Raw genomic sequence first — 288358 nt, 5'->3', positions numbered from 1 at the left:
CAGTATTTCTGGAATCAGGGAGAGGAGCTGAGGCTTGGCACCACGTGGCAGGGTCAGGGTCCTGAAGACAGTTCTGGTGAGAAACGGGTTAAGGTGCAGCAGTTGCAGTGTAGATCCCAGCATCTTGGCGATGGCAGAACCACGGATGACTGCTAGGAACAGAGGTAGGTGTAGGATGGTGGTGGCCTAAGCCTGTAGGAGAAGCTGCTTGTCTCTGACAGGCAGACCTCGAGAGGTAGAGCTGCCCAAGCTCTTTCCAGCCCCGAACGTCATCAGTAAACATCAGGTGCAAAACAGTGAGCTACAGGATTTGATTTACACGGGTGGAGCTGGATTTTGCTTTGTTTTGATTTGATTGTGACAGGTCCTTAATTCTTCCCATTTGAAATAAGAAGGTATTAAACTTCTTTTTGATTGACAGGTGCCCACAGTTAATAGAGCAGATATATTTTTAAAAATTTGAACCTTTAAAATATCTGAATTTTTAAATACTGTGGGGCTTTTACAAGTTGGAATGCTTTATATTATCATGCTGATATTGATAAAGTAAAGCTTACTATTAATTAGTGTGTATTGATGTGCCAAACAGACAAAGGGTTCAATTATGCTAGTTTTTTTTAAACTTGATATAAGTTAGAATTATCAGGGAAGAGGAGCCTCAGTTGAGATAACCATCAGATCGCCTATAGGCAAGTCTGAGGGTATTTCTTGATTAATGATTGACAGGGGAGGGACCAGCTCACTGGGTACAGGGCCATCTCTGGACAGGTGGCCTGGGTTCTATAAGAAAGCAGGTTGAGCAAGCTTCGGGGAGCAACTTATTTGATCTTTATCTTGTGAAGTAACTATAGCAGGATTGTCACTGGCTTTTTTTCTTTGATGCTCTGGGACTGGAAAACTACTCCCAAACTGAGGGAAGCCACCACATTGTCACACTGGAATGCAGTTGGAAACTGACAAGTCACCCATGTTGGGAATCTGACTACAGGGTTGATTCTGGTTTGCTTTGAATAGCTGGCTGAATAAAACTTGTAGCAACCTGAATCCAACCTTTTGAATCATCTTTTGGGTTACTGTGAAGATTAAAGAAGATAATACATGTAAAACCCTTGTCAAATATTAATCTTTTTATTATAATTACTGTCATCATATGTTCAATATTTTTGTAGCAAACAGCGCTACGTTCAGTATATGGTTACTGAAAATGCTGTATGTAAAAGCATATATGTATATAATGTTTGCTTATATTTTTTGAGAGAAAGGATCTTGTCATGTAGCCCAGGGTGACCAGGAGCTCATATTTAATTCAAGCTGGCTTTTCCTGTCCAGTTCTGCCTCAGCCTCCACAGTCCTGGACTTACAGGTGTCAACCACCATGCATAGCTATTGTTTTTAATGTACAGTTGTACACATACCCAGGAAGGAAACCAACATAGCACTGAATTGTGTGGAGTGTTAATTATTATCTGTTTGCAAATCATTCTTTCATGTGTGTGGGTTTTTTTTTTGTTTTGTTAAAAAAAAGACCTTCAAAAAATTCTTTATTTTCAGAGGCCCACATTATTACAGCTACTCCTAATAGGTAAAACATCTTATTCTCAGAGAAGAAAAGGGGGGAAATTGTGCTTTAAGGACTTTTTCCGTATCACACATTGCCAGAAGAAACCTCTGTAAGGTACATACTGAACATGAACAGTTTTGGCCCAAATACTATAAACTAGACTAATTGCTTTTAAACTGGGTTTATGGCTGACACCTGATGTCTGCTCAATTGAAAACACATAACAGTTGCTGATTTAGAATAGAAAATACGGTACTCAGCAAGTACTCAGTCAACAACGAACTATTACTTAAGCTTCAGGCTTTGATTAAAAAGTGTCTCATATAAGCCATTTTCTCCCAATAAAAAAATGTAAAACAAGGCTCATTATCTTTAAGATAGTTTCAACCAGGGGCCTAGCACTAGCACATCTTGCTCTGCCCCATGGGATTTATTCCTTCCTTTAGACTGGAGCAAATGACTCTCTGCCGGCCAAACTCCTGAGTCAAAGGCCCCTGGGCGTTTCTGCCCTCGGCCAGCCACAGCCCGTGCATCCGGACGCTGGCCACGTGAACCCACCAAACCAGGGTTCCCTGGTCCCCACCTCGTTCCCTCACCAAGGAGCCTGCCTAAAAGGTAAAAGAGAAGGCGGAACCCCTCCTGCGCCCACCCCTCCTCGCGGCAGCAGTCAATCGCTTTGCCCCGTGCTGCACCCGAGGCTTTGGATTGGGCTCGCCGAGGCCCGGCGCGGGAGCCGAGCGCATGGGTGGAGCCGCGAACCCCTGTCCGTCACGTGCGGCCGCGGGGTCTCCCCCGCCTCACTGCACGCCCCGCGGCGCCGAGGGGGGCGGGGCTCGCCAGCCGCCGCGCCTGCGCGGTGCGCTTTCTCGGGGAGCAGCTGCTGCCGTCGCCGCCGCTGCCGCCGCCGCCGCCGCCGCCGCCGCCGCCGCTACCACCGCCACCGAAGCCGCAGCTGAAGCGACCTCCGCGTTCGGGAGTAGAATTCGGAATCCCTGCGCCTGGCTAACAATGAAGCAGAGTTCCAACGTGCCGGCTTTTCTCAGCAAGCTGTGGACGCTGGTGGAGGAAACCCACACCAATGAGTTCATCACCTGGAGCCAGGTACAGTCGGGGATTCGGTGGCCCCGGGTGTCCCTGACGAACCGGCTGGGCTGGGCTCGGTGGCTCCCGCGGCCTGCGGCGGCGGCCTGCGGCCTCCCCCTCCTCACGCGGACCCCCGGCTTTGTGTGAGCCGCGAGCCGGGCCCGGCCGGCCGGCTGCGCTCGCACGGGCCGCGGTGGGGGAGGGGCGCCCTGGTAACGGTCCCGCCGGCCGGCCCGGGCGCTCGGAACCGGCCCCGCAACCGCGCGTTCTGCACACTCATCCCTCGTCGTCTGCTCGCTGCGGGCGCGGAGGTCGCTCGCGGAGCCGCGGGCGGGCGGGTGGGTGAGCGCGCGCGGGTCTTATCTAAGGAAATCACCTCCGCGGCGGGGATTGCTCGCCCTCTCGTCGGGGGATCTTTTATGATGGTCAGGGTAAAGGGAAAATGGACAGACTCAGACTAAAACTGCGTAGAGGTTGACCAATTATTGTTTGGAGACTGGACCATTTGTTTAGTCGGCTATTTTTTTTTTAATGGTTATTTTAGTGAAAAGTGGCAGTAGGACCATGCTTGGTAACTTCGTGGGGCGTTAAAAACGAGTCGTTACATTTCACTGAGTGGTTGTTGGCGGCGTGTTATGTGGCTGCCTTGATCAGTTTCATCCAGATTCTACTTATAAATAAAGATGACCTTAATCAAGCCCGGTATCTCGCCTGGTCTAAGTTATGCGTAAGATGGATGCGTTGCCTAGGTGACCCAAGGAACCCTCCCCCCCATCCCCCCACCCCCGTTCCACACAAAGGTTCTTTGCCCAGTGATTGCTTGCATCACTAGTGCCTTTGCTTTAGTGGGCGCAGTTCTTAGATGATCAGAATGGCTTTTTGAAGGGGATTGGCGGCTCTTACTGGAGATGATCACCTAGTCGTGGGTATTCTCATGTTTACAGTTTTGGAGGTAAGTTAGTGAAAACTAACCGCTTAATACCCAGCACTTGCTAAGTGTAAGATGAATGATATCTCTTTGTTTCTGTGTTCCTTTTTGCTATTAAGCTACTTTTCAGTTTTACATGCCTTTAATAGCGAACAATAGAATACCTGATAGCTTGACAACTATGTCACTGAATTCTGCCTAGTATTAGTGTCATTTTGGTCTTCTAAACTAACTTCTAGAATTTCCTTTTCTTGTGTAAGTATTGTCACCTAGGTGTCCTACCCCTGAAGGTTGTGTATATTAAGTATTTGGTGAATTTGGTACATCGGTGCAAAGATGTGAAAATAAGGAAAGCAACTACCAGCAGGTACTTAAAATAAACAGATGTCTCATGCTATTCGTCAGTCGGGAGGATTAAAGGTTGACAAGACTGGATCAGTACGGACTGTTACTCAGCTGTACTTTATTGTTAGAAATTGGGCTGCAACACTTTCCCCAACCAAGCTAAGTTTATTGAACTTCCTTAGGCTTGTGAAAGGCTGTCTAATAAATTCAAATTAGACAAAACATTTTAATAACTTTCTTTCGAATGGTTTGAAATGTGGAGAATTTAAACCAGTGCTTAACTTGAAGTCTTACTACTTCTAAATGAAGTATTTTTATTCATCTCATTAAGTCTCCGTTTGTATTTTAACTGCTCATTTCTAATACACCCATAGGACAGTCAAAATGTAAACTCAGTAGGGTATTTGTTCTAGAGGTACAATTAGTTCATAATCTTTGAATCAATGAAACTGCTACAAAATGTAATGGGTTTGATTGGAATGATGTCACTGGTGTCCTGGGATAACGATGAGTGTGGCCTATCTGGTCATATTGTAATGTTAAAGGTTGGACAGCCCTGATGGAATACTATTTGAAAAGTGTCTTAGGGATCATCTAGATGAACCTAGTCCCTTTATAGGTGATTTCCAGGCTTACTGGGGACTATAATGCTTGTGTGTATGCAGGGTAGAGAAGACTCCTAACAAGGTTCTGAGTTCCAAATTCTCCCACTATCTGCGGTGTACTTTTTATACAGCCTGGCACTTTCTTTACTTTTATATCAAAGTGTTGCCCTGTACAACTAGTAGGAAGTTCTAGGTAATGTTATCTGGAGCAAATCCTAGTTTCTTAGGACAGATTTCTCTCAGTTTTGCTGTCACAGATTTTTTTCCAGAAAGCAGTGCCAATAGTGAAAGGTAACATTTTAAGTTAATGTTAGATGGACAGCTGAAATACGTTATTCTCTCTTTTTTTAATGTTTTATTTTTAAGTGCACACACACAAAATGAAAATAAATATTTTTATTTTAAGCGTGCGCGTGCCACACACGCACACACGCACACGCACACAGAGTGCAGGTACCTGTAGAGGGCAGGGGAGAGAGTCAGATTTGCTGGGTTTATGGGCTATCATGAGCCTACCCACATGAGTGGTAGGAACCAAACTGGGTTCTCTGAGAGCAGTTTGAGCTCTTGACTGTTGAGGCTTCTCTCCAGCCCCACTGTGACGTAACCAGCATTCCCTCTCGATAGCTGTGCATGAGGTGTTTGGTTACTTCATCTCTTTGTCAAAGAGAATATTACCATTCTTGGAGATTTCCAGGGTGGTAGGTAGGAAATATTTCCTTAAAAAAACTTTGCATTAATTTATATTTCTGTTAGTAATTAGTGAGTTCTAAAGTTTTCTTCTATTTATTAGACTCTTGGGTTCCTTTTCTGTGAAAATTTTGTATTGTCGATTTTTATTAATATTTTATTGTTTATAGGAGTTCCTTATAACAAGTATATAATTACCTTTTTCTTGTAATTGCATATTTTCATCTTTAAAAATCTTTTGAAAATTAAGATAGTTTAAAGTTGAGACACTTAATGTATTGGGTTAAAGGAGTATTAACTTTACAATGCTATATTTGTTTTCCTTAGATTCTTTCATTTTAATATTTAAAGGTCCCATGTGTTTAGATTATTTATTATTGGGATATTTTACTCTATTGTGGTTCCAAATTGCCTTCTTTTACATATTTTATGAAGAGAAATGTGCTTTTTCTTTCCCATGGCTTCAGTTTATGTGGAATAAACTTTTGGGGGTAATTTGAAGGATAAATCTCACTTTTTTTCATTCATTAGTTATCCAGCATCTTTATTAAATAATCATTTTCTGGCTGGTTTATACCATCACCTTTGTGTGTATGTGTGGTTGTTTTTTTTTTTTGTAAAATAACATGAAAACAAATTAAACATTTTAGCTCTGTATTAGTAAATGCATTTTTTGTTAAAATAAGGTGAAATCAAACATTTTAGCCGTGTATCAAATAAATGTGTACTTCAATTATATTACATTATCATTGCCCAGCTGTATAACAACTTTGATCTTTCCAAACTGAAATTATGGCTTACTTTCTATTGCTGTGATAAGACACCATGATCAAAACAACTTACAGAAGAGTCTATTTGAGGCTTACAGTTCATAAGGTGAGTCCATGACCATAAGGGTGGGGAGCATAGCAGTCACACCAGCATGGAATTGGAACAGTAGCTAGGAGTTTACATCTGATTCATCTGAGAGCTAGCTGGAAATGGTATGGACTTCTGAAGCCTCAGAAAGCCCACCTCCCAGTCACACACCTCCTCCAGCAAGGCCACACCTCCTGGTCCTTCCCAAACAGTTCTACCAACTGGGGGCCAACCATTTAAATACTTGAACCTGTGTAACACATGTCAAATTCTACTTGAAAATCTGAATAACATTTCTCAGTATTTCTGTACCACATTTTGTTCACCCATTGATTAGATGATGGACACTTAAGTTGCTTTCACTTTTTGAGTTTTGTGACATATTACAGGGATCATGAGGTGCCAGTATCTCTTCAGGTCCTTTGTTAGTTTTGGAGTGTTTATATAAAATAGGAATTTCTGGCTCCTTGGGTAAGTCTGTTCTTTCTGTTTTTTGTTTGTTTTGAGCAACTGCTGTCCTGTATTCAACAACAGCTGCAGTGTCGTCTGTCCCACCATCAAGTCACGCCTCAAATTCCTTCACACCTTCAACACATTATAGTTCTTTGATAAAGTCATTCTAAATTGCTGGGAAGTAGTGTTGTGTTAACTTTTGTTTTCCTAATGATTTGTGAATGTCAGGCATCGTTTATGCACTTATTGGCAATTTTGAATCTTTGGAAAATGATAATCAGAGTCCTTGCTCATTTTTAATTGGATTTTTGTTGTTTTTTTGATATATGTCTCATACCTCATTTACAAATCCTTTGCCCATCCTATGGGAGGGCTTTTCCTGCTTATCGATGTTCAATATGCAGAAGTTTTTAAACTTGATATGGTCCCATTTTTTTACATTGCCTGTATTTCAGTGTTGTATTCAAGACTTAATTTCTAAATCAAACATCGTGAAATTTTTCTCGTGTGTGTGTGTGTGTGTGTGTGTGTGTGTGTGCCCGCGCGCGTGCGTGCATACAAGTTTCTCTGTGCATCCCTGGCTGTTCTGGACTTGGCAAGAACTGCCTGCCTCTGCCTGCTGAGTGCTGGGACTGATGATGCACACTATAGCGGCCTGGCAAGATTCAGATCTTTGATGCTAATGTGTATAGTTTTTAGTGGCTATTTTGAGTTAAGTTTTGTACATGATGTCAGGTAAGAGGTCAACTGTATTGTTTTACATATGAGTATCTTGTTTTCTCAATATTAGTCTAGAAGCCAGCCTGGCCTGTGGCAGTGGTGATGTAGCCTGTTGTAGCCCCTCATAGGCTGAGTCAGGAATCACAAAGTTGAGACCTGCCTGGGCTGCAATTCTAAGACCCTTGCCTCAGAAACTAAGGGCTGGAGAGGTAGGGCTTGGAAGTTAAGAGCACTTGTTTTTGCAGAGGACAGAGGTTTGTTTCCCAGCTCACATGCTGATGCACATGTAACTCAGTTCCATGGGCTCTGAAGTATTTTCACCTCCACAAACACCAGTCATATTTGCGGTGTATGTACAGATATTTATTGTATGTGCCTAAGTGTTTTGCCTTTAATTGTATGTGCCTAAGTGTTTTGCCTGTATTTTTTTTTTAGAAAGTAAAAGGGGGTGGGTGCTAGAGATAGTGATCTAAATCCGGACACCAGCACCACACCCTATTCAATGAATTAATCTCGTAACCAGAAATCTTTCGAAGCTCTTTCATAGTTTTTCAGTGTAATACTTACATATGTTATGGATACTGGTAAAATAGTGATTTCTCAATTTGTTTTTGTCAGTTTACTTTAGCTTTAAAATAACTTAGTAGTACTGTCTACATATTAGGCCTTTTGTTTAGTAGACACACTTTTAATGTTTCTTCACAGAGTTTGATGCAGCCTTTGGTTTGATGCTGATACCTAAAATGTTTTTGTAATTACAGGATTCTTTTTGTTACATTATCAAAAATAGATTGTTGGTCTGAACGTATCTAGAAAGGTTTATTTAGATTCACATATATAACTTTGTCAGAGGACCTTAGCTGATTGACGTTTGTGGGCTTTTTGTTTGGTTTTTAGAATGGGCAAAGTTTTCTGGTCTTGGATGAGCAGAGATTTGCAAAAGAAATTCTTCCCAAGTACTTCAAACATAATAACATGGCCAGCTTTGTGAGACAACTAAATATGTGTGAGTATGACCAGCGGTTTGCCTTTAATGCTACTAACCTCTGTTTAAGCCAGTTTTTCTCACTAAAATAATGAAGTATATTTCTGTATAAGCTTTATTTTTCAGTTGTCTAATTTTAGTATGTAAATTTGAATCTTTGTCAGACGGCTTCCGTAAAGTATTACATATCGATTCTGGAATTATAAAACAGGAAAGAGATGGCCCTGTTGAATTTCAGCATCCTTACTTCAAACAAGGCCAAGACGACTTGCTGGAGAACATTAAAAGGAAGGTAGGTGAGCTGCTGCTGGCATGCATCAATGAGGTTATAGACCTGAGGAACAGACTGGGTATGGCGGTGCACACCTGTAATCCTAGCACTTGGGAGGCAGAGGCAGGAGGATTGCTGTCGATTTGAGTCCAGCTTGGTCTAAATAGTGAGTTCCAGGCCAGCCTGGACTATGGAGTGAGATTCTGTCTCAGTAACCATCACTACTAACAAATATATAGATAATGAAAATGAATGTTGAAGAAATACAGAGATAATCCTTATAGAGATGAACTAAACTAATAAATCTCTGATTAATTGTTCATCTGTCCCGACCACTTACTTCAGACTCACCTGTGCTGAGAGTAGTACAGTCTTCACTTTAGGGAGAGAAGGAAAATACTCACAATATTGTGACAGGGTAGAGTTACCCATTGTCAAGGGAGGGTTTACTCTTGAGTTTGCAGAGAAAAGAAACAGCTATCTTCTGCTAAAATGAGATGTCTTAGTAAATCCATAGGAGGTGTATAAGAAAGAAAGAGTGGGGATATAGATAGTCCAGTGATGGAGCATTTCTAGCACCTTAAAATTCTTCCTTCAGTTCCTGTCACCAAAAAGTGGGAGGTGGTGGTGAAAAGATGGCAGGAGACTACCTATAGCCCAGTGGCTAGAAATGTAAGTCTACTTAATCTAACACACACAAGGCCTTGAGTTCAGTCCTGAATACCGCAGAATAAAAACAAAAGGTGAAGAGCCCATGAAAGAAAATTATCTAACATGCAGCTGTATTACTACATAATTTTAATTAATATGGAATATGATGTGATAAAGAGGCTTGGAAATGATAGGAAATTCAATTAACAGAGGGAATAAAAAAGATATTTGTACTGATATTTCATTTGTATTTTAATAAATAAAGCTTGCCTGAAGATCATAGAGTAAAACAGCCCCACTTATCAGTCGTATAGACCAGGTAGTGGTATCACACACTTTTAATACCAGTTGCCACACTAGTTTGACATAGAAACCGGGTGATGCATTCCTTTAATCCCAGCACTAGAGAGGAATATAAGATGGGAGGAGACAGCTCACAGACACAGTCTCATTCTGAGATTGTTGGAGGCAGGCTTGCCATTTTGGACTGAGGTAGAGCTAAGAGCCAGTGTCTGATTGTTTTGCTTTTCTGGCTTCAGGTTGAACCCCAATTACTGTCTCTGGGTTTTTATCAATTGTGCTACAGATTCCTATATTCCTGCTCATCCCAGTATGGTGACTTACTCCTAAGTAGACTAGGGAAAGGGGAAAAATTAAGTGATTATTCCTTGCTTTCTCTTGTATTAAGCTATGCAATTTGTTCTTGCTCTAGAATTTATCTAGAAATTATAACCACATCTCACTTCTTTAATAGGATACAGAGACTTCTCATAATAGGAAATTTTGAATTACAGTCATGGGGGCATAGTATATATTTAATTTTTTAAATTTGTATTTTGGAAGGTTTCATCTTCAAAACCAGAGGAAAATAAAATTCGTCAGGAAGATTTAACAAAAATTATAAGTAGTGCTCAGAAGGTTCAGATAAAGCAAGAAACTATTGAGTCCAGGCTTTCAGAATTAAAAAGGTAAAAATAAATCCAAATATAATCCTACTATTAAGGAAGTTGGGGAGTGTGTGTTGGGGTTTGGAGAGTGTCTGGTGTTTTACCTTAACTCTCGGTGTTTTGTTTTCTGTATCACTTCCCTTTACTTTTAGTTTGTAGATGTAGACTTTAATTATGGTTGTCAGAATGTGTAATGTTGCCATGAAGCTTGTCTTGTTTATGAAATGGCAGCTCTTTAAGATAATGTAGTAAATAAATTCTACATAGATTAGTCTTCATATGGTTTCACATGGAAGTGAGGGCACCTTAGAAATCACATATAACTGGTTGATAGTGTAGTCAATAGTTTAGCAAAGATTAGTTCTCCTGTGGTCTTCATACATAAATGACTTCTTTAAAATGTATATGTCATTGTGGTCTGTCTATTAGGAAAAAGTAGGGCATTGAAATAACACACACACACACACACATACACACACACACAGAGTTGTCCTACTTGATCCTGACACAGACCCAGGAGAGGGTTACACACACCTCTTATCTTCAAAAACATAACTTATCTTGTTTTACGACATTATTTAGTAGTATTTTCTCAGCTGACACACTGTTAACTTATAGAGTAGGTATGTTTTGTTCTTACATATACAAGGCATTGTTTTAATAGCAAGAGAGTAGTTATTTCACACAGTCTATCTTACAGTTGGGCTGTTAAGTTATTCCTGATTCAAATGTTTTCATTATGAGTGACTTTGGACTTGGATTCCTTGTTTGAATAAGCCTTAAACTTTCCAATTTTACTCATTTTATCTAACTAGTTTGCTGTTTGCTCTGCTTGTTTCTGCTAGTAGCATCCTGTAAGCTAATTCAAGATTTGATCATTCAGTCATTCTTTAGCTCTTAGAGATAACCATCTTCTGCCTCAGTAGACAGGTAGCAGCATCTTTAAATTTGATTTTGAAAATATATAGTGATTATTTAGTAAGTATTAAAAACTATTTCCTTTTCTGGTACTTCTATGTGTGAATCTGCCTTTTTTTGTTATAATAGTACAAATAACTTGAAGGAAGATAACTTTTGGGAGATTAATAGAAGTTAAAATTAGCTAATAAGTCGAATTATCCTTATTAGTTTGGCAATTTTAATAATGGCAATTTTGATTTTACAAAGTCAAAGGGAAAAGAATTATAGCTATTGGGTAAGTTATTGGACATCCTTCTTTAAAAAGACTTAGAGATGTTCTTTGCCTCCTTAGAGGGTTTGATCCAGATCTTCAGATAGCTTTAGGGCCTAACAAACTAAATTTACTTTAATAGTTGCAGTTATCTATATGATGCTGGGCAAAGGTCCTTCACTCCATCTATATAGCAAGATTGTGATTCTTTTACCTAGCAGTGTTTATGGAAGTTTAGGAGGTGGTTCGTACACATGAGATACTAAGCATCTCCAGAACCTGTCATGTGCTGGTCAGGGTTCTTCCCTTTGTTTCCGGAAACAGTTACCAAATCTGTATATTCTTGCCATCCTGCTTAAACTTAACTTTATTTTTAAGCAAAAAGCACTAAGTCCAGTTATCAAAAGGTGTAAATTACTTACTACTGTATGCATGCAAGTATGGATCTTAAGGCTCTTTACAAGTATTGCTGTGACGAGTAGATAATACAGTTGAGAAGAAGGAAATAGAGCTTAGGAGAAGCTTAGTTATTTCGTATTTGTTCTTTAGACAAGGTCTCACTGTATAGCTTAAGCTGCTCTTAAACCTGTATTTCTCCTACCTCTGCCTGGCTACTCCACCTCTGAGTTGTTAAGGTCTCTGGATTTCTTGATTAAAACATGTGGCTTGATCTTCTGACCAAATCTTTGTTGTTTTGGTTTATAACTGAACTTTAATACAGTGAGAATGAGTCCCTTTGGAAGGAGGTGTCAGAATTAAGAGCAAAGCATGCACAGCAGCAGCAAGTCATTAGGAAGGTAAGAAGCTTCCCGGCCCACACTGTACTCTGTTTTTGCTTGATAGGTAGACAGTTTTACTGTCTGGACTATTTTGTTGGTGTTGCTGTTTTCTCTGATCGGCATAGTTTTAAAGTCATTTGGCCAAATTGGGAATTCAGCGATGTTTTTTCCTGTGTGTGCTGTAATTGGACACCTAGTATAAAAATAGTTTAAAACATAACAAAATAAATTTAAGATACTGAGCTGAAAATTAATGGAAGAATTAGAATCTGTCCATGGCATTATGTCCTTGTCATTTAATCTCTACATTCCAGCTTCCATTTGCTATTAAGAAGCGAAACCTGAGAGAAATTATGGTATCTATTTTTTGCTTATGAGTAAACTGGACTCATAGCAACAGGTTCCTTTGAGGGAAGGGTAAGGGAGAGATAAATCTTGTTCCTGCTTGAAAAGGCACTTGAGCTAAAAATAAGCTTATGAATGACAGTTGGATCTAGTGAACCAGGCTTATTGCAGAGAGTAATAGCAGTTGTCACGCTGGGCCTATGATCAAAATAGTGTGCTGGTTTTGTAAAATAAAATAGCATTAAGGTTAGACGTAATTGAACTCAATTCTGTGTTTCATTCAAGTATGTGTGTTTTTAAAACTTCTGTAGGCAGTTCTAATGCATGGCCCTGTTAAGGATAATTGAGTTAAAATAACAGGTGTTTTTAAGTGCTTAATGAAAAGCTCTGTTCATATTTTTCACAAAACAGCATTTTGCTTCAGTATTAACTAGTTAATCTGCATTGTTTTATTCAAAAGCAAAGATAGTGAAATAATTAACTAACAGAACTTTGGTTTTTACCAATTTTTCTGCTCAACTTTGAATATGCTATATAATAAATAAACTTAGTTGATGATTCTATTTTAATCATGTTAAATTTTATAAGATATAAAACTCTACAGAGTCTAAAACAGTTCTCCAATCACTTGGCTTTTATTCAGACATTGTAGCACTTCTTGTTGCTACCGACTGTCTTCACTTGACATCTTTAGTAGGAAGCTGACGATAAAATTTTAGGTCATCCCCTAAGCCAGAGGGGTTCTCATAAATGATACCTAGAAGGCTAAACTGTTAGTTAATACAGTCATTGCTGGACCCCACCAGAATTTAGATTGGATATTTCTGTAGTGAGGTTGATGACTTAAATATCTAAGAACATACTAGAACAGTGCCGCTGGGCCATATATCTTACTTAAAGAAACAAGCTTATAAAATAAGGTTTATAACTTAATCAGATGCTTAAAATTTACTGTCTGTTAATTGGGCAAGCGTATTTGTATTGCAAAAGTCGTATTTATAAGATTGGCCAGTACACTCTTTCGAACCTGAAAGTTTATGATCTGTTCTGAGTTAGTAATTTTGCCACTAATTAGCTATCGAACACCAGTTTCTGTGTCATTGCATCACACTTTAGTCTTCCTGATAAAAACAGCAAATCTCTAGTGTTAATTTGTGAGAAATTACAATGATTTGGCATTAGTTGGTGTGTGTTTAGAATCACTTATTGTGAACAATGCATGTAGGCAGAAAGTGGGGAATAATGATCTAAAGTATATGTAAAGATTTGATACAGCCGGGTGGTGGTGGCGCACACCTTTAATCCCAGCACTCTGGAGGCAGAGGCAGGCGGATCTCTGTGAGTTCGAGGCCAGCCTGGTCTACAAGAGCTAGTTCTGGGAGAGGAACCAAAGCTATATACAGAAACCATATCGAAAAAAAAACAAAAAAAGATTTGATATAATGTGAATAGAATCTTTGATAAAAGAATTTTATTTACATTTTCCTTTCAGATTGTCCAGTTTATTGTTACATTGGTTCAGAATAATCAACTTGTGAGTTTAAAACGTAAAAGGTAAGTTTTTTTTTTTTTTTTTTTTTTTTTTTGCCTTCCAAACATTTTAGTGTTTAATCATGACTACCTGTGTTTGCTGAGTATACATCTGGTACCAAAGCACAGGTGCCGCTTGTTAAATTATATTAGCGCAAAGTATACATCTGGTACCAAAGCACAGGTGCCGCTTGTTAAATTATATTAGCGCTTCAAGAGTGATATCACAATGCTTAGGAAAGTAGACACTTTTGAGATTGTAATTTTCTTCAGATTTTGGGATATTTACATACTAAAAGTTTCTGTCTGAACTCAAAATCTATTTATGTGTTAGGCATACTTCATGTGGTCTGAAAGTAATTACATCTTCAGTAATTTTGTACATGAGATAGTTTTATGTACTAAAAAAGGGTTGAGGTTTTACGTTGATACCATGGCCTGTCACGTAAATAGAAGTGACTTTTGCATTCATGCCATATTAATGCTCACAGGTTTACTGATTTTGGAGATAAATGCAGCCGATTTATTCTCTATGCCCAGCTTCATGCTGATGCTTTTTTGAGAAGTAAGGTAGACTAGATGGTCAGTTTGCAGACTCAAGGGTCTTACTGATAATTGAATTTCATTCGTATTGACAGTTTAAAGTAGCATTATGTCTCAATGAGGAGAACTCTTTAGATTATGTCATTTGTTGTGAGGAAGGGAAAGAACCAAATATTTGGTTTATTTTAAATATAAGTCGACCCAATCTTTTAAAATCTTAATGATAGGCTGTATTACTTATAAATATGTTAGCTCATAATGCCATTGTTACACCTAAACCAGAAGACTAATTGACAAAAGGCATAGATAGAAGGGAAAAAAGATGACCTGGAAGGCCAAGATCTTGTGGTAGTGTATAATTGTCTGTGGCTTTAATTGTAAGATACCACTTTAAAAACCTAAGTGTATGTTGTAAGGAATTGAGTAGTTCTAAAGAATTTCTATTGTATTTTTATTGGAGGTTTTTGTTCATTTAAGTAAGTTTGCTTGAGGTGTTGTGAGCAAATTACTAGAAACATTAAATTTCTTTTATTTTTTTCTCTTTTGGAATTATATAAATATTCTTATTTACAGGCCTCTTCTTCTAAACACTAATGGAGCTCAGAAGAAGAATCTATTTCAGCACATAGTCAAAGAACCAACTGATAGTCACCATCATAAAGTAAATTTTAATGTATTTTATATTTATTGTCTCAAACTAAATTTTATTATGGCAGTGTTTCATGCAGTCAAAGACGTTTAGTGAATAATAATGTAAGTGCTCATCCCCAGCTCTATTAAAGCATGACGTTTTCATTATTCGCTTTAGAGTAATTTTAAGAAATACATCATTACAAATAGTTGTTATTTCCAAGCTTTAGTATTTGTTATTGCCATGGGTGTTTAATGTGTGTGGACTCAGGAATACTGTTGTCATTTGGCATATATCTAAATTTTATATAAATGATATTATTTATATACTCTGCAGTATGACTTCCTCCTTGGTACAAGGGATTGGTTGAATGCAGGCCTTTTACCTTCTAGGCCTGCAGTGTAGCAGTGAGCTGTAGCTCAGCAGTACAGCCTTTTTGTTACTTTTGAAATTGATAAAACAAATGGCGTTTGTTGTGATCTTGTATAAATTAAAAAGTGTGATGATGTCATCACGGTGTGATACAACTGTGTGAAGTCCTGCTGCCTAGTTCCTTTTCATCTTCTATGATAAATTTGTATTAATTAGGGTGCTTTTCTCTGGCAACTTCTAATATTTTTATATATTTCTGTTTTTCTATAGACTTCTAATTGCCTATTAGTCTACCATCAAACTAGTCTAAGCCTCTTTTTGTGATACTGCTCTCTGATTGATAATCCTGGTTTTTTGGTTTTTGTTGTTTTTTTTTTTTTTTTGATAGTGCTAGAGATCAAATCTAAGTTCTTACACAGCAAGGAAAATGCTGTGTCACTCTTGTTAGTTTGAATGTTAAGGATTTTTAAATACTGTGTCATATTTATTACTGAACAGTTGAGGTTTTATTTATCTTTAGCTCTCTGGTACAAAACAGAATTAACTTTTATTACAATGTTCACCCACTTCTTTTTCTAAACCAAGTAGATGTAACTTGATTTTTGGATTGAAGGCTTATAGAAGTAAATGAGTGTTTTGGTTTGGTTTTTGTTCATTTTAGTTTAACTGAAATTTATGTATTTTTCAAGTGTTTTATATATTTTAAATGATTTTTTTAAACTAGAATTTGTATATTTTAAAGCACTTTACATCTCTTACCTTTGTCATCTAATATCAAACTTCAAAAATTTTTGCATTATAATTTACTTTTAGGGAATTGAACTTTTTAATGTAACTGACCTGAAAGTACCTATACATTTTTCCTTTTGCTTTTTTGGATCCTTGGGGTTGAACCTAGAGTGCCATGCTTGTTAGGCAAGTATTGTGCCACTGAGGTATATCCCCAGCTACCTTTTTTCATTTTGTGATAGGATCCCACCACCTCACTCTGTAATCCAGGCAGGCCTTGAATTTTCCTGTCTCAGCTTCCTCAGTTGCATAATAGCCTGGGCCATCACACTGCCTTTGTAATTGCATCTTCACATTAGAAAGAAGTTGTTAGTAAAATAGCCGAAGTGGTCTTTAGCTGTGGAATTGTTGAAGCTTTCTATATCTTAGTGAAGCTATTTAATAACTAAGAATAAAACCTCTTTAGACCCAGCAGGTTCAGATAGAACAGTTGCTGTCAGTACAGTGGCCACGTGATTATACTTGAAATTTCTGAAGACAGAACCTGTTCACTATCTATAAAAGTTCTTTAGAATTTGAAGATCTTCATAGAAGCACGGTTTGGGCATGTCATCTTCAGGGTCTCCTATAATAAAGTAACTTGTTGCTAAGTAGAATATGGATATATACTTCATAACTGTAAAAATGATATTATAATAACTCATTAGTATGTGAGTCCCAGAAGGGCAGAGGACAAAGCTGTTTTGTTTACTATGCTCAACATTTAGTAAGTAGGATGGATCCAGTTTGTTTATTTGATGATATCTTTTGTAGTAGTCTATATGATCTTGTTTTCTCCTGATTCTTTAGGTTCCACATAGTAGGACTGAAGGTTTAAAGTCAAAAGAGCGGATTTCAGATGATATAATTATTTATGACGTTACTGATGATAATGCGGATGAAGAAAATATTCCAGTTATTCCAGAAACGAATGAGGATGTTGTATCTGATCCCAAGTAAGTGATCATTAGATAATATTTGGAAAAATATCCATCATTATTCTTACCAAATGACTAAATTAAAAATTTTTGAAAAATAATTCTTTTCCTATATTTGGTTTGAAGTACTAATCTTTTTCTTATATTTGGAGTATTGAACCAGAGAAACCCTAAAAGAAAGAAAGAAGGAAGGAAAGAAGGAGGGAGGGAGAGAGGGAGGGAGGAAGAAAGAGAAGAAGGGAGGGAGGGAATAGAAAAATAGATCATTTTTATTTGGAGTTAAACCTTTTTTCTTGATTCTTAGCGGTTTTCTGTCTTACGAATTATCATAATTGGTCTAAACTACTCATTCCAGAAAAGAAAACGTTTTAATCTGTGTTTTGTGAATTTTATCAGAGAATGAAAATAAATTTGCCTTTTCTAAAATTGTAATTTTTTTCTTATATTGCTGATTAGCTGTAGCCAGTATCCTGACATTGTAATTGTTGAAGATGACAATGAGGACGAGTACGCTCCTGTCATTCAGAGTACAGATCAGAATGAGCTAGCCAGAGAGTCATTAAGTTTGGGAAGTGCTGGCAGCAGCTCCCTCATGTCTAGTGCAGTCCAGATAAATGGCTCATCCGGTCTAACCTCAGAGGATCCTGTGACCATGATGGATTCCATTTTGAATGATAACATTAACCTCTTGGGAAAGTGAGTATTCATCTAGATGTTTTTAATTACTTTTTAATAATTTAGTTCAATAATAAACCTGAAGTTGATATTAAATTTCTGTAAATTCAAAAGCAATAATGATAGTGGTACAGTGATCTTCCTTTTACATGCTTGACCCCATCTTTTCTCTTTTTCTATTGATCAAAGTTGAACTCCATAGGCAAAGGGATCTAACTGTCCCGTGAGTAGTCTTAGAACTTTGTTGAGCAGTTCTTTAGATTTTTAAAAATTCTTGAAAGTATTTGTGCTACTCTACCAATTCTGTATACTAGTGTAATTTCTTTTAAGGGACAGATTGTATTAATAGTGTAGTCATTTATAGTACAGGAGTAAGTGTGAATATTAGGAGTTTTAGAGTAGAGAGATAAAGAAAAAAGGGGAAAGCACACCTTTATGTTAGCACATCTTTTCTGAAAATACTAAATTTGTGTAAAAGACTTGAGTTTCTCAATTTTCAGAAATTACAAATCTTAAATGGGATGTTTTCAGAGCTTGTAAGAACTTAAGAGTCACTAGGATGATTCTGTAGGGCTAGATCACCAGCAGTGGTTTGGAATGGAAGAACAAGAATACTTAATAAATATGAAATTGTTGTTTTTTTTCTTTAGGGTTGAGCTGTTGGATTACCTTGACAGCATTGATTGTAGTTTAGAGGACTTCCAAGCCATGCTCTCAGGAAGACAATTTAGCATAGACCCAGATCTCCTGGTTGATGTAGGTACTTTGCATAATCTTTACTATACTGGTGGTTTGTGTACTTATATATATTGTTTAAAGTTGATACTTTTTTTGTATTCTAAACTTTTTGCGTTTTTCTTATTTAATGATTTTTATTAGGAAGTGTAACAGGCGGACATAGGGCACTGGGGTGTGACCACTGTCTACCTCTGAGAAGCACTTGCCCATTCTTTTCAGTATTACCACTACTAAGTGCAAGTTTTATCTAAACTTGTTACTCTATGTATATTTTATTCTAGAATAAACTGTCATTGAATAAAGTATCTTTGAAAATAGTAATAGATACATCTAGTCACAGAGTATCATAGAGACACTTGTTAATACTTGGAATTAACATTTTCTAGTAAATACTTTTCATTATATTTGTTATATTTTGTATGTCTTGAGTCTGATTCTCTTCTCCAGTCTTTGTCACCATCTCTGTGAACTTAACTCCAATATTGTCTGGACTTACAATCTTTTCTCTGGTTTCAGGCCCTAACACCTTCTTACCCATTTTGATTTTGTTCTCTTCATTCTTGATACCCTATCCAGAGCTTTCTAGATTCATCTAACTTTGTCCTACTCACGCAAAGCTTGTTCTTTCCTCTCTTTCTAAGATCTGTTTTTCTAAGAAATATTTTTTTTTAAATATTTATTTATTTATTTATTATGTATACAATATTCTGTCTGTATGCCTGAAGGCCAGAAGAGGGCACCAGACCTCTTTACAGATGGTTGTGAGCCACCATGTGGTTGCTGGGAATTGAACTCAGGACCTTAGGAAGAGCAGGCAATGCTCTTAACCACTGAGCCATCTCTCCAGCCCCTCTAAGAAATATTTTGCCTTACAATGAACTTTCTTTCAGATCAAAGGAATCCTTAGTATTACCACTTTAAGAACTTCTTAATGGTGCTAAAAGGAATTAGTCCTCTTTTACTTTTCAGTCTGATTTCTGGTTAATTAATCATTTGCATCTCTTATCATAAAATTGGTCTGCCACATAGCTTAAACACCCTTCCCAATTGTCAGTACCACACAGGACTGTATTTCACTCTTTAAAGATTTCCTTGCCATGCTGATCTTGGTAAGTGAATTAAGCTGCCATGTGCTACCCATTTCAGCCTGACAGCAATAATCTAACAGTCCTTTTTGAGTCCATCAGACCCATTCCCAAGTCTGAATGTGGGTGTTAAAATATAGTCGTTTATGTTATCTACAATTCTGTGGTCTTTGGATCCATTTAATTTTATGTTGAACATTTATAGAATTCGTATTCAAACTTAAATATTCACTGTGCTCCAGGCTTCAAGCTGTGGCTCTTTGCAGTTTTGTATCCTTTGTTAGAGAAAATAACTTAATGCCTCCTTAACCCAATTCAGTTTTCTGTCCTTGGGTGTGTGTGTCTGTTTGTCTGTCTGTCTGTCTTTGTCTCTCTTTTTCTGTCCCTCTGGGTTTGTTTTTGCTTTAGTTTTCTTTTGCTGGACTGGTGAAAGATGACTTGTTTTGAATTAGAAAAGTCTGAGTTATTTCTCTCTCTCTCTCTCTCTCTCTCTCTCTTTCTCTCTCTTTCTCTCTCTTTCTCTCTCTCTCTCTCTCTCTCTCTCTCTCTCTCTCTCTCTCTCTGTGTGTGTGTGTGTGTGTGTGTGTGTGTGAGAGAGAGAGAGAGAGAGAGAGAGAGAGACAGGGTTTCTCTGTAACTTTGAAGCCTGTCCTGGAACTAGGTTTTGTAGAGTAGGCTGGCCTCGAATTTAGAGATCCATCTGCCTCTGCCTCATGAGTACCGAAATTAAAGGCATGTGCCGCCACCACATGGTTTGAATAGTGCTTCTTAATATTTAACTGGCCTTAGAAAACTTAGCTTTCTTTTTTTAAGACAGGGTTTCATGCATTTTTGTACTTGGTGTGTAGCTGAGGATGATCTTGAACTTCTAATCTGCTTCCCTCCTAAGTGGTAGGGTTACAGGCATGTACCCTTAGATCATTACTTTTGCTTTACACTTTGGGGTGATTAAACACAGACTTTGATGCATGCTACTCAGACAATATCAACTGAACTTCATCCCCAGCATGGAAAGGTGGTCTTTCCAGTTTCTTCATCTATTAAATAGGGCTAATGCTTAACAGGAAGAGCTATTGGAGGAATTACAAATAACTAACCCTACTATGAATGCTGTATTTTAGTACTATAGAGTAGTCTACAAGAGGATTTGTTTTTGCTTTTGAAACAAGATCTTTTATAACACAGAATGCCTTGTATTTAAGCTTCTGCCTCCCATGTGCTAGGCTTATAGGTGTCTTCTGTATGAGGGTCTCACATCTTTCTTTTGTCTTCCTAATCAATTCTATTTCCAGAAGAACTTTTCTTTTTTCTGATGTCTTCTACTTTGGGGCACTCCGTTTTGTATCCTTTTTTTTTTTTCTCTTTCCTATTTCTTGTCTTTCTGTTCTTCCTCTTTGAAGACATTTTGACATTATCCTGTTCTGAAATGTATGTATCTCTGGTTCTCTGGTTCTTAATACTTTTAAATGCAAACTTGGCTTAAATCCTACTCCGTGACTTTGGGATGCCTTATCTGCCTGTCTTTAGATTATTTAAGTTCAATGCCAAAATTTTCTGTATTCCTGAAAACAATGCCCATTTACAGCATTCTTAATTTTTACAGTAATATTAACTTTCCTGGGATATATATTACCAGAATCACTTTGATTTTCTTTATCTCATCACTAGATACTTTTTTCAAAACAGCATTGACAAACTACCTTAATTTGTATTTTAACTTTACTCAACCAAGACTTATCTCTCTCATGAATTAGATTATAGTGTCATAAATTTTAAAATCTACCCCTGGCTGCCTCGTTCTCTGAAATGGATGGTGAAGATAATCAAGATATAAACCAAATGCATTGTAGAGTTCTAGCTTCTCTTTATCAAGTTCAGTTCTTTCTTATATCAGGGTGGAGCCAATAGGAAATCATTGAGCCTTAGAATTCACGAAATTGTGTCAGTTCCTTATATGTGAATTGGTTGTGTATATTTTGTACCATCTATCTTGGAGTATGTATGAGATACTCCTAAGTCAATGAATAGGGTTTTGAGGCAGAAAGGGATAAAACATTGCTGACCTTATTCAGGTACCACCCTGTCTGTAGGTACAAAATTACATCAGACTTCTCTAGAATAGTCATAGTCACCTGCTGTGAAAGATTTGAGCTCCTTACCTCTTCAGTAGTCAGTGGGTGATATGAAAAGAGAGGGAAATAACAGAAGCGATCCAAGGATTTTTTTTTTTTTTTTGACAACTGTGGTCTTTAAAGAAAGGAGTCTTTCCCTGAAAGTAACCCTTCACCCACATTCCTGTATTCTTATAAATAACTCCAATACATTCATTGGTTTATAAAAAGAGAGAGAGAATGAAAGAAGGATAACTGTGATAACTATGATTTCTGCATTTCATTATTTGAACCACTGGCTTTGGTATTCTTCTAAAATATGGACCTAATGTCTGTTTCAGTGCTCAGTCTATTCTTAGGGATCTTATTCATGGTAGAACCTGAACTCATGCACTGAATGGCTTTGCACTGCTTTTTCTAAACTTTTGTCTAGAACTGTTCAAGTCAGAACTTCTGTTATTTGCGTTGCTCTTAACCATTTCTAGAATATGCTGTAACCTCTTGGTGTTACAGTAGTAACTCAGTACTGTCTTCCAGACCGTCCTCTTGGGACATAGCGCCATCTTGTGTATGCCCGCGTCTGTGCTTCCCTTTGCTCTTGTTCTCCATGCTCTCTAGTGTGTATTTAAGCTCTACTAATTGTGAAACTGGATTGTCTATGAGTAGACTATTTAATGTTAGCATTGTCTTTCAGATTGTAAGCTCCTAGAGAGCAGAAATAATGGTTTTTTTTTGGGGGGGGGTGTCAATGATTCTTATTTTGAAGCTTATGACTTAAAGTTGTATTTATGAGTTGTCTGGGCTATGAGTACAACTCATTGGCATTATTTTGACACTTAACATCTTCCCTTGATACGTGGAAAATAAAATGAAGTAGGTGTTTTGTCAGAGGCTCCACCTGATGTGTTTGTTAGGTTTCACTGTCCCAGTAGGTTCTGATTTTGTCATGTAATTAGCAGGTATTATAGGAATGCCTAGTTTCAAGACATGAGACAGCGTTTGGTGCTACATATGCCCCAGGACGTTTAGGAAGAGAAAAGATATGAAATTAAATAGAGATTAAGGGATAGGAATTGTGGGAAACTATCTCAAATGCTTTGCACCCTGTACAGACACCCTTACAGCATAAAATTCCATCTAGTGCATGGCCAGCTTGCTCTGCCTTTGCTTTCTTTCTGCTTTCTCGCTTTTCCAAACTTGTTTCAATCTGTGGAAACCTCATAGTGTAGGAGTGACATCCCTTCACTCAACATGGTTGTATAAAAATTTTTAACACACAAATCTTTTAAAATATTTTTTAAACTTACCATCTTTCTCGTTTGGTCTTTCAGCTTTTCACTAGTTCTGTGCAGATGAATCCCACAGATTACATCAATAATACAAAAGTAAGTTTTAATTCATGTTGCTCAGGACCCATAGCTATAAACATCTGAAAAAGTCCTAGTACACATGGATAGAAAGCAGTAGCACTCTCAATTACAGAAAACATTTTATATTCTTACCTAATGCGTGATTGAGATAGTAAAGTACTAGATGGAAAATTAACACTTGGTTCTGGGGTCATCTTCATTGCCCGACTCTGCTGGTACATGTGGGATTCACTCTCTGTGAAAATTGGCCTCAGTGCTGGGAAATTACCTGGCCTTGGCTTGTTCAGATACTTCTTTGAAACAAAAATAATTAAAATTTAATTTCTGCATTTTATATTCTTTCTTTCCATAAACAATTTCTCAGCTTTTTCAGTTGAAAATAACTGGTTCATTTTTCTTCTTTAGGTCTATTAATTAAAAACTAGCTAAAGCAAAGGCAAATTTTGTTGGCTAGGAGCTTTACCTGTATAAAGTTTTTTTTTTTTTAATTAACCAAAAGAACTTTTTCAACAAATAGGAGCTCCAGTTGGACTTAGCAAATTCATAGGAGATTCTTAAGGACAATCTGTTATGGCAGATGCTTATAAATTTTTATATAGCTTAATTACCTTGACTAATTTACTCCCCATATCTAATATGTATACCTAATTATCTTTATTTTTTTTTACTGATTACAAAACAAATCAAGTTCAAATTCTGAATTAGTGAAGTCAGTTACATTCTTGTCCTATTAATCTAAAAATGACACATCTCAAATAAATATGAATGATTATAGAGTTGATAAGTTGAAATTTTCTATTGTCATATGTAAGGAGATCACCTGGCCAGTTTTCCTCTATTTTGAAGGTTTGTCTTGTCTGATGCAGAGCCTCTCAGAACTCTGAAATTGTAGAGTAGGACATTCATTGTGCATTGTTTGGGTTATTGATATATGGTGCACTATTTCTGTAAACAGCCAAACCTACTAGGTTTTATGGGTGTTCTATGTCACAACTGTGAATGCTGTAATTATAGGTTAAACAGGTATGGGTAATGCATATAAGAATGTGTTGCAGTGTTTTGATGGACATTATAAATCAAAGCAGGCAGTAAGCCGAATTTCACTACCATTTACCTAGGCTTAAAGTATGAATATTTTATCAGTATATTGAGTGTTAAGTCACATCGTATTTTAATTTAGTGATATGCTTTGCTGTTTATTGCTAAAACTGAGTCATTGTTCTTCGATAATCCTCTTTATTCTAGAAACAAAAAACTTAGAATTTTCAGAAATAATCAGAAACAGAAAATTGCATATTGCTTTCTGATCTTATGAAAAATATATTTTAAGGCTGATGTTTTATTACAGTCTGATTCCAGAGTTATTGCAAATTTGGTATTTTTATCACTTATCCTTTTGCCCATGACAAGGGTATATGGACCTGTAACATAATATTTTCTTAGTCTGGATACCTTTTACTCCTTAGTGCTGAGTGGCCACTACTAAATGAATAAGAACATGGATGGTAAAAAAAATAAATTCATAATCTTGGTTCTCAGATTAGAGTACCAACAGCAGCATCCTTGGTAAATACCTTTTTCAAGGAGAATAAAATGTATTAACATTTGCGTATTATGACTTCTAAATGATGAACTACTTTTACTTAAATATTTGTAATGGTTTAGTTTTCATCTTATGGTCATTATGCTTTACTTCTACCAGAAGAATGTAGGAATTTTCCATGTTTGTTAACCCATACATAAACAGCATGTAGAAATGTACTTAGGATTATCAGAAGTAATTGAGCTTCGTCTGCAACTCAGAGTTTGAGCACTGCTGAAAAGATGGCTGACATCTTAGCAACATTGTAGATGTAAGTCCTCTTAGAATCAGAACGGAAGAAGACAGTGCCTGAAGAATCAACAGAAATGAAATTAAAGAACCTAAGGACAAGAAGAAGCCATCACAGTTGAGGCTTCCAAGAGCAGGGATGTTTACATAGAAGTCACTGTGTCACCCTTTGCAACTGTTGAGTGCATTTTTCTCTGCTAGCTCTTCTGGTCACATGAAGAATATTATGCGATGCATTTCTAATCAAAACTGTTTAAAATGTATATTTAATTTTATCCTCATTAGCATGTGATACCACCTGTATTTGATTTATTCCTGTCTTTAGTCTTTGACAATTCTTTCTATCCTGTACTGAAATGCTTTTTTTTCTCTTTTATTTTTGTGTACTTTATTCTAACCCTAAGGACAAGTTTCTTAGCCAGTCTGGTTAATTCCAGTGAGATTTTCCTCTTTAGTTCATCCTTTCTGGTGCTCCCCCTTCCAGTATATTTTAAATGTGTTGATATTATTTTATCAGTTTTTAAATTTTGGTACCCTTAAAGATGTAAAACAAGTTTTTATATTATAATTTATTATTATTATTTTTTAGTCTGAGAATAAGGTATTAGAAACTACCAAGAGCACTGTCATTCAACAAGTTTCAGAAGACGGGAGGAAATCCAAGTCCAAACCAGGTAGGTATGCAAGTAGTCTGAATTCCTGTAGGACGTTTTTTGTTATTTTGCTTGGTTTGTTTGAGTTTCAATACAGAATTAAATGCAAACCATAGAAATATTGTCATACCTAACAACTGAATGGGCTAGGCTCTTATGTAGCATGTGCAAAGCGCTGGGTTCAGTCCTACAATTCTGTAGTTCAGCACTACAGAAAACAAACTCCATACAAAAAGACGGACTGCTGCCTTGACTTCGTGGTGGTGTTTCAAGTTTCTAGTATCAAAGCAAAATGTAAATGCTGAGGTAATGGTTTCTGTACTTTGAATTTTTTGCCTTTTTTAACATTAAAAGACAAATGTTATAGCTAAATTGAAATTAGGTTAACTTTCCTGGCTTAAATGTTTTAAAACTTAGTGTTATAAAGTATACAATTTCTTATTTGGGTATATAAAATATTTTTCTGATCTTTATAGATAAACAACTTATCCAGTATACTGCCTTTCCACTTCTCGCATTCCTCGATGGGAACTCTGCTTCGGCTATTGAACAGGGGACTACAACAGTGACATCAGAAGTTATACCCTCTGTAGATAAACCCATAGAAGTTGATGGGCTTCTGGACAGCAACCCGGACCAAGAGCCAACCCAGAGTAAGCTTGTTCGCCTGGAACCGTTGACTGAAGCCGAAGCTAGTGAAGCCACTCTGTTTTATTTATGTGAACTTGCTCCTGCACCTCTGGATAGTGATATGCCACTTTTAGATAGTTAAACCCCAGTGGACACTCTATGTATATATTCATCAAAATGATGAAGTATTTATTTTAAAGTATCATTTGGTACTTTGTTTTGTAAGTTACTTTTTGTTTAATCAGATACTGTGGAATAAAAGCACCTTTTGCTTTTCTCGCTAACCACACTCTTGCAAAGCTTTCAGATGTTACTTGGCTGCTTAGGTGTATAAGTTTTAATGCACATTATTGGAATATATTAAGTTGAATTCAAATGGCCATTTTTCTCCAATTGTAGTAATTTGGATTTTTATATGCAAATATGACCATTTAATCCCAGTTAAACTTGTTTATTTTCAATTCAGTTAAAGTGTTTAGAAATAAAGGTAGGAAACTCTGGTCTAGTTACTTTTGTTAAGTATTTTTAACTAGGCTTATTTTTAAAACTGGGAACATAAAGTGCCTGTATCTTGTAATGTTTCATGTCTTTTGGTTCAGAGAAATGCCTCAACAAAAAAGGCCAAGTATACACGAGTAATCACTTAGAAGTGATTCCAGCTCCACAAACAGAACGTGGAGACAGGTTGCATTAACCCTGTCCACTTAGACTAGTTTAAGTATGTTTTCTGGTTGGTTCTTTTAAACCATGGTATTTAGTAAAATAAATATGACTAATGTTGAGTACTAGTATTTGTTGTGTCGTCTTTGGAGGTGGTGTCTACATAAAATGATTTTTCCTTCTCATGGGAAGGAGGTGGCTTTAAACTATGTGTTGTTCATCTTTATCTCAGTGTGACTCAAGTCAAGATCTTTGTGCTTTATCTGAAAACATAGATTGTCTGTTGCAGTAATGAGGGAATATGATGCTTTTATTCTCATGTATTTTAGTGTTCTTTGTTTTAAAAGTATACTGGCTTGCTTTTTATGTTTCTAATAAAGAACAGAGAGAAAAAAAAATCCTCTCGTTGCAAATCAGATGGGAACATTATCAGTGGATGCCACCAAATGCCTATATTATTTGCCCTGATACAAGAGAGTCAAATCAACTTGTCCTTTTCAAGAATTGAAAGGCTAGGGTACTTTAAAAGTTCAAGAAGTCTACACTCAGGCAGAGGGCAAGAAGTAGTGCAGTTAATACCTACATTTTACATATTTATGAAGTAAAGCACTTCAAGAAGACTTCTCTATTGGCCATATTGTACCTCAATATTAGAAATTTTCTTCCATGTGCTAAATTAGAGATCTAATAAATTAACAGGAGAAATCCAGTCTAGCATTTTCCTGCTCTTTTCTGACATCCCTCATTCAGTCCTCTATTCCTTCTCTGGCTTCATGCAGAGAAGTACAGCTTCTAAAAATACTCATTCATAAAAGGAACAGACTTGGCTTTCCAGATCAGATAATAGAGCTACCCAGCCCTCCTGCATACCCACTTTACACTAATCAGTCATCTTTATTTTCTGAGCTTTGGAAGTTGGTTTGTTAAAAGTTTTTAGTGTTCAGTGATAGTCTAATTTTGTGAGCTGCTAAACATAAAAAGGTAACACAAATATCTTTTATTAGGATAAACAGGATTCAAGGTTTATAAAGGCTGCTGGGCATCAGTTTTGATTTTTTTATTGATATAACAAATGTGTATTAATATAAAGGAGAATTTGTTAAAATAAATGTTAATTCTTTTAACCTTCATAATTATATATCTGAATTTGGCTAGTCATCAGGTGTTGACAGAGGTTTCTGTGCTGCAGGGCCCTTTCATCAGTGAAGCATTCTCATCTTGTGTCCTCAGTGTCTGGGTGATGACTGCAGGCTGAGCCTTTCCCCTTCCGAGAATTCTCCTATATGGTTGCCCTGCCTATACCTCCTGCCTGGCTACTGGTCAATCAGCATTTTATTAAACCAATACAAGAGCGTTGTCCCACAGCAATCAGGCCATGTTTAATTTTTCTGAAAGAAAAATATCAGATTAGACAAATGCTAAAAGTAACAGGCAAACTAGAAATGAAACTGATCCTAGGTGCCACCTTACAAAAGATTAGGCCTGATCTGTTTAGAGGAATTCGGGTCTTTTCTCCTGTATAAATGTTGTACATTACTGAACAGCACAGCAAATATGTAAAAGGAAGGAGGTACAGGTTGGACAGTGCCCTTTCCAAGTGACTCAGTTGGTCTGAACCCCTTTCTCAGACCAGCTGGTTTTTGCTTCTTCCAGGCAGCTAGGGCTGTCTGGATCTTGGCAGCTTAGCTCTTTTCTGCTTTTCAAATTGCTTATTATGGCAGGAAGGGGCCTTGTGATTTTGGTTTTAAGAACTTCTGAAGCAATTCTAAGTTTTTCTTCCTGCTTAAGAGCTTCTTACTATAGGATGCATTGTTTTAATCTGAAAAGAAACTTAGATAATAGGGGAACTGTTTCTTTTGACCCTGGCTGTCTCCAGCAAATAGTCTTTGGTCTAGCCATGACATCTTACATACATACTCAGGGGGAAAATTGGGCCACAAAGAAAAATAGGGAGTATGGTAGGTACACCAATCAATGGGTTCCAAAGTATAAGATGGATTATATTGTTTTTATTGAAAGTTACCTTAAACAGAATTGGGTATACAGCTACAAATGCTCTCAACATCTATTATTAACTTTGCTATAGGTTAGAGTTTGGTTTGCAAAGGCAAACTACACGTAGTATTTTAAAAAGCAATTTCCAAAGTTTTTGTTTTATACTCACCCAGATTTTGAGTTATTACTTGCTTCCTTACTACTTGTACCACTTGTACCCCATGTTTTGTCAGTCACACACTAGTTTGGGCTATTACAAACTGCTTTAGTGACCAGAGAGACCAGAATTCAGTTCCCAGCACCAGTCAAGTAGTTCACAACCACTTGTAACTGGATCCAGAGAATCCAATGCCCTCCTCTAGCCTCAAGTCTGTCTGTCTCTGTTGTCCGAGGTTTCTGTCCTGCCCAGTCCTCGTTCTGCCTGGTTCCCACAGTTGTTAAGTCCCAAAGAAGTTGCAGAGGTCTACATTAACTATAAACTGATTGCCCATTAGCTCAGGCTTCTTATTAACTCTTATACTGTATATTAGCCCATTATTCTTGTCTATGTTAGCCACATGGCTCAGTACCTTATACAGTGAGGCAGTCACATCTTGCTTCTGTGGCTGGGCAAAGACTGCAGAGGAATGGGCTTCCTCCTTCCCAGAATTCTCCTGTTCTCATTGACCCGCCTATACTTCCTGCTTGGCTACTGGCCAATCAGCGTTTATTTAGAATATGATTGACAGAATATTGACCATTCTCCCACACCATGTCTGTCTCTCCCCCACACACAATTACCTGCCAAATACTGTAGAAACTCAGTGAAGAATTTTGAAACAAAATATACCAAAGTTTGGCAACTCCTATAATTGTCAAATATTCCCATGTTGATGGCATAGTTCCCAGAATACTAAGGAGTAGTGGGCCTTGTGGGCATGATAACTTGACAAAGTCTTAAGTTCTTACCTATATTCCTTTATAGTGATAGAAAATTCATGTAATTCACGGACAGAGGTATTTTATCAGTACAGTTATGTACTAGATAGAGTTTATTTCCGTCATTGATGTAGGAGGGCCCAGCCCATCCTGGAATGGTATAAAAGCAGGTCGACCAAATCATAGGGAGCAAGCCAGTAAATAAGCAGCACTCTTACTTACTTCCTCATAGCCTCTGCATAGGTTCTTCCCCAAGCTGTTTATGGTCAAGGTTTTATCACAGTGACAGAAACCCTGAGACCAGTTATATTCACCACACTGACCACAACTTTTAAAACACATGGCTGGTGGAGGACATAAGAGGTGTGCATTTTCAGTTTTGAGAACTAAAATCCATTCTCCAGACTGACCTGGCTCCCCTACTGAAGGTTCTTTAAGGGTAAGAACACCACTTTTACTTTTGAAACCCAACTTCAGGATTCATTTACAGACAAAAGAGGTAAAATTACTTTCAAAATAATTCATTTATCAGAGCAGAAAGTGGGCATTTTCTCTAGAACCAAGTACTTTTCAAAAAGGAAAACAGAAATCTTGAGTTCAAGCCACCTAATGTTTTAAGGAACCAATGCTAAGGAACTACCACCACATATTTTCTTTGAATTCATTTATTTAAGAGGCAGAACACAGCAGTTCAAAATTGTGAAACACAGTATTAACACAGAGTAAGTTTGGGAAATTAACAGGAATTATATTCCATGTGCAGAATAAATATTTTTAAAGAAGCAAATATAAGCTTTACTTGGTGCTAATTTACACATAAATAAGCATTTTTATCTAAATTAAGTGGCATACTGATTTTCAAGTTGACTATTTCCTCAATTACATGGCAGTAAATACAAACATTTTAAACATGTTTAAATGTGTAGTGTAATATAATGTAAGTAGTCTATTCTACAAGTTCATTATACTCCTGGCCTTCCTGTTTGGATAAAAAGCATGCTGAAGAGCAGCAATACACATCACACAAGTTATCTACCATTGATGATTTATGAAGTGAATTATGTATTTTAGATACAAAAGTTTTTAGTATGTTGGCTAGTATTGGCAAACTTAGAATTTCTCAACTTTGCCACTAACCAGCTATTTGGCTGACTCAGCCTGTGCTTCAGCTTCTCTCTAGAGGTGGACTTCAGTACCTAACGCAGAGCCTACGGCCTCACGTCCTGTTAGAGCTTTCTCAGCTTTGATTTGCAAATGTTTAGTTTAAAAATTTTCAAACATGATTTTCCTTTTCAAAACCTTGTGTAAATGTTTCAGAACTGCTAACAACTCTATGAAATCCATAATTGTATGTTTGTAAAGGCCACCCTTTCTTAAAGAGAAAGTCATGATCTTAGATCTCATGATCTAAGAGTATATCCACTTTAAAGCCTACTACCAGAGACTTTCTGTGAAGGCTCCTATCTGTTCCGTAGCCTCCCTCGGTATCCTAAACTCTTTCCACTGAATGTGAACATTCTGTACCTAGTAAGAGAACATCCTGACAAACCTGAAGTAATTTGCATTTTTTAGACAACTAGCTTTGACTTATTTACGTAATTTCAGAACAGGTGTTTGCTGTATTCTGTAAGGCAACACACCAAGTATTTCAAAAGGCAGCCATTGTTATGTTTCTAAAACAGCATAAGCTCTAACAATTTTGAAAACAACTGTCAAGAATTCTTGTTTTTCACTTTTAATTTCATATGTACAGAGCAGATAATGCCTATCAGTGTCTATCTTTCCTTAGTTTACCACCTTATTCAAAATTCTCCCTTTGCAATCCGTATCATCCATATACTAAGCAAGAACGTGGATAAAATGGCAGAGTAAATCTAATTCATGCAAGAGAAAAAGTTATACAACAACACATACAACTTTACAAAAACTGGGAATACTGTTAATGTCAAATAAACAATGACCAAAGATGGGCTTTCATGCCAGAAGTCCCATTCAGTCAAAATCACGATTTGTAAGAACAAGTGGTGCCACCAGCGTCCAAACATACAACACGATGCCAATCCAGCTGGACGAAATTTTCACCCAGACTGCTGTCCACTGACTCTTCATCTCACGAGAAGGCTCATACCTAAAATTTGAGGAAATACAGAAGTGACTACTTTGGTGAATGGATTGTGTTACTAAGTCATCAAGCTACTAAGTCCCTTCACACAGGCTTCCTTTGTATGGAGCTGCTCATCTTGCTGCCATGCCTTCCGTACTGATGCATCAGGAAGACTTTCTTTGAGCACAGCACAGAACTCTGACGTAGATTTTTCACACAGTTCTGAGGCATCATATATAATTTTACATGATATTAAATAGGAGCAGATGAGACCTGAGTAAATAACATGTGACCATTATATATAAAACTGGAAGGTTTATGGGCCTCCCTCTCAGCTAATGCCACTTCAGATGGGGAAGGAAATATATCCTGAAGTTAGCTGATTTTTGCATACAAACAAATATACATCTCTTTTAACTAATTTTTTTTTAGTATTTACTATTATTTGACAGTTAAAGCTACTGATTACTGAGAGATACATCTTAACTAAGTAAGATGTAGTTTAAGAATTTGATAAAATCCACTTTCATAATAAAAATGAGTAAGCACTAGCCTCAAAAACATCAGGTTAGAATATTTTTTTCGACCCTTTGCTGGTATGATAAATAGTCTTTCATACTATTTAAAGACATGCGTTAAAAATTACTGAAAACAAACTTGTCCAACCATATAGGCCAATATCAGGCTTGTGAGGAATCTTTTGGTAATCATTTTAGACAAAGTTTAAAAACAAACTATAATTCGTTACTTTTATTATTTATGAAAGTATGAATTAATTTTGAAGGGATAATAAACATAGTTAAGAGAATACTAAAAATAAATCACAATGATTTGCATTCACAATTTTTTAGCTGCTATCTTGTCCCTAATACTTTATTATATGTGTATGATTGTTTTGCCTCTGACTCTGCATATGGTGCTCATGTCTACACAAGATTATCAGATCTGGAACTGGTGTTACAAAAATTTTGAGTACCATATGAGTGCTGAAAATTGAATCTGGGACCTCTGGAAAAGGAGCTCTTAATTAAAGTCATCTATCTCACCAGCCCAGTTTAATGATTTAGTTTTAAAAGAATTATTGCTTTTAAAACTGTATACTATTACTATAGTATGTTAGCAATAAATTTACAGAATTAAAAATTTAAACAGTATGTCAAATCAACTATTAACATGCATTTCTGTTAAAACATGGTTATATATAGTTTCCTATTTAACTGTCTTCAAAATTTGAACAACCCCATTTGTTTGTTAAGGAAGTAAAACCGGCATTTCTCATTCTCTCAGAATTAATTTTAACTAAATATTGAAATACATCAGAGGATTAAAAAGTACTTTGGCGCTTGAGAAATAAATGGCTTGCCTTGCAAAAACATAAAGACTGTATTCTGACTCCCAGAGACCACATTTTTAATAAGGCAGATACAGAGGCACTCACTTATCATTCTAGCAGGGTAATGGTGGAAATAGATAATCACTAGAGTTTTCTGGCTAGCTAGCCTAGTCTATTTGGTGTTCCATATCACTGTTCTACAGTACCTGAGGAATACACGTGAGTTCCATCTCTGGCTTCACACACCAGGTACATATGCACCTACTTACACATAAACATCCACACATACATGCATACTCAAGTACTTACTGTCACATATTTTACAACAGAGTCATGAAAAAACCACCAAAATTACCTGAAGTTAACATGAAATCTAAGTACCTGTACCAGTTGGTAAGGGTCATCATGATATAAAGTGAAGCCAGGAAAAGCATGAAGTGAAAGAAGGAGTAACTGTAAGTGACGCCATCCCTTTCATTATCTACAGCTCGGTGCACATCATCTCCATCTTCTAAAGATCCATCACTTCTGGCATTCCCGTCTTCTATTAGTGTTGACTCATCACTTGTTAGAGTCAGTTTATTAACCTGACTATTGTTGGAGGTACGGATACTGCATGAAAAAGTCAGGGATAGAAACAACTTTTAAAAATAGATAATTCCTTAATCTACACAAATACACCACCTGAAAGTATAGTTTACAGACTTTCTTACCTTGAATAAAACACACACAGTAGGAAGAGAACCAGTCCTATAATCCCTTGGGGATGCCACCACTGAACGGACTGCCCGTCCTTTGGGATAGGGTTTGTGGTATTGAAGCCAATGATGCTTAGTAGACTTGGATTGCAATTTGTTTCTATAAAGTACATTAAGGTCAAATTAAATGTTAGAGCAAGATAAAAAAAAATCAGGACATATTTAACCCATGGAAACAAAGAGTTGATTAAAAAAGGCTCAAGCATATTACATACTTAAGCATAATTTGTATGTATTAATAGTAAGAACCTATTTTTTTTAAAAAGAAGAACATGAAAGATTCTACCTTCTCTCTACTTCATGAAACTTTGTCCAGAACTGATCACATACTTGGACACAAAGTAAATCTCAACAGATAGAAGAAAACTAGTAACTCCCTGCATCCTATTCACAACAGAAAACTTAAACTTAGAAACTCAAGGAAACTGAACAGTTTACTACTGACCTATAAAAATGGGTCAAAACAAAAATAAGTTAAAGACTATGATTAAATGAAAATAATACTCAGCATTCCCAACCTTATGGGACACAGTAAAAGGCTGCTAAGAGAAAAGTTGACAATATTGGGTGCCTATATAAAAAACTGGAGTGATCTCATACTAGCATAGCAATTTAATACCACACCCAAGAGTAGACAGCAAGAAATAATCAAACTGAGGGCTGAAATGAAAAATAGCAAAGAGAATACAAAGAATCAATGAAACAAAAAGTTGATTCTTTTAGAAAATCAAAATAGACAAACCCTTATTCCAAACTAGCTAATAGACAAGAGAATATCCAAATTAACAAAAACAGAAATGAAAAGGGGGACATAACAAGAGACACTGATGAAATCCAGAGAATTATAATAATACATATATATTTTATATGAAATAAAATTAAATAAAAGCTTATACCACCAAATTGGATATTCTAAAAGAAATGGCTAATTTTCTCCATTTACCAAAATTAAACCCAAGATCAAATAAACAAAACAAAGAAACCTTAAACCCCTAGGGAAATAAAAGCAGTCATTAAAATTCTAACAACCAAAAAATCCCAGGGCCATATATTTTTAGCACAGAACTGTACTAAACTTCCAAAGTAGAGTTAACGTCAATACTCCTCAATATTCCAGAAAACAGAAACAAAAGGAACCTTCATTTTATGAGGCCACAGTTAACCTGATATCTAAACCACATAAAGACTCAACATAGAACTTTTAGAATTACAGACTATTTTCCCTTATGAACAATGATACAAAAATATTCAATAAAAAATTTAGAAACTGAATCCATGAACACATCAAAAAGATCATCCAAAGTAGACTCATTCCAGAGATGCAGGGATGATTCAATACATGAAAATCTGTAAGTATAATCCACCATATAAACAAACTGAAAAGAACCACATGATCATCTCATTAAATGCAGGAAAGGCATTTGACAAAAAAAATCTAACACCATAAATAAAGAGATTAGGGATACAAGGGACATAACTAAACATAATAATGGCAATTTACACCAAGCTAATAGCCAACACAAATTAAATGGGGAGAAACTCAAAACAGTTCCACTAAAATCAGGAAGAAGACAAGGCTGCCCACTCATTCCATATCTAGTCAATTTAGTACTTGAAGTTCTAGCTAAAGCAAATAGACAACTGAAGGAAACCAAAGAGATACAATTTGGAAAGGAAGAAACCTAAAGTATTTGCAGGTGATATGAGAGTGTACATAAATGACCCTAGAAATTCTACCAGGAACTCCTACGGCTGATAAACAGTTTCAACAAAGCAGCTGGATACAAGATTAATTAAAAATGAATAAATAAATAAATAAAAATCAGAACCCCTCCTATAGGCAACTGACAGACAGGGAAGGAAATCAGGAAAACAGCACCAAGCAAGGAAAGGCTTATGTGACAAGAAATTCAAGTATTTGAAGAAAGAATTGAAGATGATATCAGAAGAAAGATCTCTCATAGTAACAATGCCCATCTTACCGAAAGCCGTCTACAGATTTAGTGTAATCCCCATCAAAATTCCAACACAATTCTTTACAGACATTGACAGGACAATTTTCAGCCTAATAAGGAAAAACAAAACAAAACAAAAAAACCAGGATGGCTAAAATAACCCTGAACAATAATAAACTGCTGGGTTTTGATTTAAAAAACAACAAAAAAAGCTACACTAGGAAAAAAAAAAACAACATTTTCAACAAATGGTGCTGAACAAGCTAGATGCCCGCATGTCAAAGAATGCAAATGAACCCATACTTATCATCCTTCACAAAACTCAAGTCCAACTGGATCAAAGACCTCAATATAAAACTAGTCAAGTGGACAAAGTGGCGGGCTACAAAATGAGGAAAGATTTTTACCAAATCCACATCCAATTGTGGACTAATAACCAGAGAACTTAAACGAGATAGCACAAAACCAAATGATAAAATGAAAAATGGACTACAGAACAAAACAATTCCCACTTAAAGAACTGTTCAACATCCTTGGCCAACAGAGAAATACAAATCCATCTTACACCTATCAGATGGCTAAAATCAGTAACACAATTGACAGCTCATGCTGGTGAGGATGTGGAGCAAGGAGAACACTCCTCCATTGCTGGTGGGAGTGCACACTTGTACAGCCACTATGGAAATCAGTATGGTGGTTTCTCAGAAAGTTGGGAACTGATCTACCTTAAGATTCAACTATACTATTCCTGGGCATATACCCAAAGGACTCTCCTCCTAACAAGGACATCTGCTGAACCATGTTCATCACAGCTTTATTCATAATATCCAGGAACTAGAAACAACTTAGATGTCACTCAGCAGAAGAATGGAGAAAGAAAATGGAGTATTACTCAGCTATTTAAAAAAATGGCAACATGAAATTTGCATGTAAATAGAACTAGAAAAAATTAAACCTGAGTACAGTAACTCAGATAAATACGGTATTTACTCACATGTAAGTGGACATAAGTCATTAAGTAAATGATAACCAGGCTATAATCCATAAACCCAGAGAGGTTAGGTAAAGAGGAGGGGTGCGAGGGTGGTGGTGGTGCATGGTCTCTTTGGGAGGGGGAAACAGAATAGATTTTTAGGGCAAACTGGGTGCAGGTCGGGATGGGAAAGAAGTAGATCTGGTAGAGGGGAAGGTGGGGTGGGTGGAGGTAGAGATGGCTAGAATTGGGAGGGTGCTTTAAGGGATGATGTGGAAACCTAATACAGTGTAAACATCCTGGCATATATGAAGGTGATCCTAATGAGGACTCCTAGTAAAGGGGGGCTATGAAGTCTCAATTGTCCATCTCTTGTTGCCAGGGGAGGCTTCCAGTGGTGGGACTGGGCTACATTCAATTGAATTGGCCAAGTGTTTCCCAGGGAAATCCCCAAACAACCCAGGCTGTTGCTAAGACAAAAGAGTTGCTCTCTGTAGACTGTTACCAGGGCCCCCATTGCTGAGGAAAACATCCACACAACTCATGGAAAAAAGATCCTTATGTTCTAGTCTCTTTGGTGAAGGAAGGTACTCTGCAGGGTACCCAGCTTCCAAACCATTGACCTGCAAAATATGCTAGGGCAATTGTGGCACGCAACCTGTGAGAGTTAGCCAACCAATCTGATTTGACCTAAGGCCTACCCCATGAGATGGAACTCATATCTGACACCACGACACTGCTTGAGTAACCTAGAACCACAGGTTAGGTAGTCCAAAGACTTAGGGTAAAACCACACATACTGGTCTTTAAAAAAAAAAAAAATCTCTCCCTCCAAGCATGTGGAGAGTCTCAATGGAAGATCTCCATTAAATCCTTCCCCTCAGAGCTCAGGGAATCTGTAGAATCAGATGTGGAAAGAGAAGGTGGAGGACACCAGGAGAACAAGGACCTCTGAATTAATAAAGGCACACTGAGCAAGCGCGAGGTCTACAGGGGGTCTGTACCAGGTTCTCTGCATATGTATTATAGCTACTGGCTTAGTATTTTTATGGGACTTCTGACCATGATCAGGAGTAGGTCTCTGACTCTTGTGCCTGCTCTTGGGATTCTTCTCCTCCTCTTGGGTTGCTGTGTCCAACTTTATATGATAGTTTTTGCTTCATCTTTTATTTCATTTTATTATGTTTGATTATCTCTTAGAACCCTGTTCTTTTCTAATGTGAGACACAGAGTAGACCCAGAAGGGAGGAGAGATGGGAAGAGTAGAGGTAGAGGAAACTATAATCAGGATACATCGTATGAGAAAAGAAATGAAAAAAATAGAATCCCACAGTGACCTTAACATGATACACTGGACGCCTTGGTGGGTTGCAGGAGTTAATCTTGGTAATCTGGTACCATAGGTCTGCAGGTCATGCTTGTTATTTATACAGTAGAACAAAGGCTAAATCAGAAATTACTGTTGGTACCACTCAAAGTGCAACTCTTACTCTTCCCACAGACAGTGAACAAAGAGATTTTTTTCAATGAACTTTACATTTACTCTTGTAAGCTAGAAAGGAAGGATGCTGTAATGAAATACAACCCCTTAGGAAAACTGTGCCCTAAGCATTATTGCTTTCAACCAATCACCTTTGGCTACAGCCTTAAAGCATTGGGCTAATACTTGTGTCCACATTTATAATCTATTACCCTCATAAAATGCAAGGAAATAAAATCCATCTTGTAAAAAAAAAAGAAAAACAATGCAGATCTTTTAACTTATAACATGCTGCCTTTCCTATGAATTTCTTTGCCATCTTAAAAGGATAAGCATACATTTAAGTGCCCAAAACATATTCAGTTTTAATTCCAAAAATCTAAATCTTCAATCTCCACTTTATTAAAGAAAAGTACATAAGGCTAACATCTCAAAGAAATCATTAATGATATTTTAAAACTACTTATTTTGGGGTGGGGGAAGAGGATTCTCTATACACTAAGATCCCTGTCTCTGTAACAACTGAAAAGATATTTAATCAATTTGTAAACAGTGATGAGAGTCAGAAAATATCTTATATAAATATGATTTTATAGGAAAAAAATTCTAAAAAATGTAATTTCTCTGTTCTTTCAAGACATACAGAAGTTTATTTCCTATGGGACTTAGTGTGACTTGAGTACAGAAATTCATTACAAAGCCAGTTATCTATTTGCAAAATAGTTACCAAAAAAAAACATGAAAAAACTATAATTAAATTTACAACTGAAAAAGAACTTAAAGCCAGGAGTGGTTCATTCCCAGCATTTTGGAGGTTGAGGCATGAGGGCTGATGAGAGGGCATGGTCAGCATAAGCTACAAAGTGAAACTTTGTCTAAGACAAAACATAAAAAAAAAATTGAAAATACTTTATTTCTTCTTACATATAACATATCTTAGATACTATAAAAATTAAGTATATATGTTTCCATGATTCCTTAGAACTATATCATTTTGTTAGTGAAGGAGAAAACTAAGTAAAAATAAAAACAGCAATACCTTAAAGATGAAGTAGTACTGTTTACATGCTCCGCTCCTCTACCAGCCTAATTTAAGGAACTTTTCCCCTTAAAATGAAGAGTTTGGAATAAAAAGTCAGTTCTGCAAGACTCATTATAAGTAAATATACCTGGTTCATTGGTCATAGCAGACCATGTCAAATACATTGTGTAGACTGTAATTACTGAAGATTGTAACAAGCCAGATCTTGGTTGTGATTCCTACAAACAAAATATGAAGTAATGTAAATAAATATCTGACTTTCTGTTTTATGAAAATTTTGAAAGTTAAAGGCTTCATAAAAATGAGTGCATACCTGGATCTTGGGCAGTATAGACATTACAGAAGCACCAATGCAGAGGAGCATGTTGACGCTAATGAATGCCTTATTTTCTGAACAACTGGCTGGGTGAGTGTAGTAGACAAAGAATAAGATGATGGCAACTAAAGACAGCAAATAATTCAGAGCTGTAGCTGATAACAGAGCTGCGAAAGAAAAAATTGAATTATTAGATTTTTTAATAAAAATATTATATATTCAGCATGGTACTTGTTTTAAAATAAATCTTTTATTTTATGTAACTAACCAATTAACTCAAGCTTGTTAATGCAGCTATACTATACAGAAATCCCCTTAGGTATTAGGCATCTTTTATACCTTTATAAAGTGTTCCAAAGGTTTTGTTTGTTTCTGTTTATTGCTGCTGATGAATTAACACAATTCTATGTTATTTCTAGTAGAATTCCCTTTCAAATTTTACTTTTAAAGTACTGGGAAATCTGTGTGCAAAAATCTTTAATCAATAGACTCTGAATATCATGCTGTCTATTCAAGGGTCTTCCAGTTCCATTACTATTCAAGGGTAAAGTGATAGTGCTAGTTAGTAATTTTCTACAAGTTGCTGATACAGTCACTCATAAACTTAAACTGAAAACCTCTTCATAGGAATAAAACACAAAATGCTAAGGGATTTCCCTGCAAACCATCTGTTCTCATCAATGTTCACTGTACTGAGGATACTCCATGAAATAAAAGCTTACCTGCATACCAACACCTTGAGTTCCCTTCTTCCATTTTTTCAACCCATGATTCATTCCAAGAATGGGCAAAATCAATAAGCAAAACTAGTTGTATGAGGATAAAACAAAAGGCACCTGCCATGCCTACATAAAACCACACTGAAAGGAAAAATAGCATATTTTGAGCAAAGGAATGACTGCTTTAGTTTTTATTACTTTTCTTAATAATCTTGATATAAAATTTATGGAAATTGATTTTGCAACTTGGGAAAAAAAGAAAAACCAAACAGTAAAAGAATAAACAAGGTAGCAGTTACTATAGTTTCCTTTACAACAAACAAACAAAAATATCACAGAATTTTTTTAAAATCCTCACCGGTTGTAAAAGTGCCTTCTGGAATGAAGAAAGCTCCAACAATAATTGCGACTGCTGTAGCAAATTTAAAGAACCAAAATCTAAGACAGAAAGAAATGTAATTATAATAATAAGCAACCAATAAATAAACAGTAAATCTTTTCAGAACCACTTAAAGAACAGTTACATTTTACATAATAGTAAATAGTCTAAAGCATATACTGAAAAACAACAACAACAACAAACCCCGACCACTACATAGGCTACTGTAAAGATAGTCTTAAGAAAGATGTGCCAACAACTCATTTGAGAATACTGGTTTCATTCCAGAGGACTGAACTGGATAATATATCAGTATATAAAGTAAAATTTAATTTCACAAATTAATAGCTTTAATAAATTATGACAAATGCCTACATCCAAAACAGTAATTTAAGACAGTCAGTAACTAAAATGGTAAAAGCCTGTTATAGAAATTTTTATTATGTAATATTACATTTTTAGTCCGTGTTTGGCATAGCATGTTGAAAAAGAAGCAATAAAGCATTCAAATAAACTACCTGATGAAATATTCAATATTAAAAGAGACTGATTAAATTAGCACTCCCCCAACCAGGTTGTGCAAAACAGTCATCTAGAAAATCAATGCTTGTTCAGGAATAAAGTTTCTTTCTATTTGGCTGCCTTCTAGATGTAGAAGTTGAGTGTTCTATGTAATAGGGCCGGTTCACTAAAAGCTTCCTTTAGTCACATATATACATCCTCCTTTGAAATTAAAATACATCATCAGAGTTGATGCTGATAAATAACTCACCACCATTATTTAATATCCAAAGCAAGACTTTCTCTAGTAAAATCAACTGACGTTCTTAAAAGGTTTTTCTGGTCAGATGATTCTGCTTTGAAATTTCTTTGGATAAATTCAAAATTACCAGGAGACAGGTTCTACAGACTTTTCTCTCATGTAATTCAAGGCTTACCCATTGTGGACCGCGGCTCTAGGATCACTGCTGCTTTTCACTTTGATCATTAGTAAAGAGAGGAGAAGGTAGAACATGGCTAAGCCAAAGCACAAGCGATACACAGCTTTGTAGCCAACCAGAATATTACAAGGAACAACACCCTTCTCATTCTCACAGAACCCAGGAATCTAGGAAAACAAAATGGGTTTATGGTCAATACTTTTCATGAACTAAAACTTCCATGTAAACTGTAATCTACTTTACAAGCCATAAAAATATATATAATCAAAATAACCCTGCTGCATTTTAACATAAGGAGGGGGAGTTAGGGCCAGGCATGGTGGCACAAGCATTTAATTCCAGCACTGAGGGAGGCAGAAGTAGATAGAGCTCTATGATTTCGAGGTCAGCCTAGTCTACACATAGGTCCAAGTCAGCTGTGGTTACATAGTTGATGTGGGACTCCCCTCTGTATGCTGTGAATACCATTGATTAATAAAGAATTTGTGTTGGGCCTGGAAGGGAAGAACAGAGGTTCGGGGGGGGGGGGCACGACACAGATACTAAACTGAATGCTGTGAGAAAGAAGGTGGAGTCAGGAGACCATGTAGCTGCCAGCTGGAACCTTGCAGTCAGGCCACAAACCTCATGGTAAAATATAAAATAATGAAAATGGGTTAATTCTACATATAGGAACTAGCTGGGAATACGCTTAACTGATTGGCCAAGCAGTGATTTAAATAATATAGTTTCTGTGTTATTATTTCAGTTCTGGGCACCTGGAAACAAACAAATGGCCTCCTACAACACATAGTGAGACTTTTTTCTCACCAAAAAGAAAAAAAAAGTTAAAACTTCCAAATGAGCAAATAATAAACAATAAACTAACAATGGCTGCATTTGGGCTAAATGATTATTTTGAGCTGAAGATTTACTTTACTTCTTTAAATAAGTATCTGAATGTTACATGAAAACAAAAATGTACTTACTGATAGCATACTATAATTGTAAATTTTTAAGACTTGCATTCTACTGTGATGTACTGAATTACATAAGTTAAGACAGGTGGGAAGAAATGAACAAAAGCTTAAAGAATTGCATAAAACAGTCACTTCTGAGACCATAGAGAATAAAAAATAGCTTTTTAAAGCTAATGCTACTTAAATTCATTTTTAGAATAAGGCCTTTAAGTTCTATTTCTCATTATGAGTACATTATTAATTTAACTTGAGCTGACAATATATTCATATTTTAATTTAGAATCTTGAGAAATAGCAGTGACCATATCAGAAAGGAACTGAGCAGGGGTGGAGAGGCGCAGTACCAGAGTCCTTCCCATGCAACATGGGTCTCCACCAAAACACACTCACAAATACAAAGTCACAGTGAAATCTATACGCAAAAAAGCTTTCGTGACTTAAGTGTCAGTATTATTTGAAATGACACATATCATATGTATAAGAGTAAACTATTCTTCTCATACCTAGTCCCAGTATTATAAGAATATTAAATTTTAGGTATTAGCTTTTTACCACTCATATCCAATAGCTGTTGGAAGTCCTTAATTTTCAGTATACTAAAAGTCCTTCCAACAATTCTGTCTAAATCCTGTATGCTGGTGGTTTTCTCACTGCTTCTTCCAGTGCTAGGCTTCCTCTCTGTCAACTCCCTTAAGAACTACTGAGGAAGTTCTAGCATCACTAATCCTGTGTGGGTTTCTACAGCATATGCTGCCTGGATTTCAATTTCCAGCTCACAAAACGGGTACTCACTCTGATCTGAATTAATGTTTTCTATTTCTTCATAGATGTACAGTGTTTAGCCTCCATACCATCTGCCCCAAATTCACATATTTAAAATTAATTTATTTATGTATGTGCACACACCATAGTACATTTATAGAGACCAGAGGGAACTCAAGGGAGTTAGCTGGTTTTCTCTTTCCATCATATGGATGGAAAGAGCTCACTGAGTTTGGTAGCAAATGCATTTAGCCATGTGACTAAGCCATCTAATATTGGCCTCAATATTCCATCTTGTAACTCTAATCCTTAATAGAACAAGATTAAGAAGGAGAAAATAATTAGATTAACATTGTGCCTTTACATAAAAAGCATGACACAGTCTGCTACTTCTCTCCTTATAACATGAAATGCAAGATGGTGGTCAACTGCAAACAAAACCTTTACTGGAACTAAACCTTTTTGGCACCCTTATTTCAAATATCCCTCATCCAAGCAATTAAGAAAGAAATTTCTGTTAAACCACATTTTCATAATATTACTATTTTAGCAGCCTGAACTACATATACACAGGTATGTGATACAGTAACTTTAAGTCATCATGTTATAAACTATATATTCCCTCTGCTTCTATAAGCCAACTCACTGAAAAAGAAAAAAATTGAAAATGACTTTATTTTCATTTCTTTAAGATTTATTTTTGACTATGTGACTATGTGTGCATATGTGAACATGACTAAAGGCACCTACAGAGGTCAGAAGAGAGCTATCAGGTTTCTGGGAGCTCGAGTTTGGGCAGTCATGAGCCACCCAACAGTGGATGTCAGGAAGCAACCTCTAGTCCTCTGGAGGAGCAGCAAGCACTGAGCTGCCTCTCCAGCCCTTGTTTCTAGGTTAGAAAATTACTTCCCCTAGTTTTTAAGAACCAGAATCTGGTTAATATATTCTAGTACTACCAATATCTGAATGCCAGACAGACTCAATCACTACAACTTCAACAATATCTGAGGCCTGTTCGCTCACTGATTCTATCAAGCCTCTAGATCTAAGCACTTGGCTTCTATCTTTACAAAGTTAATCCTAGACATAATTATCTCAAAACCTTTCCTAGTCATTGTTGCTTCCTCATTTTCAGGCATTGCACTTAAGTTTTACTTATTTTTAAAATGTTCCCTTTTCAGGAACAAAAAGAAAACACACATACACAATCCCCTTTCCAATTACAGTGACATCACCAAAGTCGTTTCCTGATTTCATTGATATATTAGTTATACACATGGCTTTCAACATGACATTTCATACACACATATAATGTACTTTGATCATATTCACCCCAATCCCCACCACACTCCCTCCCACTCCTGCTGATCCCTGCTATCTTCCTATTTGTCCTCCTCCTACTTCCATATCGTTTGTTTTTTCTTTGACCCAACGAGTTTTACTAGAGTTGTTTCCAGAAGCGTTGAAGGGTTCTCTATGGGACCACGAGCATCTTAACACTGGCTACACCACTAAATAAAATGTCTTTCACTCTCTCAACAACTACTAACTGCACACAGATTTCACAAAGAGGCAGAATCTTGTGAGCTCCTCCCCTCTCCATTACTGAATGTTAGTGGGTTCAACACAACCAGATCCTGTGAGTTTGTAAGTAAACAGTTATGTTATGCCTGAAAGGTTGGGATTTGATACCACTGTTCATTTTCCTCTGGCTCTTACATTCTTTCAGTCCCCACTTGAGCAACGTTCACTGAGCCTTGGAAGCAGTGACATAGATAACCCGTTTATGGCTGAGCATTCAACCTTCAGTTATTTTCAACAGCAACTAGTCTATGGGCCTCTGCAAGTACTGCAGACAGTCTGCAGGTGTAAAAACAAGCTTCTCTGATCAAAGCTGACAATACCACTCATCTATAGGCTTGAAGAACAGCTACCTAGAAGGAAATCTTGTGGGTAGTCCATTTAGTAAAGCAGTAACAGTGGTACCCCCACTAGGCCTAATAGTCTCTAGTCACAGGCTTTCAATGAGGTTTACAGTAAAAGAATTTACAATACCAGATATAAATTCCTTCCAAGGGAGTGGACCTCAAATCTAATTACAAAGTAACTGGTCATCTCTAACAGGCTTGCCACTGGACCAAGTAAGACTGCTGATGGCAATTCTTCCCCAAGGGCCTGAATAATACGTTCTGGTATGATGAGAGTTATTCAGAAGGAAGGAGGCATCCAGACCACTTCCAACCTGATTTCTTTATGTCCTAAGACTATAGCATGTGATGTCTTCAGTATTGGAATCTACTGTTTAGTTTTGGTGGGAAACCAACAACCATAGAAATTACCAAAGAATATTTTTTGTGCTGCCATCATAGAACTGAACAAGCTACCTCATACTGTTTGTCTTTCCTAACAATATAATTTACTAAAACTAGGATTATATATTACTGTATTTTTATATTATTTTATTATCCAAAAGTTATTCTTGTATATTCTACAGTTTTAGTTCATCAACAATAAAACAAAAGACTGACCTTGTTCAGTTGTTCTTCCATTCCTGGTATTAACATTACACAAGCTACACAAACTCCCACAAGCAAGAAAAGTGCATAGATCAATCTAGTCACAGTGGAGTTGTTTCCACTAGGGCAGCATCGGCACAGCAGGCATGGGGCACTGCCACACAAACATGGTATCTGGGAAAAAATATTAATGATCAGCAGAGTTTAAAATGGTTCAATAAAAATGTACACTCTATTTGTTGAAAGGGGAGATAAACAGTGACATAAATTTAAAAAAGACTAAATGTATGTGATTCACAAACATTATATATATGCTCTAAAACCTAAAGCCAAAAACGGAGCAAGGTCAAACAATAAACAATGTCCTCTATACCTAGTAAATTTATTCAAAAATCAAGAAAAATAATCAACAATAACCAAGAAATGGAATATTCATCAACAGCACAGCTACTAAGCTCACCTCCAGCCCCTGCCTCCAAGAGTACAGTCATAAAATTCTGGGAATTCTCAACACAAGAAGACGGGGAAACAGTGCAGGGTGGAGGAATACCACCCACCACAACACTATGGTAAATCAGTGATTGAGTGTGTGTGCGCACGTGTGAGCGACCGAGCGAGGGAACACGAGCTCAGATATGAAATGATCAAACATAAAAAGAGATGGAGATGCTTAAAAAGGATCAGTGCACATGACACCATTTTAAGCAGTTAATGTGAGTGAAATTAGAGTCCCTAAAGGACAGAAGAAAAAGGAGGAATCCTGCAGAAATAATTACCAAATTTCTATCAATTCAATAAAAACTACACATTCACATATCCAAATTGAATAAAATCTCAGTAAAATAAATATGATAAAAATTATACTAAGTAACACTATAACATTGCTTAAAAGCAGTAATAACCAGAAAAATCTTAAAAGCATACAAAAATAATATAAGTAAATAAGGGCATATTATATAGAGGAACAAAGACGAAAAAAATATTAATGGTAAGAAATACTTCCAGACAAAAGTCAGTACTACGAGAGAGAGAGAGAGAGAGAGAGAGAGAGAGAGAGAGAAAGAAAACAACTTTAATTTTGTAGTGAATGAAAATAGTGTTCAAAAGTTAAGGCAAAAGAGGGACATTTTTAGGAGCAAAACCAGCAAAGAAATAAAATCTAAAAGATGCAAACTATCAGATATTGAATATATATTCGTACTTAAAACATGAACAAGAACTGCTAGTACTAAATTCAAAGATACTATAAGAAAACAACAGATTAATATCAACCTGAACATGAAAATTCTTAACTAAATTTTAGCACATGAAGCAGAAATATAAAGGAATAGAATATTGTGACCAAGACAAGTTTTAGTCTGGGGCAAAAAATTGCCTCAACTTTTAAAAACAACCAATTTAATACACAGTATTCACAAACTAAGGAAAAAGCTCAACTTGGTCATCTCAATAAGTGAAGAGAAGCTACTGGATGAAATATAGTACCCTCAGCCGTAGAGTTGAAATAAAGTATCCTTGGCTTGAAAAAAGGAATTAATAAAATACCTATCCTTCTCATCTACATTTAAATCTAATGCATTTTTCCCCTACCATCTAAAACAAGGCAAGCGAGGGGCTTTACATTTATTTACAATGAGGATCTTAGCCAACACAGGAGAGAAGCACAAAAGATGTAAAACGCAGAGTGAAAGACAAAACTGAAGAGAATAAAGCAAGGCTCTTGGTACATAAATGAACATTGAGTAGAGCTGACAATATATTAACTACATAAAATCACACTTTAAATGTAGAATATGGCACTTCACCACACTTGGCTCCCCAAATCTAGGTATTCTATGCAGACAGGAAGCTACAAGTTTTCTCTAGGGGCATCAACAGCCTTAGATGAGCTTTCTGCTGGAAACAGCCAAATTAGATCATTTCCTCATGAAGTCAAAGCTGACAAGTCCCACCAAACTGTTCTGTGTCCCATAGCAACTATGAATAACCCCCCCCCCCCCCAAAAAAAGGTCATTGCATACAAAATAAAAATGGAGCAGAGGTTGCCACAAAGTCAGTATCTGGTAATTCCTACTTCTTTCTTAATTATTTAACCACATTAACTATTTTGGGTAGAGAACTGATTGTAATTGTTTACAAGGTCTAGTAATTAAAAACAACTCTATTCAAAACACCAATGCTGACCTCAGGTTAGAGAAAGGTATATTAATTAGTGGCTGCTGGTACATGTAGATTTAGGAATGGATAAAAGGGCCAGAGATCCTTACATGTAACTTTCTTTCATACTTCTTTTTGTTCAGTAACAATGTTCTATAATTCTTTTATGAACAAGGTGGGAGAAATCATTAAATTTGACTAAGTCTGCAAAAACCTGTTCAAGAAGCACGTCTTTCAATTATGGGTTACTTGACATAATGATTCAATATAGGAATTATCTGAATAAGCATTTACTTTATCAAAGCTTTCAAATAAATGAGCGTATTAACTTGAGGATGTGAAAAAGATGGATTCGTATGTCATAGGGCAAATTCTATTTACAGATGTGCACTGAAATACCATAATTAAAATAGAGAAAAGAACATGGAACAAAAGGGACGATCCAGTCATCAGGAAGTAGGATCGCATGGCACCCTAGCTTCTGACAGCTTTAACCCTGCATGTTATTGCTACCTTTTCAGGGTGCTAATCTAATGGTGATGACAAGGCAGTGTCAGTCCCACCAAAGGCATTCTTTTAGTGAACAAAACAGGCAGTCACAGTGGTAAAAGTAGTAATGGAACTTATCCCATGTTAATCTCCAGAGCCATTTTGACTTAAAATACAGACATACATACATACAAAAAAAAATTCCTTAAAATGTAAAAAAAAAGTCAATAAAACACTGACCTTGATACCAAAAACAGGTACTCAAAATTGAATTGGAAAATAATAAAATGGGGACTTCATATCCCTCTATCTCTATGACCTCAATAGAACTATTTTATGCCATTATCACAACCAAACCAATTCTACTAAATAACAAATCAAAAAAGAAAAAGTTTTATAATAACTATTCCTAATTGTTATGTGCATGCATGCGTGTCTGCGTGGTAGTATGTTCCCAAGGGAGACAAGGTCAGAGCAGAAGAGGGAACCAGATTCCCTGGAGCTGGAGTTACAGGCCGTGGTGAACTGCCAAGTGTGGGTGCTGAGAACCAAACAAACTCCATTATCTAGCAGAAGCATCACGCACTAGCCAGCTGACTTGTCTTTCCAGGCTCTTATTTATTAATCTTTATTGGACCAAATTTTGCCTTCTGCATAAAAGGTTCAACAAATTTCATTAGACTCTCTTAACTTCTGCAGTCAAATTTCCAAAGCCAACTGCAAACAGAAATACAAGAGAATAGCTTGTTGGAATAAGAAGTTACACATGGTACTTGATAAAAATTAAGCATTTATAATTCAAGCTATATCAAAGCATGTTTTAAGAGACAAAACATATAATTTAGCCAGTATGTTAGTTAATGTACATGTAATGGAACCATTTGGTTAGCCAGAAAATTGTTATGGATTAAACTAAGAAATCACAGATTGAAGAGTAAAATTTTAATCCAAATGCCCCACCCAAAGCAATGAAGCTCTTTATTTTAACCTGCATAGCTAATGTATTGGCTATTGAGGAATGGGGTTGTCTGTGCTACCTGGGTTACGAAATCTTGCCACTACACTAAAGACGCTTTTATTGTCTAACGAAAACGCAACATACCCATCCTTTTAAAGCATCGAGTTTCAGACTGCATGCCCATGGTTGACGACAAAGAATATTTAGTACCAAAGAACAGGTCAGCTTTTCTAGAAATACCAATTTGGATGTATGAACAGTCAAGCCACTAAAGCTGAAGAAGGCATTGAGAGAGTTTAGACTATTTTATTTCAAAAACGACGTTGCTACATCGGCACTGCTGTCAAGCTGTGCCAAATAACGGGCCCGATTCCCTGGAGGCTGCGTGTCAGAACAAAGAGGCCTCCGGGAATGACAGTGCCGCAGTGCGAGGTCGCCGGGCACGAAGGGACTGAAAGGGACGCGGCGCCCAACAGAAGGAAGGAGCTGGACGAGCGACGACAGCAGAGGCTGACTCCAGAGGGAAATCCCATAGGGCGCTCTCTGCTCGGGCGGCTCCCCTGCCCGCCCGGCCTCGCCCTCACTAGGCTCGGGCCCCGCTCAGACCGGAGGAAGGCGGAAAAGCCGGTCTGCACCGATCCGCACCTGCCCGCACCAAGCCGCCTTACCCAGCTCGCCACGGAGCACAGCCCCAGCACGCTCCCCATCGCCTCCGCGTCGCTGGCCCAGCGTCTGCCGACAAGATGGAGACAGCGTCTTCTGCTTTTCTGTGCTTATTTACTGTCTGGCAGGCACTTCCGGCGCAGAACGCACCCGCCCCTCGGCCTTGCGTCACTTCCTCGCAGACGAGGGCGGAGTGAGGGCGGCGACGCGTCTACGGTGCGCCTGCGCGGGGCTAGCAGGTCGGGCTGGTTCTCCAGCCCCGCGACCTGGCTGCTTTCCTGGAAATCGGTTTCTGGCTTTGCCGAGCCGGCCTGCTTAGCCGAGTAGAAGACACTTGCTTACCTTCTATTTGTACTGGACGTTAGCAGAGATCAGAACTGTTCTCTTTCTGCTTTTTCAGAGCTCGGTTCCCCTTGGGATTTAGCCGTTTCATTTTCACTAAAGTCCCTTTCAGCTAGTTTTGTGTTCCCCCTTAAATATCTATTTACATACGCAGTTCATGTATGTACATATCCGTTCCCTGCCCCACCAAGTATGACGCTTTCTCTTAGATCTTCTGTTTACTGTCGATGCACGTTCTGACTTCTTAGTAGATTTTACATGGTTTGTACTTGGAAAACATTTTAATTAAGATTTTTTTATTATAGTGCATTGATTTTACTGACAGCTATCCAAACTTAAGATGAACATACTCATTTTGAACTATGCATGATTGAAATGTGTCCTTGGAGAGTGTTGATTCTTAGTTTTTGTAATTGAAAATATTATATGAAAAGAGTTTGAGACACAGAAAGAACTTCACTTTGAAATAACCATTAATATAATTTTTTTTAAAAAAAGAAAATGTCTATAAGATTGACAAAAAAAATTCATAGGAAGAGATGGAATAATCCTTAGCAATCTGGTAGGACTAAAACTGTTAACTAACACAGACCACCACCACCATCACTCCCTACCCACCCCCCAGGGATGGAACTGTAAATAAAAGAAAACCGGTGTGTTTTGGGCACCTCAAACTTTTAAGAATCTGAAATGAGCCTGCTTGTACTTGGAAATTCAAGCTTGGAAATAAAAAAATTATCTATAAAATGTAGAGTGATTCCATTTATAGTTGCAGATACTATATAGTTCCATACCAATGGAAAACATTGACATTAGAAGATTTCTGAACATAGAGCCCCCAAATTCAAGACAAATAACTATCAGGGAAAAATTATTACTTTTACCTGTGTGATTGATAATGTCATCTCTATACTCTCCTTTACCCTAGTTTTAAATTCTGGTTTTAGTATAAATTTTAAAGAAACCGATTATTGTGGTAAGTATTAATTGTCAAGCTCACAGAATCTCTGGTCAAGCCTATGGGGATCATCCTGATTATTCTAATTGATAAGTACCTTAATTGTGAACAGAACCGTGACAGGCAGCTGTGAGCTAAAAATAAGCCCTTTCTCCCTAAGCTTTTTAGTCAGAGTATTTTATCACTGCTACAGCAGCAGCAACAACAGCAAGGGAAGGGAGGAAAGAAGGGAGTGAGGGACAGGAAGGAGGGAGGAAGAGTGTAAGAAAGGAAGGGAGGGAGAAAGGGAACAAGGAAGGAAAGAGAGAAGGACAGGAAGGAGGGACAGAAACTAAGACAACATTAGTAAGATCCTTGATTTCTTAAAATTTTAGCATCTTCATTAGTGCTATATAGCTATGAAAATTAACTATATAGAATTGTGAGGGTTAAAAAGGATATGTGCTTTTACAATTGCAAATTCTAGCATCACATACAGGAATCCATAGACAATCAATACAGAATATGTTTCTTACTTTCTTCCCCACCAGCCAAGGGTGTGTCAATTTCTCACGTGATTCTCTCCAGGTTCCTTTATATTCTCTTGTCTATATCTGTAGGAGAGATATAATCAGCATACTTATTAAAATGGAAATTTTCTTCCTAGACATTTGATACTTTTCTGAGGGAGACCTAGATAGCGTTTAATCTTTGTTGTTCTTGTAGGGATCGCCTACTCAGTTGCAATTTCTGGCCTCCATCATGTCTTAATTTACATGAGAACATTTTTCACATGTATCAAATAATAAAGTGATAAGTTAATTACAAAGATCATGACTTCTGTGCACAAATTTATTCTGTACAATTGCTGGAAAGACATTTTAGAGAATCTGCAATTATGTGGGATCAGAAGAGGGAAGAGATGGTATGTAAGAAAAGGTTGGCATAAGAATTTTTTCAGGAAAGAAACACACACACACACACACACAAACACTTATTTTTTATTTGATTATTTATTCTTTTGATGCCCAATTTCTTGTATATTTTGGAGATCAGGCCTCTGTCTGTGGGGTTAGTGAAGGTCTTTTCCCATTTTGTAGGCTGTCGTTTTGTCTTGTTGACCATATCCTTTGCTTTACAGAAGCTTTTCAGTATCAGGAGGTCCCATTTATTAATTGTTTTTCTCAGTGTCTGTGCTTCTGGGGTTATATTTAAGAAGTGGTCTCTTGTGTGTTCAAGTGTATTTCCCACTTTCTCTTCTATGAGGTTCAGTGTGGCTGGCTTTATGCTGAGATCTTTGATTCACTTCGACTTGAGTTTTGTGCATGGCGATAGATATGGATCTATTTTCATTCTTCTACATGTTGATATCCAGTTATACTAGCACCATTTGTTAAATATGCTTTCTTTTTTCCCATTTTCTTGTTCTTTGTCAAAAATCAGGTGTTTGTAGGTGTGTGGGTTAATATCTGGGTCTTCGATTCAGTTCCATTGGTCCTCCTGTCTGTTTTTATGCCAATACCAGGCTGTTTTCAGTACTGTAGCTTTGTACTAGAGTTTGAAGTCAGGATATGATGCTTCCAGAAGTTCCTTTATTGTACAGGATTGTTTTGGCTATCCTGGGTTTTTTTCTTTTCCATATGAAGTTGAGTAATGAGCAAATTTTTAAAAAACAATTCTTAAGGTAGTTTGGGTTGTATCATGAAAGGAGAGAAAGGACATATGAGTATTCTATGGCATTCTTCCTCAAGCAATTCATTTCCAAATTTAAACATTTGAGAATTTAACCAAATATTTGAATAGTTAATCAAATTTTCTGTAAGAATATTACAAAGTTTAGAATAAAGTAACCCATAGGGGTCAGTATTAACTTAGAATTGGAAGATACCATATTGTGATTAAAGATGTATACCTTTTTTTTCAGCTAGTTTACACAGTTTTGAAAATCAAACTCAAAAATTATTTTTATTCTAGTGAAGTAACAAGAATTTATTTATTTCAGGAAAAACATACATAAACTCAGGACCAAAGTACATCTTCATAATACAAATAATATAGGCAGAGATCCAAATTTGGTTCTAACATGGAATATGCTATTTTCTTTCTCTCTTCTTTTTTGGATTTTCGAGACAGGGTTTCTCTGTAGCTTTTGGTTCCTATCCTGGAACTAGCTCTTGTAGTCCAGGCTGGCCTTGAACTCACAGAGATCCACCTGCCTCTGCCTCCCTAGTGCTGGGATTAAAGGCGTGCGCCACCACCGCCCGGCAGAATATGCTATTTTCTAAGCATTAAGAAGAAACAAAGTAACTTTTTAAAGCATACTAAGAAAGTTTTCAAAGTAGTTTATGTCTTAATGGCAGCTAGGTAATATGTTTATGATTTCATTCCAGTAAGATGGCTCAGTAGGTAAAAGCTCTTGTAACCATGACAACCTAAACTACATGATGAGAGGAGAGAATCAACTGCTTCAAGTCGCCTTCAGACTTCCTGTATGTGTTAATGGGGCATGTTCCCAGACCATATGCAGACACGTGATCAAGAAAATGAATAAATGTAATAAATTTTTCAAAAAGTCTTATTGACTTTATACTATAAAGTATAAGAGAATCATGCTAAACCATATTGAAATAAAGCATGAATTGACCAAAAAAGTTTTTATACAGAAAGGAACTGCTTTTGCTATTCTTCAAATTTCTGAATTTCTAATAAATGTGGTATTAAGAATGTCTTAGTCACAATATTCCCCATATTTCCAAATTCCCATTATTTGCCAAAGTTATTACTTTGGTAACTTGAAATGTTCAATATCTAAATTAAAAAGAATAAAAAAGAGCAGTTGAAATTATTTTGATAACATATTCAGTAAGCATATTGCTGATTCTCATGTACTTCTCCATACCGTGTTCTGTTACTTCTGAATTATATTAGCTCAGATAGCACTTTTACAAATCCATGCAAGAAGCTCTTTGATGTGAGCACTCAAGGACTGTGGGCACTCTTTTCTCGGTTTTCTCCTACTGGCTTGCCATCCAGAGACAGACTGATTCAGCACATTAGACGGTAAAATTTTAAGCACATAGATAAATCTGCAATAAGACAGCCTTTGCTTAAGTGCTAGTCCACTCAAGATACAACAGATTCTGTTCTATGAGCTCCATTTCTTTCAAGCTTGAAATCAATTCATAGTACCTAATTGGTAGATTTCTGTGAAAAAATAATTGGAATCATGTACATTGATTTATGACTCACCCAAGCTAAATGCTTTCTAAATGATAGTTACTTCTTCTATTTATCAGGGATTTTGCTATCTTTAGTTCCCTGTTCTTCAATCCCATCTCATTTTTTTTTAATCTTTCAAACTATTGAACATTCAGTCAAATATTTTCATATAGTTTTTTTTAATTTTTGTACAGTCAATTGGTGTGAAATAGGCTAGGGATTTCATGTGATTCTAAGTTACATAGCTACAAGATAATCCAATTTCTACTTAAACTTAATTTAGAAATGTACAACTCCAAAGTGTTATTTGTTAAACAACTCCTTCCCTTTCTCTTCTTTGCCTTCTTTCCTTCCCTCCTTCTACCTTGCTTGCTAGCTTCCTTTCTTTCTTCTTTCTTTCCTCATCTTGTTTATCTCACGTCATCACATCTTACCACCTTTTCTTATCAAAGACCCCATTCTCAAGAAAAAGGGGAGATAGAAGTATCTACAGTTAAGCTAATCTGTCCTCGTGAGACATAGTTGCAGAATGGCTAACTGAAACATAAATTTGAGAGATAGAAAAGGGACTATTTCTTCCTAAACAATTTGTTTCCATGGTGAAAAAAACCTTTTCCAGGTGTAGCCTCACCCTCCTGTTCCTTAGCTGCCACATTCTTCTGTAGACTCAGTGTCAAAGTCATGTTACATGTTAGCGTTTACATCAATGGCTCAGCATGGGAGAGCCTGATAGCTTTCTTGTAAGTGTTCTCACATAGGTCCCTGAAAGGCACAGCCTGGGATCACATCAGGACAACACTACAAGTCTCTTATAGACCTACCTCTCTAATCTAGAAGCTATACAAATGTATTGTCTTCTCAACAATAAAAATTATAGCAAAATACTATTCAATTTAAACTGTACCGATAAAACATGCTAAAAATCAAGCCAGGTACTGGTGGCACTCACTTTTAATAACTAAGGAGGCTGAGGCAGGTGAATATCTGTCAGTTCAAGGCCAGCCTGGGCTACAAAGTGAATTCCATGGAAGATAGGGCTACACAGAGAAATCTTGTCTTGAAAAAAAGGGAAAAAAAGGGGGGGGGGGGAGAGAGAGAGAGAGAGAGAGAGAGAGAAAGAAAAGGAAAGAAGAGAGCTTTAAAAGATTGCTTAAGCTTGAAGGAGAATTGTTGGCCAATGTGACAATGTACATCTTAATTAGTTAATAATAATTTTTAGTTTTGAAAAGTTATTTTCTACAGTGGCAAAGGTCCCCTTTGGCAGCATTTAGAGAAAAATCTTCAAATATACTAAGATAGAAGAAACATGTCTCTTGTACGTATTGAAATGCTATGGTATCTACTAACCTTGTTTTTTTTTTTTAAAAAAAAAAACCTTCACCTCCAAAATCACTTTGATTCAGTATGTGGGAAAATAAACTGTCCACTACTAGAGTTGATGACATATATAACGTTAATTTTAAAATCTGAATTAATAAAATTTCAGTAATGTTTTTCTCGTTTGTTTTTTTTATGATGTGCCACACTGTATTGTACCTTTATTGGGCAATTATAGCTGTCAGCACTACTTTGCCATCAGGAATGATGGAAAGATGATGAGCTTTGGCGGTGAGTAACCATCAGTGCCTAACATTTACCATTGCCAACTGGTAGTTCCCAGATTGGATAGGAAAAAACTGCATTGAACCTCTTTAGGTTAAGCATTGCATTTTTCCTGTTTTTAATACCTAAATTATATATATATATATATATATATATATATATATATATATATATATATATCCCCCATTGGGTAATGATTACTTCAAAGTGTGTCCCACCCCCTATAAATGGAGCTTGACCTGACTTGGGGGTGGTGAAAGAATGAAGGAAGAACAGATACATAGGCACATGTAGAGAAAAACTGCATCAGGGGGTTATGTGCAGTCTGATGGAGTGGTACTGACTACCACAACCAGAACCACCACTGTGCTTATTACATACAGCACAGAGGAGGGGATTTAGCTAGTCTCAGTAGGAGATGTTTGTAGGAAAGCATTACTAGGATGCAAACATTCAGGATGAGGAAGTTTTTGCATACAGCCATCAACAAACATCATAAACACTCATAATTATACACGCTGTCAGCATAGGCACCCTGACACCAGAAGAAGGCTTTGACATCCATCTGTGCCAGGGAAATGTCTTTTCAATTTCCCATGGGTCTGAGATATAGATTCTTAACATTGCTGTGCCCACGTGTGCTGGCTGCTTTTATGCCATCTTGACCTGAGGTAGAGTATCTAAGAGCAGAGAAGCTCAACGGAGAAAACACCTCCAGAAGCTCTAGCTGTGGGCAAACCTATAGGGCGTTTTCTTAATCAGTGAGAGAGAGAAAGAAAGAAAGCCGGCTGAGTAAGCCATGGAGAACAATCCAATAAGCAGCACCCACCCGTGGTCTCTGCATCAGTTTCTGTCTCCAAATTCCTGCCCTGATTGCTTTCAATGATGAGGAAATAAATCCTTTCTCCCCCAAATTGCTTTTGATCATGATGTTCCACCAGAGCAATAGAAACTCTATCTAAGATACTATGGCAAACAACACTCAGATATTCGTTTGCTCTTTATACATTCACTCAGGGCTTCTACAGCTCCCCACAATGACACACGGAATTCTTTTCCGTTTTCTGTATCTGTTTTTTTTTTTAATTTGTCCTCAAGAACCATGAACAAATGTCCATTCACCTCTGAGAAGGCCCCAGCAGCCTGAGAAAACAATTCAACCCACCTACGTCCACCTCGTGAACCAGTGAGTGTTAGTTAACTAAGCTACTTAGTGGTGCACGGGTGACTCGAGGGTGGCTACATCTCTAATGATCCCACTTCTGAAGGGGCTGTCCCTCCCAAAAGCTGCATCCGTGAAGCCCTCCACACATCTGGCTGGCTTCTGTGCTAATGTGTTGTCCAACAGTTGTAGACTGCTTGTGTAAATAACCGTGTGTGTGTGTGTGTGTGTGTGGTGTGTGTGTGTGTGTGTGTGTGTAAATGCATGTGTGCCACAGCAGATGTGTGGAGGCCAAAGGACAACCTGAAGAGCTGAGTTGATTCTCTCCCTCTACCAGGTCAGTCCCAGGGATTGAGCTCAGGCCATTAGACTTGGTAATGAGGGTATTTATAAAGTAAGTTCTTTCACCAGTCTGTTAACATATTTTTTATTGAACTACATCTCCAAAGCATTGTTTTATTAACTTCCAGTTCAGCAACTTTACTAGGATGTATCTCAATGATGGAGGAATGTCATTGGTTAAATAAACTGCCTTGGCCCTGATAGGTAAGAACATAGGTGGGTGGAGTAAACAGAACAAAATGCTGGGAGGAAGAGGAAGTGAGGTCAGAAATCATGCAGCTCCTCTCAGAGCCAGATGCCATGAAGCAAGCCGCCAGGTCAGACATGCTGAATCTTTCCTGGTAAGACTGGTGCTACACAGATTACTAGATTACTAGGGTTGATCGGGATATGAGAATTAGCCAGTAAGGGCTAGAGCTAATGGGCCAAGCAGTGTTTAAAAGAATACAATTTGTGTGTTGTTATTTTGGGTAAAGCTAGCCGGTGGCGGGAGCTGGGTGGTGGAATGCAACCCGCAGCTCCCTACAACATCTCAATGTTGAATATCCTGAGGAAACTCACCCAAGAACCTGGGAGCCCTTACATGGGTAAATTCAAGTTTATTTCCTTTAAGAAAATGTGTCTGGAATTTTGTCTTTGTCTATCTTCCATATCAATTATCTTCTTTATAATCATTTTAAGAATTTTGCCTTGCCCAGTTTTCTTCTATACAGTGCCAGACACTTGTGAATTTACATTTTATTATTATTATTATTATTATTTTATTATTTCCTCATCTCATCACCAAGTTCTAAGAGTCTTCATTTTGTGCTTTATTTTACAAAGTCTAATTTGTTTCAGATCATAGCTAACTACTTTTACCTGCACTGCGACATTATTCTTCCGTCCACTGTCATGGACTCCCATTTATCTTTCTTATCTATTTAGAATTATCTAGAGTCTGTGCTCAAGAATGGAAGGCCGTCCATGTAGAGAAATGCTCATGATCTTATTATGTTTTCTTATTTTGAAAAACAAACCTCAGTCCAGCCAGGGAAGCAAGGCAGGCTAACTGTGGGGCTTCACCTTTCCTTTCTCTCCTTCAAATCCATAAGAAGTATGAAGGTGGTCTGAATGACATTGCCAAATAATGGGGAGACAGACCTTCAAGTGGCCATCTATTGCCACCCAGTGATGCTTCAAGTGCTTGGATTGGGTTACCGTTAATTGAGTTGTTGGCCAAAGGAGTTCCATGGGAATCCCCAGACAACCCAGGAAGTTGTCAACACTGTAGGTTGCTCTCAACAAACTGTCAGCAAGGTCATATTGCTGAAAGAACACCTGAATAAGGAGAACTTGAGCTGGTACCTACATAGACCATTCACTCCTACATTCTATCATTCTTTGATGTGGACAGGAAGGTACTCTGCTTGTTATAGAAACATCAAACGAGCTGCAAATCATTTGATCTGCAAGGATGTCCTTCCTGCAAGATATACTGGTGCAAACATGACACAAAATTGATAACCATTTGCAATATTTTTCTTTTTTTTTTCAAGATAGTCTCCCTGGGGATACAAATTACTCTTAAGGGTAGGCTATATGCCAAGCAGTAGATGGCCAACAGAAAACGAACTCAGTGGCATCTTTGGAGGTTCTTTGTCTTCTAATAATGTCATCTCAGAACCTTTGCTTTTTTAGTTTTTTAAAAATTTGATCTTACTATTATTTATATTTTTATCTTCTCATTTAACTTAGAGGTTCTTTGTAAATATATTTTGGCTGGTTTTTTTGGTGTTTTTATGAGATTCCTGTGTGTGTGTGAATGAGTGAATCTCAGTTTCTTGTACCTTCTTTTGGACTGCTTTCTTTCTGTTTCATTGTTTTGTTCAATGTCAATGTGTGGGATTTTGTTACATTTTATCACATTATGTGATAATATTATAACCCCTTATGAGCCTTTTACTTTTCTGAGAGACAGGATAGATGGAGATGAGGAGAGAGGTGGGGGGAACTGGGAGGAGTAGAGGGGGAGGAAATGATTATCAGGTTGTATTATGTGAGAAAACAATCTCTTTTCAATAAAAGGGGAAAAAGAGAAACTATTGTTTACCTGGCATGTGGGAGGAGTCTGGCTGTCATTTATACTTTGTTTCTGCTCAGCTAATGGGCAGTGTTATCAACCCTGTCCTCTACTATCGCACCAAAGTTCTCTTTGCTTTCTTATCTCATTTGTCATTCCCTGTGCCCTCCACATGTTACTTATTTTCATGACCTTCAGTTCACCCCACTTCTGTTTTTCAGGAGAAATCTCAGATGCCAGCCGGGTGACCCTTGCCTGCATTAGTTTTACTATGACAAAAAAGGTACTTGGCTTTCTAGTTTAAGGTGTGCTGTTCCTCTCGAGAGGCAGATCTTGCTGGGATCTATGATGTCCCTTCTTCATACACCTTTATACATTAGTGCCTCCTTTTTTTTTTTTTTTTTTTTTTTTTTTTTTTGCAATCCTTCTCTTCAGTTCTGTATTATTTTAGTTGTCTTCTGGTCTTCCGGAAAAGAGGTTCTGAGGTCAAAGGAGGCTTACTCATTTTAAGGGAAACTTCCAAGGACAGAATTGGAGAAGTGACAATTCCCACTTCTGTCTTGGAAGTGGAAGTCGGTTAGGTGACTTGGATTTATTTTTATTTTCATTTCCTGGCTCAGACATCCCACACTGCTTGCTGCCTGAATCTTTCATGAACTTTGCAAAAACACTTTTGTCTTTACTTAGGCACTCATTTCGGTCATAAAGGCTTTTGTCCCACTGACACCTGTTGACTAAGCTTACTTTCTACGTCAAGACCTAACAACTTGCCTTGGGGTTTGTCTCTTCTCCAATATTAACACTAAATATCAATAATTATGCTTTAGGATATGTGTGTAGTTTTATGTGATGCAAGCTTCTTTGCTCTAATGTTATTTTGTAATTTTTTTTTTATCACGAACTAGACTAGACTTGGAGACAGCGAAATACTGTCACTGTCGCTTTTATATCTAGTTAGGCAAATTAGGACTGTGCTAAGCAATTGACACAAACATGGAGTCATCTGAAAGAGGAAAATTTAATTGAGAGATTGCCTCTATCAGGCTGCCTGTAGGCAAGTCTGTGGAGGCACTTTCTTAATTAATGGTTGACGGGGGAGAGCCCAACTCACTATGGGCAGTGCCATTCTTGTGCAAGTAGTCCTAGGTGTTATAAGAAAACAAGCTGAGCAAGTCATAGAAAGCAAGCTAGTAGGCAGTGCTTCTGTGTGGTTTTGCTTCAATTTCTGCCTCCAGGTTCCTGCCTTGAGTTCCTGCTCTGACCTCCCTTTATATAGGACAATAAATTGTAAGTTGAAAGAATCCCTATACCCCTCCTAAAATCCTTTTGGTTATGGTGTTTATCATAGCAACGGGAAACAAACTATGACAGAAATCATATTTATTGTTCAGTTGGTAAAGTACCTGCTTTGTGTGTATAAGCACCTATGTTTGATCCCCAGCATCCTTGTGAGAGCTGGGTACATGGATGCATGTCTGTAACCTCTACAGTGCTGGAGTGAAGAAATGGGATGATTTCTAGAGCTCAGTGTCAAGCAACCTAAACAAATCAATGAGCCACAAGTTTGATGAAAGTCTTTGTTTCAAAAAATAAGATGGAGAATGATCTCAGAATACATCCTAAGGCAATCTATGGCCTCCATGTATATGTGCACAGGCATCTGCACACAAATGTGCATACACTTACATTAAAACATACACACAAACACATGTCACACGCATGCAAAAATGGTAGTTAAATGAATACAAAAATGCTTTACCTTGAAATAACTCTCAAAAATCTTGTTCTGATGATTTTAAACCTACCAACATTTCATCCTAAACATAAAAGAATATATTTGTTGTAAAGAAAATTTGATAAATAATTATAGATATGACTATGAAATACCAGTTCAGCTCAGAAAATATAGATTGGTGTGATTAAGATCATAAAGATTAAGATCTTTATATTTCTCAAAGGTTTTCATAGCAAATTTGTTTTCCTTCAAGTAGAAATGTGATTTTTGCTGCTTCCGGAAGCCCACACACCACCTGCAGGCTGTCAACAAATGAGCTATTTCTGTCTTGCATTCTTATCAGTAACAATTATTCCAATTGCATCGTAGCTGGCAATTCTCACTCTGCAGCATGAGAGGAAATAAACTGTTATTCTTCCTGCAGTAAACAGCTAGAAAAGCTAGCTTGAAAAAAAAGCAAAAAAGCAAGGATTATTTTTATATTAACTAGAATTAGATACTAAGGGTAAATGTAAGGGTGTAGTAATTAACTTTCAGCCCTCCAGAGACATCGCTCAATATAAACTAAAATATACCTTGTTTGCTTGTGCATAAATGAAAATACGCTGAACATCATAATTTAGTTCATCTATAAGCCTCTTAATATGGAAATAAAGACATGTTTAAAAAAAACCTCATGCATACATCTTGTTCTACTTTAGGAAGAATGAAGTACTAAGTCAATTTTATGTCATGAATAGTAAACATAAATGGCAATCTCATTTTTCAGCCACATAAAACATAAATTAAACGTTGTTAAATACATAGTCATTGAAAGAACTAATAAAAGACCATGTTGGAGGCACTATCTGAGAAAGTTTAGGAGATGCAGCCTTGCTGGAGAAAGCACACCACTGGGGACAAGCTTTGAGACTTCGTAACCTCAGTCCATTCCCAGCTTGCTCTCTGGTTTGGGTTTGTAGTTAAAGATGTGGTCTTTCAGCTTTCTGTAATACCCACCTCACCATAAGGGACTCCTCTCTGGAACCATAATCTGAAATGAACTTCTTTTTTAAAGCTGTTTTTGTCCTTGATGTTTTATCACAACAGCAAAATAAAATAAAATAAAAACTAATTCGTTAAATTTTTCTCCTAGACAAATATTAAATATGAGTGCATAATACAGATATATATATATATATATATATATATATATATATATATATTTGTATATGTTTGCTGAAGCCAGACATCAACCTTGGCTGTCATTTTTCTGAGGTCCTTCCTCCTTGGTTTTATTGAGAAAGGGTCTCTCACAGCCTGTCTCTTGATGAGTAGGTTAGGTTGACTGGGCACTGAACCACAGAGCTCTGTTTGTCTCCAGCTCTCCAGTACTGGTATGACAAGTGTGTACTATCACAAGTGGGTTTTTTAAACTTGAGTTCAGGGGATTAAATTTACATCCTCATGCTTGTGTGCCATGTCTTTTCTATTAACTGGGCCAAAAAGATTAAGTTTTAAACAAGGAATACAATTAAGGCTTACTGTAACATAAGTGGTTATGTACAATCCACTGAAAATTCTGTTATTTTTAAAGACTACCAGCACTGCCAAACTCTAAGTAGCTTTGGCTAAACAAAGTAGTTAATTTGAAGTCGTTTAAATACTATTTGCCCGTAGCAGTTGACAGAGCTCCCAGATTGCCTAGAATGTCTACTCAGTAAACCCAGGGATGCTCTTGTTTCTGTCTCTGCAGTGCTGGGATTGCAGATGCCAGGTCCTGCACTGGCTTTTCATGTAAATTCTGCAATCAAACTCAGGTCCTTATACTTGCAGACTGAAGAGTCTACTGACTTAGCCATCTCTCCAGTTCTCTGTCAACCTTTAGCAATCAACAGTGAACCTAATTCTTACAATTTCCCCCTAAAACTCCAACTTTGTCTATGGCAAACAATGATATAATTTTTAATGACTTTCAATCATATATTTGATGCCATGGAGCAACAATGATTTGCTTTCAATGATATATTCTTTTTTTAAAAACTGGCTTAAAATAGTTAAGTAATTAAAGTGTGTAAAAATGATGGTACAAAAGAAATGAGAGTGTGAAGCTGTTATATTTTCTGTAAATTTTATTTTATGGGCATGAGTGTTTTTGCCTTGATCATGTATAAGTACTTGTGTGTATGTGTATGTACTATATGCACGTCTGGTGCCTGTAGGGGTCAGAAGAGGGTTTGAATACCCTGGAACTGGAGTTACACATGGTTGTGAGCCATCGTGTGTGCGCTGGGAACCAAACCTGAGTCCTATGCAAGAACAAGTGCTCTTCACCACTGAGCCACCTCTCCAGCTCCTCTTGTTTTGTAAAGGGAGGAAGGCCTTACATGTAGCTCACATCTGAGAATACAGTCTATCATGGCAGGAAGGCATGGCAATGAGGGTGTGAGGCAGTTGTTAGTATTGTCTGCGCTGAGGAAAAAGAGAGAGAGAAAGCTACTACTTCACTCTATTTTTCCTTTCTATTCTGCCCAGGATGCAGTCACGGAATACTGTCACCCGTGTTCAAGGTCCTTGTCTCCACCAACAAGCATGCTGTTGGATATTCATAAACATCATTTAAGTGTTTGGTGGTACGGGGCCTCTTAAAAGAGCTGCATTTTTTTTTTTTTTTGCAACTAAAGCTGAATCAGGAAGCCCTTTTTAAATGAGACATGCTTGCCACTAATAAACAGAACCCACCTGAGAAAATGCTACTACCAAGAAGCCATGCTTAACTCTGTTCTTTTGTGTCCAGAATTATTTTCCAAGCTTGCTCGGTTTTATGTGGATATAGTTGTCTACGTTGGCACCATTTGTTGACAGAGGTTTCTGTCCTGCCCAGTCCTGTAGCCGTTCATTCCCAAAGAAACACACAGAGGTCTACATTAATTATAAACTGGTTGGCCTATTAGTTCAGACTTTCTTATTGACTAACTCTTACACCGCACATTAACACATTATTCTTGCCTGTGTTAGCCACATGGCTTGGTACCTTTATCAGTGAGGCGTTCTCATCTTGCTTCCTCTATATCTGGGTGATGCCTGCAGATTCAGCCTTTCTTCTTCCCAGAATTCTTCTGTTCTGGTTGCCACACCTATACTTCCTATCTGGTCACCCCCATATATACTTTCTGCCTGACTACTGGCCAATCAGCATTTTATTAAATAAGTACAAGAGACAAATCCTTACAAGGTACAAGACCATTATCCCACAACATTTTTCTTCCTCAGCAAGGATAATAAATGTATCACATTGTTATAAAATAAACTAAAATAAATACCCCTTGCTTGTCTGTTGGATGGCACTTGAAAACATTTGTTGTCCTTAAATATGCAGAGTAAGGGATGCTCTAGGAACACAAGTTGAACCTATGCTATTTTTTAGAATTTGATTTTAAAAGGTAGAAATATGGGTTGTCACAAATTGCTGTTAATCAAATGTTTTCTTTATATTTTAAAAATATCTGTGAAGCTTTTTAAGGTTCATAGCAGTAAATATTAAAATTAAAACTATAAACAATAAATAATGAAAGTATTAAATGTTAACACTTTTTTAAAAGTTAAAAATATAAAAAATAAATATTCAAAATGTATGCCCTTTTTACTTGTTTGATTTGAGAAGGGAGTTTTAACTGAAGCGCTGGATGACTGACCTGGATCTCACTAGGGAGACTAGGCTAGTCTTGAACTGACATCAACACTACTTACTGCTTTAGTGTTCTCAGTGTTGGGATAAAAACTGTGAGCTACAATCTTATTAACAAGTTAACAAGTTGGGACTAAAAAGACGGAGAATGTAGGTTTTAAAAAAATGACTATTTTTAACATGAGATACTTTCATTCAACTGGGAGAAAGTGATAAGTTAATTGAAACACCTCATTCATTGTCTTAGTTAGGGTTTCTGTTGCTGTGAAGAGACACCATGACCATAGCAACTTTCTTATAAAGGAAACATTTAATTGGGGCTGGCTTACAGTTTCAGAGATTTAGACTGTTTTGATGATGATGATGAACACGGTGATGAAATTGCTGAGAGTTCTACATTATGATCCACAAGCAGCAGGAGGAGAGTGTGAGCCACACAGGGTGTAGCTTGATCATAAAAGACCTCAAAGCCTGCTTCAACAGTGACACACTTTCTCCAACAAGACCACACCTCTTATTAGAGGCACCACCTATGGACCAAGCAATCTAACACAGGCGTCTATAGGGGCCATTCCTATCCAAATCGCAATACACATCATGTGACTGCAAATAATCCCATCACTGAATGTATACTTTGTCATTTGTGTCTCAAATTCTGAGGAGAGCTTTAACTTATAATTTAGTTTGAAATAAAAAAGAAGTAAAATTGATGCATTTGTTACTCTTCCAAAAATATCCACAGTTGGCTCTACCACCCACCAGCTTTAGCTGCACACAGATTGACTTTATCCTTTAAGAGCGCTAGGGTGCTTCTTCAATAATGCAGTCATTTCAAGGTCCTTGTCATGTGACAATATAATTGTGTTTATTTTCACAGCTTGGTCTTTCTTTTACAGTTAAAGGCAGAATGTAGACTTCATAAAATGCAAGCACTCTAAGGTTTGAGAAATTTGTGTAGGTATTATTCCTGCCAACCAATGACTAAGAGCAATTTTGTACAAATAAAGCCAGTGTTTTGCTTGAGAAAGTAGTGCAGCTGAACAGAGCAGTGGAACAGCTCTTTTAAAAATAGGCTGTTGAGTATATGTGTATTTATCTCTTCATTAGGACTTCTGGCCCACATAAGGACTTTATTCTATACAGATGTTCAAATTTCACCTGGAAACTGCATATTTTAACAGATAGAACTTGAAGTAGACTATTAAAGTTTAAGAAACTGGATTTGTTTGATGAAACTAATTTTTGATGCGAGGCATTCAATGTATCTTTTGATTTAAAAGAGATGGTATGGTATGCTCTGAGAACTTGATATGGACAATCTTTGAATTTAAGAAGTTCAAAGAAAGCCAGGCGTTGGTGGTGCACGCCTTTAATCCCAGCACTCGGGAGGCAGAGGCAGGCGGATCTCTGTGAGTTCGAGGCCAGCCTAGTCTACAAGAGCTAGTTCCAGGACAGGAACTAAAAGCTATGGAGAAACCCTGTCTCGAAAAATCCAAAAAGAAAAAAAAAAGATGTTCAAAGAGGTATTTACTTGTTTATTTTATTTAGTCTTTGGCATTTTGAGACAAGGTTGCATTCAGTAGCTCAGGATGTCCTCAAATTTGCTGTGATCACATATTTAGGTTTTTGGAGGGCTGAGGCAAGGTGTTTTTGTTGTTGTTGATCCATGGCTGATCTCTTTGTAAGCAATATTTTTTAAAAAAATTATTACTTAATTTGCATATCAAATTAAGAGAGCAGACACTACTAGGTGCTGTTCCATTTCAGCTGTAAAAGACAGCATGCTTTTGTTGGTGGTAATTTGTAGTGTCTCATGAACCTTAGATAAGCATTTTTACCACTGAGCTATGTCCCCAACTCCAACAAGAATATTTAAATTATTTTCCCAATCAGTCCCTCTGTCTTACACTTAATTTATGGATGTAGATATTTTTTTTCCCACACCAAGGAAAGGAACCATTTAGCTTCTCTTCTCCATTGCATTCAGTATACTTATATTACCTGTTATCTTCTCTTATACATATTTATATTGTTGATCAATGACATATCTTTCACCTTCAAGGAATAAAGCAGTTTACTTTTGAGCCAAATATGAGTGGCTACAACTGGGGAACATGGATTTATGTGTCCTCAAACTATATTCCAAGGTGGAAAGTCATAAATTGGACAGTTTCAAATTTGTGTTGAGAACATCAGCTACACAGGTTTGAGCAAGATGGGGGGATTTCTGCTATGGGTCTTAGTTGCTGCCTGATGATAGCTTAGCTTTCAGGTTGATGGAAGCAAAGTGATCTGTTACGTTCATATAATTGAAATGTTTTATTTGATAGTCATAAGGATGTTAGACCAGAAATGCGTAACTACAGATAGCCCAAAATAGCTTGACTTTATGTCTATAACATACCAACTCTCCAAAACCACAAAATTATAATTAATCAATTAGGCTTTGTGGAATATTTAACCTAACTACTCCCAAACACCATAAACAGTAGCTCACAACATGTATCAATGATTTAAATTTTAAAAAATGACTTTTTAAACTTAAATATGTGTGTGTGCATATTGTATGCATATATGGACCATGGGACCATTGAATTATACTTACATTAATAAATATTTTAACTTTTAAAAAACCTGGAAATTCAAGATAGATATGGTGGTATATACCAGTAATTCTATTACCCACGATGCTCAGGCATGAGGATCGCAGGTCCAAGGCCAGCATAGGTTACATAGGGAATTCTAGGCCAGTTTGGGCTATATTATGAAGCCCTTATTTAACAACACAGCAAAATAAATTGGAATTGGAAATTCAAATTCAACTGTTTCTGCTATTGTCTTGTTTGTTTTCAGTTTGCTAAATCTAGCAGCCCACTTGCTTAATCTTTGACTTAGTCTTAGCTTCTCACTTAAATACTTTAAACATTTTCTAAGGGAAACATCACAATAGTTCAACATGATGATTTGTCTTTCTCTTTTTTAAAACTTATTTTACAATGAATAACCTAAACCTACTTTACTGGAGTTGGAGCCTGGATACAAAGAAAATACACAAAAATATTAAGGTTTTCTTTCTCAGTTAATAAAAATAATAATGGCACGGAGAAACATAAATGGAAGTTGGCTGAACTGTTGTGCAATGCAGCTATACAAACTAAGTATGAATCCTGTGGGAATATCAGAACTGACCAGGACACTTCCTCCATTCTCTGATGACAGCTAAATGTGGAGTCCCTGAGCTCATCTTTGCTGTCTCTACAGGGATAAAGCCACCTGCTCCTGAAGGCAGCAGATGGAAGGCCTTGCTTCCCCTTCATCCCTCACTAGGACAGGGCAGATGTCGCTTTGGCTGGCTCAGGTGTGTTGAGTGTCCTAGGAACACATTCTAGACATTTTAGGTTAGAGATGGCATCACATTCAAAAGAATTTTTTTCCCTAGGAGCTGCAGTGTAGTCTGGAGAACTCAGCAGAACCCTGAATGCCATTATCAGGAACAGAGTTAGAGGAAGTGGAGGAAAGGGGACACCTCTCAGTGTGTGCTAAAAAGACTAGAAGCTGATACCAATACTTGTTTGCTCATGTGTCGGATTTTCCTTTTGTGTTTCTTGTACTGTTTAGTGGATGGCATTAATGTTGAACTTAACCTGATTTTCCTTTAGAATTATTCTAGGATAAAAGGATTAGGCCGGACCTAGGATGTAGCTAAGCTTGTAGAGTCCTTTGCGTAGCACATAGAAAGCCCTGATTCTCATGTTCAGCACTACATAAACTGGGCATGGAAAATCCACCAATTACAGTCTTTGGTATGGGGAGGCAGGAGGAGAAGTTCAAGGTCATCCTCAGTGACAAGGTTGGGGCCAGCCTGGACTACAATGAAACCCTGTGTCAAAAAATAAATATGAAAATTTAATTTAAATGAGTGTGCAGCTTATTTATTCTTTTTTTTTTTTTTTTGATTTTTGAGACAGGGTTTCTCCGTAGCCTTTGGTTCCTGTCCTGGAACTAGCTCTTGTAGACCAGGCTAGCCTCAAACTCACAGAGATACACCTGCCTCTGCCTCCTGAGTGCTGGGATTAAAGGCGTGCGCCACCACCGCCCGACTCAGCTTATTTATTCTTAAATTCTATTCAGGAAAATCAGCTTCACCAATGTACATAGAGACTGATGTCTTAGGGACAACACTGCTCATTTGGAACTTTTGACAAATTAGGAAACTACAAAAGCAAGAATGTTTTTCACTCCATACTTGTTGTGAGAGGCCACTAGTTAGTTCCCAACTGCTCAGCCCCAAAATAACCACACAGAAACTGTATTAATTAAATCACTGCTTGACCCATTAGCTCTAGCTTCTTATTGGCTAACTCTTACATCTTAATTTAACCCATCTCCTTTAATCTGTGTATCACCATGTGGCTGTGGCTTACTGGAAAAGATTTGGCATGTCTGTTTCTGGTGGTTGCTCCATGGCTTCTCTCTGAACCCACCTTCTTTTCCCCAGCATTCAGTTTAGTTTCCCCCACCTAGCTCTTTTCTGCCCTTCTCTGCTATAGACTAAAAACAGTTTCTTTATTAACCAACGGTATTCACAGCATACAGAGGGGAATCCCACATCACATACTTGAATTGATTGGGAAGAAAACAGGTAGGTTATAACTGTGTGACTTAGCTCATATCAGTTGGGACAAAGAATCAGCTCTAGACATTTAGGACAATCATCACAAACAGGTGAGAATAACACATTTCATTAGGACACTTATGTATTACAAATATCTCATTTCCTTTTCCTCACATCGGGGATTTTATATAATGCTAAAATCGATTTCACATGTTGATTCAATTGATTTATCGCTGTCCTTGATTTATTTAAAAACTTCCTTCCCTGTCTGTGGAGAAGACTGGATTGGTACAGATCAGAATTAGAATCCTCATGAAGGCCAAGCAGGCTAGCATGTGTTTGCGTGTTGGGAGACTGGTGGAGGACAGCAGAGGACTGGTCCAGAACTCTGTGCCCAGGGAATCAGACAGCCAGGGGAGTCCTGGATGCAGTGAGAAAAGCTATCTGGAGGACAAGTGGGAGTTAGAGGAAGGTATCCTATATAAATCTCTGACCTCTACACATAAATGTTCATTCACACACACACAAACACATACATATGAATCACACACACACACACACACACACCACAAGTTCCTTCTCCTGAGAAGTTATAGGACAGGTACTTCCCATAATAAATATGGTAGGCACTCAAAATTGTCTTGAATATTCAAACAATTTCAAATTTTAGATTGTCTTTGGACATTGTTGTACGTATCAAAAATCTTTGCCCTTGGGAGGTACAGGCAGTAAGGTGAGTTTAACACCGTCCTTTGCTACATGAAACTCTTAAAACAAAAAACAAAAACAAACAGAACAAAAACCACATGCAATAGAAATCTGAAGTTTTCTATATGCAGGCTCACTCCACATAGTCTTTTAGAGGCTGTGTATGCTAACAGAAACTGTTCTTTGCTTTTAAATTAAGGTGCTCAGTCCCATTGCTTAACTGCGAAAATCTAACCTACAGTGTGAAAAGAAAACTATTAAGGAACTATATTCAAAACTACAGCTGGGCAGTGGTGGTGCATGCCTTTAATCCCAGCACTTGGGAGACAGAGGCAGGGGTTTTCTGTGAGTTTAAGGCTAGCACGGTCTACAGGGTGAGTGAGTTCCAGTATTGTTTCACAGAGAAACCCTGTCTTGAAAGACAATAAATAAACAAAGAACCACAAAAAAACTATAAATGAACTTTGTCCTATGTTGGTGTGTATCAGTAATTATATGACTGATCAAAATGATTCTGAATAAAATTTTAACCTACAGTTATTACAGTCAACAATGAATGCAAGATTCTGATCTTCAGGTCTGAGTTAATGAAGATTAGAGAAATAAGTGCAGGTAAATAAAATACTTGAATGTCAATTATGACAAAAACAAGATTAAATTATTTTAATGTTATTTTCAACTCTTCATTCCTTTTCAGATTATAATTTACCTATTTCAATGAGAATAAACTTCCTAAATATGTAGTGATAGTGATCTTGGGAAAGTTATTTTTCTATCCATAAGCCTGGAATGTGGATTCTGTTTCTGTTTTATTCTTTTGATTTTTAAATGGCTATATTTCTAAGTTTTTTTTCCAAATACTTGTTAGCGGGTTGTGTTATCCACCTCACTTTCTCTTCTGGAAATGTACTTTTGTGTTAAATTTAGAAATTGCACTGTGTAAAGGGTGTTAGATACACTTAACATTTTCATACATACTAAAATCTGTCGGTACCAATTATAGACAAATATGAAATTATTTAATAATTATAAATTATTATAAACTTCATCTATATATGAAGTTTTATAATGTGTATTTATTTATACACATTATAAAACTTCATATATAGATGTAACCTTTTGGCATACTTTTAAAAACCTTAATATGCATAGATTATAAAAATCAAATTTAACAAGTCTCAAAATATCAGTTGGTTTATTTCTGGAATTAATTAAGCCTGCAGTTATTTTAGTGCACAGAAATGCTTCGCAGTTGAAAAGTTTAGCAAATCTCCCTTACACAGCAGGGCAAAGGTTTGCTATCACCATTGCTGGCACCAGAAGGCATCTCATGCCTCCTTATGTGATTGTATTGAAGACACTGTCTGTTTTTTTGTTGCTGTTGTTACTGTTTTGTTTTCTTACAAAAATAATTCAATATGAATTGAATCATCAAATATCAGAAAAACTCAATATAAGAAATAATACAGCATAAATGCCCATGTGCTTTTTGAAAGATGTTGTTCACGGAAGATCAAGAAGCTGCCTATAGGAAAATAACAGAGATAACAGTAGGTGAATATGATCCGAGTGTGTTATACACATATATGAAACTCAATATTCTGTATAATTAATGTGCATGAATTTGTGAAAATAAGAAAATTAAGGTCTTACTCAAATAACAAAAATATTAAAAACTAGGCAAGAAAAGAAAAAGAAAGTGTCCAGATTAAAAGAGACATTATAATTATGTGTGTCACATGATTGTGGAGTAAAAATAAAGACTAACAATACTGCTGTTACCTTACAGGTCATGACTGAGATGTCACAAAACTTGAATAGGTTCATGAACTAGGAAAGCATTTATTTCCTGATTTGGGTTATTGTAAGGGAAAATGTCTTTATGCTTTTGAATATACAGTGACCCATTTGAGAGTAAGAGGCATAATGTTTGGAATTTGTTCTTTAAAAGTTTTTAAAAATACGCATATATGCATGCAAATATATATAATGTATAATGCAAGTAAGATGAAATACTGATGTTTCAAAAATGAAAGCCATACAGAAACATTTATTTGATACTTGAAATTTTCCTGAATTCTGTAATTAATTCAAAGGAAAAAGTTGGAAATTACATTGCATTTATTTTAGCTGTAATTAGGTAGTATCAAAACTATGTGATTAAATGAATTGAGAATCTCAGTAAACCAAAGCTTGGACATTAAAAGTCAGTGTTCATTAATTACACTTGCAGTAAGTTTCTGCTTTTTAATTCATAGGTACCTCATGCTTGAAAAGAAACAAGGCATGAAGTATACGAATATAAAGCATTTGTGATTATCTAATTCATCTAATGATTATGTTCTATTCCAAAACCACAAACAATTTTAAACATTCTTAATGATTTATTTATTTTCATTTCATGTGAATGTATGTCTATATGAGAGTGTCAGAGCCTGGACTTGCAGACAGTTGTGAACTGCCATGTGAGTGCTGGGAACTGAACCTGGGCCCTCTGGAAGAGCAGCCAGTGTTCTTAGCCACTGAGAAATTTCCCAAAAAAGACTTTAAAAAATCTGTGATGAATGTTAATTGAAATTAACTAGGCAGCTATTCTTTATATCAAAAATTTTAATTAGATCTATGAGAAAAAATAGTCCTTAGTTATAAAATTGAACTTCTCTTGGCCATGTCCAAATTAATGTGGGTGAAAAAAGAAAAATAATTTGTGTAACTATCTGCCAGATACCCAAATGCTTACGAACAGTCTGAGATGTTCAGTAAAGGGTAGGAAAATTCCTTTTGCATGCTGTGAATTTTCTAACTGATGCCCTCATAAAATGAACTGGCAAGAGACAGGCCTGCAAAAGAAAAACAATGAAGCTTATAAGCACACACACTGTACACGAGGATACCCAGAAGTGGGCAATTCAAAGGTTTGATAAGATTCATAATACTTAGTAAGTAAAAGCAAAATTCGGAAAAAAATGACCATATAGGGGAGGGGTGTTTAGTCTCTAAGGACAGCAAGTGGTGAGAAGCTTCAACTCTGATAAATTAATGCTAACCATGGGATCATAAAAAAGCTTGTTATGCCAAGACCCCAGTGTCTGTAGGCTGCTAGAGACTAGAATGCCTTTGACAATTGCATTTTGCCCTTTCTAGTGGGGACAATATAGGATCCTTTCTGGTGGGGACAATATAGGATCCTTTCTGGTGGGGACAATATAGGATATCTTTGTAGATCTTTGCTCTGTTAGACAATCCACATAGGGTACAAAGCTTTTCTTGTATCCCCTTCTTGTCAGCTCTCTTCAAGTCAAAAGAATCCATGTGCTTTGTGCCATTTTGAGGGTTGTGTATTCTGCTACCTTACTTTATTCAGAACAAAGTAAGTATTCAGAATACTTACCTTATTCAGAAAGAATAGATTTGTGTGTTTTCCTGCCTGGAAGGCAGGGCCTTAGATACACATACACACACACACCACAGACACCACACCTCCCCCCAGACATGCACACATACATATACACACACCCAGACACCATGCATGGGCCCACGCACTTGCATGTGCGCACACATGCACACACATAGATACATACACACAGAGCTTTCCATCATCTGGCTAATGATCTTGTCACTTCAGTTAGCTAGCAATTGTTGATGAAATTGATGCATTTAATTGGATCATTCATATTTCACATGGGATGCTTCTGAAGGAAATATTAGATATAAGTTTTCAAAAATATAAACATTAAATATAAAAGCCAAAATATTTTATCAATATCTAAAGTCTAATGAGAAGAAAATCCCTATAAACACAAAGTAAATCAAATAAAATGAATGCACATATTTATCAAAGGATGTGAATTGGAGACTGGGGTATTGCTGCATGGAAGAGTGCCCCCTAACTTTGCAAGTATCTGCGAGTATTTTGGAGTTGGATCTCCATCACTAATTTTTAAAAGTGATATCTTCACAAACCAGAGCCCACTTTACGTCTTAACTGACAACTGGTCTCATCAATTCTTGAAATTTGGACAGTTCTAAGAATAATTTATTTAATTTGGGAGTGACATATTCTCTAAGGAACTATTTCAGGATGTGAAATAGTGTTTATTGCTTAACTTTGTTCAAAGGAGAATCCTGACATGAAAGAACAGTCTTTGGGGAACAAATGATTAAGCTCTGCCATCTATCACACATGCATGGAAATGAGTGATATTATTCAAGTGAAATAATCGAGAAAGAGGATGACAAATGCCTCTGATTCTCTCTGATATATGGAATATAAGAAAACTGACCTCACAGAAGTTGTGAGTGGAATAGTGGCCTCCAGGGCTGGGAGAATAGAAATGCAGGAGACCTGGGAAAATGTGGTCACTGACTTACATTACAGTTAAGGTAGGAAAAATGATTTCTGATATACTGTTGTATAGTAGAGTATACATTGACCAAAAGGGACTATATTTGTGAGTGTGGTACACATAAGTGTCGTCATATGCATGTATGTGTGCATGTGGAGACTACAGTGGCCTTAATTTCTCTTCACCTTATTCTATGGGACATGGACTCTCCTCAACTTGGAGCTCATTCATTTGACGAGGATGACATTCAAGTGAGTCTCATGGATCCTCCTATCTCTGCCACACTCTGCCTTTTTCATGGGTGCAGGGATCTGAACTTAAATTCTCATGCAGTTTTCTGAGTAGACCATCTTCCCAGATAGTATTGAATACTTTTTTAAAAGACAAAAGAAGTACTTTTAGTGTTTTGCCATAAAATAATAAATATTTCAAAAAATAGATACATTTACTTTGATTACACAATTTATACTTGTATTGAAACATCATATGGGACTCATTAAATATGTATCTTTGCATGCTGATTAAAAAAGATACTTAATTTCAAAGATAAAATTTGAATGAAAAACTCATAGAAAAAAGTAAGGATAGTCTCAAGTTGATCTTTCTCAAGTAGGATTGGTAATTATCTTTTAGTAAATCATTATACGGAATAAAGACTTTGAGAAATTCTACTAGGATTAAGCCTATTTAACATTTTAATCTAATGTTTCCCAAATTTATATGAAGTCAACACTTTCTGTCCCCTGAAATAAAACAAACACATGTTCCACTCTATGAGTCATGATTTGGGAAAACACTCTTAAAATATATGATTTCCCTAAATATGGTATCTAGGTCACCTGCATTTCTACTGAGAATAAATAAGACATTAGGGAAAGTGAATTAACCCATTCAATAGATTTAAGAGGTCTAAGTGAGAGTTTGCATACTAAAAATATTTCTTAAACTAAAATTAAAAGGATTAGGTTGCAACTTAGTGGTGGAGCTCTTGACTGCTTGCATGAGGACTTAAATTTAATCCCAGCATTATAAAAATGTTTGTGATGATGACGATGATGATGATGATAAATGGGAAAGACATGAGAGTTAGTGATGTCGGATTTTTCTCTGTATGCTTGAATACCATTAATGAATAAAGAAACTGCCTTGGCCTGTTGAAAGGGCAGAATTTAGGTAGGTAGGAAAGACAGAACTGAATGATGGGAGAAAAAAGGGTGGAGTCAAGAGATGCTATGGGTCCGCAGCCAGAGATTGATATGCTGTTCATCTTTTCATTAGAGCAATCAGGTACCCTAGGCAGGCAAGGTGAAACAGGAACACATCTTTTGCTGGTAGGCCATGACCTTGTGGTGATACACAGATTAATAGAAATGGGTTAAATTAAGATGTAAGAGTTAGCCAATAAGAAGTTGGAGCTAATGGGCCAAGCAGTGATTTAATGAATATAGTTTTTATGTAGTTATTTTGGTTCTGGGCAGTCAGGACAAACAGGCAACAAGTTAGTATATTATTTAAAACAGAACTGAAAATTTTATATTTTTTTTGTGGTTTGGGGATTAAAATATTAGAAAAGACTTCACCCTGGATCTCTAGATGATCTCAAATTAGCAGTGATCCTCCAGGCTCATCGCCCTGGGTGCTTGGATTACAGGTAGATGCTACCACATGTGACATAATACAATAGTTAGGTTAATGAAGAATGGATCAGCAACAAAAATAACACATCCCATGGACTAATTAGGCATCTGGAAAAAATCCATACTTTGGAATTGGAATATAAAAATTAGTATGTATGGGAAGTATAAATAGCCCACCGAAAAAGAACAGCAACTTAGGAGAGTGTTTAGTATGTTTCCCTGTCACAACTAGAAGACAGCGGGGTCTGGTAAGGACAGACAGTTTGACAGTAGACACATCAGCAGTGCTAGAGATGTTCAGGTTTGTGACCTCAAGTATGGTGACATGTACCAGGCTTTTTCTTTTGGACCACAAACCAGCTCCCAAATCATGAAATAGAGATTTCTCATTAGTTATGAATGCTCGACCTTATCTTACACTCTTTTAACTTAACCTGTTTCCCTTCACCTATGTTTTGCCTTGGAACTTTTTTCCTTTTCTTTCTGTATGCCCTACTCTGACTAGCAGGCTGGGGCTGCTAGCCTCTGGAGTCTCCCCCTCTTTCTCCCTCTCTTTCTCCTCATTCTGTCGTCCTTCTTTTCTTCTCTCCCTGCCTGCTAGTCCCCCCTATGCCTCTCCTGCCTAGCTACTGGCTGTTCATCTTTTCATTAGAGTAATCAGGTACCCTAGGCAGGCAAGGTAAAACAGGAACACATCTTTTCATAATTAAGCAAAGGCGGCAGGAGCGAATTAACACACTTTTACACAGTTAAAGTAATATCCCACAGCATAAACAAGCGTAACATGTTTTTACACAGTTAACTATTCCACAACAGTGCTAGGAATCAGTAGCAGCTGCAGGGTCTGAGGGCTGAACACTGCAACTGCTCCTTTGTCCTTTATCAGGAAGCATTAGAGTAGCCTGGGTTTGGAGCTGCCGTTCTCAACCTATGAGTCGAGACCCCTTCAGGGGGTCAAATGACCCTTTCACAAGGGTCACCTAAGATTGTTTTAAAACACAGATCCTTTGATTCATAACTGCAGCAAAATTACAGCTATGAAATAGCAACAAAAACAATTTTATGATTGGGGGGTCACCATAACAAGAGAAGCCGTATTAAAATGTGGCAGCATTGGAAGGTTGAGAACCACTGGTTTAGAGTCGATGAGATTTGGGTCTCTTGTGGACATCCTGCCTTTTGAAATCTTTTTTGCATGATTGCCACCATTGTGGGTGATTGTTGGTATTATTTGGTCACCAAACATTCAACTTTTGTCTCTCAAATTCTTTTCCCCAGGAGCAGCTTTTGGTGTGGGTCTCCTGTCGCCAGGATAAGATAGACATTAATAAGCCCACATAGCATGTAGGTGATAAATGGAACAGCTAAATAAAATGATGGAAGTTTTTTTATTTATATGTTTGTGTTCTGTGTAAATGTATACCAGATATATGTGAGTGCCTGAGGCCAGAAGAAGGGGTTGGAACCCCCGGAGCTGGAGTTACAGGGAATTATGAGCCTCCTTCTGTGGGTGCTTGAAATTCAAACTCAAGTCCTCTGGCAGGGCAGGAAGACTTCTTAATCTCTTAGCCATCTCTTCAGCCCAAGTAAAGTATTTCAGGTACTATTTTCTACCTCTCTCCTCGAGATCTTGTGGGCAGTTTTAAGGCAGGTACATTCACAACTACCACATGTTGGGCTCCAAAAAAGACTGCGAGATAAAAATTAGCATGAGGATGTTGGCAAAAGAAAACCTTTGGATGGTACCCGAGGCAGGGAGAGGAAGGAAGCAATATGGCACAGGGAGAAACAAGGGTCGCAGTCTCACCCGACTGCCTGACACACTAAAGGGCTACAGGGATCCTTTAGAGCAGCCTCTGTGGACCAGAATGGCCAGGACTTAGACGTAGGCACTGATTCCTCACAGAGGTAGGCTTCCAGAAGTTTCGACCTTGTTGCAAAGGCGGCTGTCTGACGTCTATCTAAAGACAGCACTCGCCTCATTGGGCACATTCAGTCCTTTCTTGAAAATGAAGCCAAGAAGCACAGCCCAGTGTCCCGGTCCATGCCCGCTGAATGTGCACACTTTAATTTTATTGTACTTCAGAATTGTTTATGAATCAAACACGCCACAAATCACTGAACTGTTAGAGTTCAGTAAGTCAAACATTTTTTTTTTATTTAGAAAACCAAAGTTCATCTCGAAAATACTCAACTGAATGAGGTTGATTTCTGAAACAACACAATAAAAAGATATACCCTGTTTTTACAATGGGACATTTTCATTTATCTATGTGTGAGGATTAGGAACATTTAAATACTCGGCAATTTTATTACCTTACTGAAAGCTAAGACACAGTCTAGGAAGAAAAAAAAAAGACAAAATCTCCTGAGTAAATTGGGAGCGTGGGGGTCATGGGAGAGGGTAGAAGGGAAGAGGAGGGGAAGGAAGGAGAGGGGAGAAAATGTATAGTGCAATAAAAACAAAAAACAAAGAAAAAAAAAAAAAGCTCGTCCCAGTGTCTGAAGGGATTCTGACTGCCCAAGAGAGGGCAGCAGAGAACCACAGCGTAGAAACTTTGTGAGATCCCGGCAGGATTTGGATTCTAGCTGGGTCTTGGATAACCAGATCAATAAATAGATTTGCTTGTTTGTGCTAACAAAGAAGCAGACTCTTGGATTTCAAATTCAATAAGCACTAGATGAATCATCAATTGCTTATGGGCAGTGTTGATGAGACAAAAAAAAAAAAAACCAAACTAAACAGGATGAAGACAAGCAGATTCCAAGTCACAGGTTCATCAGGAGCTTGCTAGGGATTAAAGATTCACAGTTACTTCAGGACCCCTCAGCATATGTGACAAAGGCTAGCTTTAGCAAAATCTGTGTAAGTCTGCATTTCTTCCCACTAATTCCTAAACCATCTTAAGGGAGTAAGAGTTGATATCCTTTGAAATAAAAATTTTAAAACTTTGTTAGTGAAACTGTATTTCTTCTCAGCTTACAGCTTTATTTTTATTATTTTTGTTATCTTAGAATTTTGTTTTACTTTTTAAGTGTTTGTTGCTTTTATTTTCCCTATTAAGAAAATTGAATGAGTTTGCCTAGTACATTTTTTTTGTTCCATCTTATACACATTTTAATAGAAACAGTTATTACTTTGAATTATTTTCTAAAAGTTCTTAATTTGAAGACTGATCTTCATTTCGTTCAATTATTGTTTGAAACATGTTTTTAATTTTCTACAAAGGTAGCCTCTCTTTTAAACCATTATCATAATGTTTTTCTACTTTTGTCAGAGAGAATGACATTTATTATTGCTGCCCTGGCATAGTTGAAAGTTTATGTCTGACTATGTGATTAATTTTGCTTCATGAATTCTTGGAAAGTATATGTCCTATTACAAATGCTCCATTACCTATCTACCTAAGACTGTCACTAATTGGACTTATTTTGAGCTTTCTAAAATTTTAAATTTTCTTTAAGAAATTATTTTGAGTTGGACTGGTGTGATAGTACAATGTGCGAATTAATACCTCAAAGTTCATATGTTTAAGTGTAGTGTTTAGTATATGGTACTTGGAGCTAAAGATACCGGGAAGTGATTTGGAACAAGAGGAAGGAGTCCTTGGTTGGAATCAGGACTTCACAGTCCCAAGAGAGCCTCTTTGTGTTCTGCCCTGTGAGAACACAGTAAGGAGACAGGATCTCAAGGACAGAAAATGAATGCTGTTCAGTCTGAATCTGCTGGTCCTTTAATCTTGGGCTTCCCAGTTTTCAGAAATATGAGAAATCCCTTTCTGTATAAAGAGCTGTCAGGTTGATGCTCATCTGTTGCAGTGGTCTAGTAGACCAAGACATGGCAGAAGTGTGACGATCCTCCATAGAACAGGCAGGTTCTCCTCAGTTTCATTTCTTCCTGATAGACTTACTTAGTTTGATGCTGTGCTCTTGTCCGTGAGAGTGAGATTAGCAAATTTTCTAAAATGTTTTGCTCCCTCAGTGGGACACAGAATCCATATGTATACCCCCCCCCCCTTTTTTTCTGAGTCTTTAGGCTTTTGTTTCCTTTCTCTTGTCTTTCTAGATCTTTCCTGGGCTCTGCATTTTCTTAATCCTTGTTCCATAATGGATGGGAATGATCATTCTAACCCTTCCCACCTTGAGCTCTTCTTGTCTCCTCACTGGAGGCAAATAGAGTTCTCCTTTAGAGTTGAGAGCAGTAGAGCAGGTTGTTGCTGCTAATCTTGTTCTTGCAGGCTTTTCTCTAGTATCCCTTCTGGCAATGGGATCTCTGGTCTCCACTGATTGTTCAACACCATTTCAGTACATCGTCCTTAAAGCAATGAGACATATGTGCATATTCATAGAGAATGAAATTTATTCAACTCTTCCCTGTTGGCGAATATTATTTTTAAGGTGTGTTGCTTTTGTTTATGCTGTGCTTGTTTAACTCTGTGAAGATCTAGTTTTTTGCCTGTCTAAAACACCTGATGGTCTAATAAAGAGCTGAATGGCCAGTAAATAGCAGGGCAAAACCAAGATTAGGCAGAACTGGAAGAGAGAGAGAGTATAGAGGAACAATGAGAGAACAAGGGGAGGAGGACATCGGGGGTCAGTCACCTAGCTATACAGCAAGCCACGGAAAAAGAAGCAAGGAAAGGTAAATGGAAATAAAGAAAGATAAAAGCTCAGAGACAAAAGATAGTCAGGATAATTTAAGAAAAGCTGACAAGAAACAAGCCAAGCTAAGACTGGGCATTCATAACTTAGAATAAGTCTCTTTGTATGATTTACTTGGGAGCTGGGTGGAGGGCCCCTCAAAATAGCCCAAAAGACCAAAAAGAGTAAAAGAGCAAGAACAACAGCTACACTTTCCATTTCTATACTGGCTCTGTACTTCTTTGTTTGGGAAGTATTTTCTTGATTCATATTTAGTCTAAATAGAAAATTTTCCAAAAATTGAGTTCTACAGAATTAAAAGGCAATCATGCATCTTTAGAATATTGAAAAAGGAAAGTCTTCCCTCTGGTAACAGGACCCCAGACCTTAGTAGGGCTTCAGACTTTAACACAGCTGACTCAATGGAAGTACCATTGAGACTGAAAACTCAGCACATAGACAGCATCACTTGCTGAAACTAAAATAGAGGCCTAATCCATCAAAGTCCATATAGTCCAGGGAAACTCTCTAAATGTATTAACCTTGGGTTTTAGTTTCTATAGTTCCATTTCTGGCCAACCGTTCTTGTTAACTGAGTCAACTCAGAACAAGGAATTTGTTCTTAAAAGCTCACCCTGAGAAAGGCTCAGCGCTACACTGGGATGTGAACACCCAGTGTAGTTGCCAGGCATCTAATAAAAGCTTTCTATTGGCTTACACCCATGCCAAAGTAGTCTTCTCTGGTGAATGCCTCCCAACGTGCTGGCTTGAATTCTATTAGCTTTGTGATTTCGCTCAAGCCACATAAACTCTCTGGACTTTTGTTCCCTTTGAGGAAAATGGGATTGGGCCAGACAGTGGCACCAGATGGTGTCTCATTCCAATAGACGTTTGAAAACACATGGGTCTATTTTTGCTTTCATCATAAAAAAAAATATGGGGCTAGAATGTTAATTATTCTCAAATACTTGCTACAGTGTGGTGAAACAAGAGGACTCTCTAAGCCACATGCTTTGCAATCCTGTTGCAAGCATGGCAGATAATGGATAAGCTTTTTAGAAATATTTTGATTCTTATGGTTTAAAGACATGTTGAAAGGGGATAGAGAAGAACTGTCTCAAAGAAAATCTCCTTTCTATTTTGGTCTAAGAAAAATACCTACCACAGAAGATATTAGCATTTAATGTTGCTTCTAAGTGTCCTAAAATATTTAGATTATTGTTTAATAATTCTGTCAAAACATTTTGCAAATATATTCAATGGAAGCTCATTATCTAACATTCAGTCTTCTTTTAAACAGATTGCAGGATTTTTCGAATAGTTTTGTTTGATATTACATCATTTTCAAAGATAGTACAAGGAATTCATATATACCCTGCTATAATTTCTAACTGTTTTTGAATGCTTTCATCAAAATGATGGGGATAGACGTGTGTGAGGATGAAATACTCCAACTTAAAGAATGGAACTCAGCCTCAGTATCAAGACACAGGGCTACATACAACCATTCCTTCCAATCATGTGCCCACAAGCGAATCTGAGTTATCATGAATTTCTTGAGAATATACTTGGATTGGCGCCTGTGAAAATGCTTTCCTCAATAATCTATTCAGTACTAAGTAGTTGACTATCCCATGAGGTCGTGAGAATAATGAATTCCTTGTCAGGAGACGCTAAATTATACTATGTTTTATTGTCAATATACACACTAGAGTAAGGGCTTAAAAAGTATTAATAAAAGTGAACTGTGCTCTTAATAGATTGTCAATTAAACATGACCCTACAGGTAAAATTTTGAATTCAGTCCAGTCACACAGTTAGTACAAGAAATAGGTAATTTTTTCTTCTACGTGTGAAATGTTTAGGCTTTGCAATTAGAATTTAAGCAAAAAGAAGTATACTCTCTGTGACTACTTTTAGGATATTCTTGACTTTTTTAGACAGTTGGGGGATATGAGTATAGATATCTGGATATGGTTGTTTTCCACAGAATAATTAGGTATTGCATTTTTTACATATGGGAAAGCTTATATTTGATATGCAGTACATATCAAACATAGTTTTCTGTGCTTTTGTCTTTTGTGTTACACTTTGCAATAAGAAACAGAATTTCTTTTCTGAAACTTCATTATAAAATATCAAGTCTTTAGATCCTGGAAGCAAAGCTAGAAAAAAGATACTAACCTGAATTATCCTTTAAGTGGAATGTTTGTTCCTTCCTCTCTCCTCTTTCTGCTCCTTTTTTATTAATCTTAGACATTGATTGATTGCAACATATGTTTGAATAGACAATTCGCTTAACTATAAAACTCATTCTGTCTTAGGGCCAGGGCTACTTGGAAGAGCTATGGACTCAACTTTACTTACAACGGCTTAAAATGTGCCTATGCCAACTAAGGGTGGTTGCTGAAAACATGCTATCTGTTTTTACAGATTCCTTGAAAGTTGATGTCAATCTCACTGAATACATTTTGTGTCTAATTTTAGCATTCTTTCAAGAAGCACCTGGATGCTCAGAGATAGTTATTTCTGATAGCTTGAATAACGATGCAACACAAATTGCCCTTTACTTTCTGGCTTTAAACTATTATTTTAAAAAATAGCAGTTTAACATGTATGATGGCTAATCTTCATGGCCACCTTGAATGCCTTTGGGATCATCTAGGAAACACAACAAAAGGAAGATCTTTGAGGGCATTTTAAGGTAGGATTAACTGAGAGGAAGAAAAACCACATAGAACGTGGATGGTCCCAACCAATCGGCTGTACTCCTGTATTGAACCAAAAGGGAAGATTAGGAGAAAGCTAGTGGAGCAACCACAGCGTATTGCCTATTTTCTCTGTTTTTTGATGTAATACAGAGCCTTTATTTTCTAGTTTACACACACACACACACACACAAGTTACAAGGTCAGAGAAAACATGGGGTATTTATTTGTGAGGATTAGTGTGGACTATCAACTATCAATGGATGTACAATTATCAATGAGATAAACTTCCAGACCCAGGCACATCTTCCAGGAAATTTTGGATTTGGCTAACCTCTGGTCATGCCGGTGAGGAAATAACTTGAGGAGTTGCAGTGAGAAGACCTACCCTAAAGGGTCTACGTAGTCCCTGAACTTTCAAAGGCTTGTGTAAAATGGAAAAAAGAGTAGGTGGAAGAGGAAGTTCCTCACTGGAAATTATTCAACAAACTGCTGTCGGGTTTGGTGTAGAATTTACACGCTTAGTATGCTTGGGGGGAAAAAAATCTCCCATGCTGTTGTTGCAGTGGGTCTGAATTTGAGAATCTTTATTTAGCCAGCTAGCTACTGCCTGGAGAGAAATAGTACTCACGGGTGCAGCCCACACTGCTTTCCACAAGGAGCTTTAAAAGGCAAAAACCCTATCCTGGTTGGCATTTGCAGGAGGAAGTAAACAAGCAAACAATTTAACAGAAGTGGAAGTGGCAGTTAGCTGGGCATCTTGACCTCAATTTTCTAGAAGAGAGTCGGGTACTTCCCCATGGGAATTTTCAGAGTAAGGGTAGTCAAAGGGGTAGGGTGGAGGGGTAGGGAGGAGACTAGTTTCAGGTTAAATCAAAGATGGCTCCAGCTGAGACAAGAACAAGTAAACTTGGACCTGTCATGCCACAATTTATACAAAGCTGATCCTGAACACAGGGTACATTAACATCTTGGAAGGTATATTCTTAAAACCTAGACCTCAGTTGGATGTGGTGGCACCTTTAGTTACCTTTAGTCACTCAAAGAGCAGAGGCCGGCAGATCTCTGAGTTTCGTGCAAGCCACATCTACATAGTGAGAAGCTGTCTCAAACAACCACCGTCTCCACCACCTTAGACCTCAAGGAAATCTCACTGTTCAATTTCGAAGGAACATGGCTTCCAAGGAACAAAGACCTCTTAGCTGGGTGTGAGCAAGGGGTACAACAGGTGTGATTATAGGTATGCAGAAAACTGAAGAAACAAGATCAATTGAACCCCAGAGTTAAGGCCAACCTGAGCACTGGAGGGAGATGGCACCAAAATAACAAAAAGTATTGTTTTAAATGCTTTGAAAAAAAACCTTTAGTGAAACTTATCAGAACAAAAACATTCAGATTTGTAAGTATAAATATTATGTATTTGAGTGCTTAATCTATTGAATGGAGTAGGTGGGGAAAGCTTAAGACTGACTTATTTCCTTTCTGTGGCTATTAAGGCAGGGACTATTACTTTTGAAGTAGTTTTCTTCAGACTTTGCATCAATTTCATTCATTCATTCATTCATTCATTCATTCATTCATTCATTCATAGACTGTGTCTTTGCAGAAGTGAATGCTCCAGCTTGGGCACACTTCTGTCTATCGCAATATGATTGTTCCCATAACCAAACTGTAACAAGGCTTCAGACTCACAACTCCTTGTGGTATATTTTGTAAAAATTTGCATTCTTCTGAATCGAAAAGTAACTTAACAACAGTTAAGTGGAAGATAACTAATTCATCAAAAATCCAATCAAAAAAATCCAACTCAGTACCAAATAGTTTTCCATGCCTATAACTCCATGATAGAGCTCTGCATTTAAATGATTTGGTTCAGGTGTAGAAACATATTATGGAAGCCACACAATAATATATAAAGTCTTTCAGCTTTCAATTCCTGACTTCTTCGAGTTTAATAAACATTGACAGTGTTCATTTGAAAAGAATACCTTATTCAGAAGAAAAAAGTTTATTTTCTTTAGAGACATTCTCTTCATTCAGATTAATAGAAAGTCAAGGTCGTGTAAGAGAGAGCTGAGAGTAAGTGCTTGAGAATAAAGCAAGGTCTTTTCACACTTTCAAGTACAAACAGCAAACTGAAGCACAGAGCATTGTTTAACAGATGCTCTTGGGAACCTGATTTAAGGATAAATAAAAATGGAGAAGCAGATGTAACATTTGAATGAGTGTTTGTGTAGTTCATTCAAAGAAGTGAAAAATTCCACTTGAATTACTGTGTATGAACTAAGATTATTTTTCAAATTGTTTATTCAAGAATTTCTATGATTCCTGGCTAATAACAGAAATCAACTTTAGGTAAAAGACTAGATAACTTGTGTGTTCCCTATAGGATATAAAACATTTCATGGTACAGAACTGGGGTACAAACTTGTGTCTGCTTTGCTGGGAGGTCATAGTTTGCAATTTTTCTCCTCATTGTCCTTCATCATTCAGAAGGTTCCAATTATGCTCCCCTTCTCCCCTTCTCCCTTCAGACCAGCCTCTCAAGGGAAGAAACTTCACATTTAATATAAGACGGACTGTTCCAAGTGGAATCAAGATCCAGGATCAGTTTTTGAGTACACATCTGTAATGTCTCTGCTAACTAACCCCAGTCACTGGTTGGAGTTCTTAATTTTTCAAGGCTTTGTGCAGCCTGTTACAACAGACACTTGGACTGGGAGTTGCTTCTTCTTGTCTTTTTAAAGACTTACTAAGTGAACGATCTGCTAAATTACACATTCCTCTTCTGATGCCTGTGCTGAGTGCTCACGACTGGCCTGCTTTCTGTGTGCATTGTATCTCTCTCTCTCTCTCTCTCTCTCTCTCTCTCTCTCTCTTTTTTTTTTTCCATCCTGCACCGCTCTGCTGGCCAGGACATCAGAGGCTTGTCCAGCTGCCTAGTAATCCAGCTTGTAGTCCAGTCATTGCTCTTCAGATCCAGTTGATAGCTATTGGGAGCTGGGTTGGCTAACACTTAGAAAATATGAAAAAATTAGAATCATGAAGTTGCATATATACGGCAATGATTAAAACAAGTCTCTGTTGAGAATGGGAGCAGTCAAAGAAGGGAGCAAGGGGGAGGAGCAGAAACAGTGGAGAAGTGGAGAAGGAGGTTCTTGCTTGCTCTCTTCTTACACTCTTCCCAGGAGAGCTAAAAGGGGTGCAGTTACCAAGCTGGTGTGGGCAGTCATCTAACTACACCAGTGACAGATACCTCTTCCCACTGCCGTGTGGAATCGATGCAGGTGTACTGCTTGTATGGACATTTTGTACAGTCAGTTCTGTCTTAGACCCTCAGAATATCTAGAGACCAAAATAACTTAAGATATGTTAAATGTATTCAAGCATTTCATGTTAGATTAATTTAGTGGGCTTTTATTGCAACATAAAGTATATGCTCTGCAGGGTATACATAAGTATACTTTTACGGTGCAAGCATCCCAGCCAACATCTACATCAAAGCACAGAAAGCATCTTACTATAAAAGTTTCACTCCTGTTTTTTGTCTTACATTCGAGCTCCCGTGTAACTACTTTTCCAACTCTATAAAAGAGGTTTTGAGAAGATATTTTTCTTTCCAATGTAAATTTTTGGAAAATGTTTCAATAGTAATCAAATATTTACTAATCATTACAAGAGCTAAATTATAGAGGTTTTTAAATTCTAAGAAAATATTATTGTTGCAGTCTAAGAAGACATTGGTACTTTTTTTCTTTTTTTGTAAAGGGAATTATTTTCGATCAAGGACTTGTGGCTTCTATCTCAGCTCCGTATCCGCACCTTATTGTAAAAGCAATCACCAAAATGGTGAAAGCCACTAGGGTCCCAGTAAAACTCTGTCTCGGGACAGTTATATCTGAGGGGTACTTATGGGTTGAGTAATCTCAGATGTTCTGCCTTCCCAGCACTGATATTACAAGTGCATACTACTGCACTCAGGTTTTTCACATGGGTTCTGGATATTGAACTCGGGGCTCTGTGTTTGCAAGGCAAGCATTTCATCATGCCATCTATCCAGCTCATAGAAATACAATAGTTAAAAATGCATTTTATATTTATTTTAGTAGTAATAGTATTGATGTGTGTGTGTACACGCTCGTGTATGTGTGTGTGTGTGTGTGTGTGTGTGTGTGTGTGTACGTATGTGTGCTTGCATGCTTGCAGAGGACTGAGGTTTCAAATTCTCTGGAGCTGAATTTATAAGCATTTGTAACCTGCCTGATACAGATGCTAGGAACCAAACCCTGGTCCTCTGCAAGAACAGTGAACACTATTAACCACTAAGCCATCTCCACCAGAATAATTTTAATTAATGAATTTAGTTTGTTCTTCTCTTCAGGGGCTCTATAATGTCAGAAAGATCTTCAGTTGCCAGAACACTAAGTCATTACAGTAGTTGCTCAATTTAAAATTTAGATTTTTAGACATTCTTTATAAATCATTGGCTATTCTCTTTTTTCTCTTCACATTTTTGTGTTATTATTACATGATCAATTATATTAAAATAACTTAAAATATTTTCTTTTGTTCTTTAGAGCTCTTTATTAGTAAACCATGACATGATGGTTTTATTATATGTTATTATAATGACAACTATTAAAATTTAACATTTATGGTCTTACACTGCTTACTCTCAGTTCATGTATTGAAAGATGGCAGAACCTGAATTCATTAGAATTTTAAAAAGTTCATAAATATTTCAACATGATGGTCTTATCTTCTTTGTAAGACTTTTTTTAGTCCTGTGTAAACTTGGTTTTCCTTTGGAGACTCTCTGACCCCAAGAGAAACAAACTGATGGGGAGTCTAGAGCAATGCTTTAGAATTAAGGCTTGTTAGAATGCAGGTAAGGTCTGCATAGTGCTCAGACACAAATGAGACATTTAGAGCTCATCTTCCCTTGAGGCTCAGGCACTATCAAGGAAGAAGAGATGGGAAGACTGTAGGAACCTAGGGGTTGTGGAGAACCATAGAGAAATAGTGTCGTCTGAACATAATAGGACGATTTTACTCATGAACTCATGGCATCTGTCATTTCCTGCCTAAGAGCTGCAGTAAATCAAGTCAATTGGCATTCTGGAATGTGGTTGGGAGGGAGACTCTTTTTCTTTAAGAATGTGACTTCTGTTAGGTTTAAGTAAACAAAGATCCATTGGATGGCTCCATACCCACGAATCTATAAGCAGAACAAATTGGATTCAGTGTGAAAAATCATCAATCAATCAATCAAACAAAAAAACCAAAGAAGACACAAAGTTGGGAAGCAGTGGAAGCAGGGGATGGATCTGGGAGGAGCTGGGAGGAGTTGAGCCTTAGAGCATATTCTTTTGCGTCGGGACAGTAGTTCCTGAAGATATCCACCCACTCTGAAAATGCATTAGACTGTATGGGCCGCCATTATAAATAAATGCTTTGACCTGAATGAAGATTTGCCGGTAAACTTCACAAGTTTTTTTTTTTTTTTTTTGCAGTCTATGAATACATATTTTACTTTCTGTTCAAATGTTAAAATTAGTGTAGAATCATATACTTGGTCACAAAATATTAATAAATTAAAAAGCTTAAGTACTTATGCCAAATTGCCTGAACATAACATATTAAATAAAACTGGCAGTTATTTTGGGTTGTATAAATTATATGCTAAAGAATCAATCAGTGTCTAAATTTGTTCCCTGGGAAAGAAAATGACCAGAAGAAACTTTTAAGATCTGAGCATACTGGAAAATGCACCCTGCAAGGTAGGACTTATACAGCAACTTTCCATTTCTCTCCCCAATGAAATCTTATTGAATAAACCACAGCTTCAGTAAAGTCAGATGGAAGGGGAACTCTATCTGCAGAGCAGTGCAGCTGGCATCCGAGATGCTAACCGGATTAAGTGCAGGGAAGAGGTAAAGTCAAGGGAGATGACCGGGGTTCCTCTGAGCAGAACTGAGGGATCTTGGCGCCATGGGTAGAAAAATCCCAGGGACAAGAGTCTTACCTTAGGGCTCATTTCTCTTTAGAGAAATCATCCAATTAGCAGTAAATATGGGATTACACAATAGTGTCAATTAGAACAAATTGAGGAAAATTAGGGATTGTAATTAGGCAAATTACTATCAAAAGCTGCCAATTCCTTCCCCTTTTTAAAAGCATTTTATTTATGCGCATGCATGTGTTACAGCCTGTGTAGCAGTCATATGGCAACTGTGTGGATTCAATTTTCTCCTTCCCTTTTCACACTGGATCTATGCACCAAATTCAGATTGTTGAGTTTGTATAACTAAACCACCTCTCTGGTCCTACCTTTTCTTGAAGGAGTCATTCTGCAGTGGTTAAAGGAGAAAAATCAAAACAAATTATTAATATCAAATAAACCTCATGCCTTCATGTTTCAGAGCTGTGTGTAATAGAACTGTCTTCTAGCTAGACATTATACAGTCTGAAATCAGCAGTATGAGGTGTGGTCTCTTCACAATACTGCGGTCCTTTGAAAATGAGGCCTAGGATTTCAATATAAGACTTTAAATATAAAAATTGCATAGGTGCTTTTCCCTTCATGCTAGGGTGATGTCGGATTCCCCTCTGTATGCTATAAATATGTTTTATTGCCACTGTTTAATAAAGAAGCTGCTTTCAGCCAATGGTTTAACAGAATAAGGTCAGGCTGAAAGAGATATATAGAGAGTAGACATAGTCAGAGAGAAGCCAGGTAGCTGCCCACTGGAGACAGATGCCAGGGACTGAACTTTACCTGGTAAGCCACAGCCATGTGGCAATACACAGATTAGTGGAGATGTATTAGTTTAGGATATAAGAGCTAGCAAAAATATGCTTAAGCTATTGGCCAAACAGTATTGCAAATAATATGGCTTCTGTGTGGTTATTTTGGTTCTGGGCAGCTGGGAACAAATGAGCAACCTCCAACAACAGACTGGTGTACCAACGTGTGCTAGCTAAATCCACATAAAACCTGAGAGAGCTTAGAAAGGAATTCTAGACACACAAAAAATTAAAGTTTAGTCATATTTTCTTTTTTGGATGGGTTCTATTTGTTGGCAGTGTGCCACATCTCCTTTAAGTGAGGTCTTCCTGATTCAGTGGTAGTAGAAAACAAAAACCCAAAACCAAAAACACGTAGTTTCAAAACTGCGGCTTCCTGCTCTGTGCTGCCAGCATGAACTCTGTCTTTCAGGAGACCTAACACTTGAACGGGTTTTGAAAGCCATATGCTGCAAGTTACTTGGTGGCAGCATAGGCCATCTGGTTACCAGAGTTGAGGTGGTGAACATGGCTCCCACCTGGTTCAGAGGCAGTGAACGGACCTCCACCATGTTGGACTGGGTGGAGCCAACGGGCATGAGCATGAAGTTGGTGCTAGCCATGTCTGCTTAGCATTTTTAAAAAAAAGTCACTCTGGTCAGAAAATAATTATAGATATGTATGCAATAAAGACAAATCCAGATGGAAAAGATCTCTAAGTGTGTCACAGTGTTGGATAAATGTACATAGGCTTGGGAGAAAGAAGGAAAATAATATAGACAGTTATAAAAATAGTAAATGGTTTTAAAAAGTAAAATGAAGTCTTTGAGGAGACAGAATACAGTCATAGATTAAAGAAATAAAAAGAAAAATAAGCCACAAAAAGATGGGATATACATAAGAGAGTCTGGATTATGTATGTTCTTGTGTTTCTTTGCATTTTTTGACTGTGAAAGAGCTAAGTACAGAGAGACATTTCATTGTATGTACTGCAAAGCTAAACCAAGATATATACTTTAAAGGTATCGACTTCAAAATTTGGATCTAAGGATATATTGCTTTGGAAAAAAGGTTCTACTTTTGTTTCCACAAAAGATGAGAACCTGTGGATTCCTTCCAAACTAACATGGTTTGGTGGACTAAGACCCCTGAAATGTCGCTGTGAATATCCCAAAGATTATGGTTCCATAGCCATTCAGTCCCAAAGAAACACACAGAGGTCTACATTAATTATAAATTTGTTGGCCTAGTAGCTGGGGCTTTTTTATTAACTTATTCTTACATCTTATAGTAACCCATAATTCTTGTCTGTTTTAGCCATGTAACTTGTTACCTTTATCAGTGAGACATTCTCATCTTGCTTCCTCTGTGTCTGGGTGGCAACTGCAGACTAAGCCTTTCCTCTTCCCAGAATTCTCTTGTTCTTGTCACCCCATCTATACTTCCTACCTGGTTGTCCTGCCTATACTTCCTGCCTGGCTACTGGCCAATCAGCACTTTATTAAACCAATACAACTGACAAGTCTTTATAGGATATAAGACCATTGTCCCACAGCATTCCCCTCTTTTATTTTCAGAAGAAGAACTCTGAATCTAATCTTCTCTGCTTAATGTTTTTTCCTGACCATTATCCATAACAATTTGTATCCAATACTTTAAACAAAGATAAACATCCATAATCCATTTTGGGATTGTGGGCATAGTTTCCAGGCTACTTCCTTTTGATTGGGGTTGCTGATAATCTTATGGGGGCCTAAAGAAAATTTAGGATTATGGTCAAGTCCTTACTGGAATATTCTATGAGGTTTGATTATCTCAGCCAACAGTTTTGAGGCTGTTTTGGATATAGAACTCAAAAGAAACTCCAACAAAGGTCCTCTGAAATGTAGGATCATCTGGGCCATCAACTTCTATTGGAGATATTTTCAGGAGCTCTTCCTTGGTCAAGCCTGATTTTTCTTAACCCAGAATGAATCCACAACCTCTCATTTCCTGTGGAAACAAAAACAAAACCTCTTCTCTGTTGTTGGAAGGCCACTTGCTTTTCCCCAGCTGCTCAGCCCCAAAATGACCATATAAAACTGTATTAATTAAATCATTGCTTGGCCCATTAGCTCTAGATTCTTATTGGATAACTCTTACATATTAATTTAACCCATTTCTATTAATCATTGTCTGGCCACATGGCTGTGGCTTACCGGCTAAAGTTCCCAGCATCTACCTCTGGTGGCTCCATGGCTTCTCTCTGACACCACCTTCTTTTTTCCAGCATTCAGTTCAGTTTTCCCTGCCTAGATCTGTTCTACCCTATCAGGCCAAGCCAGTTTCTTTATTAACTAATGGTATTCAGAGCATACCAAGGTAACTCCTACATCACTTCTCCAAAGTAACATATCTCTTGACTTAAATTTTGAAGTCAAGACTATATATATATATATATATATATATATATATATATATATATATTCAATCCAGCAATATTTATAATTAAATGTCTTCTATCAGCTGTTGTTTTTTTCTCAGCTATCAAACAAGTCAAAGACAATGCAATAACATACAGTATCCAGATTCTTTGATTCTTTGTATATTTTCCATCTATACATGACTTTATTTTAAACTCTATTTCTTTTATTTTTAATTTTTGTTTTTTTTTTTTGAGGCAGGGTTTTTCTGTGTATCTTTTGCTATCCCAGAACTCACAAAGATCTGCCTGTCTCTGCCTCCCAAGTGGTGGAAATAGAGGTGTGTGCCACCACACCCAACTACTCTCTCTGTTTTAAAAAACTTTATCCTTGGGGCTGAGAGATGGCTCAGAGGTTAAGAGCACTGCCTGCTCTTCCAAAGGTCCTGAGTTCAATTCCGAGCAACCACATGGTGGCTCACAACCATCTGTAATGAGATCTGGTGCCCTCTTCTGGCCTGCAGGCATACACGCAGAAAGAATACTGTATACCTAATAAATAAATAAATATTTAAAAAAAAACAAGAAAAAAACTTTATCCTTTTTCCTTTCTTTCCCTAGCCTATATTTTTAAACACACTATAAACCATTTAGAGGTTTTTATTGTCTGGATCTATCTTTACTGTATATCTCTTTTTTTCTGACCACATGAGTCTTTAATTTGCTAAGTGATATGGCTAGGATTAAAACTGTGGTTTTGACAACTGGATCCACCAAATTCCTAGCTTTATGGCTGAGGTACTGGTGGGAGCAATGTCTATTTCTACAGTTCTATGGAGTTTCAAGGTCCCTGCCACAACTAAGAATTATGCTGTCAACTATTCATAAACACCATTTAAGTATTTTGTGTCTGGGTCTCTTAAAAGGGCTGCAAAGTTTTTTCAACTAAAGTGGAGTCAGGAAGCCTCTCTTAAATGAAATGCTTGTACTTCTAGGAAACAGAGCACACCTGAGAAAATGCTGCTACCAAGAAACCATGTTTAAATCTGTTCTTTTGTGTCTAGAATTACTTTCCAAGCTCTCAAATTTTATGTGGATGTAGTTGTCCACATTGGCACCATTTGTTGGGTGAGGATGCTTGTATGTTTCCTGGCTGCCCAGACTCACGAAATAACCACACAGAAATTATTAATTAAACCACTAGTTGGCCTATTAATTCTAGCTTCTTATTGGCCAGCTCTTACATCTTAATTTAACCCATTTCTATTAATCTGTGTATTGTCATGTGGCTGTGGCTTACCAGCAAGTTTCTATCCAGAGTCTGTTCTATGGGGTGGGAGGGAGAGACTTCTCCTTACTCTGCCTTCTTTCTTCCAGCATTCAGTTTAGTTTTCCCCACCTATCTCTATTCTGCTATGTGCAGGCCCAAGATAGCTTCTTTATTCAGTAACCAATAAAAAAAATACAAATATAGAAGGGACTTTTCACACCATTACACTTAAGCTATTGGCCAAACAGTATTGCAAATAATATCCTTTCTTTGTGATTATTTCGGTTCTGGGTGGCCAGGAACAAATGAGCAGCCTCCAACAGCACTAGAATGAAGACGGTCACTTAAAAGAAATCCCACACTAGCTCAGAATTGAGAAACAGATGGTTTAGGGGTAAACTCACAAATCAGAAACCAAAATCCACAATTGGAACAGAGGGAGAGGCCCGAAAACAGGCCGGATGCATGGTCTGCATCAGCATATATAGTATAAGAGGCCACACCCCAGTGGGCGGGTTACCATCGGCTGTAAGACTTCCTACAGCACTAGAATATCTCCAGTTACACAAACACTATTCAGATCAGGCTGAAAGTGGAGAATGTTTGACATTAACGTTGGTGTAAGCTGTGGAAAATGTGAATCTTTAACTTTTAAAATTTGTTTTAGTGACTAAGTATAAAACTGTTAGTAAATTCAGTGTGTTTAGTGTCAAATATGTCTTACACTGAAGGCAGGTACTCCAGGGGTAGAGAGCATAAGAAGAGATTCCCCATGCAGAGCAGAAGAGCTGTGCCTCGCATTCCTTGCTTAGTGCAATGCTACAGAAGAACTCATCTGAGTTTTTGAGACCCGGAGAGTCCCCTCATTGTGGCTGTGCACCACTTGTTCACAGTGTATACACACAGGTCAGCTTCAGATTAGTGGCCAAAGCAGCTAAATTCATCAAAGAGATCTGCCTGTTTCTGAGAAGAGGAACCCTGCTATGTGAATTTGACTGGATGTCTTTCCTCTTGGATTCAGGAATATGTTGGAAGAAATAAAGGATAATTTAATTCCGACAGACCTGCTCTAACATGACTGTAATTAATTAGAAACACACCTGGGAATCATACTAGTTTAATGAAAGCCCTCAATTCGTTTTCTCACTCAAAATAAGTTCATGAGAAATTTAAATGTGAAAATAACATGAGACCTTGATGGTGAGGATTTAGGAAGCTTCTATGATTTAAGTCCTATTTTATGGGCTGACATTGGCTGAACTCTGGACTCCAGGGCATATTAAAACATTCTAAGTCTCTTAGCAAATATGAAACCTCATCCTGCTGCTTTCAGAGTAGTCATCGATGCCAGAATGGAAAGCACACAGCAAACAGGAGTGACGAGAACATCAAATATTTATGGTGTCTATCATATTCATTTCAGTTTACAATACAGTGTTGAGATATATGGGCCATACTGGAGATGCTGCTTCAGTGAAACAAAGAGGCAGAATGAATAAAAAAAAAAATCCAATTAGGTATTTGACTTCATTACCAGCTTTCATCCTTTATTTTAAGTTGCAGGAAGACAACCATGGTAGGATCAAATGACTGAGTTTGTAGAAATATAAAATATATAAGATTTAAATTTTTAGGAACATATTAACATCACAATTAATTATATTTGCATTTGCAGAATTACAAGAGCAGAGAACACTGAAGCCCCTTTAAATTTATTGAATTCATTCACGTAGAAATTTTAAGCAGTTTCTTTAAAGATAAAGGAAACACATGTAGATAGATAATTACAATTCCAGTTTTTAAAGGGGTGTTTCACATGGCAAAGCCATCTTGTAGCACACAGTTCTTCCGGTAGCACTGCCAGGTTCTGGTCATGGGCATCAGGTTCTTCCCAACTGTTCTTGATTGCAGCCCATAATCTGCAAATTACCCTGTGTCTCATGCCCAAGAAGATAATTTAGTTTATTCCCCTGAGTCTGAACCAGGCCAGTCATTAGTATTGACGCGATATGTCTCTAAGATAGCGCCTCCCTGTATTAAGGCTACTAAAGTGTGCTTCATTTGAAATTTGAAGACTAAATTAAAAGATGTTGGTAAAAAGATTTTGTATGGATGTCTTGCACATTCACATCCATACATCTGGAATTTACAGTGAATGCCCTCGAATGTATTCATCTATTTTTTTTCTCTCTTGGCTCATTATATGAACTCTGTAGGGTAGGAACTGAGTCTTACTCCAATTTTAGCCCAGTGAACAGTACATAGTAATGCTTACCACACACTTGATTAGTGAGAGTTAACATGAAATCAGCTTTCTAAATGAATATACTTTTCATTATTGTAAGAAATAATTTTATTTTTGAAAAAATAATTCATGTACCTAATCAATAAATTAAACAGAGCATCAAAAAATGTAACAAAGCAAAATATTTTCCTGCATAGTCTTTTCCAGGTTTCTAACTCAGAAAACAACCCATTTGAAAGATTTAAAAATTTATTCTATATATCCCACCATATTCAGAAACAATAGGTCTCTATAGTTGTTTAATGTTTTGTTATTTCATTTTAGATAGTATGCACTGACTCCTTAACGTTATGGTTGAGGATTTAACTCTCCAAAATATCTCTCTCCCTTGTTTTCTTTTCTTATTATCTATAACAAAGTTGTTTAGAAAGCTTTTGTTTGAATATAAATTTTGCTCTTAGGAAAATAAAAATAACATAGCTAAGCATTTTTGAAATTACTGACACTTGTGTTTTTCATCTTTCTTGATGTCAATAGACATTTTTATTAGCTTGTTGCCACTTAAACCTTCTGCTAATTTTTATGTGCTTTCCAACAGCCACTTCCCCACTTTCCCAGAGGTCATTCTCATTAGCTTCATGGGTCATTCAAATGGAGACGTCAATTTTGTTAATCTGCTTTCATTGCCTTTCGGAGCCACGGCAGAGTACTTGTCCTGCAGCTTGCATCCCTTACATAACCAGAGGTTCCGAGAAAAACCAGCGACTCCAGCAGCTCTCCAGAGCTAGACTTCCTTATCCGACTCCACAGTTCCACTTTAAAAGATTAGCGATGCAGAGAAGCAGAGAGGAGAGATTCTAGGTGATCACTTTTAGAGAGGAACGAAAACACTGGTTCAGAGCTCAAGGCTGCAGACTAGAGCTTTCAATTTAAACAGAGGAAGATCTAAGGCAAGGGTCAAGAGGCGTGCATAATTAAGCAGTTCTGGTCCGGGCCTTATCTGGTCGATAATTCTCTGAGTTTTTATTGCTATCATTCCCCAGAGCATATCAGTCGCGTTCTCCTCCACAGGGTAGATAATTTCCCTGTCTAGAAGGGGAAACCCCTCCCTGGAGGTCTGCGGTCCCTGGAATCCAAAGGGACTGCTGTTCTGGGACTTGGCTTATCTTTGGTCTTCTTCCTCCTCTAAGGGGAAATAGAGATACCTGGGCATTTATTAAAGATTGACGTGCTTAGTTGGGTTCAGAGGAAAGCCACAACTCAGCAGAAGAGACAAAATGAAGACAGGTTTTCAACATGCTGGTATCAACTTGCGCACCCAAATAAAGAGTCGATGGTTTTTACCAAAGGCAGCCTCCAGATGCCCATTTCATTTACTATGCTGGAAATTTTCTTGACTTTCTTCTAATTCAGACGTCTCGCTTCTTTACTCATTTTCTTATTTTCTCTTCCTTCCTTCCTTCCTTCCTTTCTTCTTTCCTTCCTTTTTTTTTTTAAGAGAGGGAGGGGTTTGAGACAGGATTTCACTGTAGCTTTTGGAGCCTGTCCTGGAAGTAGGTATTGTAAACCAGGTTGGCCTGTAACTCACAGAGATCCGCCTGCCTCTACCTCCTGAGTGCTGGGATTAAAGGCTTGCGCCACCACCTGGCTCTATTTCTTATTTTATTGGAGAATATTCTGTTTCTTGAGGAATAGGTACATGGGAAATACAATCCTTGAGAATTTACTTACCCGTACATATTTTTATTTTATTTTAACTTTGGTAAATTGTGCATCTGTTTGTATGTTGAGAAAAACATTTTCCTTCAGAATTTCATGTTAGTTCTTTCTCTACTCAACACAAGTAGCATTTTTGAATACCTGAAACTAATTCCATTCCTCATTTTGGCATAATCTGCTGTTTTCTCACTTTATTTGTTAGTCTGAAATTTCTGTTAGGGTCTTATTATGGGATGTAGTTTTGATCTTTTTTGCTTTCTTTTAAAATCTAAGTTCTCTTGCCTTCTAATGCCGGGGAATTATAATTACAATGCTGGTGACCCTCTGCTTAGGGTTTCATTTGATCTCTTCTAAATCTTCCAAACTCTCTTCCTCCTGGGCTGCCTTGTGTTCTTATCTTCTCTCACTTCCCGGCTGTTTTTGTCCTTCCTCTTCTGTATGATTTCCTTGGTGATGTCTTTCATCATCTCAATTGAGCCTTTTATCTTTTTATCTTCCTCTTCTGTAGTGATTTTCTCTTTGCTCTCCAATGTTCACTTCATACCTGTGTTGGTTTCATGAGTGCAATGTGCTCTGTGATTACTCAGAGTATTTTTCATGCTCGCCCTTTTCAGATCTTTGTGTAGAACAGTGTTTTCTGTTTGGATGTTTCCTATCATACTTTTCCTCTTGTCCTGTATTTATTTCATTTTAAGTACAGGAATTAAGAAGTCAGTCAGGCTAGGAAGGAGGAAGCCCATTCCTCTCGGTCCTGCCCAGACTTCGAAGAAGCAACATGATATCTGCCCTGCTGTGAAACGGTACTGAGCCACATGGCTAACATAGATCAGAATAATGGGTTAATATAAGCTACAAGAGTTAACAAGAAGCCTAAGCTAATGGGCCAATCAGTTTTATAACTTATGGAGATCGCTGGACCTTGAGAGCTTGTTTGGAGGTTCTAGCAGGGGAGCGCAGCTACTAGTATACCCTTGACCGAAGACGGGTCCTCCTCTATTTGGGGAAGGTAGTCCTCTTAGACCTAGTGCGCAGCTTCGGGAGGGATGCACATGGAGCGGTGAGGGAGGAAGGGGACACCCGCCTAGCCAGCCAGATCAGCCTAATCAACCCTGGCGATCAATGGGGTGACAGATGTCGCAGCCAGATCGCCCTCACATCCTATGGAGATCTCTGTATGATTTCCTTTGGAGCTTGCCGGCTGTGTTGGGCGCCACCCTGTAGTAAATATGAGCACAGGCTGTTTTTCATCCCGCTAGGCTCCCTGGCTGCCCGGCTAGCTTTACCCAAAATAATTACAATGTAACTGTATTCATTTAAACACAAATACTGCCTGGCCCATTAGTTCTTGCCTCTTATTGGCTAACTCTCACATCTTGATTAACCCATTTTTAATAATCTGTGTAGAACTATGAGACTGTGGCTTGCCGGCAAGATTCTAAACTACGTCTGTCTCAGGCCGGAGAATCATAGTGTCTGCCTGTCTCTGCTTTCTTCCTTCTACAATCCTGTCTATCTTCCATGACTACCTATGTTCTGACCTATCAGGCCAAACAGTTTTCTTTATTAATTAACCAATGAAAGCAACAGATAGATAGAAGACCCTCCTACATCATTTCCCCTTTTTCTGTTTAAACATATATGAGAAGGCTGTGCCTATTATATTGGGACAAGGACATAATTTTAGCAGGGTAAACTATAAAAAGAATATTAACATTGAAATTAAGTGATCAATCACTTCTTTTTATTGCAGAGAGATTCATGCACGACTTGGCCAACAAAAGAAAATCAATGAACGAAACAGCAAAGTAAATCTTTGGGAAAAAAAAAAGCATTCTATTATGGACTTTACTAATTGCTCAAACAGTTGTTCTGTCATGCTAAATTCCTTCCTGAAGATCTCAAACAAAATCGATAGTGAATTATAACGGACTAGATAAGGAGTTACTGCTGAGAATTTGGCAAAACTGGAAGGTGATCAACCCACCCATTCATTCATGTATCACTCATGTATCATAGTCGCCCACTGTACAGGGTGGGGGAACTCAGTGATGGGACTCAACCACATGTTAGAGAAATCACAGAAGTCCTAGGGGTGCTATTTGAAGTGAGTCTTGAGCATCACTTGAGTAATCTTGAAGGAAAAGGACGCTCCCTGTGAAGGGACCAAAATGTGAGAAGACTAGAAGTTGAAAAAACACAGTACGTTCTGTGGTATATGACAGATTTGGCAGGATGGGGGAAAAGGTTGCGTGAAGTGAGTTCTCACAGTTAGGGCTGTCAATCAAACTGAGAGCCTTATTTGATGGAACCGTTCAGTTGAGTGTTATTTGCTATTTATCTTGGAGGGAAGAGAAGGCCACTGAAAACTGAGAACTGTCACAGGACTGTTTGAAGAGCTGCAGAATTTAGGCTGAGAGTAAATAAATGAAACACAGAGTGCTTAAGAAGAGGAAGAAAGATGAGGAGCAAGAACCTGGAAGCGCATTCTGTCTTTCATGAGAGAGGATAATTGCATATCATGATTTTGTGACTGCACACTCGGCCAGCCTTCCTTTTCCCTTTCTTCTCCTTTTAAGTGGCCATTAGAAGGACCTGGGACCTTGACTCCTTTTGTAGTGTAGAGTTCTGCTTTCTTTCAGGACATGTTTGGATGACTGTTTTGAAGATCCTGTTCATTTTCTGTTAGCTCTTCTTTATTAGTGTTGACATTTCTGAAGAGGCTAGACTCAGGATATTTAAGAGGAAAATGCACAGCTTTGGAAATGGAGAGGTGTATGTAATACAAAGGTGCTGTGGGTTAATTTGGGCTTGTTCCCTTCTTAATGCTATTCCAGGTACAGTGGTCGGCAGCCTGTCAGTAGATCACTATGAAGGTAAAACACGTGGTGCCCCATGCATCTGTCCTCTTTACACACTAACAAAGACTTATCAAACCCTGGGGCCTTTCTTGGGTTTTTGGAGACAATGTCCAACTCATTTCAGTGTACTATTCCAGACCACCCACACAGTTTTGTCTGTCAATTTTGAAGAGGACCAGAAAAATAAAAACTCTGGAAAAAGTTGCTTCAGAACTTGATTCTTATGAGTGAGCAGATCTGAGGGTGTCTGAAGTGTGAGAACCTGATAAGAGTCATGGATAAGAGTCAGCTTCCCAAGAGAGGGTCTGCCGCAGAGCTTAGGTGATTTAGCAGTAAATATATGTCTATGTGGAAAAAAAATAGCTTTTTTATTTTTGAAAAAAAAATACTTTTCCAAAATAGCTTTGGCTTTTCTACTTGGCAAGCTACATTCGTGACCATTGCCTCTTAAGACTATAGGAGCTTCTTATTTGGGGCCATACTTGGCCCTTAGCCAAAATGTTGCACTAGCATTCCAGCATCTGCTGGAAGAACTATACAAAAGAACAGGATTAAGCAGGTGCCTGATAACACAAGTCAGTCCGTTAGCCAGTGTCCCAGATGCTCATGGTCCATACTTCTGCCTCTGTTTGTTCCATTGCAACCTGCACCTATGTTATCACGTGGAGTTCACTGTGATGGGCAGACTACAAAGAACAAGATCTGGTTTACAGAAGTTTCAGCATAATATGCTGGCACCATCCAAAAAAATGAAACTGCAGGTTTACAGCTCCACTCAAGAACGATCTGTTCATCAATAGCCCCAAAGAACAGTCGTGAGGGAAATCTCTTGATCACGGCACCAGGCTGTTTATTTCCGTCTGTGAGGAAATAGGGTTGAAGTCATAGATCTTCTCTGATCCACATGCAGTATTTAAAGTTTGATGAATATTCAGAGACTATTGAAAATACTTCTAGAAAATTCGTCAAGACAGTCTTGAGAAGTAAATGAGCAAATGCCTCTGCCTACAAAGAACGACAATATTTTCTCATAAGTGAATTCTCCTTGAAGAGTGACATCAGCAAAAAAGAATTTTAATAATCATGTGGCTTTGATCTTTCCCAGCCACTGCTATCCTAGCCAAGTGAACACAGATGATAGTCATGGGAGATGGAGTGGAAGATATGCAAGGGATTGATGGAGCAAAGTTGATCTGAATGTTGAATGTCTATCCTGCCACCAGACTGAATCTGAGCATGAGTATGGTGCCATTCCTCGGAAGTTGCCAACAGTTAAATGCAGACAAGAAAATTTGTTGGATCATTTACATCATGGCTGCATTGGTGCTTTGTTTCCTCTGGAACAGATGTATCTCTGGATGTAGGTATGCCTTCTCTACCTCCAATGCTTCTGCCAAAAGCATTGTCCATGGTTGTTTTGAAGCCAAGTCATCCTCCATTCAGGATGGTGTTTCAACATCACAGGTTTGGAACCAGCATTGCCGCTGGCCATGGAACTTATGACAAATGCAATGTGTTGATGGAGGAAGGTCATTGGCTAATAAAGGAACTGCCTTGGCCCATTTTATTGGTTAGAGGATAGGTGGGAGGAGTAAACAGAACAGAACGCTGGGAGGAAGAGGAAGTGAAGTCAGTCTTGACAGCTCTCCTCTCTGGAGCAGATGCCTGAGAGAGATGCCATGCCCTGCTCCGGGGCAGACACATGCCATGAAGCAAGCCGCCAGGTTAGACATGCTGAACCTTTCCCGGTTAGACCGGTGCTCACCGATTATTAGAGATGGGTTGATCGGGATAACAGAATTAGCCAGTAAGGGCTAGGGCTAAAGGGCCAAGCAATGTTTAAAAGAATACAGTTTCCGTGTAATTATTTCGGGCATAAGCTAGCCGATCAGGCGGCTGGGGTGTTGGGGACGCAGCCCCGCCGCTCATATTACTACAATGTGTCAGTGGGCTCATGTCTGTAGAGCACATTTGTCTCAGCATGTTGCCTATCACTCTGAAGCAGCCTCACTATGAAATGACATTTGGGAAACTCAACTATGGTGCCAACTATAAAGCCATATTGTTGGAGTCTGGAGTAACATCCTCTCCAATCAGCTAATTCATGTCAATCTGAGACTCATCTGTGGTACTGTTTTGCCTAGAGCTGTAATTCATAGGCTTGAAATAGGAGTGGATATCAACTTTTGCTTCTCATTTCTGCACCATTTGACAACTGGTTTGGAGGTCTTAGATTCCCCCTCAACTCCAAACTGATCATTTTCAAGAAGAGATAACTTAACTAAGTAGGTTGGTAAGACTGGCACCTGGCCTGATAATGCATCTTATGCTGCCTAACTGACTGAAATCAATGGCGGCGCCATTATTACCCATATTCTGTGACAGAGTTTAATAAGAAACTGCAGGTGAGCAAAAGACTGTGGGGCCTGAAAATGTACACAAACTTAGGGGACCATTTCTTGCTGAATCTTGTTCAATCTCCAGGGACAGAAATGACTGACATGCTGAGGGGATAAAGAAGGACAGACAGACAGACAGACAGACAGACAGACAGAAAATCTGGGGTTGGTTGAATTGGAATCTCTGATGAAGAAACCACGGCACTCTGGAAACTCAGCGTGTTTATTATGTTCAGTTGAACAAAGAGCCAGGGTTATTATATACAGATAAACAAGGAGGCAGGGTTTATGGTACACAGCTGGATTAAGAATACAGATATTGTTAATCTTTGTAGAAATAATCTCTTTAGGGGAGCAGCATTCAGGTCATAAATATCCAGAGGGGGAGAAAGCTATGGTGACATTTTCTGCATGCCCTACTGTGGAGGCCATAAAATGTGAGCCTTTTTCTACCTTGTCTGATGGTCAGAGAGTTGGAGTTGCTCAAAATTGCTGACAAGGGTTGCTACACATCCTGACTGATTACTTGGTTCTTTTTTTTTCTTGGTTCTTTTGACATTCAGATGGCTCATACAAGAAGATCCATTCCGTCCTGACAGATAATCAGAATATGCAAGCATACTTCTGCTTCTTCTTTTGTAATATGAGGTTATCTGGAGGAATGGCTGCCTTCAGGATGCTTGGTCTATAGTGGCTTTACTGCTTAAAAAAACAAGTAATGACTTGATGTCTCAAAGTGTTAAAGCAATTCATTGTTCGAGTTGTCCTTTGTATCATGTTAAAAAAAGTATTTTGTTGCCTTCTTTTGTAGTGCGGTATAAGAGCACATGGAAAATTAAACGTGGGTGATTTCATTATTCACTGGAACTTCCTCTAGTACTGTTCTATAGTTTCTAGTTTACTATTTTTAAACACACCTTTGTATTCTTTACCTATATTTCTGATTCCCATGTCTTTATGCTGGCAAGAGATGTTTTTGTTGAGGGTGGTCCCCTACACTTTATCCATACATGTACCAGTTTCAGGAGGTCCCACTTATTAATTGTTTCTCTCCATATCTGTCATCACAGCATCAATGAGGCTGAGGCAGTGACTTGTGAGCTTGAGGATAGCCTGGGCTCTGTGGTAAAGCACTATCTCAAAACCATCACCACCACAATATAATAACAAAAAGAAAACAAAATAAAATAGCAACAAAGAAAGAAAGAAAGAAAAGAGAATTTATGTAATTAACATGGAGAATAAGACTAGAAATACATTCATATTACTAAGACTCTAAGTTTTAGAAATACATTTTGAACTTGTGAAGCAGAAAAGTGAATTTTTGGTTCAAATGGCTGAGGACCATAGGTTGCTTTTATAAGCTTCAAGCATGAGTGAATTTAGGAGCTAACAGAATGTTATTAAGAATTTTTCTCTCCATGCTTCTCTGCTTTGCCTTCTTCATTGGTTTAATTTGAGAAGTACTGTAAGCCATAGCAAAGGTGAGTACAAACAGTTCTAGGTTTATAGTCTACCAGACTAGTATTATCAAAGACTCACTTTTACTACAGTCTGGCTTTGCTGGTGAATCTTGAGTCAGGTATCCATATGATAAACAGTAATTGGATTCTACATGTAGCAGGGAAGGTAAGACTATGACCCAAGAACTAAGGCAGCCCATATAACCCTCAGAAAAATCCATGGCAGAAAGGAGAGCTCTGCTGTTAGGATTCTTGGCTAAAAACGAAAAAAGAAATCAGTAAATTAACACAGTATTTGGTTTTCCATAAAAATATATATTTTAAGTTAATAAATCATTGTTTATTTTTATACATTCAATGTTCTTGTATAACATACTGTATTTCACGCACAACAAAGCAGTAACAACCCACCGTCATTTCCTCTCTAAAACATACAATGTTTGGTATAATTATTCTTTGTATCCATAAGTACTGTCTTGGTTTTGTGTCTGCTTTTCTACCACTTTAGGATATAGCTACATATGGTCAAGGAGTGTATAACTAAGAGGGTGTGTTTGTTCACCTTTTTGCAATAAATGTAGTAGATTAACATGGAGTCAACAAAACCAAATATTACTTCAACAAAATTATCTCTTGGAATTAGAAAGGAAGGGGAAACTAACCAATGATTCTACTGGTTAGGTTCACTGTCTCCAGTTAGTCAATCTGACTCATGAGGGACCGTTAATTTCCTTGATAATTAGGGTCTTGAAGTCCAATTTGATACTGATACAGGGAAAGTCTGCTATTTGTTATATTAGCAGACTACATTCTGTTGAGGAACTGAGGTGGGTAGTACTGCCAAACCTTTGCTTTGCCGGGGTTGAAGTTCCTCAGGACTGAAAAACCTTCCTAAAGCCTTTAGTGGCAGCCAGTTAATTCAAATGTGGTTTATGTCTTAAACTAGTAACTGGAGCCTAAGGTCTTACTGAATCATCCTCTCAAGAGAGTCGGTGTTTTCTGTTTCTCAGATTCAGGCCTTGAAATTCCAAGCTGTATTTCAACTCTTAGCTTACAGATTTATGGTGACTCAGGACAGTTGGTTGAGGTTGGGAGTGATAATTAATCTTCCCCATATCTCCAGGCGGCTACGACACAATGTTCTTTCCACCGTTTTTTAATTAAGATAATTAGATCAAGCTTTTGTCATCTTCACCTTAAGTATTCTCATTTCTTCAGCCAGGGAGCAGCACTCAGGCTCCCTGAGAAGGGCCTGGGGAAATCACAGACTCCCCTAGACCCAATTCTTACTATGTCAGGCCTCACTGCCTATCTTTGTACTTTGTCTTGGGTGGAAAATTTTTCTTTTACAGTTGTCAAAACCTGTGGCTGTGTGATTCTCCCCCAAGTAGAACTGTGGAATATAGACTTGCAGGTTGTCTGTGCTTTCATTTGTCTTTAAGCGGGCAAAGTTAGGATGTGGTTAAGATCCTGAGGCAGTCTGACCTTTTTCTATCATGCATCCTAAAGTTCTAGCTTCAGGAGACACACAAGCTGAGTCTGAAGAATGACAGACAGCAATATAGCCACCTGCTTTCCCACTGGACAGCCATATGGACTGCTTTTCAGCTGGTCTGAGGGGAATGCTCACTACCCAGCAGCCTGCTTCAATTTGGCCAACCTGACACTTGAATATCTGTCAGTAATAACCATCTTCCACATTAGCTAAATTGTTTGTAGGTAGAAAATGGAAAGAAGAAGCTATTAGTTGGTACACAAGCCTGGAAGGTCAAGGGAAAATTAGGCTATGGGTGTTTTCAGAGCTGAATGTCTGAGTGCTGTATTTATTAGTATTTTATTTCTTATTATTGTTTGTATAAGTGTGGGTATTTGTGTGACATGGCATGTGTGTGTGAGTATCAGTGTGACTTCCTGGGGTGAGTTCTTGCCTTCTTCCACTGGGTCCCAAGGATCAAACACAGATCATTTGACTTGAGCAGCAAGTGCTTTGGCCCACTGGACTAGCCAGGGACTATTCTACTCACGTGAGAGAAACATGTCTCTCTATATAGCTTCTCTCTGATGTTTTTGCTTTTCTGTAGGATTTTTTTTAATGGTCTATCAAGAGTACCTACAAACAACTTTTCTTGTTTCTCAGATTGTCATGTATTCTAAACTGGTCTTGAACTTACCGAGTAGCTGAGTGATGACTTTGAACTTTTAAACCTTGGGCTATGCTTTTATTTCCCAAGTGCTGAGATTATAGTTACATGTCACCATTCCAAGTTTTATGAGGTACTGGGACTTAAGCCAGGGTTTCATCAATGAGAGGCAAGCACAACAGGCTTTATCTTCAGCCCACAGCAGTTTTCATCACCCATTTAGTTTAATAAGCCCACTTTGAGAAGCCGTTTGCTACGGCTTGGGTATGCTTTGTCACCCAAAGGTACAGTTCCCCAGAGTGATGTTGAGAATGGATGAAATTATGAAGAGGGCTGATGCAGAAGGAGGTGATGAAGTCATTGTCCTCATCAAGCTCAAAGGAGACTGATGCCAGTCTTGTGGGGCCACTGCTATCCCTTGTGGAAGTCAGAACATTACAAATTACTTCTGAATCTCTTCTGCATTCTTTCCCCCCCCCCTTTTGCAATACTTGATTGCTTTATAATTTATCCACAGTACCTCATCAGAGTCCTGAACACAGCAGCACCATGCTCTTTAGTCTCCAGAACTGTGAACTAAATAAACATACATTTATTATAAAGTGCTCAGTCTCAGGAGTTTCGTTATAACAACAGAAAACAGATGTAGACAGCATCATCTCTTTCTCCAATCTTCCTGCAAGTACGCAGGGCTGACTTTGATATTTAACCCTAGGTCACCGGTCTGTGCTGTCGATAGCACACTGTTTTGTTTCCCTCCTAGAGAAGACTGGACCTATCACCTGTCCTTGAAAATTAGAATCATAGAAATCAAAGAAATTATGTTATGAATAAAGGTGCGATGGGCAAACACACACAATAGATATTTATCATTGTCATTATGACAGGAAATTCATATTATTCCCATGTGCTTTTTGTGTGTTTACATATGTTATAAGAATGATAACTTAAACAAAATAGGGAAAATTAACTAAATATTGTAAAAAACTTATTTAATAGCTAAATAAAAATAGTTTTACAAATGCAAAAGCCATGGCACAATTAAGACTAAAATATGGAGTTTGAAATTTAAAAATTCAATAAAAAATTTTAAATTAGTAAATTACCATAGATATCAAGAATATGATACTCTTAGAAAATAAAGGTCACAAAAATCATTACAGAAACCATAACAGAAAAAAAAAAACTAAAGGAGCATAAACATTCAGTTCTTAAAGAGGAAATAAAAATGGTTTTAAGGCATAAGAATTCGTCAGTGAACTTTTAGTGAACTTTACTGTAGTCAGAAGCATCTCTAAAAATGGCAAAGATTTAAAATTTAATCACTCCAAATGCTAGTTAGGCTGCAGTGAGGCACGATTCTTACATGTGCTCAGAGCGCTTTATAAAGCTGGCCCTTCGCGACTGCGTAGTCTGCTCTCTTGAACTCTATCATACGAGTCCAGTTAGAATCTGGTGCTTGCAGTCAGAAAAAACCTGGTTCTGAGATAGTGAATAAGAGCACTGTCTGCTCTTCCAGAGGACCTAGGTTCAGCTCTCAGGAACCACATGACAACTCACAGCCAACTGTAAATCCAGTTCTAAGACATCCATCCCATTCTGGCCACACAGGACACCAGGCACACACATAGTGCACTGATGTGCATTCAACAAAATACCCATAAATAAAAACTAAAAATAAATAAATGTTAAAAGAAAAGCTAGGGCATCATATGAGCCTTGTATTAAACACCTACCTTTCTTTCTCATTATGTCAGTCAAGATGAGTTATATTTTATTTTCACCGAAACTATTGCCTCTGTAAAATTTGGGTATTAGCATCATGAAGATTGAATTCAAGTTTGTAATTAAAAACTTCTATTGGGTTAGGCCTTCAGTTACTTACCTAATAACCATTTCGTCACACTGATATTTCTTGTAACTAGCTTTAATGTACAAATTTAGAGTTAGCCAAAGTCCTGGTGCACAAAAGTTATAGGTAAAAATTATGGTCACTGGGAACAGTACGTAGTAGGAAAAAACATTTTCTAAAATTTTTACAACAAAGAACAGAAAATAATATTAAATAGAAGAAAACTGGTCAGAATATAAAGTTAATTATGATCCTACATTCAGGATTTATGTAGACAGTAGACTGAAAGATGATGACACAGTGTTTGGAGTTTATGTGTGTGGGGGTATGCTGCTATGTTTATGTACTGTGTGCACATGTGTGTTATATGCAGGTTTGTGTTGTGTGCAGAAGCCAGATAGCAATATCAGCTATCTTCCTCTACTGCTGTCCTTCTTACCGATCTCTATCTTTTTGAGACAGGATCTCTGCTTAACCTGGAGCTCACCTATGTGGTAAGACTAGCTCACCAGCAAGCTCCATATTCTCCTGACTGCCTCCTAAACAACATGAAGTTAAGAACACGTCACCATGACCAGCTTCTTAAGTGAGTGTTGAGAGACACAAACTCAGGTTTTTGTGCTTGTACAGCTGCCACTTTTCCAGCTGATCCATATCCCAGCCTTGACATTATACTTCAGTCACCTAGAATTACGCCTGTCCTGCTTCAACCTTCAGAGTACTTGAGATTACAGGCGATGCTAGTCACTAAATTTTATATTTTACCTGTAGTAACACAGCTCATTATTCCAAAGCTTTTAAAATTTGTTTTTCTTTTCTTTGAAAATAGTCTCCAAGCAAATGCAATTAAATGCATGCACTGAAATAATTTGTTTGAAGTCTCTTCTTCTGATTAAAGTGGTTCAAATGAGTCTAAGCACAGAACAGTGTTCTGCTAGATTCAGTTATGAGCTACAGAAAAAAATAAGGCTCTAGAAGTTGAGTGATTTGGGGGGGAAACTGGAGCTCTAGAAAGTGATCTGAGCACAGAATTGCATTGTTTTCATCTAGTCTATGAAATGAAGGTAATTACCAAGCCTACAGCCATTAGCATGTTACTCATTAAGTAAATTAGAAATAAATTTCAGCTATTATTTTTTCCCTCATTCTCTTCTTTGAAACTGATTGGTTTCTTTCTTAGTATGTTCTTAAATGACTCTTTTCTGAGCAAGGACTGCCCAGCCTCCTGCTGTCAGGCCTCCTTTAGCTGGAGCAAGCTTTGCTTCTTTTCACTGGCTTATTCTGTGATGCATTTGTTATTCTACACGACTAGAAAGCCTGTGGGAAGAAACTGATGGGAAAACCATGATTGCAATTCTTATTGTCTGGACCACTAGGTGGCTGGTTCCATTTCTATGTCACAGGCTCACACCTGCTGAACGCCAATATTCCATCTGCCGAGGATGCAAGATATACTCCCAGTGCCACCAAAGTCAGGGAACTTTCACATCACACAGCCAGAATATCTACTCACTCTTCAAGTAGTGCTCATGATTTTCGTAAAAGTAAAATGTTATGGGATCCCAGCCTTAGACAACTACAGGAAGCTAATGTCTGCTGAAAGACTAACAATTATTCATCCCCTGGGATGATGCCCTGAAGGGGTTGTCTTAGTCAGCATTCCCATTGCTATGATGAAACACCATGACTAACATCAACTTGGGGAGGAAAGAGTTTATTTGGAATATGCTTCCACATCACTATTCATCATCAAAGGAAGTCAGGACAGGAACTAAAATAGGACAGGAATCTGGAGGCTGGAGATGATGCAGAGGTCATGGATAATAGCTGCTTACTGACTTGCTCCCTACGACTTGCTCAGCCTGCTTTCCTATAGAATCCAGGACCGCCAGTTCCCACATACAATGGGCCTTCCCCCATCAATCATTAAATAAGAAAATGTCCTATAGGCTTAAGTATACCATGAATTTGAGAAGAAGTGAGAGGGGAGGAATCGAAGAGAGGAAATAAGGAAAGGTTGGAGGGAGGAGAGGGAATGTGGAAATGATATAGTTATATTTTAATTAAAATTTTAAAAATAAAAGAATTTTAAATTCCACATTGCATTGTGGTTTTATGGAATTAAACCATTGTAATTATTCTTATCTAATTGTGTGGGATATATCTATATACAGATGTCCATAGAGGTGAGAGGGTTTGGGAGCTCTGGAAATAGAGTTATGGGTTGTTGTGAGTCACTCAGTGTAGGTGCTGGGAATAGAACTAGTCCTCCTTTGCAAGAGCAGCCTGAGCTCTTAACCACTGCTGGGCTCTGAACCACCTCTCTGGTCCTCATTTCCTTATGCTGAGAACATAATAGACCTTAAGAAGCAGTTTCTTGGTACTAAAATGTAAGATTGCCTGATTTTTATTTAGAGCAGTGGTTCTCATCCTTCCTAATGCTGTGACCCTTTAATACAGTTTCTCATGTTGTGGTGACCCTCAACCATAACATTATTTTGTTGATACTTCCTAAATGCAATTTTGCTACTGTTATGAAAGGTATTGAAAACGTCTGATATGCAGAATATCTTATATGTGACCCCCAAAGGGATTATGATCTACTATTTGAGAATCACTATTTTAAAGAATTCCCTCTCCTTTTTTCAGACACCCCAGATTTAAAACAAATCTGTTAAATCTTTAAAGCAAGATTTAAAAAAATCTGTTAAAACAAATCTATTAAAACAATTACAGCATCCCTTTAACAGTGCAATAGTTTCTTTTCCATGTGGACTGATAATTGCATCTAGGCATTGTTATGCATGCGGTCCTGAAAAGAGAAGCAAATAACTTGGTCCAAGAACCTCACAAAGGGCTTGAATTGAGCAGGAAAGGAAGATTGAAAGATAATGTTCAATTTAAACAGCTTCCCATGTGTATGCCATGAAAACAATTACCAAATCTTTAAAATTCAATGTTGGGGATTAAAGATTTAAAACAAATTCATTTTGTCTCTTATACCTATCTTTTTAATGTGATTGCTACTTAAGTTCATGAGTTACCAATGTGTGTTTGCCTGGATGATAGTTAGCTCCATCCCCCAGGTTTCTTTCTTAGCATATCGTAATCTCCTTTGTGGATAAGAGCTGTCACAAACTGTAATTGTGCCAGGTGTCTCTGACAACTAAGTAAATATTAATTAATTCAACTAGGAAGCTATGTTTTGTGTTTGTAACGCTACAAATAGCATGTTTTTGTTCTAGCTTTCTATGTCCATGAGCAGCATGGTGTGAATGGGGAATAAGTAGTATAAATAGATGTGTGATATGTCATCATTTGTTTACTTTATTCCTTTCTTTCCCATGCAGGGGCACATGCATACATGCTACACACATTATTTGAGTGCAGACATTGTCTTTTATCCCTATGAAGTCTATCATATATGGTATTATAGAATATACATTTTATAGTATATGGTGTATGTAGCCGCTGCTCAAAAAGTATTTATGCCTCTTGAACTTACATAAGAGGGCTTTGTAGTTGCTTATTTTCTATAGTCTGCATGGAACTAATGTGATAGACTTTTAATTTACAAAACAAATACAATGAAACTCATGCAGGTCATCCTTGAGCAGTCCTAGTGTGTGTCTTCATAAATTAGTATTTCCTCTGCAGTAGAACATGGTTATATCGTGGAGCTTCACACTGTTTTCATCTAGCTGCTACTGAGAGATGGGAGGGAGGGAAGGAGAGAAGAAAATATAAATGAGGAGTGAGACATGGCTACTATTCAGCAATAGTAATACTATCTAACAGTAGTTAACTTGTGTCTATCACCCTTATGTGAGGATTGAGAATAATGGCTATAGGCAAAGGATATTTTAACAGCAGAATATGTTGCTCTTAGATCATCGTTATACAGTCTGCTTTCTTTAAAGGCTGCTTGGACAAATGTTGTAAATTGTCTTTATTATGTTGAGGTCTGTTTCTTGTATCTCTACTCTTTCCAAGACTTTCCTCTCGAAGGGGTGTTGGATTTTTGTTAAAGGCTTTTCACATCTAATGAGATGATCATGTGTTTTTTTCTTTCATTTTGTTTATATGGTAGATTACCTTAACTGATTTTTGTATGTTGAATGATTCCTGTATCTCTGGGATAAAATCTACTAGGTCATGCTGAATGATCTTCTTGATGTGTTCTTGAATTTGGCTTGTACGTATTTTATTGAGTATGTTTGCATATATGTTCATGATGAAAATTATTCTGTAACTCTCTGTTTTGAACCTTTGTGTGGTTTGGGTTTCAGGGTGACTGTGGCCTCATAAAATGAATTTAATAATGTTCCTTCTGTTTCTTAGTGCTGTGAACTTATTTCTTAGCATTGCTTACATTGTGTCTGATAAGTTTGGATATGTTGTACATTCATTTTTCTTGACTTCTAGGAAGTCTTTAATTTCTTTCAATTTCTTTCTTGATCCAATCAGTAGAGAGTTGTTCAGTTTCCATAAGTTTGTAGGCTTTCTGTTGTTGAAATCAATTTTAACCAATAGTGGTCTGATACGATGTAGGGAATTATTTAAGTTTTCTTATTTCTGTTGAGACTTGCTTTGTAACCAAGTATGTGATCAGTTTTGGAGAAGGTTCCATGAGGTGCTGAGAAAATGTATTCTTCTGTGTTTGGGTGAAATGTGCTGTAAATATCTATTATATCCATTTGGTTCATAACGTTTGTTATATTTAGTATTTCTGTTTAATTTTTTTTTGGATGACCTTTCTATTGGTGGGAGTGGGGTATTGAAGTCTGCCACTCTCAGTATGTGAGGGCCAATGAGTGATTTAAACTTTAGTAGTGTTTTCTTTACAAACATGGGTGTCCTTGCATTTAGGACATAGATGTTATGAATTGAGAGATCATCTTGATGAATCTTTCCTTTGATGAATTCTTCCCTGTCTCTTTTGATTAATTTTAGTTTGAAGTTTATTTTGTTAGATATTAGAATGGCTACACTAGCTTGTTTCTTAGGTTAATTTGCTTGGAAAATTTTCTTTAACCCTTTACTCTCAGGTAATGTCTATTTTGATATTGAAGTGTGTTTCTTGTATGCAGCATAAGGATGGATTCTTTTTGTCTTTATTCTGTGTCTTTTTATTAGAGGAGATATCAATGACCAATTATTGTTAATTCTTGTTTGTTGTTTTTGGTGGTAGTGTGTGTGAATGTGAGAGTGTGAATGTGTGTGTACTTCTTTTGGTTTTGCTGATGAAGATTATTTATTATTATTATCCCAGTGTTTTCATAGGTGTAGTTAGCCTCCTTGAGTTGGCAGTTTCCTTTTGATATCTTCTGTAGGACTGGATTTGTGAATAAATATTTTAAAAATTTGATTCTACCAAAGAATATCTTACTTTTTCTATCTTTAGTGAATAGAAGTTTTGCTAGGTATTGTAGTCTGAATCTCTCAGAGTCTGCTGGACATCTGTTCAGCCCTGCCCCCAGACTTCTTTAGTATGGGTTGAGACACTGGAGGTAATTCTGATAGATCTCAGTTTTTCTGCTACTTGGTCTTTTCCTTTTCACTTTTTAAAATTCTTCCTTTGTTTTGTATGTTTAGTGTTTTGATTATCATGTGGCGAGGGAACTTTCTTTTTGGTCCCATCTGTATAGTATTCTGTATACTTTTTGTACCTTTACAAGTCCTTCTTTAAGTTAGGAAATTATTTTTTTATGATTTTGTCAAAACTATTTTTTGAGCCTTTGATCTGGGATTCATTTACTTCTTCTCCTATTATTCTTATGTTTTTTTTCCCACAGTGTCCCAGATTTCCTGGATATTTTGTGTCAGGAATTTTTTAGATTTAACATTTACTTTGACTGAACTATCTATTTCTTCTATAGTATCTTCTATGTCTCAGAGTCTGTCTTCTATTACTTGTATTCTATTGGTGATGCTTGTGTCTGTAGTTCCTGTTTATTTACCTAGATTTTTCATATTCAAGATTCCTTCAGTTTGTGTTTTCTTTATTGTTTCTATCTCCATTTTTAGGTCTTGAACAGTTTTATTTATTTCCTTCTCCTATTTGTTTTTTTTTTCTTTTATTTCGTTAAGGGATTTTTTTTTCATTTCCTTTTTAAGGACCTTCATCATCTTTATAAAGTTGATTTTAAGGTCCTGTTCTTGTGCTTCAACTGTGTTGGAATATTCAGAACCTGATGTCATAGAATAGCTGGGCTAAGGTGGTGACATATTGCTCTGGCTGTTGTTGCTTGTGTTTTCACACTGGTGTCTAGGAATCTGGCTTTGGGGTAATTTTAGGTTTAGGTGCTGATTTCTGAGTTTGTCTTTGTTGGATGGGAGTTTTTTTCCCCCTTGGTTTCTGTATCTTCTCTAGTCTTCTGGCCTGAGTGGCCTGCAATTCTCATGACAGCCTGTGTCCTCTGGTTAGTCAGGTGCTCCTGATGGGATTCTGGCAGCCAATGTGACCTCTGGGGTTCTAGGTGCTGGCATGGCCTCTGGTAAAGCAGGGGACTTCTACCAGAGTGGTGGGACAGGATATGGTGATGAGGAGAGGAGGGCTGTTGGGAGAAGGCTGGGTGGTTGTTAATGTTTTAAATACTCAGAGTCAGCCTCATCCGCAACCATTTACTTTAAGAAAAATACACACACACACGTACACACACATACATACACACACACACACATACACACACACATACATGCACACACATACACGCACACACATACACACACACACTTATGTGCCCTTTTACTTTTCTTCTAAGCAAAAAAAACATCAACACTAATTAATTATATATAATTATGATGATATGTACAATATTAACAAGGTCTTCTGCATTATTTTGTCTATTTTCCCAGCCTTTATTTAGCGTACTGTTCCTGACTTGAGAACAGAATAGGTAAACAGTTGTTTCTTGGGCACCTCTGAAGACAAAGAGAATATAGCAGACAGGTCAATTACTAGGTTGCTCTGGCTTAATTTAAACTGGGTTGTACCTCTTTTGGCAATTTCATTTGGACGCGGAGCTGCAGAGATAGACTTTAGTGTCTGCAGTGTAGGAGGTTCTAACTTGGGAAGTCACAGAGGAATTAGCACAGGTGTTGTTTATATTCATGGTGGCTAAGCTAACCTAATTTTACCTGGAAGAGATTACACAACATTTACACAGATTGTCTGCAAGGTAAAGGACTACTTAAGTGTTGATAGTAAGTGTGAAAAGATTTAATTAAAACACGAGCAAGCTCATCAGAAAAAAATATATATATTTAGGAATGGAAGAAGGTGAGAGTGTTGAATGATCAGACATGAATAAGATTTCAGTTATTTTCTCCTTTTTAATATTTCCACTCAAAGTATAGTTTGTTTTAATATAAGAACATCAAATGAGAAAGTTAAATTAAAATGTCTATTATAAGCAAAAGGTTAAATATATTAGTGCAAAGGTGCATGGAATAAGGAATAATAGATTACCTCAGGTAATCTATTCAATACTGTTTTTGTATCAATGAATTAAGTAAGCAGCATAGGCATACATTACAGGCTGTGATTTGCAGGCTCTGCAGTGTGAAAATTCCCTGACTTTGGTGAGACTGGAGTTATATCTTGAGCCTGTGATAGAGGGAAGATTGGGGTTCGGCAGGCAAGTCTATGTGACATAGGAATGGAGCTAGCCACCTAATGACCTAGATGACAAAAATTGTTGAAATTGTTCATTTTTCTCCTTGTGGAAATTTTATTTCTGCATCTCATGTTTACAGGAAAATGCAAAAATTAAGTTAAAAAAATCAATCCCGTTCATTTTACATCAGAAAGACATAAGTGAATAAGTTTTGTAAAGAGAACAACCAAAGGAAAATTAAATTTCACTGAGTATATTAATTTTTTTTATAACCAGGAGAGTGGCCTCAGTCTACCAAGAGAAGATTTTAAGATATGAGGTTCCAGCTAAATGAGTTATTTTAAATTTTGCTACCCCCAAATATTAACTATATTAAACATATTCAAAATGTATTCTGATTGATGGCAGCCCGGTTCTCTGTGTATTAGGTAAAGGACAGAAAGCAGGAGATGCTGCTGAATCCCTGAGCTCCTCTCATCTTGTCTCAGCCTTCCAGACTTGACTGACCAGCTTCCTGGACCAACGGCTTTCCTAGTAGTTGACGCCAATGCTGAGCTCAAACACAATGGGCCTTACAGATCATTTGTGTTCCTATCTTGCTCACCGCCAGTGAAAGTCTGCTCTCTGGGGATATAATTAAATTGTGCAAGTAAACGCTGCAAATTAAGGAAACAATACCTGAAGCCCAGTTTCTTAAGTTCTAGTTCACTGTTAAAATTGAAATTGTGAAATACATTTTCTTGAATTATCGGAATGGCAGTTTTTAAATGATTTTGGAGCTCTTATGACTTTCTTGGTATGTTAGTCATGCTGAGTCTTTGTAAAATACGTAAGTAGGTGACGCATTCAAAGACCGGCTTGGTTTCGAGATTTGAGAGTGTAGATAAAGTTACCACGAGAAGGTGGAGTCTCTGAGAGTGATCGTGGTTAGGTCCCTGGTAGCTAATAAAATGCTTGCTGCTTGACAAATGTACTCTGAACTGAATTAACAATCAAATTGATAACGACGTTGGGAAGTAATGTTTTTAATTACCTACTCAGCAGATGAATCATTCTCTACTCTGTGTGGGTAGAGTGTCTAAGGGTAAACAATGATCTTTTGAGCCAAAAATGGCAATGACCAATAAGTCCAAGTGAAGTAAATTGGTTCATAGTTGAAGTCTCAGTCAGCTGAGAAGTAAGCTAGAGTCATAAACTCGATGATTCATGGTGCTCATAGACCCTAAGGCTGGCAGCCTTGGTCAGAGAAGCTTCTGAGTGCAGTGTGTTAAGTTTGCCTTCATTTGTGTTCTAACTGTTAGATGCAGTCTTGGTACTATCATATGGCTTCTCATTTTATACCATTGTTATTTCTAACTGTATTTTAAAGTTAGTTTTTAATGTATTTTAAAAACACGTGATGATATCATACACACATGTATGTTGGTCATTTTCACCACAAATGGCCTTCTCATCCTGTTCGCAATCACACTGGATCTCTTCTTTCCAATGAGTCTCCTTCTTCTTCTTCTTCTTCTTCTTCTTCTTCTTCTTCTTCTTCTTCTTCTTCTCTCTCTCTCTCTCTCTCTCTCTCTCTCTCTCTCTCTAATGTTTTGGGGACTGTGCTGGCTAATTTTTACAATCAACTCCAACTAGAGTCACTTGGTAAGAAAGAATTGCTGAGATATTGCCTCCATCAGATTGGCCGGTGGTGTATTTTCTTAAGTAATGATTAACATGGGAGGGTCTATCCCACTATGGGCAGTGTTAGACCTGGGAAAGTGGTCCTGGTTTTGAGCAAGGCAGGGGAAGAAAGTCTTTAATTAGAACTCCTCCATGGTCCCTGCTTCAGTTTCTGCTTTTAGGTTCCTGCCTTTATGTGGGGTCCCTCTGTAGACACCCCCTCCCCAAGAATGGATCCTCCTGCCCACCTGGGACTGGTGCTGGCTGAGGAGGGGAAGTGCACTGCTAGCCACCCAGCCCCTTGAGTCCTGGAGACCATCAGATTCAAGGGGAGTCCAGGCAAGCAGGAACTTGTTTATTTCCTTACAGCATGCAACTTATAAAGCAAAAAAGCACGAATCCCAGAAGCAAAGGAGAATTAGCCAATCACGTTAGCAGTCACTTCTGCATGAGCCAAGGCTCCTATAGGTCTTAATAGGGATCACAAGGGAATCAAACACTTTATGTCATCTTACCCAATCTCTAACTCCAATCATCTTTTTTTTTTATTTTTTATTTATTTTTTTCCAATCATCTTTTTGTAAATAAGTCAGATCTCTGCCCTCCCTCGCTTCACTTCAGCTCCATCTTGGCTGGGAGTATTCTTCACTTGGCTTTGTGATGTTACTGTTTTTGACTTTTGCGCCCTTTTCTAACTTCGACTTTTGGCAATAGCTCTTATGCTTTTGGCATAGCTGTTACACTTTTGGTACCAACTGCGCCTTTTTCTTACTGTCACTTTTTTTGGCTCTAACTTGGCTACTCTAGCCTCCTGTATGTTCGATTCAGCCTACACCTTGAGTTTCTGCCTAGCTTTCTTCTGAGATGGACTGCAACCTGTAAGACAAATAAATTCTTTCCTCACTGAATTGTTTTTAGGAAGCATTTTATATTGTATACTAAACTAGGACAACGGCCTACTGAATTTAGTTAGGGTTGTTTGCATGAGTTTCATGTAGAGGATTTTTTTTTTTAACCAGGATTTGGACAATAGTGGCTACGGTACTGGAAAAAAAATGATCCACTTTCCTCCAGCAGTCATCAATTACCTAGTTATTAACTAGTTTTTCAGGTAAGGGTGGGGCTTCATTAGTATGTCACTCACCCATGAGAGATTATGGCCCCTGTTTATGAAGGCCTTACGCAGAGCTGGTGTGGGTTCGTGGTAAAACAGCCCTGCCACATCTAGAAGACAGTATTGCCAAGTATTCTCTAGCCTTGGTCCATATATCATTTCTTCTCTCTCTCCCACAGTACTCCCCTAGTCTTGGGTGGCGAAAGTGATAGAGAGAATCTGCTTCAGAGCTGAGTACTCAGCAATCACTTGCTCTCAGTCCTTTAACCAGATATGAGTCTCCACATCAACTGCCAGTCACCCACTGCAAATAAGACTGACTAAGGCTAAACAGAGCACCAGACTATGAATCTAGCTGTTTTTTTTCCCACTGATTAATAATTCAATGCTTCATGTAAGTTAACATCATTTGTATTTTACATGCCTATTCTGTTTGTTCATAAATTAGTAGTACCCCTGACACTATTATAAATTCAAAGAGTACTTAAAGAAGTGAAAAGAAGTATAGGCTCAGTGATAAAGGAGAGAAATCATAGATGCATGAATGAAAATATTTATTTTTTTATGTTTGATCTTCAGTAAGGATTAAAGGACTACATTTAAAAGTCTTCTTGAGAAAACCCCTCTCCAAATACCCTGTAGGTCCCACCTTCTTCATAAAAAGACATGTGTTTGACTTACTGTTATAGTCAAGCTGATGAGGATTCCCAAACCTGGAAGAACAATCAGGGAAATGGTACTTGAGATTTGAGAATGGGGAATGAAGTGCCTAGCTAAGGGAGGCACTTGCGTGTGGTTACAGGCCTGTGAGACACACCAGTAAGAACATGCATTTTGCAGCCCACCTCTGTTTCTTTAAATTGTACTTGCTTACTCATTGCTTTGTTTCCAGGTATTACTTAAGTCCTTTTGTTGTAACTGTGTTTTTTTTTTTTCACCCCAGCACTGAATATTGAACCTGGCACAAACACTTAACCACTGAGACATGTTTACCCCTACATTGTAGACTCCTATACTGTGTGACTTATAGGTCCTTGCTCAGTGAAAAGTGGGAGGTGCTGTGTGAATCGGGGGATTTCTACAAAATGATCTCTATATGTTCCTATTGTGATAGGTAAGAAAGCGGGTTCTGCTGCGGCTGTAATTCCACAAACTAGCAGCAGTTTCTTTGAAGTCCCATCATAGGCTACCAACTTGAAACTGTGAGGGTAACAGAAGAGAGTAAATGTGAACATGGGTTCCAACAAAGTCAGTTTAGATTACACTAAAAAAAACCCCACAAACTTTTGAGTCTGAGTAAGTGCCTCAAATGTTTGCTCTTCAAATATTTTTGAAAAACACTAGAATTTCACTTTGGGCTATTATGAAGTGTTTTATCTGTTAGTGTATATATATTTAGTTAGAGAACGTTTCCCTCTTACTTCAAATCAGAAAACAAAAATGGGCAAAATTCAGGATCAGAAAGATGAGGTGCCTAAACACAATCTAGATGAAAGCAGTAAAGTATATATAAATGCTTAATTTTTGGTAAGGACATTGCTCTCTGAGTAAATGCTGATCTTGTCGATCTCTAAGCTCATTGCTGATTTTAAAATGAAGCTTCATTTTTAGAAAGAAGAGCTCTGTGGATGCCTTCTTCACATCAAATATTAGTTAGAATGAGTCTTAGAACCTTATCTAAGTGGATACTGAAAGGATGAGTGGGGAAGATCACAAGACTCAGGTGCTGGACAAAGAATTTTTGGAACAGTACTTTTCAATGTGATTGCTAAGCTATAGGGGAATGATTTACCTGTGGGTGCTTCAGTTTACTCTTGGGTTGGAGGCAATAAATACTTCACATTGCACACATTGCTCTGTGCATACCGCAGTGAGGTCATGATGACTAGCTCATAGTTCCCTGGGAGTTCGGGAAGCTGAAGAAGAGTTAGTTTTTGTCTCCAGGAGAATTATAAAATATGGACAGGATGTAATGTGATAACCATGTATTTATTAATAGTTAATCTGCTGATCGTAGAAACCAAAAAGATGAGAGTCTAATCTGTAGATCAAGTACTTCAATTTTCATAGGGTAGAACAATCAGAAATCTTTCCTGGTCTAGTCTGGCCAAGGAATCAAGGAGAGCCAGAGGGTGTGCAGGGAGAGCCAGGGAGGGAAAGGAGATGGTGGGGCTGCAGTACACGTGTAGGGGATTCTCCACATAGCTGTCCTCTGCACCTTTATTTCTATTGACAAAGATGGAAGATAAAATAGAAGACATGGAAAGTCTGAAAAGCACCTGTCAATGCTAAATTATTGTACAGATGTATATTTCCTTTAGAAGTATCCCTGCCTGTCATGAGAGTACATTTTGTAAACATTAAATAATAACAAACAAAATCCCCAAATCACATTGATCTCAGCCTTCTATGCAGATGATGGTTTATTTACCTTTTAAATTAATCTCTCAGGAAGAAAACCCAGGAAACCCCAGGTTCTCCATGCTGAATAATTCTATAGTTAGCAAGGGCTCTTTTATCTGCTCTTTGCATTTTTGGACTCTCATCTACTTTCCCTCATGTATGCTATGACACACTCCTCCAACAAAACCAGAGCTCAGAATCCTTTCAAACAGTTTCTTTGATTAGAGATCAAGTATTCAAATATATGTTTATGAAGACCATTGCCATTCAACCTCACCATTGTATACAAATACATTGCACCAGGCTAGGAAAACTACTTAGAAGTACATGGGCTTCCTTTGGATAAATAAAGAAGTACTGGGCAGTATTGCTTTGGGGTATTAATTTAATTGATGAACTATTTTTTCCAAATGCTTTCTTTATAGGAATTGAAAATGAAATGTTGAATATATTCCAAGAATCTTGATAGTTGTCTTAGTTTGGGATTCTATTGTTGTGAAGAGACACCAAGACCATGGCAGCTCTTATAAGGGAAAACATTTAATTGGGATGATTCACTTGCTGTCAGAGGTTCAGTCCGTTATCATATTGGCGGGGAACATAGTGCTGATGAAGAAGCTGAGAGTCCTACATCTTGCAGGCAACAGGAAATGGACTGAATGTTACAGTAAAAAAAGACTTCAAAACCTACCCCCACAGTGACACAGTTTCTCTAACAAGGCCACACCTACTCCAACAGAGCCATACACACCTTCCAATAGTGCCACTCCCTATGAGTTTATAGAGACCAGTTATATTCAAATTACCATAGTAGTGAAACATCTGTTCTGGATGGATGTTAGTCTCAGAGTGATGGCAAGAAGGTAAATTCAAAACATAATTTAGTGGTCCAGAGCTAAATAAAAAGAACAAAGAAGGAAAGAAAGAAAATGTTCATTCCCTATCTTTTGCTAATAACTCCACGTAGACGGAACTCATTAAAGCTAGTTGTGAATTCAGTAGCTAGAATTCAAACGGAGATCCCGGTAGCCTGCACTGCTTTCTTTAGAGCATTTAAATCACAAAGTTGCTCTTGGCAGTTTCATTTATTTCGGTGGTGTCAGGGTTTTTATTGCGTATTAGGCTTTATTCAATGTCTTAGTTACTTTTCTATTGTTCTGATAAGACTCTGTGACCAGTGAAACTTATGGAAGGGTTAATTTTGGGCTTACAGTTTCAGAGACAGTCCATGACCATCCTGGGGGGAGCATGACAGCAGGGTATCAAACATGCATTGGGAGTGTAGCTGAGCGCTTCCTTGCATCTTGATCCTCCAGCATGAGACAGAGGAACTATTTGAGAATGGGTGTGTACTTTTGAAACTTCAAAACCTGCCTCATGTTGGCACACCTCCTCCAACAAACCCAAACCTCTGAATCCTTTTACCCAGTTTCATCAACTGGGGAGCAGGCATTCAAATATATGTTTATGGAGACCATTCTCATTCAGACCACCACATTCAAGAACCAACTAAGAGTGACTATAAAACCAATTCCTCATCTTTCTTTTGATGGCTATCTACCTCAAACTGATCATCTGTGTATAGGATTTCAAAGGGCGCCATGAACTCTTGATTTTTAGTATATTCAGCTGGCATTCTAAACACAGGACTCACTACAAAGGCTGGCTTGCTGTGTCGTCTGCTTTCTGTCCCCCCTCTTGTTTCATCAACAATTTCATTTCTTGTACTTTAAAGAAGAAACCAATTTGTGACTTTTTCCAAATTCAATGTTCAGCCTCAGCAAGCAGAGCTAAGGTTTTATATTTATATCTTTCATTTCTTTTACACATTTAAAAAATACAATTAAATTAATTTTTTTTAAATATCTGATCTTGTCCAATAATGAATATCTCTTGGCAACTGGCAGGATAACATTCACATCGAGGATAACTCTTGATTTCTGCTACTTTTTTTTTTGCAGATAATTTCTTTTTAATAAAGTGACTATGTAACTTTAAACTAAATAATGGAATGAATTGACTAGATAACCTCCAGCATTCCTCTTTGTTCAAAGTTTCCATTATTGTGACTTCAAAGATTTAGAGATGATGAGTTCTTAAGTTACTTGATTTGGCCTCCATCAGAAGATTGAAAGCTCGTCTTATTTTAAGGTATGGGCTCCAACGAATTCTGCAGAATCCTAATCATTTACAGAATCATGAAGGAGCTACATTTGTGATACTCTAAAGTCAAATACCCTCAAAATTCAGATTTGAATAATCTGGGGCTCATTTTAGGTAAAGAGAACTCTTGTATTTTGAGTGGTTCTTTTCACAAGTAATCCGCCTCACTCTCCTGAGACATTATTTATGAATTGCATTTGTCATGCCAGAAGTCGGATTAACTTGACTACTAGGATTACTGTTCAGCGATGAAAAGAATTTTCTTCTGTAGAGTAAGGCGAGTACAGTTAATCCACAGTGAAACCTCAGAAGACTAACGACTGACTTTAAGGTGCACATATACAACAAGGCTTCTCAAATTTAAAATGACACAAATTGCTGGAGATCTCATTAAAGGCCAGCCGAGGTTTGTGAGTTCTAGGATAGTTCTACAATTTTATGTTCCCAAGACATTGCAATTTTACTGCTTATGGAGCCACACTGCACAGCACTCTAACCCTTGGGAACAGGTATGGCTAATATTCTTAATTTGAAATCATGAGGGCTTGGAGATCACTTTCTCTATGGATCCTTTATAGACTAAAGCATGATGGTAAAAGTGTGTGCGCCAAGCCAATGTGTATCTATGCAATTTACTGATATTGTATTTGAAAATCATTTTACTACTGAGAAATTTTATCCAATGAGTTTTGGTCACATTCAGTCTCCTTCCCACAACTCTTCCTAGATTCACATTCACCTTCCCTTCCCTCCCAATTTTGTGCATCCACCCCCACTCCAATCAAGGCCAATTTGTGGTACTCAAGTGTTCCTGGATGCGTGGTCTTTCAGTGAGATGTAGTTGACTTATCAGAGGTGATACTAGAGAAATCTGGCCCTTTCTCAGCAGCTAATCATTGCCAGTAATTCCTCAGCCAGGCATGCAACTTCATGCCCAGCACCCCTCTCTGTGCTGGAGACCTGTCTTGCTTGGACTTGACATGATTTGATCATGCTGTCACAAGTGACAGCAGCTCATATGTGCAGCTGCCCTTCTGTGTCTGGATGATGTCTCATGATAGCCATCAACCTGCCATTGGCTCATACAGATTTTCCGCTCCTTCTTCTGCCATAATCACTGAGTATTTAAAGGAATAGGATGTGGTATAGATTTTCCCACTAGGACTGTCTGAAGATTCTTATTCTCTGCATCTTGTCTAGTTGTGGGTTTCCATGTTTATCATTATGGAGGGTAAGTAAAGATATGTCTTAGCCTATATAGGAGTATCTATGTGTCTTAATCTGTGAGTATCATGCCATTAAGAGTTTATTTAATATTATGTCTATTTAGTAGAATAATAGGTTCTGATTTAGGGCCTGTGACTTGTCTAGTCATACGGTCTTGACTGATAATAGTCCTAGGTATGGGTTTCACCTATTGAATTGAACATCAAGTCTAACCACAAAGTGGTTGGTTACTCCCATTATGTTCATATTTTTAGTCTACCAGTGGCCTGGATTGCTAGGCCAGTCATGGTTGTGATTCCCAGGGCTCACAGATGGGTGTGGATGGTGTGTTTTCTCTCCTCCAGTAGCATGCATAGCACCTTCCAGCACTACAAAGCTGAGCAGCAAGGACGAAGTCTTCAGGTCAGTCCCCGCTGGATTTGTCTATGTTCTGTGACTCAAGTGTATAGTCAGCTCTATGATCTTAGTATCAAGTTCTGGAAGGTTACCAAGAGGGAGTGTTGGCAAAAGCTTTTAGTGATTGGCGATCTTTGGAACCTCACTCACTAGCAGCTTCAGGAAATGTAACCCATTCCCAGGAGTCGGTCTTTTATTTGTTAGTCTATGGTATGTATTTGGGATACCTTTGCCTCAATGTAGGATAACTCCACTTTATATTTCTTATGTCTGTGAACAGAAGTATTTTAGGGATAGTCTACAGTAGTAGATTTCCATATGATTTTTTGGGAAAGTATTTAGTGTTATTTATCTCTCAGTTTTTCTTTTTTACCCTGGCCTCCCCTCCACAACCCTAATTTATCCTTTCTTGTTTCATAATTCCCCGTGAGGCTTATATAAAAGTGCAGTCTATCTCTCTCTGCCCAGATAGCTGCATATAAAGCAAAATTAAAAAAAGAATTGACTGCAGTGAGTTCATACGCTTTCATTTTTTAACAAGATGCATTTGTATAGCTTTTATAAGTAATATTGCAGAAATACTTTGTGAAATTGGAGATATACATCAATAAAGACCTGTTGATCATCAGTTTAATGAAGAAGCTGAGATTACCAATTTTGAACTGGGAAATATTTTATATTCATCCCTTTCCTTGACTTCAATGTAGCACTTCATGGTGACTCTATCAACTGTCTTGGTGAACACAGCTTGAAATTAGCCCCGTACTGATAATGAGTAATTTATAAACAGATAATACTCATATGTGTTAAAGTATTTTAAAGACAATATAGTTATAATTTAAATGTAATCCTATTTAAAACTTCCATTGTTCATACTTAATATGAAAATACTACATAATTTTGATAGAATGTCAATATCAATTGCCATTCTAGACATAAAAAGTTAAGGGCATAGAAGTTCCCACAAGCAAAATACAGAATAGAACTAGTTATCTCAGGATTATATCATCCACAAAATTCTCCAGATTAATTTCCTCTGAGAAAATACAACTAAATTCTTTTTCTTCTTTAAGATTTATTTCACCCAGTCTGAATAATTTTTGAATACCTTGTGTGCAATGAGCTGTGACTAAATGTTTTGTTGCAAAAACATTTTATATAAAAACACAAAAAGTATAAAAACCAAAAATTGAAAGAGACTGTAGGATATTTTCCCTACTCAAAATGTAGTGTCCTACACCAGATTTACCCTTTTTCCTGGGGAAAGGATCAAAACAGCAACTGGGATTTTCCTCAGATGCTGCATGCCAGGCATCTCAGGACAGGGGACTGTGAGAAAGAGGGAATAAGCGAGACCCCTACTGTGGCCTCAGAGCACTGCCTAAGAAATGTCCAGACCCCAGTGCTGAGAGGAGAACTCAAGCCTACTTCCGTCACCTCTCAGAGCTGACTAGGCAAAACTTGTCATTTGCACAGTGCACAGTTCTCTAGCAAAGGGATCCGTAGAGAAAAGAACCAGAAAGCTTCAGAAGTCCTTCATAACTCTTCAGTTCAGTACAATCTGTGTTTCAGGTGAGAAAACTACTTAAGACTGGGAAACAGTCACCTGATTAGTCAGATGCGGGGAATGAGCACAGGAGAGGATGCATTTCGCCTTCCTTTCAGCAAAAATGGAAAACATCTTGCTGTAAGAGACAGGTATGCTTCTAATGGCAGCTGGGAGGCTGAGGTGGAAAGAAGTGAGTCTGAGGCCTGCCTTAGTCACACAGTGAAGACATTGATTACAAGAGACACATTTTCATAAATAGAAAGTTTTGAAAGTCTGTTAAAAACAAAAATACACCTTGAAAATGGAATAAAATATATAGAAACTTATTTGGAGTTTTGAGAAAATAATGTGTTTTCTAAAATTTCTATGAACACTTTTCTTATAAACAAATTTTAGAAAGAAGGTATCTCTATCAATTAGTCTTGGTACAGTCAGAAAGGCCTAGGATTGGCCTGTTGCATCTTCAAGTGGTTGATTATATATAGTCACCCCCCTCCTCCCATTCCACATGTTTCCTTCCTTTCTTTACTTCTACATGACTGGGAGAAAGGGTTTATCTTATGCTTATCTATTAATTGACAGTTCAAAAGCCCAGTTTGTAGGCAAAGGTGCCATATCCTAGATAGCAGAGCAGAGCTCAAACTCATCACTGGAAATAAAATTTCTCCTCAGACATCATCTCCCTGTGGTTCTACTTTACAAAAGAAATTTCTCTTCTTCACTTCCCTACAGCTGACACCAAAGAATTCATGTGGTTACAAAGCCACTTATGACTCACAGGGGGGTATTTTGGATTAGAGTTAGAAGACAACAAAGGTTTAATAAGAGGAACAACTTTGACAAGTTTAGAGTTATGGATAAGATGCTCCTTGGGCCAGTGAGATGGTTCAGTGGGTAAACGGCTTCTTGCCGAGTCTGACAAACGGAGTGTGAACACCAGAACCTATATTCTCTCCCATAGTTCTGAGAGAGGAGGTGGGAACCTCGATTTCAGATTTTGGTTCCCAAGCTGTGAGAGAATAGATAAGAACATGCTGGTTAAATCACCTAGTTGTAACAATTTGTCAGGTCAACCTCGGAAACTAATATCTCCGACAGAACCGCGGAGTAGGTGGTTAGTGGCAGTTCCCACCTTGCCCTCAGATCGCAGCCTGCGCTATCCTGAACCGAACAGAACCCAGGCTGCATTTGAGACCTTGCAGAGCCCTTCTACCTGAAAATCTTGGTGTTCCCTTAAAATGGCACCTCCTTTTTCAAGCGGTAGAGGATTCAGACTGCTTGTTGCTCCACCAATTCTTGCATTTCTCTACCCACCCACAGTTCCTTCCCATCACATAGTCCAGAGTAAGATGAAATGGCTCTTTCTAACAGTTACTCAGGATCCCAAGGCAAGGGCAGAAGATGGGGTTTTCTTAGAAGCAGAGCCTTGTTCACGGGTACCAGTTGTAGGGCCTTGAAGGGTTTTCTCCCATGGACCCAGTCCGAGATGGGATAATCTTTATTTAATATTGAAGAACACCACCATCTTTCTACATTCTTCACTAGTGCTTCGTGTTCCAGACTTGAGTGAGCATTCCCTTCCTCATAGTCACCTGCGTCACCAGCTATTCTGACGATTGTCTCGCACCTTCCTAGCGCTCATGGGAAAAGCATCACACAACATTGCTCTCTGGTATTGAAGCATTAGCCACCATTTATAGCAGTCTGTCACTCGTTTAGGCTCTCCCTCTCTGGATGTGCACCTTCTTCTCAACTTTTCAGACATCCGTTGTTTCCAGATCTTTCCTCTACGTTGATGGATGTCTCTGGCCCCTGATCTAATCACATACTCACAGGCATCGTTGTTGGTGGCTTGGCTGTCTATGTGGATACGCACTTGTTTGGTGGTTGACGCAGTCAGCCAGTCACACCCACAACTTCTCCATAAGTTATGCCGTCGTTATTCTATGAACACTTCTACAAATGTCACACTGCCTTCCAAGTACAGCCTCTGTCTTCTTGTCTGTATCATTTGGTTGAAATGCAAATGGCTTATTTCCTCTTCTTTCTCAATGCTCGTTGTCACTTAGTTTAAATCTTGCCTTCAGTTCACCACATAGTCCTCTCCTTCACCTTCTTCCAGACCTAACACCCAAGCTTCGCTTTGTCTTTTCACCATCTTTCTATCCTGTCTCTTGATACAACTTCAAAACTGAGTCAAATTTTCTCTATTTAAAGTCATCGTCTAACACAATTTGATGCAACTGTGAGAAAGTACTGATACCTTTGAGATTTATAATACCCCTTTGGATGTAAGGTCAGCTCTGCCCAGTGGCAGCTGCTGCAGACCTTCAGGCTGTCCACATGGTGGCAATGGCATCATTTAGACTTGAGAGGACACCAGAAATCGTCAGTCTTCTATAAGTAGCTAAGTGCAGTCTACAAATAATTTTTTAGTCACTCTACATAGAAACAAACATAAATAAATTAGTTTGACCATTTAAAAATGATATTAGGTAAAGGCATTTGCCACCACCAAGCCTGATGACCTGTTCCAGGTCATGGTAGAAGGAACATGTGCTGTGGCACTGTGTTATTTATGGCAAATAACCAAATGATGCAGTACAGAATTAAAAAAAAAACTTTCCCTCCAAACATCTATTTTGTGTGGGTACTTTCGGTATTGAGGACACTCACTGTCTTGTGAGTTCAGCTGATTTTAAATATGTAATATCTTAAAGGCACATCACAGAGGACTAGTTTTGAAAATCAAATTTGACCCCAAATGTAGTTTTTAAAATAATAAAATAAATTATGAGTATAAGTACTACAGTTGAACAGTCATAAAACTTTGATCATTATCATATAATAACTCAATTAGCTCAGCTATTTTACCCTCACACCCCATGGTAGATCCATCATAGGAACTAGCTTTAGAATAACTGGGCTTACCATTCCCTATGGTGGGATTCCTTGCCCAGACTTGATACAGAAGGGAAGGGGCTTGACCTTGCCTCAAATTGGTATGTCAGACTTTGTTGACTCCCCAAGGAAGGCCTTATACCCCCTCTGAGGAGTGAGTGGGGGTGGGAAGGGAGGGGATGTGAGGGATCAGGAGAAGGGGAGGGAGGGGGAACCAGGGTTGTTTGTAAAATGAAAACTAAGATTTTTTTTAAATAAAAATATTTAAAAATTTTGGGCTTAGATAACACATGTATTACATTATAGACTAGTATTAGAACTTGTAAATGTGCCAAAGAGTAGGCACCTTTTAAAGCTGTCCTAAAGACAGATATAATGCATGGTTCATTTTATGGATACATGGTGACTACATAAAACTTTCTCAGAGAAAAAAAGGGCACTTATCCCAAGATTTCGCAGAATCGCATCACATCAGGATGCTAATTCAAACATGACACTCATTCTGAAGGAAGAAAGACACATACTTTAAAATCAGATTGCATCTTCCAAAATAAGCTTTATTTTTATTTCATGTTTACGTTTTGTCTGCAAGTATATTTATGTATCACATCCATGCAGTGTCTATGGAAGCCAGAAGGGGGCGCTCAGACCTTTGGAACTGGAGTTAAAGTCAGTTGGAATATACAACAAGGTGCTGGGAGTGCAACACTGCTCCTCTGCAAGAGCAGCAAGAACTCCTTACCGTGGAGCCATCGCTCCAGCCTTCTCTTAAATTTTAAAATTAAATTTATACATGTGTATTGGTGAAGGCATGCATGTGTGGGCATGTGTGTGAGCCAGACCACAATTTACCCGAGTCGGCTTTCTCCTTCCACCATTCCGGTCGTGGAATCCAACTCAAGTCACCAGGTTCAGTAGTAAGTGCCTTTTACCCTCGGGACAATCTCAAGTTTGGATTTTCCTGTTTCATCTTATGCAAACCATCCAACTTTGTTGAGTTCCAGTTTATAAACTGCAGGTCGAGAATTTTTACCACACAGTTAGAAATACTGAGCAACTTGGAGTGCAACCATCATACACTCTGTAGACACTTTAAATGGCAATTTTTATCTGATTATATTTTAGTGCGGCACAGTCTTTCCGTAAAAAGGCCAATTGGACCATGCGGTGGTTGCGCACGAGGCAGAGGCAGGCGGATCTCTGATTTCGCAGCCAGCAGAAAAACAAAACAAAGGCCATTTGGAAGCATTTGGAAGTAGTCAGTGGGGAAGTGGGTGTCAGAGACCAGGGATTCCTGGAAGCCAGAAACAGGATAACTGAGCAGTCCAGTGCTGTGAACTCTTGGAATTCTAGTGACTATCAGGACACCAGCGGCCACCTCCTCCAAAAGCAGAGACGGGTCTTCATAGTTTTGTTACCAGCATTGTTTTCAATTTCTTGTATTAAAAAAAAAAGGCATCATTAATGACAGCTTAACGGTAAGAATATTTTCCTTAGTGATAGTCTAAAAGTAAAACTTGATATACATTGATTTCTGTTCATTGCACACACACACACATACACACACACATACACACACACACACACACACACACACACACACACGTGTTCTCCATGGCGTGAGACTCCAATGTGCTTAAAGAGTCCTAAAATAAACACGAACACGCATATTCCAGGTGCAGACAGACCTGCCTTCTCCAAATACCCCTTGCTAAAACAAGTGCAACCTCCTGACACCACGGAGCCCAAGACCCGGGAACGCACCGGGACCGGAGGGAAGGGTACATCACCCAGACAGAAGGCAGAAGAAGTGCGAACTTCCCGCGGTTTTCTCCAGTAAATTCTTTTTTTTTTAAGGGTAGTTTCATGAATTTATTGATCAGTGTTCAGTAATTTACAAACAGGGATAAATATAAATTTTGCAGAATATCAGAGCTATAAAAAGCATACTTCAAGTATAAACATAAGAGCTTTTATTTTTTTTTCCATTTTTAATATACTTTATTGTTTTTTTAATTGTTTTTATTGAGCTATACATTTTTGTCTGCTCCCTCCCTTTTCCCGCTCTCCCGTGATTCCAATGTTCTCAATTTACTCTGGAGTGCTTGCCTTTTCCTTCTTCTAATGTAGACCCACATATGTCTTTCTTAAGGTCCTCTTTGTTGTCTAGGTTCTCTGGGGTAGTGGAATTCTTAACCGAACCCAGGGGAACTGACTCAGGTTCTCTGTGGACCGTGCAGAGAAGAGAGCTTTCCCCTTAGGACGCCTGGAGGGAAGAGCCTCTGTTGGATTTACCTCCTGGGGCTCGGCGTTGGCGGGCTCTGCTAGCAGGGCTGGTCTGAGAGCTCAGCTCCCGGGGGCGGGACCGAGTCGCTCCCTCCGCCCCACAAATTGCTGCCACTGCCTCAGCCCGGCTCTCACGGTAGAGGCGGCAGCGAGCTCCAGCCGCGTCGCAGCCCCGTGCTGCAGAGAGGCCGGCAGGCGACGCAGCAAGGGACCTGGCCGGGCTCTGCTCACACCTCTCGCGCGCAGCTGGTACGTACCTGGCGGACTGCGAGCGGGTGTCACTAGAGAGAGGAGGAAGGGAAAGGACTCGGGGAGTTGGGGAGACTGAGCGAGCGAACACGTAAGCACAACTTTGCTATTTTCCACCAAGCGGGGAATTCAGAGCACATCCTATCCTTCCACCTGAAGCTGGGGGGACAATCGGAGTGAAAGCAGGTGCACCTGGCAGGTCTGCCCACTGGGCACTGAAAGCGTCCGGACTCTGGGGACCGCTGGTTGTAAGTTCCTGAGCCCTTCTCCTGTCGCGCCATCAACGACACGTCGTTTTCCTCCTGCCTAGCGGCGGTGAGCTGCCACCAGTGCAGTAGAAATCTGAGTTCCAACCCGCTCGCTCTCAGAGATAAAATGTGCCTGTGAGGGAACCGGTGACCTCGGGGAGCCCCATAGCTGTATCAGACTGTCCCCACTGCTAGGATAGCTGGTGAAGGAGGAGGGACTCAAGTGGCAGGTGGTCGCAGAGCCTGAGAGGCAGAGGGCGCCCCAGTGCAGGTTAGTACTGGCTGTTATTACTGCAGCCTTTTGGGAGTTTCGTGAAGGTGCCTTCTGGAAAGGGTGATCCAGTCTTATGGATCCCACAACTCAATTGCCTTCCTTAGGGAAGCGGAGATGATAATGTCGTTTCATCTTCTCCGAGGTGGTACCAGAGTGCATTCCTGATCAGAAAAGCGCCCTGACCTGCAGTTGCTGGGGCGAAAGAGAAGCAGTTAGGCAAACAGTGGGGTTAGCATCTGGACTCTGCCCGGCCAGCAGGTGGATTCTGGGCTCTCATGATGGCTTAGACATACGCACAGTCGGGAAAGAACCAAAACGAAGCCCTCTTATGAGCGGTTTGGTCCTGAAGCAGTATTGGATCAGACTTACTCTTGGCAGTTGTATTTCTGTATGTAAACAGTAACCTTTAAAAATCTCCCTGTCCACTTCACTGGATGTCGTTTTTCTTTCTTGACACGATAAAAAATTCTTCCTTGAATTTAATATTAGGAAGCTCAGAGTCTGGCCCATTAAAATGAAAACTGGTGACCACAATTCTGATGCCAAAGGTCTCATCTTCAAAATCTTTGTGTCCTGCGACTGCCAGACACTAATCAGTGCCCCTCAACTGACACTGTCTTCTGAGAGCTAATTTTCCAAAAAAAGTGTTTAGCAAGTTCAGCTGATTCAATTTTAAACAAAATCTAATTTAAAGAAATAAAAGGCTCTTGGAAGAGTTTTAGTAATCAACTAATTTTTTGTCTATAATTTTTTTTCAACAAAGTAACACAGACTGGGGTATTACTCAATCTAGAATATTTTAAGAAGTGTCAAATTTCATTCTTGTTGAAGAATTTTTCCAACTTCTTTTGTCAATTTAAGCATATGTTGGAGTTAATGATGGATCAATTTATTTTTTTACTAATAGTATTGCAATTATTTAAATTCCTATGGAGTTTGCATTACAGATGTAAACAATAAATTTATTGAGATATAGATCATAAATTTGTACATCATATCATTTACCCTCTTCAAAGGCAAATTATTCTTAAAAAGTCACCCCATTAATAATTTTTAAAACTTTCAAAAAGATGCATAATGATTATTATGATGTAGTTTTAGTCTTCAACACTTTGTAAGATCCATTATGCCTGCTTGTATCCCATCCGAACTCCAGGAGATTTTGCATCTCCTTTTCAGTTCCTATAGGCTTGCTTTCCCTAAACATTTCAGACAAATAATACACTATATGTTCTTTGGTTTCTGGCTTCATTTGCAGTTCGATTTGTGGCACCTCTGTAATTTGGTATGCATCAATATTTTACTCCTTTTTAACTGCAGAATAATTTCTCATTGTGTGGGCATGCCCTATTTTGTGCATTTTTCTGTTAATGTGCATCTGGACATTTATTTGAGAACTTCATAAATGCATACAATATGGTCTGATTGAGTCCAGCCCTCTTTCCCACATCTCCATTTCTTTACTTCTACATGGGATTCCCTGCCAATTTCGGGTGTCCTCTTTTCAAACCCACTGTGTCTACTTAGTGCTGCCTGCACGTGCATGACTGTGTGACCATGTGGTGGAGCTTGGATAGCCTTCAGGGTGCTCACATTTCTTAAAGAACTCTCCCCTTGCTGCAGCGAGTGCAGCCTGCATGCCAAGACGGGTGGGGGGGGTGCCGGGATTGAGACACAGAGGCTTCTTTTCGGGTGGAAGAACAGCAGCCTTTATTTTGTCCAGCAACCTTTTATACCTCTACTCCTTCTGTGGAGACCCACTGGCCAGAAAGAACACAAACTCCTTGTCAATTACAGACCACAAGGAAGTTCTGCTGTCAGTCAGGGGGAGTGAGGGCAGCTGGATCACAACATCCCCCCCCCCCTTCCAACCATCAGTTGCCATTAGCTTCACAGCCCAGGGTTGGACGTTAAGATCATCTCCCCATTCATGCTGGGGCTTTGTCTGGTTTGATCTTGTAGAGGTCTTGTGTATGCAGTCAGAGCTACCATGAGTCCATGTGCAGCTATCCTGCTGTGCCCAGAAAACACTGCTTCAATATAGTCATCACAGCCTCTGGCTCTTACAGTTCTTCCAGTCCTTCTTTAGTGATGGTCTAAGGCATTGAGAGGAGAGGGTGTGACACATGTCCCATTTAGTACTTAGAGCTCAAAGTCTGTTATTCTCTGTATGGGGATGAGTTGTGGGAGTTATTCACCTTCTACTGCACATAGAGGCTTCTGTGATGAGGCCTGAGAGATGCACTTAACTATGAATATAGGTATTAAGGTGTTGCTTTAATTCTAGGTCCTTTTAGAGAACAATAGTTGTAGGATCTCTCCTTGGGCCTATGAGCTTATTCAGCTTTAGGTTCTTGGCCTCAGTTATGGTGGCAGTCAGGCTTTTAGTTACATATATGGTGTGTGTGTGTGTGTGTGTGTGTGTGTGTGTGTGTGTGTGTGTATGTGTCTTAGTTAGGCTTTCTATTGCTGCAACAAAACACCATGACAAAAAAAGCAAGTTGGGGAGGAGAGGGTTTAAAATGGCTTATACTTCCACATTGTTGTTCATCATTGGAGGAAGTCAAGACAGGAACTCAACCAAGGTTGAGAGCAGGAGCTGATGCAGAGGACATGGATGGGTGCTGTTTACCGGATTACTTCCCCTGGCTTCCTCAGTCTGCTTTCCCAGGACCACCAGCCCAAAGGAGGCACTACCCACCATAGGCTGGACCCCCCCCTCCATAAATCGCTAAATGAGAAAATACCTCACAGTAGGATCTCATAGAGGCATTTCCTCAGTTGAGACTCCTTCTCCTGATGACTCAAACTTGTGTCAAGTTGACACACAAAACTAGACAGTATAGTGTGTATGATAGATGCGCGACACACACACATGAACACACACACGTGTGTGCATGCACACACATACATAGGTAAGTTTTCTTTCAAAGTTAAAGCTCAATTGCAGCAAGCTACTCCTAACTAATGTTACATTTTCACTAATATTTCTTGCTTAATGGTTTATTTTAGGCAAATGAAAATGAACCAGGCTTAATCAAGACTAAATCTGAATTGAATTTAAAATGAGAAAGAAATCTATTTGAAATTTGTATTTTCAGATGTTGCTAACACTCAATTTTGAGTGGCTTGACTGTAAATTAGGTTGTTTTACATCCTTTAGTATAAAAGATTGACCTAGGGGGAAGAAAAAAAAAAGAGTTCCTTTCTGGATGTCAAATGCAATTGATGAAGTCTATAAAGAAGGTGCCTTAATTAAATTTGCCATGCAAATACTAATTAATCATCTCCTAATGCAGGTGGGGAAATCTAAGGTCCTAGATTCAGGAATTACATCTATAAAAGTCACTTATTATGAGTAAAATCAAGACTGAAGTTATCCTTTTAAAACCTTTCCTATTAGTATATACTTTTCAAAAATTTTCTTGTTCAAGTATTATCATACACTTTGTATATAGCTCTTCTTGCCATGGTGAGTTAATATTTCACAAGAAGAGTTCTAGGGCACACTCCGGTGCATACCTGTGAAACCAAACATGTTTGTTATCTTCTCCTTATTACAAGTAGAACTGATTTTGAAAAATGAAAATGTGTTTCTACTTTTTACTCCAATGAGAGAGGCATTTTTTTTTCAGCTCTCTCAATAACAAATGGCCATCCTGTGTACTTACCCAGGGAGGGTGCCTGCTGTGGACTTTACACAGAATGATAATTTGTGTCCCTCAGTCACTTAGAGTCTTGCATCCAGTGCCCAGGAGGTGTTTGCTTTGTTTTTGGTGGAGAAGAGGGTTCAGAGATGCTGAGATAAGAACTCCATGGTTTCAGGTTTGTGCCTGTTCTGAATAGGATACAGCAATCTCACCTAGAAGCCTGGATTAATTAGAAACAGGATTTCTCAAGCAGGAAGGAAGGCCAGTGGGGACAGAGATACTTCATTACAGCAGCATGGAGCTAGGATATTGTTGACACCTGCGTGCTGGAGCAGCAGCTTGAAGTGTCTGAACACAGGATGGACAGACTGGAAGTCCTCCTAGGATCCTCCACCCTCCACCCCATTTCCTTATAAGTCCCAATATTTGCTCTGTTGATGAAAGGAAAAATATTATCTCTCTCCATCTCTCTGCCTCTCTTTCTTTGTGTGTGTGTATGTGTTTTCAGCATGGGCTACTGAAGGTGTTCATTTGGGGAATGAAAGAAAAGGAGAAACTGAGGTCCAGTATGACAGTCTCAGAAATAAAACTACAGAAGAGTACCACATTCTTTCTGTATATTTTTGCCTGTATTCTAACCATCTCAAAATTGCTTATTTCTAGATTATTAAGCACTGAAATAACATATCTCATGGAGAGAAGGAATTCTCTTTCTCTCTCTATCTCTCCTTCACTCTCTGTTTTCATGCACACATATGTGTAAATAGGAATGGTTGATAGCTCAAGCAATTATATTACTTTATTATTCTTGTTATTTTTTTAAATGAAAATAAGTGGAGCTTCTGGAACAGGTGTAACGTTAAACTCAAAAGAGACAAAATAAGACCCCTTTGCCTGCCTTTCCCAAAGAGCTCTTTCAAATCTAATAAAACAGTCATATTACAGACATGATGAATCTTTGTTGCACTCTGAAGGTTTGTAAAGCGTCTATCAACCCCAAAGGAGAAGTTACAAAAGGCAGCGCTTCCTCAGAAGCCACTTTGCCTCTCAGTTCCTCTGTCCTTGAAGAAGAATGTCTGTCACCACTCTGTGTGCTGAGGGACAGAAGCAGAACTGTGCACAGGAGCGAAAATTTAGACCGAAAATAAAAACCAACACGCTTATGTCTCTCACACATTCGAGGAAGCAGGAAGTTACAGGTATTTTTCTACCTTTACAATCTTAGGTGGGTAGATAGCTGTTGGGCAGTCCAGGCAAATATTTCTAACCATTAATTAAGTCATCCAAATGATGAAGAGCAGATAATATTCTGATTCCAGAAATATTAGAAACTGAACGGGATTGGGTCTGGTGATAGCTGGGTTATGTAAGCACAGAATGCTGTATGCATCTTGGGCCTTGATGTGAGGTTGTCAAGTGGCACCATTTATGAACACAGCAATTTAGGAAGGGGAGCAGATTTGGAGATTTGGAGAGTATTCCGGATTACACGTCAGTTTTTTTTTTTCCTTCTTAGAACCACAGAATGTGACCTTATATGAAAATAAGAGCCTACCTCCTGTGGCGTAAAAGATAAGTCAGAGGCGAGCTCGGGAGATAAGCATTTAGTTGGTGTTGGTCTATAGGATGAAGTGTGGTGAGACTGTCTAGAGTTGAAGAATGCAGCAACAGAAGAGTATGGGAGGGCCTCAGGGAGTTTAGGAGAAGCTGGAGAGAGATTTGCTATAGTAACAAGTGCAGGCAGAATTTCAGCATGTATATGTAATCACGGGTCATCAGCGTAAGGATAATAGCAGGAGGGCGGCTGAAAGAGCTTTTGATTTGACGTGAAAGTTAAGATTAACGGCCTTGTGATTGCGAAGAAGAGCCTCAGAGGCGGCGAGCATGCGCATTACAGTGGTGAATGCTCATCTGACGGTAATGACTGAAAACCGGTGGAGAAAGCGGGTGTCAGGTCCATTTCTATTTAATGTTTAAAGAACTCATATGTGGGAGGGACTGTGAGTCTAGAAAAGATAAGTCATGGGACTGTTTTCCAAAAGAGGGGGTTCAGATTAAGGGCAAAAGGGGGAGTCACCGACACATGGTATGCCCTTTGACCTGTAATGGGCGGTTCAGAGAGAGTAGTTTGCATACAGTCTCCGTGGAAAAGCTCTGTTAAGGAAAGGAAAACTCTCCTCTGCTGAGTAACATGCCAGGCCTCAGACTAGATGTGTTCAGGCATCTCATTTATTTTTATGCAACTTATGCAACTGATATTATGGCTGTATTTTCTAGATGAGTAAGTAAAGGGAGTATTTGTTCGGTCATTGTTTTTATTTTTTTCACACATGTGTCGTGTGTGTCCATGTATGTGTGGGAATGCACCCTCCCTCATTCACGTGCAGGTAGCGAACAGAGGCTGACGTCACTGACTAATCTTACTGCTTTCCACTTTGTCTTTGGAGACAGGGTCTCTCGCTGTCTTCTGAGGTTGCCATTTCAGCTAGACTGGCAGGCCTGGGAGCCACTGGGACAGGTCTGTGACTGCCCTACCTCGTGCTGGGGTTACAGACTAGCACAAAAAACAAGATTTTATGTGAGCACTAAGGATCTCAACTTAGGCCCTTGTGCTTGCTTTCTCAGCAAACATTTTACCCTTGGAAGCATCTCCCTAGCCTCTCTGTCCAGTCATTTAACAAAACGTATCAGAACCTATTTTGATGGGTTGTAAATCCAAATCCTTGGTCCACCGGGAATTGAGCTGAATTGAAAAGGACAGCACATATCTCATACTGGACAACAAGTCTCGGTGTGGTTCACATTCAGCTCTCATTCGTAGTGCCAATTATAAAAAAATGGATGCAGAAAGGCAGTATGATAATACGGGCAGTCCATCCACTGTAGATGACCTGGTCACTTGTCTGTCCTACAGCATCGTAAGCCAATCATCTTAGAGTCCACTGTGAAGTCAGCAACAGGGAAATTAGAGATGCTTTTGTCAGTTGAAGGGTGAGCCTTGACTTTTATTCATTAGCACTGGGAAGGATGAGAGAAGGCTTGGGAGCAAGTGAGGAAGAGTTTCCCCTCAGAGTAGATCTGGGTAGCTATCTGAGACAGGGAAGACGGTGGCTAAAGAACGCTGAGTGTGTCATAGAGCACAGCATAGCTTGTTTCCCTTTTATAAGCCCTTGCTTTTGAAAGTAGAAATTTATTTTTCAACCCACTTGTTTTCTTTTTCCCTCTAAAGCTCTGCATTGTCACTTTGTCATAAATACATGGCATGCCTGTTTCACCTCTTTTCAGATAACCCTTCGCATCTGTCGTGAATGGAGATGCTTAGATAATTAAGTATAGTTAAAGGATTAGAACATTTTTCCCTAGCAGAAAATCCTTGTCAAGTTAACATAAAGGGACAAGAGGTGTTTATGAGATTTATGAAACTTAAATACTCAGCTTTCAGTCACAGCTTGATGCAGAAGGTGAATTATTTTGAAAGGAACCAGCTTCTTTCTAAATCCTGGTTTTACTTCATTATCAGGGTTTAGGCAGGAAAAAAAAAAGCTACCAATAGTTCCACAGCTAATTTCTAAAGCATAAATTCAAAGGAACAAATGTTTCTGTACCTAGGGCTTTAGTACCAGGGTCATGCTTGATCAGCTTCTACCGTAAACCCGTATTTAAAGCAACCGCTGTGGTTGGAAAAACCTAACAGGCTTTCTGGGCAGGTGTGAGTCATGCGTATCTGAACAAACTGCTGTGACTTGGGCCTTGTGACTCTTGGATGTGTTAGACCTGGATCTCAAGTCATTCCTGGAAACAAGTGAATCTGACAGAGTGTGAGCAGAGAAGGAAAGGGAGACTCCTTAACAGAGATGTTGAGCAGAGCAAATACTGCCCTCTTCCAACCTGAGGACAAATGGCCTAAAACAAACCCTGAGGTGCAAAGCAGGGTCTGGTCCCAAAGAGAGTTTTATATGTGAAAACCATGAATGCTATTTGTATGTAGGTTTTAGTGACCGTTATTTGGACTGAATAGCAGTACTTTTTTTTAACGTCTTGACTTTTTGCTGTATTCTTTGTGGTTTAGATTGCAAAATAAGTAAGCTTTGTAGAAATAAATATTGTTCAGTATAATCCTCTTTAATCACCATTAATGGTTTTTTACTATATATTCTGTATCCAAATAATAATTTGAAAAGAAAAATGAGACTATTTCTTCCTTCTGTAGCCACATATCTGTGGCTAACACAAAAAACATGGACAAAGATTTTGGAGTTAAGAACTCAAAAAGCATTAAGCTAGAAATGAAAAACCTTGTTATGTAGCTGACTACACTTTAAATTAGTCATGTGACCACAGACAAATCTTTTTTTTGAGATTTCAGTTTTTTCTCAACACAATTATATCAGTATAAAGAAATTGAGTTCAATTGTTCATCATAAAATGAGTACATAAAACTGCTTATATTATTGTAAAAACATTCCATGTTTTAATATTGCATGTACACATTCATTTCATGTCTGAGAGTGATCATAATTGTATAGTTAAGGCTGGAAAGATGGCTTAGTGGTTAAGAGTGCTTGCTGCTCTTACGGGAGACCTGAGATGGAATCCCAGTGCCCACATGGCAGCTTACAACTATAATGCAAGTTCCAGGGGATCCAATGTCATCTTCTGACTCCCATGGACACTAGGCATGCAAGGAGTGGACAGACATAAATGCAGGCAAAAAATCCATTTAAAAATGTTTATTTGAAATTTTGGTGAACTTTAAACTTAGTACATCTGTTTTTGAGGTAAAAGGTAAACTAAACTTAAACAAACAAATGCCCATGTAAAAGCATCCTCTAGAATTCAAGCATTTCTGTATATTTATTGATGACAGATATATATCATTAATATATATATATAGGAAGTGAGACTCCATCTTCTCTGTAGGATGTTTAGGATTCTGTCTGTTAATGACAGGTGGTGGAGGATGGTAACCCCACCTGTTTATCTAGGTAGACTGCAATTGCTTCTGAGAGAGAAACAGAAAGTTTTGGGGTGTTTCAGAGACTTCAAAGAAGAGAAAAAATAATTTTCAAGTCTAGACAGAAGGACTGAGCAGAAGATGTTATAACTCAAGTGGTCCTTTAAGCACAGAAGGAAGTTCTAGGACTGGCGAAAAGACATCCCTGTACTAGAAGGTAGTAAGAACAAAAGCAAACGTGCAGAAAAGAGGAAGGGAGAGTTGTGAAGAATATTCAGGACCCACTGAAGGTAAGAGTGAACACAGAAATGGAGGATGTTGTAGTGGGCTTTAAAAAATAGAGAGAAGACTCTGTGTTTCAGTTCATGGCCAATGCTAATGAAAACTGCATTTTGAGAACCTGACTCCATTTGCACTGGTTGTTTATATGAGAACAAATCCAAGAGTAAAATATCTTATGTGTGTGTATGTGTACACATACATATATATGGTAGAAGGACCACTTTATAAATAATATTTATAATCATATATAACATAAGGTAAATGGTCATTGATAGGATCTGTAAAATAATAGAGGCTTTCGGTTTATTGCTGATCAGGTAAAGATTAGTAACATCAAGTGGCTGTTCAACAAAGGTCATGAATAGAGAGTAAGCTTTAGTTAGATCCGGATCAAAGCTTAGCTCTGCTATTTACTTGTGCTATTATTTTCCAGAACTTTCTAGCTTTTGCTCTTCCAGTGTATTTGCATCACAGAAGTAACCTCGGTTGTTTGCCTTCACTCTTCCTACCATCTGATGCACCTGCTCTCTTTGTGACTGTCGTTTTTATTGTGAAGGTCTGTTTTATGCACATAAGGGTTTAGACTGTGTCTATGAGGTACATGCAGATTTAGGTTTAATAGTGGAGAAAGAAAAATATCTACCTCAAAATATTAGAAAAGATATTGTCAAGGTTAACCTGCATTTCCAAATATAAGGTAATATAAAAGATATAACAGTTTCTGTATTTAAGCAAGGTGACTGCAGATTTGTACCAAGGAGAAGGCAGAAGGGTGTGTGTGTGTGTGTGTGTGTGTGTGTGTGTGTGTGTGTGTGTGAAATAGAGAGAGAATGAATAAATTCCTACCTTAACATAATTGAGTTCCAAAGACAAAACCTTCTTCATTATCCCCACTAAAAACCCAGAAATCTAGAGGCATAGCTAAATCTAGAGGCAAGGTGTTTTTTTCCTATGAAATTTCATATACATCTTAAAATTTATGTATGCTATGTATTCTAATTCATGACATATATATTTCATTTTAATGTGTAACTGTTTTAAGCTATACACTATCGTGCAATATTGTATAGATACTCGGCATTAGTTATGTACTTGTAATTCCACATGATAGTGTTTGGGCAAGTGTTCCTAACAGCATTGGTTTCCCAGATGAAGATATGCAGCCTTAGGGCATGCACCTGGTCAAGTCAATAGATTAAAAATTCTCTCCAAGTGTATCAACATAAGCAGTCCAATATTTCCGATTTCTATTCCTCAGAATTTGTGTTCAAGTTAGATAATCACACTGCTCCTGGTATAAGAGGGCTTGACAGTTGCACAGGCGCAGGTAAGATACTCATTACTAAATCAACCCTTGGGAATGAGGTTTATACATATCTCTGGATCAAGAGGTGGTAGAGAAGAAGAATGACTGTATGATCTTGTGATTGGTGGCTGAATTCTTGGACTTTTGTGCATTATTTCCTCATGTTCCTATTTAATTTTCCAACTAGTAATTTGAAAGAGGTTGCTATTGAATAAATGCTGACTTGGGAATTTTTAAGGAGGTTTTACAGTTGGAGCAATTTGGGTTCAATCCAGAACACCATCACATAAACCAGACATGAAGATGAAAGTAAGTCATATAACATTCAAAGTCACCCTTGGCTATGTAACAAGTTTGAAGCCAACCTGGGATATATGAAATCCCATCTTAAAACAAAAATAAGTATAACCCAATGGCTGATTTGAATGAAATATTGCCTTTCTGAGATGGGAACCAGATCACTATCAGCAATTGACTCCTGAATATGTTGCTACATTGAGTGTTGTTTTATGATTATGATAGGAATGAGACAGGCTGGTGTTATAGCTCAGTGGTAGAATGCTTGTTTAATTTGCCAGTGAACTGTGTTAATGCTGCAGGGAAGAAATGAAAAGAAGAACAGAGGTAGCCAGATTATAAAAATCTTGTCTCTCAAGGGATTTCTGATGATTTAGTGTAAAAGCGTTCCTTATAGCTTAAGAAGACGAACATGGAGATGGAGTTTTGACAACTTCCATTGTTTCCCATCCCTTATGTATGTTGTTGGGTGATATAAAGACATCAAAAGGTGTCCAATCTTTGTGTATTTTACAATTTTGCCTAAAATTACAATTCTCTAATAAACAATGCATCATACCACCGTCACTTCCTTAATTCTAAGGACTAGGGCAGATCCAAAGGAGGCTACGTGGTGCATGGTCTGAGCTCTTAAAGAGCACAGATCAATGGGAAGGTAAGCAACTTCAACACAATGTGACTAAAGTTACCATAGCAACTTGGATCAAGTATGGGCACGGTCAGCTGTCTTTCTCGGTAATCTGGAAATCAGGGCCAGTTACTCTGAGGAGGGTTGACAGTATTGCCAGATCTTAAAAGATAACCAGTCATTTCTCAAGTAAAGAAGAATGTGTTCTGGGAAGATTAAAGCAATATGAAGTGCAAGGTATGCTGGAGGAACCGGGATTCACTCAGTGTGCTAAATGGGACAGCGGCAGACATGCTTGAAGTTGGGCAGGAAGAAGATTCAGACGTATCTTGTGTATTATGCTATACATGCTAGGCCTTGTGCTATGGTGAAATGGCTAAGGGTCCATGCCCCTTTGCATGTTCTCTTCCTATACAAATGAGTTTAGGGGACATCAAGGGGAGTGAAGACAGGGCAAACTCATGACAGGATGGAGACAGTTCTCAGATATATACACTAGTTGTTGCCTTCAAGATGAGTGATATCTGGAAAAATTTTTTTTTTTAGTTTTAGGGTGTGGAACTGTTGTGTTACGAGCGGCAGGGCTGCGTCCCTGGCACGCGGCCGCCCGCATGGCTAGCTTTACCCGAAATAATTATACAGAAACTGTATTCTTTTAAACACTGCCTGACCCATTAGTTTCAGTTTCTTATTGGCTAGCTCTTACATATTGATCTAACCCATTTCTATTAATCTGTGTAGCCCACGAGCTGGCTTACCAGGAAAGATCTTAACCTGCGTCTGTCTGGAGTGGGAGAATCATGGCGACTCCCTGACTCAGCTTCTTTCTCCCAGCATTCCGTTCTGTTTACTCCGCCTACCTAAGGGTTGGCCTATCAAATGGGTCTAGGCAGTTTCTTTATTAATAAGAAATCACTCCCACATCATGGAACTATAGAGAATTTGGGACAGACCACCTAAATGTTGGTTTCACTATATGTAAAATTTGCCTAAAATTTGCTATGTTGTACTGGAGTTGTGCACTTAAATATTTTCTAAAATATCTCTCCCCTTTTTCTCTTTATCCTCCCTCCCCTCACTTTCTTTTTCTTTTCTGACACAGGGTTTTACTATGTGGCCACAGCTAGTCTCATACCATATCTCCGTTTCAACCACTCAAGTATTGGAATTACAGCAGGGTGTCCTCATATCCAGCTTCAAATAAGTTAGGCATAGTTTTCCATGAACATTGAGATTTAATTCTTGTATTCCCCCACTTTTCAATGGACAGAAAGTAGGCATGTGGCTAAGCTCTTTGAAACAGAGCTTAGGTAGTCGTACTTTAAATGTGACTTAATAAAGGTTGGCTCATTTATAATTTATTTGAGTTCTTAGCCTTTTGTTACAAAGTTTGCTTCAGTTGTTTTAGTTTTTCTGGTGGAATCTGTAACTCTCCAAGGACAGGAATTAAATCAAGGATACATTCAAAGTACCCTTCAGGCTGAAAACTAACTCTGCCCTGATTTTTCTTTAGTGACAGCAGAGAAACTTCTTTGAAATATGTGTATATGTTATGTAACTAGTCACAGAACCAGGTGCCCCATAGTCTCTTGTGAACCTGGCCCTCTTGACAGCCGCTGAGCTGGGAGTGAGCTCTCTTGGAAACAGCTGGGGCAAACACAGCAAGTGCTGTTGCCTAGCAGTCCCTTTGGAGCAGTCATAAGGGATTGTTGCCTAGCAACCAGGGGGCTCTTGGTTCCACATCATCCTCCATGGAGTTTTAAGGTGATGGTGGGTTCACTCCCTTTAAGAGGAGCAGTCCATCCTGGCAGGGTCTGAACCTCCCTCAAAGCATGGGGCTGTTATCAGTAAGTGTCTAGCTTTATCATAAGAGATGGTTAACTTAATACTATCAACATATACGCCATTTATAGAAATATTGTAAATTGAATTAAATACAAACTTGGGGCAGGGTACAAAGCAGTGACAGGAAGAATTCCCACACAAATACTTTGCATATTTTTCTGTCCTCCAGGCTTGATGCTTAATCTTCTGGGACAATGAGATGTCTTTTTTTCATTATACTACTGGAAATATGTAATGTTCCCTGTTAATATTATTTAACCGAACAAATATTTGCATTTGATAAAAACTATTGAGGTACTTCTAATCTGGTCAAGAGGCCCTAGAGAGCCAAGTATTTGATTTAATAGCAACATAATTTGTTCCTAGTATTTGAGATACTCCATTGAATTTTCTTTCTCTATTTTTAGTATTTATATTATATACATAAATTATTCTTCAAGGGTTGGTAAAAGTTGAAGTTAATAGCATCTCTGAAGAGGATTGCATCCTAACTTTAGAAGTCAGTGTTTCTCTGTTGAGTAAACGCTTCACCTGACGATTTAGGCCAAAGTCCCACAGGCGGAGCTGCAGTGCTCTTGATAGGGCGGCACAATTGTAGACTCTGTCAGAATAGTCCACACTCTTTGTCTGCACTCTTATTATTTTGTAAATACATAAAAATTTAAAAAATATTCCTAAGCCTTGAATACAGAGATCTGTTGAACACACAGTTATTCACAGTAATGTGTGTAAGACCAAATCGAGGTTAACTGAGGTGCTTTATGGAAGTACTTACAGGAAAGCAAACGTCTTTGTAAGGTGCTTGACACGGTTTCTATCCTATGTACAGTTAAAATTGTCAGGAACCATGATTTGTCTTGCATGAATTTGATAATCTGAAACATATGGAATATATTATTACTAGAAACTGTTCTATGTGAGTTAAACTGAAAGAATAAACTTTTAAATGGTATTTGTTTATTTTTAATTACTTTTTAAACATAGTATACAAAGTAAAGGATTTTTACAGCATTTTCATACATATATGTGTATATGTTATAAGCATACATGTAATATGTATAATTACATATATATATATATATATATATATATATATATATATATATATATATATGCATGTATAAATATCACAGTTTGGTCTAATTCATTTCCTTCCTCTACTGCTGCCAACCTTCTAGTTCCTCTTTTTTCATATTTTTATTAAAAAATTTACTTTGCATTTTTGCATAATAACCCCAGTTTCCTTTCTCTCCCCTTCTCTCGTTCCCCCATCCCTCCTTACCACCCCCTACCAACTCCTCAGAGGGGATAAGGCCTTCCTTGCAGAGTCAACAAAGTCTGGTATGCCACCATAGGAAATGGGTTGCGAAAAGCCAGTTCTTGCTCCTGGCATAGGTCCTTGTGCCACTGCCAGTCCCCCGCACCCCCAGCAAATCAAGCCACCTAACTATCACCCACATTCAGAGAGTTCGGTCCGATGCAGGTTCCCCAGCTGTCAGTCCATAGTCCATGAGTTCCCACTAGCTCGTGTCAGCGTTTTCTGGTTTTCTCCATCATGCTCTTTACGCCCCCTGTTTATATGATTCCTCCAGATACTCTCGGAGGGCCCCAGGAACGAAAATAGTTAAGATCTCCTGGGTAAACTTGGAGTATGTGTGTGTGTGTGTGTGGAGGGGGGCGGGTTGAAGTGCGGGGATGGAGGATGGGACCATGAGAGATTAAGAAGGCCAGGCCGAGTGAGGCTGGCAGTGGTGGCACAAGCCATTAATCCCATTAATCCCAGCACTCCACAGGCAGAGGCAGGCAGATCTCTGTGAGTTCGAGACCAAGCTGGTCTACAAAAGCTAGTTCCAGGACAGGCTCCAGGCTCCAAAACCACAGAGAATCTCTGTCTCGAAAAACCAAAATGAAATAAAATAACAATAAAAAAAGAAGAAGGAGGAGGAGGAAGAGGAGGAGGCCTAGTTAGAGGGAGAGGAATGGAGGGGGAGAGCAATAAAAGTTATGTTGATAGGGAGCCATTATGGGGTTAGGAAGAAACCTGGTTAGAGAAATTCTCAAGAGTCCACAAGGATGATCCCAGCTAAGATTCCTAGCAATAGTGGAGAGGGTGTTTGAAAGGGCCTTCCTCTTTAATCAGATTAGTGACTACCTTAATTGTCATCATAAAACCTACATCCAGTAACTGATGACAACAGATGCAATAACCCACAGTCAAGCACTGGGCTGAGCTCCTGGAGTTCAGTTGAGGGGAAGTGGGGGTTCATACTCTCTCTTATAAGTTCAACTCCTCTTCCGAATACCCCTCCTCTGCTTCCATGCCATATGAATTCTGTTATCCTCCCTTTCATCACTTCCTAAATCCCTTAAGATCTTAAGATATCTTTCTTCTGTCTCACGCTCTCCTTTTTACACACACACACACACACACACTCGAGAAAACATATTTGGATTTCTGAGTATAGTTTATTGTTAATTCCATTCATTTTCTTGCAAATGTCAGGCTATCAGTTTTCTTTATGGCTAAACAATCTATTGTGTATAAATATCACACTTTATACTTTTATCTGTTGATAGAAGACTAAGCTGATTCTAACACCTATATAGAAAATAAATGCTTGACTCTTAAGGCTATTTTATACAGTTTGACTTAGGCTGACCCAGAAACCTTAGTAACTGGGCCAAAGATAGTACGGATTTAAGATTTAAAAAAAAAATCAGTCTTCAAAGCCTTAATATAAAGCCTTAGTCATTATAGTATGCCATAGGTACGATATTATTTTATGAGGGCAGCCAAGTAAGTCTTTACAATGAATTTGTATGTTAAAATGTGCAATAAAGCAAAGGCCACAAGATTGCTTGAGTAACTAAATTGTTTGGTTTATGATTTGACTCTGTTCTTACTAAGAATTCCTTTCGACTAAGTTTCCTTGTATCCATATCTGTATTGGAGAATAAGTTCGGCAGGCATCTAGCACTCTTGTTTCTGTTTGTTTTTGTCTTTAAGTAGGGGAGTGTATTTTCTTTGGGGCAAGATGTGAATGAAGGCTAAGAGGTTAGAAAATAATTAGGGGAGATAAGTTTGACTTTACATAATTTTGGAGTCAACCCTCCAAAACCATTTTAGACCTTGAGAAGTATAAAGGTAGTAATTATTTATTCTCAAAAGAAAAATCATGAAGGTACAAAAGATGTATAACAACTAGAATATTATAAGGTCTCATGATTTCCATATTAGATTTGGATAGGGCTAAACTTTAATCCTGGCTCTGGAATTTATTAGTTGTGTGACCTTGGGGATGAATGAATGTCATTCATTGTAGTACATTGTGAAGACAGAATAAAGTGTGAAGTGTTCAGCATGGTCCATGATACGAACTGCAGAAGCAACTCATGTCCACTAATGTATAGACAAAGCATAGTGTGTAGATTGCAGTATCAACCATCCTTTAAAAAGGAAGGAATTTTAGCATGTGCTGTTTGTTACATGGATAAACCTGGAAGATTCTGTACTAGGAAAACTAGCCAGACACAAAATAACAGGTTTGTAAGAAATAGATAGTCTAAAGCAGAAACTTAATGATTGTAAGGGATGCCAGCTGGAAGGAGTGGAGATGTTTGTTGAATGGACATAGAGTTTTTGTTTTGAAGGATAACTTTTGCACAGCTATATGAAGAGACATAATAAGGAACTATTTGATTAAGATGATTGGGATGGTAATTTTTGTGCATTATTCTACAATAAATAACAGCTCTAGTATTAAAGTAATTTTTACCCATTAGTCTGTCAAAAATAAGTTATCACATGGGTATTTTTATATCTTTCCTCATTTGGTTTGTGATTCTCAGTGTCTTATTTGAGGGGTAGTTATATAAAGCTATAGAGATGTCAAGGCAAGAAGACAGTTAAGAGCATTTATTTTGTCCGGTGTCATCTAGACCCAGCAAGATGGACTGCTCATGCAAGGTCATGTATTAGACGGCAGGGAAAAGTGGGTTTCTTGTGAGCTTTTCATTCAACCCAAAAATTCCTTTGAGCTGAAGCCATTAGACTGAACACAGAAGTGAACTGATACCCTTTATTTGGAAGCTTAGCAAATGTCCTGCTATACACACATCTTCAGTTAACCTCTGATACAATGATTGAAATTAGGACTGTATTTTTTTTAGAGAATAATATTATACAAGCATGTGTGTGCATATGCAGGTGCCTACAGAGGTCGGAAAATGGCACTAGGTTCCCTGGACCTGAAGTTGCAGGCAGTTGTGATGGGTGCTGGGATAGATGGGAACTGAATTCCAGTCCTTTGTGAGAACAGCAAGTTCTCTTAATGGCTGAGCAATCTTTCTAGCTATTTCTTTATTAAAAGTGTTTATTAATTTCTTGTATTATTATCAGTATATTAAAGAAATGGTTGATACTTATCACCTAAATGATATTTTTGCTTTAATTAAAATTTTAGCAAATCAGGACTTATTACTCTTTGAGTCCTGTTTCTTTTTATTTTATTTTTGACTGGTCATCAAATGCATGCATTCATAGCATGTGACATGATGCTTTGATATATGTAATGATATAAGCTCAGGTAATTAGCATGTACATTATCTTGAACATTTATCATTACTCTGTGGTAATAATTTTATCTTTCTAAAAAGATGGGATACATCTTGTTAACTATGGTCGCTCTACTGTGCAGTAGAAGATCGGGATCTGTTCTGTGACTATCTTCCTGCTCTGCAAGATCTGCTTACCTCCCCTCCCCTTGCCCATGCCCCATCCTCTAATGGCCCCTATTCTCCTATCTCTATCTGACCCACATTTTTAAGTTTAGACACCAATGAGAGCTTGCAGTATTTGTCCTCTCCCTTTGAATTTCAGAGTCCTTTTGAAATACAAACATGGAGGAATATGCTAGTCTTCTTTGGAAGCAGAAACAAGCTGTTTAGAATATCCCATCCATAAAAGGAAGCAACAGGATGTAGGAGTGTGAACAGATTCTTTCCTAGGGATCTGGACAAGATCTAATACTAGAAGCACCATTTGGCTTTTCCTGTGTCTTCTTGTTTTGGGAGATTAGCAGCTGCACATTTGCTACTTCACTGCATGGGGCCATCCTAGAATCCCAGAGTAATCTAGAGAGACAAGTGAGATTTTGTCAAGGTTCTGTCATTTACCTGAAGCAAAGGAGATGAGGCCTCAAGTCAATACCTAATAAATGGATGATTCAGAGAGAGAACATAGCCCAGTCCTGCCTCTGCATGTCAATGCGCTTGTGGTGCTCTTAAATGCCCAGTTGTAAGCTCTAGAAAATGGGGAATCAATGGAGAAAGAATCATTAAATTGCTTAAAACAAACATAAAAGAGTGACCAATACACTGTTTACATTGTGAGAAGACACCTTGTCTGAGGATCATAGTAAAATATGACCACATGTAATTCCAACGTAACAGATGAAAAGTCTAATTGCTTTATTAATGTGAAGGGTCTGTGGAGGATGGATGAGGGGAGGAATATCGAGATTGGTGAGGGCTGTTATAACCTCGGCAGGGAATGATGAGGTGGAAAGGTGGTCATGTGTGCGTGTGTTGTGGAAGAGACCAGACTGTTTGATGAATAGAAAATGAATGGAACTGGAGGTGCAACCTGCAGATCATGAGACTGGAACAACTGGATTTGAGAAGGGAGTAGACAGCATTTCTCTCTAAACCACAGCGCAGACCTGGACTCTCCCCTGCTATGATAATTTTGTTATTAACACAGAAAAGTAGAAGAGCATTGGTCAGCCCCAGGTTTAGGATAACAATGATCAGAGGATCTCTATAAAATGTCAACAAAACAAAGCATTGCTCTTTCATTTCAAACAGCGGGGCAAAATGTTTATCCTGTGTCTGTTCACAAGTGTAGTCTGTGCAAATGAAGGGAGCCTGATTTACTCAGCGATCTGTTATAGTTACGTCTATCAAATATGTATTGAAATGAAAATAACTGGGTTTTGTGTATTGTTAACTTTAAAATTGGGGCATTGTATGTACAAAACTTAAAAGAATATGAGTAAAATTGTGCAAGTACACAGAAAATCTTCAGGTTAACTATCCACACTGGGGCTTCATGTGTACGCTGGATTTTATTGGATTTTTTTCTCTCCAAGACTTCCAATATTGTGCTATGTGACTGAGAAAAACAATGGTCTTGCTTCTTGCCAGTGCGATTCAAAGACAAGTGCTGCAGGGAATATATCACCTTTTCAGTCACACAGTTGAGAAGGGATGCCACACACCTAGAGAATCGATTTGGAATGGAAATTTGAAAATGTGAAGAAAAACGTGTGCTTTTCATTTTAACTATTTAGTAAACTCTTTCTACACAATTTGAGGGCAAAACACAAGAAAGGCTGCTCAAAAGATAGTTGATATATATAATATATTCATATTGCTTATTGGATAGTTGGTATATATAATATATTCATATTGCTTATTATTTACACACACACACATACACACATACACACACACACACACACACACACACACACACACACATATATATATATATATATATATAAAGGCAGGCAGCTGCTTGCACAAATTTGTGCTCCTAGTCTCAGAGAAACAGAAAAATTGTGAGATATTTGGTCATTTTAAATATGTTTCTGCTCAAGAAACCACTTGCTCATTTCTATAATGAACAAGAAACTAGAGATATAAATCTTTATAACTTTCCCTCCTTTTTTGGTTCTCACTTCAGGGGTCATGATATACTGAAAACCACACAAGATAAATCTGGGGAGGCAGGAAACCATAAAGACCACGTTCAGACCGTAAGGATAAAGGTAGGTAAACTGTCCTGTTAATCCCTGTGTTGAGGTGTCACAGGATGTATCTTTATTCTTCTAAAGTCGGAGGGCAGTGAAGAAAGGGGCAGGTGAGATGGCTCCAGATCAGAAAGTTACTCAGGATTGTCCAGTCAGTTTTCTAGTGACATTGTAGCAAACACTACACACCCAATACACACTAGACACAGTACATTTCCATCTGCTGTCTTCTGGGGGCCTGAGAAAGGCAATAGAGAAAGGATATGTTTTGGTGTTTCTGTTCTTTTTAGCCGGGCCTCTTTAAATTGCTCTCAGTGAAGGCCAATGGCCCATTAAACTCTTTTAAGATTCCAGTCTTTAACTTTGGAGAGAAATCCTTTATAGTAATTATTACTCTTTTCGGAAATATTTACCTAAGATAGCATAGTAAACAATGCATGCGAACGTTTTGTTTTGTTGAGACAGGGTGTTGCTATGTAACCTGGATTGTCTTGAACAGTCAGCTCAGGCCTCAGCCTTGCAAATGTTAGGATTACATAAGTGTTTTCAAGGAAATACTTTTGATGGTGAGGACTGGTGGACATACAACTCAGATTAATGCATTTTTAATGATAGGAAAGCAATATTTTTAAACTAATTATTTATATGTATCTCTCTATATAAATAGATATACACACAAGTAAGATGTGTACTTGACATATGTGTTGAAAATTGAGGCCACCTTCAAGTTGCAATCTTAATGGTATTTTACAGTGGGGGAATTAGCCTGAAGGCCTCTTTCTCCCTCACTTCTGTGTCCCGCCCTCTGGAGTGAGAAATTTGCTCCTCCATCACAGGTGAGATAAGGGATGAGGAGAACACAGCATAAGTTTCAGCTGGGCAAGGGCTCCAGTATTCTCCCCCTCTCAGATCTCCAGGAGAACATAACAGTAAGGGAGCATGAACAAGCAGATGATCCTGCATGGGGCTTGGGCTCTTTGCCTGGGCTTCCAGAGACAAGTGTGCACTTCCTTTTCACCCACTGAGATTTAGACAGTGGCAATGGGTTCTATATCTTATTGGAACATTTTTACTTTAATACCAACTTTTAAACTTGTCAATGAAGAATAACAGCTTCATTGAAATTTACCTTTTAGAAGGGAATGATTTCAGTAAAATAATTTTAGGGAAAACAGATTTCTACAGGAGTCATTCCTATTCTTTATACTGGGGGAAAATCATGAACAAAGTTACAAATGCTTGCTTTGCCCTTGAGAACAACTAAAATTGATATGTAAGATAATTACTGGGTCAGTGTGGTGGGCTGAATGCTCAGGACTTATAAGCAGAATCCACATAATTCTCACGACAGCTCTGGGAGGAGGTGAAGGAGGTTGTTCCCATCTGTGATGAAAGCTGGCTGACTGGCCAACTGCACAGATTTAGCCAGTGGGTGGTGAAGTTGGATAGGAGTCTAATTCCGTCTGCTGTTAAACCCATGTCCTTGACCAGCGTGGAGAGCAGAAGCTGAGGTACTGTCTTTAGAGGAAGGCAGCATCTCACGAGCATCACACGTTTAGCCTCCGCATTGAAACACACTCCTAAGGAGCACAGGTCTCTCGACTCAGTGATGTCTGTGGTGGAAATAGCACATTTTACAGATTCATTTTCATAACAAAACACTAAACTTCATAACCCTCTCAAAAAGTAATTAAAAGCATAGCATAACAAGAGAATTTCAAAATATTAGCTAAAGAAATTAGAAATCAGCAACAAAGCAATACAGTGAGTGTATGTGTAGCTGGAATGGGATGGTGGTGAAAGTTGGAAATTTTATTTAAATAATTTTATACCAATAGACCAAAGAATAATACCTACACTCTTGATTTTCTAACAGATTCCAAATGTTTATTTAAAAAACACACATATGTATATCACTTAGTAAGCAAGGATAGCAAAAGTTAAAGTATAAGAAAAATCTCAAGAAATCAGAAAAACTCTATGGGTTAATTGTATGGCATGTTTGATCACCTGAACTTTATTTCATTTTAGAAATTCTAATGGATAAAATAGAAAGAGAAATACCTATTGTCTGTGTTAGGAACAATTTCAAGTTCCTTACAGTAATTTTAAAAAGATGTTTAACTTCCAGGTGGTACTAGTAACTATTGTTTTTATTGAGAACCAGAGAAGTGGAATAAGTTGGCCAAGTTCACACAGACAATAAGTACACAAACTGAATTAGTACTCAAGTGGATTAACATATGAATGAGTCTTTGGTCTTAAATACCATAGATTGTTGTCTCTTAATAGTTTTAATTTTGAAAAGTTGCAATTATTATAGAAAAGATGACATAATAAAGAGTATCGGAATAAAAGGGTACAATTACTTAGGGATAAAAAAGCTAATGGTAAGCCGGGTGGTGGTGGCGTGCACCTTTAATCCCAGCACTCGGGAGGCAGAGGCAGGCAGATCTCTGGGAGTTCGAGGCCAGCTTGGTCTACAAGAGCTAGTTCCGGGACAGGCACCAAAGCTACAGAGAAACCCTGTCTTGAAAAAAAAACCAAAAAAAAAAAAAAAAAAAGCTAATGGTATACATCAGTTTGTCTTTCCACAATAAATGTTCAGTATGGTAAAATAATTGCATTTATACAGTCAGGAATACCTACAGATAGCTGTGTAGATACAACATAAGCATTAAATGAAGACAATAACAATAGAATAAGAAACAAAAGAAGGGAGTGGTGAACAATGTTTATATTGAAATCCGGGAAAGAATAATAAATGTATAAGTGTCATCTTCTCCATATTAACTTATGAACTTATTATAACTTAACTTGCAACCTCAAAAATTGGAGGAAAACTTGCCATTAAAATTGAAGAAAGATTGACCTGAGAAAAGTAAAATTTTGGAAAAAGAAGGAGTAATTTAAGAACTTGTCATTTCTGAATACTAAAACATGTTAAAAGGTTATACTTAAAACAGTGTGCTACTTTTTTTCCACTAATGTAGAAATTTAAAGGTCCAGTGATTGTTTGAATGAGAAATATCCCCCATAGGCTCCTGTAGTGGAATGCTTGCTCTCCAGATGGTAGCACTCTTTGGAGAGGCTATGGAATCTTTAGGAGATGCACCCTTGTTGCAGGGAGTGCATCACTGAGGAGTGGACTTTGAAGATTTATAGCCATTCCTCGCTTTCAGTTTGTTCTTTACTTCCTGTGTGCAGCTGTGACATGACCAGTTAGCTTCCGGTTGCTCCTGCTTGCCATACCTGTTTGATGTTATGTTCTTCCTATCACTGTGGGCTCTATCCTTCTGGAACTGTAAATCCGAGGAATCAAGAGCTGAAGAGTGATAGGCTTAATTGTATTAAAACTTCCTTATAGGTTAATGAACAAGAGACACAAACAACATTGACCCTAACAATGAATTTGTTTTATTTTTTGAGAGTAGAATTAATGAATCAGTTAAATTCTGACTAACATTCCAAAAATATGATTGTTTAAAGGTTTAATAAAGCTGAGAACTATGGGTGAGTTGTTTTCTTAACCTCTGCAGCATAGATAGTCATGGACACTGTCAAAGAATGAATGTTATGCCATAATATGACATGATTTACTATCATATTTATGTAATATATTTTCACACACACATACGCACACACACACACACTATATATATATATATATATATATATATATATATTAGTGAAAAGTATTGACAGCATTATAGAAAAGTTCAAGCAACAACTTGGAAGAGCAGCAACTTTCCATCAAAAGACCAACTAAATTTGAGATACCGTAGTCACAAAAGTGGAGGGTTTTAAGTAGACATTTTTATAATGCTTGCACGTCAGTGCATATTTCAGAAATCATTTGCAACATCTTTGAATAATTCAAGTTTTGTTCATGTGAAAATGTATCATCAGTAGTAAAAATGAAATCCCTCAGTTAGTCAAATGCAGTAGATAATAGCAGTGGAGCGACAAGATGATAACATTTGAAGAAAAATGTTCCCAGTTTGATTATTGTGAAGTACAGTGCAACAAAGTTGGCTATTTCACCTCTATCTGGAGTATCTCTTTTTTTTTTTCAAATACTGGGGCCACAAAGCAAATGTCAAAGGGAAATTCATCATCATCAACACGCACTAAAGATCTTTTTAGTACCTTAGGGCTTAGAGGGGAAAAACACTTGCCACACAAGCTGGAGAATTTGAGTTCATTCTCTAGAAGCCACAGTGAGAAGAGGGAAATGGCTCATGGAAGTAGTCTTCTGGCCTCTGTCCACGTGCCATGGCATATGTGTACACGTGTGTATCTTCCCAAACAATAATTAAATTAAAAGTAAAAAGACAAATTGATAAAACCTTTAATTTTTGTGAAATGTAACAAGTAATGGCAGCCTGTACTGTTACAACCAGTTGGCACAAAGATTTAAAAAAGGAACACATTTTTGCCTGAGGTTCTGTTGGCATAATTACTGAGTTCTGGAAAGAGATCAGATTTGCTGTGATCTTTTACATCTTTCTGGTTGGATCCACGTCTCTGAGCAAGGCAATTGTTCTTGGCTACTGTTGTTCTCCCTGAAGACATGCATGCTGATCCATGTCCTGCCAGCTCTCTCTCAGCGGAATGGACTTCTCATTTCGCTCATCTGTACTGTTCTTTTGTTTATAGATTTAAATTATGCCATATTGTATATTCAGCCATCTCCCCTCACCTTTCTCCAGTGGTCATTGTACCTAACTTGAATTTGATAATTCCGTTATTTTTATCTATCAACACTAGAGTGTTTCTTTTTGGTCTGACATGGCTTGTCATCAAGAAAGTTTTGCTTTTAGAATTTGGCCAACAACCTTCTTATGTAGTCTTCTAGAAGGACTTTTAGATACTCTGAAAATCACATCCTAGGAAGATATGTCCTACTGGCTCAGAAAACATGCTTGGAAATGTCTGAATCTACATGAAGGGAATACATTATGACTGGCTCTGCAAGACTCTTTTTGAGCACACATGGTTTCTTTTGTTTATTTAAAGATTTAGTGTGCATGGGTGTGTGTGTGGGGGGGGTGGTGTAGGGTAATGTATATCAAGTGAACAAATGTGCCCATGGTGGCCAGAAGACAGCACTGTTGAGGCTGGAGTTAATGGTGGATATAAGCCACCTGAAATGGGTGCTGGGACCTGAATTTGGGTCCTCTGGAAAAGCAGCTCTGATCTATCTCTCTAGCCTCTGACAGAAAAATTTTAAAATCCCTTCCTTCCTTCCTTCCTTCCTTCCTTCCTTTCTCTCTTTCTTTCTCTCCCTCTCTCTTCTCTTAATATTTTTATTAAAGTAGAAAACAGCCTCAAAGAAAAGAAAATAACGGTAGAAACCTTCTTCCTCTTTAATGGGTAAATAAAATAAAAGAGAGGAGAGAGAGCAAAAGACTACTATTTTTTGTTAAATGACTAACAAAACCAAACACACACAAGTCTAAAGATAACAAAGTGTTGTTAATCCTCATGCTTTCTAGACTATCACATTTTGAAGACTATAAAAAAAAAAACAAGCCATAGTCACTACCACCACCACCACCACCAACAACAAAAAACTGTCAGTAGCAATTTGTAGAAGGGAAAAATGGAGAACAAAACAAAATATACAACAAACAAAAGGGGATAACAGCCACCACTGTAACAGGATAAAGTAGAAAGGGTCAAGTTTATCAGGGATTCTTAGGCATAGAATAACTGTTAATACTATCTACAGTATGTCAAAGGTTTTAGTTTTTTTTTCTATCATTTCTTCATCTAGCAAGTAGTTTCTGAGACTGTTCTATCTGTCTTGGGCTTGGGGCTGTTGTGAGCACTGGTGATACAGAGCTGAGGACTTTTTGTTTTCTCTGACATGCCTGGGTAGAAATGCTGGACCTAAGTAAAATTGACTGAGGGTTTTAAGGAGACCTCAGGCATCTTCAGATCAGGAGTTCCCCACAGTTTCCTTTGATGAGGTCTTAAGGGACCCATGCTGACTTCAGTAGGCTCAAGAATATGATGTGGAAACAAATCAGTTTGACATATAAGAAAGAAACATAGCTAGTCTGAATGGATGTAACTAGAGAAAAATATTTTTGTTTTCATTCAGGGAACAACTTTTGGTACTAGAGAAAGTTCTAGAAGCTTGGACCACTAAGAATGGATGGAGCACAGGGAGTTTATATGTGAGACTAGAGTAGTAAAGGGGAACATGAGTGATTAACAAATGTCACAGAAACTAGTTCAAGTATTATTTTGATCATGGGAATGAGAAGGATTCCCATGAAGAACTGATCACCAGGCTAATTTTGAGTTAAAAACTTACTGGTCTTGTCCCCTACCTCTTAGCCTTTAGATAAGTTACACATCCCTGAGACTTTGAGAGTAAAACAGTACATCTCAAGATGATGGTGAGAATTGAATAAAATGAGTGTTAATGGAGCAATTCAAAATGTATGGATATGGTGGGCACGTGATAATGGTACATTAGTATAAGAAATAAGATCTTATTTTGGAAATCACTTTTAGAGTGCTTGCAACAACCTAGAAAGTGAAGATGACATTAATGTTAGAAGTCCTCTCCATCTGGGATTCACGAAAACAAAATCTTTATGAATTGTGCTGCAAAAAATTGTAGCTAGCCAGGCGGTGGTGGCACTCGCCTTTAATCCCAGCACTCGGGAGGCAGAGGCAGGCGGATCTCTGTGAGTTCAAGGCCATCCTGGTCTACAAGAGCTAGTTCCAGGACAGAACCAAAAGCTACAGAGAAACCCTGTCTCGAAAATAAAAAAAAAAGTAGCTATACAACATTAGAAGCTGTTCTATTTTGTTTGTTAGTAGTCTCTTGTATGTTCTTAGTTTGTGAACTATTTGAATTTTTTGTTTTAGTTCAACCTTTAGTTTTTGGCTTATGCCAAGGGTTCTAGATTGTCAGCTCTAGTTCATTACATAAAAGAAGATCTTGGATCTGACAATAAATGTGTTACAACCTGTTCAAAGGCAGCATGCTTGTGCATGTTGGGTGAGTTTGAATTTGGTAGGGTTAGAAAGCTGTACTGCAAACCAATTCCTGTTTATCAGTCATGCTGTGTTATCAAGCATTGCACAAGTTACATTAGTTTCTGAGAAGTAAGTCCAAAAGGACTCCGGTGGCTGAACTCCTCCCTGATCATTCTAACAGAAGAGAAATAAAGCAGTTAGAGATCGTCTGTTACCATATTAACTCAGCATGCCTTGGTGTTAGGCATGCTTACCAGTTACAGTAAACAAGCCATTGAACACTCAGTTCTCCCCTCCCCAGTTTGCCATCAATGAGCTCACTTTGCTTTGGTTTTTTAACAATCTATGTTGTTTTAATATAGGAAGTGCTTAACTTCAAATGGTTTGATTTACAATTTTTCCATTTTGTGATGTGAAAGCAATACACATTCATTAGCAACTGAAGTGTGAATTTTGAATGTTAGTTCTTTCTGGAAAGGCAACATGTGTTACAGCAATAAGCTGCAACTTCCGGTCAGCCGTGCAACCATGAAAGGAACAATGAAGACTCTACAGTGACATTTCTGAGCCTTAGTGTTTCAAAGGTTAAATGTGCCGCACATGTTTTGACCTATGATATTTTCAAGTTAATTTTATTGTAACACTACCCCATTGCCAGTCAAGGAACTTTTGTGAATTATATCTTGAGACATTTAAGCAGTAGAGAGGAAAGAATAAAATCAACTCTTACTTCTGAGCAGTCACATGTTTTGTTGTGATATTTCCTGGAGCTCCTCCTTTTTAAAGAGTGCTGTAGTTAGTCATCTCTCGGAAACATCACAAGAAGTATACGTTGTTCTGATACTTTTGATGTTTTCTTACATACATTTCTGGAATCATCAGTTCTGTCTTCCTGGCTCTGTGTCCTTTCTTGGGGATTTTTGTGTCACATGGCAAAGAAAGCTTTTGCTTGCTGTTCATGTGCCCTTGCCTGCTTACTTCTTCAGAGGGTTCACACTGACAGGGTGTTACTGCTGGAAGAGTAAGAAGAAAGCATCCTTATTAGTTTCTCCATTGTTGTGAACAAATACCTCGCGAGAAATAAAGAAGGGAAGAAAGGCTAGTTTGGGTTCATGGTTTGGGAATATAGCTGCCATCAGGGTGGGGAGGGCTAGGAGTGGGAGCATGATGGCTTGTCAGAGGCCGGAAGCAGAGAGTGAGGAAGGCTACTGCTCACCCCACTTTTGCTTTTTTAGCCCTATTACTCTGGCTCAAGTAAAAAGCATCGCTTTTTAACATTTTCTCCAGAGCAGTGGTTCTCAAGCTTCCTGGTGCTGCGACCCTTTAATACAGCTCCTCACACTGTAGCGACCCCCAACGATAATAGAACTTTGTTGCTACTTCATAGCTGTAATGAATTGGATTGTAAATATCTGTGTTCTTCAAAAGTCTTAGATGACCCCTGTGAAAGGATCATTTATCCCCAAAGTTGTCATGACACACAGGTTGAGAACTACCAATGTAGAGCCTTCCTTTAGGTTATGTAGCTGGGTTAGTGTTGATCTCCTTACTTAAAGCCCAAAGCCCATAGTCAAATAACTGCATGGGATAAAATGCAGAAAGCTTTTTGTCTGTCTCTTTACTGGTTGTATTGCTAATGTGTAATAGAGAGGATATAATGAATTCTTAGAGATTCCTCATCAAAATAACAAAAGTGTCTGCTATTCTGATTTGAGAATGACTGGTAACAACCCAGCTTCAACTCATTCCATTTTCTTATTCGATAGCCGCCTATGCATTTGAACCTAACCTAGCTACCCCTTCTCTCTGGGTGAGGGATACTGTCCCAGTTATTCTAAGGTGGAAGAGAATGTGGTTTAGCAAATTGGAATACACTGGTTGTGAAAGCCCATCAGCTTCCTGAGGACTTTTCAGCAAAGTTCTACCCCATGGTTATGTTTATTTCTGGCTAGTTAACAGACATGTCATGCCCCTTCTAGAAAGGTTTGGATATATCAACATTATTCTGGAGACAGAATCAACTATATCTACTTGAAAAATAGGAATTTGTAGCTCCAACCCAGGCCTGCAGAATCCTATATAGCTCAAGGCAGCCTGGGTCATTCTGGATAGTAAGTAACCATTGAGATGTATCCGTTCACAGCGCATGGCACTATGACAAATAAGTCTTCATTTTATTTTTCATTTAATTTATATTCTCTTCAAAATTTATTAAAATTCTAACTTATGGATGTTCAAGAACACAAAATATCTTGATAAATTGTCAGACTGCTATCCTACCTTGAAAACATCATACATGTTGTATGGCAGTCATTAATAAACCCCACTTGTAGGAAACTGTACATGTGAATATACAATTGTAGAAAGTCAAGGCAGTAACTAAAAGATGATGTCATTGTCCCAGAGTGGCATCATTGTCCCAGAGCTGCCCATGAGCAAATTGTTATTGTTTGTATGAGATGATATTATTTTCTGACCTTTGGAAGGCATTGTGGCTACATTAGCTGCTAATCAAACATTTCAGTTTATAACAATCCTATGTATGGCTATGATTGCTGAAGTGTGGCTCAAAAGGCAGTCCTTTCAAGGTCACGTTCACATTAAGTGTGTCTTAAAGGCTTTCCCTTACTGAATTTGGTATGTGGTTACATTCTTGTTGGTATGTAACGGAAAACATGGCTTAACTCTGTGTGAGCTGATTCCAAAGCGCTCTCCAATATGAACTTCTCAAGAGATCTGTGAAGTCTGTGTTATAATTTAAATACATATGCACAATTTAATGCGTATCACATGCAGTTGTGATTACAACAGCAATTTATGCTATCTTTCTTGTTTGTTTTTGCTTGTATTGATTAGTAGTCCCACTTCATGAGATTTTATAGTCTTTTTGACACAAGGCAGACATTGAAACTCCATGAAGAGTTTTTTTTTTTTTTTGATGGAGTCTGAAAATTGAAAAGTAAATCTCTTTCCTACCATGGTTTGGCACTATCTGGTTGCAGCAGTTTTCAAAACCATTCAAAGGGTTTTGTTTAGTGCAGTAAGCTAAGTCATGGGTTGCCAATATTGAGTTCTCCTTGTTGATTTTTTGAGCTACATAGACGCAGGCATATTATTTAACCTTTCTGCCTCAGTGCTGATGTCTATAAAATAGAACTGATATTAATACTTCTTTCTTAAGGCTATTAAAATTAAATCCATTGTTTGCATAGTATATAAAATATTTCCTTTTAAGGCTATTTAATAAAGTATTATTTAATATTACTTGCTGTGATATTTATGAAGTTTTCCATTTAAGGGGTCATATCACTTTAAGGTTGTTTTTTCAGTGCCTCTTTAACTTCTTGTTGATGAATACATTGTATGGAGAATTTTAACAGCAATAGAGTTTAACCCTGATTATTGTACTTCTTTGTCTTTTTTAAACCAAAAACTATTTGTAGAACTAAAGAACTGTTTTAAAAGCATAAGAAAATACTTACCCATTTCATAGTTGCATATAATGACAAGTCTATAATTTCTTTGAAAATAGTTTCTTCATTGTGCAGACATTCTGTCTCCATTCTAAGGGGATAATGTCGTGTCTTTACATATTGTGCTTTTGGAGCAGGCTGTTTGGAACATTCACTTTATGATTGATTTTCACCTCTGTTTTTCTGCAAGAACTTTCCACTGTTTATCAGATTTTTTAAAGCTCAGGTTAGTACATGACTTATCACTTAGCAGTAACTAGTAAACAAACCATCTGTCTCAATTATGCTTGAAACCTGTTGGACTAATTTATGATTTAGACACAGGGCAGAGAATGGTAGAATTAATTATAAGAGCTTGGTAGAGGGAAGTATCAGTTTATTTTGTTTAAAGGGTCATCATTGTCACAGTACAGGCTCATCAGAGTGCAAGAAGCTGCTGGAATTGGAATTTACTTTAACTGTTGGGAGATTGTCCAAGTAAGTCAGCCGGCTCCTTATCAGGGAAGAAGATGATGGCAACAGATGTGAATCTGACAGCTAAGAGGTCAGAGTCCATGAGGGCCAGCAAAGCACAGCAGATGGTATCCCAGCATGTGGGTCAGCCATGGTGACACAGTCTGGAGGCAGTTGATACCTGGGCAGATAACCAGAGAGAGGGCTGGTCAGAGATGCTGAGACCCCAGGGTTGAGATTGGGTAAAAGGGATAGTAACCCATCCAGGTTGCTGAGGCAGAGGCTACATTCTGTGTGGTCACTGTAAAATGAAAGTGGTGATATTTCTGGTTTGGGAGTGATTGAGTGAGCGAGGCATGTCTTCGTAGATACCCTGACTTTGAAATTCTTCAATCAAGGGTCATGTGACTTTTTTCCATGAATCGTAAAATTCAAGTGAGTTGATCAATAAGTGTCGCTTTATTACTAATGAGGATAATTAGAAGGCAACTTAGAACTGGCTTAGCCAGTTTTACCTTAGAAAGTTTCAGTAGCTTGCAGAAGAGCCGGGATATCTGACAGTTGGAACTGATCACATGCAGCCAAGTTTAAGTGACCCGTGAAACATGGGGGTGTTATTCTTATGCTTTTTGGAAGAAGACATAGGAGAAAGGAGTGAAGGCAGGTGGTTACTTACTGCTGAAGCCTACCTACAGAGGAAGAGAAACAGAGGAAATTGCTGAGCTAATTTCTTTATAGTGACATGCTCGTGACCTGGCCTTTCTCCTGTCAGGGTCTATCATGCCATAGTCTCTTACTTGGGGATATTCTATATCAGACCAAGTTGTAGGAGGACATTGGACATTGATTCTCCTCAGTTCAGATTTAAACAGCCTTCTCTTGTTGGGCTCAGACTTTACAAATACTGATATATCTGCAATCAATGGAAAAATCCTCAAAACAAAATTCAAGCATTCTCATGCTTTACATTTTGAAGATTTATTTATTTATTTATTTATTTATTTATTTATTTATTTATTCATTGTCTTTTGTATGGATATCGAATACCTTCATACCTACCATGTGCATGCCTAGTGCCTGTGGAGGCCAGAAATGGGAAACGAATCTGCTGCATCTGGAATTATAAATGGTCATGAGCTTCTTGACATGGGTGCTAGAAACTGACCCCAGAACCAGGACCTTTACAAATGCAGCAAGTGTATTTAACTACTCAAACATTACCCCCACACTGTATCTATAGTAAAGAAAATTTTATTTTTGTAGGTTGCTATGAAGTTTTGAAACTTATATCAGTTTTTCAATGACTTTTTAATGAGAGGAAAATGTGTTTTATTTTTAAAATAGGCATTCTTTATCAGGTGAATGTGGTCTAGTGATGGCATTTACTTAGCCAATGGCAATTAACCTAAGTGATTATTTAATTACTTCATTCTTGTGGAGTGTAATGGTTTGAATTCTGTACTACTGTACAGCTTTATGGCAGGTTATTCACCTTATAGGGCTTTACTTTCTCAATTTTTCTGTTCTACATACAATACTGTAATTTTGGTACTCCTCATGGAATCACAATGATAGACATCTTTCCCTTGTTGTTGGAAAACTCATATTTAAAGTCATTCAAATATTCTCTGTTCTTACTTTACTCACAATATGAACATAATTGTATCTGTCCAGTGCTGCTAGAGAAACAGATCTAATAGGGGAAAAATTACAAGGATTGGTTTAAATGTCTTTGGGAGCCGGCAGAAGGGCTGGCCAGAAACTCTGGAGCCATAGCTGAAATGTCTCTCCACAGATAGAATTTCATCTTTGCAAACCCTCATTTTTCTCTCTGGTCTTTCGAGTGATTGGATCTGGTCCATCCTGACTGTTGAAGATAAACTTCTTAGAGTCAGTTAATTACAGAGGCTATGATGTCTGCAAAACTCCTCACAGCAATACCTACGTCAGTATGTGAAAGATATTGAGGACAATGGCCTCAACAATCTGACTCACAGAATTGTCATCGAGGTCCAAACTTCGTCATCTTTGAATCCTTATATCTTTTCTTAAAGTACCCTTAAGCTCAGGAGCAATGAAAAAGTCATTCTTCTGTAATATGACACAACTCTTTAGAAGCATGTTTTGTAACCAAAACCATACTAACCATTTCTGGGAAGAAAATATACTACTAGGTGATAGTCTCTATTCTTTACATCATGTTACTTAAACACCACGGTACAGCTATAATTGCTATGTGTAATAAAGTTTAGATGATAAGTGCTTAAAGGGAAGATGAAAGCAAAACCGTACACGTAAAGTAAAATAAACAGTCATAATTATGGCTTATAGCCAGAGCTGGTAGGCTTTACTGCACACTCTTCTGAAAACCATTTATTATTCCTTTTGCTTTCAAGCAAGCACCTCGATACATTAGAGTTCTTTGCCTGGTAGAGACCCACACTATCCTTCAGGGATACATTTGAAAGAAGCTGTATTGCAATAGTTGTCCATCTGCATATACCATGCATATATTATACACAAACATCTATGAGCCAGATTCTAGTTTCTCTTCCTGCCAGTGAGTTATAACGAAGTCTTGATGAAGTCATATGTGGGAGATGATAGGAAAAAAGGTGATAAGAGAATATGTAGGATATGGACATTTGGGCTAGCTCCTGATTAAATTAGGATTCGCTTCAGTTCTGTCTTATGTTTCCATTTACTGTTGAGCTTCTTTTGTACTAGTCGGTGCAGCAACTAGTTCATGATGCATATGGTAAGTTGGTGGTTCATTGTAGACATTACTAGGAAGACTTAGAAAAAAGTTAAACAGTTGCTGTTTCTCACAAAGAGGGTAGCTATCTGCAGGAGAGTCCTCAGGCTTTACTGTGATTCACCTGTAGGGTCTGCTGTGAGCTGCACACAGCATCCCTGTCAGCTACTGGTGCGTAAAGCATCATCCTCTGATGAGTCATAGCCCGAAACAGCAAAACACGGAAGCCTGACCTTTTTTTGCAGAGCCTTCTCTTACTCACAGATGTACTTCTAACTTGTGGCTTTTGTGATCACTAAGGAAATGGGCCACAGCAGCATATACAAGATAAAAATGTGTTGCTTTCCAAAAATCTAGGGGCCTATTAGACACTGCTTTATTGGGGTGGTCAACGGGGCAATGTGACTTTCATTTTACCTTTGAGGAAATTTACTCAAATGCTTCACCTCTAGAAATTCAGCATGTATGGAAAAGTCAGTATAGGCCAAAGAGGTTAGCTAATTTGAAGGGTGGTGGGGTTTTACGTCTATACCTCTCAATTCCTTGATGGTGTCATGAATCTCTGTAGAGTCAAAAAATCTGGTTTTGTTTTGTCTTACCATGCACAAACTGTGGTGGAGGCTTCCACTCACATAGTCCCTACCATGCTAATACACTCAGAGAACCAATGCAGACATTGTACCAGTTGCTTTAAATGTGAACAATTCAGTAATACATTATGGAATGAGGAAATAGCCATGAACACACTATCCCGTTCATACGAGCTAAACTCAACCACCCTCTGTAGAAGGAGCAGGGCCGCTTCCCACCTCCCAACTCCCAGCCACCAGCTAGCTTTACCCAAAATAATTACACGGAAACTGTATTCTTTTAAACACTGTCTAGCCCATTAGTTCTAGTCTCTCATTGGCTAACTCTCACATCTTTATTAACCCATTTCTATTAATGTGTGTAGCACCACGAGGTGGTGGCTTACCAGAAAGGATCTTAACCTGTGTCCATCTTGGAGAGGAGAGCTATAGCATCTGCCTCACTTCCCTTCTTCCCAGCATTCTGTTCTGTCTAATCTGCCTATCTAAGCTGCTGTCCTATCAAAGGCCAAGGAAGTTTCTTTATTAACCAATGAAAGTAACACATAGACAAATGACCCTCCTCCATCAACCCTCCTAATCTCTCTGAGCTCCTATAGACTGTAGACTAAGTGATGTTTATGATTCGTGGTCATAGTTTCATTTTGAAGCTACTGTCCAGTACTTTGTGAACAGAATGAATTAAAATCCTTTCCTTGATGTGGTCACTATAATAAATAACTAGAGCTCTTTTTGGGGAAGGAGAGGAGACAGGCAAACATTAAATTTTTGTTAGTATAGAGCCCTTTCTCCTGCCTTCATGCAGGGGATTTTGCTCTGTGGAGTGGTTTCTCTGGGACTGGATGGAAGCCTGAGATGATTTGAGTAGTGCCCACCACTACTGGAGCTCCTTTGTTTATGAAGATGAAGGAAGACTTTAGCAGGTTGGCTCTTTCCTTCCCAGGAGCATAAAAAGCAATGAAGGAGAGTACAGTCTCTACAAGTCAGATTGTTCGGGTTTTGTTTCTTGTCTAGTGAGCACTGTACATACTGCAGTCAGATGGTTTTGATCGCTGGGTGATGTTTCTGTCCTTTAAAACATCTACCTTATTTATAGTTTTGTTAATGAAGTACTCCACAATGGTCCCTGCTGCTGTGGGAGCCTGTTATCACTATTGAATTTAGGGAATTTAGAGATGAGGGTCCATTTCTAAAATCCCCACTGTAAGGTCAATGAACGCAGAACTCTTCATGGGTGCCTGAGCCCCCTTGCAAATTTGTTTCTCATAATTATGCTGAAAGGTGCATTGTAATGAACTTCCTGGGAGAGGTCATCAGATCTTACATGATTAATCCACTCTATCTTTTCCATCTCCACAAGCCTTTAGATACCTTCCTCGTTCGTTTATTAAAATAGTCAATTATGGTATCTTAATGAATACTGCCTTTTAGTTCATACTTTGGTCAACTGCAAAATGTTCTAACCTTTTCCAACCCATTTAGCTAAAACATTCTCTGCTTAGAGGGCTCAGACCAATAAGTTCCTCCTGGTCCTATTGGTTCCTTCCACTATCATACAACTTGTTAACTATCTAGTCCTACGCCATTCCCCAAATTTATATCTATATAAATTGGGGAATTTTTTTTTGTTCCTTTGACGTGGAGCATATATTGTATTTTACCTTCTGGAGTCTGGGAGTTAGAGTCATCAATCAAGAAACAAAGCTATAGCAGAGTTGGTCCTGAGGAGAACATCATTTACTTGTATATACATACCTCAGGTATACAAGTTTTAGACAGGGCAGGCTTAGCGTCCTCACAGTATAAATGGTCTCTCTATTGACAAAGAAAATCCACCAGCATTGAGGAGATTGTTTGGCTTCACTGGGATATTCCATGTCTCTACCCTAAGTTTTTAGATCCCATTTTTTCCATCTAATGATCTATTTTCAGAGAAAGAACTCTGTAAAGAAGGGAATTTATTTTTTGTTATAAATAATCACTTACTAGGATGAGAGTTTGGGCTTGAAATTGTTGACTTTTAGGAAATAAATATTATTTTGGAGTTTTGTCTCAATAGTAATCTTATTTTTACAATATTGTGAGATATATTTTCCGTTATATATAATATTTTAGGAGATTTTTCTTCTTTATTATTAGGGAAACTTCCAAATAATGTATTTTTATTTGTGTATGGGACTAATGTATGCACATGTAGAATATGGCCAATGTAACTTTTGGCTGTATGAAATAACAGATTCAATGAATCTGCAAAAACTATATTACATAGATATCATTAATATTTAAGTGTTGCTTTAAAACAGTGAAATCACATAAATATCACTTTGATTTAACAGAGCTGCAGTAAGATATTTAAACACATTGTACCCAAGTTGAAAAAATATCAAATTATAGGAATTCAGTGAATTTTGCTTATGCATTCAATTTTAATGCAACGTTTGAATTTAAGGGAAGTCTATATTTGTCAACTTACCCAGCTGATTCTCATTGACCCTGGCTCCTCAATGAAGAGGACCACCAACCACAACTCCAGACATACAGTTAGTCAGCCAGGGACCTAGCTGAGAGGAATGAGGGGCAAGAGGACTGTGAGGGGATTCGATGTCCTAAGGAGAGGACCGGAAGACATCCTTAAATTGCAGGCGTGGCACCAAGATGTAAAAACAGATGTAAAGTCAGCTAAAGTGAGTCATTCTGTTGAAGGCAAGATCATCAGTCGCTGTGTCTTCACACACATATTAGATTTTCCTAGTCTTCCTTCCTCTTTGACCTCCTTAGAGGATTCTCTGCCCTCCCAGTTTGATAGCTTTGGAGCCTGTCCTAGAACTAGTTCTTGTAGACCAGGCTGTCCTCGACTCACAGACATCTGCCTGCCTCTGCCTCCTGAGTGCTGGGATTAAAGGTGAGCGCCATCACCACCTGGTGACCCCTTATGTTTTAACAGCATGATTTCCCCCTTCATATTTCTTAGTGAAACACGTATACTATGTTCTGTGTTCTCTTTTACTCTTTAGGTGGGTATCCCAGCTAACTTCTAGTTAAGTGAAGAAAACAATTATCCAAGCTTTCAGCTAGTTACTTTATTGTAGAACCAAGCATTGAAAGCTCGTGAGCCTGTCTGTGGCTGACATCTCAGATGTGAACCACAACAGTTAGCCTTGGTTCTTTGTCTTTACCCAAGAAAACTTGCATTTGAAATTGTTGCTCTCAGCTATATATTCATTGGGAACACTCATAAGTGTCACCAAAGTGCTGATAAATGCATTATTATTTCTTTCAGCTTCATTATACACGAGGGGGGGGGATGGTTTACCTCCAAACTGCAGCTACTCATTGAGTACTAGAATTGTAATTTGTTGTAGTGTCTTAAATTGCAAAGGACTAACAATAGATTAATCTCTTAGAACTGGTGCGGCTTTAGTTTTAGTGCAATCTGTAGCATTTTGTAGGGACTCTAATCACTAATAATGAGTAAATAAACAAATGTGTTTGGAGTCTCTCATTTTGAGTTCGTCTGCAATGCTGCTTCTAATCTCACCATAACTTAGTAAGAATTATTACTTTCCAGTAATTTTTTTCTCCCCCGCAAATTATATTTGTATTTATTGAGCTATTTTTTTTTCAGTTGTGTATTTCTAATTTTTAAAAGCTTAGGGAGTAGACTGACTTAAACACTGACTCTCAGCCACACCTCAATGTACTCATTAAGCTAATTCATTTCTCTCAAATCAGTTTGCAGCTGTGTGATTCATGCTGGAGTCACTGAAGGACATCACTAAAGATATGGGCTTTGACTAACGTCAGACATGTTGTGTTGCATGTGACAGCATTCAGAAACTCCAGTTGTGCTCTTAGACTCTGTCCATCATGCCAAAAACAGCAGTGGTATCTTTCCCATATGGCGAATATGTTTTAACCTTGGTTGATGCCTGAAGTCATAGAAATTGTCAAATCCTGTATGTAATATAGGGTTTTTGTCGTTGTTTATCCTAGACAGTGCAAGCACCAGTAGTTTATGTATTTGTATTGGATTCATGATCTGAGTTCATATCTTGACACCGTCAATTCTGTACCTGTGCATTTTGAAGCCTTTTTCCCCCCAGATTGCTTCTTGTAGGCCGACTTTTCTTTCCTGTCTACCAGTTCCCCAATAACTGACACACAGACTCAATATTAATTATAAACGCTCAGCCAATACCTTGACCTTATTACTAACTAGCTCTACTAGATCTTACAACTTAAATTAACCCATTTCTATTAACCTATGATTGCCATGTGGCGTGTGACTTTACCTTTCTGTCCTCCAGCATGTCTTGCTCCCCTGAATCTCCTGGCCACTCCTCTGACTCTGCCCTTCTCTTTCCATCATTCTCAGTTTGGCTCTCCCACCTAACTTTATCCTGTTCAACTATTGGCTAGTCAGCTTCTTTAAAACCAATCACAGTGACATATATTCACACAGTGAAAAGGAATATTCCACAGTTTCTCATGAAATGGGGTTGATTAAAGCTATCTTGATAGAGTTATCATAATGCCAATTTGATAGCATCTTTTGATTGCTTAAAACAACAACATAAAAGTTAATTCTATTCTGTTTTATGCTTTAGCCAGGCTTCCACCCAAATTAGAACTTTAGTATTTTTGCTGATGTTTTTGAAGGTTCTAAGTTTACTTTTCTTTTTTGTCTTCTCACTTACAGGAGCAATAAGGAAAAGTTCCTAAAAACTGAGAATAGTGGGAGTAAGGCAGAGAAAAATACCTTGTGTTTTTGTTACAGTTTGACTATGAAAAATGTTTCCCACAGTCTCAAATTCTGAATGTTTGGTCCCTTGGTAGCAGCATTTTGGAAGCTTTAGAAGGTGTGGCCCAACTGGAAAAGAATGCCAGTAGGACAAGGATTTGGGGGTGTCTTCTTGCCCTTTTTCTGACCATAATCAAGTAAATAGCTCATTTCTGCCTCCGCCCTTCACCCCTCTGCCATTCCTGCTCCTGTGATGTCCTGCTATGCAGTGGGGTCAAGAAAACATGAGCTGAGGAAAGACTCTGCAAATGGTAAACAAAAACACTTTTCCTTAAGTTGATTCAGCCAGGCAATTCATGACTTATGCAAAAGAACTATCAGTGCTCATGTAAATTAGGGATAATGCTGTGTGATTTATAAAATTGTTAGGAAGATTAGCCAAGCTAGCATTTGTATGCTTGCTTAAAATTTTGTGTGTTACACATAGCAATTGCTCCCTGATGTTATTATCATTGACACTAACTTCAGTGCTATTACTGCTACCTTAGAGTGGGAGATTTGTTTGTAGCGCATAAACTTTCTAAATGACAAAGTTTGGATATTTTACTTCACGTAGTAGAGCTTGGTGCTTGTGTATAAAATAGAAAAATCAGTGTTCGCTGTCCATTAATACTATTTAGTGTTGAAAAACAACAAAATTCATAAAGATTTTCTTATAGTTCCTGTACACGCAAAGCACCTGGTGATATTACGGGAGCAATGCCATTTACTTGCTTTAACAAATGGGTTGGGCACTGCAGACCACCTCACAATGTTAATTTAATTTAATGTTAATGGAACTAGTGTTTTATATGAGTATTAAAGAGCAGGATAGGGTTATTTAAATTTTTAATTGAGAAGTTTTTCATGAGAAGTGAAAAGTAGACTTTATCAAATAGAGTCATGAGGACTTTTTGAGTGAATAACACTTTAGTCTCATGTTAGTTACAGGAAATGAATGGTTAGCGACACTGAAAAATTACTTCTGGTGGAGATCTATATTTCTCTTGACAATTAGTATTTATCAACTGATTTGGCAAAGATCATAAAATTTATAAATTATATAATACACTTATATTTATTTTTAAAAGCCAAGAAAATTATGTGTGTTCTTACTTTTCTTGTCACCTATACCGAACACCTAGAAAAGATGACAGAAGGGAGGCAAGGCTTATTTTGGTGGTGACTTCAAAGAATCTAGTAGGGACAGTAGAAGGGGGTTCGATAGAAAGAGGAGCATGTCAGTAGAACTCTCTGAATCTCCATGGGTCAAGAAGTGGAATGAAGACCTTGCTGATGGCAATGTTTAGGTCCTTGGCTTGTGCTGCTGCCGGAGCCATGTCTGGGTGTATGGTCCTGCTGCCGCAGGAGATGGAGTTGATGTCCGTGGCCTATGTTACTACTGAAAACCGTATGGATGCCTGTTTGTCTGTGCTGCTGCCTAAAGCCATGTTGATATGGGCTGGGCTGCCTCATGTGTTGGTGTTTATGGCCTAGATTGTCACCTGAGACCATGCTGAAGCCTGTGATACATACTGTCCCCAGAGTCTAGGTGGATATCTGTGGTCTGTGCTGTTGCCACATACCACATGGAAGTCCATGGACGGTGCTTCTGCTGACTGAAAAGGACAAAGAAGAATCTTTAGCAGTGGCATCAGTGACTGCAGACTCACAGTTGAGAAAGAGAGACAGAGAAGGCTTCCGTGACAGCTTCTACCCTCACCCCACCCCCGGAAAAAAGTAACAACTTAAATTGGAAGCCATTGAAGAGAACTCTTAAAAATTGTGGTGAACGATACTGAAGTGTAGCTCTCCACAATAGATGTCTACTTGTGGCGGTGGGGGTGAGGAAGGACCCATTTTCTTTAAGCGACTGGCCCCTGGGAACTTGATCATGCTCTAGTAAGTGTATGATAACACACATTGGGCTTTTTTTTTTCCCTTCAGCAATTTTTTGGAGGGGAGACAATAAGAAGGAGTGAGCACGGGAAGAGTGGGAAGTAAGGGTGATTGGGGGCATTCTGTGAAATCCCCAAGTAATCAAGGGCAAAAATGATGAAGGAGGAGGAGGAGAAGAAAAAGAAGGAAAGAAGCAAAAGGCTGGAAATGCGGGCATCAGCTGGCTTTCTCCTTTTCTCCTTCACCCCTTTTCATTCGGTCCCAGACCCCATCTCATGAGATGACACAGCTGACAATCAGGATGGATCGTTCCTTCTCTGTTAAACCTGGGGAAATGGCCTCACAGATGCCCCCAAAGATGTGTTCCATTAACGGATAAGATGTTTCTCAGTCCAGTTAAGCCGACGAACAAAATAGCCTGTCACAAAGCGTTAGCATAAATGTTAGTATTCTTTTGGAAGGGTGTTTTCAGTGTAAATGGCACTGGGAATGTTCGGTCCTTACCATGCTTCTCTCAAAGGAGATTTAAAAAAAAAGTTACACAATGCAAGTCTTTTATACCACAACTTTGGAGGCAGAGACAGGCGGATCATTGTGAATTAGAGGCCTGGTTTACAGAGTGAGTTCTAGGACAGCTAGTTATTTCAAAAAGAAATTCTGTCTGGAAAAACAAACAAACAAAAAAACCAAAAAAACAAAATCTGACAGCTGAGAGATTTCCATGAAAGCTGTTTTTAGAGGACATAAACATAAAACATAGCTAGGCATGGTGGTGCACGCATTTAATCCCAGCTCTCAGGAGGCAGGGGCAGGTAGATCTCTGTGAGTTCAAGGCCATTCTCATCTATATAATGAGTTCCAGGAAAGCCAGAACTAATAGAGAGATCTAGTTTCAAAAAACAAACAAACACAAAACAAAAATAAAACAAATAACAAACCCCTAATAAATAAATAATAACAAGTAAGTAAATGAATAAGAAAGAAAAGACAAGTAAAATAAAAGTCCTCCTTGAAATAACACAAGACAGATAACCAACAAAGAAGAAGAAAAATGGAAACATTTATCCTGTATGGCATATTATTATGTTTTGCAAGAACACAGAAATTACCAGCCATGTTCATTTTTCTGAACAAATTAATTAGAAGATAGCAAACAAATTTTTAGATGTATAAAAAGGCTAAATATAATTATTTGCTGTTATTTCTGAACAGTAGCAGGGCCTGGCAAACTTTATTGCATAGAAGGAAAGTCTCCTTAAAACACTGTCTGTGTGGTCTGTGCCACTGACCAAGGCGATGGTGGTGTCTGGGCCCGAGCTGTTGCTGAGGGCCATGTCCTTGTCTGTGGTCCTGCTGCAGCTGGGGTCTGTGCTGATATCCACGGCCTGGGTTGCCAGGGAAGGAGGGGGATCGTGGGCTGAGACATCCACCTCAACTATAAACTGTTTGAGCATGAGAAGGCGAGAAACCTATAGATCTAAAGCTGCAGGCTCTCCATGAGCAGAACAACACAGGAAGTCCTGGAGAGGGAGCTGGGGGTTGTGGGCGTGGGGGATCCCTGGTGAGAGCCCAATGTGGATGGTGGTTGTGACAGATGACAGAGGCCTCCAGCCAGACCGATGACTCATGGCAATGAACACTTGCAAATGAAGAAGAAAGGATTAGAGGGTGAAATGTGTGTGTGACTCACCGGGCCACTCCACAGCTTCCACAGGGAGACTGACTTATCTTCCTTCCTTTCTTCCTTCCTTCCTTCCTTCCTTCCTTCTTTCCTTCCTTCCTTTTTTCCTTCCTTCCTTCCCTCCCTCCCTCCCTCCTTACCTTCTTCCCTCCTTTTCCCCCTCCCTCCCTCCCGTTTTCATTTTCTTTCTTCTTTATTGTTCTACTTGGTTTTCCTTTTAAACTTTGTTTTGCTTTGGTGGGTGGAGGTTGCAAGGGCAGAGGGCAAATGTGGGTTAGGAACTATGGTGAGAAGAAGGGAATGGAGAGAAGGGCGGTATCAGGGTGGCATGATGTGAAAACCACAGAGAACCAATAAAAGTTAATAAAATAAAAACTTGGTGGGTTTATTACACAGCTTCATTCCTGTGGGCACGAGCAAATAAATTGGGATTCTGCTCTGCCTTGCAAGACAAAGTGATGTCGTGAAAAGAACAGTGGCCCAGATCTCAGAAGACCTAATTCTGCTTTTGTAACTCCAGCAAGTCAGCCAGGCCTGCTGGAGTCCAGGTGCAGAACTGGACACGTGAGATAAAATAAGTTAAATGTTTCCGAAGACTGTTTCAATTCCAACCTTCCATAGTCCTGGTCCCCTGCTCCTTTATAAGCCAAAGCCATAGTCCCATTCTCCTTTCCTAGGTCTCATGGCTGAGAGCTGTCAGGGCATATGGTGCATAAGTAATGTATCAGCTAGACATCTATTACTGGGGCACATGCCTGAGATAATCAGTTAGTGAAGGGGAAAGTTACAGCTTTGTAGATTCGAATCTACATTTGGCTCACACCATTGCTTTTAGGCCCATAAAACAACCCTTTCACAACAGGGACCACAGAGAACCTCATTGCTTTATCTCTGGGACAGGAAAAAAAATGAAGAGTAGAGTCCCACTGTCCCTTCAAAGGTCTGTCTCCAAGGACTTAGAACCCACGTTGCATCCTACCTCATAAAGTGTCCTTTTGCAATGCCACTGTAAGAATAAGGACTGCTGAGTACAAACCACGGAGAAGATACAAGAATTAGTTAGGAAGAAACAGTCCCCGTGGCTTCCAACAGAATAAAGGCTGATTGTGTCTATTACTAAGCAGTTAAGCAGAATGTGTTCTCATCTGGAAATGAGTAGTTTATTCAGAAAAATATATTGGGAGCTGATTTTAAATGGAAAAGATTGTAGCATGCTTGTTGAAGGCTTAAAAGCTAACATCCGCATTTAAGAGAAAACATATTTATCTTTTGAGGTCTGGGCTATCTCAGGATGTTTTTTTTTTCTCCTAGTACCATCTATTTACCTAAGAATTTTATGTTTTCATTTTTCTTAACAGTAGAGTAAAAATCCTCTGTGTAAATTTTCAACAATCAAACCAAACCAACCACAAAAATTGCAGAGATCAATTAGTCAAGTATTCGTAAGTCATAAACCTGTCCTGAGGCAGGGCTGATATAACCAGTGACACTTCATTGAAGAAAACTTACCTTCTTTCTTCTAGGGGATCAATTTAAAATAGCATCTTGGCTAGAGTTGGGATTTTCTGCTTACCTTCCCTCATCTGTTCTGGGATTCTGTCTGGCTTGAGCTTGGGGTGGGATGGGGTGTCTTGTCCATGCTGCTGCAGTCTCTATCACTTCATCTGAGCATTCACCCTGATGTGTCAAGAAATGTTTCTCTGGAGTCATCCACTTCTGCATCTTAAAATCTTTAGAAGTCTTTCTTAAAAGTAAACAGTTTTATTTAATTTAAACAGTGGATTGTTTAAGAAACAATTTGGAAAAGTTGAGAAATAACTTATGTACAACTTATATAGTTTCAACTAGAAAAATTATTTAGGATAGGATAACTAGATTCTTTGGATATATGAAGCTTTTTATGTGAAAGATCAAGCAAAGTTTGAAAAGATATGTTTTATAGATAAGCATGCTTCTACCAAAAGAAATTATTGTTCTGGTATATGAAAAAATAATATAATGCATCATCTAATGATGGTTAATATTTATAAAAGTTACAGGTAGTCCAATGATAACATATAAAATATTTATAAATATTTAAATATATAAAATATATTATTCTATCTAATATTTTCTAAATATATACTGATAGAAGATATCAGTATCTAAACAAACAAGAAAGAGGAATTGATATATTTTAGAAGTGTTCCTAACAACAAAATTTGAGATGTTTTCAAGAGTAAAAATTTCTGGTTTGATATAGTCTGTATGTAGAAGTAATTATTATGACACATGGGTATGTTAGAGTTGACTCATCTTTCTTTGGCCTCATTTCTTTCTGATCAAAAGAGAAAAAGCAGGATCCTTGGGAGGGTAGTTATTTCTGCCACGCGTAAAGCGCCATGGACCAGCGCTGAGCTAAGTAGTAGTTGCTGCTAGTCATTACCGAGACTAGCTGTGTGAATTCGGTGAAAGTTTTCGTCTTGTGCTGCTCATGAGCAGGCTGAAGGTTACAATGAGTGTTTTAGGTTTTTCAGTGACAGAGCTAATGCTATCCAAAGATGTCTTGAGTTTAGCACCTGTGTCTGCCCTCAAGGGAGATGCCAGAGCAGGAGTTCAGTGTCTCACTTCTCTGCTCCTGTCATTCTCTGGCCCCTTTGGTGTCATTTTCTCGGCATTCGATTTGCTTGGGAAATTTTCATGAAAATAATATTCTAATGTTGTTAACATACCCTTTGTTCGCCTGGGTGTCAGTCACCATGGTGATGAGAGGAAATCAGTATCTGCAGGTATTGAGATGAAGCACTGGCTCCTCTCTTGTTACAGGAACAGGGGTCATATTAGGTTCATGACTCATCTAATTCTACCGGGACTTTTGCTTAATTTGGTCACCTTCCAACAATTACTCCCAAGTCCAGTTATATTCACAGGTACTGGGGGCTGTGATTTTGACATACCATTTTGAGATAGATACTCCACTCATGACCCTAAATTTGACATTTCTGTTACAACTGGAATATGATTGGCTGCGAACGACCCCTTAAGGCAACATCGAGAGTGGCTGAGATCATTCAACTGAAAATCACATAGTCCTTCAGCATCGTAATAGTGGTTTTTTTTTTTTAATCATCTCTTTCACAATTGCATTTTCCTGATTGTGTGGTTATTCTGGTGTTTAAAGGTCCGTGAGATGGCGCTTTCAACAAGCTCTGTGTGATGTATTGCAATGCAAGGAGAATATCAATTGACAGAGTCAGTACATCAGGCTGATGAGTCTGTGACAGGTCCTACCACAGGAAGACAGTGACTGACATCAGAAGCACAGCTTTCAGTAGCAGCAGCAGCTTTGCGGACAGGCTTTAGTGAATCACCACGGCAGCTGCTGTTTTTCCCAGAGCTAGATAAGCCCTGACATGGAAAAGGTGCTATTGGAGGAAGTGTGCATTCAGATAGGACGGATTGGCCACGTAGTCATGATCAGTTGGGTAGGAAAAACGACTTTTTACATTAAGTATTTCTGTGTTGATTTTTTTTCCATCAAAAAAATCTTATCTGAAACCTTTGTCTGCCTTTAAATTAAATTTAATATCTTAGTTTGAACTATAGCTAGATAAGTTAATATATTGAGTGTAATGCCTAGAATTTAGCTTGTCTAGTAATCATTGTTCTAAGAAGAATATATATTTGTAAAAAGTATATTAAAAGGTTATGTTCTAAATTGGACTTGAATGGCTTCAATAGTTTTTAAATGTAGCTAAGAATACTCCTTGGACATAGTGAGTGACAGCTATGATGGCCCAGTCTGTGCAGCCCTCTTCAGTGGCACCTTCTCTCTGGATCTAGAAAGATCAGAAATTAGAGAAGACAGACTTTGTTCTTAAGTTACATGCACAAAAAAAAAAAAGTCTCCTGTAGCCCAGGGTGAGGCTTGAGCTTCATGATCATACAGTGCTTGGTTGTCTCGAACCACCCTGGAGCACACAGATATGCCTTTCCCAAACAAATGAGCTTCATTTGAGCTGATTACTAATGTTGCCATGATAGACATGGAGCATCTGGTCTTAAATATAATAATGTTAATATAACATTAAATAGAACCCAAATTCTCCACTGAGGTAGAATTTATCAGTCTTCCTCTTCTTCATATTTGTGTCCAGTTGCTTCTGAGTTGATGTAGTCAATTATTACTTCTATCTTTCTTTTCTAAAAGAAAGTCCTAGAATCTTCCTGAATGTTCCATGGGAGCATTGATCAATGATCAATCTGAAGTTCATGCTACAAAGTGAAACAGAAATCTTTGATCTGATTTCTTCCTGAAATATGTTCTTTTCATTGGATGGCCTGGTCCAGGTAGAGAAAGAAGATACTTGGGAGTGATGGTACATGGTGTAATATCCCCTGAAAATTCTCGAATGTTGATGACTGTCCAGCAATTGGAATACATCTCATGAATTACATAAGTTTTTAAGCTGTTGCCTTGTTCTTATTTCCTTGTTGCAAACTTTGTATTATTTTTATTAACTTTGAGGCTTAATTGTAAAATGTAGAAACAAAAATAGAGGAGGCGATTCTGGCTTCAGTTTGCCATTTCTGGGGTAAGCAGCCTCTTAGGTATAGCATTGTCAAAACCAAGACATCTATGCTTCCTTTGCTTCCTCTTACTGAATCTCCTCTTTCTTTTGCTAGGAAACTTTCTTTCAAACGGCAAAGATGCTTAGGTACTTCTGTCTCTCTTACAGTTCCTGGTCCTGAGCTCATCTTCTTTGGAACCTTGATGAATGCTTTCTATTTCAAGAAATGATTGTTTTAATTTTTCACCAGATATTTATATGAATTTTAAATAGCTATAGACTACATGGCATTCCCTTATATGCCTTAGCCAGCTTTTAATTCTGTTGCTTTTAATCATTTTCCACTGCTATGTAAGAAATGCTCTTTTTTTGCTGTGCCGATTTTTGCCACTTCTTTCTGATTTGTGTGCAAACAATCTTTTATTCAATTTTGGACACTACATGATATCTTATTTGATGTTCTATTCTCATTTGTAAGTTATATATACTATAAAAATGCTGATCTTTTTTTTTCCACATTCCTCCACTGTCTGTGCTACAGACTCCTGGTTCCAGTGACTTACTGAGCATCTTCCCTTGTCTCTTCCACTGATTTCCTTCTCTCTCTCTTGTCATCACTTTGTTGATTCTACCATTACTTTAGTTTCCCAGACAGTGAAGCTAAGACATGTTTCCATGACCCTCATCCAGTGTCTCCTAGGATTGCTTCTCATTAAAAAAATTCACCATATATACATATGTATACACACACACACACACACACACACATATATATATAATGTATATATAATGGATTTGGTGCTTCTAATAAAGCCTAAAAATAGCAGTAGCTTAAATATAGTGTTAACTTAGCTTTTCTTTTTGGCAGTTCTTCTAACGGGTCGGGGATATGCAATGACCTGACTGTGTCACCAATGAGGCCACTCCCTTCTTGTTGCATCATCTGTAATATAGAATCTTTGTCCATTTTGTAATTAGTGACTCCCTCCAATTTAGATTTAGTTTGGTGTGCAAAGAGGAAAAGAACACCTTCCTTTCTTTCAGAGTGCAGCCCAGAAGTAACTTAGAAATCACTTTTAATGGAACAGTTGCTTGGGATGTCTGCACCTAAAAACACAGGAAGCAGAGTAATAATCTTTCTCTGTGTTCAGTGTTCTAGTTCTCTAGAAGAGTGGGGGATCACTTCACAGGAAAGTCGTGTGTCATCTCAGTATTCTAATTTTTTATTTCCACCTTTTGGTGGTAGTTTATTGTCCATTACTGAGATTACATTTAGAGACTTTCACTGATCTGTTTGCTCACTGTGAATCTACGAATTATTTTAGGGTAATACTTATTTAACATTAAAATTTGTTAAGCTTTTCCAGTAGCCTAACGCATAAAATCTCTTTTAATATTTCTTAAGTACCAGCATAGGGTCAAACTAGACGCTATGAATGTGGGTGACAGTTGTATGGCTGGAGCAGATGTCGGAGCCACTGACAGTGACCAGGTTTTATCCCGACTGCTTGTACTGGATTTTTGGAACCTATTCTCTTTGGAGAGATACCTTGCTCGGCCTAGATACAGTAGGGATGGCCTTGGTCCTTCCTCAAATCAATGTGTCAGACTTTGTTGACTCCCCATGGGAAGTCTTACCCTCTCTGAGAAGTGGATGGGGGTGGGATGGGGAAGGAAGATGGAGGCAACAGGAGGAGGGGAGGGAGTGAGAACTGGGATTGGTATGTAAAATGAGAGAAGATAGATTTTTAAAAAAAAAATTAAAAAGATTCTTTAAGTTCTATCTTAGCCTCTGTATTCTCGGCCCCTCTTTCATCAATGCATTGTTGGTTACCAAACATGTGTTGCGTGCCTCCCGTGTATCATATACAGACAGTGTCACTTTTTTCCTAAGCTAACTCTTTGGGTTGTAGGTGGAAGGTATAGTCATAACATACCTAGTTATCATCGTAATTATCATAACTCCCTTCTGATGTTGTTCCCACCGTTGTCATGCTTGAGAAATTAGGTGCATCTTAAGAACAACCCTTTAAAGCTACGCAATACAATAGTTGTTAATGTGCCTTACAGAATGCAATGGTACTTATCGGACACAATTCAACTTTCATATTTTTATATATTACACTATTACGTACAAAATTATTATTTGCTATAGAAAAGCAAAATTGAAAAAATACTTAATGAAGAGCAGATTTAGCACCTCATAGAAATTGAAAAATAGTGAAATGCAAGCTTAGATAAAAATTTTACCTTGTATTTAGCCGATTCTTTGTTCCAAAACAATTTATTTCAATCCCAATCCTACAACTTGATGCGCTAGTATCTTTATAGCAGGACACACACTTTTTTTTTTTATTGCGAAAAGAAGAAAAAAAAACATAAACAAAAAACAAGTTTCCACCTCCTCCCAGCCTCCCATTTCCCTTCCCCTCCTCCCACCCTTCTCCCCCTCCTCCCACCCTTCTCCCCCTCCCCCCACTCCTCTCCCCCTCCCTCTCCAGTCCACAGAGCAGTCCGGGTTCCCTGCCCTGTGTTAAGTCCTAGGTCCTCTCCGTCCATATCTAGGAAGGTGAACATCCAAACTGGCTAGGCTCCCACAAAGCCAGCACATTAAGTAGGATCAAAACCCCCTGCCATTGTCCTTGGTGTCTCATCAGCCCTCATTGTTCGCCATGTTCAGAGAGTCCGGTTTTATCCCATGCTTTTTCGGTCACAGTCCAGGTGGCCTTGGTGAGCTCCCCTTAGATCAGCTCCTCTGTCTCAGTGGGTGGATGCACGCCTCGTGGTCCCGAATTCTTTGCTCATGTTCTCCCTCCTTCTGCTCCTCCTTGGGACCTTGGGAGCTCAGTCCAGTGCTCCTGTGTGGGTCTCTGTCTCGATCTCTATCCATCACCAGATGAAGATTCTATGATGATATGCAAGATATTCATCAGTATTGCTCTAGGATAGGGTCATTTCAGGTTCCCAATCCTCAGCTGCCCAAGGAACTAACTGGGAACCTCATCTTGGGCACTAGGGAGCCCCTCTAGGGTCAAGTCGCTTGCCCACCCAAAAGTGGCTCCCTTAACTAAGAATTGTGGTTCCGTGCTCCCCTATCCACCTTTCCTTTATCCCAATTCTCCCGTTTCCCAGGTCCCCCCTCCTTCCCTTCTACCTTTTCACTCCCCATCTCCCCTTACCCCCATCCCACCGCCCCCCCCCCCAAGATCCCATTTTCTCCCCGGAAATTTGGTCTACTTCCCTTTGCGAAGAGGACAACTATATGTTTTTCCTTCGGTTCACCTTCTTCCTTAGCTTCTTTAGGTTCACCTATTGTAGACTCCGTGGTCCTTATTTATGGCTAGAAACCAATTATGAGTGAGTACATCCCATATTCATCTTTTTGGGTCTGGGACACCTCACTCAGGATAGTGTTTTCTATTTCCATCCATTTGCATGCAAAATTCGAGAAGTCATTGTTTTTTACCGCAGCGTAGTACTCTAGCGTGTATATATTCCATACTTTCTTCATCCATTCTTCCATTGAAGGGCATCTAGGTTGTTTCCAGGTTCTGGCTATTACAAATAATACTGCTATGAACATAGTTGAACAAATGCTTTTGTCATTTGATAGAGCATCTCTTGGGTATATTCCCAAGAGTGGTATTGCTGGGTCCAGGGGTAAGTTGATCCCGAATTTCCTGAGAAACTGAAACACTGACTTCCACAGTGGTTGCACAAGATTGCATTCCCACCAGCAATGGATGAGGGTACCCGTTCTTCCACAGCCTCTCCAGCAAAGGTTATCCTTGGTGTTTTTGAGTTTAGCCATTCTGACAGGTGTAAGATGATATCTCAAAGTTGTTTTGATTTGCATTTCCCTGATTGCTAAGGAAGTTGAGCACGACCTTAAGTGTCTTTTGGCCATTTGAACTTCTTCTGTTGAGAATTCTCTGTTCAGTTCAGTGCCCCATTTTTTAATTGGGTTAATTAGCATTTTAAAGTCTAGTTTCTTGAGTTCTCTATATATTTTGGAGATCAGACCTTTGTCTGTTGCGGGGTTGGTGAAGATCTTCTCCCAGTCAGTAGGTTGCCTTTGTGTCTTAGTGACAGTGTCCTTTGCTTTACAGAAGCTTCTCAGTTTAAGTAGGTCCCATTTATTCAATGTTGCCCTTAATGTCTGTGCTTCTGGGGTTATACATTGGAAGCGATCTCCTGTGCCCATCTGTTGTAGGGTATTTCCCACTTTCTCTTCTATCAGGTTCAGTGTGTTCGGACTGATATTGAGATCTTTAATCCATTTGGACTTGAGTTTTGTGCACGGTGAGAGATATGGGTCTATTTTCATTCTTCTACAGGTTGACATCCAGTTGTGCCAGCACCATTTGTTGAAGATGCTTTCTTTCTTCCATTGCATACTTTTAGCTCCTTTATCGAAAATGAGGTGTTCATAGGTTTGTGGGATAAAATCCGGGTCTTCTATACGATTCCATTGGTCGACTTCTCTGTTTTTATGCCAGTACCACACTGTTTTCATTACTGTAGCTCTGTAATAGAGTTTGAAGTCAGGGATGGTAATGCCTCCAGAAGATCCTTTATTGTATAGGATTGTTTTGGCTATCCTGGGTTTTTTGTTTTTCCATATAAAGTTGATTATTGTCTTCTCCAGATCTGTGAAGAATTTTGATGGGATCTTGATGGGGATTGCATTGAATCTATAAATTGCCTTTGGTAGAATTGCCATTTTTACTATGTTGATCCTCCCAATCCAAGAGCAAGGGAGGTCCATCCATTTTTTGGTATCCTCTTCAATTTCTTTCTTCAATGCCTTAAAGTTCTTGTCAAATAGATCTTTCACTTCCTTGGTTAGATTTACCCCCAGATATTTTATTCTGTTTGTGGCTATCGTGAATGGTGAAGCTTCTCTGATTTCCCTCTCTGCTTCCCTATCCTTTGTGTATAAGAGGGCAACTGATTTTTTGGAGTTGATCTTGTATCCTGCCACATTACTAAAGCTGTTTATCAGCTGTATAAGTTCTTTGGTGGAGTTTTGGGAGTCGCTTATGTACACTATCATATCATCTGCAAATAACGAAAGTTTAACTTCTTCCTTTCCAATTCGAATCCCCTTGATCCCATTATGTTGTCTTATTGCTATTGCTAGAACTTCAAGCACTATATTGAAGAGGTATGGTGAGAGTGGACAGCCTTGCCGTGTTCCTGAGTTAAGCGGGATGGCTTTGAGTTTCTCTCCGTTTAATTTGATGTTAGCTGTCGGCTTGCTGTATATAGCTTTTATTATATTTAGGTATGACCCTTGTATCTTTAATCTCTCCAAGACTTTTAACATAAATGGATGTTGAATTTTGTCAAATGCTTTTTCAGCATCTAATGAAATGATCATATGGTTTTTTTCTTTCAGTTTATTTATATGCTGGATTACATTGATAGATTTTCATATGTTGAACCAGCCCTGCATCTGAGGAATGAAGCCTACTTGATCATAATGGATAATTTTTCGGATGTGTTCTTGGATTCGATTTGCCAGTATTTTGTTGATGATTTTTGCGTCGATATTCATGAGTGAGATTGGCCTGTAGTTCTCTTTCCTGGTTGAGTCTTTGAGTGGTTTTGGTATCAGAGTAATTGTGGCTTCATAAAAGGAATTTGGTAATGACCCTTCTGATTCTATATTGTGGAATACATTAAGGAGTATAGGTATTAGGTCTTCTTGGAAGTTCTGGTAGAATTCTGCATTGAAACCATCTGGTCCTGGGCTTTTTTGGTAGGGAGATTTTTGATAACAGCTTCTAATTCTTCGCGACTTACAGGTCTGTTTAGATTGTTCACCTGGTCCTGGTTTAGTTTTGGTAAATGCTATTTATCTAAAAAAGCGTCCATTTCTTTTACATTTTCCAGTTTTGTGGCATATAGGCTTTTGTAGTAAGATCTAATGACTCTCTGAATTTCCTCTGTGTCTGTGGTTATGTCCCCCTTTTCATTTCTGATCTTATTAATTTGCGTGTTCTCTCTCTTTCGTTTGATTAGTTTGGATAGGGGTTTATCTATCTTGTTGATTTTCTCCAGGAACCAGCTTTTTGTTTCATTGATTCTTTGGATTGTTTTCTGTGTTTCTATTTTGTTGATTTCAGCCCTCAATTTGATTATTTCCAGTCTTCTACTCCTCCTAGGTGAGTCTGCTTCTTTTTTTTCTAGAGCTTTCAAGTGGGCTGTTAAGTCTCCAATATGTGCTTTCTCTGTTTTCTTTAGGTGGGCACTTAGTGCTATGAACTTTCCTCTCAGGACTGCTTTCATAGTGTCCCATAAGTTCGAGTATGTTGTTTCTTTATTTTCATTGAATTCAAGGAAGACTTTAATTTCTTTCTTTATTTCTTCCTTAATCCAGGTATGGTTCAGTAGATGACTGTTCAGTTTCCATGAGTTTGTAGGCTTTCTGGGGGTAGCATTGTTGTTGAATTCTAACTTTAATCCATGGTGATCTGATAAGACACAGGTGGTTACTAATATTTTTTTGTAACTGTGTAAGTTCGCTTTGTTACCAAGTATGTGGTCAATTTTCGAGAAGGTTCCATGAGCTGCAGAGAAGAAGGTATATTCTTTCCTCTTTGGGTGGAATAATCTATAGATGTCTGTTAAGTCCATTTGCTTCATTACCTCCATTAATTCTCTAATTTCTCTGTTAGGTTTCTGTCTGATTGACCTGTCCATTGGTGAGAGAGGAGTGTTGAAGTCTCCTACTATTAGTGTGTGCGGTTTGATGGCTGCCTTGAGTTTTAGTAATGTTTCTTTTACGTACGTGGGTGCTTTTATATTAGGGACATAGATATTCAGGATTGAGACTTCTTCCTGATGAATTGTTCCTGTTATGAGTATAAAATGTCCCTCTCCATCTCTTCTGATTGATTTAAGTTTGAAGTCAACTTTGTTAGAAATTAGTATGGCCACACCTGCTTGTTTCTTAGGTCCATTTGCTTGATAAGCCTTTTCCCAGCCCTTTACTCTGAGTAGGTGCCTGTCTTTGTGGTTGAGGTGTGTTTCTTGTAGACAGCAGAATGTTGGATCCTGTTTTCTTATCCAATCTCTTAGCCTGTGCCTTTTTATAGGTGAGTTGAGCCCATTGATATTAAGTGATATTAATGACCAGTGGTTGTTAACTCCGGTCACTTTTTAAGTAGTAGGGTTTGTGTGTTTTCCTTCTTTGATTTGCACTGGTGAAGAGTCTCTAGATGTCTGAGTTATTGTGGTCATTGTTGGACTCCTTGGTTAGTGATTTTCCTTCTATTATTTTCTGTAAGGCTGGATTTGTGGCTACGTATTGTTTAAATTTGTTTTTATCCTGGAAAATTTTGTTTTCTCCATTTATAGTGAATGAAAGTTTGGCTGGATATAGTAGTCTGGGCTTGCATCCGTGGTCTCTTAGTTTTTGGAGAACATCTATCCAGGACCTTCTGGCTTTCATGGTTTCCATAGAGAAGTCAGGTGTAAGTCTGATAGGTTTACCTTTATAAGTAACTTGGCCTTTTTCCTTTGCGGCTCTTAATATTCTTTCTTTATTCTGTATATTTTGTGTTTTGATTATTATATGGCGAGGGGATGTTTTCTTTTGATCCAGCCTATTTGGTGTTCTGTATGCTTCTTGAACCTTCATAGGTACATCTGTCTTCAGGTTGGGAAAGTTTTCTTCTATAATTTTATTAAGTATATTTTCTGTACCGTTGAGCTGCACTTCTTCTCCTTCTTCTACTCCAATTATTCTTAGGTTTGGTCTTTTTATTGTGTCCCATATTTCCTGAATGTTTTGTGATGAGAGTTTGTTGGACTTGCTGTTTTCTTTGATCAGAGTGTTTATTTTCTCTATGTTATCCTCAGAATCTGAGATTCTTTCTTCTATCTCTTGTATTCTGCTGGTTATACTTGATTCTGTAGTCTCTATTCGTTTACCTAGATTTTCCATGTCCAGTCGGCCCTCTGTTTGTGTTTTCTTCTTTGCCTCCATTTCAGTTTTCAAGTCATGAACTGTTTCCTTTATCTGCTTGATTGTTTTTCCGTGGTTTCCTAGGGTATCATTCACTGATTTACTCAATTCCTCGAACTTTCTATTATACTTCTCATCCATTTCTATAAGGGTGTTTTTTATATGCTGTTTAAGGGTGTCAATCACTTTCATGAAGTCAGTTTTTTCTACTTCTTCTTGATTAAGGTGTTCATGTCCTCCTGTTGTGGGGTCACTGGCTTCTGGTGGTTTCGTGTTGTTTTTCAGATTGTTGGGAGAATTCCTGCATTGGCGTCTGCCCATCTCTTCCTCCCGATACTCCCCTTTGGATCTTCTTTTATAGGATCAGGTCTTCTTGCCCACTGATGTACCTTCCCAGTGATGTCACTCCCCAGAGATGTTTCTCCACAATGATGTTTCACTCGGTGCCCAGAACGAAACTCCACGCTGCTTGGTTAGCTCGCGAACAAAGGGCCCACCCTGCTTGCTGCGGGCAGGCTATGGGAACAAAGGAGCTACTGGCCACCCCTATGTCCTCCCGGTTCAGATTCGGTCCCAGCGCCCTAGCAGGCTGGGCAGGGAGGCGCTATGCCCCAAAGGAGGGAGGGAGACAGGGGGTGTGGGGATCTGGATGTAAGCTGAGTGGGATAGGAAGAGAGAGGGGGTTTGGGCAGTATAGCCCCTGTAGGATGGCCAGGAAGTGTGGGCGGGCTGAGGTATGCTCCCAGCTGCCGCAGCACTCACTCACCACAATGATGTTTCACTCGGTGCCCGGACACACACTTTTGACTGAGTTAATCTCTGTCTATAATTCTAGGTGTTGTGAGATGAAAACTTACATAACTGACATTACATAATTTTAGTAGTAAAGAGAAAAATATGTTTATTATTTTGCTAACCCTAGAGGCAAAAATTACGCTAAACCTTATCTACTCATGATTTACATTTTTAATAAATGAGATTCAGATTTACTGGCAAAAAAAAAAAACATTATGGAGGAAGCCAGTCCTGTGAAAGAAGAGCATCTGAGGGAAAGGTCAGCACATAACACTTAGGACAGGTGCTGTTAGCAATTTTATTGCATTCAGATGTGAAATGGTTGCTCTTATTTCATTTCTAGCCTCGTGGGTTAGACCTCCATAACAGCAAATGGCCGTGTAGTTTTCTAACTATAACCTTGATTAGAAAGAATAACAACAATGGAGGAAAGAAAAGTAAGAGCCTCAGGCTTGGAAGCCTTTGGTATCTACACATGTTCTTCATGTGTCTATCCTTATGTTGGCCTCGTATTATGAGTTCATTTGTAATAAAATAGTTGAGAAATCACTAGACTAGATGATAATCAAGATCTCTGACAGCTCACAATTCTGAAGGAGTTTGTTTATAACATGATATATTTCTGTTGACACACATTTTGATCCCCTTCCATGAAAGAAATGAAATCCATCTTAGTGAGGCCACTTGCTCTTTTTGCCTTTTGTATCTCTTAGCTATCAAAATATTATCGAGTTTGAAAGAAAATATAATTCCAGCAGAGAAAATACAGAAGGGATCAGACCTTGTGTGGTACCCACATCATGAAAATCATTCATTACATACCAAAGTTTAAGAAATTATATTAGAACACTGCCTTAGTCAATGTTGCTTTTAAGAGACACCATCACCAAGGCAATTTATGAAAGAAAGCATTGAACTGAGTGCTGGATTGCAGTTTCAGAGGGTGAGTGCAGGTGGGAGTCTCTGCAAAGGCTGTGGCTAGCAGAGTATCGATCCATGACAGGCAAGAAGGAAGTCCAGTTCAGCATGACTCAGTAGCTGGCATTGGTTCAAATTCGGGAGTCTGGCACCAGTGTTTTTTTTCAGGCATATTTAATAACAATACAATTTGGAAAAAAAGTTTCCTGGTGATAATTAACTAAATCCTATAGATACAATAAAGCTTAAGACACGAATGCATTGAAAGGACATGTGACCTCTTCCATAAACTGATGATGCCTCTTAAAAGTCAGGGAGAGGATTTGCTGTGGTCTTGATCATACAGATAGAGCAAAGGTCACCAGGCTGCACCCAGCCCCCTGGGCAGAAAAGAGGTCATATATCTCTCCCTTTGAATAGACAACCCTGCATGTTTAGCATTCCTGGTTTCCCTAGTGTTTATCTGTGAGCACATGGACCTTGTGCCTCTTATAGGTAAGTACATGACAATCATGGTAGGGAGTATGATAGCAGACAAGCAGGCATGGTGCTGGAGCAGTAGCCAAAAGTTCACATCCTAATCCACAACATGGAGACACAGAGAGAGTGAATTGGAGGGACATGGGTTTTTGAGACTTCAAAGCCAACCCACAGTGACATACGTCTTCCAACAATGCCATACCTGCTAATCCTTCCAAAAACCACTTTTGCCAACTAGGTACCAATCATTTAGATATATGAGCCTATGGGATCATTCTTGTTCAAACACCACAAACACATTCTCATTTCATTTTACATTTATCTTTAAATGTATAACATATATGCAGCTATAATTTAGCACTTATTAGTCTAATAATTTTTATAACTTAAAAATAAATTTATGTAAGGTATTGTTCTAGTTTTCTCACTGTGGCTATTACAAATGCCATGACCTGTGTCAACTTATGGGGGAAAATGGTTTATTTAGCTTATATGTTGCACTTCATTATGAAGGAAGATGGCACAGGAATTCTAATAGGAATTTGAAGAAGAAATCATAGATGAACACTGTTTGTTGGCTTTTTTTTTCAAGTTTGTTTAGATAGCTTTCTTATACAATCTATGACCATCTGCCCTAGGGATAGTGCTGCCCACAGTGAGATGGGTCCTTCCACATTAATTAGCAATCATAGCAATCCCTCATAAACAAATACAGGCCAATTGGATCTGGACAATCCCTCAACTGAGAATCTCCTCTTAGACGACTCTGGGTCATGTCAATACATATTTTGTAGTATGTCAATACTAAAGACATAGTAGGTATATCACACTTTTCTTGAAACTTTTTCAGGAATTTTTATAGTTTTTGTATAAAATGTTTAATTGAAAAGGATGGCTAGAGATTTGTTGGCAGAGGCTGCTTGTTTGTCTTGGCTGCCCAGACCCAAAATAAGCACACGGAAACTGTATTAATTAAAACACTGCTTGGCCTATTAGCATATTTCTAGCTAGCTCTTATATCATAAATTAACCCATTCCTATTAATCTGTGTGTCGCCACTTGGTTGTGCCTACCAGTAAGGTTCTGTCTGGTGTCGGGCGTCTATCTCCTGTGGCAGATACATGGCTTCTCCCTGACTCTGCCTACTTTCTCGCTATATCTCTTCAAGCCTGACTATATTCAACCTTAACATAGGCCCAAGCAGCTTCTTTTATCATCAATGGCAATAAAACATATTCACAGCGTATAGAGGGGAATGCCACATCAGAGATTCATTCAGTTTCAACTTTCACTGCATTTATGTTTATCATACCATCTGTAAATCTGAATTTTAATATAGGAATAGTCAAAATAATGAGCTTAAAACCATTTTCAAAGTCCATTGGAGAAATATTTTGTATGTGACATTAGTCAAAAAGAAGTTAGGGAGGAAATGATTGTTCTATTCTTATTTCATGTGTTTGTCTTGTGGACAGAGTAGGCAAAGAAATATAACATTAAAACTAAATTTAATTTTAGCCAAGTAATGATTGGTCACACCTTTAATCCCAGTATCTGGGAGTCAAAGGCAAATGGATTTTTGAGTTGTAGGCCACCTTGATCTGTAGAGTAAGTTTCGGGTCAGCCAGGGCTACACAGAGGAAAAAAAACAAAATAAATGAAACAAACAAGCAAAAAAGCAACCCTAAACTTAATTCTAGAAAGGTCATAAAATTATAGAGATTTTAACTAGCATTTAAAAAATGCAAACAGTGGGCCAAGTGGTGGCGGTGCACGCCTTTAATCCCAGCACTCAGGAATAAACAGTGGGCCAAGTGGTGGTGGTGCACGCCTTTAATCCCAGCACTCAGGAGTCAAAGGCGGGCAGATCTCTGAGTTCAAGGCCAGGCTGGTTTACAGAGAAAGTTCCAGGACAGTCTCCAAAGCTACACAGAGAAACTCTGTCTGTTTCAACTGCAAGCAGCAATGCATGGTTTTATCATGTGACTTCATAACGTATTCCCATTTGCCTCTTCTGCTAGATCTTTGTCACGGAGCATATGCAAATGGTTAGAAAAGGATAGTGGGGTTATGAGATTTTTTATTTTGGATTTTTAGTGATGTATATAGTAATTATAGTCTATAAATATTTAAGTTTGCAAATTGTTGTCTTCTTGTTACTTCCCATATGACTGTTTCGTCATTTATTTTTCTCTTCCTCTTCTCACTTCCTCTTATTTGGCCTACAAATGTAAAACTACTAAAGGGAAGCCATCCCTTAGTGAGTGGAACAGTAAGAAACCATTTGAGAAGTGGGGTAGAGGAACGAAACTAAAAATGTCCTCTTACTACTTTTAAAATTCTCACAAGGTAATAAAATACGCAGTCAGGCAGCTGTAAGTCTCAAAAGAACCTCACACACCTTGGCGTTCAACAAATTATTTATTGCATTCCTTCCACAATCCGCGAAATATTGTGCTAGAGATAAGACAAATGAGTCACTGTTCACGCCCTCGAAAGGTTTTTAAAAAGAAAAAACAAAGAACAAAACAAAAGCTAGCATGAGAATAAAGGCAGTCACCGAGAACAATTTATAATTTATAATGCATGGGATAGTTTGTGTTCTACCTAGTCTGAAAGAGATGTGAAAGGATTCTGGGAAGGGCTGCCCAAGTTGACCTAGAACAGATGAATAGATGCTAACAAGGGGTGAGAGAAAATTGAGGGTAAAGAGCCTCAGCCACAAAGGCAAATATACACCCACTGCCTTGGAATAACATTCGAGTTTTAGTATTGGGGCATATTTGACTGGAGTAAAAACCAAGGAAAAAAAGGAGAGTGAAGGTAAGTCCTGCAGGATGGCTTACACCAAGTGAAGACTCTTGAGCTTGATTACATAGTGATAGTAAGCCTGGAAAGGAATGAACAGATTTGCTGTGAAATGACTTCACCCAAAATGTAGGTAAAGATTGAACCTCCAGGAAGCAAGCATGCAGATTGCTGAAACAGTATAGAAAGGGTGAATTTCACACTGTCCTGTGACAAAAGGAACATGCAAAACACCCCATTTCTATGAGTGGCTAACGTGAACTGGTACTGGAAAGTCATATCCCTACAACTTTACATCCTATTGGTATAGCATGCTTAAGCCAAGAGCCAGGGGCCATTCTGTGAAGAGGAACTGAGTGTATGCAATCTGTTTTTATAGCTGGAATGAAGATGGCTCCTTCTCTGTGGTACTCATATCTGTGCTGGGCACTTGGATACAATGTGTCAGTCTCTCTTACATTTCTGGCTCCTGTGGAAGAATACCTGAGAGAAACAACAATCTGAGAGAAACAAGATTTCTTTGGGGCACCAGCTAGAGGGATACAGTTTATCAGGGCAAGAAACACAGGGGTAGTTGGAGTCATCATAGGAAGTGAGAGCTGAAGGCACAGATAGTTAACACATTGTTGAAAAAGAAGAGTTGACTAGGTGGACCCAGATCAGACTATAACCCTAAAGTCCACTCCCAGTAACCTCCTCTCTCCAGCTGGGTCTCACTTCCTACAGTTTCAATAGCGAGCACCACCACCATCCAGGGACCAAAGTTCAGAGGCGCGAGCCTGTGGGAGACATTTCACATCCGCTCCAAATGCGCTACACGAGGGCATGTTCTAAATGTGAGATGGATATCCACAACTTCTCAAAAATATAGCAATGTCACGTGTTTTCTTACATGATCTTTCTGTGGGTGAGTGCAAAACTGTTTACTGTCGTGTGTTGTGTCTGTGAGATGAATTTTTTCTCAACTTGCCTTTGATCAGTGCTGATGCACTAATTACTCCATAGATGTTATAACTAATAATCTTAGGTACATCTGGTGTTGGGAATGAAAGCCCTTTGAAGTTTCAGCACACAGTGTCATTGACTCAGAGGTTCTACTTTTCCTAAGGAAGCCGGGAAAATCATAATGTTTATTAGTTTAAACCTGTTTCAAAAACACAGTCAAAATATTCAAATTTCATTATTAACTTAATTATTCTCCTTTTCGTTCTCCAATGAGTATTTCTTCTCTCCCTTTTTGTTTTCCATTTTCAGGAAAGAAAGAATTTTGGCATCGCCCTTCACCTCTCTTAGAAATAACAGCACATTTTAATCAGAGATTTGTAAGTATCCTTTCATGTTTCTCTACTAAAAAAATTAGATATTGACTTGGGGAAAGAAATAGCTCCTTTGTTTGACCAAATATAACCACACAATATGAATGGGCATAAAAATTTGAAAAATCGACCTCTCTTCAAAGACAGCAACAAAATATTATAAATGAAACCAAACACAATCAGAAATCACTTACCACATGTATGTACAGCTAATGAATATAACATTTATTCTTTGGCCAATTCTTCTTTTTTGATGACATTTTCATAGTGTTTTTCTCTTATGTGTATATGTTTTCACATATGGATGAGGCTGGCATGTTACATATTGATCTAATGAGGTACCTTATGTAAACATATTTTAGAAAGTTTATATCACAGGTAAGAAGGAAGAGAAAAAAAGAAAGGGCATGAATACAGGAAAGAGAAGAATGTTTATTCATTTAAAAGTCATATGACTCGTATTGTTCATGCTTAACAGTTTTAGTAGGTTTTTTAAAAGCTCATGATGCATCTCACATACTAAGGTTTGTTCAGTTTCAACACATTTTTAAAAGCCTACTACTCTGTCATAACAATTGTGTTTGATGGGTCAGTTCTGGATCTGGCAATCTGACAGGACCCATCCTGTTCTACTTAGTGAAGAGTTGAAGATAAGTAAACATATTTACAGATATGTTTTTAGGTAAATTTAGAGGAACCAGTAAGAGAAAAACAAATAGAAATCTTTCCTCCAAATGTTATCTGCAATGATAGTATTTTCACTCTTTATTTTTTAAAAGAAAACTATGGGTTTAATAAGGCTATTTTTATTTATCACTAAAGCCAAAGATGAGTGGATATACATTAAGTTAGAGAGTGCAGTTCCAGGGACCATAGTGTAAACAGACATCAAGAGAGCAAGGCCACTCACCAGCATCCTTACTAGCTGGGAAACCTAGACAGCATATGCCTGCGTTTCAGAGCGATAAATATCTGTATGTGAGGGTTGTTAGCTGAAATGATCACTGCTGGATCTTTCTATGATCCAGTGAAATCCTCGAATCACTGTTACTTACTAGTTAATATTGATTTTATCTTGGCTAATCTATAGTTGCTATAATAACCTTACCATTTGCAGGGTAGCCAATACAACCAGTCAATAGGCACTTGACATATTTCTAGCTGCCTCATCAGATAAGTTTTAGTAAATTATTTATTTCAAAGGGCGTGTTCAGCTCTTAAACATTCTATAGTGGTGTGATCTGTTTCCTAGTTATGTGTGATGATTTTGGGGTTCTAATCCATCTATTTATTAATTTTCTAATCTTCTGGAAATTACCTGAACTTTCTGATGATGGTTCATTTTGACAGTACAAGGCACGCTATGGAATTGATTCGATAGGTTGTGATAGGAACCAAGTCAAATAACGAAGCAGTGCTACATAGAAATGAAATATGTCGACATTACTATCATATTTCCCCATCTTTCCTATGTCATTTTCATAAATTTTGAGCTTTTATCCGGTGATGATGTTCCTTAGTAAACATCTATGAACTGTTTTATGTGTTAAGTTGGTCTCTGTAAAGTCTTCGAGAAAACTGTTTCAGGACAGGTGCTTGGCCACACTTCCCAGTGCTTTCAGCAAACATCTAAGACACTGGAAATGCAAATTGATCTGTGTGCCAGACTTTGAGAAAGATGCCTTTCCTTTCATGGTGATTCTCGAACTACTTGGTCATTAATATTAAAGAAAATGTTTTTGTTTGGGCTTTAAGGAATCGGTGTCCCTAGATACTGTCCTCCTGAAATGTCCTGATTTAGCAGATTGAGTAGCAGCTTAAAAAAAAAAAAAAAACCTGTCTGATTTCTATATTTTGAATCACATCCTCACTTCGTCCCTAGGTCTTGGGACAGAAAGCTATGCATATGTCTGGCCTGTGTGAGTAAGGGGATATATTTATGTTTGCCAGGTCCAGATAACGTGGAAGGAGTGAAAGACTTGTGTTGCGGATGTCTAATAAAAGCCAGGAGTGAAGCACACTAGATGGCAGAGTTTCTCAGCTAAAAAGGACTGTGGATACTGTCTAGTTTAAGTCTCTTACTCATGGAGGAGGGAAGTACCTTAACCTTTTGCCCAAGGTCACAGCAGAAGAGAGGGATTAGAATTTCTGCCCCCAACTTCACTCTATTCCTGTTGTACTATTAATACTAGGCTGGCTCTGCCTCTACCATTTCAGGAGCAGCGAACACAGGTGAAACCAGTTTCTCTATTACTGAACTGGACTTCTGATCAGTCTTGCAGTGAAAAAGTAGAAAGTGCTCTTTGAGACAACTTTTCTGTGCAAGTATCCACCTGTAAGAGTGTCTTCCATAGGAACATCACTTAGCAAGGATGCCTCTGAGACCCAAGAGAGGCAGGCTGTGTCTCTCATGTCCACCTCTACTGTTGCTGTCCTGCCTCTTATGCTGTGCTTTTTCTCAAGGTCCCTGGCTGTGCTTTTTTCTAAGAAAAAAAAAATAGCCAGGAGGAAGACCATGTTTCTAAAGAGAGATGAACACCTCTCAAGATGAGCAGAAGTGACCAGCTAACCCGTCCTGGGTTGTCTCAACATTAATGGGTCGTCCACACTGACTCCATTGTCACACGTAGTCTCCTCAACTTTGGGAGGTTTTGTTTTGTGTCTAAGCAGAGGTTTAGACAGCTTATGTGCTCACCTAAGGTTTTATTTAAGAAACAGAAGCACCAAGATCAGGTGACAAACCATTGCAAAGCCTGTGGATCTCATGTTTTGTCACTGATTGTTTTTAGCTCTGCCACATATAATTCTGTGAAAACGGGTCAATTTTAAATGCAAATCACTTGAGATTTTATGGATTGTTAAGTTGGAGACATGAGCTACATTGTTAATTATTCTCACCTCTCCTTTAGACTACTGCAATGTTCTCTAAACTCTTAAATTTTAAGAACACATCAGCAAGCCTTACGGATCATCTGTCTCTAATTCACTAACTCTGGAATTACAAGTGAATACCACCATGCCTGGCATTTATTTAAACATGGGTTTTGGATATTCAGCTCAGATTCTGGTGCTGAGAGAGAGGGCTGAGTTATCTCTTCAGATCCTGTAAACTCATTTCTTTATTTGCATGTGTGTATATGTGTGTGTGCCGTATATGTGTGTTCGTGTGAGTGTGTTTATGTGACAAATTACTCATGGATTATCTTGTTTTCTTCTGACTGGCTGCCTTTAACCACGTCCATTAGTTCATATCAATTCCTGTAAATCGTAGAAAAGAAAGTGGACTATGTATGTGATCATCTAGAGCAGAGGGACACGCAAATTTCTTATGTAAAGTATCGATCACCATCTTAAAACAAATCTACTAAAATATTTCTAAACATTTCAAAAATCTGTAACGCACTGGTTAATTTTAATATCAACAGGTCGTCACTAATATGTATTATGAAAAAGTTGTTATTTTTTTTCTCCATCACAGGATCATTGTAGTCAGTACAATCCAGTGTACTAAGGAGGAGATTATGCAAAAATGAGGGCAATAAAAAGGAGTTATAGTTTTTAAAAGACTACAAATTTCATGTATAGTGCTAATTATTATGTGTATATTAAAATAGAGAGATGAATAACCTATGTTTTGCAAATAAATCTGAAGGTAAGTTAAAAATGATTAAATGAAAGAGAAGAATTTTAGATTCTAAAGCAAAATGTCCATCTTATTTGGCCTCAGCTGAAAAATACTGTGAATACAAAGAAATACTTATTTCCTGCTATAACTAGTTTACTTTAATATTGAAAGACACCTTCGAAACATGTTTCAAGTTCTATAAAGCTTTCTAGAATTTACTGTGGAACTGGCTTAGAATTTTAGTCATGGCAATCAACAGTACTTTAGAGTTTAGAGGCTTTGTGAGGAGATGGAAGGAACATCAGCTTTCTCTCTGTGACCCCTAAACATTTGCTGAAGAATGCTATGCATGATTGCATTTAAAAAAGAAAAATTCGAGCTCTTATGCTGTTTTTCATTCTTCCATATGCTGGACTAGGGGCTACTGAAAATGCCGGAAATGTTCCTCTTTGCATATTTGCATATAGTCAGAGTCTCACAGACCCCAGCATTTGAGGATTCCAGGCTTTCTGAAATCCCTGTTTTCTAGGGCACAGTGTGTATCTGGGAATTTAAAACTGAACTGCTCTTGGACTAAAAGCCTCAGGGACAATGGACTGATGAAAAGGGAATTTGTACCAAAACATTTTTATTCAACACAAATAAGAGCCATCGTGCACATGATAATTATATTAAGCTTATGCTTTTGATGCAAATAAGATATAATTTTAGTAAATTTTAGTAAAAAGACTTCCAAATTCTAAACTGTTAAGGTTATTACAGTTAGTATATTTAGTCCATAGGTCTTAAAGTGAAAGCAAATTGATTTTCAAATGCTTGGAACTTAATTAGACTGTGGTTTAGCCATTTTGTTCTTTCTTAGCAATCTGCTATTTCCAATGAGTTGCTAGAAAGTCTAGGTTTGATTCAAGTAGGTGTGTGTAACACAAGTGTCTTAGGGTTTCTATTGCTAAAATGAGACACCATGACCAAAAAGCAAGCTGGGGAGGAAAGGCTTTCTTTGGCTTACATTTCAGCTTTGCTGTTTGTCATGGGAGGACAGGAACTCAAGGAGGGAAGGAACCAGGAGGCAGGAGCTGATGAAAAAGTCATGGAGGAGTGTTGTTACTGCCTTGCTCCCCATTGATGGGGGAAAGTCATCTGTCTATTTGTTATTTTCATTGGTTAATAAAGAAACTGCCTTGGCCTTTGATAGGACAGAAAATTAGATAGGCAGAGTAGACAGAACAGAATTCTGGGAGAATAAAAGCTGAGTGAAGCAGTCGCCATAGCTCTCCAAGATGAACGTAGGTTAAGATCTTCCCTGGTAAGCCACCTCATGGTGCTACGCACATTATTAGAAATGGGTTAAAGCAAGATGTGAGAGTTAACCAGTAAGAGGCTGAAACTAATGGGCCAAGCAGTGTTTAAAAGAATACAGGAACACAGCCTGCCGCTTCATACTACACCCCATGACTTGCTCAGCCCGTTTTCTTATAGAACTCAGGATCACCAACTCAAGGATTGCATCACCCACAAGCACTAATTCAGAAAATTAAGGTTGTATTTTATGGAAGTATTTTCTCAAGGTTCCCTCTAATCAGATAGCTCTAATTTTTGTGTTAAATTGACATAAAACCAGCCAGTACAATGAATCAATGAGATCACAGGTAGTAGCTACTTATTTACTAGAAAGAAAACTAAAGACACATAGGTATTCCTGCCTACAATGCAAACATCGAGGGGGCATTACACAAAACAACCAAGGAAACTGATGCTTAAAGTGGTTAAGAAATTCCCTCATGGGATAAAACCGGACTCTCTGAGCATGGCGAACAATGAGGGCTGATGAGACGCCAAGGACAATGGCACGGGGTTTTGATCCTACTTAATGTGCTGGCTTTGTGGGAGCCTAGCCAGTTTGGATGTTCACCTTCCTAGATATGGATGGAGGCGGGAGGACCTAGGACTTACCACAGGGCAGGGAACCCTGACTGCTCTTTGGACTGGAGAGGGAGGAGGAGAGGAGTGGGAGGAGGGGGAGAAGGGTGGGAGGAGGGGGAGGGAAATGGGAGGCTGGGAGGAGGCAGAAACTTGTTTTTTTTTCTTTTCTCCTTTTCTCAATAAAAAAAAAAGAAAGGAGTGGTCTGACCAAGGCATGGCGGCATACATCTTAGTGAGGCAAAGACAGGTAGGTCTCTGTGAATTTCAGACTAGCCGGGTCTCTATCTTTCCAGGTCAGCTAGGGCAGCATAGTAAGATCCTGTTCACCCTGCCAAAGCCTGTTCTGAGCTTTCGGTCACAATATGTTCGCAGTGAGAGTTCTGTTTCTGTGTTTCCACTTACTGCACACAGATTTGTGAAAGCAAATTGTTACTCTGTGTAACTTCGCTTCCTCGTTCATTTGATAAGCATTTACTGAATAAATAGTGTGCACCAGGCACGCCTCTAAACAAACAAACAAACAAACAAAAAAAGAAATTCCCTCATGTTGTGGATCTGGTTGTACTAGAAACACAAGCCTAATATCCTTTCCGGACTTGAAAATAGGTAGAAGACAAAATTTTGTTGATTCATGGAACATGTATCCCACCTTTAAAAAAAAAGATACTTGTTTTCCATTAGTTAATTGGTGGAAATGCTACCATTAATGAGTTGGGTCATTTAGTTTAGAGTATAAACCTGTACATGAATGAATGAGTGAATGAATGGTTTCCCAAAAGTTGGTTTGGATAGGATGAATTAAAAGGGGATCTCTAAACCGCTAGAGCAGAAAGATGCATATCAATGAACAAAGTTAAGAAAGAGGGTAGGGTATACAGTTGATCTGGGAAAATCTGACCAAGAAAAACTCTTAAAAATTGTGATAAGGGTGGGGAAGGACTCAGTTATCTTTAAGGGGATAGCCATGGGGAATTTGACCATGCTTCAATGACCACATGTGCAACACAAATTGGACTTGTTTTTGGTTGATGAGGGTCATAGGGTTAAGGGGGCAGACCTGAGAGGACTGGGGAATGAATGTGGCTGGGGTACATTATGTGAAATTCCAAAATAATCAATAAAAATATTATGTTGGGGAAAGAAAGGACAACGATCACATTGATCAGATATTGAGCTTCATCTTTTAATTAAAGCATGCCTGAGGCAGTATAGAGTGTTCATGGAGTGTCTTCTTCACTTCTTTCACACATTCGTCCTCAGACTCTCTCTCTTATGAAGCTGGTAAATATCGACCTCATTTCCAAATGTTTCTTCTGATTTGTTTGATTCGGGTAAGCAAACGTGTAGAGTAAAACTTGTGAAACTCTAGTTAAATGCATGAGATCTTTTCTGTATTGCCTTTTGCTTTCTCCATCTTTTATATCTCTGAGAGAGCCAAAGAGATCTCAGTCAATAGATTCAAGATGGCAAGGCTCCCTTCCAGCCAAATGAGCGTCTCTGAGCAACGTTTTCTGTGAGCAACTCTTTTTCGTCTCTTACTGAAGACCCTTGTAGGGTCAGGTGATTATTTTCTAGTTTGTTTGCTTGGTTTTGTTGTTGTCGTTGTTGTTGATGGTATTTTCTTCACTTATTATAATTCAAATAGATTTGGGGTAATTTTCCTATTCCAAAGTTCTTCGTTATCCTTAAACAAATGTCATAGGATGTCAGTGAAGAATTTGAGTGTAAACAGAGTGGTAGGAAAACTCAGAGTGTCTTTCTTCCTTCATGCAAGTGACCTAGAAAACAAATGTAGAATGCTTAAAATAGCAACAAATGTTGTATTCTTGTGTCAGATTCACTGAAAACTTCCTGAATATAAAGACAGGCTTTTCAAATGAGAGCAGCAGAAGATCAGTGGATATGAAGTTCAGTTGGAGTGTGCCCCTCAATCTTTGATGTCCATGGCCGATGCTTAGAAAATATTTGCTCTTGCCTCCCAGGAAACTATGTCTCTCCAGAAGGAAAAAAGTATCCTACATAATACTTAGTGACAACGATATTAAGCTGTTTTATCAGTGTGCCTCATACTTGCTCATGAGAATGAAAGGTAGCAGAAACCAGAGGAAGACACCAACATATATCCTGATATATGTAAAAAGAATAACAAAATTTTATTTTATAATTTAGTTCAATTTTTAATTTACTAAAAGGAAAATTTTACTTAGGTCTGAAACTGAGCTCGTAGGTCTCCAGGGCTGAGTATGCGCATAGCTTGTCATTGCGAATACCACCTATTATAACCTGCTAAATGAGTGACATATCCTCTTAGATGTGAAAACCAATTAATCAATGCAGTCTGGAAAAGGTGGAGAAGAGATTACAAGATGCAGTGAGAAAGATGTAATGACTTGAGCTGTATTCTAATTCAGTTCTCAAACCTGTTAGCCTCAATTACCTACAGAGTTAAGAATACAGATGATACTAGACTGTCTAAATCCAAAGCTCCGTGGAATACAGGGAACTCTGCTTTGATAAGAACTGTCGTCATTGACGGTTATACACAAACAAATTAGACAAACACATTCTTCATTCTTCTGGCATAAGATTAATCCTCAGCAAATAGGGTTTCTTTGGTTTTGGTTTTGTGGAGGTTTTTTTTTTTTTTTTTCTTTCGCTCCTCCTGTATGTCCCCTGGCTCTCACATTAAGATTTTAAAAAAGATCTCAGGAAGAGCTAATTTGCTGTAAATTCTGTTTGCCAGGCTCCAGGCAGGCAGAGGTGGGATGTAATTTTCAGAGACCTCATTTTATTTGTCTTCTCCTTTTTACAACTTAATCAAGTGCAAAGGTGAGAATCCAGTTCAACACAGAAGAAAGAAGAGGCATTGATTTACACTGCCTGGCATCAGGAGGGAAATGATTCTGTTAGCAAAGCTATAAAAAATAGTATCTAAAGGCTACGAAATTCGACGAGGTCAATGTTAGGGCAGATGGAAGGAGAAGAGTGGCTGGTCATTCAACAGCTAAGGTTAAAGGATATTTAGGCTGAGGCATATGTAGCTGGGAGAAGGCCACAAATTCTTCATAATATGTTTCACAGGGAAATTGCAGGACTTTGGAGAGCATTTCAGGTGGATTTGCCTTACTATATAGAAATGACTCAAAGGACAGGCTAGTAGCATGTGGCCCCCAACTGTCTGCTATTGTGAGTGCATCAAACAGTGGTTTCCTTTATTGCATTATTTGTGTCTTTTCTTCTTTTCAAGAGAAAATGTCTTTTATAAGACGTAAATCATTTTAATATTCTAATAAAAAGCCATAAGGATAAAGTACACCAAGAAAACTCTAAAATAACATTTGAAAAACTCTTAAGTTCATTAAAAATAAAAGTTCACATTGGCCTCATACTGTTTTTAATGAGTAATTTCTGTTACTTATTTTGAAAAGAAAATAAGGTTGAAGGTAATATTAACTCACCCAGTCATAGCATAGTGATTAAATTATATAGAAGTTTATACCATAAATTACAAGAGTTTTCTATTGATTCTATGAAAGAATTTTAATGAATATGGAAGTATGTTATTCCCATATATAAACTGTATAATAGTTAATGAGGAGCATAAAGAACACATATTATTTTCAAAATTATATTTTTCAGTTCTATGACCTATATTTTTAAGAGTAAAAAAAATTAAGAGTAAATTCAAATCAAAGTTTTTGAATCAGACGAGTTGCTTAAACAGTATTTTGAGTATAAAGCACTATGGCAATGGGGCTGCAGAGATGCCTCAGTGGTTCTCGCAATGGGCCTGAATTCAGTTTGGCAATTTGCAACTACCTATAAGTCTAGCTCCAGGGTTATAATACTCTTTTGGCTTCCATGACCACTGGCATGCAAACAAACACACACAAATACACTACAGTTAAACAGACGTACACACACACACTAATACAATATAATATAATAAAGTAGAAATACTGTAGAGAGTATTGGGATCACAGAAGGACAATACTTTGTTTGAGGAGATTCATGCGTGTGACAAATGGATGTACTAAGTAGGTTTTAGGAGGCTTATTTCTAAATTAAGCTATTTCTATTTCATATTAATATCATCCAATTTTATAAAGGTCAATGGAAACTGGATAGAACATAATGAAATCACTAAAAACCCATGTTCTGGAATTACACATAAGAAATTTAAATCCTAACACAGGGCAAGATTCTTTTTTTTTTTTTTTAGATTTATTTATTTATTATGTATACAACATTCTGCCTCGATGTATGCCAGCACGCCAGAGGAGGGCGCCAGATCTCAGTACAGGTGGTTGTGAGCCACCATGTGGTTGCTGGGAATTGAACTCAGGACCTCTGGAAGAGCAGCCAGTTCTCTTAACCTCTGAGCCATCTCTCCAGCCCCAGGGCAAGATTCTTAACGTCTAGAAAATTCAGTTTTACTCATCTCACACTTAAAAGCTTTCTCTTTCTCCCATGCACGCATGCGCGCGCGCACACACACACACACACACACACACACACACACTCATATTTGCAGCAATAATCAAATGAAATAATGCAATAAAGCAATATACAGCCTATAGACAAATAGAAAGCACCTGCCTAACTAAAGGCCCAGTGAAGAAGAGCTGCTAAATTTGTATGACTGATAACAATTTAATTATTAACTGAGATTTCTTTACTGGTTAAACCTCCTTTAGTGTCTTGCGTGAATACTGTTAGCTGGAAATAATACACACAATCTAGCACAAAAGATCACCCAAGTAACTGACGTTTGTTAAGTGAAAACAAAGAGTGACAGTCATGAGCACCAAAATGGCTTCTGACAATAACCTGACTTCAGCCTTCTGAGATGAGACTGGAGAACTGAGAACAAACCTTAGAGGAGGAAAAGGCAAACAATTACGTAAGAGTAAGGTTTTATGTTTCTGGGAAGAGAAATGAATCATTTACTAGCCAGTGGGAGAATTCATAATCTGAGGAGAACTTGACTATGGAGTATTTGCTGAGGTCCCCAGGTCTCCAGCCCTTTTAATTGAGCAGCAAAGACATATCAATAGAAGTTTTAGTGGGGTTAATAAATCCAAGAGAGAGAATAATATCCTAATTTCCAGGGAAAATTCTAGTAAGGTAGAGAAGTTCCATAAGTACTAGGGCCTTAGAAAGGTAGAGAAGTCATATGAAACAGAGACTCCTAGGTTGATGAGCTTAAAGACCACCTCAGAGTTTCCAGGCTCTTAGAGGAGTGTGGTAGAAACAACAAAATGATTCAATAGGTTTCAAACACTAATATAAGTGGTTTAAACAAACATTAAACTTCATATATCCTAGACTGGGCCACATGCAGCTTTGTATACTTCAAATCAATGTTGGGGTTACATTTGAAACAACTGTAGATCGCAGTGTACAGAATAGGGTAAATTGCACCCCACTGAGGGTTGGTGTGGACACATGATGTATGTAAAACCAACACCTTTCCCCTTTCTATCCTGCAGGCTCTTTTTCAAGGGAGAAGGAAAAGTGGTATGGGTACTATGCGTTGTTTTCATCTGTTCACCCCTATTGAAAGGAAATGCCAAATGCAACTTGACGTTGAAGTCATAAAGCTGAGGGCAGTTCATCAGTTACATATAGTGACAGCCTGGGAATGGAAATGGGCATGGGGAGAACACTGTATATTTTCAGGGCTACAGACAGGCCGGTTTTTATGTGTGATGATGTGCAGATGCCACTGGCTGCTGAGGAAAAGATGTAATTGGTTTGCTCGAACAGTTATACAGGCAGGCAGAGAGTAGAATCCTGCTAATGCAGGGTTTTTAGAAGCGGTGCTTGGTGCCTTTCGTAAGAAAGTGTGTCTGGCTCAGAAACCTTATCTATAGGAAGAGTGGTGAGGGAATGTATGGCTGGACCAGCTGCAGAGTATTGTATCAGATGCTCAGCCTTAAATTTTGGCTTTAAGCCATAATTCATGCCTGACATCAATTTAAGGTGGTTTGTTTTGCTTTTTATGGTTGCTTGATTGGTTAGTTTGGTTTTGTTTCATTTTGTATTGAGATGGGGGTCTCACCATGTTGCCCTGGATGGCCTGAAACATACTATGCAAACCTGGCAGGCTTCAAATTTATGGCAATCCTCCTGAACCTGCCTCTTGAGTTGTGGGATTATAGACATGTGCTATTAAACCTAGTGAACAACAGTTTATAACCAGATGATAACAGAGACTCTTATGAATTGGCAAAAACATCTCTACTTGTATGCAAATCACCCACCTAACAAAAAAGGATAACGTATTTTGAGATGGCAATAAAAAATGTGAACTTTACTACACAGCCTCTTGTCCAGCCAATAATGGCAACTTAGGGACCTGTGTCACTGACATAGAACTCATTATCTCCAGACACCAATCAATGCCTTTGGTGAGAGTGACACTTAGCAGGGTCAGGTGTATCATTTTCCAAGTTGTGTTTTAAATAAAAATTGTTTGGAAAGATCATTAGACTTCTTACCCTGGCTGTCTCCCAAGCCTAAGTATCACTTCGTCTTTATGGGAGATTGAATTCCTACTACATGTCTTCCTCAGGCTCTCAGCCCGAGTATTCTAAATAACATGATTTCCCAGGTTGTTATTGTTGTCTAGGACTCCTAGTCAGATAACAAGTACGGTAAACAGAGACTGCACTTTCATTTCCTGGCTGCCCAGACCTGAATAATCATACAGAAACTCTATTAATTAGAACCCTGTTTGTCCAATAGCTCAGACATATTTCTGTCTAGCTCTTACATCTTAAATGAACCCAGTTCTTCTAATCTTTCTATTGCCACATGGCCACAGCATTACCTCATTTTCTACATGGCTTGTTTCCTTGGTGATGGGCTGACGTCTCCCTTACTTTAAGTTTTTTCTCCTCTATCTGTGCTTGGATTTCCCATCTTGCTATATTCTGCCCTGCCATAGGTCAAAGCAGTTTCTTTATTAACCAATGGTAATAAAAAACATTCACAGTATACAGAAAGAATCCTACATCAGAGTATGCTGTTGTGGTTAAGTTGTAGTGTGAACCTACTAGGAGAATTGTGCTGACCCAGTTCATCCTTTTGAGTATCTGCAAAACAAGAAATTCCCAATGTTTATTACCTAAGGGAAAAACTCTTGGTAATGGTCTACAAGTTGGCAAAAACGTTCAAGTGGGGCCATTGGCCAGGGCATCCAGTGCTTATATGAATGCCTACAATGTTCCCAATAAACCACCCTTTGGCTTTTTCCTTTATTAGAAATGTTTTGACTAGAAGACAAAAATAAAAAACTCTCCATAAAGATCCATTGTGTATAATAGAAATATTACTACTGTATTTATTCAGTTTACCACAAGAAATTTGTCATATTGCTAAGAACATTGAGAAATGGAGGAATTCATGAATGTCATGATGTCTCTCAAATAAGAAAGCAGAGAAGAGATCACCCCTCCTGGGGAAGAATTTGTAAAAATGCCCAGATGTGACTTCATTCTGTATCCGAGTTCCTAGTAGACGTGCCAACCTAATAGGGCACTACTTCAAGAACCCAAGGTAAACAGGTGACTGGGTACTTCTGAGAACAGGTTCAAGTTCTATGAGGTTCTATTCCAAGACTCTCATATAATTTCATGGTTTGCCACTCTACTGGAATATAGTATGAGGCCAAAAAGAGGCATTTTTAAAATTAGATTCTGAAGGGCCATGTGTAGTTATCCTAGCAACCCAGAGGATAGAGGTACCCCGAGAGTGCTGCAAGTATTTTGAGACTCCAGTGAAAAACCTCCTCCAACAAGGCCATTTCTCTTAATCCTTCCCAACCCCTTCTACCAGCTGGGGACCAGGTATCCAAACATAGGAACCTATGGGAGCCATTATCAGCCAAACTATCACAGATGTTAAACTTGGGTTCACTTTGTGGATGAAGAGAATGTCAGTGTCTATTCTTGACAGTGTCTGGAATGAAGGGCACATGGGTTAACCAGTGACTTCAAAGTATTTAGTAGAGGTGGAAGGGCCTTCTACTATGTCTGAGGTAGTGACCCATTTGCTTTTGTAAACTCCTTTCTCACTCCTTTAAAAAAATCATAATATGTAATTTTTTTCTTTTGCAAAGATTGTGTGCACTAGCACTGCTGCTCATGGACACCATAAGTAGCTCAGCTAAGGTGCATCATGTCTCCTTGTATACAAAAGCAACTGTGATCAAGAGGCTGTTGAAATGTGGGGCAAACTCGTCATATTAGTCGGATTAATAGTAGTAAAGTATTTGCAAGTTATTGATTAGGTAAGTCATTACTTTCAATCAGGAGGTTGTTAGATACATGGGCCTTTATGGAATGGGGCCATAAATTAAGATTTTAGAAGCCACTGCAGAACATCATCCTTTGTCCCCCTCCCCACAATGCAAGAATGGGACAAATTAAGACCAATTGAACAAAAAATGGAGAATCAGTGAAGAATCAATCTTTCTCTCACCGACTCTTATATAATAAGTTTTAATCCCTGAAAACACTTTTTTAAATTAAATGAGGCATGTTAATTATGTTAACATGGAATAGAGGTGGTAGAATCAGGATTTCTCATTTTGTCAAATTTATGTCAGAAATTTAATTTTCATTAGGTAAGAATGTCTATGCAGACTATTTGATACTTTAAGGCAGTGTGTTCTGATGACTAAGGCAGTGATAAATTGTTCTGTTTTTGTGCTTAACATATTCCTCCAACACTATAGGAAACAATATGTTCAAATTTAGTAAGTACTTCTGATTCCACAGCTAGCAGGCCTTTATTTTTGTTTTTTTTGTTTTTTGTTTTCCTAGACAGAGTTTCTCTGTGTAGCTCTGGCTGTCCTAAAACTCACTTTGTAGATCAGGCTGCCTCATATTCAGAAATGCACCTACCTCTGCCTCCCAAGTACTGAGATTAAACGAAGGCACCGCCACCATACGCACAAAATGATTTTTTGTTTACCCACATATATGTCTGTCTGAGGGTATTGGAACTCCTGGAACTGGAGTTGGAGATAATTTTAAACTGCCTTGCAGGTGCTAGGAATTGAACTCGTGTCCTCTAGAAGAGCCGTCAGTGCTCTTAACCACTGAATTATCTTTGCATTCTTCCTTAGACTTATTTAAAGTCATAGTAAGTTACCAATTGGTACATTTCAGGAGATATCATTGTAAATTTTGAACCTATATTCTGAAGACACAAAAAAAGATCAGAGCTCTTTTCCTTTTGATCTACAAACTTTTTCAGGTAAGTTTTAAAATTCCAGTCAGGTTAGCTTGTGTAGCTTTGATCAGAGGTCCCCCCCCCACCCCCGTTTTCCTTTTTCTGTATTTAGGTTTTTAACTTTTATCTTTTAATCATTTTTTGTGGTGGTCATGCACTGAATATATTTGATAAAGGTGGTTGGGGAGGGTCCTCTTCACCTCTGTCATATTTATAAGTTCTTCCTGAAATCAGTATCTTCATGTTCACAGGTCTGCCTCATGGTTATTGTTAATTTGTATGTTTAAAGTTTGGATTCAAACCCTGCACAAGGTCTCACAAGGATGCCAAGCATTTGTCCTGCTGCATGCCATGGATGTTTCCTTTAACTCTAAGGATTAGGATCTTTGTTGCTAGAGAAACACTGTCACTAATATGGTGCTGGGAATAAATGCTAGATTATGACTCAAACTTGACTAAAACCACCTTCCACAATAGCCCCAAAATTCCTATTACATGGGCAAACCCTTTCTCTTTCTCTTTTTCATCACCATTTTTAAATAAAAAAAAATCTGCGATAATTTTTTCTTTCTAATCAGCAGCATTTTATACTTTTGTCTCTACCTAACCATCTGTTGCACAGACTTTTGGTGGTTATGGGGAAATATTCAGGACCTTATTGGTCTGTATTAAAAGTGGCTGTTTTTTCCTCAAAGGATTCCTAGCTCGTCTTCCTGGGTAGAGGTCCACATCCAGAAAAGTCCTAAGTCTATGGCTTGCATGGGGTCTTGGGCTTGTGATTGTGACTTAGCTTTTTGGTGTGCTTTTAGGCAACAGTGTGGAGTCCAGGGAATATTGGCAATGGGTTTTGCATCCCAAGATTGGTTGAGTGCCAAATGCGCCTTCCTCTCCCTATCCCCTTTTTGTTTTCATCAGCACCTGGGCCACAGGCCACGGGCCACCATGGATGTGAACCTTGATGCCCTTGGGGGTCAAAAGGAAACAAGTGACAGCAGCAAGGGAAGCGACAGCCCAGGAGTCCAGCAAGGTCACTACCCCTGCATGAACAACAACTGGAATGCCATGCTTGATTCTCTGCAGGATGGTGGTCTTCTTCCTTTCCACAATCTTACAAAGGGTTGTCCTTTGGCTTGTCCCTGGTACTCACAATTACAAACATCTGTATTGTAACCTCAAGTAACCCATGGCAGTCACCAGGATAGACACAGTGACCAGAGAACTCTAGAGTGAATCATAGAAAGTAAGGCTGAACTTCTACTTGGTCAGGGTACTGCCCTTTTGTTGGAAAGAAGCTGCTTGTTGGTTCCCGGCTGCTCAGCCCTGAAATAATCACACAGAAACTACATTATTTAAAACACTGCCTGGCCCATTAGCTCTAGCTTCTTATTGGCTAATTATTACATATTAATTTAACCCATCTCCATTAATCTGTGTATTGTCACATGACTGTGGCTTACCGGCTAAAGTTATGGCATCTGTCTCTGGCAGGGCTCCATGGCTTCTCTATGATTCTGCCTCCTTTCTCCCAGCATTCAGTTTAGTTTTTCCCATACTGCCTTAGTTCTGCCCTATCAACAGGCCAAGGCAATTTCTTTATTCACCAATGGTATTCACAGCATACAGGGTCCCACATCACTGAGCAGAAGCCTCAGTAAAAGAAGTGTTTAACCTGATACCATGTGACATCACCTTGAACACAAGAGAATTGTTGTATGGAAAGAGACAATAATGGTTGATAGAAACAACATGCTACCACATAGCCCACAGCTCAGAGTCTCCAGCAGTTAAAGGTCCTGTTTCAGCTCTTGGCTTATTTCAGAACCAGCTACCCAAGTGCAGTTACTTTATCATAACTAGATATTCTTTAGATATCAATGCTTTGAAGGCTATGTAATTCCTAACACCAGTAATTTGCATTTCTTCCTGTTCACCTCATTGGTGAGGCAGAGATGTCCTCTCTGAGAACCTGGCAGTGGTTGAACACATGGATCATTGAACAGACAATATCCACAAAAGTTTGGGATCACAAATGCTCATAGGACAAGGCCAAGAACACTGGAGGCCAAACAAAGACTTGAAGAGGTTGGAGTGAATAACCAGGCGCTGTGAACAGTAAAGAGAGAATCCTGTCCATGATTTCCCAAAGAGGTTAAGATTTGCCGTGCACCTACTCGGAGCTAAAGTCTGCTACTAGGGATAAGCAGGAATTGTGCCTGCTCCCCACAATAAGGATGTTTTAACTAGGGTTCCACCATGGCAGCAGAGTGAAGAGAGAAACAGGCCATTAAGTAAAACAAGGCTCTCACCATTTTACCAGAGTTTGAAACAACACAGAAAATCACACCTTAATTTTAATGCCATAGGCCACAGGAAGGAACGAATCCTATAGCTGGTCATGAATTATAGGGAAATGCATGGTGAGAATAAATTTTACTTTCTTTTTTTATTGATTTCTATTGATCTCTACATTTTTCTCTGCTTACCTCCCTGCCTCTCTACTCCCCTTCAACCCTCTCCCAAGGTCCCCATGCTCCCGATTTACTCAGGAGATCTTGTCTTTTTCTACTTTCCATGTAGATTAGATCTATGTATGTCTCTCGTAGAGTCCTCATTGTTGTCTACGTTCTCTGAAATTGTAATTTGTGGGCTGATGTGAAAGTAAATGGTATTATTATTTTGAGCTAAATGACTGTCAAGACTAAGAAGGAAAAATGAGAACCTATGATTTAAAATAAAAACTATTAAACAATATTACATTTATATATTTGAATATCTATAAATGTGCAAATAAAAGGGAAACTTTGCTAGTACTTGGATGTAGAAAAATTGAAATTTAAAACCAGAGCTAACTTTTCTAGAATTATGGACAACTTAGTGACCAAATAAACAAACCCCAAAACTATGACAACCATGAAAACCAAATACACGATATGTTTAACATCAGGATCAAATATTTTTAAAACTCTTTTTTAATTGATAACTATGTTGGCAAATAAGAAAGATAATTTTTCATGAGCTCTGAAGAATAAAAGTTTACAAAGATCAAGGTGAGTGCTAAATGATGCCTCTTTGCTACTCGGTCTCTCTCTCTCCCCCAAACTCTTGAATAAACTTCTGTTTATTCTAGTCTCATTTCAAGTCTAAGGACCAGGATAAATGACTGTTGCTCCAGTCCAAGTCTGAATTCAATGGTAGAGGAAGTCTGATGCTGTAAGTCAAAGACAGGCAGAGGGATCAAGGGTGGGATTAAGGAAGTGCAGTTTTCTGTTACAAAAGGCTTTTCTGGTCCAGATGCTGAAGAATATATTAGCAACAGTGAAAGTGGTGTGTATGTTCATACTGACAGATTATACACTTGTTTTTTATTAAACACCAACTCAGGAGGAATGTCTCCAGTTTAATCTTTTTTCATTATAACCCATACCATAGGCAGTCTCTAAAACTTTATCCACAGAGCGGCTTAAGAAGGCCATTGGTGTCCATAACAATATTCTATTATAGTATTGATAAATTAATGTAATCGGTAGCTAAATACTTTTCATTTAATAAATTACTAATGAGCAACATTTACAGACATTATTTGCTTGGGTCCAATACAGTAAAATAGATTATATTAATCCTACTTTGATGTCAATAGTAGGAAGTTTTCAAAGAACTTAAAAATTTTGCTGGAAGTCAAAAGACTGTAAGGAAGCAATGCAGGATTCAGCTTGAGGAATGTACCCTTTTAGATAATCAGACGCGCAATTTCTCTAGATGGGCTCCTAACCAAATGAAAGGACCCTACTGGAGGCAAGTACTACTTAATGCTGTTCATTTTGTGGAATGGAGTAGTTAAGTATACACACCACTGATCAAAAGTGTGTGTTGAAGTCTTCATTTGAAATGGTTTTCTGTCACATAGGCACAAATCTGAGTTACTTAAGGAGATGGGGAATAGAATCGGAAGACACCTTTAGTGAAAAGAGATAAGTGATCAATAAGAGATATGATTTTTAAATCAAAAAGTTTATCATAAACGATGAATATATATTATAAATATAGCATGCTATCACATGATATATGGTATAAAATGGGTTGCATCGATGAATTTTAAAAAAATAACTCAAGAAGTTAAAAAATATGTAGATTCTTACATTTATTGTTTTGATGTATATGGTACATAGTACATTATTTGATTTGTGTCAGACTGCAATTTTTCATTTCAAAGATGAATGCATATGTATATATATATTATAAAAGAGTTCTGAAATGAGAGTGTGTGATTTAAAGTGCTCACACTTAAATTGCTGCCCTAAGTTGTCTTTGTGGCTGTAGAGCAGGTGCCCTATAGCTTTTGTTGATGATGTGTCCCTCAGAGTAATCCTGTGTTTAGGAAAGAAACCCAGAGGAAAAAGGCTGAATCTCCCCCCCCCCCCCCACTGAGAAAAAAATTGTAATAAAGGGGACCCTTGAAAACTCTGGAACTGATCTAAAGTGTTGGGGGTTACAAGTGTACAGAAGACAGCTGATAATTGTATGATGTTTACTATAGGTCAATAAGTTTGTCCAGTTTAACGTTAATGAATCCCATTCAGGGAAAATTTGTTTCAGAGCATGGAGCTATTGAATGCCTGTCTGAGGACAAAGGTTGATGCTGTAAGAGTTTTGCATTAATTATGACTCTGTGAAAACTGGATTTACAATCTTATGTTTTTATCTTATTCTTTAGCTGCTTCTAATCTTTACTATGCATGTTGGAAGCAAACTTTACCACTTTCTCACTCACACTGGGTGTAGGTCTCAGCTTCTAACTCACATTTGCTTAGTGACTTTATTAAACGATGATTTTCCAGTTTTCACACAAAAGAGAGGAGTGCAAAAACATTTCTAGTGCAGCTATGATGGCATTTTAACTTCTCCTTCTCTCCTTTCTACTGATCTCATCACTCATTGCGCACTTTAAAGCTATCTCCTTAGCAGAGAAAGTGATCCATATGAAGACAGTGGATATAAGTCATAAGGATTCGAAAATGATGTTATTTTTCCCACAAGTGTAAATTGAGTTCTCAGACTTTTGTGAACTTTGGGTGTCTTTGTCCCTATTTTGAAGAATGGGGATATGTTTTGTCTGGAAGCAATCAGAAAAGGAAAAGAATGAGTTAGGGAAGATGAGCAGGGCAGTCTCTCACTCCAGTAGCTTGCTCTGGAACTTCCTGAAGTGAGCTTCCACTAGAATATTCTGATGCCTGGGGGGCCAACCCCACTTCCAGTGTTGGGAAGAACCTGTTCCTCCTCTGCTCACCTAGTGGAGATGCTCACCATGTTGGTCTCATGTATCCCAGCTATGGCTGGGAATTCCTGAGTTGGGGGTCCCTAACTGTGATTGGTGTGCTGTTCTTTATATTTTGAATTTTTATTTCTTCCTTCCTTCCTTCCTTCCTTTCTTTCTTTCTTTCTTCCTTCATTCTTTCCTTTCCCCATTCCCTCCCTCCTTCCCTCCTTTCCTCATTCCTTTCTTCCTTCCTTTCATCCCTCCCTGCCTCCCTCTCCTTCCTTCCTTCCTTCCTTCCTTCCTTCCTTCCTTCCTCCCTTTCCCCATTCCCTCCCTCCTTACCTCCCTTCCTCATTCCTTCCTTCCTTTCATCCCTCCCTGCCTCCCTCTCTTCTTCGTTCCTTTCTTGCTTGTTTTCTTACTTTCTTCTTTCATGAGAATGATTCGTTCTAATACTTGCTAAGTCCTCTCAATTTGGGTCACTTAGAAGATAAGATATAGATTCTCAAAATGATGCAAATTTTAACACATGAAGATGCTATGCTGTGGTTTATAGCTACAAAGAAGGTCTCTCATCCAAGGGAGAAGTGAAAGTATTAATCTGTGTTCTGTATGTCTCCCACACATAAGGACAAATAAATGCAACACACACATGCATACATACAGCCCTCCACACACACAACAAATCAGGTATATTTTGTATAGGTCTAGTTTCAATATTTCCAGTACTGGGAGTAGGGGAGGAGCATGCATTCAAATGGAAGCATGCTTATTTTTCAGAAGAAGTTTTTGGTGCATAGTGAATTTATTTTGTCCTCCTGGGTAGCTGCTTTCTTCTCTTATAGAAAGGAGCAGGAGGAAGAACAATGGGAATAAAAGAAGGAATGCTATCTGGACTTGGGAAAGAACTTGACAAGTAGGCTTTATGTTGCCTTTAATTTGAATTAGACTGTTCCATTGGGAAGTTGCAATGAATTTGAGAAGGCCTTAAAACAGATTGACCGCTATGACTATTTATAGTGTCGATATTTATAGAGTATCTTTCTATCAGGAAGCAGAAAACAGCACCGTCCATTAAAAAGGATCCCCTATGGAAACACCACCATACACATAGCTAAGCATCCTGTACCATGTACTGTAGTATTTATTATACTCCATTTCAGTTCATATTATTATCATACATAGTCCTGTTTTAAATCAATAAGTATTATAGTGCTGGAAAGGTATTCAGATTTATGTATCACTTCATCGGGAAGATTCTGGGGGAATAAAATTAGGTTTGGTTTTGAATACTACATACTTAACTGTTTAAGTAATTTCTGTGCTAGCACAACCTGAATATGCATGTGATTATATGATGAGAATTTGTGCTATTGGAAGCAAGAACCCAAGTATTAAAGAAGTGTATGTCTGTAAATGTAAATAAATTTTCAGTTGTTTTTGTCTTTACTAGAGACATGGAAATGCCACAAATGGAGGAATTTTAAAGAGACATATCTCTTAAGTAAAAAAGTAATTCCATCATATGCTAATGCTTCTTCTAAGTTCTGTTTAGCTTACGATGTTGTCACTTGGTTGAATAGATGTGTTAAAGGACTCACATCTTTTACCTAATTTCCTAAGATTAGGACTTGAGGTTAAGTAGCCAGAGGGACCAGACTGTGTCTCATTTCAGCACTGTCTGGTTCCCCTTTGTGGCTTGTGGGCTGGTCAAGGGCTCATATGTGATCAGAAGGATAAATACTTGGCTTCTTGGTTCCAAGAGAAGCAATTATTCTGCTTCTTTCACCACGTTTGGAGGAGGTTTGTGTATAAAAGACAGAAAATCACAAACTAAGGATCTCTGCCAACATAGAGAACTGAAGAATATTAGCTTATCTGAGTTTTATTTCCCTTAGGTACTGGATTACCTCATCTTCCCATGAACTATGATGTTTAAATGTCACACGGCATTATAAAAGAGCAGAGTCCTGTTTCTACATATACCATCCCTTATAAAATATTAAAAGCACTGTTGTCGAATAAAACAAAGACAAGTAAAATGACTATTTAGGAAAGGAGGAACATTCATTTCATGATTTGCTGTTTATTTATATGCTCAAAATATTATTGCTAGAACCTTTCTGTGCTAGGATTGTCTGATGGCTGGTAATTTGTCTTGTTTCAGTCTTTCTACACTGTAAAAGTAATGTTTGTTAGTGCATTAAAATATGTCTAGGGCACTAAAAGTTGGTTAATATAGTCTGTTTTATCTGCAGTTCCCAAGTAAGTCTTTTTGTTTCTTTGTAAAAAATCGAGATAACTTTATATTAACTGTTTCCCTCTTTTTGTTCCTATGACATTGCAAAATGTTCTGGGGACACACTTCTGTCGGTAGATCTCACACTTTCTACATGACCTAGAATTATCAGATTCATAGCACGATGTACGTGCTATATTCTCGTTATTTTCCTGATGGACTTCCCAGTTTTGTCCAATGCTACAGGTCACCTTACTGCCAGAGAATTTAAAGAACCGGATACTGCAGCCAGAATTAAGAATCTGCAAACTTTGTAAACCAAACACATTGGGTCAGAAGATAGAGAGCTTTTCACCATAGAATGCCTATCTCCTCACAGCTCTGTGGACTGCGATGATAAGCTGTCTGGTCTGTCAATGGTGGATATCTTGGTCAGCTTCAACACCAAGCTATGAGAGGAGCCCAATGCAAATGTAAATTGAGAAACAACAGAGCAGAGTCCCAAAAAAAGGCAGGCTGGCTGCTGGCTCTCCCTGGCTCTCCACTTCTGACCTGGTCTTAAGAATCTCATTACTGAATGTGTCTGACACACTTTCAGAGAGTTTTATGATGTTTTCATTTCGAAAGTTTCTGTGTGGTATAATAATTAGGCAAAAGGAATAACTTCCTAAATAGCAAAGCGGTTAATTCAGGGTCCAGAATTCTCCTTACATGCTCATCACTGTAATCACTTTTTAGAAGCTCTCTTTTAATATTAACGTTGAGATTTTTATACAATGTACAAATGTAGACAGAGTTAGAAGTTCTCTTTTGGTAGAAGTTAAAAACTCTTTTGACTTTTCTTAACTTTTTAGGAAATGTACCATTTCATTTTACACATGTATCATTGAAATATTTAAAGTATTATGTCTTAATATTTTTATTTCTGTTGTTATCTTCAGCCTTAAGGCTATGGACCATCAAGCAAGAAATCATGGGTCTGGTCTATGAAGCCAATCATAATGTACTGGCAGTTACAGGGCAAGATGATTTTTGTAGATAAGCATTTGATCATGGGCATCATTTCTGAGGCAATGATAACTGACTAGGGATAGAGTCAGGGCTTAAGAACCAATTCAAGACGGCATCACTCACGTCTTCACAAGCTATAGGGAAGACACCTTAGGTGAAATGACTTTATCATGAGTAGGGGTTCTCTCAAACTAACAGATATTTAAGATAAAGAATTTCGGTATATATGTCACACTATCTCTCTTACACACACACACACACACACACACACACACACACTGTGCGGGGGTGGGGAAGCACAGAGGGAAAATTTTGAACATGCACAGTTCCCTGTTCAGAGTTATTAAAGAACAGAATCTAAAGGAGGCCTATGTACAGCTAGCTGCATATATAACCAGGACTTTATGATTTTTTCTTAACAATCCATGTCATTTTGATTTCAGGGTTAACTGGGCTAAGCTTCTCTCCAAAATTAGATTAGTGGTTACGCACTTTAAGTCAGTCATTGAACCTCTCAACCCCAGTGGCTGCATCCATAAATGTGGACCATACCCCATTACCCTTATAGAATTATGAGGATATTAAGTGAGGTGATAGACACAAATTATTATTAATACTATTGGAGAAATGCTGGTCCCTTTGATAGAAAATTCGAGATATCTCTAGCAGGTGTCTGGAGGATCCTGTAGCAGGATCTTCTTGGTAGGATTAAAGGGGGTACACGGCAGGGTGGTGAAGTGAGATGCAGTGAGAGATGATCAATGATGCAAGCAGTTGCTCATCGGTGGTCTTATAAGGGTAGAGAGATGTTTACCCTTTATCTCCTTGCTTTTCCACAAAGCAAGTCCTGTGAATCAGACAGGCTAGTTGTTGTACCTGATATGGAGAAGGGAAACTGTGGCTCATAAAGTTCAATGAATTGACCACTGTCACTTGCAAATCTTCAATCAAGTGGACTCTTTTGAACTAAGATTTCAATGCTCTCTATACTTCTCTGAGCTGTCAATGCCAGACACTTGGCGAATATCAAACACTGAAAGTCTAATTCCCAGATTTTGTCTGCAAACCTCCTGCAATGCTTACGAAAGCAGATTGACTAGCACAGCAATAGAAGGCCTTTTGTAGGGACACTTAGACTGCCACCACACTCCTGAGGAACACATGGGGCACCACATGAGTTCTTACGTGTGACAGACAACAAGAGCTGTGTTCCTAATTCCAAATGAGGCGCATCTGCATGCGTTCATTTGCTTAATAGCATTTTCGGAGTGAAAGTTGATTGTCTAAGAAGAGCCACCCTTCGGTTACTGTGAGAAGGCTGGCTTGCTTTCCTAGACCAGAGTTTACTGTCATAAATACCAGAAAGGATTAACTCCATCCTTTGGGAGGACACTGGGCATATTTTGAGTTCTGAGGTAATCTTCTAGAGAGCATACACCTTCTGTTGTCCCTCTGAGTACAAACACTCTGCAGATGGACTCTCTCTCTCTCTCTCTCTCTCTCTCTCTCTCTCTCTCTCTCTCTCGGTCTTGCTGGAACCCGATGCATAATGCCTACTCAGCAAATGCTTTCTGCTACCAACACAGCTTCAGAGTTACAGTTCAGTATTAAATCCTAGGGAAGCTTTATTAGAAAAGAAAATCCTATGAAACAGGGTCAGTTAAGATTTTTAATAATATTTAACAATTTCGACCTCCTGTACATTGAATGATTTCTTAGGAATTGTGAAAGATCATTACTAGGAGGATAAAGGATGATGAGGAAGGTGCTAGCAATGACTGTGCCCACCCAAAGGATGATGGGGAAGGTGCTAGCAATGACTGTGCCCACCCAAAGGCAGGGAAACAGTGCCCGGCATAAACATGAGTCTACTGAAAACTTTACCTGTGTCAGAACAAATGAAGTTCCAATTGTGGAGGGAAAGGCCTTAAATACAAAGTGGAATTTATTTCTAAAGAATAAGGGGAAAGTGCTTTGTTTATTCCCCACAATTACAGTGATTTGGTTTCAGCCTAAACAAACACCACAAGCAAATACTCTGGGAGTGGCTATTTCCGTCCGTTTTCATTGGCTTCCAAGCTCTGGCTTGGCTGATTCATCCATAGAAAAGCAGAACAAAAGTCTAGGTCTACTACACCCTCAAGCGTTCAAGTGGTGCTTGGACTCCGGGGTTATTTATAGCGATCTGGCTCACAGAAGTGCTTCCTGCCCTATTCAGCAAATGTTCACGTGGGCACCCCAGAGCCAAGGCGCAAACGCTCTAAGTGTGCCACCCGAGATCAGATCTTCAGACCTATAGCGATTTTGATCTAGCCATCGGTGTCTGGGGTGACCCTTTACCTCTGAACAGGCTCAGTTTTCTTATGCGCACATTCTATCTATAGATGCTGTGATGAGGACAAATTCATCGGAGATGACTGATGTGGAGTCTGTGATCAGCAGCTTTGCATCTTCAGCAAGGGCAGGCCGACGCAATGCCTTACCTGACATCCAGAGTTCCGCTGCTACAGGTGGATCCTCTGATCTTCCACTGAAGCTGGAGGCATTGTCCATGAAGGAAGGTAACACTAATCCTCTGAAATAAAACCCGCAGCACGTCTCCCTTTTAATCTTTCTCTTTGGAGCAGCCTTTAAACTAGTTTTTTTTTTTGTCTATATGCTTTGGTTTTTATTTATCATTTTATAATATATATTTATTAGATAATAGCGTTTTTCTGTCTAAGTTTTTTTTTATTTTTTTTATTTTTTTTTATTGCGAAAAGAAGAAAAAAAAACATAAAAAACAAGTTTCCACCTCCTCCCAGCCTCCCATTTCCCCTCCCCTCCTCCCACCCTTCTCCCCCTCCTTCCACCCTTCTCCCCCTCCCCCCACTCCTCTCTCCTTCCCTCTCCAGTCCACAGAGCAGTCCGGGTTCCCTGCCCTGTGTTAAGTCCTAGGTCCTCCCCCCTCCGTCCATATCTAGGAAGGTGAACATCCAAACTGGCTAGGCTCCCACAAAGCCAGCACATTAAGTAGGATCAAACCCCCCTGCCATTGTCCCTGGTGTCTCATCAGCCCTCATTGTTCGCCATGTTCAGAGAGTCCGGTTTTATCCCATGCTTTTTCGGTCACAGTCCAGCTGGCCTTGGTGAGCTCCCAATAGATCAGCTCCACTGTCTCAGTGGGTGGATGCACGCCTCGGGGTCCCGAATTCTTTGCTCATGTTCTCCCTCCTTCTGCTCCTCCTTGGGACCTTGGGAGCTCAGTCCAGTGCTCCTGTGTGGGTCTCTGTCTCTATCTCTATCCATCACTAGATGAAGATTCTATGATGATATGCAAGATATTCGTCAGTATTGCTCTAGGATAGGGTCATTTCAGGTTCCCAATCCTCAGCTGCCCAAGGAACTAACTGGGAACCTCATCTTGGGCACTAGGGAGCCCCTCTAGTGTCAAGTCTCTTGCCCACCCTAAAGTGGCTCCCTTAACTAAGAATTGTGGTTCCGTGCTCTCCTATCCACCTTTCCTTTATCCCAATTCTCCTGTTTCCCCAGGTCCCCCCTCCTTCCCTTCTAACTTTTCTCTCCCCATCTCCCCTTACCCCCATCCCACCCCACCCCCAAGATCCCATTTTCTTCCCGGAAATTTGGTCTACTTCCCTTAGCCAAGGGAAGTAGAAGGTTTTTTTTTTTTTTTTTTTTTTTTTTTTTTTTTTTTTTTTTTTTTTAGCGTTCTCGTTCTTTTTGACTGAAAGCTCTCAGGTTTTAAGGTAAAATAGATTTCTATGCCCTTCTGAAACTAGAAATTTTCATTTTGATGTCCTAAGGGTGTGCATAGAAACTGTTGTTCTGTCTATCGGATGTGTATGGTCATGTGCTAGAATTCTAGGTTCACTCTCCAGTACAAAGTTAATTAAAAGTCATCATAAATAGTAACCATTGCACTGGAGCTGAATATTACGGCTCATGGCTTGTTCATTATGTGTCTTAACCTACTACTTACAGTTTGAGAACCCTAATAAAGAAGACAATGAGCCTTCTCACACATCAAGAGGTGATGGAAGATGTTTCAGTCACAAAATAAATATCTTTCCTTGCTTATATCATTGCTATTTTGTCTACCATTCAATTTTATGCCTAATAAATATTAGGGACCCTAGTGGTGTGTAGGGCAGATATGAACTCCTGCTGTCCCAGATTTTGTAGTTCAACAGGAGTGTTAGATCTTTTTTTTTTTTTTTTTGATTTTCGAGACAGGGTTTCTCTGTGGCTTTGGAGCCTGTCCTGGAACTAGCTCTTGTAAACCAGGTTGGTCTCGAACTCACAGAGATCCGCCTGCCTCTGCCTCCCAAGTGCTGGGATTAAAGGCGTGCGCCACCACCGCCCGGCTAGGAGTGTTAGATCTTAAAGGGAAAAATATATAGATTAACAATGATATGCTTTATCAGAAAATGGAAATAGGGTGCTTTGTGGAGAGTTTCTGAACATTAGAATAGACATCAGAGAAGCTCATCACTGAAATCAGAATAACTCATGAGGTTGAGGCAAGAGGATTGCTGTGAGATTGATGCTATCCTGGGATACTCAGTGGGATCCAGTACAGCCTGGGCTACAGTGTGAGACTCTGTCTCAAACAAAACCATCATAATAGCAATTGATACACCTATGCAGATAGGGGAAATGCCAGATGGTCCTATACTAAGTGAAGAGCTTCTGGAGGTCAGTGCCTACTAAGAATCAATTACCTGCAGAGACAAATTCCCACATGGTTTGTTCAATCTCTAGTGGTCAGCCTTGAACATGTGTACATATGAGAAAAGCTGAAGAGACTCAATAAGGTTATATATACAAGTGTGTATATACAACATATGCTTACAAAAATAAATAAAAGAAGTTATGAATTTGCATGGGGAAGGATGGAGTTAGTGCTCATGCATGGAATTCTCAAACCCTCTCTTTTTAGAATCCTTAAAAATCAATAAAACTCAGCAACTCTTCTCTGCATACAAGAATAATAGAGCTAGAAGATGGGGCGGAAAAGAATGCATAACTAAGAATGCAGAATAAACATCCTTTGGGTAAAGCAGACAGATGTCTAGAAATAAAGACTGGCCACTGTGGGTTGAGGGTGAAGAAAGAGGAAAAGTACCACAAGAAGAGAACTTTAGGCACATAAGCAAGGGCCAGACCTTGTGAGATTTGAGACAATGACTGCCAGGTCCTAGATGTCTTCATGACCCCATGTTTTCTTGCTGCTGTTACCTACTTCTCTGTATCATGATAATGTGATGCTCCTTTGACTACTAATTTTCTTTTTCTCCCCTCTTTTCTCTAACGCTAGTAAGACTTCATTCTGTCTCACCTGTCTATGCCATTGTCTTTGGTATAGTTGTTGATCCATTCTTAGTCTTTTTCTAGCATGACCTTGCAAAATGTTATCATGATTGATTAGTTCATCTTCCCTTAAAGAGTGTCCTTTGATTGCCAGGACACTTTGGTCTCATGGTTTTCTTTTTCCTCACTGACTTTTTCACTTTGGTTTTCTCTTTGCTCATATCATTAATCACTTGATGGAATAAAAAGTATAAAGTACAGTATTTTGACAACTTGGTCACTATTTCTTTGCTATCTGATCTCATTGTATAGTTTGTATCCTTCTGAAACATAGATTTGGATCTTATATCAGTTTCTTTTCCTGTTAGAATGACCAACTAACTGACAAACCCATATTAAGGAAGGATTTTTTCTTTTATTAAAAATAGATTTTTTTCTCAAATAATATATCTTGATTACATTTTTCCCTCCCACTCCCACTTCTTGCTCCTCCCCACCTCCCCTCCCATCCAGATCCACCTCATTTCTTTCATTTGAAAACAAACAGGCTTATAACGGATAAAAATAAAATAAAATATAATAAAACAGAAACTAACACATTGTAATAGGGCAGAGCAGACAAATAGAAGGAAAGGAGTCCAACAAAAGGCACAAGAAACAGATAGAGAAAGCATAGACTCACTTGTTCAGACTCAGGAGTTTCTTAAAGGCACTAAACTGGAAGCCATGATATATATACAAAAGACCTGTATGGTAAAAAGAGAGGAGGAAAAATGCTTGTGGAAATGAAAAAGGAAAAAAATAAAAGAAAAAGAAAAGCCCTGACCTGACATTATGGGAAAAGGAACCTCCAAAGTTAACTTTGAGTTTATTTTCTGTTGGCCATCTGCTGCTGGGCACGCAGCCTACCATTGAGTAGTTTGTTTCCCCAGCGAGACTCTCTTGGAGAAAACTAAATTTTCATTTTCAAGTGGTTATCATTTAAAAATTGCTTCTGCCTTAAGGATGAGGGCAAGTGTCCCCTTGACCTTTCAGCTCTAAGACCCCACCTAGGGCAGACTTATGTAGGCCCTGTGCATGTTGCCTCAATTTCTATGAGTTCATTTGTACTGTATCTGTCCTGCTGTGTTTGTGGGCCATGGATTTGGGGTCCCACATCCCCTTTGGTTCTTATGCACTCTTCCTGTCTCATTTTCACAACTCCGAGATCTCTGGGGGGAGGGATTTGATGGAGACACCCATTTAGGGTGGAATGTTCCAAAGTCTCTCAGTCTCTGCACGTCTGGCTGTGGGTCTCTGTATTTATTCCCATCTGCTACAGGAGGAAGCTTCTCTGATGATGGCTGAATCAGGCCATCTACAAATATAGCAGAATCTTACTAGGAACTATCTTATTGCTACACCCTTTTAGAACAATGGTATTTGCTGTTACCCTAGATCCCTCGACTGTCTAGTCTCAAGTTCTATGTCACCAAAGAATTGCCGAGTATGGGTATGGAGGGAACCTTCAGTAAAATCAGATATTGGTTGGTTATTCCCAAAAACCTTGTGCCATCTTCTACCAGTGTATCTTGCAGGCTAGACACCATTGTAGATCAGAGAGTTTGTGGCTGGGTTGGTGGGTTTTCTGTTTCTGTTTCCGGTTTTTGATAGTGTGCAAAGTACCTTCCTTATACCAAAGATGCTGCAATGTAGGCACCGGTTTGGTATATCCATGTTCAATGAGTTGTGTAGGTGTTATCATAGGCAATGGGAACTTGCCATCAGTTAGTGGAGAGCAACCTATAGCCTTGGCAACAGCCTAGGTTGTTTGGGTGTTTACAGTGGGATCTCTCTGGCCAGGCTAGTTGGTTCTACCCTAGTATTTGGCTATTTAATATAGATTGCCTTCATATATTAATATATTTTAGTATTTCTACTCCATCAAGTTTTCATGTAACCCCTCAAATGGTCATTAGTTTTACCTGCCCTTACATGTATTTCCTCCCTCACTCCTTTTTCTCTCCCTTTATTTGTTTCTCCTGTTCTAATATCAACTATCCTTCCATAGCTATCTGCTCTATTTCTCCTTCCTAGGGTGATAGAATTCTCCCTGGCCATCCCTTACTCACTGTCTAACCTCTGTGGTTATAAGGATTGTCAGTTGCTTATCACTGACTTAACAGTTAATATCCATATGTTAGTGAAAATATATCAAATTCACCTTTTTTGGTCTGGGTCACCTCACTCGGGATGATTTTTTCTGTTTCACCCATTTGCCTGCAAATTTGTGGTTTCATTTTTAAAGCGCTGAGTAATAATTTCTATTGTGTAAATGTATTGCATTTTCTTTATCCATTTATATATAGAGGGACATCTATGTTGTTTCTAACTTCTGGCTATTAGGAATAGAGCAGCAAGTGTTTCTGTCATAGAATAAAAAGTTCTTTGAGTTTATGCCCAAGAGTGGAATAGCTTGATCTTAAGGTCTATCTACTCCCATATTCCTGAAGAACCGTCACACTGATTTCCATAGTGGCTGTACAAGTTTGTGCTACCACCAGCAATGGAAGAGTGTTCCCCTTACTCCAAATCCTCACGAACATGAGCTGTCATTTGTTTTACTGGTCTTAGCCATTCTGACAGGTCTAAGATCAAACTTCAAAATAGTTTTGACTTGCACCTCTTTGGTGATTAAGGATGCTGAATGTATTTTACGTGTTTCTCTCCTATTTGGGTTTCCTCTTTTGAGTACTCTCTGTTTAGATCTGAACTCTATTTTTAACGAGGTCATTTGTTTTCTTAATATCTTGCTTTTGGAGTTCTTTATATATTTTGGATATTGGTGTTCTATCAAATGTGTAGTTGGTGAAACCCTTTTCCATTCTTTAGGCTGCTTTTTTGTTCAAATTATGGTGTCCTTTGCTGTACAGAATCTTCTGAGTTTTATGAGGTTATCCCATTTATATATCGATGATCTTAGTGTCTGTGCTAATTGTGTCTTGTTCAGAGAGTCTTTTCCTGTACCAATGAATTCAAAGCTATTTCCCACTTTTTCTTCTATCAGATTCAGTGTACCTGGTTTTATGTTGAGGATTTTGATCCATTTTGAATTGAGTTTTGTGCAAGGTGATAAGTATGGCTCTATTTTAATTCTTTTTTTTAAAGAAATATATTTTTTATTTTATGTTCATTAGTGTTTTTCCCACTAATATGTCTGTATGAGGGTGTCAAGAAACTGTGGAACTGGAGTTACAGACAGTTGTAAGCTGCCCCGTGGGTGCTGGCAATTGAACCCTGGTCCTCTGGAAGAGAAGCCAGTGCTCTTAACTGCTGAGCCATCTCTCTAGCCCCCAAACCAGGCTTTTTATGAACTTCATCTCATTTAGTATTTTTTCTTTGTTAACTCTGCCTTTCACTTCTCTGCCTCTCTTTTTTTTATTGAAAGAGAAAAAAAGAAAAGAAATTCCTACCTCCTCCCAGCCTCCCATTTCCCTCCCCCTCCTCCCACTCTTCTCCTCCTCCCCCACTCCTCTCCCCCTCCCTCTCCAGAAGGTTGGATAGAGGAGCAGGGAATCACATAACTTAATTAAGGGAGCCATCTTAGGGTTGGCAAGAAACTTGAACCTAGAGGGGTTCCCAGGTGCCCAGGGCGATGTCCCCAGTTAGCTCCTGGGGCAGCTGAGGATAGGGAACCTGAAATGACCCTATCCTATAGCAATACTGACGAATATCTTGCATATCACCATAGAACCTTCATCTGGCGATGGATGGAGATAGAGACAGAGATCCACACTGGAGCAATGGAGGACTAAGCTCCCAAGGTCCCAATGAGGAGCAGAAGGAGGGAGAACATGAGCAAGGGAGTCAGGACCACAAGGGGTGCACCTACCCACGGAGACAGTGGGGCTGATCTATTGGGAGCTCACCAAGGCCAGCTGGACTGTGACTGATAAAAGCATGGGATAAAACCGGACTCTTTGAACACGGTGGACAATGAGGGCTGATGAGAAGCCAAAGACAATGGCACTGAGTTTTGATCCTACTTCATGTTCTGGCTTTGTGGGAGCCTAGCCAGTATGGATGTTCACCTTCCTAGACCTGGATGGAGGGGGGAGGACCTTGGACTTTCCACAGGGCAGGGAACCCTGACTGCTCTATTTTAATTCTTGATAATGGTTATCACGGAAGGGTTTAATTTTACTCACAGTTTAGAATGGTAGTTCTCATCATGGGGGATGTGTCATGATAGGATGTGAGGTAGCTGATCAAACTGCATCTATCATGAAGTAGTAGAGAGAACCAAATACCAGTTCCCAGGTTTCTTTCTTTTTCCCCTTTTCATTTAGTAGGCCTCTAGCTGACTAGATGGTACCACCTACATTCAGATTGGGTCTTCCCTTCTCACTTCAAACTGCCTTAAAATGACCTCACTGGTATACCCGGAAAAATGCCTCCAGGGTGATTCTAAACCCAGCCAAGCTGATAATATTAACCATTGCAAGTCTACCCTTTATCAACTTAACATCCAAGCATATAAATTTTGAATTGTAGCAATCAACTCTTTACACTATAGCCCTGTGGTTATCAGGTAATGCAAAATGAATTCATTCTAACTTCAAAAGTCTGCAGTCTTAACAGCTTCAACATCACTAGAAAATCTAGAACCCAAAACCTCTCCTTTGAGGCAAATGTGAATCCTTAGGAATTCAAAAATAATTTGCATACAATGACATAGAATCAAAATTCCAATTCTATGGGGGAGGAAGAATAGGGACATCGCAAAGAAAGAAGCTAAAGAAGACCAGATTCATCAGGAACAACACCAAGTCCTGCAGTTCCATATCCCCCACCTGGCACTTTTCATGGCATTATGTACCATGGCCAATCTCAATAACCAAATACTGCCAGCAGCAGCGCAGCAGCCCCTCTTTTTGGCCGTCTCTGCCCCATTCCTCAAGCTTTCCTAAGTCCTGGCTCCTCACATCTTGACATCACCATTGCAACTTAGGCTTTACTTTCATAGCTTTCTGCATGGTATCACATGGCCTACTTTCAGAAATGTGTTCATTCACTGATCACATGGCCTACTTACAAAAACACATTCACTCGCTGATCGGCCTCAGTAGTTTTCCGGAACCTTGGTAGGTGCCCCCATGTCCTCATAACTTCCATTTTGGTCAATCTTAGGTCTAGTCTTGCCTACTTCTATTATGGCTATAGATCAGTGGTTCTCAACCAGCGGGTACCTAATGAGCCTTTTACAGGGGTCACCTAAGACCACCAAAAAAACACAAATATTTATATTTATATTACGATTAGTAAGAGTGGCAAAGTTACAGTTATGATGTAGTGACGAAAATAATTTTATTGTTGGGGATCACCACAACATGAGAAATTATATGGAAGGGTTGTAACCTTAGGAAGGTTGAGGACCACTACTCTAGAACAACTGTATAAGGTCTTTGTGGAACTAGGTAGCTGAGTCCAGGAACCTCTTCCTTCAATGAATATTTTTAGCAGAGACCTCTTCATAGGCTTCACATATGAGTCTCGCCCTCCTCAAAGGAATTTGCACTTTTGCAAACGTGAGCCTTCAATGACGAGGGCATTGCCCTCGGGCATCTTTCCTCTTACCCAGTGCAAATTATGAAGTTTTCACATTCATCTCCCCCATCTCTTTAACAGTTACAGCTGCTTACTCCACACATGGCTGATCCGCAGCTGTCAGCATTTCCCCTTCTTTGTCAAACTGTAAACATTTTGCATCTTTCTGCTCCACTGGCTGCTTGCTCTCACTGTAAGAGCGAATGCTTGAGGACAAAAGGCAGTAGTTATGACATAGCCTCAGTGGTATGTTACCTTGACGTTTCCTCTACCAAACACATTAGTCAGTTCCTTTGGAATTCAGTTTCAAGTTCTCAGGACATTGGCAAAGACTTTGCTTGAACATAGCATGATGACTTCTAGTCTAATTCTTTGTAGAATCCCTGTTTCCTCTCTGGTACCTCATAGGCCAGGCCTCCAGTGTTTACATGTTGTGCTATTCTGGTCTTCCACATTCCCATCAGAATATCCTATTAAAAGCTTCTTCTTCTTCTTCTTTTTTTTTTTTTTTTTTTTTTTTTTTTTAACATCTTAGGGCTTTTCTCTAATCTGGAGCTCAAAACTCTTCCTCCGAAAAGCTTGTGGTAGAGGCCTATGAAATCGCACAACCAGGCTTAGCGCTGCAGTTCTGTTCTTCGTACCAGTATTCTGACGTTTCTTATTGCTATGGCAAAATACCTGAGGAAAATAAAATTAAGGAGGAAGGGTTCACGTTTGCTCACTGTTTCAAGGGGCAAACATTTCATCATAGCAGGAATACAGGGAGGACGGTGAGGAGGCTGTTTACATTGCCTTTGCAGTCAGGAATCAGAAAAGAAAATGAATGCTGATGCTCAGCTAGTTTTTCTGGTTGACCTTTTCATTGCATCTGGGATTTTACAAAATGTTCCTGCCCACAATCAGGGTCTTAACTCACTGAGTCTAGCCTCTCTGGACTTGTGTTCAGAGGTGAGTCTCCCAGCTAATTCTAAATTCACTCTAGTTGACATGAAAATTGGCTGTTATGGATCTCAGTCTGAAGATGCAAGTCCACTCAAGTTGACAGGAAGATTGACTGTTATAGATCTCAGTCTGAAGATGCTTGAAGTTTTCTCTCATTGAAGAAACAACCTGGCTGACATTATTGCTAGGCTATCAAACTTATGAACTTCAGAGAAAACTTTGGATGTTCCTTCTGAAACCTGCTCTTCCTGTATCTTTCCAATCGTGATTTACAGCTGCAGTTGCTGAAACCAAAAATCTTAGCCTCATCCTTGTTTACCTTCTATTTTGAACATTCTTCATCTCTAACTTTAGAGAACACTGTCAGCTACACTTTCAAAACTGGCCCAGAAATCTGCCGTTTTTTTCTACCTGCTACATATGGCCTGTTGCTTCTTAGATTCCATCCCATGCCTTTAATTTTCTTCCCATTGTGTCTCTTTACTGATGCTGCTTTTGATTTTACTATTATCTCATTTTGTATCCCTTTCTGCATGGGATATGAGCAGCACACTACCTCGTTTTTGTAGGTCTTTGCTAAAATGTCTCCTTTTCCGGTGCTTGTTTCCAGTCAATTCTGTATCAGTTTGTAAACTCTAGACCTGAGACATCTTAACAATTTCTGTTTTCTACTCCTGATTTAATTAACCCCATGAACATATTTCACTTCCCACATACCACATACTTTATATATTTTGTTTATTGTCCATTTTGTGCCACTCACTGGATGGTGCTTGAGAACTACTTCAGGTACTTCAACTATGTTAGCTTGATAAATATCTTTTTTTAAAAAAAATATGTAGGCCTTTTATTGTAGCCCAAGCTAGTATGAAACTCATTATATAGTCAAAGTTGCTTAACAGGTATTTGACAAATAAAAAGTCCTAAATATACTCTACCAGACGTATCTTCAAAGATTTTATAAATGGTTTTGTTAGGAGAATTTTTGTTGGAAATATTAAAATGTAAATAATTTTATTTAAATGAAGACTGACAAAAGCAGAACATTTTAAAGAAAGGAAAAGGAGAATGTAGTATTGCAACTGAGTAGCATGTCTTTAATCACATCACATGGGAGGCAACGTCAGATAAATCTCTGTGACTCTGAGGTTAACCTGATCTACATAGTGGGATTTTGTTTCAGAGAGGAAGACAAGAGGGGGTGGGAGAGAAAGAGCATTTAAAGATAGTGGTTTGAAATGAAGAAGGAGGAAAGGGGGGAAGTTTGGTAGAATAAAGAACAGGGAATTGTCACTGGAGTAGGTTTCTTGGTGAGTTGGAACCAAGGGCATTAGACTTTGGCAGCAAGAGCATCACCAGGGACAACAACAAAGGCGTCTACCCAGGACAATGGGCAGGGCCCTACACTCACCGAGGGTTGTACTTGCTGAATGCTCTCCTCTTTTGATCTCAATGTTATTCATAGTTTTATCAGTATAGTGACTACTGTGTCATTTCTCAATGAGTAATAGCAAATTATGAAATCATTCCTGAGAAGCACATACACACTCCCATTGTTCTGGAAGTGCAGGCAGGAACAATGATTCCAGATTACAGAAGATTTTCAACATTTAGTAGTAGGAAGGTAAAGGAGCTCCCACACAATGGCATTGATTTCATCTTTTCTGAAGGGCAGAAGGTTGTCTCTAAAGAAGCAAAGGAAATAGAAAATGCAAAGAATACAGAGAAACTATGTCCCAGAATAGGGAAATGATTGAGGACCTATGTAGCCACTTGATCTAGATTCAAGTTGTGACTTTCACTTGCTCGGTGACTTCCCACAAATCATTTCACCTGCTTCGGCTGTAGTTTGCTGTCCTGTAGATAAAGAGTATAATGACATCTTAAGAGTGTGTTTGGTTGTAGTAACTATAAACCAGGAAAAAAAATGACTAGGAGAAAGATCTAGAAACTACTCAAATATGTCCTCTCTGTGCAGATTCACATCTGCTGAGGGCAAAATATGACCTAGTCAGGATGAAAAACTACTTAGGGGTACAAAGCACAAAACAACCTTTTCATTCTAAATATAAAATATATTTCCATGTATTTTGCATAAGAATGAGAAATTATTTTTTTGCAGATGTTAAAAAGAAGAGTGAAGAGAAAGCACAAGACCAACTGAAAAAGTCCCTAAATGACGAAAAATGAAGACTTACAATTTATCCAGGGTGTTGATTTTATGCACATTGGGAGACATAGTGGCTATGCCTTCCTGAAGTGTTTGATCTGGTAGTAACTGTGGTAATGTATGCGTTTTAGGTAATTTTAATGTGCTGCTCTGTCCTTAAACCGCAACCATGATACCCAAATAGGTTATTAAAAGGTATTACATTCAAATTGCACACTGTTTATACATCCAATGAAGTCCACTGTCTATCTTGGGATTTACTTAGTCAGATGTGTGTTTAACTATGTTCTTATTGATATGCATAAACCAAAACCTATTAATTTAATACTTTGCAGAATTTGTAGGAAATTATATTTTTAGTGAGATGGTATTAGTAGTAAAAAAAAAATCACAGGTATAAAATGTGTTTATTTTTAATCAAAACTACACCATATTTCCCCCAAAAGTTAAGAGAGATCTGCAAATATTGTAAAAGTTGTGACAACATAAACATCTCTAGGATGCTTTTGTCCAATGTATTTTGCATCTAGTCTGTGTATACTGTGATTTTTCTTATGGATGCACAGAATGTAAAATTTGTGGCAAATTGCTTACGTAAAATATGTGTAATAAATAAATTGCACTATATTCCTTAACTTGGCTCATGTGTATGTCTTGTTTTATGTAAATTGTACAAGACATTGTGCGAATTTCTCTAGACTGTCTTTTCTTCTCTGGACTTCTGTATGTGTGCAAATTGTTGCTAAAGTAATTTCATCAGGTGTGCTGACCTTAATTTTTATATTTTTCCTAAGTAGTCAACATGGCAGTAATCACTTTAAATATTTGCATAATATACTGTAAGTAAAATTTGCAAAAGACATGCTTTTAATATATGTTTAATTATACATTTTTTTTAAAAAAAGAACTGAAACAAAACCAAGGTGCTAACAAATTTTAACCTGTTACATAGTTTAGAAAAGTAATATAATTCTTAATCTTAAATTTTTTTGAATAATTATATATATGCAGATAATTAAATTCTAATTGTTTGTTGACTTAGACTTCACCTGTTTACACTAACTAAATAAAATTTCACAGTAGAAATGCTTTACTGATACAATTTGCATTTGTTTTATCTTCTGAAGTACTCTGGGTATAAAGGGACAAATGCTCCCGAAAGGATCACAGTGTCAGTCTTAGTACTTTAAATCACCTCTTGCTTGGGACTCTATTGACCAAGCTTAACTTTAGGATTATATACACCAAAGGGGGTTTTCCAAGAGCTTCATTGTATCCAGCTCTAAAATAAAATTTTTTAAAAAAATAATCAAAATTAGTATATAGTGTGCATTAATGTCCAATAAAATATATTATAGCCATTAAAGTATTTATCAAAGTTGTCCAATGAGGTGAGACTGAGTGGTTGGCAGGATAGGCAGGGAGAATAGTTGATTCCAATTCAGCTTCCAGGAGGACTGGGGACAAAAGAGGTGAACCCAGAGACTGATGCTGGAAGGAGTGAGCGGAGCTGGGATGCTGCCAGCAGCAGGTGAACATTCTTCATCCCCATAAAGTCCTCCACAGCAGAGCTACCCAGCCTTAGCTGTCAGCGTTACTGAAGTTGCGAGCCTGGAGAACAAACTCCCTGGGTTTGAATTTTAACTCTACGTACTAGCTATATGATCTCGACCAATGAAGATCATGTCTGTAAGTTTCTACCACATTCTCTATGGAATGACATCAATAATAGTCCACATCTTATAGAGTGAGTGTTAAGAGGGTGAGTTTCAATCTCAGCTCAACACACCCATGACCACCACCAGGGAAAGGAGTCTTTATGAAGAAATTCTTAGGTTAGTTTAGCCTATGGGGATGCCGTTGGGGATTGTCTTAATTACATTAATTGATATGGGAAGGCCAGCCTGCTGTGAGAGGTACTCTTCTCTGGTTTGGGGTCCTAGACTGTATATGAATGGAAAAAATGTGCCGAGTGGCTGTAGGGCCTTCTTTACTTCTCTGCTCTGGACTGCGGATGTGATGTGACAGGCCTTCTCGAGCCTGTGGTCCCATGCCTTCCTTTCAGCGATAATCTGTCACCTGGAATTGTTAGCTAAAATAAACCCTTTCTCTCCTAAATTGCTTTCACCACAGCGATGGGAATAAACGGAGGCAGTGGGTGAAATGAGTGGTGAGATGGTATGTGTAAAGCACTTGAGTAACGCCTGGGAGAAATGTTTTGATCAATATTAGTCATTGTCATCTCTTTTGCTTTTGGTCTTATTCTTTTGATAGATGGTTAGCCAAACTGGTCAGTTGACTCTGATTTCACAAATGTCCCAAATTCATGGTATTGAAAAAAAATTGATTATACTGGAAATGAACAGTTAGAAATAATTAGCACATTATTATAAATAACGTCATGTTAATGAGTGATTGGCAGGCGGAGTATTGGTGATGTGGGATTCCCCTCTGTATGCTGTGAATACCATTGGTGAATAACGAAACTGCCTTGGCCCGTTGATAGGGCAGAACTTAGGTAGGTGTGGCCCGGGGGAACCGAAACTGAATGCTGGGAGAAAGGAGGCAGAGTCAAAGAGAAGCCATGGAGTAGCTGCCAGAGACAGGCGCTGGTAGGCTATGACCTCGTGGTGATGCACAGATTAATAGAAATGGGTTGAATTAATATATAAGAGTTAGCCAACGAGAAGCTAGAGCAAATGGGCCAAGCAGTGTTTTAATTAATACAGTTTCTGTGTGATTATTTCAGGACTAAGCATTGGGGAACTTACTAGAGGCCTCCTTACAACACATCGCTATTTGAAGATGAGTCTTCATCACTAGGGTTTTATGACAGTTGTCCAACAAAATAATTGTGAGTCAGTATTTAACCAAGTCTTTTTTTCTACAAAAATATAGAAGGAAAATAAGTAACATAGCTCTTGGGTAATGACATTTTCTTTTACTTACACCTAGACTATCTTTCCTCATTATTTCTAGTAGTGACAAACATTCTGGATTATATATCTTCTAGAGCACAATTTATCATAGCTTGCACACACACACACACACACACAAACACACACGTATTTTGTCTTACACAAGGTGTCACATTTGCTGTCAAAGAATGTTTAGAGAAAGAGAATGTGTTTATTCTTTTGCTGAGGAACCAAGACAAGGGAAAAATCGAGGTCAGAAGTTGTTTAAAGACAAAATTGAATTTTCTCACCAGGTTTTTTTTATAAATGTAAAGAATATTATGTTTTTAGGAAGTAGACATTTTCAAAAGGAATCAGTTGACAATGTAGTTGTAGTGTATTAAAGTCTCTAGCCCATGTTTACATTGTTGTTGTGTATGCTGTCTGCTTGAGTCATTTATTAGAAAATCTTAGTTATCGCTGTCAAATATCCAGGCTAAAATGGAACAATAAAGCTATCAAGCTGCTGTCTAGAAACTTAACTCTCTGTAAAGGAAGAAAAAGGATAACAAACATGATCCACCCTGTGTCCTGTGCCCAGAGAGATTTCTGTGATCTTTGCATCTTCTCAGAATGTAACTAAAGGTGAGTATCCTACTGAAAAAGGAAATTATGCAGAGTCTTCAGTTTTGCTCTCTTAAGTGGTCTGGGCATGCTGGGTGGATGATGGGAGAGGGGAAAAGAAAGGAGAGAATAAGAAAGGGTGAGAGGAGAGGATGATGGGGAGGAAATAGAGGATCAAAAGGGAGAGGAAGAGGGAGAGGAGGAAAGGGAAGAAGAGGGAAGAGAAGTGGAGATGGAAAGAGTGAGATGGGGGGAAGGAAAAAGGAGAAGAGACAGGTAGGGAGGGGAAATGATAAAGAGAATAGAGAATACACGGGAAAGAAAAAAGGAAAAATAGACAAGAGCCTGAGAGAAAGAAGGAAGAGAGGAGAGAGTAGAGGGCGGTAGAGAGCAGATATGAAGAGTAAGGAGGTGGAAAAGGGTATCGCTACTCACAAGCCCATCTCCTCTCTGTGCACCTGGCATCTTCCAAGCACAGCTCTGCTATTTGCTCTCATGACTCTGATTAATTATTGTGTGCTGTTTGCTTCCATTTTTTCAATGTGTAAACCATTGAATTATTATAGAAGAGTAAGGACCAAATATTGGCAAGATTCTGAGCGTGGTGCCAGGCACATAGCAAAAATCACAGCTAGTTGCTAAAGCATAGAGGCTTGCCACAGCTTGAGGACCCTGGTCTGTCGATTTGCTTCCGTGTCATTTGTTAAAATTTCCTTCTTTCTCCTTAGTCTTTTTTCCTCTTGCAGGACATTTTCTTATCTATATCTGTGCTTGCTTCATTGGTGAATTCCTTCTCTCTGCCCAGTTAGTGATGACAGTTCTCAGATCATCAAACACTTGCTACCATTCAAAGGTAGGTACACTGACTCAAACAAAAAGGAGAAGTTGAATCAGGAGTTCTCACCAGGTTGAATCCTGGAGCCAACTTCTCATTGAGCACCAAGCAGCAGGAACAGTTAGAGTGGCCATGCTCCCGGGGAACTGGGGACTGCTAAGAACATATTAGAGCCTTTTGAAGTTTCAAGAAAATCACCGTACAAGCTCCTGATTCTCACTTAAAGTGAATAAAATAAGTTTGGAAGGTGTCCCTGAGAACTCTCATGGCTGCAACTGTGAGCCAGGGCAGAACTCTTAGAGCCCGAGTGAGTGCTGCCTCCCTTAAACCAAAAAGTCACTTGCCCACGTGGGTTCAGTCAAGAGTCTTATTAAATTTGCCTGACTCCTAGGAAAACTGGAAACTTTATACAAGGAAAATCACACAGGACTTGCTTGTTTGCCTTTCTTTTGCTCCCTCCCTCCCTCCTTCTCTCTCTCCCTTTCTCCCTCCCTCTCTTCCTCCCTTCCTTTCCCTTTCCCTTTCTTTTTCTTCCTTTCCTTCCAGAGAAGACTTCGTATGACAAATATAATAATCATCTCACTTATCATTAATTTTCAGGATGTGAACAAAATGGAAAATCCCTGGGAAATCCATGATTCTTGGGGTCCAGATGATAGTACTTGTAAAAGGGAAGGTGAGAGCATCTATCTGTGAAGGAAGAGGGATGCCACAGCTAGGTTCAGCCCTCTTTGTGTGTCTGGGGGCCTCCCACGATCGTAAATAGAACACAGAATAGCACAGAACTTTCCGAAAGTGTGCTAGGTACCTTTGGAGCACTACGTCAAAACACCAGGGATAACCAAAAATGTGACAAGATTTGTTTGGGCTTGTAGTTTCAGAGGTTTAACTGCAAGGTCTTGAAGGGAGCATGGAGTCAGCTGGCATGTTCATCTCTTGGCCAGGGTCACAAACCTACTTCTAAGGTCTAAACTTCCATCACAGGTTCCATCTCCTACCTCTGTGAGTAGTACCAAGGACACATTGAGTGACCCCTTCAGGGGACATTAGAGCTGCAAACAGTCACAATCTGGCATCCACTGACTATGAAGGTCTTAAAAGTAGAGCATCTAAAGTGCATGTGCTATTGCCATCTGCCCTGGGACAGGGTGCCTTGAAGGTGCACGTCTTTGCACCAGTGAGCTGTTACGCCTTAAGGAGCCGTTCTCCAGAAAGTAAGAAATTAACAAAGCACTTGCTACTCCTTAGATTCCATGGACTTCACTTCGGCAGTTCTGTGAGAACTCCCATAGCATTAAACAGATGTTCAGATATTCCTGTTTCATTTTTTTAAAAAAGAAATTATCTGAACTGGATTCGCAATAGTGTTAGGGATGTACTCTCCCTGCCCCCACCTTTTATCAATGCCCTAAAGTTATGGCTGCTAAGATGGACAGAGCATGGCACTCAGTAAACATGGATTTGGACTGCCTTCTACCTGTAGAAATCAGTTTATATAGCTTATGGTGTGATCCCAAAAATTGAACACTTGTGAGAGTTCCTAAAACTGCCACGAGGTGGCGATCTCACTCCACTGTTTACCCACCAAAGCCAAATTTTTAACCCAGGTTGCCATACGTTTCTAGTTTTTACTAACTCTGCTCTGTGTGCTGATTAGGATTCTCTTGGGAAGAAATCACCCAACGGCATTATTTAAAACACATTTTTCCCAAATATATTTATGAAACTATAATAAAATACTCTAGCCTGGCCACTATGACTTTTTAATTTTAGGAAACACTATGTTTTTAGGAACCAGAAGAGGGGGCTATAATGCATCTTTTAAATATACTCAGGCATGTATAAAGGTTACAGCTTTTTCTATTATGCAACAGTTTCCTTTTTATATACAACAAAGTTAGCTGATTTTTTTTATTAATTTAATATTGTTCTGCACAAATGCCTTTTTCATTAAAGCCAAATTGCAAACAATTCTAAATTGTCTAATGCTTTAACATTCAAATAGGCCTTTGATGCCTTTCAAGTTAGAGGCACTATTACTAATTGAGACTTCTTTGGAGTTCCTAATGCAGTTTGAGATCAATTGAATGACGGATGAAGAAGGGTTGCTTTGTTCTTAGTTCAGAATATCTTCTGTCACCATGTAGCCCTCCACTGAGAAGATGGGTGTCCCAAAAGAAAGGCAGGGGGTTAACGAAGTGTTCTGCCTCATCTTCCCAGGGTGGGGAAGTGGGGGAGATAACTTTCCTCACTGTGTGTTCTGTGTGAGAAACTTGAGTGCACAAAAGGGGATGCTGGCCAAGAAGCCTTGGCAAGGAACTGTTGGGGTTTAGAGGCACTGGGCCTTGCAGCTGGTTCTTCTGGAGTTCTTTCCCTGGACAGGACACATGCAAGTCCGCAGCATGGGAAGAGGTGGAGAGTAATATCTAACACTGAGCATTAGCTATCATCATGAGTGTTTTGTGCACAGCAATTAAACTCTGACAATAGCCCTATGTATGTGATGACCCTAGTAAGGGGCAAAGCCAAGGTTTGAAGCAAGGCAGGCTGGCCTCAGAATGTGTGAATTCAAACTGTGAACTTCTATCGTCTCTCCAAATAGTAACAAATGCTTCCATAATAGTTCTCTCGTGTACAAATCCTGTTCTGAGAGTTTCGTCTACATGGGTCCTTTTAATTCTTGAAAGAATCCTATGGTATAGTGCTATGAATGTCCCTGTTTTGCACCAGGAGAAGCCGAGGCAAAACGAGTTAAAAGGTTAAGGTGATTACTGAAGTCGAGGTCATGTTTAAAGACAATGATTTTTAAAAGAACAAAGTCCTTTGGAAGATAATGAGTAGTTGCAGAAATTAGCTTGCTCCCTCCTCCTTGGGTTTACATTTCTTCCATTGATGCCTCCCTCTCCAGCTTCCTATGAGCTGTGCTGTCCGTCTTCTAAGGTACTAATGTAATCTTTGTTTCTGTAAGCTGGAATTTACACACACAACACACACACACACATGCACACACATGCGCACACACACATACACACAGGCGTGCACACACGCACACACTCACAGATGCACTGTCACTAACCAGACAAGGCAAACAAGCTGTGGCTTGCTTCACTTCCTCTGTCCTGAGGGTCACACCCTGTGACAATTCTGCTTTTACTCCTTTTACACAAGGTTACAAAGGTCTACTGGCTTTCTGCCATCAGCTTGTCTTGGTGCCACCTGCCCACTGTTCCCTGTTAGCTAACATAGACATACTGGTTGTAGGTCTCTGCTCAGGTGTTTGTCTCCCAGTGGTAATTAACAAGTGAACAGTCTCACTCCTCAGACCAGAGCATCTGTGTCCTGAGAATGTGGAAGTTTAGGAGATGGACAGGAGGTGGTGAGGGACCATCTCCATGGCGAACAGAGATTCGGGGACAAACTGATCAGTTACTTTCCCTCCTAGCAGAAAATGAGACACAGAGCCTGGGTGGTTCTGTCACCAAGAGTGACAAAATCCAAAAGAGGAAGAAGGAGAGGTTCTCTTCTATGCACACATTCTATTACACATTCTTAGAGTTTCAGTATTCTTGTACATAGACTGGAGTGATTGGGAAATCATTAAACAACCTAGCTTTGTATCCTTCGAGTTTTTTTTTTTTTATTTTGGAAGATAATTTTGAAAGAATAAAAGGTTATTGACAATAGTGGTAAGTGTACTCTTTCAAACATTGATAATTTAATTTTTTCCTGAATTACCTATTTCAGTTTTTCTAGTTTGAGAGGAGACAGATGGGGCTTGTTGTATGCAATCTCCACAAACACAAACTGAGTGGCCTTGCTTCTCAGCATTAACTCTTAACTGAAGGTGTTGTTATCAGAGGGTATTATCAGCAAGTTACTCAATGCGATGTGACAGTTTAATTCTACTTGTTTTTGAAAGCCCTCCTCCCTCCTCACTGTTTCTCCAAGGTATGGAAACAGCCAGTTCCAGCCTGTCTTGCCCAGGTTGCAAGAATATTGCACTATGTTGCCTTGGTGATGAACCATCCTATTTTAGTGGATAGAACTATTAAGACCTTTCTTCCTCATGGAAAGAGCTTCCTGCCCCCCGTCACTCAATCCCATGCCTATTCTAGATGTCTCTGGAGTTCTCATAGAGCTAATGTCTACCGTGGTCAAAGAATGAAGAGAGCCCACACCAGTGGCTGCTTTTCTGGGTACTATTTCAGAGCTGTTGCTGTTTCTTTGGTCTAGGTTCAGGCAGATGGTGGGCAGCAATGCCAACGTGGGTCCCATACAGAAAGTACACCGTGATAAGTGGAGGGCACTTCCAGATCAGGCAATCAAGTGGCATTACAGAGAAAGCATAAACTCAGCAAGAACAGCAGATAGGTCAGGAGTGACGCTGAGCAAAGGTAGAAACACACAGGCCTGTCTGGAGAGAGGGGGCTCTTGTGGTTCACACTGTGGTATGCACAAAAGAAAAGCGGTGAAAAACGGGCTTCAAAGTTGGAAATGGGGTTCAGAAAAGATTCCAAAGGCCCAGGAAGTACAGGCTGAGACATCTGTTTGGTTTTGTTTTTCCCTTGTTAGCAAATATAAACAAAAGTAATTTCTGCCTTACTCTTAGTCAGCAAATGAAAATTTATTTGACAATTAGTAAACACTAACTGTTCTAGTTTCCTTCTTGTTAATATGACAATACTCCTACCAAATGTGATTTAGGCGAGGAAACAATTGAATTGACTTAAACTTCTAGGTCACAGTCCATCATTGAGGGAAGCAGAATAAATCTCCTTCTATTCTGAGGCTCATTCACGGGCTCAAGTTGTGCTAGCTTTCTTAATAGCTCATGATCACTTACCTAGGGATGGGGCACCCCACAGTGGACTGTTTACTTTTTAATCAAGTATCAAAAGACAATTCCACCCCCAGGCATATCTATAGGCCAATCTGATTTATAAAATTTCTCAGTTGAGGCTCCCCTGTCAGATAACTGTAGGCTATGTCAAGTCGACAAAGCTAACTAGCAGGATACTAACTATAAAAGGGATATTCACACCAGAAAATGAGGATCTGGAAGGTGACAGTAAACGTGCCCAAACAACAAAATACAAACCCACGGATATCTCTGCTCACTCTTCAAATGCATCTCTTCCGGGACACTGCGTGTTCTTATTGCATATCCATCTTCCTCCCCGTGGCTGCTGAGCTGTTAACAAAGGCAGTCTCTCCCCAGATCAAAATTTCCTTCTCAGTTTGTTTTTGGAATTGTTTGAAAAATAGCATTCGAAATTGCCTCAGCCATCAGAGATGCAAGTAGATGAACAAACTGGATTTTGAGCTACTATTAGTTCTACCACTAACACTTCGGCATTTTAATAAGCTGGGACCCAATCAGGCTCTGGTTGCATAAGTGAATAGAATTTCAATGCTCAAGGAGGGTCTTCTGTGGATTGTCTAGATAGGAACAAAGCAATAACTGTTAACCCCACAGTTGTGAGAAGAAAAACCACCAAACGAAATAAGCTTTATTTGTGTGAACATCAGAGCTGAATTCATGTGTGTCTTCCGCTAAGGCAGGATTCACGAGAACAAATTTTTCAACTCGTTTTTATAGGGCAAAACCCATAAGGTGGGGGATTTTGCACATAAGCGTGGCTATAGAAGTGGAATGTAAGCAAAACGAGGTGGTTTTAATAGCCTCCTGAAACAAAGGCATGGTTGCTGCTTCCTGAAATGGCAATGGAGAGCCATTTGTAGTTAAGGTTATAGGTGGGTCACTGGAAAACTTGAGAATCAAGGGTTTAATTATAAACAGGAATGAACCTATTTTGGTTTTTCTATAAGATGAGTTTGAAGCCCAAGATAGGCATAGGTGATTTATTATAATCAGATGGGAGTTGACAAACCAACTTTAAAGGCAAGTACTTGTTTCCAATGGGAAAATCATTGGATCATTAACAACAGAGAAAAAGATAGAGAGAAGAGCAATAGGAGAAATAGGTGTAGAATATTACTTTAAGATGAGTTACATTTGTTTGAATGATGCAAAGATGTGTTACAATCTTTTATGTTGTGTTTGTTTAACTCTGTGAAGTTGTATTATTTTGTCTAAAACATCTGATTGGTCTAATAAAGAGCTGGGCAGCCAATAGTAAGGCAGGAGAAAGATTAGGAGGGAATGGCAAGCAGAAAAAATAAATAGAAGAAAAAGAAGTATTTGGAAGCAAGAGAAGAGGAGGAGGAAGTAAAAGGAGAGGAAGACCCTAGGGGCCAGTCACCCAGCCACGCAGCCAGTCATGGTGTAAGTGAGTAAGATATACATAAGTAAAAGAAAGGTAAAAGCCCAGATGCAAAAGGTAGGCAAGATAATTCAAGTTAAGAAAAGATGTCTCGAAACAAGACAAACTAAGGCTGGACATTTGTAATTTATAATGAGACTCTGTATGATTTATTTGGGAGCTGGGTGGCAGGCCTATCAAAAAAGTAAAGAATAAAAATAACCAACCAAAAAAAATACTAAATGCTAAGAGAACATGCAAAGAGAAATTTAAATATGTATGAATATTGGAAGCAAAGAGGAAAATAAAGAAGTTCTAAAAATATAGAAAACGGGAGGAAATAAAGCTAAATGAATATCTAAAAGTGGTTGCCCAGGGAACTCAACTGGGAGAGGTTCTCTCCCTCATTAATAATTGTTGAGGGATACATTGATTCAGTTTTTTGTGTCTACTAGTATCAATTGGAAAACAAGCTCATTTCAGGCTTTGACATTATGAACACTGAATTTCCTACGGCATACCTCTAAGCAGAAGTACTTTTCTTTCTATGTAATAGAAAAAGGAACTGTAAGATGGAAACCTAGGAACATAGGAAAGGTGCGACTTTGAAAATTCTATCCATCTGAGAAGCCATAGTTGCATTGGAGAGGCCAACAAAACTTGAAAAAGAAAATCAACTCCAAGCCCACGTGGCCATGAAGAATGTAATGAAATGATTATTAGATTTTTCTTAGCATTCTTCTAGAAACCAATTGTCTTTGCATGTGAAGAACTTTCTTTGTATATTTACATGCAGCATGCAAACGAGTTTCACATTGTAATGCAGCTCTTAGTCTTCCCTGAGCTTATGGCCCTGTGGAGACTACAATCAAGGCTCTCCATGCAGTTGAAGATCACAGAGGGCAAGCATACATTAAGTGCACGTCTACTCCCACTTCGAAATTCAGTTTTCCACAGTTAATTCTATTTTGAAAAATTGGTTTTTTTTTGTTGTTGTTGTTTTTGAAACATAGTTTCTCTGTATATCTTTGGTTGTTCTGGAACTCACTCTGCAGATGAGGCTGGCCTCGAGCTCACATAGATTTGCCTGGCTCTGCCTCCATGAGCACTGGTATTAAAGGCGTGTGTCACCATCTTTTGCTAAAAATTGTATTGTTTATACTGCTCCAGATAAACTTATCCTGACAAAATTGTCAGTCTGGAATTTCTAGAATTCTCTAGGTGCACATGGTGAGAGGTGGAGGATGGGCCTTAAGAAAAGCAGACTTTGTGTAGAAATGAGGGTTTCTATTGCTTTGAAGAGACACCATGACCACCCAACTCTTAGAAAGGTAACATTTCATTGCAGCTGACTTACAGGTCCGAGGTTTAGTTCAGTATCATGGCAGCATGCAGGCAGATATGGTACTAGAGAGGTAAATGAGAGATCTACGTATCAAACTGCAGGTAACTCTCCAGCACCCCCCTGGGCATAGTTTGAACATATGAGACCTGAAGCTGGCCCCCACAGTGCACTTCTTCCTACAAGGCCACACCTAATAACACCACTCCCTCTGGGCCAAACATTCAACCATGTGAATCTATGGGGGCCTTACCTATTCAAATCACCATACTTAGTGACTCAAACCACCTTATTTTGCAAAACTAAAATGGGAAGGAAGAGTATCTGTATTTTTCTGTTGCTTAGATTCACTCTTTGGTTAAACTGTCTTTTTCTTTGCATCAGCCTAGATTTTCTGTGAAGGAAACTTTCAGAGTCCTACTTACTCTAATCTTTGGGATGGAGTTAATCTTGCACTGTAAATATTTATAGCTATAGACAGATTTGAAAGATTGATTTTCGGCTAAGATCTGACTTTCCTCTTGGAATTTGCACTGTTAAACATTTGTTTATCCTTAAAACATCGCCTTTGGCTTTCATTTATCACAGGGAGCAAGTAGAACCTAAGAAATTCATACTGGTTGCAAAAGAAATGTTATACTCAACCCTCAGTAATCTATCTGGATTAAAGTAAAAACTGATTACAAAATAGTTGAGCATTAATTATCATGATAAATTTTTATGCACTTTCCTAGATCCAAGTAAAGCTCAGAAAAATAAGTATCTATACCATGGCTCCATTTACTTTTTTATCACCAATACATAGCTCATGTACATAATTATAGATTTATAAATTCATATTTATGTGTATATACTTATCTAGACCTCATGCTTCAGTGGTCAAGAAAGTTATAAATTTTTAAAACAAAGAGCATTTCATAAATCAGTGGTTCTCACCCTGTGGGTCATGATTCTTTGGGGATAGAACAAACCATTTCACAGGGGTCACATGTGAGATATCCTGTATATCACATATTTACATTATAATTCATCACAGTAGCAAAATTAGATTATGAACTTGCAACATTTTGTGGTTGTGGTCACCAGAGCATGAGGAATTAAAGAGTCCCAGCATTAAGAAAATTGAGAAGCACTCTGACAAATGACCAGAATACTTACTTGAGACCTTCAGGGGCCTGACATCTTCTTCCTCAGTTCCCTGAGGACTCTGCAGCAGTGACAGGAACAACCCTTACTCCTTCATCCCTTCTCTTCTCAAAGCCCAGGGAACTTTACCTGAGACTCCACTGGCCAAACTGGCCTGGAATAAAGCTAGTAGATGATGATCGTCACTCTCCTTCCTTTTCAACATTCCAAATTCCCTAAGTTTATCCCCAGCCCCTGGGGCCACAGATCACCTGCAGGAGCCTGCCTCCCCTCTCTTACTCTACTTCCAGGGGAATCCTCAGATCTTCATGGCAAAACTCCCTTTCCTCCTTCCTGTGGACATTCTCAGCAGCACCCTCAGCCCATTCCTATTCATTCAAAATAGCCCCTAGTGCCTAGAAATACATTCTACCCCCAGAGGCCACTCCTGGCAGGGACTCAGGATTTCTCCCTATCAGGGATCCTTCACCCACCACATTCTCTTAAAATCTAGAGAGGACAAGAGAAACCAAGAAATGAAACACCAATCTAAAAAGGACAAGACCATATATTGACCCCTGGAATTACAATTATCCCAAACTCAGATGTCTAACCACCACAAAAGCACAATTCAGAAGAGCTAGGAAAATATATACTCCCCAGAACTCAGCAATCCTACCATAGTAGCCATGAGAAATGCAACATACCTGAAGCATAAGACAAGGATTGCCAAATAGTTATTTTAAATGTGTTCAAAGATGTTGGTGATATGAGCAAATCCATTAATAAATTCTTAACACACCAACAAAAAGTGAAAGAAAATGGTTAAAGATCTGAAAATAGAAATAGAATCACTAATGAAAACCCAAACTGAGCGTACTCTGGAAATGAAAATTTTAGGAACTATAAGAACTTCAGAAGTAAACTTCAATATAATATAAAATATGGGAGAGAGAAGGTCAGATACTGAAGATAAAATAGGAAAAAAATGATGCATTGTTCAAAAAGAATACTAAATCTTAAAAATCCAGGCAGACACAAAGTAATCAGGAAATATAAGACACCCTGAAAAGGCCAAATATACAAATAATAGCAAGATAAGAAGAAACAAAGGTTAAAAGCACAAAATACTTTCCACAAAATCGAAGAAAAATCCTCTAACCTAATAAAGGAGATGCCTATCAAGGTATAAGAGACATACAGAGCACCATATAAAATCATACCAGAAACATACTAATCAAACACTAAATGTATAGAACAAAGAAATAATGTTAAAAGTTGAAAAGGGAAAAGACCAAGTGACTTATAAAGTCAGACCTAATAGAATAACACCTGACTTCTTAATGGAGTCTCTAAAAGCCAGAAGGGCTACAAAATCTAAGACCACAGGTGTCAGCCCATAATACTATACCCAGTACAATTTTCAATCACAATAAACAGAAAGACATTCCATGATAAAACCAAGTTTAAGCATACCTGTCTACAAATTCAGTTATACAGAATGTGATAGAATGAAAACTTCAACATGAAGAGATTGACCACACCCAAGAAAACACAAGTAATGTATAATCCCAGATCAGAAAATCAAGAGTGGGAAACATGCCACCACCATCACCATCACCCCCCCCACCTCTCCCACTACCATTACCACCACCACCACCTTCACCTCCACCACCACTACCTTCACCATCTCCAATACCTCCACCACCACCACCGCCACTGCTTCTACCAACACCTCCACCACCTCTACCACCTCCACCTCCTCCACCTCTACCTCTACCACCATCTCCACCACCATCTCTACCACCACCACCACCACCGCCACCACCACCACCACTACCACCTCCACCACCATCTCTACCACCACCACCACCACCACCACCACCACCACCACCACCACCACCACCATCACCACCACCATCACCACCACCATCACCACTACCACCTCCACCACCTCTACCACTACGACCAACACCACCACTAACTCCACCATCACCACCATCACCATCACCACCATCATCACCACTCCTACAACAAGAGCAACAAAATCACAGGAATCAACAAACACTGTGTAGTAATAAGGGGTGGCGGCGGGGCTGCGTCCCCAACACCCCAGCCTCCTGCCCGGCTAGCTTATGCCCCAAAATAATTACACGGACACTGTATTCTTTTAATCACTGCTTGGCCCATTCTCTTCTAGGCTAATTCTCACATATTAATTTAGCCCATTTCTAATCATCTGTGTATGGCACCCCAAGGTGCGCTTACCAGGAAGATTCTAGCCTATGTCCATCCTGGGTCGGAGCTTCATCCCGGGAGCGGGGCACGGCATCTCTCTCAGGCGTCTGCTCCCGAGAGGAGAGACTGTGGAGTCTCTGAGCTCACTTCCTCTTCCTCCCAGTATCCTGTTCTGTTTACTCCTCCCACCTATCCTCTAACCAATAAAATGGGCCAAGACAGTTCCTTTATTAGCCAATGACCTTCCTCCATCAACACTGCTCACTGATAACTCTCAACCTCAAAGACCCAATTCCTCAATAAAAAGAGACACTGAAAGAATGGGTGGGAAGACAGAATCTATTCTTCAGCTGCATCCAAGAAACACATCTCAACATCAATGATAGGTATCACCTCAGGGTCAAAGAAAAAATATTCAAAGCAAATGAACAAAAGAAGAAAGCCGGTATAATCAATTTTAATATTTGACTAGAGACTTCACACCAAAACTAATAAGAAGAGGTAGGGAAGAACACTGCATTCTCATCAAAGAAAAAATTCACCAAGAGGATTTTGCAATTCTAAACATTTATGCATCAAACAGAAGAAATCCAAATCCCTAAAAGGTACACTGCTACAGCTAAAATCACATATTGATGCTCACACAGTGAGAGTTCATTTCAATACTTCATTTTCACCACTAGACAAGTCATCTAGACAAAAACTAAACAGAGATATACTGATGCTAAATAACATCATAAAGTAGTTGGTCAGAGGAGCCCCATTTAAACCCCAAACAACCCTGTCTATTCCTGGTGTGGTATAATTATGTATTCTGTCAATTATGTTTTAAATAAATGCTGATTGGCCAGTAGCTAGGCAGGAAGTATAGGTGAGACAACCAGACAGAAAGTAAAGGCAGGGCAATGGGAACAAGAATATTCTGGAAGGAAGCCCATTCGTCCCCAGTCCTGTCCAGATGCTGAAGAAGAAAGATGTGACCTACCCCACCGAAAAAGGTACCGAGTCATATGGCTAACATAGATAAGAATAACGGGTTAATATAAATTATAAGAGCTAATCCAAAGCCTAAGCTAATGGGCCAGTTTATAAATAATGTAGACTCTCTGTGTGATTTTCTTTGGGGCTAAATGGCTGTGGAAACTGGGCAGGACAGAAACCCCAACAAAGCAGGCCCTCACGTTACATATTCCCAATAATATCTCCACAAACTTATGATAAGGTCTTATTGCTACAAACAGCATCTAATTAACACTGCTGGTGCCTAGTGTTCATGGTACAGAAAGGTACTGTGCACACTGCCAGAGGAGAAAGGTAAACACCAACCCAGATACAAACTCTGCGGTGACTTAACTGCAAGATATGCTTGTGTAATAGAGGAACAAAAGTTGAGGGAGTAACTAACCACTGTTTGATTATTTTTAAACTCCACTTTATATCAAACCTATGTCCGACCTGGCCCAAGAACCTGAGACTAGATGTGCCACCATGAACTTAGGGGAAAAACAAATATTACTGTTCTGGGAAAGAAACTAGGCATCAAAAACACAAATAATCCAATTTAAAAATGAGGTACAGACCTAAACAGAAAAATCTCAACAGAATAATCTCAATGGCCAACAAACACTTAAAGAAATGTTCTGCATCCTTATCCATCAAGGAAATGCAACCCAAAAATGACTCCACAATTCCATCTTACACCTGTCAGAATGGCTAAACCAGAAACACAAGTGACAACTCATCGTGGAGGGGATGTAGAACAAAGGAAACACTCCTACATTGCTGGTTGGAGTCCAAACTTGTACAGCTACTTCAGAAATCAATATGACACTTTCTTAGAAAATTGAGAATCAATCTATCTCAAAACCCAGCAATACCACTCTTGGGCATATAATCAAATGATGCTCAGTCATAGCAAAAAGACACTTGCTCAGCTATGTTGTTTGCAGCTTTAATTGTAGTAGTCAGAATCTAGAAACACCCTAAATGCCCTTCAATCTAAGAATAGATAAAGAAATGTGATATATTTATACAATGGAGTATTACTAATCTGGTAAAAACAAATGACATCATAAAATTTGAAGACAAATGGATGGAACTAGAAGAAAATCATCCTGAATGAGGTAAGCCCAGACCCAAAAAGATAAGCATGGTATGTACTCACTCATATGTGCATATTAGCTGTAAAAAAAAAGGATAACCATGCCACAATCCACTGACCTAGAGAGTTTAGATAATAAGGAGGACCTGAGGGTGGGAAGATATATATTTCCCAAAGAAAATTACACAGAGAGTCTACATTATTTATAAACTGATTGGCCCATTAGCTCAGGCTTTGGATTAGCTCTTATAATTTATATTAACCCATATATATAAAATCTCCCTGGGAAGGGGAAATAGAAGAAATCTCCTCGATGGACTGGGGGTGGGTGAGGGATCAGGCTTGGAGGAGAGTTGAGGAGGAGAGTACTGAGAGAGGTGACAGGAAATGGGGCTTTTCAGGGTCAGATAGAAACCTGACGAAAGGGAAATTCTCACAAATCTACAAAGATTACCTCAAATAAGACTCCTTGCAATAGTGGGTATATAGCCTGAACTGGTCATCTCCTGTGATCAGATTGATGACTACCCAAATTGGCATCAGAGAGTTTTCATCCAGTAACTGATGGAAACAGATGCAGAGACACAAAGTAAAATATTAGACCAAGCTCAGGGAATCCTGCTGAAGAGAGGGAGGAAGGATTGTAGGAACTAAACGGGTCAAAAAGTCACAAGAAAACCCAAAGAAGTAACTAACCTGTTTGGCTTATAGAAACTCTCTCTCTCTCTCTCTCTCTCTCTCTCTCTCTCTCTCTCTCTCTCACACACACACACACACACACACACACACACACACACAAAAAAAAATCCAACAACCCTGAAGCCTGCATGAGATGGATCTAGGCCCTCTACATATGTGTGATAAATATGTAGCTTGGTCTACCTGTGAGATTCCTAACAATGGGAACAGGGACTATCCCTAATGCTTTGACTGGCTCTTGGAAACCTGTTCTTCATACTGGATTACCTTGCCAAGACTTAAAACAAGGGGAAGTGCTTAGTTTTATAGTACCTTGATAAGCCATGCTTTGTTGATACCCATAAGAGGCCTGCCACTTTCTGGATAGGAACAGAGGAGAACTAATTGAGAGGGGAGCAGAGGGGTGGTGGAGGGAGGGGATGGGAGGAGAAGAGGGAGGAGAAACTGTGTTTATGATGTAAAACAAATAGATAAATAAATAAAATACAAAAATTCTGAACAAAATATAATTTATTTTCATTTTTATTCTCTATTTTCTATTTACCAAGATAAAGGGTAAGTTGTAGTGGTTCAGGTCATGAGCCCAAGAAGAAGAGAGATCTGATGAGAATGGTTATGTAACACAGTTACATTGTGAGGCAATTCTACATTCTTTTCTCTGGAAATGGAAATAGCTCCCAGCTCATAGAGTGGTTAATGGTGATTTGACTGAAAGATTAATTGCTTAGCACAATGACTAGTAAATATTTAATTAAAATAATTCATTGTCACTCACGTACATGGACATGTAAATAGTGCAGATATGTTAATAGAAAGTTAGACAACAGTGATGTCATATTTACTAGTCTTTGACAAACATTGAATGGGTTTTGTTTGTTTGTTTGTTTGTTTAATACAAGCATGAACTATAGGAGAGGGCCATTTCTTGGTTCCCGGCAGCTCAGCCAAAAAATAACCACACAGAAACTATATTATTTAAATCAGTGCTTGGCCCATTAGCTCTAGCTTCTTATTGGCTAACTCTTACAACTTAATTTAACTCATCTCCATTAATCTGTACATCACCACAAGGTCGTGGCCTAAAAGCAAAGTTTCAACATGTCTGTCTCTGGTGGGGCTGTATGGCTGCTCTCTGACTCTGCCTTCCTTCTCCCATCATTCACTTTAGTTTTCCCTGTCTACCTAAGCTCTGCTTTATCAACAGGCCAACACAGTTTCTTTATTAACCAATGGCATTCATAGCATAAGAGGGGAATCCCACATCAACCTAGAAATTCCAGATTGGAACTAAAATAAATTACATGTTCCTAGATTTTTCTTCAGCAAAGACAAGTCAGTTCTAAGCCATTTTGTCTCAGTAGGTCATTCCATGAGATAAACTGCATGTGTATAGACACACATACATATGTGTGTATTAAAGAACAGATGTCTAAAGCAAACAAACAAAAGTCCCTCATGAATAGTAAAAGGGGATCTCTATCTGTTTTATAATAAAATCTAGATTTAATGTTAAGGAATTGATCATAAAATTCTATATGCCAAAATTGAGCTCATTTCTGAGGCATTTTCTGGGGATCTGTTCATTATTCGAAACAATGTGTCTTAACATTCACACACTTCTTAAGTGCTTGACTCAAAAACAAAACAAAACAAAATACATGACATGTTCAGTGAACTATTTGATTTATAAATATACTTGTATTTCTTATTATATAAAATAACGGAGTAATTTAATCACATTGTTTATTTCTCTATGGAATGTAAGATTTTGTTAGCATAGACCTGTTAGAATGAAAATAATTCTTTCTGGTTAAGAGAAAAGATTCTCTGACCTAGGTGGGGCCTCATTCCAATAGATCTTGGTTTGTTACTTTTCTTAAGCCATGCTATAAAGATGGGTGGAATGACCAATTTGATGAGATACTATAGTATACTTTTCCTCTTTAAAGAAATACTATACTTTCTTCCCCATAATTCTGTTTTTAAATTTTTTATGTATTCTCTCAAACATCCCAACCTCAGTTTCCCCTTCTTCCAACTCTCCCCTTCACCAAGCCTCCTTCCCCCCAGATCAACCTGCCACTGTACCTATCCATAATAGAACAGGCCTTCCAGGAAAATCAAGGGAACACAACAAGTTACAATAAGACCAGGCAAAAACCCTCACATCAAGGCTGGACAAGGCAACCCAGCAGGTGGAAAGGGGTCCCCAAAGTAGGCAAGAGTCAGAGATAGCCACACTCCCACTGTAAGAAGACCCCCCAAATACCAAGCCAACAATCATAACATATGCAGAAGACCTAGCATTGACCCATGCATGCTCCACTATTGTCACTTCAGTACCTGGGAGCCCTTGTGAGCCCTGCTTAGTTGATTCCCTAAGCCGTTTTGTCCAGTTGTCCTTGACCTCTCTGGCTCCTATAGGACCTCCTTCCTTCTTTCAAAGGGTTCTCGTAGCTTGGAGGGGGGACCCAATTGAGACCTCCAATCTGGGCTCTTTATCCACTTAGTTTTTGGTTATGGATCCCTTTATCTTTAATTTTAGGAGTCAGCATCTCTGATGACTTCTGTACTAGATACCGATCTATGAGTATAGCAGAACATCATTAGCAATTGTTTATTTGATTTTTTTCCAGTCATATTTGGTTCTACCCTAGGTCTCAGAGGTGTCCAGCCTGCAGCTCTTGGTGAACCAATATTGGTCATGCACTCCTTCTCCTTTGCCTTAAATTAGACTAGTCGTGGTATAACCACTCCCACTAGTTCTTTGCCACCATTGTTCCAGCCCATCTTGCAGGCAAGATAGATTGTAGGTCGATGGTTTTGTGGTTTGGATGGTGTTCAGTTACACCACTGGAAGCCTTGCCTGCTAACAAAGATAGCCAGTTAAATCTCCATAGTGCAGTAGCTTTCAGGGATTCAGGGCAGCAGGCCCAGAGTTTGTAAATCAGCCTGCTTGCTTGCATTATTTAAAAACATGTAACTTCCATTTGTCCTTTCTATCTATTTTCTGTGTTTTATTTAACACTATGTTGGATTTTCATACTTTCTTTAAAGGCCCCTCTCCTGTTGTATATGTGGCTGCTGTCTGTCATCTGTCTGAACTTGATGCCAGCTCACATGGAATACTTTTTTTTCTTCTCTCCTCCATTTTTCTCCTTGAGGCAGATATTTGGACAGATTACTGTCCTGGGGTTTTTCTATTAAAATCTGGTAGCAGATATATTTATAAAATAGATTGTGATAATGGTATCATTCTACATCTTTATTCCATAACACATCAGGTGATTTATGTTAAATGTGTGTGACTTTCTCTATGCCAATCATGCTTCAATAAAGTGGAGGTAAAAAACAAATGAGTTTCTAAAGTGCCCCCTTTTTTATGAAGATTATTTTCTTCACTTTTTTGTCATTTAAAAGAAACCGCTATTTCCCAATATAAAACAATTCTGATGATAAAACTTGCCCTCCCCTTCCTTGATCTTGCCTTCATGACAAAGGGTTCACCATTTAGAAAGTGCAGATAGGACAGACAGAAGGACCAATGGTGACTTTCTTCTGTTCTGAGCCCACACTCATCACATTATGTATCCTACCACTATTTTAACCTTATACTGCAAATTTCTTGTGTTTGTGGACAAGAGCAGAGTGTCTTAGGATTTCTTCTGCTGTGAAGAGAAACCATGACCATGCAACTCTTACAAAGAAAACAATTAATCCTGGTAGCTTGCTTATAGTTCAGAGGTTCAGTCCATTATCATCATGGCCAGACATGGCAGCACACAGGTAGACATGATGCTGAAGAGGTTGCTGTTACATGTTGAAATTCAGGCAACAGGAAGTGGACTCCACCCTAGGAGTAACTTGAGCATGTGAGACCTTCAATCCTGCCTGTCCACATAGCGACACAATTCCTCCAACAAGCCCATCTCTACTCCAAAAAATCCACACCTCCTAATAGTGCCACTCCCTTTGGGACCATTTCTTTCAAACCACCACATCCAGTTCTTTTAGCTTTTCCAACCTGACTGAGTGTCTTTCATGTTCACTTTTTTTAAATCATGGTCCCTTTGTGCCACTTATCTTTCAGTATGGAGAATATGAGAATTCCCTATCTTCTACCTCTAGCTACAGCTTCTGAGTACTGTCTGTCATATACCTGCATTTTTCTGTGACCTAATGACATTAAAAGTTTAAAGCATTTACCTGTGATTTTAATTGCAATACAAACTCAACTTACATTATATTTAAGTAAAGGATGAGAGAAAATTGTTGATCTGTATATATGTCTGTAAATCAGAGGTGAAACCATTGCCTGATGAGGAGCTTTAGTGGCTTCCATAATGCGTTCAAGCATTATGTAGTAATGTATGTAGTCTTTCTAGCTGGCTTGGCTGTATTCAAGTCAGTGTTCAATTCAGCTTTGTTGAAAGGATTCACACTCTTTCTATGGTTTTGCTTGATTCTCTTGAGTTTGACTTTTCATACTAGGACAAGTCATGTGACAGGAAGATAGCCATCAGCAAATCTGACCATGTAACTCCTTGTTTAAATACCGTGAGAGTTTATTTCATCCCTACCCACACGAATTTCAGCACATCATTGCTGGGGTGATTTGATCCATTTGCTTGAGATGTGTTCCTGTAATGGAACTTCCTGGGATCTTGTGGGAGCACTTGGGTTGGTTATCACCGGATTTGATCTCCTCACTTCTGTAGGAACACAGAGACAGCCCATCAGAGTTCAATTGAAGTATAATTTTGTAACTACTTCTATCAAAGTAGAACTCAATAAAAGAGACAAACACTTTGTTTTCTAATATTGAAAATATGGTGATTCCCAAAGTTATTAAAGAACACATAAGCATGACAATAATCATGGAAATGAAGTAATGTTAATAGTCTCTTTTTATATGGGTATTTTTATAAACATTTTTATTATTGATTGAAAAGAAGTATGTCTCTGTTTGACAGGGTCTGATAGTTTGTAAGATGATACCATGACAAATCTCTAGTATCAATTCTCATGACATGAACCAGGAAATCATTTTTCTATATATGTTACTTTCTTAAAACAAAGGCTATGCTGTTTAATTTCCATGAGTAATTGTGTCTAGTCTCCAAGACAAAGTAAAAGATGGGCATTATTCTGAATGCAGAAAAGATTTTTTACATAGTAGGAATTAGCAAAGAGAGAAGACAAATGAACTGATTAAAGTCTTTCTCACAGATAGGAAAATACAGTAGATTTTTTTTCTTGTTCTTTGTCAGGTTTTGTGGTACATGACTATACATCTCCTAGTACTAGGGAGACTGAGGGAGGAGGCCAACATGAGCTATTAGCAATAGTCTCAGTATAAATAAACAAATAAGACCTGCAATCCCAAGCATACCTCTTCTTATATCTTTTCATATTAGGTCAAGTATTAACAGTCACTCTTGAGAACATTCACAACAGTCAAACACGGTGGTTGAAGAACATTTAATTGCATTAAGCAGTTTGTATTATTTTAGATATAACAAGAATAGTAATACCAATCCAACTGCCTAAAGGTTGAACATATAATTATGAGAGAGTATACTTTTATTACCAAATAAGACTTATGCAAATATTTAAAAATGAAATAAAATGTGTAATGCTCATTGTTTCTTAATTTGTATTTTAAAAACTATTTCTATAAATATCCTATAAATAAAGAACTACGTTGAAAGCACACAAATATATTTTGTATTTAGTTTACCTTTTAAAATAAAAATCACTCTTAAGTTTTGTATATATTAAATATAATTGTACCCTCTTGTTTCTTCACTTTTTATAATAACTGCTAATGGCAGAACATAAATGAAGTGAAAAATACTACTACAATAGAATTACTTGCTAAACAATATGCTATGTATTAAAGGAATAAGAATGTATACATTATGGCCATTGCCTTCATTACTCATCTATACATATGTTGATAGTCTGTCAACTAAACAAGACATTTGAAAGAAAAATTGAATTTAGTTTTCAGCATGTTGCTAGTTTTCAGTCTCATGAAATCATAGTGTTATATCCATGAGAGGATTTAAGATGTCCCCAAAAGCAGCACTGAAAGTCTTTACACTAGAGCAAAGCATGTGCTGAAAGAAAAACGAAAGCAAGAATTAGCCAATGAATCAGAAAATGAGGAGCTGTTAGATTAGATGCAATGTCTTCCCCGGTCTTCTGAACTGGGTGTTACTCTAACACTTCCTGCACTTTTTTGCTAACATATTGCTAATGTGATTATTTCTTGACGGATATCCATGCCACCCAACTAAAAATTCACAAAAAGGAACTTTTTTCCCCCCGCACATATTTTTATTGATTCTCTCGTATGACAATTCTCTCATATGGCAATCCCTTCACAGTACTTCCCTGTTTGCCCCCCACTTGTGACCTCCCCCCCCAAAAAGAAATGAAGAAGGAAGGAAGGAAGGAAGGAAGGAAGGAAGGAAGGAAGGAAGGCAAGCCATTAGTGTTATTTATATACAAGCTGGAACATGATTTAGTGGTTTGCCCCTTAAGTAGAACTGAGCCCTTCTTCTCCCATACTTCTGCCAGAAGCCACCAATTATGGAGAGATACTCCAGCATCTCTGCCACACTTTTATAAGAGTTCTCCTCAGTGACTTCCTGTGTTGGCTGTTATTTTAGAGGATGGGGTATAGGGGTTGTCACAGAAACCTTTCATGTCCTTCACTCTCAATTGCGCATTGACAATCACCAATATCATAGCAAAAGTCGTCTCCTTGCTTTTCACAGTCAACCGGAGTGTGGGTCATGGTTCTCCAGCCAATTTCTGGTAACGGCACAGACCACGAACATAGCCCTCTGCGGCAGTATTACCGCAAACCAGACAAGGTCCTCATAGGCTGCCCAGACCGTAACATTAGCATGGCCTCAGGCCATTCACATCAATACAGCCCATGACAGGATATCAATGTGATTTCAGACTCTAGCACAAACCATAGACTTCTGCATGGTCCTTGATGATAACATGGGCCACAGAAATCATCTGGTCCCCAGCAGGGTGTGGCAGCCCTTTAGGGCTTGGGTGGTCATGGACCTAGCTTGCTCACCGCAGCTGCCGGCCCTTCTGCTGGCACAGTCCGGCTCAATAAGCAACTCAATGACTTTAAGCTTCAGTGTGAAATTCAGACATCATAAACTTATACGTATTTCTAGATTTTGAGCTCTTTGGAAGAAGCCAAACTGACACCAGTCAATTCATCTTAATCTAGGTGAATTCAGCATTTCCAGTTGTATCCTTTCTGCCTCCTCATCTGTGAAGTGATTTGTGTCGGGTGTGACTTGAATATATGAATATATGTAAAACGAACAGTGCCTGGACCAAAGCAAGGCTTTGGCAAATGTGGTTGATCCTTCCACTCCTGTTGTCACTATTGTCCCTTATTACAGCTGGCAGTGGCAGTCGTGCAAAAGCAGTGTTCTATGGGTTGTATCTGGCCCCTGGCTTGCAAGATCTGTATACGCAGGCACTCACATTGAGAGGCCACCTCACTTTAAAGTTTGCAGAGAGGTTCAGACCACATCCTGCCCACAGAGTTTCCTGGTTTCTACGCTGGCACATTTCCACATGAGAGACACTTAACTCTTTAATTTGCATTTCCCTGAGAGCTAAGCATGGTAAGCACTTTTAGCCATGTTTATTTTTTCTTCTGAGAATTCTGTTCAGACTCACAGTCTTTTTTGGGAGGAGCTATTTTTTCTTCCTTTTTCACTCTTTGTTTCTTGAGTTATTCATTATGTGTATTAATCCTCTTATGGATATATATATATATATATATATATGGATATATATATATATATATATATATATATATATATATATATATTCTTTCCAACTCTGTGGGCTTGCTTTGCTCTACAGAAGTTCCCTCCCACCCCTGAAAGTCACAGCTTATCAAAACCCCAGTAATAGTAACAGACAAGGGAAACCTCTCTTTGAGTTGTTGGCCAGGTGCCTAAGAGACTTTCAAAACAATTTAGGCTGTTGGGATTGCCCTTGGTTGATTCCCACAAATTGAAGGTTGCTGAAATCACCACACACTTCAGACTCAGGATTTGGAGGAACTGAACTGAACTGACACGGAAGAATTGTCCCTGAGGGTAGCTCTCATAGAATGAGAATGTTCAAGCTGCCAAAGGAGAAAAGGAATCAGTAGTTCTACTCAACTGTAAATCCCCTGGACCACAATGATAGGCCCAGGAGGACATTCCCAGTGGTGCAATTAGTAGCACTTATATCTTGGGGGCAAACAAAGCTGTCCAATGTGACCTAAAGTTCACTCAACAGAAGAGAATCTTGGGTGTAGGCATTATGTTGTAGATGTACCAGTCAGGGCTGGGCACTCCATGGTCACTTTTCTTTACATTTGACAAGTTGTAGATCTCTGTAGGAGTCACCATCTATTGCCAAATGCACGTTTGTTGATGAGACATGCTACATTTATCTATGAATATAAGGAAAAATATGTACAACACAGATAGAAGCTATATTGATTTAGGATAATGGCAATAGTGGGTCCTCATCTAGGGTCCACAATCACACTTTGGCAGCTTTATCAAAGGAATTTTCTGAGGCTGTGGTTTGGGTCATATTGTGCCTATGCTGCTTTGACAGCCCACATCGGGTATACATCACCCATGAGACACACAAGCTCTCCTTACTGATTGTGATGCTGACCGTCCCATATTGGGTCCTACATCTGTTGATATTGCTGCAGTGTTCCTCCTCTCTATACCTGAGCTGGTGGCAGGGATGTAGACAGAGATATGGAAAATGACACGTGTCTTTAACAAATTACTAGCATTACCACCACCATACTGACAGTGATAAATTAGTAACTGGGTAAAATGAGAGGTGTAGTACTCTAAAACTGAGCAACATTTTATTGCTAAAGAGACCACATTGACTATAAACAATATCCAGATGTGAGCACTCTAATATTTCAGACTTTTGAAATAACACACAAGATAAGATAGGCCTGGAAGGAATATTCTTGTCTTTTTTCCCATGACAAAAGGTGTAAGACATACACCAGGTGTTTTCCCTTGTTGTGCTTGCATTAGTTTAAGCTAACTGTAAACATCACCTCATGTTCTTGCTTGCTTTAATAAAAGTGCTTTGTTTTGCACTACTTTTGAACTCAAATGCATGGAGTAAACAGGTTCCTGACTTAGGTCTTAGAGATATCTTTCCATGGTGGAGACTTAGTCTTGCTGGCCACAGGGCTTGTTGAACAAGGCAGAAACTGAAAGTGTTTTACTCTTTTATTTTTTAAGTGTTGATCTTTCTAACATAGCTAATTTTCTCATGGCATCTTTCCACTTCAGTGCACTTGCTGTGCTGGGTTAATAGCTGGTACTGTATTAACTCTGTGAAGATGTTTGCCAAGAACATGTTGGGGCTTCTTCCAACCTTGTTGAATCTGGGTATCTATTCACTTTCCAATCCTGTTCCAATCTTCCCAGATGCTACTGTACTTGAATAGTTAATCAACTGCCAAGTGTTGTTGATGAAAAACAAACAAACAGCTATATGAACTCAAGGTGTTGTGTGTGTGTGTAACAAACATGTTAGAAGAACAAGTCATGAACTCAAGAGGGAGAAAGGGACATAACAGAAGCTGGAGGGGAGAGAAGACAGTAGAAATGATACAAATATGGTACTCAGGTATAAGATTCACAAAAAATTAAAAAGTATAAATTATAAAAGAAAGAAAGGGAGGAAGAGAGGAAAGGAGGGAGGGAAGGAAGGAAGGAGAGAGGGAGGGAGAGAGGGAGAGAGAGAGAGAGAGAGAGAGAGAGAGAGAGAGAGAGAGAGAGAAGGCAGTCAGGTGGTGGCACATGCCTTTAATCCCAGAATGTAGGAGGCAGATGCAGGTGGATCTTTGTGAGTTAGAGGCCAGTCTAAAGAGTGAATTCTTGGACATCCAAGTACAAGTACATAGAGAAACCCTTGTAATCCCAGCCCCCTCCTCAATCTTTGGAGGCCCCTCCCCTGTGCCCCTAGAACCTTGACCCCTCCCCCAGAAAGGTCAAGGTAGCCCACCAAACCCTGACCTCTTCCCAGGAAAGGTCAAGACCACTCCCATAGGCTATTTAAACTGCTCCCCAGAAAATAAACACATGGTTTTCCCTTTTCCTCTTGGGTGTTTGTTGACAGCTTCCGAGTCCCCTCAGGGTCACCCAGGAGTTCATGTGTCTAATTAAACCTGGATATCTTTTACTCTGGTCTGAATTAACTTGATTGGGATTATTTTGCTTTGGCAGAGTGCTCTGTTAGGGAATATTCCTAAGTACCCTATCTCAAAAAAGAAAGCAAAACAAAAGACAAAGAGATACTTAGCTCAGGAAATTGTACCTCAGACACAGTTAAGTAATGAAAATGACTGCCTCTATTCCAGGAAGCTAACAGCTACTGCCTCAGAAGGAAGCAAAGGAGAGCTTACTGCCACCTCTCATTCCACCCAGTGACTGAAGTCCTGCATGTTTCAGAAATCACTAGTTCCTGAGCTCTCTCTCTGTAGTCTCCACCAATCTCCCTTCATTCCCTCCTCCACTCCGTGCCAGTCTGGTAACTTAGATTTTCTACGGATATGAAATAAGAATGAAAGGATGGTCCCTGTAACATCATTGTTTATGTCCCTGTTGGAGTACAGGTGTTTAAAGTATGTCCTTATGGCTCTTTGGATTTCCTCTGTGTCTGTTATGTCCCCCGTTTCATCTGTTGTTCTGATTACTATGTGCCAAGAGAAATATTTTCTCTGGTACAGTTTATTTAGTGTTCTGTGTGCTTTTTGAACCTTGATAAGCGCTCCTTTCATTAGGTTTTGAAAAATATCTTCTATGATTTTTGTTGAAATATTTTTTATGCAGTGGACATGGGTTTCTTCTATTTCCTCTAGGCCTATTATTTATAGATTTTGGCTTTGAGAAAGTCCCAGATTTTTTGAATGTTTTGTGCTTGGGTTTTTTTTTTTTGAAGATTTAACATATTCTTTGATTGAGGTATCCATTTCTTCTATCTTGTCTTTAAGGTAGAGATTGTCTCTTCTATCTCTTTTAATCTCTTGTATTTTGTTGATGAGGCTTGCCTCTTTGACAGAAGAAGTTCAAATGGCCAAAAGACACTTAAGGTCATGCTCAACTTCCTTAGCAATCAGGGAAATGCAAATCAAGACAACTTTAAGATACCATCTTACACCTGTCAGAATGGCTAAAATAAAAAACACCAATGATAGCCTTTGCTGGAGAGATTGTGGAGAAAGGGGTACACTCACCCATTGCTGGTGGGAATGCAAGCTTGTGCAACCACTTTGGAAAGCAGTGTGGCAGTTTCTCAGGAAATTCGGGATCAACCTACCCCTGGACCCAGCAATACCACTCTTGGGAATATACCCAAGAGATGCCCTATCAAACAACAAAAGTATATGCTCAACTATGTTCATAGCAGCATTGTTTGTAATAGCCAGAACCTGGAAACAACCTAGATGCCCTTCAATGGAAGAATGGATGAAGAAAGTATGGAATATATACGTATTAGAGTACTACTCAGCAGTAAAAAACAATGACTTCTTGAATTTTGCATGCAAATGGACGGAAATAGAAAACACTATCCTGAGTGAGGTAAGCCAGACCCAAAAAGAGGAAGATGGGATGTACTCACTCATATTTGGTTTCTAGCCATAAATAAAGGACATTGAGCCTATAATTCGTGATCCTAGAGAAGCTAAATAAAAAGGTGAACCCAAAGACAAACATATAGGCATCCTCCTGAATATTAACCTTCGTCAGGCGATGAAAGGAGACAGAGACAGAGACCCACACATTGGAGCACCGGACTGAAATCTCAAGGTCCAAATCAGGAGCAGAAGGAGAGAGAGCACGAGCAAGGAACTCAGGACCGCGAGGGGTGCACCCACACACTGAGACAATGGGGATGTTCTATTAGGAACTCACCAAGGCCAGCTGGCCTGGGTCTGAAAAAGCCTGGGATAAAACTGGACTCGCTGAACATAGCAGACAGTGAGGACTACTGAGAACTCAAGAACAATGGCAATGGGTTTTTGATCCTACTGCACATACTGGCTTTGTGGGAGCCTAGGCAGTTTGGATGCTCAACTTACTAGACCTGGATGGAGGTGGGTGGTCCTTGGACTTCCCATAGGTCAGGGAACCCTGATTGCTCTTCGGGCTGATGAGGGAGGGGGAGTTGACTGGGGGAAGGGGAGGGAAATGGGAGGCGGTGGCGGGGAGGAGGCAGAAATCTTAAATAAATAAATAATAAATAAATAAATAAATAAATAAAAGATTCCTATTTGAGTTCCTGTATTTTCCATTTCGATGTTTACCTCAGTTTCGGTTTTCTTTGTTGGTTCTGTTTCTCCTTTCAGGTCTTGAACTGTTTTACTCATTTCCTTCCACTGCTTGCTTGTGTTCTCATGTCTTTCTGTAAGGGATGTTTCCATTTTCTCTTTAAGGACCTCTATCATATCTACAAAGTGTATTTTAAGGTCCCCCTCTTGTGCTTCAGCTACCTTGCCTTTTTCAGAGCCTGCTGTACTAAGGTTGCTGGGCTCTAGTGGGGAGAGATTACCTTGGCTGTTACTGTTTGCTTTTTTAACACTGGCATCTAGGCATCTATCTGGGTTTGGGATGATTTTAATTCTTGATGATGATGTCTGGTCTTTGTTTTGTGCGTGTCCTGCTCTTTGGTTTCTATTTTTGCTTCTGATATTTAGGAGAGTGTGGGTGCTGCGTTTTGCCTGGTAGGGAATACTTCTAGGATCCTGCCAGGTTTGGTCAATGGGGGGTTTCTATGTTCAATGTGTTTCTAGGTATTGGGAGCTGATACTTAAGAATGGAGATGGACTAGAAGGGGGGAGGTGCTGAGGGGGTTCACAGGAGAGAAGTAAGCAGGTTGTTTCATAGGGATCTGCTTAGTCCCCTGGGAATATGGGCAGAGGGTAAGCAGAGGCCACAACAGGCAGTTTGCTACAGAGTTGGGATGAGGCTCGGGCTGGGGGGGGGGTGATTAGGTTTTCTGGGGAGGAGAGGGATGATCTGAAGCTTGCATACCTGCTCTGTTGGCCTATGTACTTCCCTAGCAGACTTGACCTGTAGGTTCCCAGGGAATGCCTGATAGAGTTGGGGGCTGGGATACAGGGATGAGTGGAGGCAAGAAGGTTGGAGGAGAAGATATGAGCAATCTGCTGGAGATGGGGATGTGGGGGGGAGGGGACACTACAGCAGGAGGTCTGCTACAGAGCTGGTGATGGGACTGGATTAGGAGAAGAAGAATAAGAAGCTCTTTCTGGATTTTGCATGTCACTATTTGTCTTCAGCGAGAACTGAGACTACAGCTTTGTGGCAGGCTCGAAGGGGAAGTAGGGCTCTGTTTTGTTATGGTTCCTATAGATACCCAGGACACCTTTAAAAAAACATTTGGAGATGAAAAAAAAAATGGAGAGATGGCTCATCACACTTAAGTCCTTGCATTCCAAGCATGAAGACCTGAATTGATAACATGTCTATGTGATGCCTCTGGAAAAGTGGAGACAGGGGAACCCTTGGGGCTCATGGAGAACAAGTCCAGATGAATCAGAAAGCTCCAGGTTTAGACAGAAATACTATCTCAAAAAATATGGTAGAGAGTGCTTGAGGAAGGTATTGGCTTTGACCTTTGGCTCCACTCATCACATACCTGCATGTACACCTGCACATCCACGCACACAAAGATTTTCTCACATATGGGCACGAGCACATGCCCAACAAAAAGTGTATGATAGATATTCTATTCACCTCTTAAGTTTTACCTTTGCTTTGAGTTATTGAACCACTGTGGCAAATCATAAGGCTGCTAGTATCTAAATACCCAAGACTTTGCAATCTTTAAAGGACAGATTTTTATTTTTATTTTTTTTTATATAGTTCAGGAGTCTTGTTGACTAATTTCTTTCCCTGTGTAGACTTTCCAGTAAACTTGACTCATTCACATTTGGTCTCCTTAGTGAATTTGTTGCTGTTGTTTATCCAACACTGTTTTAACTGAAACTGCTATTCATGATAGAGCTAAACTTCACCTCAAATGTCTGTTTTCTCTAACCTACCATTCCAAGATGACATATTTCTTTGATGCGCATGTTTGCCATGGACATACATGACAGGATAAGACAAGGCAAAGGTTCTTCCATCTTGTATTCTTGTTGAGGCCGCTTCAGGTTTAAGTAGAATTTGGTCTTCTTGCTGGAAGATCCCATAAAAATTATCCAACTGTGTTTGAGGAATTCAAGGTCAGGATATCCTACTAACATATGTAAGCTTGTTTGTCCAGAACCCCCTACAGATAACTGTTTGTAACTTCTGTTAAGCTGTCTATTTCTGCAAAACTCACTAAAGATGCCAAGACATGGAGCTCTGGACACTTGGAGTCAAACCTAGTTACTCTAACACCTTGGTGTAGTCTCACCCAGTTGCAATAAAGACTTTTAATTAGCTATAAACTAATTCTGAGTCGTCATCTTTGATGGACTACTCATAACACAGGCTCCCGCATATGATGGGTATCACAGTTATTCTCAACCCTCAATTATATAAGATACATGATTTTGTTAATCCAGCAAAATGGTTCACCGTGTTAGACACTTGCCACCAAAACTGACAACTGGAAATTAATCCTTGGACTCACGTGTAGAAGGAGAAAAGCGATTCCTGTGAGTTCTCCTCTGACCTCATACTTGCCATGGCGTGCATGTTACAGTTCCCAAAGAATAAATACATGTAATTGTTAAACATTGAACATCTTCTTTTCTTAGATCTGGTCTCAAATAAGGAATAATACATCTAGTAATTTCTCCACTAATGCTGGATAATCTGTCCCCTGAAGGTTTGTTTTAAATTGATGAAAGTGTAAGTCAGACATGTCTCCACTCTTCTTCCACGTAATCTACCAACTTCTTGGCTTTGGTGCCCACACAGTCGGACTTCCTTCTCTACCTCAAAACAGACCACACTATAACTCTCACATCCTTCCACTTCCTTCGGGGCTACTCTCCCAAACTTACTCCTCTTTTCTTCATTTTTCCCTAAAGTCTCACAAGTCTAGACTTCCATAGTTCAAAAGTTCAGTCTTTTTCACCTCAAAAGCATCAGTTCCTCAAGCTCCCCACATCTGCTTTTCAATGGTAACAGCAGGTACCTCAAAGCTGAGTTTGAGAATGTAATGAGATAAAAAGGACTTCATGGGTAGAGAAAATACACTTGGTAAGAGTGCAGTTCATTATTCTATTGTACTTTCATTTACAGCATTACTCTGTCTCCTGCTTCTGCCATGGTCCAAAAACAGACTCAGGAGGCCCAGTGCTGCTGAGACCACCATGACTTGCAGGGTCACCCTAACAGGGCCAATGGTGCTCTTCTACGATGACAGTAATGGGGACCAGTCGTCACTAACTTCCTCTAGGGGTCAGCCGTAAGCTGCCCAGTTGTCTGTGTCTCAACGCAAATTCTATTTCATGGATCTGATACAGTGTCTTCAGCCTTCATAGGTGCTACTAGTAACAATATACTCAATACTTCGCAAGTTTCAAAGGGCCAGACTTTTTTCTCATTGTCTAGGAGGAATAGGAGTCCAAAACCAAGGAGTCAGCGAGCTTGAAGTTTGGTGTGGGTCTATTCTAAGATGATGCCACCTGATATGTAATGTTTCTGCCCTTTTGATTTGACTCTGTTGTTTGGAGTTTTTTTTAATCTCTTTTTCTTTTTCTATCTTCTCTCACACGATAAAGTTTGATGGCAGCCTCCCTTTCCTCTCCTTCTTTCAGTACCTCTACCAGCCATCCTTCTGTCCCAGATCCACTGTTCCTCCATTCCCCTTTAGAAAAGAGAAGGCCTTTCAGTGATATCAACCAAACCCAGCATAACAAGATGCAATAACACTAGGCGCATACTCTCCTATCAAGGCTGGATGAAGCAGCCCAGTATGAGGAAAAGGGTTTCAAGAGCAGGCAAAAGAGTCAAGAGTCAACACACAAGACTCCAAATGTTGGAGTCCCACAAGAGCACCAAGCTAAACAACCATATCATGTGTGCAGAGGGCCTGGTGCAGACCCATGCAGGTTCTGTGATGGGTGCTTCAGTCTGCATAAGCTCCCCATGAGCCCTGTTTGGTTGTTCTGTGGGCCGTATTCTCCTGGTAAAGTCTCCATTTCTTAATACTATGTTTCATTTAAATTTGGAGGGGTGCAGTTAAATCAAATGTTAGCCTGTAGAAATGCATGGGCCATTGTGAACAAAGTTTTTATATACTCAATCCTCTTGTATGTTTTCTTAGCTTGTAGTTAAATCCTAACTTTTGTAGATTATAATCATAAATTCTAACTTTCCTTGAACAATGGTTTCTATTTTATCCACATACTTTATAAGCCTCTGAACAAGGAGATAGGAGCTTATTCTTTTTTAACTCTTCTCTCTTCTGTCTCTCTGTCTCTCTCTCTCTGTCTCTGTCTCTCTCTCTCTCTTCTCGTTTGCTTGTGTGTGTATATGTGTATAAGAGAGAGAGCGAGTGTGTGTGCACATGCATGTGCTCAACCTCATTTGAAGCACATATTCTAAAGTAATTCTCTCTTTACCTCTTATTATTAGTCAAACAGGCTCCCATCATGCCTATTCTTCAAGAAGTGAAATCAATCTATTCATGGCCTGGCTCCTACATTTCTCATCCCTTAACCTCAATTTCCACACTGAAAATCTACCAAGGACATACAGCTACCTTATCCCTTCCTCTGACATTGTTATCTGTCTTTACTCACCAAACATTATGTTGTGATATCATCCACTTAAAACAGGTTCTCATGACTCCCCAAAACACACAAGGCTCCAGTTCCTTGATCCCATTTTCTGACAGATCTCTTTGAATGATCTGTCTTTTCTCAGTGTTCTATTTATTTCTCTTATGCCCAGTCCTTTAGGCTGTGCAAATCACTGTTATCAAAGACTTGTTTGACCTTTAAACTACGCAATCTGAATATTGATTGATTCTACCCTGTCTTTCCAAACTTCCAGCCGTCATTTGACAGGTAACCACTCCTTGAAGCATTGCTTCCTTTTCATCTGGGGTGTGGCACTGTTCTTGTTTGCTTTTTTCCATCTCTTTTTTGTTATAAGTTTTGAGCCAGGGTCTTGCTATATAGTCTAGACTGACTTCTAACTCATGATCTTCATGCTTCAACTTCCAGTGTGCTGGAACTACAGGCATGTGCCAACACGCTCAGGGTTTTCATATTTCTTGTTTGGATGCTTAGGCATTGTGATTCATTAGAAGTAGTCTTTTTGTGTCTTTCAATTGTGTCTCTCAATTTTGTGCCGATCAGTTGTGTCTTGCTGAGTCTAGACTCACTCACTGAAAGCTACAGGAGAGATGACATAATAATATCACCAGCTTTTAAGATGAATTACAGCTTCTGGTTACTACTGGCTGTGTATGTTAGACACACTTATCATGAACTTTCTCATACACTTCTCTTATGAATTCCACATTTCTGTGCTCAGCAGTCTGCTCGACACAGGTCTTAAATGTATACTAAATACAGTAAACTCATTTCCAACTTCCAAGCACTGACTGCTACCTTCCCATCCCATGTTCTCTTAGTGTCTTTATAAAGTAAGAATTGCAGTGCCTTCCATTGCTCCAGTCAAAAGTCTTGTACTCTTTTTTAAATTTCCTCTTTCTCTACGGGAGACAGCAACAGCATCCAATAAAATGGGGATGAGAGCTGTCTTCCAGAGAAGGCAACCTGGCACCAAAGATTTTGATGCTAATGTCCTGTCTCTGTGTCCCCTTGGTGCCCCAGCATCTGGCCTCTTTAAACTCAATCCTTGTCTTGATATATATATATATATATATATATACATATATATATATATATGTATATATATATATATATCATGGAGAACTAGGAGAAGGACAAATAAGTTCTTTATTCACTTGTCTCAAGTCACTTAATAATCATAAATTGTACTTACTTTATAGAAAATGAGAAGCTTTATTATGGTTAGAAGTAGGATCAGTTTGCAATCAAGTCCAGCTGCAGAAAAACAAAGATGTATCCTCAGCTGTGGGCTAAGAATTCACATCCAGTATCTTTAAGGTCTCTACCCCTTAAGTAGAGGGATGGAAAAGTGCTTTATATGAATTTCAGTAAGTCAGAAAACAATCTAATAGATCTCAAATAAGAGTTTTAGTATAGTGATTAATGCACAATTTTACATAAGATCACTAGATATCAACTTTTCATTAAGACGTGTATATGAATTAATATTAGGCCTATGTTAGTCACTCATCACTAAACATCCTTAGGATAAAGTAGATTATAAAAAGTGGTACTCTCCTTCTATTTCAATTTGCAGGACTTACTACTTTATGATTTCATAAGTAAAATATCTAATTTTATAAAAAATATCCATAATTAATAAAATTTGGAAAATCTGTAGAAATGAGTATATAAACACCGCTATGTGATTATGGGAAACATATTTTAATGAGAAATGAAACTGTGAACTCACCCAGCCATAGTGAATGCTCACCTTTTCTTCTTTGTGGATTTACCCAGCCATCGTGGATACTCACCTTCCCTTCTCTCTGAGTCAAGACTGCCAGTTCCCCTCCTAAATATGTGACTGTATTAACCCCTTCAATACAAACTAATTCTTCTTATTTAAAAGAAAAACTAAAAGAAAAGCTTATTATGCTTCCTAAAATAAATCTATGCTAATAGTTTGTACAACAGAAGAACAAAGAATGAGAGCTCATGGGTGCTATCCTCTTAATATGTGATTTGATTTTGTTAGCCACATTCTAAGTTAGAAATTCAAACCACATAAATGATTTTCACAACAGAAAATGCCTAAGAAAGCTCATAATAGGGTTGGAGAGTTTGCTCAAATTTAAGGGCACTTAATGTTCTTGCAAAGAACCTGAGTTTGGTTCCCAGTACCCATGTGGCAGATTAAAACCACCTGTAACTCTAGTTCAAGGAGATTCAGCACACTATTCTGATCTTTGTAGGTACCAAGCATGCATGTGGTACACTTACATACATGTAGGCAAACACTCACACACATAAAATAAAAATGAATGAATATCTTTTTTAAAAAAGAAAGTTTATAAGACAGGATGCTTTGAAATGCCAATCTATGCTAATTTTCATGAAAGATAACCCTCCTACATGTATATTGGACCTTAAAATAGTGTCTGATAGTATTATCTACAGTTAAGGTTGTTATTCTTTTGGTCCCTGCCCTGGTCACTCCCACTCCTTTTAACCCCTGACCTTGCCCGCCATTGCTCTCTCTCCCAGTGTTCACACGGGGCTCTGCCTCTCTCCTCCTCTCTCTCCCTTCTTCTCTTTCTCCCCTCTCTCTCTCTCTTTCTCTCTCTCTCTCTTTCTCTCTCTCTCTTCCTCTCCCTCTTTCCCTTTCTTTCTTTCTTTCTCTCCTTGTTAATAAATTCTTATATGGCTATTTCCTGTGTTTATATGTCTGTAACTGCCGCCACCGCCAGCGCAGTGCGGGCCCTCCCGCGCCGCTTTTTCTCATGGCGGGCTCTGCCAGCCCGCCCAAGGGATATTTTTTAAGAATAAGATTGGTGCCGTGTGACTCAGATGATTCGTGCGCCCCGGACTTCTACCTGGGGCCGGAGTTCTGCCGGGACTCTGAGTTCCCTCCCGGGGCAGAATCAGGACCTGAGTACAACGACCACCTGTTCCATCTGCCTGGATGCAGCTCCTCCAAACAACAAGTCAACTAATCGTGAGTGTCCCCATCTCTGCCAGCTTAACCATCTCTTTTAACCCAAGGGATTGACCGTTGAGCTCCCGGCAACCCTTCATGGTTTTTAGGGATGGGGGGACCTTCAACCACGGGCTTTCAGGGTCTCGGTTGTTCCCTTCGCTTGGCATTCAATCCGGCTTGTCTCCTGTGCTAAGCCTGTGCCTGAGATGGCTGGCCTTAGGCAGCCCCTCAGCCCACCCGTTCCTGGAGGCCCGGGGCCTCTAGTCTTTTTCTTTTTTCATTCTTTTTCTTCCTTCTTTTCGGTGTAACTGCTGCTATGGTGCAGCACGCCGCTATGGTGCGGCCTGACCTAGGCTGGATCCCTCTTGCCTGCGAGTTGATTCAGCTAGGTTATAGGCCCCCTCCCCCCCATGGAATCGGATACCTTTTCATACGGCCCGGAGGTTCGTGCCATCTGCATCTCGCCTTAATGGGGAGCCGTTCTCGTTGTAGGCTTGAGGTGCCATGGTTTTTGCAGGTGTTTGCACAGCCTTCACCATGGGAGCCAAGCCATCCAGACCTATCACTCTGGCCTCATGTTTTAATGCCTTACACTTACACAGCCGTTTTTCGGTTCCAGCCTTTTGCCCCTTCCCTGTGCAGCTTTTATTGTGGCATGGCGGGCTCTCTAACAGAGCAGACTACACAGTCGCCATCTTGGCTGAAGGCCAGATGGGTCAGGTGACTTTTTCCGCCATCTTGGCTGAGGGCCAGACCACGTGACCACACTCTCCCAGTTTTACCCTGCCTCTTCACTCGGTTTTCACTAAACTCCTCATGCTAACTCTGTTAAATGTGTTTTGAGCAACGGTTAAATGCCTTTGATAGGGTCCATCAGAGGCGTCCATGTTGCCCAATTCTTGTTCACTCTTTCTACGTATAATAATTATTTATTACATCTCATTTCAGATTACAAAATGTGAGTCTTATATTTTAAACTGGTATGTACCTTTAAGTCTCTTAAGCTGTTCTCTACCATTGTCAGTTCTGCCACTAACCTTATATTACAAGCAGTTCTTTCCCTCTCTCTGCCTTTTTACAATCTCACCTGCTGAGAGCCAGTGTGGTCAAGCTCAGACCCAACTTTCCAAACAAATTCTATACTGTAGTTATACCTGATAAACAGCCCTCAACTGCTCAGAGATCTGGGGAATGTGATATTTAAGTATTTAATTATTAAAAACTTTTCACAGCAACAAAAAGAGACAGGTTGGCTCCTAGCAGCAGCTCTCTGCTCCCTCCAAAGAAGACAGAAGACAGACATGTTCAAAACAACGTCCTTCTGCATTTCGCTTCGACTGCAGAGCGCTGACCATTGGGAAAACCTGCCTTTCATCTAAAGTAAAGACCTCTAGACGTGGACAGAATCACTGGAATCGACAGCCTAGCTGCTCAGGTCAAGGTAGGCCTGTCTTCCTACAGATTTCTTAGCCCACAGGATATTCTGGAGCCTGGCAGGCCCTGCGCTAAACAGCAAAGTTCAAGTGCAACCTTCAGCGACCATGGAGGACCCAAAAAGAGTAGCTCTGGGTGCCAACCAAGTAAGTTCTCTGTCATTTTTTAATCGGTAACTCAAGTAAAATTTTATCCTTCTCAAAGATCTCTGACAATTTGACAGCTGAGAGGTTTTGCAAGGTGACCTCACCAAACAAATTTCAAACCAAATTTATCTCTTAAGTCATTATATTTCTAAAACTTCTTTTTTCACAAACCCAAGGAGTTCTCGTGAGTTCCAGGGAGCCGAATTAAAGAATCCATCTTAAACAGGTCAGATACCCCCTCAATCCCCTGGTCCTAAAATTTTTTTTCCCTTAATTTAACTTTGTTCTTTGTTCTGCCAATACCTTAAACAGGATAAGAGATACCAGACATTTCCATGCCACAGACACCGGTCAAAAGCAAAGAGACCAGCTATGCCAGGATGTTCCCAACACCCAGCCTTCTCTCGCAACCCCCCCAAAGACGACGCCCACAATCAGCCGGAAGCAGTCTTGAGAATTCGCCGCCCCAATTCCTTCAAACTGGAGTGTCTAATTTTCTTTTTATTAAAAGCAAGATGTGGGAATGTTATTCTTTTGGTCCCTGCCCTGGCCACGCCCACTCCTTTTAACCCCTGACCTTGCCCGCCATTGCTCTCTCTCCCTGTGTTCTCTCCCAGTGTACACACCGGGCTCTGCCTCTCTCTTCCTCTCTCTCCCTTCTTCTCTTTCTCCTCTCTCTCTCTCTCTCTCTCTCTCTCTCTCCTTCTCTCTCTCTCTCTCTTCCTCTCTCTCTTTCCCTTTCTTTCTTTCTCTCCTTGTTAATAAATTCTTATATGGCTATTTCCTGTGTTTATATGTCTGTTACTGCCGCCACCGCCAGTGCAGCGCCTTTTTCTCATGGCGGGCTCCGCCAGCCCGCCCAAGGGATATTTTTTAAGAATAAGAAAGGTTATGTATAAAATTTTATTATTTGTCTTCATCTGTTTTTATCTTTGTTATATTTTTGTTTTATAACACTTATTTTATGCTTCATAGTGTTTCAAACTATGAGTATAGTAACAAGAACGTATTAGTTTAAATAAATAAATGACCGTATACATACTATGTGGGCCAAGCTTTATTAATCATGTGAAATGTTGTTTAGAGATCACTGCCCCATAGGACAGCAATTAGTAACACTGAACTTTGTTCTTGGATGAACCCTAAGCCTCTCAAATGCTGGGAAAGTGCTCTATAACTGAGCCATGTCTCCAATCCTGCTTCGGAATCTGCTCACTGAGAAGCTTTCTCGGGCCCAGGGTTCTTATGCTGTTCTCTTCTTGGGCTTTTTCTTTGTTACAATGCAGAGCCATACTATAACCTCTCAGACAGGTCCCACACCCTCCCTGTCATCAGTCCATTCAAACACACTCATGAAACACATTCTTTGTGAAGAGTGTAGTGGCACAGAGCCCAGAGGTTCCTCCTGGGAGTTTCCAAAACTGACAACAAGAGCACTAAAATGTTCCTGGTATTTAGCTAACTCTTGCCCTCCTAGGGTGTGTGCAAACTATGCAAATTAGTTTACTGGAAGAGGTCTGTCATTGCTCAAACTAAAAGTCTAGACATGCAAACTACGTCTAGCTAATTCCTGTTTAAAACAATAAAAGTATAGACTTTTCACTCTATTTCTTCTGCTTCTGATGAGTTCAAACAATATTATGACATTGTCACCGAGAAAAGAGAACATGGAATACAATAATAATTAAACCATACCAAGTATTTGTTATGGCACTAATTTAAGCAAGTTATTTGAGTGGCAAAACATACTTAAAACTTATAAGAATTGTTAATGACAATAACACCTATTTTAAAAAAACAACTAAGGCACAGAGATATTTACATTCTGTTTATTTTTTGTGATAAAAGGTACAGGGAGGCAGAATTCAGTGATTGGCAGTATGATCAAAAAGACTGTGTTACAAATCATGAATGTTAGCTTACTCGTTCTTCATGCAGAAATCACAAGTTTTATGGTATTTTAACCCTAACCCTAATAAAATATATTATGTATTTTACATTTTGGATGCAGCCAGTCTGATTGATAAACATCTCTAAGTGTCTCTCTGAGTTTACAATACCGTAGTCAGCTTAGGTTGTTAACATGACTTACCTGGGTAAAAGGGAAGCTCAAACAAGGAATTGCCTTTATCAGATTAGCATGTAGAAGTATTTTGGTTGCTAAATGCTACAGCAGGGCCTAGCCCACTGTGTGTGGTATCATACCTATGCAGGAGGGACAGGCTGCATAACAAAGACAGGTGACGAGCCTGTACGCAGTGTTCCTCATGGCTTTTGTTTCAATTCCTTCTTCAAACTTATTCCCTTAGTGATGAATTATTACCAGAAAGTATAAGATGACATAAACCTTTCCTCCCCAAGTTTCTTTTGGTCATGGTGTTTATCACAACAACAGAAACCTAACAAGAGTACCCTAAGATTGGTTTTACTATAGTTTCCCAGGGAACCAAAAGAAGACAAATCATGAAAGTTCTATGTGAGGCTTGAGTACAGGAATGTGTTGTCTCTCCAATATTGCCTTACAATAGATGAAGTCACTGTTCATTCAGCCCATAAATTCAGCCCTCTTTCTAACCCACATTGCATGAACCTAACTGATCTTGCCACTGCCTGACTACTTGCTTCTGTCAGTAAGTCTCCCAACAGACTGTGTTCTGTACAATCCTAGACCTATTTATCTTTTTTAGTGGTCTCCAGGTACTCGGGGCAGGTTGATAGAGGGGCCAGGCATTCTCATACACCGAGACTGAATTGTTCTGTAACATATAATTAATGTAGCTATTTGGAGCATACTGTTTAATAGTTTTGACAAATGTGTACGCTCAGATACTTCTTGAGGTAAGCAAGATGAAGAATACTCACTCTCTCCCTCTCTCACACCCTTTCAAGAAATAATACAGAATAAGAGCAAGCTGACCACTTTACCTTTCTTTCTTTTTTTTAATTTATTAAGGATTTCTGCCTCCTCCCCCGCAACCGCTTCCCATTTCCCTCCCCCTCCCCCGATCAAGTCCCCCTCCCTCATCTGCTCGAAGAGCAATCAGGGTTCCCTGACCTGTGGGAAGCCCAAGGACCGCCCACCTCTATCCAGGTCTAGTAAGGTGAGCATCCAAACTGCCTAGGCTCCCCCAAAGCCAGTACGTGCAGTAGGATCAAAAACCCAGTGCGATTGTTCTTGAGTTCTCAGTATTCCTCATTGTCCGCTATCAGCCAGACCCAAAAAGAGGAACATGGGATGTACTCACTCATATTTGGTTTCTAGCCACAAATAAAGGACATTGAGCTTATAATTCATGTTTCTAGAGAAGCTAAATAAGAAGGTGAATCCAAAGACAAACACATAGGCATCCTCATGAATATTAACCACTTTACCTTTCTTATGACTCCCATTTGCATGATATAATTTTTACTTCTTTACTTCTTTGAGAGCCAAAGTTATGTTTAAGTTTTAATTATTGTGTTGGAGACATCTATGAAACAAACAAACAAACAAAAAGCCTCTTATGTAAGTTCCTTGCCCAAAGACAGATAGTTCCTGAAATACTGAAGGCTATTACTTATGGGAGATAACAAACCAGGTGGTTTTGCTCCCCTAAACAAATTTGTTTGACCCATCTGCATCAGATCACATGTGGGTGGGAGGTGCATGGACAGGAAATATATCAGGATGCACCCTTGCCTCTGATTGGATGTGGAAGAGACACACATAAGCAGGAAGTATATCAGGAGATATGCTTGTCCTTATTGGACCTCTTGGGAAATGTGGTGAATTATGGGCTTTGTCTTTCTTAAGTCCCTGCAAAGTGTAACTCGGGGCCATTTCCTGGGAGTCTGGGTATGGACCTGGGCAAAGTTTATCTACTTGGCCAGTATTTAATTAAAGCTTGCTTCAGATTTGACTTTAAACTGTACTAGTGATCTTATTCTCAACTGGGTAGGATTAACACTTGTATGATGTGTGGCATTACATTTAACGGAATTTTCTTATGGACAGTGTGTGTGTGTGTGTGTGTGTGTGTGTGTGTGTGTGTGTGTTGCTGGGAACTTAAGACTTTCTAGGCAAGTGCTTCACCACTGTTTTCAGTGATTTCAGACTGAATTGCACTATGCAGTTCAGGCTGTTCTCAAACTCTTTATCCTGCTGCTTATCTCTTCTAAGTGCTGAGATTATAGACATCTGTCACCATGTCTAGCTGACAACATATTCTTCCATTCTGACCTGTTACTCTTAGTTTTCTATTTGCCCTACCCATCTGTTTCTTGTTCCTTCATCTCTTTTTATTTATTTTCCTTCCTGTTTTGTGTTATAGTTATTCTTGACTAATTTATAGTTGTATTTCCTTTCATTTTGACTCTGGAAAATTAAGGTTTAAGACTATTTTATATTCAGTATCCAACTGATCACTTGCACATCTTTTTATATGAGTGGTTCTTTTAGTAAAGAACAAATGCCATATTTTTGTAACAGAGTGTTGACTCTTCTGTTTATAGGATTTTCAGGCTAAAGTCGGGCTCATTTATCTGAGAAGCTCAAACTTTGCTGCCCAGCTCTGCCTCCCTCCCCCAATTCTGTCTTAGAACACATGAAAGATACTTGTATCTCCAAGTGTTATTTCAGTAGAATTGTTTTTTATTTGCCTTGAGTTGGAATCATGAAAGCATCTAGTGATTGCTTCATGAGGGTTAGGTAATGTTTTCCGACCAGCAGACTGCTAATATACACAAAGATCAAAGATCTCTCATCTTGTCAATTCAGGTTTCCATGAAGTTAAATCTGAAAAGTGGCAAAATAAGGTAGACACGCAAGACAATTATAGGACTCTAAAAATGAACCGAAAAGATGATCCATGGAAACACTGTCATTTCCAAATGATGAATGACAAGTAAGCCTGGTAAAATAATTTGTCTAGAGATATAATCTGCGCTTTTACCTTGCCAGTAAACTTTTAGTCATAAAGAAAATCTTTTCATAATAAGATTTTAATATAGGACATTCAGAGATCAGCATATTAATCTAAGTACTGGATTTAGAAGATTTAAATTAACAATACAAATCTCTGGGTTGTAGAACTTGGTTCATTATCATGTTTACTGTGCTCATTTTTTTTTACAACCCTTGAAGAGAGCAATAGGTCTGAAAACACAAACCTATGTAGAAATGAGGATATTACTGGAAGAAATATCAAACTTTGGAATAAATGGTTTAAAATCTCCTCATGGCTAAACTGGAAGACTAAGTATAATTATGACATGGCATTTTCAGAAAGTGTATAAATTTTAATTCAGTTGTGATCTGTTAAATTTTTGACAAGAAACTATTTAAAGGAAATCTTGATGTGAGACCTTGCCCAGGTGTTTATGATTTGTCCCCTCTTTGAAAAAAAAAATCTGCATGTTTGGCTTTTGTGCTGGAAGTCCTAACAGTGACAAGCAACATCAAACATAGACTTTCCAGCTGAACTGGGTCCTGCATGACACAGGATCCTTTAGTTTGCAAAGATATTCATGTAGTCGTACATTTCTTTTGAGATAAAATCATTGCCTTAATATATTTGACTTTGTTCAAAAGTCTGGAGTTAAGCCAGAGGAGTTTGAAACATGAATTGATGGCAACTTTGAACATACTTCAGGGGCAGACTCAAGGAACTAGGTGTCTTAGAATAAGACTTCGCTAAACCTACAAGAGATACAATTTCAGAGGAAAATGTGCAATGCCAAGTGGAATCTATCTCTGCAGATTAGTCACATATGTTAAATGTTAAAAGGAAAGTGTCATTTAAAGGGATTTCAAAGAAATGCTTGGCTTCCTATTCTAATAAAGAAATATTAAAATCTCTGTGGCATTGCTTTGTGTTAGCTGACTGTATTATACTTACTAGTAGAGAATAAGGCTTATGCTATACTAAAGACATTTGAGTTTTGTTTGTTGAAAGGGGTTAGTTTCTTTTGTTTTGCCTTGCTTCGCTTTAAGAAATCATTTTATAAGACTACTTCCTTTCTCTTTAAGGTAATTTATTATTATTATTATTGGTTTATGACATGGGTTTAATTATTTTCTCATCTGTAAAGACAAGAACTACCAAACTAGAGTAGGATTGTTTCACAAATGTGGGAGAGTTTTCCATGGGTTATGTGTGCCCATATCATGTGATAGCTCTTCTTTCAAATGTTTAGAGAGTAGGTTTGGGGATCAGTTTCCCATGAGGACGTAATTGTGAAATTAACTGCTATGTACTTTTGCCCCCACCACCTGCCTGATTTACTGATTTTTTTTTTTTGCCTTTTATTAGGTATAGCTGTCATTTGTGCTTGAAGTTATTATAAAGTATTTGTTCTGCATGATAATACTTCCATGCTGGCACCACACGCTGTTTTTAGCCATTGGCTTCCTAGAGATCTGATGTGAGGGGAAAGCAGGTAGGGAGACAGAATTCAGCTTGAAATGTGGTGCTCACCTTAGCAATGTCCACAGGAATGTGCCATGGGATTTCTGGTTTGCACACTCTTACCATCCTATACCCAGAGGGTAAAGGGTGATATTAAACACAGAGTTCCTGTATGATCTTAGGTCTCTAAAGTCCACACTTTGTTAGATGATTAAAACAACAGAACCCCCACGGGATTTGTCAACATATCCATTAATTATAAAAGTGGTGTAAGAAATTAGGAATTTAAGGTAGATACCTTTTCATAAAAACATCACCTGTGAAACATCCAAAGACAACATAATAAGTGGGTACACATTAGAAGGATCCTTTCAAACATAAAAAAATGAGGCAATAAGACAAGATTTAGAAAGAAATATTGGACTTTGAATTGAAGCATCTAAACAGTACAGTAATATAAGAAAATTTAAGTTGAAAAAAACTTAAAGTACCATTATTATATATGCCATATTCATGTATAGGAAAAATTGTTCAATGAATTATTAAGAATAATAAGATATGGGCCAGTGAGATGACTTAGTGGATAAATGCACCTGCCTCCACCATCCCTGATGATCTGAGGTATCCACCTTCTCAAGGGTTCACAGAATAGGAAGTAAGAACTGACACCGGCAAGTTGCCCTCTGATGTCCACATGTGTACTGTGCCATGGTGCTAATAATAATAATTTAAAATTTATTATTATAAATATATAGAAATATTAAAGTTAATATAAAAATAACAATGCAATAAGTTTTTAAAGAATAGTAAGATTCCAGGAAAGCTTCAGTTTGTAAGAATCAAATGCATCTGCACATAGAAAGATTGACTTAACAATACCGCTGTAGGAACTTTTTGCCCTAAAGCAATCACCTAGAGAAATATTTCCCTAGAGTCATCAGCAAAAGTACAGGAAGGCCACCACAGCTGTGGCAGAAGGGTCCAGACAACATCTCAAGCTAGAGGCAGATACTTTAAGTTTCATCCACATGGTCGTGGTTTTTCAGATATTCAGCATACAAAAGTAATGGAGATACAAAGGCCTTCACTGCAATTTCAGCTGCTGAGGCCAAGCAATCGATGGCAGCATTACATTTTCTTCAAGGATGTACTGAGAGACCATTGTGTAAAGGTAAACCCTAGGTTGCAATGAAGGCAGCAAGATATTGGAGGTATTGTGACTATGCAGCATCTTCAAAGAGAAACAGCCAGCCTGGAGTGGAGTTGGACTGAGCCAGGTTTCTGTTTCATAACAAGCAGAACTGTGTTGTATGAAGGAGTGGGCTGCATCTTGCCGCCTGGCTGGCTTAAACCCTGAAATAATCACACAGAAACTGTATTAATTAAATTATTACCTGGCCCATAAGCTCTAGCCTCTTATTGGCTAACTCTCACACCTTGATTTAACGCATTTTTTCATAATCTGTATATCACCACAAGATCGTGGCTTACAGGGAAAGATTTAGCATGTCTGACCTGGCAGCGTCATTGTGGCTCTCTCTTTTTGACCCTTTTTTAAGCATCCTGTTCTGTCTACTCTGCCTACTTAAGTGCTGTCCTATCAACAGGCCAAGGCAGTTTTTTTTTTTATTTAACCAATGAAAGCAACACATAAACAGAAGAACCTCCTACACCATTTTCCCTTTTTCTGTTTAAACGAAAAGGAAGGTTTTAACTTTAACATAGTAAAATTACATATAACAAAACAGTTATCAAGCAAGAATTATGGTTACAATATTTATATCTATTTTATCTTTTATTATAACAAATATGACTATGGATTTTTTAACTCCATTAAAGACTCCAGAAGGATATAGTATTACCTAAGTAAACAAGAAATAAGCAACTTCGAAACTCTAGAAGTGACAAAGACATCTCGCTACCTGTACAGTCACCCAAAGTTTTTTGTACCATTGAGGCATCCATCTTCCGCCTATAGGCCCATAGTATCCAGCAGACATTTCCAGGAAGCAGAAAATTTCAAAAATAGTTTAGTCACTTTCTTTTTAATTAATTAATTAATTAATTAATTTTTTAAAGATTTCTGCCCCCTCCCCGCCACTGCCTCCCATTTCCCTCCCCCTCCCCCAATCAAGTCTCCCTCCTTCATCAGCCTCAAGAGCAATCAGGGTTTCCTGCCCTGTGGGAAGTCCAAGGACCACCCACCTCCATCCAGGTCTAGTAAGTTGAGCATCCAAACTGCCTAGGCTCCCACAAAACCAGTATGTGCAGTAGGATCAAAAACCCATTGCCATTGTTCTTGAGTTCTCAGTATTCCTCATTTTCCGCTATGTTCAGCGAGTCCGGTTTTATCCCATGCTTTTTCAGACCCAGGCCAGCTGGCCTTGGTTAGTTCCCAATAGAACATCCCCATTGTCTCAGTGTGTGGGTGCACCCCTTGCAGTCCTGAGTTCGATAAAGATCTTGGAGAGATTAGGGATACAAGGGTCATACCTAAATATAATAAAAGCTATTTACAGCAAGCTGACAGCTAACATTAAATTAAACGGAGAAAAACTCAAAGCCATCCCACTAAAATCAGGAACACGACAAGGATGTCCACTCTCTCCATACCTCTTCAATATAGTGCTTGAAGTTCTAACAATAGCAATAAGACAACATAAGGGGATTGAGGGGATTCGTATTGGAAAGGAAGAAGTTAAGCTTTCGTTATTTGCAGATGATATAATAGTATACATAAGCAACCCCAAAAACTCTACCAAAGAACTCCTACAGCTGATAAACACCTTTAGTAATGTGGCAGGATACAAGATCAACTCCAAAAAATCAGTTGCCTTCCTATACACTAAGGATAAGGAAGCAGAGAGGGAAATCAGAGAAGCATCACCTTTCATGATAGCCACAAATAGCATAAAATATCTTGGGGTAACTCTGATCAAGGAAGTGAAAGATCTATTTGACAAGAACTTTAAGTCTTTGAAGAAAGAAATTGAAGAGGACACCAGAAAATGGAAGGATCTCCCTTGCTCTTGGATTGGGAGGATTAACATAGTAAAAATGGCAATTCTACCAAAAGCAATCTATAGATTCAATGCAATCCCCATCAAAATCCCATCAAAATTCTTCACAGACCTGGAGAAGACAATAATCAACTTTATATGGAAAAACAAAAAAAAAAAACAGGATAGCCAAAATAATCTTATACAATAAAGGATCATCTAGAGGCATTACCATCCCTGACTTCAAACTCTATTACAGAGCTACAATATTGAAAACAGCTTGGTATTGGCATTAAAACAGGGAAGTCGACCAATGGAATTGAATAGAAGACCCGGTCTTTAACCCACAAACCTATGGACACCTGATTTTCGATAAAGGAGCTAAAAGTATACAATGGAAAAAAGAGAGCATCTTCAACAAATTGTGCTGGCAAAACTGGATGTCAATCTGTAGAAGAATGAGAATAGATCCATATCTATCACCATGCACAAAACTCAAGTCCAAATGGATTAAAGACCTCAATATCAGTTTAGTCACTTTCTTTTGTGTCCTACAGAATGTCTCACAGACTCTTTCATGAATCAGGAACCCCATAGGACCATCTCACCTTTAGGCAAGTTTAGCAGTCCTCTCTCTGTGGGTTCTTTGTGTCCAGTTAATGCAACAGTCCAGGCAAGAGCAGTTTCTTGCTCAAATGGCTATCAAACTCCATAAGGAGCCTCTTTGATGCCCATTTTTCTCTTGAAGTAAATTGGTCTGCCAGGAGCAGATGTGTCTCATTTTCATGAAAAGCCCTAAGCTATTAAAACATTTTAAATGCCATATTTTGTAGTCTTTGAAAGATATGAAGAATGCCTATCTAACTGAAATATATCTCTATATATCTAGAAAATCTAACGTGACTACAAGCTTGACTATTATCGATGATTTTCCATTAACAAATTATATTTCATAATTATACATTACATTTTTAAATGAACTACACAATCACACTATCTTAATCAAGAGCAGAAATATACATATAATAAGATTGACCTTAAATTTATATCAATAAAGTAAAATCTATACCATATAGATATTTTATTCATATCTATACCAGAACTGGAGGACTGGAACTGCCCAAATTTGTGGGAGCCTAGGTAGTGTCACCAAGAGCTGCAGAGAGAAAGTGCAAGATTTGGTGCTTGACTTATTGGATTCCATCTAACTTTGGCCTAGTAGGCTTTCCCTAGGTGACAGCAGCAAGAATCTGGAAGCTACAATTGATAATTCACCTTGTAGTTCAATGACATAATGACGGTAGCAAAGGCTCCTATCACAAGTAGAAATGTTCTGCAAATAATGCCACCTACTCACCTCCAGGTTCCTCTGACATGTTACATGTTATGCTGTGATAAAACCAGCATACACTCACCAAACCTTCTAAAGCTGCTGCTTACTTATAAATTGTAGATTATATATCCTGAGTCATGCTTCACTGTAAATTCATGTATAAGAATATACAAATATGCAAAATCCATTCTCATGCACATTTTGCTATTCCCTTTGATGATTATACTACCTTCTTGTAGGTACCAGTGGTAGAAGAAAACACTTTCAGTCAATGAGTTTTAGGAGTGCCTTAACTTACGAAGGTTATTATATATACAAATATTAACAAGATATTAAAATTCCTTGTGATGGGGAAGCTCTGTTAATCAATCACACCCAGTTAAGGCGTGGCTACCTGGAGCCCAGGAAGAAAAACAGACAGGGACCAGGTGGCAATCCCACAGACAGAGGAAGTCGGGCTTCCCAGTCTTGTGGCATGAGTTTTTCCATTATAACAATTAAAAACATAATTGTTATCCTTAAGCTGGCCTGGTTATTTCCCATATTGAGCTAATTCGCAACACCTTGAAAACAGTACCTTTTCACAAATGTTTTAAATATTAATATGGTAAACAGAAAACTTAGGGAATTTTGCCATTTCCTAAATTATGCAATTTAAATGAGTGCAAATACACCCCTGAATGATTATAAAAACAAGGTAACTGCAATATCTTCCACTATCTTGTAGTTTTGAAGGGTTATTTTTGTTGTTTGTTTTAAAGCCATCTGCACAGTTCAGGATACTCTTCGATGTTTGAAGCTGTCCTCTTGTCTCTTCTTCCTGAATGCTGGCATCAAAGGAATGATCAGTTTTACGTGGTTTTGGAGATTTCTCCCAATGTTTTCTCCACATAGTAGGTCTACAAATTGATGACCCGTGTGCTCTATGCTATGGTTAAGGGGAAGGTTTTGTTGTTATGGTCTTATTGTAGATATGAGGGAGAGATCTGCCTGAAGCATTTGGAAGAGTTCAGAGCAGATAAGGAAAGCAATAAACTGAACATGGCCAGCAGACTAGAACTGGCCATGAAGGAAACAGAAAAAGAGCAGAACAGAGAGAGGTGGTGGGTGAGGGGGAGATCAAAGGACGACAGCAAAGAGAGTGGGCAGAAGAGAGGCCAAGAGAGAGCACATAACAGAAATAGCAGGGTTATGAATAAGAAGCTGGAGGGAGGGAAGCTACTGAGCTGGAGGAAGTTTGGGTGGGAGATGAGACAAGAAGAGCTGACAAGAGCCAGATAGCCAGCTTTAGTCTGAGGTGAGCGACAAGTACTGGGGGAGCCTGAAGGCCAGCCTGTGATGTGCAACAGGTACTTGTGATACTGGGGGAGCCTGGAGGCCAGCCTGTGATGTGCAACTGGTACTTGTGATACTGAGGGAGCCCAGGATGAACAAGAAGCCCCCTCCTTGTTACAGCCAGTGTATGCTTTAGTATGCTAATAGACATCACAGATAGCCATTTGTTCCTTCTGCCCATGGAAAGGGGAGTAGCTCCTTTTGGTAGAGGGGAACTGACTTCACAAGTTTTTGAGGAATGACAGCTTTTGTCTAATGGCTAGAATTTGGGGAAATTAAGTTTCACTTGGTCCTGACAGAAAGCATGCACTCCACAAACTCAGCAACATGTGTAGCTTCTAAAAAGTTGTTTGCAAATGAAGAAAATACAAGGGAAGGACACAGTTTCAAAAGTAATACTGTGCTTGCCAATCAACTAGTATAAGAAAAATAATCAGAAGTTTCGATGACCTATTTACAGTTCATAATGATGTTACTGCCCAAATTCTATTAATGTTTGTTCCCATAAATTGTCTAGAAAATAATACGTTGCAAAGGCTCAAAGTTTATTTGGAAAATATTTATGTAAAGTTCTCATATAAGATTTTCTTTCTTCTGTAAAATGAATATGGAAGTATACATCCTAAGCTTGTGTTTTTCAGTAATCTCAGGTCATCTCTCTTAAAATTTGTGGGAAAACTTCAGATTGACAGGAGTACATATGTCCTATGGTATTTCTAACAATGACTGAAATTTAAAATCTGTGGCTCTATAGAAGCATTGCCAGACATACAAGATCTTTCTTACCTTTTATTGATTCTTCCCCGTGGTCTGTGTGAGAGATGAAGTATAGTTGATTGGCTCGTCTGACCTATAATCTGTAGGGTCCAAAGGAAACTCCATTTCTACAAATTCTGTTAGACAAAAGCTAGCATTCATCAGAAACTTGTGAAGCTAGTTTGCCTCTACCAAAAGAACTCTTTGGCATAAGGAAGAAATAGCTATTTGTGGTGCCTACCCATGTACATGACGATCTCCAGGTTCCCTCCATATCACAAGTACCTGTTGCATGTTTCAGAGTCGTGCTGATTATCTGGCTTCTCAGATCTTCTCACCTCCTCGCAGCCTTAAACTCCCTCTAGCTCAGAAGCTTCTCTCCCCTAACTCATTCTCCTCATCACCATGCTATTTTGACTATGAACTCTCTTTTGCCCACTCTCTTTGTCTTCATCTCTTGATCGCCCTCCCCACCTCTTTCTCACTCTGCTCTGCTCCTGCTTCTTTCATGGCCAGTTCTAGTATACTGGACACATTTAGTCTACTACTTTCTCTCTCTGCTCTGGACTCTTCCAGATGCCTCTCTCATATCTACAACAAACAAACAATAACAAAAAAAAAACCCTTCTCCTTAATCATACCACAGAGTGGTCATATTGTTAGTTTATACGTGATTCTACCGCCCTGCCCTCTGTGGTTCTTCATTCTCTACAGAAACTAGAGGATCTAAAGACACTTTTCTTTTGCAAGAATTATGGGATAATTTAAGTTATAAGAGCTAGTTAACAATAAGCCTGGGATAACAGGTCAAACAGTTTATAATTAATATAAACCTCCGTGTGTTTCTTTGTGACTGAATAGCTGCAGGTCCAGGCAGGACAGAAACTTCCATCAACACCCATACCTTCTTCTGAGTACCAACTACTAACTCTCACTCCCTACCTTGTCCCAGGTCAGCATGATGTTGCCAGATTTGAACATATATACTCAAAAAGGCCAGCATACTTGGTTGGAACCTCCATATCACTCCTGCAAGGTCTGAAAAGTCCCATTGTTCTCCCTGCAAGCCCCTTGCCTACTCAAGAGAATTTCTGAACAAAGGGAAGGCACAAAAAATCCTGCCTAGTTCCTCATTCTTGATGGTTATTGCAACAACCTTTCCTGAACTTTCCAGCTACCCAAAGACTCTGCCTAAAGTGTTCAGTTCTTGATCATACTTTGGCATACACTCAGCTTGTGATGGATATATCATCATGCCTTGCCTACATCCTATAAAGTGTCCCTGCTTTCATTTGTGGGGATAACTCCTCTGGCCTCAGATCTGGAATTGGAAAACCCATCTGGGAGTTGCTTGGCTCAAATAAACATTTTGTTATACTTTTTCAGTTTGGCTTGATCTGACTTACCGCATTGGTGGAGAAACGTATTATGGAAGGGGTGGCAGAAAAGCTATTATTATGTACAAAGAAGACAGAAAATTTTAAGAACTATATGAACAACAATAGCTAGAAGGTGGTGGCTCACACCTTTAATCCCAGAAATCAGGAGGCAGAGGCCGATGGATTTCTATGAGTTCGAGGCCAACCTGGTTTACAGAGTGAGTTCCAAGATAGCCAGGATTGTTTCACAGAGAAACTCTATCTTGAGCCAGGAGGTGGGGGATGGGGTGACAACAATAATAAACAAATTCCTGTTAATATACAAATGAAAATGACCCATAATAAGCAGACCTGAGAATACACATAAAAAGCACTTTCTTTTAATTTTTTTTTTTTTTTTTTTTTTTTTTTTTTGGTTTTTCAAGACAGGGTTTCTCTGTGGCCTTCAAGACAGGTTTTTCTCTGGAACTAGCTCTTGTACACCAGGCTGGTCTCGAACTCACAGAGATCCGCCTGCCTCTGCCTCCCGAGTGCTGGGATTAAAGGCGTGCGCCACCACCGCCCGGCTCAAAAGGCACTTTCTATGCATGTTTGTTAACATCAGTCTTCCCCACTTTACAAAACACAAGATTGGGCCACACTTGTTTCAATGAGTGCATTTGAATGTTCTCCTGGACTGCTGTATATGGGTTTCCTTTAAATGTTAAAGAGAAATCTAAAAGCTATGAGTCTTCACATCCATCCTGTTGGAACATGTTCTGTTTGCCTGGAACAACTTGCCCTATCACCATCAGAGAAAGCCCTATTCCTACCTCCCCTATCCACACCCTCTCAGAGAAACCTCCCAAGTCGAGTTACACCCAGTTTGTGGAGGATGCATTATTGTCCTTTGCTAAAGTTTGCTCCGCCTCCAAACCCTGCCCTCTCAGAGAAACCAATGAAAGCCCAGTTCTGCTACAATCCCAGAGCCTGGCCAAAGGCTTAGCATAGCACTAACCCTCCTTGGGGTATGTCATCACACCACACCCCTACAGAGTATTTAAACCATCACCTTTAGAACCGCCCATGTGATTTCTCTCCTGCTCCCTTTCCCGAGAGTCATCCAGGAGTGCTTAGCTCAGATTAAACCCGGTGCTTCACTCTTTAGTTAGGCTCTATTTGGATAACTGCATCAGTGGAGACACCTACCACCAGGGGTTCAAAAAACCTATCACAATCTATGAATGAAACTATGAGAGGAAATTCTGAGTGCTTGTGAGAAAACTCTAAGAAAACAAAGGAAAAGTCTTATGACTTCTGTTGCGCCATAACATGGGTTGTTGAAGGTATTTTTAGCCGCACCCAGGTGTAATAAGTAGGCGTGGGCTTGCTTCAGATTGCCCATCCTTTCTATTACTCTTCAGATGATGTTTCCAGATATGGATTGCCCTTGTGACTGTATACAGTCTGAACTCAAGTGAACTTTGTTTTCTTTAACTCTCAGAATAGCCTCAGAATGTCAATAGTCCGATGCTCTGAACACATGAGACCTTAGTGTTATAAAAGGGCACAAGAGAAACTTCTATGGGCCATGGGGCCACACCGTGGCTGAGAGACAGGTACACCACGCAGGAAGAGCTTAAGTGAGGACTTTATTGAGAGAAGAATAAAGGGCGGGGGAGGGAAAAAGATATACAGAGAGGAAGATGAGACAAGGACTAGGCTGCTTGTTTAGAAGAGCAGTAGAAATAGAGAGTGGGAATGGGCACAGCTTGTCTCTTAAAGGGACCTTTGCGTCTATGTACAGACTATATAGTGACATAGCAGCCATTGGACCCTGGGTTGGTCAGGGTACTGCCTGGATTCGTCCTGCCAGGTGACAGGGTCCAGCATACTGCTTGAATCCTAACACACACTTGGAATATCTCATTTTAAGGCTCTGGTCACCCAGATTCACACTGCCAACTACAGTGGTGACAGGCCTAAGTGTTAATGTAATGGGAATGAAGAGGATGCCTAGATATCTTGACTTGGGGAACATACCATTTTCAAAGAGAAAACGTTGGAATAAAGACTTGGAAAAGATCATGTAGATATTAATATATATTTTTTGGAGTTTTGTTTCTCCGTGCTCGCTCTGTTTTGCTTATTCTTTTAGTGCTCTTTGGGCACACACTGTAGATTTCATATTATACTAGGCAATAAGCAAGAAATATACTGCAGATTAAAACAGGTGAATCAAGAACTTCTGTTTCTGTGAGGGAGAAAGATTCTAAACCATGAACTGTGAACATATCGAGCTGAAGTTATGATATGTCGGAAAGACATTAGATGATACAACTTCAAGGCTCTAAATTGGTCTCCTGTGAGGAACTGATATATGAGCTAAATGTTAAATGACAGCAGAAATTAATAAGGGACCGAGAGAAAAGGTTTTTTTTTTTTTTTTTTTTTTTTTTTTTTTTTTTTTTTTTTTTTTTTTTTGGCAGAGCTATTGCACATAAATACTCCACAGAGGGAAGGTCCTGAAACTTTTATAACAATCTTGTTAGAAGAGAAATTGTCTTCTGTGTCACTTTGTCAATCCGGAAGGAATCTAAGGACTTCCTTTACATTTAGTGTTTAAGAAAATATGGGGAATAGAACACTTAGATTATGGAAGGTAGAAAGTTCAAAATGGCAGGAAACAGAAAAGAAGTTAGAGGAAGCTCTCCCTGACCTCCCCAAGCTATACAGAGTTCCATTTCCTTTCTGGTCCAGGCTAGGTGTATTCTGCACGTACTACAAAATACAAACTCAACATCATGA

The 288358-nt window shown here is 38.7% G+C and overlaps 3 protein-coding genes and 1 long non-coding RNA gene across 7 annotated transcripts; 2 read left to right on the top strand and 2 right to left on the bottom strand.

Moving 5' to 3' along the window:
• The first annotated feature begins 2452 nt into the window (after positions 1 to 2452).
• On the top strand, positions 2453 to 27575 carry Hsf2 (heat shock transcription factor 2). 4 transcript variants are annotated; one of them, XM_041655029.1, is made up of 13 exons: positions 2453 to 2662; positions 8141 to 8249; positions 8393 to 8520; positions 9994 to 10118; positions 11990 to 12065; positions 13885 to 13946; positions 15039 to 15126; positions 17047 to 17192; positions 17631 to 17870; positions 18500 to 18605; positions 23115 to 23168; positions 25574 to 25658; positions 26114 to 27574. In XM_041655029.1, the coding sequence occupies exons 1-13, from the start codon at positions 2570 to 2572 to the stop codon at positions 26407 to 26409; spliced, it is 1608 nt and encodes a 535-aa protein (XP_041510963.1). In that variant the 5' UTR covers positions 2453 to 2569; the 3' UTR covers positions 26410 to 27574. The 4 variants fall into 4 exon arrangements, with proteins under 4 accessions (XP_041510963.1, XP_041510964.1, XP_041510966.1 ...); XM_041655031.1 differs by lacking the exon at positions 2453 to 2662 and adding an exon at positions 3499 to 3596; XM_041655030.1 differs by lacking the exon at positions 23115 to 23168 and having other exon boundaries at positions 26114 to 27572.
• A 2914-nt stretch (positions 27576 to 30489) lies between these two features.
• Positions 30490 to 50505, bottom strand: Serinc1 (serine incorporator 1). Its single transcript, XM_041653985.1, has 10 exons — positions 50350 to 50505; positions 46090 to 46251; positions 41838 to 42007; positions 40879 to 40958; positions 40524 to 40661; positions 39799 to 39968; positions 39613 to 39703; positions 33991 to 34135; positions 33659 to 33889; positions 30490 to 31968 (listed from the first exon to the last, which is right to left on the bottom strand). Exons 1-10 carry the CDS (start codon positions 50386 to 50388, stop codon positions 31833 to 31835), a joined length of 1362 nt encoding a protein of 453 aa, XP_041509919.1. The 5' UTR covers positions 50389 to 50505; the 3' UTR covers positions 30490 to 31832.
• Positions 50506 to 132639: 82134 nt separating this feature from the next.
• Pkib (cAMP-dependent protein kinase inhibitor beta) lies at positions 132640 to 232846 on the top strand. The gene is made up of 6 exons (XM_041654170.1): positions 132640 to 132770; positions 153000 to 153084; positions 194477 to 194544; positions 210245 to 210356; positions 220218 to 220394; positions 231794 to 232846. Exons 4-6 carry the CDS (start codon positions 210272 to 210274, stop codon positions 231859 to 231861), a joined length of 330 nt encoding a protein of 109 aa, XP_041510104.1. The 5' UTR covers positions 132640 to 132770; positions 153000 to 153084; positions 194477 to 194544; positions 210245 to 210271; the 3' UTR covers positions 231862 to 232846.
• A 21502-nt stretch (positions 232847 to 254348) lies between these two features.
• Positions 254349 to 270424, bottom strand: LOC121449085. The gene is made up of 3 exons (XR_005974481.1): positions 270228 to 270424; positions 268037 to 268098; positions 254349 to 254677 (listed from the first exon to the last, which is right to left on the bottom strand). It is a non-coding gene; the product is annotated as an uncharacterized LOC121449085 (long non-coding RNA).
• Between the last annotated feature and the right edge of the window lie 17934 nt (positions 270425 to 288358).

The sequence above is a fragment of the Microtus oregoni genome, unplaced genomic scaffold (assembly GCF_018167655.1).
Source record: "Microtus oregoni isolate MIOR12 unplaced genomic scaffold, Mior012 000006F_ref0000085, whole genome shotgun sequence".
NCBI lineage: Eukaryota > Metazoa > Chordata > Mammalia > Rodentia > Cricetidae > Microtus > Microtus oregoni.
Note: the sequence above shows the minus strand (reverse complement) of the source record. Positions and strands in the feature narration are given on the sequence as shown.

Coding starts and splice junctions, on each gene's coding strand:
- Hsf2 (XM_041655029.1), top strand. CDS start 2,570: ATGAAGCAGAGTTCCAACGTGCCGGCTTTTCTCAGCAAGCTGTGGACG. Junction 8,250..8,392: donor TGTGAGACAACTAAATATGT/GTGAGTATGACC, acceptor AATCTTTGTCAG/ACGGCTTCCGTAAAGTATTA. Junction 10,119..11,989: donor AGGCTTTCAGAATTAAAAAG/GTAAAAATAAAT, acceptor ACTTTAATACAG/TGAGAATGAGTCCCTTTGGA.
- Serinc1 (XM_041653985.1), bottom strand. CDS start 50,388: ATGGGGAGCGTGCTGGGGCTGTGCTCCGTGGCGAGCTGG. Junction 39,969..40,523: donor CTCAAGGTGTTGGTATGCAG/GTAAGCTTTTAT, acceptor TTTCTTTCGCAG/CTCTGTTATCAGCTACAGCT. Junction 31,969..33,658: donor ACCCTTACCAACTGGTACAG/GTACTTAGATTT, acceptor CTCAAATTTTAG/GTATGAGCCTTCTCGTGAGA.
- Pkib (XM_041654170.1), top strand. CDS start 210,272: ATGGATGTGAACCTTGATGCCCTTGGGGGTCAAAAGGAAACAAGTGAC. Junction 210,357..220,217: donor CAGCCCAGGAGTCCAGCAAG/GTCACTACCCCT, acceptor TTCTATCTATAG/ATGCTGTGATGAGGACAAAT. Junction 220,395..231,793: donor GGCATTGTCCATGAAGGAAG/GTAACACTAATC, acceptor ATTTTTTTGCAG/ATGTTAAAAAGAAGAGTGAA.